Source organism: Lithobates pipiens, unplaced genomic scaffold (genome assembly GCF_037356315.1).
Source record: "Lithobates pipiens isolate NorthernLeopardFrog02 unplaced genomic scaffold, aLitPip1_a1.2 Scaffold_22, whole genome shotgun sequence".
In the NCBI taxonomy this organism is placed as follows: domain Eukaryota; kingdom Metazoa; phylum Chordata; class Amphibia; order Anura; family Ranidae; genus Lithobates; species Lithobates pipiens.
The window spans coordinates 177,126,245-177,414,602 of NW_027507784.1; the positions used below are offsets into that span (position 1 = coordinate 177,126,245).

The 288,358-nt window shown below is 40.6% G+C and overlaps 1 protein-coding gene across 1 annotated transcript; it reads right to left on the reverse strand.

Annotated features, from left to right (window-relative positions):
- Positions 1 to 12,622: 12,622 nt before the first annotated feature.
- Positions 12,623 to 234,525, reverse strand: COL5A2 (collagen type V alpha 2 chain). Its single transcript, XM_077448669.1, has 54 exons — positions 234,301 to 234,525; positions 135,092 to 135,307; positions 130,653 to 130,666; positions 128,743 to 128,775; positions 127,000 to 127,032; positions 126,116 to 126,169; positions 109,287 to 109,385; positions 106,260 to 106,340; positions 104,112 to 104,156; positions 102,682 to 102,735; positions 100,901 to 100,954; positions 98,784 to 98,837; positions 96,451 to 96,504; positions 95,064 to 95,117; positions 88,401 to 88,445; positions 86,237 to 86,290; positions 85,878 to 85,922; positions 81,547 to 81,600; positions 75,721 to 75,819; positions 75,465 to 75,509; positions 75,275 to 75,373; positions 69,716 to 69,769; positions 69,474 to 69,581; positions 68,191 to 68,244; positions 66,741 to 66,839; positions 64,511 to 64,564; positions 63,394 to 63,492; positions 63,246 to 63,299; positions 62,448 to 62,501; positions 62,303 to 62,356; positions 62,099 to 62,152; positions 60,844 to 60,888; positions 60,650 to 60,748; positions 60,099 to 60,206; positions 59,948 to 60,001; positions 58,578 to 58,631; positions 58,441 to 58,494; positions 55,417 to 55,470; positions 54,770 to 54,877; positions 54,388 to 54,441; positions 47,184 to 47,237; positions 46,041 to 46,202; positions 44,775 to 44,882; positions 39,202 to 39,309; positions 38,632 to 38,685; positions 37,456 to 37,563; positions 36,422 to 36,475; positions 36,229 to 36,336; positions 29,502 to 29,555; positions 28,807 to 28,914; positions 28,367 to 28,655; positions 19,533 to 19,723; positions 17,068 to 17,307; positions 12,623 to 14,627 (listed from the first exon to the last, which is right to left on the reverse strand). Exons 1-54 carry the CDS (start codon positions 234,389 to 234,391, stop codon positions 14,481 to 14,483), a joined length of 4,476 nt encoding a protein of 1,491 aa, XP_077304795.1. The 5' UTR covers positions 234,392 to 234,525; the 3' UTR covers positions 12,623 to 14,480.
- Between the last annotated feature and the right edge of the window lie 53,833 nt (positions 234,526 to 288,358).

Consider the following 288,358-nt stretch of genomic DNA (forward strand, 5'->3'; position numbering starts at 1 on the left):
CTATTTTCACTTACACACTCTTATATCAGAAAACCATTGTTTCCATCACATGTAATGCTGGCTACACACAATCGGTTTTCCCATCGGTATAAAAGGTTTTTCTGACGGAGTACCGACAGAATTCCACTGAAACTGTCTTGCGTACACACGATCACACCAAAGTCCAATCATCAAGAATGTAGTGACGTACAGCGCGTACGACGGGACTAGAAAAAGGAAGTTCAATAGCCACTGTGCCACCCTTTGGGCTCCTTCTGCAAATCTCGTGTTTATCTCGTGTTAGTAGAAGTTTCGTGAGAGAAGTTTTGTGCTTTTCATACTCCAGCTTTTTCAGATCATTTAACTGCTGTTAAGTTTGTGTTTTTCAGTGCGTGTAGTCAGTTCTTATCTGTTTTTCAGTGCATTCTTGTCTGCTCGTACCTGATTTTCAGCTTGCTCTTCACAGGCCTTGCTGTTCTTCAGTGTGTTCTGTGAAGTTTGTTCTGACCAGCCGACCATTTTGAAACTATGGTGCGGGTACCTACTCGTCACAGAGTTCGTACTGTGTGGGGGCTTGGTGTTGGGGTTCATACTTTGACCCAAGTCCAGTCCATGAACAGGGCGAGGAAGAGTTCATGGACCAAGAATTGGTTACTCCAGCGTGACAAATTCTCGCACATGCCTTTGCTTTGTGAGATCCAGGAGAATAATCCCGATGATTTCAGGAATCATCTCAGGATGACGGACCCCATTTTTCACCATCTGTTGGCTTTGCTGAACCCTTATATCAGCAGGAAGGATACCTGCATGAGGCAAGCCATCACTCCAGAGCAGAGGCTAGTCACCACCTTGTGGTACTTGGTGACTGGGAAAAGCCTGCAGGACCTCAAGTTTTCAACAGGCATCTCCCCCCAGGCTCTGGGGATCATTATTCCAGACACCTGTTCTGCCATCATTCAGGTCCAGCAGAAGGACTATATTAAGGTACATTTTCTCTTTTAACATCACATTCTATGTATTTATTGTTTGCTCATGTATTGTATTTATTTAATCATTCCCTAATTACCATGATTGGAATATGCCATGCATGTCCCCTATATCCTCATGCATGCTGGAAGCTTTTAATGCTCTTTTTTTGGCTTACATGCATATTTGCCTTCACTAACCTCCCTAGCATGCTATCTTGGTCCCATATACACCTATAGCCTAGTCCCTTAACAATGTATATTGTCAGCTTCATTATACTGCTTTCCCCGAAACACCCCCTAAAATGTGTCCAAATGTTATTTGTGTCCTTAAATTAATTTATAAGACCCCCCCAAAATGTGTCCAAATGTTCTGAACAATACATGATCTTTGAAAGAGCTGATCACGTTGACCTCCAGAGACGTACTGTCTGGTCACCTAGGCTGTTTTAAGTGCTGTGTTAATTAACATGTTAATTATATAATTGTCTTTTAAGTTGTTGCGAGAGGGGAGGGGGGAGTATCCATGAGTAAGCCCTATCTCGTTATCAAACCCCTTGTGTTAAAAGTGTATAAAAAGGCTGTATTCTGTCCAATAAATCATTCAAGATTCTACAAGCTATTTTCGGCTAGACTTGTATTCAATGCAGCTATAATAATCTATAGCTCTGATGGTCAGACTGGAGGAAGAGGTATTACTGACGGAAGCACTCAGCGGAGTGTGGGATAGGATCAATTACAAATACAAGCGCTAGTTTTACCACACCGAGTGCTTCTGTTTTCGTACTTGTTTCAGAGCATGCATCATTTTTGGTCAGTCGGAACAGCATACAGACGAGTGGTTTTCCCAATAGGAATTGGTTCAGTTGAAAATATTTAGAACATGTTCTATTTTTAGGTCCGTCAGAATTTTCGAATAAAAAGTCAGATGAGGCATACACACGATCGAAATATATACGATGAAAAGCTTTCATCTGACTTTTTCTGTTGGACATTCCACTCGTGTCTATGCGGCATAAGGATTGGTGAGCTGCAATATATTACATTTTTTTTTTAAGGTTTAGATACACTTTATTGTAGATAATTCTTAAACCTTTTCTTAAAAGATATAACATTATTTAAGATGTTTAAAGCTATGAGGACGGTGTTCTATATGTTATTATTACATTCCAATTATTAAAATAAAAGGGTAATGCAGATATAACAGTATCCGACAGCCCTTAAAAATGTAGAAGCATTACTAGCAGTGATAAGGACTTTTCCTCCTACAGTACTATAGCTTACTTACTCAGCGTAAAGTGACATTAAACAATATCCTTATTCTTCAAAAATAATCCATGCAAATCCACCAATTAATAGCTCTGTGTGCTCCTGAACCTCTCCGCCCCCCTCGCCCCCACCTTCGCTTATCAGTGCGCATTTTTTGAGGTTATGTACATTGCTCTATGCATACTATACATCCCATAACTCATAGCCCATATAGTCCATAGCCTTTATGAATGAATGAATGAATGAAATACTTGTATAGCGCACAATGCGAACTGAATCGCCTCTAGGCGCTGTCCATCTTAGTGTCCATGAGAAGATGGTTACATTTCTATATACAGTAGGATCATAGAGAAAAAAGTAGTCACACTGTAAAAGAAAGTCAAATAGCAGGGGCAAAAAAAACAGACTGGAGATTTGGAGGAGGCGGAGAGCAATGGAATGCACATTTTGAGTTAAGACTAACATACTTGACTCATAGACTTCTCACTCCTTAAGCAAAATGTGCAGAACCTACATGACCATACTGGGGCTGTAGAGGAGCTGATCAGCACTGTATAAGATTCAGTGGTCCCTCTAACTGACACATCCAGTGAATTGGCAGCACTCCAGGCCAAGGCGGATGACTTAGAAAATAGGCCCCGGCTTAATCATTTGTGCGTCATCTGTTTTCCTGAAAAATCAGAAGGGAATTCCCTTGAACTATTCCTGTGTACCTAGCTAAAAGACACCCTCAGCTCTGGCGCTTTTCCAGCTACATTTGCCACATGGCGGGTGCTTCTACGAGGCCTCTAAAATATTTCCAGATTTTTCTGTAGAAGTACAATGCCAACATGCTTCTTTCACATCTGTCAAGGCTAGACTATGGAATCAAGCGCTCCAGTATTCTATGTTATACCCGGCGAAGCTTAAAGTCATCTCTGTGGGCAAGGCCCATTTTTTCACATCTCCTGCATATGCCTCCTTCTGGCTGGATGAGACCTTTGGATGCTCACAACACTCTTGTAGATGGTGAGATGCCCCTCTTGCCCGTCTCATCTTTACCCTAGATAGTGGCCTTTACTGCAAGAAGCTCTTGCCCTTTTCATCCTTATAATTACTCCATGACTTGTGTTGCCTTCTTTATAGTGCATTGCTAGTGGCTAATCTTTGTTTCAGTGCATATCCTTATACTTACCTTCCTCATGTGTATACCTGGATGTGATGTACACCTGGAAGAATACTCTACTACTCTACTTCATCATATATCCTTTAGGATTCTACTTACAATATTACCTGCAGAGAAGATGCACTCTGGTGCTCAGTTCTCTATCTCTACCACTACCCCCTACCTGTATGTGGTGCTAGCATCACAGGCTTTGACTTACACCTTATTGTTTGGGTTTTAGGCTCTCTATAATTGGCATAGAAGAGCAGGGTGGGCTGAATGGCTTATTTATGATTTGCTTTGTTTTATGTTGGTTCTTAAACTCACCATTTGAGATGAGAAATAGTGGATACTCTATAGAGGGTCTTATACCTTTTGCTAGCCATACACTGTTGTTCTTATGGTTCATGCTTTGAGTTTTGTTGTGGAATGTTAGGCCTCTTTCACACGGGACGGATCAGTAATGATCCGCCCCGTGATGATCCGCTCGCTCAGCGGGGATCGCTCCGTTGTCCCCGCTGAGCTGGCTGCGGACAGGGCGGTCTCCGCACACTGTGCAGGGACCGCCCTGTCAGCTCTCCATTCTCCTCTATGGGGATCGGATGAGCACGGACCGTGTGTCCGTGTTCATCCGATCCGCTCTGCAGACGGATAGAAAAATAGGATTTTCCTTCGTCTGCAGGATTGGACTGTTGCGGAGGCGGACTAAATCGGGTGTCTGCGGATGCTCATCCGCAGACACCCGCTATCCCATAGGGATAAATGTATGTCCGTATTTCATCCGCAAACGGATAGATGAAATACGGACATACCATCCGCATGTGTGAAAGGGGCCTTAGGGGTTTGAATTTGCTTCGGAAATGGTATCTCTGGTATCCTCTTTTCTCAAGAAATACAAACCACATATTGTCTGCTTTCAGGAGATTCACTTAATAGCCCCTAAATATTTAGTACTTAAAAAAGACAGGGTGTCTCATTATTTTCATGCTTCTCATACCTCATACATCAGAGGAGTCTCTGTGCTCCTAGCTAAGTCCCTACACGTCCCCTCAAAGTTAAAACTGACTCAGAGGGTCACTTCATTCTTCTGTCTTTGAGGATTGGGTGAACCACCCTGACCCTGGTCATAGTTTATGTCCTCCCTTTTTCAGCAGACATTTTGCCCAAAATGTCATCGCTCACGCTAGATCTCCCAAGAGGTCTGTTATTGTATCTGGATGAATTCAATGCAGTCACTGATCCCCTTATGCACCGTTTTCGGGGGGGAAGGGAAAATCTTTCAAACCCTCCTAGATTGGGTATTCATATAATGATCTGATGGATGTGTGGAGTTGGAAGCATCCAGACGATTTACCTGTCATGCAGAATTCTTTCATACAATGTCACGCATTGACCTGGCCTTTGCCACTCAATTGACTCTTTCTTTTATTTCTACAGCCTCTATATGCCCTCTACGAGTTTGCGGACCCTGTTCATGCAAGCCTTGTAAGGACCCACTAGATTGTGATGCTTACAGACCTATCTCATTAACTAATGTAGATGTAATGGTGCATGGTATTGTCATAAAAGGTGTTTGGGGATCTGGGTGCCAGGGGACATGTGTCAATGTAAAAAACCTTTTAAAAATCACAGTTTTTTCGGGAGCAGTGATTTTAATAATGTTTAAAGTGACACGATAAAAGTGAAATATTCCTTTAAATTTTGTACCTGGGGGGTGTCTATAGTATGCCTGTAAAGTGGCAAATGTTTCCCATGTTTAGAACAGTCCCTGCACAAAATGACATTTCTAAAGGAAAAAAAGTAATTTAAAACTACTATCCCAGCAATACTGATAAAAGTCATTGAAAAAAACGGCATAGGATCCCCCCAGTCCATTACCAGGCCTTTTGGGCCTGGTATGAATATTAAGGGGAACCCCAAACCAAAATTTTTTTTAAAAATGGCGTGAGGGTCCCCCCAAAAATCCATACTAGACCGTTATCTGAGCACGCAACCTGGCAGGCCACAGGAAAAGAGGTGGTGATGAGAGAGTGCCACTCTCCTGAACTGTATTAGGCCACATGACCTCAACATGGGGAGGGTGCTTTGTGTCCTTTATTAAAAAATAAAAATGTCCCACGAAGTCCATTCATCTTCTTCTATGGCTCTGCCGACGGACCGGAAAAAAACCCGCTACTGATCGGTCTCCATGGGAGGCTCCCACCATCTGCCGTGTCCTCGCAGGTGACAGGTCTTATATAACCCAGGGCGGGGTCACGCAGTGACGTACATGGGTGACGCCACACCTCTGACACACGGGGCCTTCCCTATGGCTTTCCCAGGGCGTCAGAGGGGGGCGTTTATGTAACCGGGTGTCCCCGCCCCCTCTGATGCCATTGGGAAGCCATTGGGAAATCCCCGTGCGTCAGAGGGGCGGGCTCATCTGGGTATGTCACCGTGTGGCCCCGCCCTCAGTTATATAAGAACTGTCACATACGAGGATGCGTCAGACGGCGGACGCTTTCCATGGAGGCAGATCGGTGGTGTGTTTTTTTCCGTCCATCGGTGGAGTCATAGATGAAGATGAATCGACTTTGTGGGACATTTTTAGTTTTTAATAAAGGACTTGTTCCAAGGTGTGTCTTGTGTCTTGGTACGGATACAATGTACCCGTAATCATTTAATAGGGGGTCCCTGTTAAATGGGGCTTCCAGATTTCGATAAGCCCCCTGCCAGCAGACCCCACAACCTCCAGGCAAGGGTTGTGGGGATGAGGCACTTGTCCGCATCAACATGGGGACAGAGTGCTTTGGGGGGCTACCCCAAAGCACCTAAGGGCATGTGGCCTGGTACAGTTCAGGAGCGCTCTCTCGCCCCCCTCTTTTCCCGCAGCCTGCCAGATTCCATGCTCGGATAAGGCTCTGGTATGAATTTTTGGGGGGCCCTATGCCATTTTTTTTCAATTTTGGCAGGGGTTTCCCCTTAAACCCATACCAGATCTGAAGGGTCTGGTATGGATTTTGGGGGGCCCATATGCCATTAAAAAAAAAAAATTGGTGCAGGATTCCCCTTAATATCCATACCAGAAAATGAAAACGCATTTTTTTTACACAAAGTTGTCCACCTATACAATATTTCTAACAAATAGCATGTACATGCCAAAAATGACACCCCAAAATAGATTCTCCTGAGTATGGTGATACCACGTGTGTGAGACTTTTACCCAGCCTGGCCACATAGAGAGGCCCAACATGCAGGGAGCACCATCAGGTGTTCTAGGATCATACATGTCAAATCTAATTTGACTACCTATTACACGTTTTTGAGGCACTGTATGGGCATGGATGTAGCATGGATGAGAACTGATGTGGCATGGATGAGCATGCATGGGGATGGATGAGCCGCGGATGGAGATGGCTGAGCATGAATGAGTATGCCTGACTACAGCTAGGTATGGCTGGGTGCGGCTGGGTACGAATGGGTACGGCTGAGTATGGCTGGGTATGGCTAAGCATGAATGAATATAAATACGGCTGGGCACGGCTGAGCATGAATGAGTATGAATGAGTATGCCTGGCTATGGCTGGGTATGGCTGGATACGGCTGAGTATGGCTGGGTGCAACTTGGTACATCTTAGTACGGCTGGGTACGATTGAGTACAGCGGGGTACGGCTGAGTGCGGTTGGGTACGACTGGGTACCGCTGAGTGCGGTTAAGTGCGTCTGGGTACGGCTGGATACTGCTAAGTATGGCTGGGTACGGCTGGGTATGGATGGCATGGCTGAGCATGGATGGATAGATGAGTATTGCTGAGTATGGATGGAGGGCTGAGCATGGATAAGCACTGATGAGTATGGATGGATGTATGAGTATTGCTGAGGCTGGATTAATGGCTGGATAATATTGCTGAGGATGGATGAGTATTGCTGAGGATGGATGGATGAGTATTGCAGAGGATGGATGGATGGATGAGTATTGCTGAGGATGGATGGATGAGTATTGCTGAGAATGGATGAATATTGCTGAGGATGGATGGATGAGTATTGCTGAGGATGGATGAGTATTGCTGAGGATGAATGGATGAGTATTGCTGAGGATGGATGGATGGATGGATGAGTATTGCTGAGGATGGATGGATGGCTGAGCATGGATGGCTAAGTATTGATGAGGATGATTATCTGAGTATTGATGAGGATGGATGTCTGAGTATTGATGAGGATGGATGGCTGAGCATGAATGGATCGATGGCTGGAGTTGTCACATATCAGCACTGTGGGAACTGCACATCCAGCCCACAGTGCTTCTGCCTCTGATCTCTCTCCTCTCTGTGCCAATTCATACAGAGCGGAGAAAAGAAACCGGATGTGACGCTGGTTTATTTACAAGTGATCGATCCATCCTTTGACGGAGCGTTCACATGGTAAACGGCCGCTATCAGCGACCATTTACTGTTACCAGGTACGAGCCCCGGGGGGGGGGTGCAAGCGGGAGCAAGATTCTGGGAGGAAGTCAATGTATGCCTTCTGAAAGTTATCCGACCGCTCTGCAGCCATCATTCGGCTATAGCGTGGTTGGCATGTAGTTAAAGGCCAGATTTAAAAAAAATTCAGCATTTAAAAGAGCCAAACTTGACATTTCAAATGCTTTTAAGTGTAAAGGAGGGATTTGGGATCTTATAGACCCAGATCTCTCCATAAAGAGTACCTGCCACTGCCTATTGCTGTCACAAGGGATATTTACATTCCTTGTAACAGCAATAAAAGTGATCAGGATTTTTTTTTTTAAAAGCATCACATATGGAGATTTTTAAGTACCGTAGTTTGTCCCAATTCCACGAGTGTGTGCAATTTTAAAGCATATTAGGTATCTTATTAATATCTTCATTTATTAGCAAGTGAATGTGGCCCTCCATGCCTTCACATACATTGAGTCCGGGCCTTAAGTGGAAAAAGCTTGCTGACACCTTCTGTACACCATCTATATACAGAAAGCCTTCAGGCCATATGGTTAAAATGGTCAGCTTTTATTTATTCATGCAAAACCTTTATACCAAAAGGAAAAAAAATGGTTTGCTGTAACTGCTTATAAAGGAGCTGGAGTTTTGCTTCAATTTGTTAGTATATCTACATCTGCTAATAAATGTAACACTACCCTGCCCCCAGACTGAGAACACTGCTGTCAGCTGTGCCTCCTGTACTCTTTGCTCCAGTGTTGTGTCCCACTAATACAGAAGGTGTGTTACTGGTAGGGATGAGCTTCGTGTTCGAGTCGAACGTACGTTCGACTCGAACATTGGCTGTTCGGGCGTTCGGCGAAATCCGAACTCTTGGTCCGTTCGCGTCAAAATTCGTATGGCGCGCGCGGACCACAATGCACTGCGATGGCGCAGTGCATTGCTGGCTCATGATTGGCCAAGCATGCACTGTGACCCCGCATGCTTGGCCAATCGCAGCACCAGCAGCGAGGAGAGCCATGATTGGCCACAGGCATCCTGCCTGTGGCCAATCATAGCTCAGGCTGTGTAGTGCACGCCCCACACTATATAAGGCCGCCTTTGAGGCGGCCTTGTGTAGTGTGTTGGAATCTGAAGCAGTGGGTGTTCTGTGTACCTTCAACACAGTTACACACCAATCGTTTTTGGCTGATTTCCTATCTTGCTCTTGTGAAGTGGTTATTGTCTGTGCCCTGACCGCAGTATACACCACTACACTATATTCACCTCACCTATATAGCTAGCTAGTGATCTATCTTTAACCACTTAACAACCGCCCATTGCCGATTAACGGCTTCAGGGCGGTTGTTTAACTCTGAGAGGCCGTTAATTAAGGGGCTCCCAGAATTCTGCTCTCGCGCGCCCCCTGGGGCGCGCACTCGAGAGCATCCGTGACCGCCGGGTCCACAGGACCCGGCGCATCACGGATCACGGTAAACGGCCGCTCGTCGCGGCCGTTTATCACGTGATCGCTCCGTCAAATGATGGAGTGATCACTTGTAAACAAACCGGCGTCATGTTATGACGCCGGTTCCTCCCTCCCCTCTCTGTACCGATCGGTACAGCGGAGGGGAAAGAGATCGGTGTCAGCAGCGATGTGGGCTGCATCTGCAGTGCCCACATCGCTGCTCACCGAATTTAACCCCTCAATTCCCTGCCAATACTCTGCAATACCAGTGCATACTCTGCAGTACCCTGCCATTACTCTGCAGTACCCCCCATTACTCTGCAGTACCCTGCCTTTACTCTGCAGTACCCCCCATTACTCTGCAGTAACCCCCATTACTCTGCAGTACCCTGCCATTACTCTGCAGTACCCCCCAATACTCTGCAGTACCCGCCATTACTCTGCAGTACCCCGCCATTACTCTGCAGTGCAGTACCCTGCCATTACTCTGCAGTACCCTGCCATTACTCTGCAGTACCCTGTCCCTACTCTGCAGTACCCTGCCATTACTCTGTAGTACTCCCCAATACTCTGCAGTACCCTGCTATTACTCTGTAGTACCCCGCCAATACCCCGCCAATACTCTGCAATACCAGTGCATACTCTGCAGTACCCTGCCATTACTCTGCAGTACCCCCCATTACTCTGCAGTACCCTGCCTTTACTCTGCAGTACCCTGCCATTACTCTGTAGTACTCCCCAATACTCTGCAGTACCCTGCTATTACTCTGTAGTACCCCGCCAATACCCCGCCAATACTCTGCAATACCCTGCCATAAATTGCCATACCCAGCCATACTCGGAGATACCCAGCCATACTCGGAGATACCCAGCCATACTCGGTGATACCCTGAAATACCCAGCCATAGACGCCCCTCACCGCCCTCCGGTGCTTCTACCAACTCGCCAGTACGATCAAAGCCAGAATCTTTTTTTTATTTTTTATTTCAGGCTTCCCATCCTAGAGGTGAGATGTGGGGTCATATTGACCCCCCAGATTTCACTGTAAAGAGGACCTGTCACCCCATATTCCTATTACAAGGGATGTTTACATTCCTTGTAATAGGAATAAAAGTGATCAAAAATATATTTTTGGGGAAAATAAATAAAGTAAAATGAACAATAAAAAAAAAAAAAAAAAATTAAAGCGCCCATGTCCCCATGTGCTCGCATGCAGAAGCGAACGCATGCGTAAGCCCCGCCCACATATGAAAACGGTGTTCAAACCACACATGTGAGGTATTGCCGAGAACGTTAGAGCGAGAGCAATAATTCTAATCCTAGACCTCCTCTGCAACTCAAAACATGTAACCAGTAAAAAAAAAATTTATGAAGAAAAAATTACTAATCTGCAAAATTTTATAACAGAAACAAAGAAAAATTCATTTTTTCGCAGAATTTCCGGTCTTTTTTCTTTTATAGCACAAAAAATAAAAAAACTGAGAGGTGATTAAATACCACCAAAAGAAAGCTCTATTTGTGTGAAAAAAAGAACAAACATTTCATATAGGTCCAGTGTTGCATGACTGAGTAATTGTCATTCAAAATGTGAGAGCACCAAAAGCTGAAAATTGGTCTGGTTATTAAGGGTGTTTATGTGCCCAGTGGTCAAGTGGTTAATAATAGAGCTTGCAGTCAGTAGTGTTAGGAGATAGTGCGTGCTGTCTGCGTGCTCTGTACCCAGTACATACCGCTATAATATAGGGCAGGCCCCTACTTTCAAACATCCAACTTACAAACATCTCCTACTTGCAAACGGAAGGAGACAGCAGCAAGTGAGATGAAAAAAGACAGATGGCAAAACAAATTATACAGGGGTGATAACCCTTCCCTATGTTTTCCAAAAAGCTTAAAAATCGTTTTTTTGACTGGAGCTACACTTTAAAAATGTACCAGTTGAAAATTACAAACAGATTCAACTTAACACAACAAACCTACACAGTCCCTGTCTTGTTTGCACCGCCTGTATACTGCTGTTCTGAGTATATAGGGCCTGGGGGCCACACGCATTTCCTTTTTTTAATATGGGTACAGGGTTCCCCTTAATATGCGTACAAGACCCAAATAGGCTGGTAATGGGCAGGGAGGGCTACCCATGCCATTTTTCTGAATGATTTTCAACCATATTGCAGGAACCAGATATAACATTAAAACCGCAGTTTTAAATGGTGTTATTTCCGTTAAATGTCATTTTGTGCAGGGACTGTTCTAAACACGGGAAACACGTGGCATTTCACAGGCATACTACAGACACCCCCCAGGCACCATATTTAAAGTAATATTTCACTTTTTTTTTTTCACTTTAATCGTCATTAAAATCAGTGCTCCCGCCAAAACGGCCGTTTTTAAAACTTTTTTTTGCATTGACCCATGTCCCCTGAGGCAGGAGTCAGGTCCCCAAACCCTTTTTAGGACAGTATCTTGCATATTAGCCGTTAAAATTAGCACTTTCCATTTCGAACGTTCGAGTCCCATAGACTTCAATGGGGTTCTAACGTTCGTAACGAACGCGGGGGCCGTTCGCAAGTTCTGGTGCGAACCGAACCGGGGGGTGTTCGGCTCATCCCTAGTTACTGGCCAGTTTGGCAGGGAAAAAAGTCAAAGAAAAGAAAACGGATGCAGCCAGCACATCTAATAATTGGTAAGCCGCAATATAATACAATTTTGGTTTCAGGTTTATTACCGCTTCAATGTATTAGGAATGATAATCATAATGGACACATTTACAAAAATAATAACACATATAGCTTTTCTCTTCTTTTTCTTATGCATTATATACTACTACCTGATGCAATCCTTAAGAACAGGTTCATTAGCAGAATCTAAGCGTATATTTACACCTAATTCAATTATAACATCCCCACGTTGCTAATTTGGCCCCAGAAAAAAATCACAGAATCAGAGATGCCCTTTTAGATCACTTTTTCATGTCTAAACCAATAAATGTGACACATCGCTATCACTGTAGTTTAATAACGGTGGAATTTAATTAAAAATATTTTTAACAATTCCACACTCACCAAAGATAGGAGCAAGTTTTTAATGAATAGATTTGAAACGATACATGGTTAGCTTTTAGTTTGTTTTGACTGCAATGTTTTGATTTTTGTTTTTTATTCTTTTAACCTATAATTCATCTAAAAGTATTGCTGTCTCTGTCCTGTGAAAACTATACAGAAGCATAAAGTACATTTAAGTGAAAAATGTATAAAAAAAAACAAAAAAAAAACCAATGCTTAACACAATTAAAGCAAAGCTAATATTTATATATATATGTACACAGCATGTACTTAATAAAGAGTATGAAAAGCACACTAAAATTTATAAAATAATGTCCTTTACGGGCAACTGTCATTTTTTTTTATTTATTCAGGATTTTACAAAAGAAATTTTTAGCACCATCAGACATTTTGTGGACTTTCCCCATTCTCTTTACAACAACAGCACAGCACCTTTTCATATGTAACAAGAAACAATTGTATTTTAAATGCATCCCAGCATCACGAGATGAGGTAGCTTATGCTATGAAACGTTTGATCCTTTTGTACCTGACATCTTGTTGTGGGTAAAAATAGAAAATATGATTCATAAACTGTACATAACAGTTTGTTTGCATTATGAATATAGTCCCTCATTATTTAAATCTATTTTTTTTAGAGATATGGTATGTGTACTTAAAAAAGACATGAGAATAAAATAAAAACTTGCCTTTAAAACTTGTAAATAAATATTTCTATTTTTTTTTTTTTGTCATTCTGCACCACATTGAATATCATATGTTTATACATACTTATATAAAGTGAAAGTCATGGCAATATTTTTTCATCAACGCTTTGGCCCTAATTAATACACCTTACCTTTTATGTTATTACCCTGCAGTCAACACTCATGCTATAACAGCCACTAAATTTGAGTCCCATTCTGAGGAACAGCTCTTCTGTGCTGAAGTGGAGACAAGCAAGTAAATTGCAACAATTTTGGCACTAACAATGCCACCAATGCTCAGGGGCAGATACACTGGGCAAAAGCATCACGTCAGTGACATTAGCACCTTTCCCTCCACTAATGAAGGGTTATTGATAGCATAGTACCCCCCCCCCCCCCCACACACACCCAGTTCCATGTCTATTATCAGGCTGAATCTCTGCAATGATCCCTATAGGGCTGCCTATTTCAAAAAAGGGAGAAGACCAGCAGGAATATGTGACCTGATTTTAGCGGAACATTTATTGGTACTTCTACTATTTAATTTTATAGGTGAAGCTGTATTAATGGACATAGCAATTAGTTTCTCTAATAAATTTTATTCTGGTGCCTTGACTTTCACTTCAATGTCCTTGCATTACAGATAAACTATAATACAAAAAGAGATATCAAAAATCCATCAAGCTTTGTAACTCATTTTTACAGTATTTTGTACAACAATTTGGATTGAATGGTAAACGTATTACTAATCTCTCCATGCTTAAAATGTGTAAAGTGATCAATTGCTGAAAATAGAAATAACCTTGTAGGTTTATGAAATCTTTCACAACCAGAAATGACAATAATAAATATTGACATCTAGTTTAAGTTCACATACTAAAACTATCCAGACACCTGTGCCAAACCAACCAATTCATCAAAATATGAACACTGTGAATGGTACAGATACAATGGAAATCTTGGGGACGAATATTCACAGGCAATGTGAATTTGGCAAATCGGGAAAGGACTCCAACACTGACATATGGCTTTTACCAAATATGCCAGTGTTTTAGCTTATTTACCATTAATTGCACAAAGTAAAATATAAAGCTTGATGAACTGGATCCAAAGTAAGACAATGGTGCCTTAAAACACATTTTTAGACATGGACAAGTAAAATCTGGAAATGTACCTTCACATGTGAAGATATTGGGCATGCATTGATGTAAACATTAGAACATTGGCTATACATTTCCCAATTAGATGCTGGATCACTCTTAAATATGAAAGAATAAACCGCAAATGAAAACTATAAAGAAACATTGGTCCTTTTACAGTATTTCTGCTCTTGAATTAAAAAAATGTAAAATAAATACTTGGTGGTAGGCCAGGCAATTAACAAAATGGCAATTCATGGAAACCTGTATGTACAGTGCTGGTGTGTTGCCAGCTATTATTTTCAAGAGTCTCAGGATAACGTCAGTCACCTAAAGTTTTTAGATTGTTCTGTTGGTGATTTACAAAAAGCAAACTGGCCCAATGTCTACTCCAAATTCTTGATCTGCGCCGCCAACGTCCACAGGGGCAATATCGGTAATGGGTAGGCGTTTCACATTTTGTGTTCTGTATTCGAAGACAGTCTTGCCTACATTTCCACTGCGTTTCTACAATGTTAAAAAAGAACACAATGTGATTTCATTGCTTAACAGTTAATCAAAAACAAGTTTTATCACATATTAGTTATTCCATCTATTTATTTTTCACTGTTTTGTGAAAGCAAATCTCCCACAGTGTAGCAACAAATAAGGAGATCTGAATGTTAACCACTTGCTTACTGAGCACCTAAACCCCCCTCCTGCCCAGGCCAATTTTCAGCTTTTTGCGATGTCACTCTTTGAATGACAATTGCAAGATCATACAACACTGTACCCAAATGAAATTTTATCATTTTTTTTCCCCACAAACCGAACTATCTTTTCGTGGTATTTGATCACCTCTGGGTTTGTTTTTGTTTTTTTATTTAAAAAGACCGAATAAAAAAAAAATACAAAACCGTTTTATATTTTGTTAATAATTTTGCAAACAGGTAATTTTTCTCCTTCTTTGATGTACGCTGATGAGGCTACACTGATAGGCACTGATAGGCTGCACTGATAGGCACTAATAGGCTGCACTGATGGTCACCAATAGGCTGCATGGATGGACACTGATAAGGCTACACTGATGGGCACTGATAAGGTGGCATTGATGGGCACTAATAAGCAGCACTGGTGGCACTAATAGGCGGCACTGGAGGGTAGTGATGAGGTCGGCACTGGTGGGCATTGATAGGTGGCACTGATGGGCAGCATTGATAGGTGGCACTAAAGGGCACTAATAGGTGGCACTGATAGCTGGCACCGATGGGTGGCAGTGATGGGCACTGATAGGCACTGGTAGGCGACACTGATAAGCAGCACTGGTGGGCATTGATAGGTGGCACTCGTGGCTATTGATAGGTGGCACTCATGAGCATTGACAGGTGCACTGATGTACTTATGGGCACTGATTGATGGGCACTGTGGGCACTGATTGGTGGGCACCGTGGGCACATATGAGGTGACTTCACTTCTCCCTGCTCAGGACCAATGTTCCTTCAATAGTACCGATGTCCCTTCAACAGGAGCCAGTGGTCCCAAAGCCCTGGTATGAAAGTGGGGAACCCATGCCATTTTTTTCTTAATTCTGTCATAGGGCTCCCCTTAACCACTTCAATACACTACATTATATATTGTACACTGCACTATATACCACTATATACCATGCACTGTATTATATATACTACACTGAGTGCACTATATACTCTGAACTTCAGTATATATACTATACGGACTGCACTATATACTCTGCTGAAAAACTGAGCCTTAGGTCTTGATGGTGGCAGAACACGGTAACCCCTCACAGTTACTCTTGTTGGGCGCAGGAACGGTCCCTGCTGTTAAATATTATTTCAAACATTTTAATTGCATACCCCTGTTAAACAGGGGCGGAAACATTGGGCCTGTTAAATATTGCTGCTTGCCCTCTTTTAGTGGCCTGTGAGCGTCTGCCTCTCCATGGAGGCCTTCCAGACATGATGGGTATTTTTTTTAACACTGCCCTATACTGTATTAAAGAGGGATTTCACTGTGTAAAACAATATTAAAAGCCAGCAGCTACAAATACTGCAGCTGCTGACTTTTAATAAATGGACACTCACCTGTCCCAGGGTCCAGCGATGCCGGCAGCCGAGGCCGATCGATCGCTCGGCTCTCAGCTGCTGCCGCCACCATTCTAGGTGAGGGAATCAGGAAGTGAAGCGCTGCAGCTTCACTTCCTGGTTCCCTACTGCGCATGCGCGAGTCGCGCAGCGCAATAGGAATTGTCTGCGCTGTCTCTGGGACCCATGTGTGTCCCAGCAGACAGCGCGCAGGGACAGGAAGAGGCATAGACTCCCGTGGGAGTCTATGCCCGGAAGTGGGTGTAAATACCTGTCAAAGACAAAAAGAGTTTAATAAGATACATGGCCACTCATTAAAATGAGAAGAAAAGAGGTTTAACCTTAAACTGCTTAGAGTGTTCTTTACTGTAAGAGCGGCAAGGATGTGGAATTTCCTTCCACAGGCAGTGGTCTCAGCAGGGGGGCATTGATAGTTTCAGGAAACTATTAGCTAAGCACCTGAACAACCACAACATACAGGGATATACAATGTAATACTGACATATAATCACACACATAGGTTGGACTTGATGGACTTGTGTCTTTTTTCAACCTCCCCTACTATGTAACTATGTAACTATATGAGATTAACAGTGAAAGGATGCAACAAATATAAAACTAAGAGCAGGCAAATTAAAAATGTTGTTTAAGGCCTTATGCACACTGGACATAAAAAAAAAACTAAATTTTCAATAGTGTTTGGCTTTTTTTCTGCTTCTAAACACCCCTCTCTTCTAGCTTATGTATCCTTGCACACATAGGCGTTCAAAGGCATTTAGAGGCAGAAATGTTTGCCTATGCATAGGCAGTTACATTTTTTCATTACAATTTTGTATTTACAATATTTTTTTCCGACATGCACTTACCGAACAAGTGTCTTCCAAAACTGTGTATCTGAAACGGCTGTTCCCTTCTGCTCTAATATCAAGATCATTTGCACCTTTAAGAATAACAGCTTTCTTTAGATTCTGATTCTTCTCATCCAAATATCCAATTGCATTTTTACAATAATAAGTAATATTTTGTGAAGCCTCTTTTGACAAAAGACGCAAAAAAGTCATTTGCGTGACAGCGGTATTTGGGGAATCGCTTTCTCCATAGACAAACTGAAACGAAAAAAATAAAGAAATTACCCTTAACTTTAAAGAAATTACACCTAGAATTTTAAAGTATACTTTGTTTTGGAAAGAAAATGGAAAGTAGTAAGACACTGTATTTTTTTAATTGAGGGTATTTTATAAAGCTAATAGTAAGCCCCTCTTCCTATGCCAACTAAACCAAACCTCCTGCTCCAGTCTAAAGCACAATGCCAGACAAAGATCTAATCTCAGAATTGAAATGTTATTTTCCACATAAATTTCCTTAGTACTTTAGTTTTAAAGCTTCCAAAAAACCAACGTAATAGTACTCACTTATCTAATAGGTAACTATTGACTGAACTCCAGCTAAATAGCTAAATGCATAGGTGAAATAAAGATATGTATGTTGTTGTACCTGCTAAAAGGATTTCTAATTCTAACTATTCCGTTCTGAGATTTACACAGCTATGCCATACTGCACAGCCCTGTCTGACAGAGCAGAAGACTACTTAGGTCTTAGCATTACTTTGACTCTGTTGTGGGTGGGGCCAGAAATATAGTACCCAGCTGAGGAAGCAGCACACACAGAGTCCAGGAAAGCTATCAACAGTTGTAATAATAAGATTGCAGGGTTTAAAGGGTAATAAGAAAGCTGGTAGTTTACAGTCACTAGCACTAGTTTTGCAAAACTTGTGAAAAAGTTTTGGTTACAGGTATAGGAACACTTGCGGTGACATGCACAGTCTCACTTCAGCCATTAGCTCAGTAACTCTTGCAGTAACCGGTATGATTGCCGCTCCACACAGGCACAGCGCAGTTCCCAGCCGGGAATGCACAGGCACGAGGAGGCAATGTGAATATGCTGGCTAGTACTGGGAAGTTGCAGGCCTGGAACACAGATATACATCTGTATCTCTTCAGCATAGTAAGCACAACACAGGTGCAGGCCCAGAAAACCGCAATGGCATCTGTTAGAGGGACAGAATGTGGACACAGGTAGCATCACTGACAAGTTGTGACTATGATATTAGAGACAAGATGTATTCTGGAGCAAGCAGCTGTATCCCCAACTCTGACCCTCCTCACAAAGGAACCTCACCCTAGGCTAAAGCAGTGTCTCTGACTAGCAAGGTGCCTCTCCTGACTCTATTGCCTTGCAAATGCTCACCAAAGGCAGAGGGGTACTGCTATTTATTAGCATTTTTCCAATTAATATGGCGGCTTGGTCACTGAGGATGGCAGCATCCAATCTTGCAGCTGTGTCCCCTGTGATACCTATGGAGGCTGCAAGGGTACTCTACTCTATCCACAAGGTGGCAAGGAGCCACCTTCTTGGTTGAGTAGGAACTACACCTGCCAACATTACAAATGGACAGTGAGAAGAGAAGCAGCAAACTGGTGAGCTTATCTCCCTGGCACTCTGCTTTTTTCTTGTACCAGCGTGCTCCTTCCAGTGCAGAGCAGATAATTAAACCTTTGGGCTGCTTATCCTCCCCCCATCAAAGATCTGTTGCACAGGGACTGCCAGAGGCTAAAACAAAGTCAAAATCAGGTACTTACATTGCTTGATTTTAATTAAAAAAATTTAAACTGGTTGTAAACCCTTACAACACACTTTGACCTACAGGTAAGCCTAGATTAAGGCTTACCTGTAGGTCCAAGAAATATCTCCTAAACCTATATGGTTTAGGAGATATTTGCCCGAAGACAGGCACCGATGTCTACAGCGCATGCGCTGCAGATAGCGGCGTGCAGGCACACTGAGCGCGGCATTGTCAACGACGAAGATGCCGCATGTGTCAGCCCCCGTGCGCATGCGCGGGAGTGACGTCATCGCAGCTTCACCGAATGACAGCGGCGGAGCTGCGAGACCCCACCCAGAAGATGGGGGACAGCGGTGACTTCGCTGGCTCCTGTGTCAGGTAAGTGATACATAGTAGTCCATTATGCTTTGCCTTTGCAGGGAATGAAAGAGAAAGTAAACCCATCAGGGTTTACTTCCTCTTTAAGGGCATATTATTGAATGCAGAGCTGCAATACATGGTATCCTTTAAATCTGCCTGGCCACAGTGCAGTCATTTTAACAATTGTATACATAAAACATACCATAGTATTTTCACATATTTTAGAGGTCATCGTTATTAGGTAATACAGATTATGTTAGAATTGCTTCAGGATTCTAATTTTTAAAAGCTATGTATTACTAGGATTGTTATCAATGCAACATAATAAAATATCTCTAAACAACTTACCTGTGCTCCTTTATTCATATCTGCACCATACCATATGGGCTTGAAATTATCTCCCCCTTTACCAGTCCACCAGGTCTTAATAGGTATTTTGGCAGGATTTGCTGATATACAAGTCTCCCCTGTTTCCATATTACAATAAACCTTGATGGCATCTTCAGAGCAGCCTTGGTTTGGATCTATCCAGTACTCTCCTGGGAGCAAACAAATTGAAATATATGAATATAACAAATACAGTTAATACAATTGTGAGATTTCAAGATAGATATGTATAGATACATATTTATATTGATAAATCATATTTAAAGAATAACTCAATATACCCTTCTGCACTATGAACAAAAAAAAAAAATAATAATAATAATAATAATAATAAATGAAAAAAAAAAACCTCACCCTCACCCCCCAAAATGTGTGAACGTGACACACCTGCTGTATGTGCAGTATATAACCAACCTACATAGTGAATAACAAATTCACACAATGCGGTGCTAAAAACAAATAGTTAATAAATAAATCAGTGCTGACATAATCCACTATTCAAATGAATGTGCATATCAAAATGACAAAAGACACAGCAGTGAAAAAAATAATAATTAAACTATTTAACCGTAATAAGTAAGTAATAAAACATCCAATGAAGTGTTGTCTAAACGTTTCATAGATCTGTGGGGTTCATTTACTAAAAAACGGAGAGTGCACAATTTGGTGCAGCTGTGCATGGTAGACAAAAAAGACGAATTCCATAAATTCCAACATGATTACATTTCGTGTATACATTTTACAACCCCTCCACGAACCCCCCCCCCCCCAGTTCCTCAATCCGACCCCATCCTCTTCCCTCATTTCCCCATCAATCCCCTGTCTGATTTTTCGCTCTCTTTCTCCCAGTTCTCCCTATTCCCCCAATCTTATGCTCTGCATTGATCAGATGAGGTATCACAGATTCTTTATCTTGTTTTGTTGATCTTTCTGTCCCGTGAAACAAGCTCATCCAAGGTTCTTCTGGTATTTCTCTAATGGTGATTTATTTTATTACCTGTAAAATCTCTCTCCAATAGCTTTTTATTTTTGGGAAATCCCACCAAATGTGTGCCATTGTTCCCAATACTTTACATCCCTGCCAACAATGTGGTGATTTCCCTATTTGATATTTACTTATTTTGTCTGGGGTTATATACCACCTCGTAAGGTATTTGTCGTTCTCTCAGCTGTGTTGGTGTCTACTGCAAGGCTATGTACCAGTCTCAATATTTTTCTTAGTTTTTGTTTATTCCCTCATGCTTCTAATTCTTTTTCACATTTTTTATGCATGGCAGAACCTCCAGTTCTTCCATCTCCATCAGAATTTTATAAATCTGTGATATTCCATTTTTTGTATTTGTTGCAATACTCAGCCTCTCCAGTGGCCTTAGGTCTTCCACTGATTTAATGGTTGTGGCAAAATGCTTCAACTGGAGGTACAGCCATTCATTAATCACCAACAAATCTGTCTTGTGTTTTAATTCTTGAATTGTGCATATTTTCCCCTTTTCTGTTATATCCTTTAATTGTGCGTTTTCATTTTTTATCCAAGCTCCATTTAATTTCCCTTTTCCCAGTGTGAAATAATTTGTTTCTTTTAGTGGTGTTAATGGAGAGTTGTATTTCCATGTGCCTTGTTTATGTCTTAGATCCCAAATTCTAAGTACATTTTGTGTCATGTGTATTCTCACCCAGTGCTCTATATTGAGGTGGAATCCAAATGATTCTACCCAGCCATATATCACTTATTGTGTTCTCAATTTGTACCCATCTTTTTTCTTTTTTTTTTCTCTTGTCCACTCCATTACTCATGAGGTTAAAGAGGAAGTAAAACCTCTTAAAATTTAAAAAAAAATACACCCTGCAAGACAAAGGCATAATGAGCTAGTATGCATATTATGCCTAAATATTTTAATTCTGTCTTCCATGTAAATTTAAATTCTTGCAGTAAGCGCCCTTTTTCCTGTTTATTTATGTTTACGTTTAAGATCTCTGATTTTGAAAGATTTATTTTTATATTTGATATTTCTCTGTAGTGTTTCATAATCTTCATTAAGTTGGGCATTGTAATCCTAGAGTTAGAGACATAGAGTAATATATCATCAGCGTAAGCTGCTATTTTATGTTCCTCCTCTCCTATCTTAATCCCTCCTATGTCTGCCTGGGTTGTTCCTTATTGTTGCCAGAAGGTGTTCTAGTGATAGTACAAATAGTAAGAGAGATAGGGGGGGCATCCCTGTCTCATTCCATTGAACATTTCAAAATTAAGTTACGTTCCATTAACCTTCACGTTTGCAGTAGGGTGCTTATATAATACTGTACTATCCTTGAGCCCAATCCCATGGCTTCCAGGGTGCTCATCATAAATCCCCAGTCCACCCTGTCGAATGCTTTTTCTGCATCAATCAAAAGAAGTACACCTGGGGTATTTCCCTCTCTGATTTTCTGAAGCAAGAGCAATGTTCACAACCTATTGTCTCTCCCTTCTCTGCCGGGGATGAACCCCACTTGGTCCACATGTACAAAGTCGGTCATCAGGTCCTTCATGCTGGTAACCAATATTTTTGCAAATAGTTTTGTGTTAGCGTTTAACAGGGGTATTGATCTATAACTTGAACATAAGATACTATCTTTTCCCTCCTTTGGAATGATTGTGATTGTGAATGATTGTGATTGAGACCGACAGAGCTTATCTTCCCATCTCATAATTTGTTCCCAATCCATTCATATGTGAACATAGTTTAGCTAATAGATTTTGACGTGAAATCGTCCAGGCCTGGACTTTTTCCTGATGCCGAATCTTTTAAAGCTGTTAATCTCGTCCTTTATTATGGGTTCTTCTAAGGTAACTTGTTCTTGGTTACTTGGGGTAATGTGGCATTTTTTTAAAACTTTTATCTTTTCCAGTCTTCATTTTTCTTGTTGACCCGAGTATAATGACCAGTAATAATTATAGAACACTTTTGCTATTTCCGTTGTTGCAAATACCATCCCCCCAGTTCTAGTCTTTATTTTTTCTATATAGTTTCATGTTTTTTTCTTTTTCAATATTCTTGCCAGGTGTTTCCTCATTTTGTTTCCCCATATATATCTCTCTTTTGTGATTCTGTTGAAGTCCTTTCTCATCTCCTGGTCCAATAGGTTTTTAAGGTTTGTTCCTTTTTATTACTAATTCCTGGAGCCACTCCCCTTCTCCTTTTTTATGCCCCTGCTCTAATTCATGGATTACTTTTATTAATACTTCCATTTTTTTAATTATTTTTTTCCTGAATTCTATCTCTATCAGGATGCCCCTAATATAGGCTTTATGGGCCTCCCAAAGGGTAGCCTCCGTTATCTCCTTTGTATCATTTATTTTAAAATATTATTCTATTTCCTCTTTTATTTTATTTTCCTCTTCTATACCCTGTATTAGTTCTTTGTTTAATCTCCATGAATTTATTTTTCTTTGGACACCTGGATTCCCAGTGCCTACTAGGAGATACAGCAGCCTCTAGTGGTGGAAATTGAGATGCCTGACCTGGTGCACTGGTGGAGGAACAAACAGCTGCAGCATTTGGAACACTGTTTTTTATGATTATTAGAAATCCATTTCAGAAGCAATTAGTGGATGTGATTACCTACCTTAAGGAACTTTCTTTCGGTGGATGGGTGTATAACATTACTTTCTGATATGGATTTATAGTGCATTACTGGACACTGGAGTGGATTGAACTGCTTATCTATTTATGTAGTTTTACAGCATTTGATTCACTTATTCCCTTTGTCTTTTTTTTCCCACACCTTATGTGACATTAACTTGCTTTGTTACTAGAATGTCCATAATTAGCGCTGTCAATGCTTACAATGTTTACATTTTGAGCATCATGGGAGATATGCATCTCCTGAAGGAACACTACCCCAGCTTTGTAATGTTTAACCTCCTTTAAGATTCTATGCCTCTTTGATGGCATGTTAAGCCCACAAACATTATATGATATTAATTTTATTCATGTCATCTTTAATCACAGTGATCTATTTCTAATCTGATTGGGAGAAAAGGAAAAATGTGATTGTGTCTCACTTAGATAGGGATCTCCGGGACCCTTCCCCTCCCTCCTCTCCCCTCTTCCCTCCCTCCTACCTCCCCCACCCTTCTATCCGCCCCCTCTCTCTCTCCCCTTTTGTCCCATTTCTGGCCCTCGAGCCACAGGTGGACACATATTCCATTTCTACTGATGATTCTCTTATCCTGAGGTGAGACTCTGACCATACCTCCCCTCCACCCCCCAATCAACAGAGGAAAAAAAGGGGGGGATGGGCCAGCAGCATGTCAGTGATCCAGGTGTCTCCCCCCTAATCCCACTGTTGCTGGTTACCCCCTTAGCTTTTACTCCCCCTTATACTCCCCTCTCTGTTTATACATTTTCCATGTCTCTCTTCTGTTTCTACTCAATCTACTTAAACTCTGTCTATCTGATCCCAATTTACTGTATATAAACCTATTACTTTTCAGTCTCTAGGATAATTCTTAAACTTTTTTTTTAAGTCTTCCCAGCGGCTCTATGCGATTTTTGCCACAGGTCTTCTTCCTTCTGTGTTGATCTTTCTTCTTCTACCCATCCTGGGATAACCGGAACTTGTAAGTCCAGTTTATTGCAAAATTCTTGTAGATCTTCTGGGAACCTTAATCTTATTGCTCTTCCATCCTTCTAACCTATTAAACATGCTGGAAAACCCCAACTGTACTTAATGTTCTTTAATCACATGTGTTCGAGTAAAGGTCTAAGAAGTCTTTGCCTGACCAGCGTTTTTGGTGCTAGGTCTGTAAAAACTTGTAGAACTACTCCCTCATATTTTATTTGGTGTTTGTCCTCTCATTTTACATAGTTTACATAGTTAGTAAGGTTGAATAAAGACACCAGTCCACCCTGAGTGAGTATCTACAATTGTCCCTATCCCTGTACATTGCACACTCACATTGGTCACTACACTCAAGGAGCCCACAATCCAAGGTCCCCATTCATATACTAGGGCCAATTTTTTTGGCAGAAGCCATTTAACCTACCAGCATGTCTTTGGAGTGTGGGAGGAACCCAGAGCAAACCCACACAGGCACAGGGAGAACATGCAAACTCCAGGCAGGTAGTGTCATGTTTGGGATACGAACCAGCAACCCTTTTTGCTGCTAGGTGAGAGTGCTAACCACTACGCCACTGTGCTGCCAAATTCAAATTTGTGCTTTCTCTTCATACAGTTGGAATCTCACTATAACGTCTCGGGGTATATCTGTTAAATATATTCTGAGGTTTTCTTATCCTATGAACGCTTTCTATCTTGAGGTCCTCTTCAGATATATTGTCCACGAGAGGGTTAAAGATTTTGTTTATTGTTTTTCTTAGGCCGCGTACACACGGGCAGACTGTCTGACGGACTTGGTCCGCTCGTGTGTGGGCTTCAGCAGACTTTTTCAGCGGACAGTCTGGCGGACTAAGTCTTTCGGAATTTCCGAAATATTGTCCGTCCAACTTTGGTTTCAGCGGACAGTCCGCTTGTGTGTAGGCAAGTTGGACGGACTAAGTATGGCGCATGCTCAGAAAGGATTTACACGGCCGAAGGTTGCATTGCAGTGTATTGGACGTCGTATTTCTAGTCCCGTCGTACGTGCTGTACACGTCATCGTGCAAGCTTTCAGCGGACTGTCTGTTCATCGTGTGTGGTCAAGTCCGTTCATTCAAAAGTAGGACGGACTGTCTGTCGGATTGTCTGACGGACTTAGTTGGCCAGACAGTCCACCCGTGTGTACGCGGCCTTAGATCTTCTCCTCTTTCTTCTGGAAGAGCATAAAACTTTACATTTTTCCTTCTATTTTCGCTCTCCTGATCTTCTAATTTATATAGTATTCTCCTCTGCTCTAATTGTATATCTTTAACTTGCTCTTTTAGTTTTATTACTTCTTGAGCTTGATTATCCATTTTTTCTTCTGTCTCCTCTACCCGTGCCAACAACTGACCTAGATCGACCCGTAATGTGGAAATTTCTGTTTTAATAGAGTTCTCTAGTCTTATGAACATGTTGGCATTTGTGCACCCGTTCCTTGTTCCTCCATCTTACTTATTTCCAGTTCACTTTGTGTGCTTATATCTAGATTGATCTGAGATCTTGCATCTTTTTTCCCCAGGTCTTTTTTCTTGTCATTATTCCCTTGTTGCTGTTTATCTAGTCCTGGGCTCTTTGGGCTCCCATCCTTTGTCAAATATATTTTAATCGTACATGTATTTGCATTTTCTTTTGGAGTTTTTATCCTTGTTATTTTTCATTTTCCCATGTTGATTTTTCAACTTGATGTTCCTTCCACACTTTCTTGAAAACTGTATAATTATATGCTCTCAGATTTTTAACAGAGAGTTTTAACACTGTACATATATTGATTCGTGGAACCCTTCTTTACTCCCGGCCCTATTTTAATCCGACTAATAGTCCCTTGTCACACAGTTCCGTAGGAAGTTTATCATTTTGATCAGAGAATACCTTTCTTTAGACCCTTCTTAGGTAATTCATAGTCTATTCATACACATTTGCAACTACCGTCCCTAAGCAGTTTCATAGGTAGTTCATCTGCAGTTTCATCCACAATCTATTCGCAACTTCATATGCGCTTCATAAACTGCTTCTTAACTGTTCAAATAATATTTCAAATGAATGCAAAGCCACTATTACCACAGTTCAATAAGGATTATATAGGACTATTCAGAAAATACCTTATCCCCAACCGATCCTAGACCATTTATAGACAGATCATTGGTTTTATAGGCAGTTTGTAAGCAGTTTCAAACAGAACTTGTATTCATATAGCGTTTCACCTACCGATCATGTGCAGATTCCTACTAAATTCCTATGTTATTTTTGTATGCAATTCCTAAACAATTTCACAGGCAGTTCATATACTAATTTTCTTAAGTACTTCAAAGACAATTTCATAAGCAGGTCAAAGGCATTTTCATGACAGATCTAAGCTGTTTCAAAGGTAGTTCATTCTGAGTAAAGCATTACATTTATCACTTTAGGTGTAAGTTATCACTCACCCTTCTTCTCCGCTTACTTCTTTCTTTCCAGCTTCTCAGGACACTATGCATCTGTACGATGTCACTGCCTCTCCTCCCCCCCTCCAAAATGTTCAGTGAGAGGGGTAGAGGGTTTAGATGAACAGATAAGGAGCAGGGATGAAAAAGGGAAAAAGAAGGAGCACAGCACAGAGCAGAAGCACCAATAAAAACCCTTCAGGTTCTAATAGCATAAGATGAGAGATCACAGTCACCTTTATGTAGACACTGCACGATCGGAAAGATAGTGTAACAGATTGTAATGTATGCAAAAGTTTCTGCCTTCCTGTTTCAGTAACCATGTACTGCATTGCATGTGTAGCTGTCAAAAATGTATAAATAAAACTGTTATTGGAAAAAAAAAGCCCTTCGGGGTGCAAGGCTGTGCATACTTTAAGCTGTTTGACTTATCCTCTGGGCTTCTGGGGTTCCCTCCCCCCCCCTCAGATTCCAAGTCTATCGCAGTATAGCACTCACTGCTCACTCCTTCTCTCCCACTTTCACTAACACGCAGGCCGGTGTTCTGCCTAATAGAGTCCGGCCATCGATATGTGTCCGTTCCGTACTGCGCATGCGCAGTACGGAGCAGATGAAGCTTCGGAAAATCTCCGAAGCTGAACGGCGCCTGCGCCGTGAGTGGAGGAGGTAGCCCCACTATCCAAGCGGACATAGGGTTTAGAATTTTAGAGGGCCCCTCGCGGGCGAGCTTCGCTCGCCACGCTTCGGGCTCGGCCTCGCTGCGCTCGGCTCTTTTTTATTCTAACTCTATGTCCACTTGGATAGTGGGGATAGAACCTGGACTCACGGCGCAGGCGCCGTTCGTCCTCGGCAATTTTCGGAATCTGTGCTCCTGTGTACTGCGCATGCGCAGTACGCAGAGGACAGCATCTGATGGAGGACCCTATTTGACAAGACACCGGCTCTGTTGTTACATTTCAGTGCATTCCCACGGCACTTTGCTTTCTCTCTCCCCCTGGCTGCTCCTCCTCCTCCTCCTCCTCCTCCTCCTCCTTTGCCACAACAGCCAGCGTGAGCCTCAGCATTTTTAGTCACCGATCCGCTCTGCTCTCCTCCACTTACTCAGTTCCTGGAACGCTCATAGAAAGATCTGAGGCATCTGTCTACCAGGTCCTCCCTTCATATGAATCCCAGGCTCAACTCCCTTTTTCCCAGCCTGTCAGTGCCATTCCATACAAATAGGGGAAATAGCAGGGGCTGCCTCTTTACTATGCAGCTGCTGAGCACTCACTTATTCCCCCTGTTAGAGCGCACAGCTGCAGTAATTTTTTGCCACAAGCTGGTATCCAGCATGTGAGGGGGTGGTCAGCAGGGCTCAGGGGGATCAGTGTGGTTCAGGGCTGTCGGTAGTGAGGGGGACTGCAGTCTCTCACACTACGGTTCACTGATCTTTCTCAGATCATCCTCCCATGCTCCCTCTTGGCACCATGTTCAGGCCTTGCCCCCAGCCGAGCAGCATCACATCACGTCCTGGGGTGAACAAACTCGATTGGTTTCTATGCAGAGCTGCACCAGATTTTGCACTCTCCAGTTTTCATAAATCAACCCCACAGATCTGTGAAACTTGTTTAATTCATTTTTTCACAGTGGATTCTTTTGTCATTTTGATATGCACATTCATTTGAATAGTGGATGATATTTTTTTTAGCACTGTATTTTGTGTATTTAATATTCAAGATGTAAAGAATCATGTATAATTCATCTTTTACTCACCACTTTTCTTTGAAGAATGACATTGTTTCAGATCATCACATGTGCGTGCTGGATTCTTTTTAGAGCCATCAGGTCTACGCATTGTCTCTATTTGGCTGCTTAGTGATTTTAGAGTTGCTTGAACACCTGGATCATTCTTTTTACCATCCCCTGCTGCTTCATCTTCAGTGAATTCTGGAAGAGGATCTGGTACAGTATCATCATAGCCACCAAGTAGATCATCTATGGCAGCTGTTAGAAGGCCTGGGGGTCCAGGGGGACCTGGTGGACCAGCATCACCAGGGGGGCCCTAGATAAAAAAAAGTATTTGCTTGTGAAATTTTCATCACAACCAACAGCTATTTTACATAATGTAAAATTATTTACATTTATGTTGTGTACATTATTTACGTTATGTACAGTTAAAGCACACACATAATTAATTATGTAATGACATTTACCTCTGGTCCAGCTTCACCAACAGTCCCTCTTGGTCCTGGTGGTCCAATTGGTCCACTTGATCCTTGATTACCTTCTTTACCTGGAGGCCCAGTTGGACCAGGTGGACCCTATATAAGTTAAAAAGCACATACAATTATAATGACTGTCAAAATGTCCAACATTCTTCTTTTCTTTTCTGGATTATTTCACTGGGTGTGATTTTAATTTGCATAACTTGTGAGTGTGACCAGCTTTCAATGGATCCAGTTCACACATGTCCGGGCAGCTATGGTACAGTTTTTTAAAAAGGGTCCTGTGCATTTTTGGGTCTGGTATAGGTGCGAAGAATTCAGGGAAAAATTTGCACCTGAACCAGTGAACAGAAATGCACAGGACACCCGACTGCAAAATGCAGCCTCAAATATGTGAACCCAGCCTTAGAGGAAAAATATTGTCTCTCGAAGCATGTGACATTGGAGGTGTTGGAAAATAAATGGGCCCTAGAAGCATTTACATTGTGAAGCAACATAAGTCAATCTACTGCTGACTTTAGATGCTTTATATCTTTAAGAGTCAAAAAGATGGTTTGTAATGTTTGTATTATTTTGCTAGGACACACATTATAACCTGGGTATGTTCTTTCCTCCATTGTTTGATTATACAAAGTGGATAATACTTACTAATAAGACAACAGTGTAAACATTTTAAGACTTACTCTGGGGCCGAAAGGTCCAGGAAGACCAGTAGCACCTTGTTCTCCAATGGGACCCTAAAACAATAAATATGTCAGTTATAACAGTATAGTATGTAACACATTGCAAAAACAATTGCATACATTATAATATTTTAGGATTGATTAATGCAGATTGATTAATACAGATCATAAACAGTTAAAAAATATATAGCATGTACATTTGTTTTATACAAATATTATGAAGATACATATACAGTGCAAAATTCAGATTAAACAGATTCATACATTAAATTGAATCTATACTGAAATTATCATTTAAAACTACATTGTAGCTCTGCCAGGATGTATAAATAAAGAGTAAAAGCAGGGGTGAAGTATTTACCTTACCCATAGCAAATGCTTCAATATACCCACTCCAGGTCTATACTCTTGATTACTTGGTCTCTGTAGAAGGAGGGAACTTCCCTTTTCCTGCTCCGATACAAATGTAAAGTACTGCACAATAACTGAAAGTTCCCTAGGTGATTTCCATGGTGACCATTAACCACTTTCTGACCACCTCACACCAATATACGTCGGCAGAAGGGCTTGTACAGGCAAGCTAACTTACCTGTGCGTTGCCCTTTATGAGGCGGCCTGTGGGCACGTGCGTACCCACGACAAGCTCCATGAGTCGGGTTATGGGTCCCACGGACTCGATGTCCACGGGGATACCCGCTATCGTCTCACAGAGAGGAAGAATAGGGAGATGCTAAATTAAACAAGCATCTCCCCGTTCTGCCTAGTGACAGTGTCACTGATCTCTTCTCCCTGTGATCGGGAGCAGAGATCAGTGATGTGCCACACGTAGCCACGCCATGGTAGCAAAAATGTGTCAAAAATGTCAGATGTGTCCGCCATAATGTCGCAGTCACAATAAAAATCGCGGATCGCCGCCATTACTAGTAAAAAGAAAAATTCTTGATAAAAATCGGCCTAAACTGAGGAAGAAAAAAATGTTTATATATTTTTAAGGGATATTTCTTATAGCAAAACGTAAAAAATAATGCGTTTTTTTCAAAATTGTCGCTCTTTTTTTGTTTATAGCGCAAAAAATAGCAACCACAGGGGTGATCAAATACCACCAAAAGAAAGTTTTATTTGTGGGGAAAAAAAGGACTTCAATTTTGTTCGGGAGCCACGTCGCACGACCGCACAATTGTCAGTTAAAGCGACGCAGTTCCGAATCGCAAAAAGTGCTTTGGTCTTTGGCCAGCAAAATGGTCCCGGGCTTAAGTGGTTAACCTTGTCTCTTAACGTGAGAGGCTTATATGCTTCCGGCAAAAGACACAGTCTGTTAAGGAAATTAAAATGTCTCCATTGTGATATTGCTTTATTCAGGAGACCCACCTCACCAATACCACTTCTACTAAACGTTTTTCTCCCGATTCAGCCGACATACATAAGGCAAAAGGGATCACCATCGGTTTTCACAATGGGATTTATTTTCAGTGTGATACTAGATTCGCTGATGATTGTGATAAATACCTGTTCTTAAGGGGCACTCTGGGTAATAGGCCTTGTACACTAGCGAACAATTAGGACCAAGCCGGGTTTATTTCCAGTACCCTGGGCAAACTGAAAGACTTTTCTCTGGGCTGTATTATCCTGGTAGGGGATTTTAATGCACCCTTAGAACCTGCAAAAGACACCTCTCAAGGCACTTCTTCCATGTCCCACAAACGATTAGCTTTCATCTGTAAACGCCTACAAGACATTCAACTTATGGACACTTGGTGAGTGTTACACCAAAAAGGCAGAGATTATTCCTATTTTTCACACACCCATCAATCCTACTCCAGAATAGATTATATCCGTATTGATCACCATCACCTAGCATGGCTGCAACAGGCCAAGATAGAGGTCTCTACTCTACCTGATCACACCCCGATTTGCGTTAACCTGACAATGCCCTTGCTCCCCCACAGGAATAACAAGTGGAAATTCAATGACTCCCTGCTAACTGATGCAGTTGATAGGACACAGATTGGCACTGACTTATCCCTCTATTTCACTGAAAATTCAATCCCCGACAATACACCAGGAATACTTGGAGGCGCAAAAAGTACATGTCTGAGGTAAATTTATTGAACTGGGCTCCCGTAAAAAAAAAGAAAGGTTGTTTAGTCAGTCTACTCTTATTCAAGACATCAAAAACCTAGAGCGTGACCATAAATTGCTTCACTGACAAGACCTCCTACACCAGCTCACACAAAAACGAGAGGAGCTAAAATCTGTATACCACGCAGAGCATGAACGCATATCCCGTTTAATATCACAGCAAACTTATGAATGGGGGACAAACCGAGTAGACATTTAGCCAGATCCTAAAAACAAAAGAAATCCGCCTCCTTCATCGCTAAAATAAAATCCACCAAAGACACTTTAGTTCATGAGACCAAAGCTTTTTACCAAAACCTTTATCGAGTTCATAAGTCTATTGACAATGATAATGCTGGAGGATCCCTGATCCAGGATTACCTTGCCCAGGCTAACCTAACGAAATTACCCAGTAAGTCACTTGTATCTTTAGAAGCAAAGATTACTACAGTAGAGCTAAGCTCTGCATTGAAATCCATGGCTAAAGGCAAGACTTCTGGACCAGACGGTCTATCTGTCACCTATTACCGTACGTTTCAGGACACGCTGCTGGCATTTCTGACATCTTACTCTAACACACTCTGAAGGAGAATCCCTGCGGCATGAAACGCTACGTCCACACATCACCGTCCTACCCAAGCATGAGAAAGAGTTTATGTGGGAGATATAGGCCAATCTCCCTTCTGAATATAGACCCATAAATATATTCTAAGGCACTAGTGACTAGACTAATTTCTTTAATCCCCCAATGGGTCTCCTGAGACCAAATGGGCTTTATCCCGGGTAGAGAGGCTCATGACAATTCACTTCACACCCTGTCCGTTAACAGGAATTTGGGAATATTTGATGGCAGCACTAACCTGCTTGGGCATAGGCCCCAGTATGCTAAGTATGATTACAACTTTATATAATTTTCCTACAGCCCAAATTTGTGTTAACGGTACGCTAAGTAAACCATTTACCTTATTTAATGGAACTAGACAGGGGTGTCCACTTTCCCCCATTTTATTTGCCCTTTCTTTAGAACCTTTCCTTGCAACAATTCCAATACACATGGCATTTCAATAGGTGGATGCAAACATAAATATGCTGCATATGCTGATGAAATCTTATTCTACATACAGCGACCCACAATCTCCTTACCTAATCTGATGTCTGCCCTCAAATCTTTCAGTTCCATATCTAATTTCAATATCAATTTATCTAAATTCCAAATCCTTAACATCTCAGTCCCACTTATAGAAGCTAATAACTTGAAACCTGCTTTCCCCTTTGCCTGGCAACCTCACACTATGAAATACCTTGAGATCTACCTGATTGCCAGCCCTGCTGATCTATTTCAGGCAAACTTTATACCTCTACTATATAGATTAATAAGAATGCGGCGCTACCTAAAAGTGCTAAAACTTATAAATAAATAATAATCCCAAATTCAATATAAATCAAATAATAACGACTAAATGAAACATGGATATAATAAGAAATGAATCAATGTAAATCATCCAAATTAAGATACGCGTGCACGCAATAAATGTGCAACAATTAGTGAAAAAAAGTCCGTGAAAAATTATCGATCCAGTGATTAAATAGAAATAATTTGCATAGATAATCCAAATGTAAACAAGCATATAAAAAATATATATATATATATAAAAAATATATATAAAATTATATAAAGTGAAAATCCGTGAAAGAAACAAATGTAGTGACTATTTAAATAATCAATATACACACGTGATTGTCCATAAATAAAGTGCACTGATGACTGGTAAAATTGCAAAGAAATTATATAAATAAAGTTCATGCAAAAAAATGTGAAGAATCCATTCCCAAGAGTGGCAAATCACTGCAAACTTCAGTGCTTAATGGGTGCACCAACTATTTTCCCCATTTATACCTCTACTAAACTCTATTAGGCAAGACTTACACAAATGGAACCACCTAGCTAACTCCTGGTCGGGAAGGATTAGTGTAATCAAAATTAGCGTATTACCCAGAGTGCTATTTCTTCTCCAAATTATACCATCTAATATCCCCCAGGTTACTTTTCATTGTTATCATCTATAGTACTATAGTAGATGCCGCCGCATCTCACACACAAAACTCATCAGACAAAAGAATAACAGGGGTTAAAAAGGTATTGTTTTGCAGTGATACTGCAAAGAATTTCAGACTTAAGGCATCATGTCGACTCTAAACTGTGGTTCTAATTAGAGCATGATCTAAGTGGTACAGAGCCATTCTCACAAATTTGGATTCTTAAGGACTACAGGAACTTTTCAGAACTTATGACTCCTCTGACATGGTCCACTATCTCTTTATGGGACTCTGTGCACAAATCTCATGGCTGGAAGTTTAACTCATCCCTGATGCCTTTGATGGGCCATTCATATTTCCCCCCAGGTCAACTGGACTCACAGTTTCATCACTGGCTGCCAAGTCCTAACGCTCTCCTCCATCACGTCACAAACTCAAAAGGACTGTTACATGTACACTCCATTATCCAATCCACCTCCCCCTCTTTTATGGACTATTAGAGACACACTCAGTTATCTTAATTCATTAAATCTCTGCCAAAACCTCTATGCTCTATTGCCAATTTTACACCAGTGGAACACATTTTGGTGAACTCCCAACCCCCACAGAAAACTATATCCCAATTTTACAAAGCTATGTTGGAACTAGACACCACTTTGGTTCCTAACTTCATAGGGGCCTGGGAACTGGACCTTCAACAAAATCTCACAGATATCCAACATTCTACTATACTCCACCTCACACATATTGCTTCCATTTGCTGAAGTCAATTATAAAATAATCACTAGATGGCATCTCACCCCAGCTCATTTGCATGATATTCTCCTTAATGTGCCAGCTCTATGCTGGAGAGGCTGTGGTGAGCTTGCTACTCACACTCACATATGGTGGTGATTCCCTCTAATACATCCATACTGATCTTTGATCCTACATTGGATTGAAGAAATTCAAGGCTTCCCTATACCAAATGATCCATGGGTCGTATTGTTCCATTGTACGGACGAACCAGCCAGCCAATACAAGCGCTCTATCACACTCACATATGGTGGCAATGCCCTCGAATATGTCCATACTGGTCTTCGATACTACATTGGAATTAAGTAATTCAAGGCTTCCCTATATCAAATGAACCATGGGTCATATTGTTACATTGTACAGAAGAACTAGCCAGCCAATACAAGCGCTCTATCCCCCCTCATCTTCTAAACTCTGCAAAATCCACTATCCCTCACTTTTGGAAGCAAACTACTCTCCTTACTGTTCAACAATAGCTACAAGTATTTAACCATATCTTCCATATGGAAGATATTACTTATGAACATAGAGATATGGCCTCTGTTGCGTACAAGATATGGGCCTGCTGGTTCGCCTTCACCTTCACCCCACCTATGCTAAACTTATATCTCAACACACCTGAATATATATTATGCATATGAAGCTCTTTTTACTACTTATGAATGCTGCAGGAGTCTCTCATCTTACTTACATCTTACTTATCCCCCCCCCCAACCCTATCTCATCTTTCTCTCTCTCTCTACTTTTTCTTATCTACTTTTCCCTTCTCCGTTTGGAGATATATTTTAATGTTTTTGAATTTTTTATGAGTAATAATTGTCATGCATACTGATTGGTTATTTGTCTGCAGAACTGTCAAACTCGGTCTGGACATTTAGACAGCTGCAATCAATGACTATGTCATTCTAATTGGATGTATGTATAACACTTTGCAATATTTTATGCTTTATCTGTTACCATGTTTTCGTTCTTTTTTCAATACAAATTGTATTGAACAAAAAGAAGGAGGGGACTTCAGCAGAAATTGGCTGAACTTCACCTTCAGAAAAGATCATGAGACCAATGTCTCAGACTTTACACATGTATCAAGCACTAAGAGGAGTCTGAATTTACATTTTTTCAGGCAAGGGTATGCATTCTAGCATTTCTGTCTTATGTTGGTATCGAAGACTAGGTTTATTTTAATACATATATATATATAATATTGTATGTTTAAATGGGAACATATAACAGTGAAACACAGTGGAAGCAATTCTGTAAGGCCTTTGCAACACATTTGTGACTGTGAGTATGTAGTTGGAAGCCTTCCAACAAATTCATTAAAACCTGTGCAACATCTTCATTGTTTACTGACACATGCGACAACAATGTTGTTTTTATTTGATACATTTTTACTGGCTGTTTTAGTTTCTATTGTTGCAACAAATTCATAAGGAAATACTGCCTTATCAGTGAAAAGGAAAATGGAGGTTAATATGACCTCTTCTATATCGCAACTAATTATGTTACATGTAAGTATTGTGTCACAGGCAAAATTCTGAGACAAAATTCTTATGACATCTGTAAAAAGCAACCTCTATGTGGTGTACTCAAATACTTTCCCACCCATTGTGCCTACAGATTAAACAGGTTTGGTTTGTATGGTAATTTGCATTGGGAAATGATTTACCAAAGTATTTGTATAGTTGCAAAAAACACAAGATACAATATGAGTCAAAGTTTTACCAAGGTCCAGTTATGGATTAGAATTATTCTCTCATTAAAAAACAAAACTTACAGGTGGACCCGGAAGACCTTGCAAACCAGTAAAACCTCTGTGTCCCTTTTGCCCTCTTTCTCCACGTTCACCATTGTCTCCTTTGTCTCCACGTGGTCCTTGGGGCCCCTATATGGAAAAAAAGAAACTGGGATTAAAAGGCACATATATCAATATAACTTTCACCTAAAATTTCATTAAAAAATAAACATACCGGAAAGCCTCGTTTTCCAGCTCTACCTGGAGGACCCATGGGACCACGGGATCCCTAGCAAAGAGAAAGAAAATTAATAAATATTTGAAATATACAGTAAACAGAATAATTTTATCCCACCTAAGTTATGTAAAATGTAATTATGTAAATGGCATTTTAGCTAGATATTTCAGATATTCAATGAAAATGCAATATTAAAAAGAATAATGAAGTAAAATGAACAACTGTTAACATCTTCATTTGTTGTTTGTTTCATTTTTCTCCCTTTATTTGATAGTGCATATCATTTTATTAACCTCCCTGCTGGTTTTCCCGAGTGCGGCTCGGGGTTAAATTTCAGTACCATAACGGTAACCCCAAGCCACACTCGGGATTGCATTGCAGGATCCTGGTGCAGTGTACTTACCTTGTCCCCAGGATCCTGCAATGTCCCCCTGCTGTGTCTGTGGGCTCTGTCCTCCGTCCAGCTGTCCTGTGTGCCAGGCTCCATTCCCTGCAAGCGTCACGACGCACAGAGTGGAGCTCGGTTGCAAAAAAATTTAAAATTCATAACACATACAGTACATTATAATCTTACAGATTACATTACTGTATGAAATCATTTCACATCCCTTTGTCCCTAGTGCTTTGCCCAATTCCCTGAATGCAGTTTTATATTATATATACTGTTCTTTCTGCCTGGAAACTTGTGATTGTCCATAGCAACTAAAATGTGTCCCTTTACGTCAAAAGTGGTTTTAGATCAGCTAGAAAACAGCGATAGTAAATTAGAATACTTGCAGAACTGAGCGATAGTGAATCGTGGGGAAATTCATTTTAATAATATTATTTTTTTTATAGTTATTTATAGTTATGTATTATATTATATTTTATGATTTTGTGTTTCAAACTTTATCATACCAGGGATTCCTACTAGACTCTTGTTTGGACAGATTTAAGTGTGTTATCGCTAAGAATTACAGGCCTACAATATAAAATGCCAAATTTCTATGCAAAACATTTGTACCAATTTGAGACACAAAAATCTGACTTACTGTTTCGCCTCTTGGTCCAGCTTCTCCTGGTGCACCTACGGGTCCTGATGTTCCTGGGGCGCCTTGAGATCCAGCTAGGCCTTCAGGTCCAGGATCGCCACGATCACCCTGCAAGATTACAATCATATATTCAATCAGCTCAACATGCGGTGAGATTCTTCTTACATATTTGATTGCAAAGGACAAAAAAATAAATAAATCAACAATAAGCCTTGAAATGCTAATATCAAACTCTAGTGCATTTTTTTAAAGTTATAGATAGAGCAGGGAAAAGGTAACATTTCTTTTAGGTTTTATTTCTGTTTGTAACCTTACTGTGAAGAATTTCCTTCATTCCCTGTCCCTTTGACACCCTTACAAGAAATCGGCAAGAAAGTCATCATTGGGATAGGAAGATGTAGACAGCAATAAACAGCACTGGGGCGTATTTACTAAGGGAATAGTGCATGTTCAATTTGTAAAGTTTATGTTAATGTAGCTTATTAAATAGAACAAAGCTGTATTCACTTTATTCATCAAATCATGCAAAATGTTTTTTTTTATTATCCCCACATATTCAGGTGTTCAAAATGACCCAACTACCCTATATACACTTAGCTAAGTAAAGATTTGTTCTTCAAAGTGAACAAACAGCTCTTACTCTTTTAGTAAATAAATCATATTGTCAGAAGTTCTACACCTTCTCCATTCTACTAATAATGAGTTGTTGTTTTTGTTTGTGTCCCCATTGGAGATATGTCCCATTATTTATTTACAAGTACCTAACCTGCTTTATCCAAAACTAAATAGAATGTTTTGATTGAACTTGACCTTTAATATAATCAATATTTTATACTCTATTGTTAGCAAATCTTACAAAAATGTTGACACCGAACATGCCAAAGATTACACACATCTGCTGGACGTTCGTTCCATCAAGTCAGATAGTGTTCTATTCTGTCCATAGAGCAGACACAACATCTAGGGCATCTTCTTCTGGGGTTATAAACATTATGTTTAGCTGTTTGTTCATACAAACTACAATATATATTCAAATCTCCTTAAAGCGCTGAAACCATATGCATTAAAAATTTAATTTGGGACGTCAATGTTTATGTCACAGATGACATTTGGTGAAATATAATTTCCATTTACAACAACAACTTTCACACGAAAACACATATAATGCCTACATACACGTTTTCCAAGAGCTCCGTCACGTCCAGGGGAACCATCGTTACCAGGAGGACCCTTAAAAATACATATGTTTTTAGCATATTGACAACAAGCTGCCATGTTTACTAAACTACCTTTAGTAATATAGGTTTGTAAAACATAATCTTTTCTATTTAGTAGATGCCTTCAGAAATAGATGTCTATAGAACTCAAGGAGGTGGATGCTTGACAGAAAAGGTCTTTTAAAGATGTTGATAGCACATTGATGATCAAGAAAGGGGAATGTAATGTAACATTTATTTTTTTGCAGCTACTCACATTTAAAAGAAACAATTTTAATTTAAGATAGATAAGTTTGCAGACTAACAAATAAATATTAAACATTGATAAAATCTGTGTTTTAGTAGTTGTTTTAATACTATAAATCTTTAATTTATTAAAATTACGTTTCATAGACATGGTAAATTAATGCATAATAGTAATAGGGGCTCTAAGATAACATTTTTTAAAATAAATGCTTCTAATACAAATAAATAAGTAATCTAAATAATATATTTTGATGTTTACCAGAAAATAAACACAATACAATACCTCTGCACCTGGCTCTCCAACGGGACCATTAGCACCTGGAAGACCAATTGGACCAGATGGGCCTTTCTCTCCAGAAGAACCAGTGGGACCAAGTTTTCCAGGGGATCCCTATGAGGCCAAACATAAAAAATTGTACTATTATGTATTAAACATAAATCTGGATATAGAAGCATGAACACATAATTGTATCTTTTGTTATAGCTTGAGTATTCTGGCCCAAAGTTCTGTCACAAAGTTATTATGAATATAGTAAATTCTCCTTATTTACTATGCTGATATGCAGTGCAAACACTGAAAGACACCAAAGCTGATCCACTAATACATTACACAATACACAATTATAAAACATTAATAAGAAAGCATGTTGACATGGCAGATATTTTATCAACTTATTTTAAGGGCACTACTTTAAATTCTTGGTATCTTTTAACGCTATGAACAATAACTCCAGGAGAGTCACTTGTTTTGTGTGCTGGGGCCGAAGACATCAGATCCAAAATGGCAGCATTCAAGAGCAGTCTCAGGGCTTTTACAAGGGAAGCTCTTTACAGGTTAATAAAATGCATCAAATGTTAAATGCACAAACCTGATCAACCTTAAATATATCCTTATCCATATAATGTTATATGAATATTTTTTTTAAATGAATGGTCTATGGACCATGTGAAACATTTTATTGCATAAGCATGAACAAAGCTATTTAAAAAAATATTGGAGTTTTTTTTTGCAGCCAGTTATATCTATTTTAAATGACAAAAGTCTAAAATATCAATATTTCACTCCAGAGCAATGAGAGACTTCCTGAAGGGCCAGCAAGCATTTTCTATTTTCCTCCAGTGAGGCAAAATGGCCAGAAACTTCCCAGTTTTGTTATGCCTTCAGTTGGAAAGAACTGCAGAAATTGTGAAAAGCTGAACTATCAGCCATTTTTCAAGTTACCTAACTATGTAACTGTATGCTATTAGATATAACCTTCCCCCTCAGTGTCAATTAATTTTCAAACGTTATCATAACTCATATTCAAAATATGAATTATATTGCAGTATTTGTTAATGTATGATGGGGTGTTAACTGCTTGGCGACAGCCTCACGCTGATATATGTCGGCAGAAGGGTTTGTACAGGCAAACTAACGAACCTGTACGTGGCCCTTTAAGAGGCGGCCAACAGCGTGCGCCAGCGGCAAGCTCCGTGAGTTGGGTCGCGGGTCCCGTGGACTCGATCCCCGTGGGGATACCCATGATCGCCTCACGGGGAGGAAGAATGGGGAGATGCTAATGCAAACAAGCATCTCCCTGTTCTGCCTAGTGACAGTGTCACTGATCTCTGCTCCCTGTGATCAGGAGCAGAGATCAGTGACATGTCACATGTAGTCATGCCCCCCACAGTTATAAACACTCCCCAGGGCACACTTAACCCATACACTGCCCTCTAGTGGTTAACCCCTTCACTACCAGTGTCATTTACACAGGAATCAATGCATTTGTATAGCACTGATTGCTGTATAAATGACAATGGTCTCAAAAATGTGTCTAAAATGTCCGATGTGTCTGCCATAATGTCACAGTCTTGATAAAAAATCGCTGATCACCGCCATTACTAGTAAAAAAAAAAAAAAAAATCATAAAATGAATAAAAATGCCATACAACTATCCCCCATTTGGTAAACGCTATAACTTTTACGCAAACCAATCAATAAATGCTTATTGCAATTTTTTTTTACCAAAAATATGTAGAAGAATACGTATCAGCCTAAACTGAGGAAACAAAATGCTTCTTTATATATTTTTGGGGGATATTTATTATAGCAAAATTTAAAAAATAATGCGTTGTTTTTCAAAATTGTCGCTCTTTTTTTGTTTATAGTGCAAAAACTAAAAACCGCAGAGGTGATCAAATACCACCAAAAGAAAGTTCTATTTGTGGGAAAAAAAGGATGTTAATTTTGTTTGGGAGCCACGTCACACTTTGTCAGTTGTCAGTTAAATCGACACAGTGCCGAATAACAAAAAGTGCTCTGGTCAGGAAGGGGGTAAATTCTTCCGAGGGGTGAAGTGGTTAAGTAATCTTTGGTCAGAAGAGACCAATATCTATAAGTTAATGTATAGAATGCTATAAACAAATCTTGCAATTATGAGAGGACGATGGCGAAATGATTCACCCCCTATACAGTTTGTTAATATGTGGTACATGTGTATTCAGGGGTACTTAAGATAGGTTTAGGGGTGCTTCTGACTACAGATTCATGGTTCATGTCAATATATGTGATACACAAAGCATGCTTTATTAGGTGCATACCTTTCAGCCTAAAATAGCTATTAGAAATAGTTATAGAGTGTTCGAGTTTGGTGGGTACCTTTAATAAGTTGTAATGGTACAACATTTTAAAGACACCGAGAAACACTGCCCTATTGTTTCTCAGGACAACAATAGAGCTCCTTGTTCAGAAAAAGTCTCACCCTATTACCAAAAATCTGCACAATAAAATTAAAGAATAATCACACAAGCAAGTAGACCCAGGAACTGAAGTGCAGATATTTCACCTTTAGATATTAGTGTCCTAATAGATAGTAAGTGAATACATTTAATATAACCCCAGCAGAAGTCTATGAGGACGAACGCGTTGGATAGATATGTTATTCGAGCTACTCTTTTAAACTGCGCATTTTTATCTGTTCAATTGAATCGTTTTAATTTTTTGGATGTTGGAAGACACATTCTGTGAATACATTTTTATTTGTTGCTGGATTTACACTATATGAAGGCCCCTTTTTTCTTTTTTCATATTTTGAAAAACCTGCATGATTACTGAGGGAATTCTCGAAGTGTCTAAGGATTCCAGCTGAGGTGGTGAGCATGGAAGCTGAACTTTGAGTCCAGTGCATCCTCTTCGGGAGGGTGTCGTTCCACAATAATCCTTTCCATGGGAACACTCCATTGATCTGGATTCGATCTTCATTTACCCTTTGTTGGGTTAAGCCTGTTAGACTCACGGCCATTGGTCTGCGAGTCCATCACTGCTGGTAAGAGTACCCCACCTCTTTTTATTTTATTTTATGAAGATATTTCCCACAATGTTGGATCAACCTTAGAACACACTCAGAAGCTATGCAGAGATTCAAATAGAATACTAACTCCATTATATACTTATCTATATGAACTTTTTTACATATATTGATAGGGACTCTATATGCTACTAATACCTTTGTTTAATATATTTTACATTTTACCTATTGTCTCTGGCTTTTTTTCTGCTACTGGTTCCATTGATATTAATATTTGAAAGGCTCTGCCTTTCAGAGATTGTATTTTTTGTCTGAAATAATTTATATCTAAGCATTATATGAACGGTCTGTCGCTGTTTTGTCTATATATTTCAGGGTGGATGCGAACTTGCATGCCGTAAAACCATTCATATATTACACATCTCAATGTTGTTTTCGTTTAATCCATTCACTTATTATGTTGATATAGAGCACTTGTGCTTTGTCACTTTGTGATTTTTTTGTGTTGCCATTTTTTGCAACTTGGGAGTCACATTTCCCTGTACACATTTTTATTCCCTCATACAGTCATAGTATTTCTTTTTACCTTTCTTGTATGTGGGCCCTTTGATCTAGGTACACTTATATTATCGATACACGTATGTTTTACACATATGTTGTTTTTATTCACTTGCCATTCTAGATTGTTACACTACAGTTCTATGCACTATTTGCATCCAGATTCATCTTCTGAAATGTTTTTGTGAATTATTACACCACTAGCGCTACACGTTTTTCTTTAATACATTTAATATGCCATGCCAAAAGGTAAAATACCACTTTAATATTTAATAAGGTTAAATTAGAGAATGATGAAAAAATTATTTAACTACTTGCCAACCGCTGATTCGCGCAGTTGTGTCAACCTGCCGCAGTACAACTGCGACAGTTTGACACAACTGTGCGAATCAGCGTCATTGTACATCGGCCACTTTAAGATGCTATAGGGGGCTTGCCCATGGCAGATCCCCATTCTGACAGTGAAGTAGAGAGAGATCTGCTGTTCCTAGTGATCAGTGATCAGCGATCTCTCTCCTCCTCCAGTCAATACACTGCTCCCACAGTTAGAAACACCTCCCTAGGGAACATTTAACCCCTTGATTGCCTCCTAGTGTTAACCCCTTCCCTGCCAGTGACATTTGTACAGTAATCAGTGGCTATTTTTATGTCTATCTATCAAGATATCTAGATCTAGATCTATCTTTCTGGTCCTATCTGGTACCAACAAAGTGTCAAAAGTGCCTGATCTGTCTGCCGCAATGTCGCAGTCCAGCTAAAAATTGCAGATCAATGCCATTACTAGTAAAAAAAACAAAAAAATATTAAAAATGCCATAAATAAATCCCCTATATTGTTGATGATAACTTTTGCGCATACCAATCAATATACGCTTATTGAATTTTTTTATATATTGGCCTAAACTAATGAAGACTTTTTATTTTTTATTTTTTTGGGATATGTATTATAGCAAAAATATTTTTTTATAGTGCAAAAAATAAAAACCACAGAGTTGATCAAATACCACCAAAAGAAATCTCTATTTGTGGGAAAAGAAGGACAATAATTGTGTCCAAATGTGTACAACGTTGCCTGGCCATGCAATTGTCAGTTAAACCGAAGCAGTGCGTATAGCAAAAAATGGCCTAGTCAGGAAGTGGGTAAATCCTTCCGGTCTGTAACTGGTTAAAACATTAACCCCTCCCCCCCAAAAAAAAATCTAATTAATTACTGCTTACCTGCCTGTCAATAGCACACTTCCTGTCATAGGGTAACAGCACTCACTCACTGTACTGTATCTATGGAGAAAGCCATGTTTGTCACCCAGGTTGGACTTACTTCAAACATGTCTTCCTCTCTTCATCTCCATTACATGGGTGATTGATAGTTTACAGAAGAAAGATAACATTGTATCTTCAGTTCTGCTCACAGGAAGTGACAAGGACAAGTGACAAGGGCAGAGAATGCATTTAATCTTAAAAATGTAAATGTATAAAGCCACTACATTTAAAGACTGGTAAGCTACAATATATTACATTTTTGTTTTTGGATTTAGATATCCTTTAATAATAATTGCTCTTTTTTAGTACAATAGTTAACGAACATACACATTTTCAACTGATAAGGTTAAGAATGATAAAGAAGCCATATCACTACTTCTGTATTGTAGACCTTCATTTATTTTAGGTCTGTTGTGTTTAATATATTAAATGAATTTGCATATGCTAATCAGTTAATTTACTAAAACCGGAGAGTGCACAATCTGGTTCAGCTGTGCATGGTAGCCAATCAGCTTTTAACTTTAGCTTGTTCAATTAAGCTTTGACAAAAAAAACCTGCAAGCTGATTGGTTTCTATGTGGAGCTGCACCAGAGTTTGCACTCCCCAGTTTTAGTAAATCAACCCCCTAGTGTTTTCAGAAAAATTACACCATCTCCTATAGTGGAATTAGTTGTGTCCTCATATATATTGCATACCTACCACTTATTATATAATTTTAAAGTGTAATAACATCTACTACTGAGATACTCACAGCTGGCCCTGGAAGACCTGGCATTCCTCGTTCTCCTCTTTGCCCCGGCATGCCAACTATACCCCTTTGACCTGTTGTTCCAGCTGGACCTGGGGGACCATCAGGACCCTAAAATTTAAGAATAAAAGGAAAAGGTAAAATTAATATACCTTATTCTATGTAGTATGCAAACACTGGAAATATAGTCTTGGTGAGAATATTGATAATATACAAACATGGACGATAGCTGCTTTTATCCTATAAACAATTGTAAAAAGGTTTAACTTTTTTTAACCTCCCTGGCTCGGGTTGGAATTTTACTAACAGGAGCGGTAACCCCGAGCCAGACTCGGGATCACATCGCTGGATACAGGGAGGACACAGGGAGAGTTACATAACTTGTCCCCTGGATCCAGCGATGTCCTCCGCACTGTGTGAGCGAGCTGTCCTCCGCTCGATTCACACAGTGCCGAATGCCGCCGAGCTCCGTTCCTTGCGACGTTACGGCGCACGGGAGCGGAGAACGGCTGCAAAATGCAAAAAAGTAAAAAGACACAAAACACACACAGTACTGTAATCTTAGAGGTATTCCTAAGAATTACAGGACTGCAATATAAAACGCCAAATTTCCATGCAAAATAATTGTACCGCTTTCAGCACCTAAAACCAGACTGAATCATACCGCCAGGGAGGTTAAGGGAATCTGTAGAGCTGTTCAAAAGTAGTCTATAGGAAAATCAAGCCTACTGGGGCCAAAATGAAAAAAAAAAAAAAAGATTGAATAGGTCAAGCACAGTTACATTTAAACGACTGAATGAAGCATTAAATATATATATATATATATATATATATATATATATATATATATATATATATATATATATGTATATAATTTTTTTTCTGTTCTTAGCTGTAGTCCTAATACAAAGAAAGGGAACAAATAAAAACACTTTTAAGTGAGATCAATTTAGTGAGAGTAGTGCTTCTCAAATTCATTTGAAGATGATCAGTTTAAAATTTAAGTGTGTCTTATTGGCATTAAATTAAACAAACCTAGACCAGTCAAAAAGATGCGTAATATGACATCACATACACAATCTTACATGAGTAGAAATAAGCATGAACTGATGTGCATTTTTTTCATTCTATCGATAAATAATTGACATTTTTAACATATAGATAACGTCAGTACAAAGTAACTAATGGTTCTCATTAAAATCCCCTGGCACATCAACATGGCATAAAACATAGTTCAAATCATTCTTGAAAAACTTTAAGAAAACATACTGGCTGTCCATCATCTCCAGAGTCTCCTTTATCACCAGGACTTCCAGAGGGGCCAGCAGGACCTCTATCTCCAATTCTACCATGTGTGCCAGGCTCACCACGAATACCTGGTGGACCTTCCTTGCCTGGATCACCAATAGGACCAGGAGGTCCCACAGCTCCCTGTTAAGAAAAAAAACAAAAGCTCATTTACCTAATATAAACACAAATAAATTAAAAACTTATACCTCTATGGAGCCTAAATTACCTAGATTTTATTTACACTATCTTAGAAATATGGTTCTCTACACCATATCCTAGGATGTATGGTATCACATTACCTTTTGGTTACAGTCTTGTTCCAAATAACAGGGGTGCCATGGGTTTGTTTAAGCCCACATGGTGTGTTGTATTGATGGCTATATTAGTGCTGTGCTATGTGCATGTACATACAGCATCATGTCCACTATTTTCACTTCTCTCTGCTTTACCATAACCTAAAGTTACTAAACACAGGACCCTGAATTCACTATATCTGGTCTCCCACAGTACACAGAATATGGAAATGCAATTATTTTAGTAAATATAAACTGCTAGATTACCTTTTCTTATTAGCAGTATATAGCAATCTTGTGACTTCTATCAGTGTCTGGTTAAAGTTTGTAGGAGGAGTTTTCATTCTATTATGACTGTCCTATGAGACTGCACCCTCCCAATAAAAAAAAACTCTCTAGCAATACACACCAAACTGAGCATGTGCAGATTGACTCCAAAGGCTTTGTACTATCAAGAGATGGTTTAGGAACAGGGGAAAAAGGGGAGGATCAAATAGCCTTTTTACACAATGCGCAGGATTACCCTTTAGGCTCCACAGTACGTATAACAAGCATGCTTTACTGCATCTACAGACTGATTTTACTGGGGGGGTGGATTTAGTGAGTTTAGTAACACTTTATTAAAACATAACTATTTTTGACAGTAGACACCTTACTGGTTGTCATAAAACATCCTTATATCAATGTAATGTTATTGTGATATATAAATATATGCTTGGGTGCCACTGAGTTAAAAACAAACCAGAACTATAGAAGAACATTCTGTTTCATGACAGAGAAGTGCAGTACCACAGCTGAGAAGCGCAGTACGTGTCCTTGGTTTACTTACAGCAGACCCAGGAGGTCCAACTCTGCCAGCTGAACCAGGAAATCCTGTTGCTCCCTTAAAACAAAAAGTAAATACTCAGTAAATAGTTGAGTTTAAAATACACAAGTTATGAATATTTTTGCAAAATGAGTATGTAAAAAAGGAAACTGTAAATTCTTTATACAAACAGACTATAGGATGCAGTACTCCAGGCTTTCTCAATTATATTCATTTGCATACATGTTTTATAATACAAAATGTAAATGAATGGCTTCTGCCTTTCCCACATTACTTTTAGTGTATCTGTCTATGCAATTGTTTAACCAATACCACAAGTGTTGTAGTAGAACATGAGATAATGGAGATTATTAAAAGTGTAACACGTATTCACTTTGCAAGGGGATTTTGACTTTGAAAGGAAACTTCACTCAGCTTAGTGAATGTGGTAAGTATGTTCAAGGATAATAATTAGTGATGGCCGAACGGTTCGCCCGGTGGTCGTTTCGCGGCGAATTTCGGCTGTTCGCGGTCCGCCCGTTCGGCGGACTATTGGCGCCGTTCGCCCGGCGGACTTCCGTGTTTACTGTGTAAAAGAACTTTGACCTATGATGACACATCCATCATGGGGTACAGGACAGCCAATTGAGACATTACAGCACATGGACACTTGGACATTCCCCCTAACTTATAAATACACCCGATCTGGCGGCCATTTTACATTCTTTCTTCTGTCACTATAGGGAGAGGTTGCTGTGTGGAGCAGGGAGAGATTGCAGTGACCCAAATCGCTAGCTATTTGGTACACAAAGTTCTATTCAGGACTGGTATAGGTGTTAGGTGTATATAGGTTTGCTGTGCTACTGATTGTTGCAGCAGCCTGAGTGTCTTTTGTCAGTTTAGAGAAAGGGACAGGACGGTGTGTCTGCTGTAGGGACAGTCAATTTAGTCATTAGCTGTTACTATCAGGTCCACAAAAGTGCTATTCCAGTTATTGTTCCAGTAGCCTCTGTTTTGTCAGTTTATATAGGGACAGGCAGGAAGCAGTGTGTGAGGCAGTGAAGGTCAGTTTAATCAGTAGCTGTTACTATATTAGGTCCACAAAGGTTCTTTTCAGGACTGGTATCAGTGGTATGGTAATAGGCTTGTACACATATAATATTCTTTCTTCCAAATATAGAAAGAATATTTTACTTGACTGCTGCCCTTCTGCTGCAGTCTGCTAATCATTCACAACCTACTTGTTCCACAAAGGTCCTTATAAGGACTGGTAATAGCCTGGTGTAGGGTGCTATAGTACATAGGGTTGGATGAGGTACAGTCTGCTATTCTATAAGGACTGGTATAGGTCCACAATACATAGGGTTGAGGTGCACTACTGCTGACCGCTGCCCTATACTGCAGCAGTCCTTCATCGGTATAGGGACTGACATACAGTCTGCTAATCAGTCACACACAACCTACTTGTTCCACAAAGGTCCTTATAAGGACAGGTAACTTGGTCTGTCTAGGGTGCTACAGTACATAGGGATGAGTGAGGTACAGTCTGCCATTCTATAAGAAATGGTATAGGTCCACAATACATAGGGTTGAGGTGCACTACTGCTGACTGCTGCCCTATACTGCAGCAGTCCTTCATCGGTATAGGGACTGACGTACAGTCTGCTAATCAGTCACACACAACCTACTTGTTCCACAAAGGTCCTTATAAGGACTGGTAAGGTATAGGGTACTACAGTACATAGGGTTGAGTGAGGTACAGTCTGTTATTCTATAAGGACTGGTATAGGTCCACAATACATAGGGTTGGGGTGCACTACTGCTGACCGCTGCCCTATACTGCAGCAGTCCTTCATCGGTATAGGGACTGAGAGTTTTGTCACAGGGTCATTTAAAAAATGACAGGCAGAGGAAGAGGCTGGCCCTTCCGTAGGGGTGGTAGGGGTAGGGCAGGAGCAACAGGCTTGAGCCAAAGTGGGAAGTTGCAGAAGGTGTGTTCAATTCATTCAAAGGACGCACCAGACTTGGTTGAGTGGCTCACTCAGCCTTACTCTTCTGCACCCTCCTCATCCTCTCGATCTGCACCCTCTTCTTCACTCTCTGCTATGTGCACCCCCAAAGACACTACCACCAACAACACCACCACCACCACATACCTTCCGCTTGAGTCACAGGAATTATTTTCCGATCCATATCAAGACATTTCTGATGCGCAGTCACTCTTGGTATTGGATCAGGAAGAGGAGGTAGCAACAACCGCTACTCAGCAGTCTGACAACAGTACCCAGATCAGCCCAAGGAGGAGGTTGGTCCCCGGTGTTGCTGCCTACTCTGAGATCTCTACTTATAGCGGTGGGGAAGGTGACGTCGATGATGACGTGTCTAGTTATGACACGTGGGTGCCCACAAGAGAGGAAGAGGAGGGGAGTTCAGAGGGAGATATGGACCAGCAGATAGGGAGGAGAAGCAGGAATAACTTACATTGCACAGGAGGGACAAAGCAGACTGCAAATGTATCAGGAGCGAGTCATCGACCATGTACGGTCACATCTGGTGCTCCCAGGACACTGGCACATGGCTCCGCAGTGTGGGCTTTTTTTAACGTGTCCGCTGCTGACAATAGCATTGCCATCTGCAATCTTTGCAGTCAACGAATTAGTCGCGGTAAGCCCAACACTCACCTAGGGACGACCACCTTAAGAAGGCACATGAGCAGCCATCACCGAGCCCAGTGGGAGCAACGGAACACACAAAGCCACACTCCAGGCTCTCACCGTCCAGCCTCGTCTTCTACTTCTCCTTCTCCTCTCTCCTCACAATTGTCCTCCACTCCACCTTCCATCACGCCAAGCTCACGTTTTTCTGCAAAAAAGCAGGCTTCCGTGGGCCTAATGTTCGAGCGTAAAAAAATGATGACGCCGGATAACCCTCTTGCCCAACGGTTGACGGCTGGCTTGTCAGAACTCATAGCCCGCCAACTACTGCCATATAAACTGGTGGACTCGGAGGCCTTTCGCAAATTTGTGGCCATTGGAACACCACAATGGAAGGTCCCAGGAAGGAAGTATTTCTCACAGAAGGGCATCCCAGAGCTATATGGCCATGTTCAGCGGCAAGTGAATGTATCTCTGCCACACAGTGTCGGTGCCAAGATACATCTGACCACAGACACGTGGTCTAGCAAACACGGGCAGGGAAGGTATATCACTTTTACTGCCCACTGGGTTAACCTTCTGACGGCCGTCAAGCATGTAACCCATGGCACCCGTGTAGATTTGGTTTTACCGCCACGGATTGCATGCAGGCCTGACTCTTCTTCTCCTCCTCCTACTCCATCCTCCTCGGCTGACTCCTCCTTTTCCGCTGCTAGCGTCTCTTCCGCTGCGCCGCCCCAGCTCCCCAGAACTTATTCGACATGCCAGGTGAGACGTTGCCATGCCGTGCTGTGTCTGTTGTGCCTGGAAGCCAAGAGCCACACTGGCCCGGCACTCCTTTCAGCTTTGCGTTCCCAGGCAGATCAGTGGCTAACTCCGCTCAATTTGACAGTTAGTAAAGTGGTGTGTGACAACGGTGCCAATCTGCTTAGCGCATTGAAACAGGGCAAAATCACGCACGTGCCATGCATGGCACACGTCTTAAACTTGGTCGTGCAGTGATTCGTTGTCAAATACCCTGGGGTCCAGGACATCTTGCGGCAGGCAAGGAAAATCTCGGCCCATTTCAGAAGATCTTACATGGGCATGGCTCGCCTTGCTGACATTCAGCGGCGACACAATCTGCCGGTCAGACGTCTTATTTGCGATTGCCCGACGCGATGGAACTCAACCTTCTATATGCTCGATAGGCTGCTCCAGCAGAAACGTGCAGTTAACGTCTACCTGTATGAACTCTGTGGCATAACAGGTTCTGGGGAGCTGGGGTTTTTTTCACCACGCCAGTGGCTGCTCATGCGCGACGCATGCAGACTTCTGCGGCCATTTGAGGAGATCACCAAACTGGTCAGTCGCAGCCATGGCGCCATCAGTGACATGGTACCTTATGCCTTCTTTATGGAGCGTGCATTGTGTCGTGTCATTGATCAAGCTGTGGAGGAGCAGAAGCGGGAAGATGAGGAAGTCGCAATGCTGGATGAATTCCCAGGGGGGGCTACTCTATTTGAGACAAGTTAACAACAGGAGTCTGAAGAGGAGTCAGAGGAGGATGGTGCCGGGGCGGATGAGGAGGAGCAAGAAGAGCATGCTTTAAACCTTTCTGGGATCCCTGTTGTGCGTGGATGGGGAGAGGAGAATGAAAACATTATGACATTATCCTGGATGATGAGCAGGAGCCAGGCCACCACACCGCTTCCAGTTTAGTGCAAATGGGGGCCTTCATGCTCCAGTATTTTAATAGGGACCCCCGTATAAAAAGCATAAGGGTCAAGGACCAGTACTGGGTGGCAACGTAGTTAGACCCTCGGTACAAACACAAAATGGCGGAAATGTTACCGCCGTCACAGAGGGCTGTCAGAATGGAGCACTTCCAGGCCTTGCTTCGAGAAATGCTGCATTCTGCTTTTGCGTGCGCTGGCAGAGGAGCAATTCCCACTCCCAGAGAAGGAGTTGCGGGTACCAATCCAACAGCGCCTGCAAGAAGAGGCCAGTTTGAAGATGTGTTGGTGACTTCGGATATGAGGTCATTCTTTCAGCTGACCCATCGACAGGTGTCATCCGGATCCAGCATCAGGGAATGCCTAGACTGTCAGGTGTCCGACTACATCGGGTTAACGGCCGATGTGGACGCTCTGAGGAGTGATGAACCCCTGGACTACTGGGTGGGCAGGCTTGACCTCTGGCCAGAGCTTGCCCAATTTGCAATCGAACTGTTGGCTTGGCCCTCATCCAGTGTCCTGTCCGAAAGGACGTTCAGCGCAGCAGGGGGGATCGTGACCGATAAGCGTACTCGCCTAGCTCACGACAGTGTTAACTACCTCACATTTCTAAAAATGAATGAGGCATGGATCTCGGAGGAATTCAACACATGTGACCAGTAGACCATGTATATGTCTATAAACAATTTTTTTAATCGAGCACAGAGACCTTCTTTCTTCATTTGGCTCACTTCCTTGTCCAAAAAAAGCACACCGTACTATATGCCCGTACCCTCCTCTTTGAAGAGGTTGAGCGGTGTCATATTTCTACTGGGGCTACTTATTATGAGGGGCTCCCACCATCCCTGTGCTGTGCTGACATCCTCCTGGGGCTGTACCTCTGCTGTGCATATTATGAGGGGCTCCCACCATCCCTGTGCTGTGCTGACTTCCTCCTGGGGCTGCTTATTATGAGGGGCTCCCACCATCCCTGTGCTGTGCTGACTTCCTCCTGGGGCTGCTTATTATGAGGAGCTCCCACCATCCCTGTGCTATGCTGACATCCTCCTGGGGCTGCTTATTATGAGGGGCTCCCACCATCCCTGTGCTATGCTGACATCCTCCTGGGGCTGCTTATTATGAGGGGCTCCCACCATCCCTGTGCTATGCTCATTATGAGGGGCTCCCACCATCCCTGTGCTATGCTCATTATGAGGGGCTCCCACCATCCCTGTGCTGTGCTGACTTCCTCCCGGGGCTGCTTATTATGAGGGGCTCCCACCATCCCTGTGCTATGCTGACATCCTCCTGGGGCTGCTTATTATGAGGGGCTCCCACCATCCCTGTGCTATGCTGACATCCTCCTGGGGCTGCTTATTATGAGGGGCTCCCACCATCCCTGTGATATGCTCATTATTAGGGGCTCCCACCATCCCTGTGCTATGCTCATTATGAGGGGCTCCCACCATCCCTGTGATATGCTCATTATGAAGGGCTCCCACCATCCCTGTGCTATGCTGACTTCCTCCTGGGGCTGCTTACGGTGCAGGTGTCAGTTCTGTATATCACGGTGCTGATGTCAGTACTCTCTATCACGGTGCTGCTGTCAGTGCTGTATATCACGGTGCTGGTGTTAGTGCTTTATGTCACGCTGCTGATGTCAGTGCTCTCTATCACAGTGATGTTGTCAGATGACTCTATCACGGTGCAGGTGTCATTGCTGTATGTCACGCTGCTGATGTCAGTGCTCTCTATCATGGTGCTGCTGTCAGTGCTGTATTTCACAGTGCTGGTGTTAGTGCTTTATGTCACACTGCTGATGTCAGTGCTATCTATCACGGTGCTGTTGTCAGTGCTGTATATCACGGTGCTGGTGTTAGTGCTTTATGTCACGCTGCTGATGTCAGTGCTCTCTATCACGGTGCTGCTGTCAGTGCTGTATATCACGTGCTGGTGTTAGTGCTTTATGTCACGCTGCTGATGTCAGTACTCTCTATCACGGTGCTGTTGTCAGATGACTCTATCACGGTGCAGGTGTCATTGCTGTATGTCACGCTGATGATGTCAGTGCTCTCTATCACGGTGCTGCTGTCAGATGACTCTATCACGGTGCAGGTGTCATTGCTGTATGTCCCGCTGCTGGTGATCATCTCCTGCACCCTCTTCTTTGCCTACCCTGACCTTCCCTCTCCTCCATTGCCTTCATGCGCTCCACAGTCCTGAATTGTCACAACAATTTCCCATATAAAAAAAGAATGCTTGTTGTTGTCGATCCCAGATTCACCTCATACATGTGTTATGTCATTGGCCATGTGGTGGGACTATGTTTGCACAGCTATTAATTATATTGTGGCTGCAAATTTGACCTGTAGGTTTGCGAAGTTCGCCTCCCATTGAAGTCAATGGGGCCCGCCGCGAATGTTCCAGTTCACGAACTATCGGCCGCGTTTGCGGTCCGCGTTCGCAAAACATCCCGTCGGAAGTTCGTCCATCACTAATAATAATAATAAAAAAAAACAAAAAAAAAACAAGATTGTTGCTTGCATGTTATTGTGTTATTGAGGTCAGCAAAGCTTCACCTTATTCATGGGGCAAACGTGAATAATTTTTCCTGGCAAAGCAAAAATTCACTTTGCAAAGTAACATATTCTACTCTTTTAGTAAGTCACCCTCAACTATTAATTTCTTTCAGGTTAAAAAAACAAAAAGTTGGTAATCTACTTTTTAATGTTAATAAAATTGCCAACATGTATTATTCATATTTTAATTTAACCTCTTTGTTTTGCCATCCACAGATCAGAAATCATGCATTGTGTGCATTCTTATCTGCTAAAGAAGTAAATAAAGACTGTTTCAAGCTTAAATATAATCTCTACGTACCGGGGGTCCTTGGGTTCCTCTACCTCCCTTAAGTCCGTTCACACCATGAGGTCCCTGAAAAAAAGATGCTTCATTATAGTACTGTTTATTCTAAATCATAGCTTTAAGGCTGAAGCAATAATATAGGCTGTACTATTTTATCTGTAAATTTGAAAACAATTACCAATAATATAATGTATTCTGAAAGATTTTTATATCATATTCAGGAGTTTTTTTTCATATTTTTTTTTAAGGTTCCATCTTGAGCCTGTCAATAAACCCTATTGAATTCCAACATTATGTGTACAATCCTAAAAAATACAGGTCAGGTTAGAAAATGAAAAAACTATGGTGGCTATCAGGTTGCTCTTTTATTGAACTCATTGACATTTTTGTTACTTACATGTGGCCCAGGAGATCCAGAAAGACCTTGAGGACCAGGAGATCCAGCATCTCCTTTTTGACCAGGCTCTCCAGGTTCTCCTTTCACTCCAGGTTGTCCATCAGGTCCCTAAGACAAAGATGTGCAGATTGTGTTTCACAATATGTGTCAATTGGCAGTAGCACAAAAATATAAATAACTTGCTCTACAAATATCTAATGTGTATTCTCAAAATATACCAGCATACAGTGGCTATGGTAAACTAAACTTCTCTTATATAAGAGAGTGTTTTCAGAGCTTCAGCTAACATTCTTTTTGACTAAACAACTAAGAGAGTAATTGTTCTATAATTGTCTTTCATCACTGTATACAAATGTTTCTACTATGTGAAATTATACTGTAAATGGTTGTTGTTACTTGGCGAAATGAAAAATGTAAAAGGTGTGAAAGGTCAACATTAAATGATGTGTACTGAAAAGCAAGTCTCTCACGCTCAATAGGCATATCGAGCTAAGTTTTCCAAACAAATGTTTGTTACCTATTAATACAAAGAATATATATCATTTTAGGTTGCAGTCTTTTGTTATATAATGGTGTCGATGTAATGCTTTTTTTTGCGCTAAACATGACAACAACTATACAATGCACTTCGGGTCTAAGGCACATACCGGTGGACCAGCAAAACCAACAGGACCGGTGGGACCATTTTCTCCTCGAGAGCCCTGACACATAGAAAAACATGTAAATAAAAGCACAAGATAAAAAAGATAATTTTTTTTTTGGGTAATTTTAAGTTTTTAAAATGATTGCAGTCATATTAGTGTGCATGCAACAAAAACAACTGAGTACTGCCTGTGATATTTTTTTTTATTTGCACTAACATCCAAATTTTCAGGACAAGCTTTCAGGGTGTAGCCCCTTCTTCAATGTCCAAGCAGTACATTTATAAGATACATACAGCATCTATTAACCTTCTATGAGGAGGTGAGTTGCCATCTAGATAAAAGAAGGCCCGTAGACGTGGTGTATCTGGATTTTTCAAAAGCATTTGACACAGTTCCCCATAAACGTTTACTGTACAAAATAAGGTCCATTGGCATGGACTATAGGGTGAGTACATGGATTGAAAACTGGCTACAAGGGGGAGTTCAGAGTTTGGCGATAAATGGGGAGTACTCAGAATGGTCAGGGGTGGGTAGTGGGGTCCCCCCAGGGTTCTGTGCTAGGACCAATACTGTTTAATTTGTTCTTAAATGACCTGGAGGATGTGGTAAACAGTTCAATCTCTGTATTTGCAGACGATACTAAGCAGGGCAATAAATTCTCAGCAGGATGTGGAAACCTTGCAAAAAGATCTGAACAAATTAATGGGGTGGGCAACTACATGGCAAATGAGGTTTAATTCAGAAAAATGTAAAATGCATTTGGGTGGCAAAAATATGAATGCAATCTATTCGCTAGGGGGAGAACCTCTGGGGGAATCTAGGATGGAAAAGGACCTGGGGTTCCTAGTAGATGATAGGCTCAGAAATGGAATGCAATGCCAAGCTGCTGCTAACAAAGCAAACAGAATATTGACATGCATTAAAACGGGGATTCATTCCAGAGATAAAACAATAATTCTCCCGCTCTACAAGACTCTGGTCCAGCCGCACCTAGAGTATGCTGTCCAGTTCTGGGCACCAATCCTCAGAAAGGACGTGCTGGAAATGGAGCAAGTACAAAGAAGGGTCTTTAGGATATTAGTTATGAGGAAAGGTTGCGAGCACTGAACTTATTCTCTCTGGAGAAGAGACGCTTGAGAGGGATTATGATTTAAATATACAAATACCATACTGGTGACCCCACAATAGGGATAAAACTTTTTCACAGAAGGGAGTTTAACAAGACTCATGGTCACTCATTAAAATTAGAAGAACATAGGTTTAACCTTAAACTACGTGGAGGGCTCTTTACTGTAAGAGCGGCAAGGATGTGGAATTCCCTTCTACAGGCGGGGTTCTCAGCGGGGGGGCATTGGTAATTTCAAGAAACTATTAGCTAAGAACCTGAAAGACCGCAACATACAGGGATATACAATGTAATACTGACATATAATCATACACATAGGTTGGACTTGATGGACTTCTGTATTTTTTCAAACTCACCTACTATGTAACTATGTAACTACCGTCTTAGGATGATTAATGAAAAATCTGCTCTGCTTGCAGTTTGTCTTATACTCTCCAGTGACCTAACCTCTGGTTTTACATTCAAAGATACCCAAAATGTATTCTTGTTACATATTTTACTACAATTACAAAAAAATTACCCTTCACTTAGAAGCACTGTTTACTGTTCCTGCACAGCATTGCTATAGCTGAAGGACTGTGGGCATGTAGACAAAGCCTTAATGCCACTTTACAGTGAGGAGGTTCCTCAAGAATGAGAGCCTGAAAAAGTGTCTTCCTATTGCAACAATCAACCAATAAACAATGGCAGTATAGGAACTAGCCAACATTAATATATCTGAATTAAAAAAAACACAGTAACAACTACTTTAAATTAGCATTACATGTATATTCAGTCAGGCTAAGAGCCTCTATTCATCAACTTTTGACTCCATGAGAGAAAAAAAACATTAAAGAATATATAAAGATCCAAGATGCCTGATGATTGCCTTCAACCTTTTTAAAAATAAATTTGTGATTTGGGAGTTTTGTGGATGTATCTCTAATGTATGCATTTTAAACTCAGTGTTTACTTTGATTTTTACACTTAAATATTTAATTTTTTCCCCCACACCACCTCCTTGGGCATGTAGAAGAGCCCTGTGCAAGTCAGTACCAGCCTGGTGTTTTAAGATGGGAGCCACATTTTTGGAAACACATATCTAATACTGGCAGATGGTCAAATATAATGTTAATGGTATAACAAAACTGCAAAATTTGGAGAGAACTAAAATCCGTTACAATAACATAAATAGAATGATGCGTAAAAACAAAACAAAAAATAAAATAACCACAGATCAGACAACAATTATGACTATTTCAAATAAATGTAAAAAAGGGGGGAAACTGCATTCAAAAGCAAAAATCTAAAAGGATAGCTGAACAAAAACTATTAAATATCCATATGGTGTATAACAATCATAAAAAAACATATAAGTTGCACTTATAAATGTGAGCACTCAAAATACAAAATGACATTAAAGATGAGTGATAATCAATAATATAGATCTACTAAAATGGACGATAAATTGAGTCCATACATAAACAATCAAACATTTGATGACAAGAAGAAATAGTTCAAAGAGAGAACTGATGGGGGAGGCAAGTCTAATGCAGGAGAAAAATTTGTCCAGGGTTCAGACACCTTCACTGGAGAGAGAAGAAGGAGGAGAGGTATGAGAGGAATCCCCAGTTGGAAGTGGGTCACAATTGATGTGTTAATGCCCTTACCAGAAACGGTAGACCCCCTGAATAGCAAAGTTTAAATTGCAAGCAGATATAGTCCTCTGCATGGGTGGGATGGGACTCCTGTTGCTCTACTTCATATACAGTATGTCAATATTATTTAGGTAAATAGTCCAAACTTGTGGATCCATTTGCTAATCTCTAGACCTATAATAGTCTTACAACTGCAAAAACTAGATTAAGCTGCATTTTATGAAGGGAAAATATAAAAATATTTTTTATAAAAAATTTACTCACAGGAGTTCCACGTGACCCAACTGGACCCATCACACCTCTTGGACCAGGCTCACCCTAGAAAAAGAGACACTTTTAGTCATACTGTTTCATACATTTAGAGTTTACTTAAATTATACCACTATATACTATAAAGTTACCTTTTCACCTGCTGGGCCTGCAGAACCAGATGGTCCAAGTGGACCAGGAAGACCCTGAGAGAAAAATAAGAATATATTTTTTTACATATTTTATATACCCGCCTATGCAAAAAAAAAACTGATAACGAATAATTGATAAAAATGTTTTTGATACCACCTCTTAAAACTAAAGGGCAACCAGATACATTTTAAGTGAAAATTCAGCAGAATTTAAATTTAAGTATGCCTGGATTATTTATTATATTGCAAAAAAATAATAAAGCATGAACAATATGAAGAATAATTCGATTTTTATCTCCCTACAATATTTGAAGACCATTAACTGCAAGTGGATGTCTCTGAATCACTGAGCTATGATATACCCTTACCAAAATTACCACACTTCCTGGTGTTATCTCATAACTCTGCACTGCTGGGTGAATCAATCTGCTCAAAAAGTGAACTGGTGAATAGGTGCTTAAGACCAGTTGATTTACACTATAGGAGAACTCATTTTGCATTTAAGAGAACCAGACCACTTTTTTCATTGAGAACCAATCCCAATGTTATATTTATTATGACTGACATAGCCCATTACATCATTGGTGCATCAGATCATTATTGCATATCTGCTATTATATGGACTTCTGTTTTCTTAATAGAACTTATGTTAACTTAAAATAAGGGCAATATTGTAATAATGATGTGGCCAACACTTAATGGCATGTGCCATGTCAGTCAAATATATACACAACATTCTGGTTCTCTTACCAAAATTTAGTCAGGGACAAATGGGAGCCTTGCTCCAAGATTTAAAAAAAACAAAAAACGAGGGAATTATTTAGTAAAGGATCATAAGGATTAACAGATAATGCACAGGCAAACTATGAACAAGTTGTAAGCATATGATCTATCATGCTTCCCAACCATGGTTTCAGGGGAGTGTGGAAATAAAGGAGCTGTCAGTTCTCACTTATTTAGATGTGAAAATATTAAAATGTGCAAGCTCTGGGGCTCTCAATCTCAACGATGCTTGACTTCATGAGTCACTGACCCGTAACAAGCATGCAACCATTGAAAGTTGTAACTTCTGTGTCTGTTGCAATTATGTGCAATGGCTCCTAGGCTAATACAGTGTATAGCTTGGCCACCATGTACTCAGAAATAAAAACAAAAAATTATAATTTTGGACTCATTTATCACAGTGGGATAAACTGTAACTATGTTATCTCACAACCACTTTCCAGGGACAATACAGACAGGTATTATTTCAAATGTCTTCACGTGCCTAATATAAGCCCAAAGTCTGACTTCTAAGGTTATATCTACTAGTAGAAATTGTTTTAATGATCAAGATTTGTCCAGTCAGATTCCCAAGAAAGTATACTTACTCTTGCTCCATCATTGCCAGCTGTACCTTCAGAACCTTTTTCTCCCATACCTCCCTAATAAAAAAAATAATAATATATATATATATATAATATAGTTATTTGCTCTATCCTAAGAAAAAAATATAGAAGGATAATACAAGGGAATACTTACCCTGTCACCTTTTGGGCCTGGTGTTCCAGCTATCCCTCTTTCTCCAGGCATACCTTGCAGACCAGGTGGTCCAACATCTCCAGGTGTTCCAGTTGGACCTGGACTTCCCTAGAATTACCCATTTAATATTTGTTGATTGTAAATATACATTAGTACAATACCATTTAAATTACCAAACAAAATGTGATAAATATTGACGTAGAGTAAACAAGCACGGGTAAATAAAATATGTTGTGCATTTAGGAAGTAGGGATAGTTCTATTAAATAAAAATGCATAAAATGCAAAATGCATAAAAATCTAAATGTTAATACATAAAAGTGTTTAATTATATTGACTTGACTTGTTTCTGAAACAACACATATTGTCAGTGAATGAGTGTTCAACACTGTTGTCGAAATGGGCTCAATGAAGGTTATTCAATGACAGTGACTACAAACATGTAAAATGTGGTAATTTGAATACTATTTGGAACAGGTACAAGGTTTCATATATTCAGTTTTATCCTTTCCTTTACATTCTTAAATATGTCCCTAAAAAAAAAAAATTTACCTTTGGTCCATCAGGTCCATGACCTCCAGCCATACCCTTTTCACCTTGAAGTCCTGAAGCGCCTGGTTCTCCTCTTTCACCGGGATTACCACGCTCTCCCTACATTAAATAATTGAATACATTTTTCACTGAATAATAAACCTATTATGCAAATGTTATAGTATGTATAATAGCAATTTATAGGCAGAACTTACTCTTGGACCAAGGGGTCCTGCAGCTCCAGAATCTCCAGGAACTCCCTAAATCAAAAACAAAATTTGATATTAAAATATCATTGCCTCCTCTTTTTTTTACTGTCTAACTATGAATTGTAAGCTATGTTCTATATGGTAATATAGCCATTTTTTTTTAACCTACATGTTTCAGAATTATTCATAGTTTCATAGTTAGTTAGGTTGAATAAAGACACCAGTCCAACCTGAGTGAGTGTCTACAATTGTCCCTATCCCTGTACATTGCACACTCATGTCGGTCCCCACCCTCAAGAAGCCCACAATCCAAGGTCCCCATTCATACACTAGGGCCAATTTTTTGGACAGAAGCCAATTAACCTACCTGCATGTCTTTGGATGGTGGGAGGAAACCGGAGTACCTGGAGGAAACCCACGCAGGCACAGGGAGAACATGCAAACTCCAGGCAGGTAGTGTCGTGGTTGGGATTTGAACCAGCGACCCTTCTTACTGCTAGGTAAGAGTGCTAACCACTACACCACTGTGCTGCCCAAAGTTTATAAATTAAAAATAACTTTTTTTGAGGTTCTATGTGCTGCTTAATCTGCTACTAAGCTAATGTGAGTGCAACTTTTTAGTATAGTGCCCTCACAATCAATTTTACCTCATAAATAATTTTGTGAAACAGATCTAGTTAAATGTTCCAAGAATGCCTATGTAAGCCCCTTATGGTCATTTTGTATAACGCTTATCTCATAATGTTGCCGTTATATTCCTTGTTGATATTTTGTTATGTTTAGCTGATATTATTATTATACAGGTTTTATATAGCACCAACAGTTTGCGCAGCGCTTTATAAAAGTTACTTTTCAGTAGATTGGCCATCCTCAAGATGGCGCCCAACAAGGCTCATAATCCATATATATTTGACAGGACACTACAAACTGATACCAAGCCAGCTAGATATACAGTAATTGTTAGTTTGGTCTCAAAGACTTTCATTTTGGAGTTTTTCTATATGTATCATATGTACCTGAGCTGGTGTACAATACGCTCGTCTTGACATTAGATACCCAGAAAGCTTAAAAGGCACTTTCGCCATACTTCTGCATGAACAGCTATAGGTTGTCACAAGGAGTTTTTCTGTATTAAGTGTAATGCTCTCATGTTTGGATTCACTGGCAGAGCCATCAGGTAGATCCATTGTAATTTTAGGTTGTCTCTACTAATCATTTTCTTTCATATTTATAAACTGCAAACACATGATAAATGTATTACCTCATCACCTGGCTTCCCAGTCTCTCCAGGAGGACCTGGTGGACCTGGTAATCCCTGCAGAAAAAATTGAGTTTTAATGCTTAAACAAGTAGATTAAGCTAATTTATGTACATATAGGCTTATACATTCATGTTTTTTAAGGTTACAGAAATTATAATAGGACATACAAATACCAAATAATAACAATACACACAACAAAAATACCTGGAATCCTGTAGGGCCTGGTGGCCCTTGTTCCCCTCTCTCTCCTGCAGGTCCCTTAATATAGATAATGGCAATAGTTTAAAAATTATAGTCAGAATACATTATGCAGAATAATAAAACAGTATTCATGTGGTTTAATACTTACAGATGGACCACCAGGACCAGATGGGCCAACTTCACCATCTTTTCCAGGAGCTCCCTGTGAAAAATAAAGGCATGCTGGAAATAGAAGCTTCAACTCATAAATTATTTTTGTTGTATACCAATATCTTTATGTCACATTGTTACTATGAGCATAGTGGGGGGGGATTTACTAAAACTGGAGCATGAAAAATTTGGCACAGCACTGCATAGAAACCATCTTCCAGGTTTTGTTGAAGCATTTAAAGTGACTTTTTCACAAAACCCAAAACTAAAACTATGATACTCACTCAAATAACACATCTAGATACTCACCTACCCCCCTGCCTGCACTGAAAACATTTTCTGAAATGTGCATATCCAGCAGTGTTGATGTGTGCTGTTGTTCTTTCCCCACCTATATTACTACAGAACACAATAGTGATATGTGGATCATATGAATTTCTGGAGGTGTGAATGTCTAAAGATTTTTCAGCCAGTGATTTATTTCACTTAAGTAGAGATCAGTGGGTGTGTGAGAAGTGTGTATCTAGTGTGTGTAAAAAAAAAAAAAATTGCAAGGGAAGCCCCTCCTCCCCAAACTGATCCTCTGCAGCAGCTGTCAGAATTACAATGGGTATGGCGGTGCCAGGCTCTGCAGGCACATTTGCCTCATTCCTTCACAGAGGTCTGTGAATGGATAAAATAGCTGGAGAAGAGTGTACAGGACCCCAGCATTGCACCTGTGATCCACTGACCATGGCTGCAGTGCTTTCACAAAAAATAATGAATGAAAAAGAAATTCTGCTAATGTAAAACACACCCTTTGTCCAGGAACTCCTGCACTGCCTTGTTCTCCTGGCTTTCCAGGATCTCCCTGTAAAAAAAAAAAAAACAATTTAAATTTGAATTAGTTTACCAAAATAATTTAATACTGTTTGTGTATTTAGGTAAATAGCTTGAATTCATACACTGTTGCCTTTTGGGCCTGCAGGTCCCATGGTACCAGTTTCACCACGAATTCCAATTGGACCAGGAGGACCTGGACGGCCATCTTCTCCAGAAGCTCCCTACAAAAAGCCAACAAACAAAATATCTCAATTTAAAATACAAAATAAATTCGCAGTTCCAATCTTTACATACTTCATACAACATTCTACCCAACAAGGAAAAATGTAAAAGAAATAAAAGTAAATATGAACCTTGAAACCTGTACTAGAAAGAGTAATACTTATTTTTAAGTGAATAATTGTAAAAGTAAATATAATTTGTATAATTTATATTGCTATTACATGCTGATGTTATAAACAAAAGGGTATGCTGAGACTACAGATATTCTTTAACCTTATTCCTTAATAACACTTAACCCTCTTAATAACACATCATTTATCACTTAATACACTAGAACTGACCCTAATACAGGCATACCCCACTTTTAAGTACACAATGGGGTTTATTTACTGCAAAAATGTATTTTTCTGCATAGAAACCAATGAGTTTCTAACCCCAGCTTGTTCAATTAAGCTTTGGTTATAAAACCTGGAAGCTCATTGGTTTCTATGCAGAAGTGAGCCTGATTTTGCACTCTCCAGCTTTAGTAAATAAACCCCATTTTGTACTTAAAAGTGGGGTATGCCTGTACTTACCCTAACCTTAACCTTCAACCTAAATCTTACAGTACATTTTCAGAAACAGAAGGGACATAATGAATGTGACCTCAGTAAGTAACCTATCAAGCCTGAGTTAATTATTTTCAAAGGGGAAATTAGACTTTCTTGGTTGCTATGTATGATGGAGAAAAGACTAAGACTAAGAAATCTGAAAAAAAATAGGATGTGTTTGTGAACATAACCTTTTCTTATAACCGTCTTCTCTATTGTCATCCATGTGCCCATTATAATGAAATCATAATTAGTTTTTCTCATTATTCTAGCTATTCTCAACATGAAATGTTACAATATTCTTACTGTCATTGTTCATGCAAAGTGTTCATTACCTACATTTGGTTTCATAAATTGCAATAGTTAATACATTGTTAGGTTTCATTTGCAGGATGCCTTTTTTTTAGATAACCAATGGGTGACTTACCAGTGGACCTGGTTTTCCCTCTGGACCTTGGACTCCTGGATTTCCAGTCAAACCCTGTAAATTATAGAAGATATCGTTATATATTAGCTATGCGGTTTTATAACTGTACTTAAATTTCTCTCTCTATTTGGAAATATACTGTACAATAGAGCAGCAGAACACAGAGTATGTTTTTCATTATAAACATATTGCAAACCACTTCACTATGCAAGGAATGATAAAAAAAAAAAAAAGTAATGATCTGGTCAAATGTCCTTAAGGTTAAACTAGTACTGGAGTGACACAATTATTTAAAGATCACCTAAAGGCAATTTGAAAAATAATTTATAGAACCATTTCTTAATGATATGGCCACCTTCAGAAATAAATGATGGTATGTATTGGTGTGCTCAGTACCGGAATATATATATGTTCTAATAATCTAATTTGAGATGTAATCAAGTGAATCTATAATATTGAAAATCAGTACTTCATATTACCCTGCTAGAATTCCAACAAACAAGAAGTTTTGTTTTATTGAAAGTAACATTTAAAATGCTTTTAAAACTAAATGAGTACACACTGTAGTAAATGTTTATTTGTCAAATAAACATTTTATGCAAAGTATTAAAAATTATATCAATGATCACTTAATAAATCTGTAAATCAAAACAGTAAATCATATTGTGAATAGGCATACCCTCACACAACAAAAAATATTGAACTAGAACAATTTAAATCCTACACCAATTGACCTCTTGCTATTAAGTTGTCAAGTTCTAGGGGTCTAAAGATGCTGTCTATGTTTATTTTATATAAATAAATGATAAAGCTAGCTAGAGCTATGACATGACATTTGTTCATCCTTTAATGCATCACCATCCCAGTAGAGCCTGATGTACTCTCCTCTCATGCTCAGCTGACAGGTGCTAGTGGTTCACATGTTGGAAAAAGGGAATGGACACATTCCACACTCACAGTGTTTCCCACCAATTAAATGTTCCTTATAACAGCCAGCCCTGCAGAGCCTAATCTTCACATGGCCATCTGATGTAATGCTTGAACTAAGTGAATCCCTTTAAAAAACCTCACTATGTATAGTTACCGCAAGGAAAGGGATGCAGTACATTGCTATGTCTTTTCTGAATGTCTCCTATAGTGTTTATTGCGTACAGGCAGGGCTGTGACAAGGGGGTATCAGGAGGGGTGGCTGCCCCTGGTGCAGTGAACTCATGTGGGGGGGGGGAGGCACTACATGGTGAGGTCCTGCCGCTACAGCTACTAGAGTAGTGGCAGTGAACTCCCTACAGGAGTAGTGACTGAAGCAGAGAGGAGGAGAGAGCCATGAGGAGGAGTGGACTGTGCTCTCTGCCCCTCCTGATCCTCTCTCCCGTCAGAGCAGTGTCCTTGACATGGGAGGTAATGCAGGAACACTGACAGATTGGGAATGTGCATGATTTGATTACTGCCCCTTATCTCTTACCTGCTTCTCTCCCAGCAGCATGGGGGATTTTTCTCTGGGAGAGGGGATTTGGAAACAGAGAGTTTGTGCTAGGAGTGGGCTTTAAGGTTGGGGGGAATTTAACCTGGGAGGGGGATGATGGGGATATGTGCTAGGACAGGAAATTTGGGGGGGGGGTGAGGATTTGTGCTAGGAGGTGGGATGGGATTTGGGCTAGCAAGTGTGATTTGGTCATGGGGAGGATTTGTGCTATAAAGGGTAAATTGGAGGTTGGGATTTGTGCTAGGAGGGTGGATTTGTGGGAGATGCGTGCTAAAAGGGGGCTTTGGGTGGATATATGCTCAGACGGGGGATTTGGGGGAGGATTTGTGCTTTGAGAGGAGATTTGTGCTAGGAGGGGAAATGGGGGGGGGTTGTGCTAGGAGGAGTTATTTTTGGGGGGAAGGATTTGTATTAGAAGAGGGATATTTGAGCTGCCAGGGGGGATAGGGGGACATTTTTGGTGCTTGGAGTGGGGATTTGTACAGGAATAATGGAAAAGGTGTGCATTTTTGTTAGGGCAGAATTTTGGCTTGCAGAGGGAATTTATGCCTAGAGTGTTGAATGTGCAGATTAGTGCTGGCTTTTTTTCTTTTTTTTGGGGGGGGGGGGGGTGGAGGGATTTTTTGCTAACAGGATTCTCACATATCATGGGGGAAGGAGCACAATTTTTCATCTTCACCCTGGACACCAGTGGCTGTGTCCTGACACTGAGTATAGGTGTAAGGACTTTTATTGTGTGAAACTTACTCTGGCACCAGGAAGTCCTGGCTCTCCAAGACGACCAGGATCCCCAGTAGCCCCTTTAGGTCCTGAGGTTCCTGCAACTCCACGTTCACCTTGAGATCCCTGAATAAGAAATCAATTAAAATTTAAAAAAACGTCATTAAAAATTGCAACTGAGCTAGAGTTTAATATTAAACACAGTATATGTAACATAATTTATTTTCCTATGTTTAAAACAAATATTTAAAATTCATATACACTAATGCAAATTAGCTTTAAAATTATATTTTAAAATAAAAAGTATAAATGTTATAATTCATAGGTTCAGTACATGCATGATATTCTGATTGCCTGCCATTGGTTACAGCATTTAGGAGTTAGCACATAAGATTAATAACTCTTTACTACATAAGTCCATTAGTGGCAGCACTTAATGCATTATATGTTTGGATCCTTCATATATTATAACTTTCTTTGATTATTAAAGAATACAATGCTGGCTTTAAACAGTAATAGAACAATTGACCCTGTTGGACCTATTTACTACATAAGTCCAATAGTGGCAGCACTTAATGCATTATATGTTTGGATCCTTCATATATTATAACTTTCTTTAATTATTAAAGAATACAATGCTGGCTTTAAACAGTAATAGAACAATTGACCCTGTTGGACCTAATGTATAATAAAGTATGGAGAAGGCAATGGGAGAAGCAGGTACATGCAAAGATGACTGGGAGTTCTAATAAATCTCAGGTGGGCAGGAGCAAATTTGATAATTTAGGCCCCTTTCACACTGGGGCGGTGCGGGCGTCGGCGGTAAAGCGCCGCTATTTTTAGCGGCGCTTTACCGTCGTTTTGGCGGCGGTCTGTGGGCGCTAGCGGGGTGGTTTTAACCCCCGCTAGCAGCCGAAAAAGGGTTAATACCGCTATGCCGGCGGTATTGCCGCGCTGTCCCATTGATTTCAATGGGTAGGAGCGGTTTAGGAGCGGTGAATACACCGCTCCTTCACCGCTCCAAAGATGCGGCTAGCAGGACTTTTTTCACTGTCCTGCCAGCGCACCGCTCCAGTGTGAAAGCCCTCCGGCTTTCACACTGGAGTGAAAGGGGCCAGTTTTTTTCAGGCGCTATTTTTAGCGCTGTAACGCCTGAATACCGCCCCAGTGTGAAAGCAGCCTTATTGCTTTTGAAGAAATAAAGTCAAATAAAAGGCTGGGAGCTCACTCAGCCCACCAAGCATCGCCTAAAACTAAATTAACACTTTCGGATAGCCAGAGCTTTAAACTTAAAGCAGCCGTTGATTATAAATATAATGAAAAATTTGAAAAATGTGTGCCTTGGAATTACATGGTAAAACATTTTCTGTTATCAAATGGTAAATTTTAAGAAGAAAGGGCTACGGGGGCCAAATGTTTGTGTTGTGTTTTCAAAGACAGATGAATTGAAAGTATAATAAAACCAAGTTTTGTTTACCTTAGGCCCAGGTAAACCATCTGATCCAGGGAAACCTCGATTACCTGGTGCACCCTGACAGGAATATCAGAAAGGTAAATGATTCATGAAAATACAACAAAGGTAATATAAAATGGTAGCATTTCTTTCCGTAAGGTCATACTAAAATACACCAATACCTCTTTTAGGTTAAGATTTCCCTTTACTTTTTGACCTGGTAAAGCCTATTCACTCACAAGATATCACAGGAATGGAAAACTAGGGGAAATATCCAAAACAGAGACCCTTGAGAATAAAAAATGGGACTCTGACCTTTCACCGCTTTACTAAACAAAGGTGTTTTTTAGCTACTCATATTGGAGAGATTCACACCTACTTCCTGTTTTCATGTTGGAGTACAGATAGTTAGGAGAAATCTCACTAATAGGGACACAGAAATAAAAAACATCACAGGGGTTCTAGCCCTTCCTTACTGTATGAAAAAAACAAAAAAAAAAATTAGTTAAAGTTCAGTTTAAAACTTTTTAGTGGAGGTACTTCAGCAGTTGATTACCATGATTGAGTTTTCACTTCCAAAGAAGCAGGTCAAAAACATAATAGACAAGAAATGCGGGTGTGCATGCCCACGCACCAATGGCCAATAAGAGAGAATCAACCTTTGTTGGTTATAAAGTATATAATGGAAAGAAAAAAAGAGAAACACATGAGTGTATGTGTCACATACCTTATAACCAACAAAGGTTGATTCTCTCTCTTGGCCATTGGTGCATTGGCATGTGCACCCCTGTTTCTTGTCTTTCTAGTAAAATTACTAGCCAGCTTAAGAGAATTTTGTAAATGATAGTAGACAAATTGATTTGTAACAAAAACTTAAAGGGTAGAGATGATTACACTAGTAAAGTAACGTATCTGTTTTGTCCAAAGCAACCTATAGAATGCCAGCTGTTCTGATCATGAACAAACCCTGGGTGAATCCATATGGTTAAGAAATATATAGATCTTCCTGCTCTAGATCTAGAAAAACATTTCAATAGTTTTACAAACATGGCCCTTTTAAACATTACTGGATGAAAGAGTGATTTCAGTTTGAAGCTAAATATTTATTTTACTAGGAAACAGAAAACACTTTCAAAAGCATACAACAAATTTCATACATTTTTGACATGTAAAACCCTAGCTGTGTCAGTAACACATAACTGAATACTTACAAATCAAGCATCTGTTTACTTCTATAATATGTAATACATTTAAAATATTTAACTTCTAAAGAATATTGTATTTAGATGTATTATGGCTTTTCATACCCTTTCTCCAACTGGGCCTGGTGGCCCAATTGATCCTGGGTCTCCACGTGGACCTCTTTTACCTTCTTCTCCTTGTGGACCAATTGGGCCTTGTGGACCATGGGGACCCTGGATAAGAAGCAGAGAGTATTACTAAACAATAATACTGGGATGAAAGAACTTTTTTTTATAACTGTTATACAAATTCCCACTTACACCCTAAAACATAACAACAGTAATATTTAATAAATACATTTACTCACAGGTTCACCTTTGGGACCGCTTTCACCTTTAAAACCAGCAACACCGGGATCGCCCTTTAAAAAAATAAACAAATCATGTGTTTCTTTGTGCCAATTATCTGTTGTATAAGAAAGAGAAACTACAAAGAAAAAATTGAGAACCTGGACAAGGACCATAGAACATCATGACCCAAAGGACAACACATAAAGCAGATGGAAGTTCTAGAGCTTATTAAAGTTTATAAGGAAGTCTGTTTAGTTTCATCATGTAAAATAATCCCAAAACACTAGATGTTACATTTTCTATTCATCATTTACATGCTCAGAGAAATACGAACACATACACTCCATTTGTGAGGGTGCTTTAAAAGTAGTGTGCAAACGTTGTCTGATTTGGGGTTTTGAATTCCACTTCCATTTTCCTCTTTTAAGCATGGCATACACACAGTTTTTTCATTCAACCAACGGGTTGAACGAAAAATAACTGACAGATCCCAGCATCCACATAAGCAATATATTCTGACAGAAAGGAGACCCCCCTCCTGTCAGCATACACAGATCAGCACTGCAGCATTGGCTGCAAGCACTAATCGAATGCTGAGGACCAAAAGGAACTGGCTGATTTTTGGTCCTGCTTACCTGACTTTAGACTAAAAGGCTGGACATACGGGCTAAAGGCATGGGTGTACACGGGTTAAAGACTGGTATACATGGGTTGAATATTTGCCAGTGTGTACAGCATCCTGTCTGACAGAAGTGGGCTTAACATCCATCTTCTGCCACAAGCTGGAGAGCGCATGCTTGTCATGTGCCTCTGTCTCTATAACATCTTACTGTTTACAAGAAATGGAGGCACATAACAGTATGCTGAGCTGTGAGATTCTGAGCTTTAGGAGACTGTACTGTACAAGAAAAGAAGGAATCAATGATCTTCAGCTAACTCTGCTCCACTCTGCTGAAAGTGAACCCCTAAAAAAATAGTTTGGCGGTGTAAAAGTTAATCTGCTTCTCAGTGTCACTGACAGAGAGGTAGAGAGGGAGAAAGCAGCTTCTATATTGATTTGTATTGTGACTGCACTGTCTGCCCCCATGTTGTAAAGTGCTGCGCAAACTGTTGGCGCTATATAAATCCTGTATAATAATATAATAATAATTTTGTATGTCAAGATTCTGGGAGCTATGCCCTACAAATGAACTTTACATTCATAGTATTTGAATGAAAATATTTTTGAAAGATTTGAGACAATAAACATTTGTAGAATTTATAGATACTTTGAACACAAAAAGAATTGTGCATTGCTCTACTATGCCAATAATGAGACAATAATGTTTGGAGAAAGGTTCCCAGGCTGTCAAATTTAAACCTAAAAGTTAAGCTCTTGAATATCAAAAGATTAAGGATGGAACGTGTGTCAAGCCAAAGATCAAATCAACCTACTTATGCAGTTATCTGATTTTGTTGAAGGTAAATTTATGAAAGTTGGAGAAGTCCAAATCTGGAGTATGCTAACCAATCAGCTTTAATCTTTGTTTTTCACAGATTTAACTAAACTAGCTGAAGATAGAAGCTGGTTGGTTGTCACGCACAGCTGCTCCAGATTCTGTCTTTTACCGTTCTGATAAATTCCCCCTGTTCTTTGTATGACATAAGATTTTGACACCTGCAATAGACTGATATGACCAGATATGGGCAGCTTTAAGCTGTATGTTCTCTTGATAGGAAGATTAGCTTTAAAGGAGTTGGAGTGATTTGACCTCTCTTGCATTATGCCAGTTACATTCATCCATAATTAAAAATGGCACAAAATAAAAAGTAGAACAGCTTAGAAGCTTCAAATATCATCCTGTTCAATAAATCAGAAATTCCTTTGGCAGTTAAAACAGTTAGCATACAGTATACTGTTTGCATTTAATTCATGTATTTCAAATAAGTCTGTGCTCTATATTAAAATGTTGAAGTAAAAATTCAACATTCAGGGGACCAGAAGATACCTGTTGCTTTCTTTGTAACCCAGAAAAGCTTCTACTGTGCCCTTTCTGATTTGCTTTTACTTTGTTACCAGGACTGATTTTATGACTTCATATCTTAGCCCTGCTAAGTGAACTCCCAGTGTCCATTTAGACTGCTTTATATTCCAGTAATATTAAAGTGGAACTAAACCCTACTATACTTTTCAGCAAAGAAAGCTTTAATCTAACTACTTAATTACTCAATTTAATTACTCAAATTACTTGTCTACTCTATTTGATTTGCAACTGCCATCGTGTTGTACATGTGATCACTTATGACACCAGCCATTTGATGGTTTTAGAGTTTGGTTGAGAGCACAAGCAAATGACAGTTAGCATTCCAGGCATTCCTCAAAAGTAACTCTTTTGAAGCTGTTAAATTGAAGGGGCTATTGCGTTTTAAAGAAAAAAGATGACAAGCATAACATTCTCTGCTCTGAATGGAAAACACCTATTTTGCGTAAGGAACACAAACTGGTTTCTTAAGCCTAGTACACATGATCAGAAAGTCGGATGAAATACCACATTTGAAGCAATCATATGATAATCTGATCGTTAGTACACAGCTTTCGAGAGCTGATCATGACAGTTCATCCAAAAATGTCTGAAGGGTCAGACACAAAAATATTTCTCATACAATACCAAGTCATATGATTTTCGTTTATTCAGCACAGTTTCCATCCCCAAAAAAATTGGAAGAGCAAGACCACGCATGCTCAGAAACGAAAGAATATATTACAATACAATACAACGCAATACATCACTTCCGAAAGTTGAATTTCATCATGTATTTTGTAAGTTTTGTAACCTTTCAATTTTCAAAATGAGACTAGCAGGCAAAAAAAAAAACAGGCAATCATTCGTCCAATATTCTCTTCATTTGTACGAAGCTTTACTGATAGATGCTTTATTCAGTAACCATCTTATATATTATTTAAGGTGATGCAAGCTACTTTTTTATTTTTTCTTGTTTTAAATCATTTAGAATATATTTCTATATGCTATAATAAGTCATTTAAATGTTGCTTTTGTTTGCTTTTTAATTTATTCATCAATACACAAGAGACTAGTTAAGTATAATAAAAGCATGCAATGCCAAGCTGCGGTTTCCAGAGCGAGCAAAGTCCTTTCTTGTATTAAGAGAGGTATGGACTCCAGAGAGAGAGATATCATTTTGCCCCTGTTCAAATTATTAGTAAGATCTCATCTGGAATATGCAGTTCAGTTTTGGGCACCAATTCTCAAAAGGATAATGGGGAACTGGAGAAAGTGCTGAGAAGGGCAACCAAACTGATAAGAGGCATGGAGGAGCTCAGCTATGAGGAAAGATTAGAGGAACTGAATTTATTCTCCAAATATGGAAAGATTTCTTCACAGTAAGAGCTGTGAAATGTAGAATAGACTCCCTGCAGAGGTGGTTCTGGCCAGATCAGTAGATTGCTTTAAAAAGGCCTGGATTATTTCCTAAATGTACATAATATAACTGGGTACTAACATTTATAGGTAAAGTTGATCTGGGGAAAATCCGATTGCCTCTTGGGGGATCAGGAAGGAATTTTTTCCCCTGCTTTAGCAAATTGGTTCATGCTCTGCTGGGGTTTTTTCGCCTTCCTCTGGATCAACTGTGGGTATAGAATTGGGTATATGGGATTGTAAGAAATTATTATTTATTTATTTTTTGTGGTTGAACTGGATGGACTTGTGTCTTTTTTCAACCTGACTAACTATGTAATTTAACTTTAGCAAAGTATATTCATGTTAAAATCAAAAATAGATTTTGGTTTAAACTACTGTTGTTAAAACATCTTCAACACAATTTCTCATAACCATGATGAAGACGATTTTCCATGTTGTCATTTGGCAAAAGTTACAAAATACTGCATCTATCAGCAAAGAAAAATCTTGTTTTATTTCAACACAGGTGTTGTATCTCCAGACCAAAATAGTGTGCTCTCTAGCAATTCTCTTCCAATCAGTTTAACCGAAACCTATGACTTTGCAATTCTATGCTTGTGTGAGAAACACACCCTTGTGGATTTTGATTTGAGCATGCTTATCTTTTTCTTCCTGTCAGTGGCCTGTAAAGAGACTCTTGCTATACAGGGAGATGGTAGTTGGTGGAACTCAAGTGAGGAAAAGTCAGAGAAAGTCAATCCAAAATCAAACTAAATTCTAGCAGGCTTCATAACTCTTTTCTCCCTGACATTCTGGAGTATGAGCAGTGTCTCAGTTCTATCACATACAATCAATGACTATTAGTCCTGCAATGTATGTGAAGAAGACAAATGTGTGACCATAGATGTGAATGTTTTTAGAGAGGAGGCTGCAGGGGACTTATTATTTAAATGGAGGGAGCCTACCAGAGTGAGGTAAAAGGTATTCATTACTTCTTATTACTCTCCCCTTAGACTTAAAGTGGTTATAAGGGCAGAAGGCTTTCTTTTTACCTTAATGCAATCTCTGCATTAAGATGAACAAAAACCTTCTGAGACCAGTCCCCGCCCCCCCCCCCCCCCCCTAAATACCTGCTTGAGCCTGAGCTTGATCCAGCACTGTGCCTGAGAAAAGCAGTGCTCCTCTATCTCTCCCTTCACTGGACATTGAGGCAGCAGTGGGAGCTATTGATTCCTGCATACACAGCAGGGCTGGGGTGCGAGTGCCCCATTTGCAATTGTATTGCTTGCTATAGGGGGCACTAGGAAGGGGGGGGGCAGCAGAAAAGTAGGTTCAGGGCTGCTCTGTGCAAAACCATTGCACAGGGAATGTAAGCAGGACATGTTTGTTATTTGATAAAAAAAGAACCTTTACAATCACTTTAACAAGAATTTGGTCCATGTAGTCTGGGGGTGGGAGCAAAGGTATTTTTTTCATGTGCCCAGAGTTGGGTTTTAAAACTAGAGGGTAGCACAATGGTTTAGTGGTTAGTACTCCTACCTTGCACACTAGGATCCTTTGAATCTTAATTAGAACACTATCTGCATGGGGTTTGCTAATTTTTTTTTTTCTTTGGTAGGGTTTTACTCCCACACTCCTTTGTTTGGATGGGTTTCCTCTTGCACTCCAAAGACATGCTGATAGGTTAATTATCTCCTGTCTAAAAATTGGCCTTAGTGTATGTATATATGCATGTGAGCTAGACTGTAACCTATTTGGGGGCATGGACTGATGTGAATGTAATAAATTAAATAATAATAATAAATAAATAAATTAATATGTAACATGGAACAATGGTGATATATAAATACCTGAAATAAATAAAAATGCATATTTACCTCCTACACTTTTAGTGGATTTGGTTGTAATAAACAAATTTTCTTGTCTCTTGACCCATTATTAAAAGCTACACTTTTGCTTGGAGTGGAGATACTAAGCATATGGTGTCATTCTTTTCAATTAGTTGTTCTTTTTCTCATTTCATTCAAAAATAATCATGTGGTCTGAATGAATTAAAGTTACTATGAAATAACTGCCCTGCCAATACAATGCATCTACCCCCCACCAAGCTACTTTCTGTATATTGTCAACTTCTATGAAAACTACATGATATCATAATTTGTATATTATATTTACCGCTGAGCCACGAATACCAGGTGCTCCAGTACTTCCTTGAGGTCCTGGAGACCCAGGTGGTCCTATAAGGCCAGGAGGACCTGCAACACCAGGAACACCCTAGAACCAGAGACATAAACATTTTATAAGAGAACATTCTAACCCGCAGTTCACTGACAAATATAATTTAAATATTAGACAAATTACTCACAGAAGGTCCTTTAGCACCACCCGTGCCATCAGTTCCAGCGACACCCTGCAAACATATGCTTTAGTTAAAATTCTACATGCAATAAGAGTTTTAGCCTGTTTAGGTAAAACATGTAGTATGCAGTCTTTATTCAGTTTTTAGTCTTATTTAAAAAGAGTTTTTTTATTGCTACTAAAAGATTTAGTTTGAGCTATGGAAAATTAATATGCAAGGTTCTCTTTTATTACAAATTATTACATACTTAAAACTGACTTACTGGAAGACCTGATGAGCCAGCTGGTCCTTGTGATCCAGTCTCCCCTCTTGGTCCTTGGGGTCCTTCAGGCCCTCGTGCTCCTGTTGGTCCAGCTTCACCCTTGAATCAAAAAAAGATACATATGTGTATATATATATATATATATATATATATATATATATATATATATATATATATATATATATATATATATATATATTCTATTTCTGTGACTTCATTTAGGCTTTAATGTACAATGCAACATGGGATAGATTAATCTATACAGCTATTAGGAGTCTTCAGTTAAGCTTTCAATAGTGTAGAATGTAAAAAGAAAAGCAGATCTGGCGCTATACCTTTAAGAATTAAATGCCAAATGGAAAAAGTTGATACAGAGTAGAGAAAAATGTGCTTCTATTGGTTCACCTATAGTATCAAAAATATACTTCTATTAGTGAAAAAAATGTAATTAAATAAATCTTTCATAAAGACATGTTGGTTAATAAAGTGTTGGTAAAAATTGTGTACGTGAAAAATTATATAACAATGCAAGAAAAATGACCAGGAACAAGAAAAAAAAAAATATATAGAAAATGTGTGTATGTGTCTGTGTGTATATCTTTACAGGCACAATATCCAATCCTTACACAAAAGTGCTTACGAAAGATTAATTCGTGACAATACAATCAAATATCAGAAAGTGCAGATTGTGAGGACATCCCATAGGCAATCCTTAAAGTGGTTGTATAGCCAAATTGGGGACTTTTACCTACAGGAAAGCCTATAATAAGGCTTACCTGTAGGTAAAAAAATATCTCCTAAACCTGTACGGTTTAGGAGATATTCCCCTCGCAATGCGCCGCTGACTGCAGTGGCACATGCACACAGGGGATTCCCAGCTGGAAGCTCGGCAGACGCCGGACCCTGCCAGAGAGAAATCTCCTGCACGCATGCGCGGGAGTAACGATATTGTGGCTCCGGCCATTCACAGCACCGGAGGCGCGATACCCGGAAGAAACGTAGAGGGAACATGTCAGCTCCCTCGGCGTGGATCAGGACAAATGTCGGTGCCTCGTTCTAAGGTAAGTATTTCATAATGAGCTAGTATGCGGTGCATACTAGCTCATTATGCCTTTTGCTTTGCAGGTGAGGAGAAAAAAATAAAAAATTAAGCGGGTATACAACCGCTTTAAGTCCTCAAATATACAGGTGCAAGGAAGCACTAAAAGTTTCCACAGAGTCCCAAAAGATTATACAGATGATTTGTGCAGGAAATGTGAAGTTAGTAGTGAAGATCTTCCCAGTGTACGTGACAAAAATTGGTAATGCCCTTACCATATACCCTGCCCCTGCAGGGGTGGTATAGCCTCCACAGTGTGAGCCCCTGTGCCGCTATGTGGATCTCTGGGGAGTTTGTTTGTCATCCGCTGGGGGTACTTAGTTTTATAGTGTAGAATGGCAAATGTTCACATCTACAAGTTAGTTTCTTGCAAAGTCTGCATCCCACCTTTCCCATCCTGCTTTTTAGAAATTTGGTTTCTATGGCGACTGGTCCTACTGTTTTATTTTTTTTAGTTTGGCTTTGCTCTTTTAGTTCTGTATGCTATTATGAAGTTTGTATGTGCTTCCAAAGCATCATGCCTTCTTGCCTCTTTTCCGAACCAATATGTCCTATGTGTCTAATGCCATGTGCCTGTCCTGTCCTACAACCACTAAAGTATTTATGATATGTTCCCCATCTCAGGACTATCAACCTGTACTCTGGATTTTTTTATGTTTTATGATCTTCACCTTGTGTATAATGCCTTTTTTTTTTTTTTTTTTTTTTTAGCCCGGTGCCTTCATTTGCTCAGTAGAGGTGTGGCTTCATCGTGTTGGGAGTCTTTTGAACATCTGAGTAGAGTTGAGCATACTCTACTTGGAAAGTCCGCAGCTATAGGACCAAGTGTACACTGAGACTGTAGATCTTGAAGTTTTCTGATTAACCTCTTTGGCTCTCAGACATAAGACTGACCCCGATATATCTTGTTAAAATGTTTAATCCTCGTGCAAACATTTAAATAAAACAAAATAAAAAATGTGTGTGCTAGGGAAGACATTGTGTAATAATCATGGACCTCTGTAGGTATCTATGATAAAGATACTTTCAGAACAGCAAATGCATGAGAAAGGACTGGACTTCACAGAGCCCTTTTGCAAAATACTAATCATTTTTAGAAAAGCAGAGGTGGCAGATCCATGTAACAAGAACTATATAAAATATGTGTTAGTTTTCTCTACAACAAACATCCTAAGTGAAATGTCTGATCTATGAGCATTTCCACAAACATCTTCCTTTAAAAACAAAAAAAAACATGTGCTATCCTTAGGGCATTTCACATTATTTCTGTTCAATCTGCCAAATGTTTTCCATTCTAGTTGTTTTAAAGGCTTTTGGGAATCTTTATAGCCAACGATGCATGGGAAACTAACAGATTACATGCTCTTTAAAGTAATGAAAACTTGTATTGTTTAAAACAGTCTGCGGTTCATTATCTTGTGGCAAATAAATAACGAGACGCTGCCAACTGTAACATTTTCAGCTGCAGCTGTCTCCGTACTGGTGAGTAAATAGCACCTGTGGACCTCAAATGATTAACTTTTTGAGATCAGCTTTTGCCACTTGATTGTGTGTCAAACCCATAGAGCATCAAACATTCAAAATTGCAGGCTGTCATTTAATGCATGCTAATACACAATAGAACGTCAAAATAATGTATGTACTATTATAAGTGAAGGATATTCTACGAACAATCAGGAAAAATTATAAACTGTGCAATACTACATTATATTTCCATACTCTGAAAAGGTTTTATAATAGGCTTACTGCTCTTTATGTCTTCTGTATTTTTACGTAAGATGCAAGTAAATATTTTATGCACATTTAAATTATATACAAAACCATTTAAAAGAGAGAGTCACTAAAGTCACAGGCCTCTCACTATATGATAAACGTACTGAATATTGATGAATTCTACAGGTGTTTTCCTTACCTAGTACTGTGGTAAAAAACACCAATCTAAGGCTGGACAAAGATTCTGCACTTTTCTTTGCTCAATTCGCTCAATTCCCCCATCAACACAGACAGTATTAATGCTGGGAGAACACACAGTAATTATTGCATGTGGCTATAGCCACAGGTAGTAATGGCATTAAAAATATAAGATGCTGGTTGTACCCAAGTTGATCTATCAATCAACTTGGGTACAATCAACCTGACCATACATGGTTCAAAGCTGGATCGGCTGAGAATTGAACCATTTATGGACGGCTTAAGCCCATCAGGCTAAAACCATGTTGAAAGAGAGAAAAAAAAAGTCTCTCATATTTGTACTGTGCAGGTAAAATTAAAAACCTAAAAGGAATGTTAGAAGTCAATAGCTAAATTGTTGACGCTATTTAGGAAACCTTAGAGATATTCCAAAGCAGGTTGTGAGTAAGTCTGCATCCTCTTTTCACATAATTCTGTGTTACACAATTTCCGTTTTTTTCTTTTTGTCTGAAGGACAGCAAGGTCAGTCCATGGGAAGAGTTAGAAATATCTGACATGCACATTTGCTTGACTCAGTAATTGTAGTTTCCAGAATCCCAGATTACTGATCATACAACAATTTTAAGAAGCTAGGTGGTATAATCCCACCAAATGTTGTAGCTTCACCCAGCTCATGCTCACATTCTACACCAGCAAGATGAATTTGATATCTCCTGAAAAATTCTGCAGAGGCTGCAGGCTACAGAACTGTGAAGTTGTTGGTGTAGTCATGTTCTGCTGTTACAATATACAGCTACACAGTTATTATTGGAGTAGAGAAGGATTCAAACTCTGTTTTTTCCTGCTATTTGAGACTTTATTAGAGAGATTTTCCCTTACTTACTGTCCCACTGACAGTTTTACCAAACAGAGACAAGACATAAGGAAAAATCTGCAACAGGGACACTGACAATAAATAAATAAAAAATGACAAGGGTTTTAGCTTTCTAATACACTACATAAGAAAAGATTTTACTTTCTATTTGTGCTGCTGTTGGAGATTGCCCCTTACTTCTTGTCTGGTAAAACATTGGGGTTAATTTACTAAAGGCAAATAGGTTGTTCACTTTGCAAAGGAATTGTACTTTGCAAGGTAATTTCCCCCAAGGCTTAGTTAATGTGATGAAGCTCTACTGTCTTCCATCATCCAATCACATGCAAGCATTTTACTTATAGCTGTGCTCCTGTTGAAGATTGCCCCTTAATGCTTGTCTGGTAAAACATTGGGGTTAATTTACTAAAGACAAATAGGTTGTTCACTTTGCAAAGTAATTGTACTTTGCAAGGTAATTTCCCCCAAGGTTTAGTTAAAGTGGATGTAAACCCAAAAAGTTTTTTTTTTCACTGGATGTTAGAGATCATAGAAGAAGTTCAGTGTAAGCCCTTGTACACACGGTCGGACATTCCAACGGAAAATGTCCGATTGGACCGTGTTGTCGGATAATCCAACCGCGTGTAGGCTCAATCGGACTGTTTCCATCTGAATATCTGACCGACAAAGTTTTAAAGCTGGGCTATAACATTTTCCGACAACATGATCCGATCAGACTTTGTCCGATCGTTTGTGGAGAATTCCGATCGGACAAAGTGCCACGCATGCACAGATCAAATTCCTAGACCAAAGCTATTGGCTACTAGCCTGAACGTAGTCCCATCGTAACGAAATAACGTCATCACGTTCTGAACGATCAGATTTTCCGACAACTTTGTAAGACCTTGTGTATGCAACACAAGTTTCAGACAAAATCCGTCGGACAAAATCCAATGGATTTTGTTGTCGGAATGTCCAACCATGTGTACAAGGGCTAAGAAATACATGGGAGAAAATGCATATTGACAAGGGGAGTTTAGAGGTGGGCGGGGAGTCTACTGACATCACGACTCCACCCACCGTGCTCCAGACAACAGACCCACTCACAGAATATGCAGTTTTCCGGATCTCATAACAGACAGAGGGGAGACATTTGACAGGTAAAGATACATGCAGGATGCATGTATATCCTTGTAGATAACACCTATGGCAGCAGTTTAGAAAGGGTGACATTGGTTTTACATCCACTTTAATGTGATGAAGCGCTACTGTCTTCCATCATCCAATCACATGCAAGAAAAAATGCTAATTTTATTTCATTTTTCTATGTACACAATTGGGTATTATTTGCAAAGCAAAATTTTACCACACTCCTCAAGCTCTGGAACAAATTCTCTTGAGTTAACAGCCTATTTGCCTTTAGTCTGCAGGACAAAGTGTAGTGTTAAATCCTTCTAACAGAGCCCTAGATATCAGTAAAAAACCAAGAGGGGTTGTACATACATTTTATTTCAGGTATTTAATTAAATATAGTAATATTCTCAATAATCTTCATATAGGTCGACTCCATACAAAACTGATGTTTGTTTTACAATGACAGTTTATAGTTTATTACAGGTCTGAGGTATTTTCTACAATGTATGTCCAGTAAAAACCTGAGTAATCCAACTGCACTATAGTGATACCTTTCCTTTGGCCTTATGGTAGAGACAAAAAACGATTGGAGCCTCCAAAGGATAAAAGAAGCCAATGGGTGATTTAAATTTGCATCTATGCGGACATAACCATGCACTACATGGTTGTTAGTAGTACAGTAGCTGCTGCTACTGTTTGAAAATGTGCCATAAATGTCTATATAGTGGGATATTCACTAAATATTTATTTTTAGAGTTACTCTAAGCAGGTCTGATAATTTTCTGATTAAGATATATTACCACTATATGAATAATATTTAAAACATTTTTACCTTCATACCGGGGATGCCAGGAAATCCTGCAGCACCACTTAAACCTATGGGCCCCTGATGGACAAAACAGAGAAATGCATTTGTTTTCTGAGATTTGATACCTATTGTTTACAATGGCATTCAGATACCACAGTTATAGTCATATACATTTAAAAAAGACTGGTGGAGTATTAAAAATATATTTTAACACTAAGACACATTTAGCAACTAAAATTCAGATCAGTACAGCAGCTCACAAATGTGACTTGGCAGATTATGACAATATTTTCAAAACGTACCTTGATAACATCTTATCAAATATTATTACTTGTGGTATAGCTACAAACAGGTCTACCTTCCTGGTGCATATGTTTGAAATACAGTGATTGATTCTTCTACAGTGTTTGATGAATGTAAAATGTACTGCTTTATAAATATGCTTTTTGGTGTTATATACCGTTCAGGTTCTAATGCATCATAGCTGCCCTATTTCTTTTAAAAATTACAAAAGTGTCTGGACTGGATTCAAATGCAAACAAAAATAATAATTAAATCATCAAATATGAGCATATCTTTATATATTATTGAAGATGATACACATAACAAACAAATTGAAAAATGAAAATGCTAAATAAAATTGCAAAAATGCAACCAAAAATTCATAAAGATCCAGTGAACCCTCTTGCACCTCTAATAGTTGCCACAATGGAAAGTGTTACCAGCTTTTACAACCTTCGGCCCAAAACCTGCCATCATATATCCATGACAGAATTCATCTATTACAGATGTTCATTTTTTTTCTTGGGAATTCATGTACCTATGGCTCTAGCTGATGGGAGTTCACTTTAAACATCAATACCCTATGAGGTTGGATTGAGAGTAGTAGCAAGTAGCACACTTCTTGGGAGATGACCCCCTACTGATCTCACAACACTCCAATTTTATTTCAGGCCACTGACTACTGCCTGACCCATAGTTACTTTGAATTTGGGAGCTTTAATTTTTCCCCAGTTATGCCAATTTGGCCATGGGTCTTGGGAACAGTTGTTTATATGGCACAACAACCCCTTTGCAGCACACATCATTTTATATGGGTGATATATAGATGATATTGTCAACATCTGGGATGGCCCCACCACCACTGTGAATAGTTTTGTAAAGCTTTGTAACACCAACAGTATGGGATTGTCCTTGGCTTTGGTGTGTGACCCTGAAAAATTGGCCTTTTTGGATTTGGAATTGTGCCATCTATGCCCAGAACTAGGGATGCAATGTTACCGGTATTGGTGTCGATACCGAGTATTGTTACGAGTACTCGTACTTGTGAAAATGCTCCCAATACCTGAAACTGATACTTTGTGGTGTGAATTCCGTCCATACAAAGTGAATGCATGCAAATTGCACTTCAAAAAATCACATGCAATTTGAACAGGAATGCAGTGTGATTCCTGTCTGAATCGCATGTGGTTTCCCACACTGCTCCTGTGTGAACCCAGGCTGAAATCACTATGGCAAGCCTGGGTACACACAGAAATGGTGGAGAATTGCACCACATTCCTGTCCAAATCGCATGCAATTCTTTGCAGTGTGGTTTGCGCACATCCATTTTGTATGGACACAAATCGCACTGCAAAGTATCAGCGAGTATTCTACCCAGAACTACACCAAACCTAAGGCTGACAACTCTTACCTCTACTATGAGAGCTGCCACCATCCCCGTTGGGTACAAAATATACCCAAATACCAATTGCGTCGCTTGAAACACAACTGTACTTGCACACAAGACTATATCTCCCATGGTTATATGTTATATGTTGAAGGATAAATTTCAGGACAAGGGTTACCCGGATATACTTGTTAAAGATGCTTTCCTCCATTATCGTGATCAGGGAGTCCATACACATACCATACAAACCCTATAGTGAGATCACAACCTCCCAGGTTTACAACTCAATTTCACACCCAGTTTAGCCAGATGGAGCACATATTGCAAAAACCCTGGTCCATCCTACTCAAGGTTCCTCACATGGAAGCATCACTGACAAATAAACCAAAGGTCTCTTATAGAAGGCCTAGAAACATTAAGATGAAACTTGCTCCTAGCAGGTTCAAACACAATTCCACCAATGTGATCCATTCTCTTACTTTTTTTGCCCTAAAAGGCATGTATAAGTGCCGGAAACCCAGATGCCTCATGTGTAAACATTTTTTAATAATCTGTAAGGTGACATGGAGGGTCCCACCATAACTTCACTTCAGAACCACGTCCCTTGATAGTTTATTCCTAAAAAGTTTTCAGTCACTCTTTAAGTTCCACTATCCTTGTGACAATTTTTTATTTGGATATATAGACTGAATTATCTTTCTTTAGTTAATTGTTTCCTCCTGGTCTAGAAGAATAATTCTTAGTAGTGCTGTACATATTACGGTATGATTATGTGTAATATCTAGTGTATTAGTAATTAACGAGCCCCAATTAACTATATCTATCCATCTATTTAATTATACAGGACCCTTAAGGTCTGATTGCATTCATCAATGTTATGTTGATTTTTACACAACAACCAGTAAGTACAATAGTTAGCACATGCACATAGATAAATATATTTTTTTTATGTGTATGATCTTTTTCTGTTATTTTAATATGTACTTCCCATATATTTTATGGAGTTTTTAGCTCTAATGTCTGCTTTTTAAATATGTCAGCACTGTAAACAGTTTTTGTATGTTAGGGTGCCCATTTAAATGGTCTGTATTAGCATTTCCTGCCCATGATATCCAGGTCCAGCCCATATATACCACACTGAAGATGGCTCCCCTTATGGCCGGATTAGGGAGCATACATGCTTCAAACATGCATCACATCCAACGCTTGACATCATCTCCTTGCTCATCTCCGTGTCTACCAGGAAGTGCTGGAATCCACCAGCGTGGCTGTCGGTGATCTACCATATGACACCTATGTGAAAAAAATATGGTCTGCGCTGACTACCCAAAATATAAATAATAATATTTACCACTGTGCTCTAATACAATGTGCAAACCCCTAATAATACCACCTGTGCTGTTTAACACAATTAAATGCTGCTCAATGCTCAAAACAATTCTCAATCTAATAAACCCCACAATAGTGACAGTTTATATATAACATTAATTCCAAAATATAAGTGAGGTAAGATGCAATTCCTTCATCACAATTCAAAGTGAAGAGAAAACTTAATTTGTGAATAATCAGGTCCTCCTATTTACAAATGCGTGTCTCCTGCTTCCACGACAAAATTCACCCTTCGTGCCACAACCACCTTATGAAATGGCCACTCACCAGATACAAAAATAGAAGCTCACCTTTGGTTCATTAAACGGATAACCACTCCTTATACATGATCTCTCTCCAGTCAGTGGTCATTGGTCCACTGATTATTCAAGCTCATAAGAAAACATGTAGAACCATCATAGTGTAAAATGTCTCAACTTGTTTATTAAAAAACTACCTACATGGCTGGATAAGCTTAGTGTCGGCTTATTGACACTGCAATATGTGAGTGCAATCTGTTTTTAATTGTAATTTTTTTAATTTTAATTATTTTTAATTATTTTTAATTATTTAATTATTTTTGAATTAACAAGTTGAGGCGTTTTACACTATGATGGTTCTACATGTTTTCTCATGAGCTTGAATAATCAGTGGACAACTGACTGGAGAGAGATCATGTATAAGGAGTGGTTATCCATTTGATGAACCAAAGGTGAGCTTCTATTTTTGTATCTGGTGAGTGGGCATTTTGTAAGGTGGTGGTGGCACGATGGGTGAATTTTGTCTTGGAAGCAGGAGCCCCGCATGTGTATATAGGAGTACCTAATTATTCACAAATGAACTTTTCTCTTCACTTTGAATTGTGATGAAGGAATTGCATCTTACCTCACTTATATTTTGGAATTAATGTTATATATAAACTGTCACTATTGTGGGGTTTATTATATTGAGAATTGTTTTGAGCATTGAATAGCATTTAATTGTGTTAAACAGCACAGGTGGTATTATTAGGGGTTTGCACATTGTATTAGAGCACAGTGGTAAATATTATTATTTATATTTTGGGTAGTCAGCGCAGTCCATATTTTTTCACATTTTTTACCCCATAATAGGGGTTTGTTTGATTGCAGCACACCTATATGTAATATAGTTTGAGCACCGGTATCTTTTTTCCTTTTTTTCTTTTTCTTATGACACATACACAGCAAGACCGCTGCAGAGCTGCCCAGCAGGATTTACTGTTCCTACAAGATGGTAATTTCTTGTTGCACTTGGAGGGCGCTATTCCCTTTCTCCATAAAATAAAATTGAAACTTACTATAGCTCCAGCTGCTCCGGTAAGCCCATTAGCACCTCTTGCACCCTGAAATGAAATACAGAACTTTTAAAAAAAACATAATTATCTACAGTAAACAAATATTTAATTTTTTTCCTGACACATCTATATCTATATGTAATGAATTACTGGAGAGGTTTTTATTTTTGTCTATACTCTAATGTCATCTTATTGCCACTTTACAAGGATTTGATATATTTGCCTTTAGTTTTCAAAACTTTAGATTTCAATTAAATATATTTTGCTATCTTCAGTAATACAGTACCTGTGTGTAATATGATTAAGGCTTATTTACTAATAAGTAGTGATTTAAAGTATAAGGCAGGCAAAATGCAACTTACAGGTGTACCTTGAGGTCCCATACGTCCTCTCTCACCAGGCATTCCCCTTGGTCCCTTTATGCATGAAAAGAAAATTATTTACTTAGAAAAAAATTGTATAATGAGAGAAAAAAAAAACCCATCAAGAACAGTTCATTATTACAACAAGGGTACCTAAGAAAATATTGCTGATCTTGGCTCTACATTAAATCTTTCAATTTTATGATCTTTTAGACTGTAACCAGAAGTTCTTTCTAGTGGCATTTTGATTAAGTTACATTTATTTTTTAAATAAATGTATCTATTTTATACATATAAATGATATATCATACATCATTGTTCTTAACCGGCTCTCTGATAGTGGCAACAGTGGCCCATACCCATGCAAATGTGGCAGGGCCACTTGTAATTTAAATAGTAGGGCATGTTATAAGGTGAAAACACAGGAGCATTACTGTTAGGCACTTGTCACCCCATAACAGATTTGAGATTAACATGCTAAAGATTTTTTGTTTTTTAGATATATTTTAATAGGCTGGCTATATAAAGGTGGTGGGGGAAATTTAAAAATGTTGTTTATGCAAAATCGACACCTTGTAGTGCTTTACATAGAACAACATACAGACCATCTGATAGGAAGCAGTCGCTGTTCAGCTGTCAATTTTTTATCCTGCTCCTTTGCTTCTTCATTCAACTTTTGTGGGGTTGGTTGGTTGGTGCCAACAGTAATGCTAATGGCTCAAATTTCTGAGCATCTTAGTAAACTATCAGATTGTTGGTAACAGAGAGGACAATAACTATACTTAAATCTTTGAAATTTCTTATTATATTTTATTGTAATGCAAAAGTTAAACAAAAAAGCAGACATATGTTGGTAACATACTGTAACTATTTACCTTCTGAGTCAATATTTGGCTGCTATTACATACATTGTGAGTTTTTCTGAAGGTAAGTTTCTACCATCTTTTTACATCCAGATCTGCAAGTTCTGTGGGTTTGGGTAGGACTGTTGCTTAACTAATTTTTTTTTGCTAGAAATAGTTAGTAGTACTGAAGTCGATGCTTTGACCAGGACATTCTAGGATATTCAGGATCTTATTTTTATACCATTCCAGTGTTGTTTTGCCTGTATTATTTAAGCCAATGTCATCCCAAAGGTGAGATTGCCAGGGGAAGCGACATCTCATCACAGATCTCTTGCACACTGAAATCGGTTTTGTTCTGTGACTGGACTTAATTTTGTTTCATCTATATTGTCCTCAATCCTAAAAAGCATCCCAGTTTGTGTCATTAAAAAGCATCCTCACATTAGGATGTAATCGCTACCAAGCTTCACCTTGCAGTGCTAGCTTTCTGACATTTAAAACATCTGGTGCTAAGGCCAAAAAACTGTCATGCTCTCATTAGGCAAGAGAACATTATCTTAAACTTTTTTATGTCTCCTACTTGTCTTTTGACAAATTCCAAATATAACTTAATTTAGGTATTACCAGCAAAGCTTTTCTTCTTCCCGGACGTCACATTGATCGTTACTCCCTTCTCAGCTGGGGATCTGTGTAGCTTCTTCAGAATTACCATTTACCTCTTGTTAGCTGCTCTGATGACCTCTTTACCTAGTAGGTATTGTTCTCTAGGCAGAGTTAGCATTGTGCCATATTGTTTTTAGCTAATGGATTTGATGTTGCACTCGGGATGTTCAAAGTGTGGGATTTCTTTTTTTTAATTATCACTGGGTGGTGCTTCTCTAGAACTTTATCCAATACTTTAGTTATTCACAGGAACATTTAATTAATTTTGTAACTTCTGAAAGCATTTACTGTTGATAAACCAGAATGTATTTGTAGGTTTTACGGCAAACGGGTGAATGTTTATTTAATTTGGACTCCTCAGTTTTATATTTGAAAATCATTAGAAAAGCTATGTAGCAATTTTTTTTTTACGTTTCGTGTAGACTAGTGATATGAAATTCCAACTAAAGCCATTTTTATTACAAGCTGTAATACTGCAAACCTGGAAACGTCCTGGAGATGGGAATATTTCTGCTAAGTGCTGCAGAGCAAAGGTCAGTGCTTGAAAACTAACCATAACTATAATATTAATGCTGATTAGTAATTGAATGAAGCTTTAATAAAAAAATAAAAGAAGTTGTTAAGTTCATTGGCATTCATACTGGGTGCTGACTTACCGAAGGGCCGTTGGCACCCATTGGACCAGTAGGACCAGATTCTCCCTACAAAGAAAGAGTTCAAATAAAATAATTATACTACTGCTACTGCTATTAATAATAATAATAATAATTTAGGTTGTAGCCTAAACAATCATTTACATTTAGTATTATTAAATACTAAATAAACTAAAATAAACATATTACATTCAGGCCTGTAATATTTCACAATGTTTAAACTGATAGTGTACAAGAAGATGATGGTATTGGTAGAATCATGGTAAGCAGTTAAAAACAGTGCACTAGAGGAAGGAAACATTAAAATGTATGTCAAGGCAAAAATAAAATTATGCAGTACATGCATATTTGCCTATTGTTTATCCTTTTAAAGACTCTGCAAGTACAGAAAAATGCCTGTTGTTCTGCCATAAATGCACTCAGCTCCAAAGTCCTTTGTTGACTGACATCACACTTTTTGTGGACTGAGAGGTGGCAGCTCTCCCACTTTCTTTTACTAATTGAGTCACCCTGCCATACTCTGATCTGCACAATGTAAAGACTAATGCCGCGTACACACGATCAGAATTTTGGTCGGAAAAAGCTCTGATGGTTTTCCCAGTGGAATTCCGATGGTATTTCGCTCAAGCTGTCTTGCATACACACAGTCACACCAAATTCCAACTGTTCCTGTGACGTACAACACGACGGGACTAGAAAAAGGAAGTTCAATAGCCACTACCCAATAGCTTCCATCTCGTAGTTGAATCTGAGAATGCGTGAGTTTTTGTGCGTCGGAATTGCATACACACGATCGGAATTTCCGATAGAAACTTTTTCCGTTGGAAAAATTGAGAACCTGCTCTCAATCTTTTGCTGGCAGAAATTTTTGCAGTGCTTTTCAGCCGCTAGCTGGGCGCTTTTAACCCCCTGCTAGCGACCAAAAAAGGTTAAGGTTAAAAAGGTTAAAACCGCCCACAATTGGCGGCGCTGCCCATTGATTTCAATGGGCAGGGACACTTTAGAAGTTGTGTATTTTGACGTCCTGCCAGCGCAAGCTCCCCAGTGTGAAGCACTTGGGCTTTCACACTGGGATTGCAGCTGAGGCTTTTTTCAGGTGCTATTTTTAGCGCTAAAGCACCTGAAAAAGGCCTCTAGTGTGAAAGGGGTCAAAGAGAAGTTTATTTTTAGGATTTAGATACACTTTAAGTATAGTGGGAATCACAACACCAAGCACACCTTTTATTTAACCACTTCAATACAGGGCACTTAAACACCTTCCCGCCCAGACCAATTTTCAGCTTTCAGTACTCTCACACTTTGAATGACAATTACTCTTTCAAGCTACACTGTATCCAAACAAAATTTGTATCATTTTTTTCTTACAATTATAGCTTTCTTTTGATACTATTTAATCACCGCTGAGTTTTTTATTTTTTGCGATATAAGCGGAAAAAGAGCGAAAATTTTGAAAAAAAAACACTTTTTTTTCGTTTCTATTGTAAAATTTTGCAAATAAGTAATTTTTATTCATAAATTTGGGTCAAAATTTATACTGCTACATATCTTTGGTAAAAATAACCCAAATTAGTGGATATTATTTTGTCTGTGTGAAAGTTATAGAGTCTACAATTTAGGGTGCAAATCACTGAAAATTGATCACATCTGATCACACCTGATGTACTGAAGGCCTATCTCATTTCTTGAGACACTAACAATCAAGGAAAGTACAAATACCCCCCAAATGACCCCTTTTTGGAAAGTAGACAGTCCAATGTATTTAGTAAGAGGCATGGTGAGTTTTTTGAAGTTGTCATTTTTCCCACAATTCTTTGCAAAATTAAGACTTTTTTTTTTTTTTTTTTTTTTTTTACACAAACTTATTGTATTGACAGGTTATTTCTTGAACACAGCATGCGCATACTTGCAACAACACCCAAAAATACAATCTGCTACTCCTCCTGAGTATGGTGATACCACATGTATGAGACTTTTACACAGCCTGGCCACATACAGAGGCCTAATATCCAAGTAGCACCTCCAGGCATTCTTGGAGAAAAATTACACATATAATTTCATGATGACCTAGCTCATTTTTGAAGGCCCTGGAGCACCAGGACAATGGAAACGCCCACAAAATGACCCCATTTTGGAAAGCAAACACCCCAACATATAATCTACGAGGCATAATGAGTCTTTTTAACGGTTCATTTTTTTCCAGAAGTTTTCAGAAAACGTGGGAAAAAAATGAAAATGCATTTTTTTTACACAAAGTTGTCCATTTATAAGATATTTCCAACACAAAGCATGTACATAGCAAAAAGATTCAGATGATACTGATGCCGGTGCTAATGGCGGTGGCTGTGCTGATGGCGGTGGCTGTGCTGATGGCGGTAACGGTGGTGGTGCTGATGGCGGTGGCTGTGCTGATAGCGGTACCGATGGGGGTGCTGATGGCGGGCTGCGACAGGTCCTGCTGGCCTGCGACAGGTCCTGCTGGCCTGCGACAGGTCCTGATGGGCTGCGACAGGTTCTGATGGGCTTGCGACAGGTTCTGATGGGCTTGCGACAGGTTCTGATGGGCTGTGACAGGTGGGCTGTGACAGGTGGGCTGTGACAGGTGGGCTGTGACAGGTCCTGATGGGCTTTGACAGGTGGGCTGTGACAGGTGGGCTGTGACAGGTCCTGATGGGCTGTGACAGGTGGGCTGTGACAGGTCCTCTTTTATTGGGGATTTTGATTATTGAGCACAGTATCATAAAATGGAAATGTTCTAACTCACAGATCTCTCCTTCTCTCTCCTCACGATCGGTGTGAGGAGAGAGAAGGAGAGATCCCTGGATACTGCCTGTTGTGTTTACACTTGTGACTGGCTGTGATTGGACACAGCCGATCACGTGGGTAAACAGCCATTTCATTGGCTGTTTACCCAGATCGGGATGGGGATATGTCCGAGGGACATATACCATCTCCGATCGGCGTACTGTTCACTCCCGGCGGCGCGCATTGCGCGCGGCCGGGTTTGTTTTGACATGTGACCGGCTGTTATTGGATACAGCCGATCACATGGTAAACAGCCAATTTCATTGGCTGTTTACCCTGATCGGGGAAGCGCTGTGTCCGAGGGACAAGCGTCATCCCTGATCGCCGTGGTGCGTGCCCCCGGGGGCGCGCGATTCCACTGTATCCTACATATGACGTGATGTTAGGATAACGAAACCACCTTGCCGCCGTCAATTTGTAATAGGGCGGGCGGCAAGTGGTTAAAAAGCAACTGCAGCAAATGAAATGTGCAGAAATATTACTGTATAATATAGAGATGTGAATAAACTTGCCCTTCTATTGTATCCTGCTCTTTGCATCATATCATATATCTCTGGGCTAATCTGTTAAAGTGGTAGTAAACTCTTTCACCTATACCTACAGGTAAGCCTAATAAGGTACTGTAAATATCTCTTAAACTTGCACTGTTTAGGAGATATTCAGAGTGCATGCAGCTGTTGACGTCCCTGGTGCATGTGCTCTGAAGGTCTGGCATACAGTGGTGGACCTTCAGAGCCTGTGCCATAATTAGTGGCTCCCACGCACATGCACAGGAGTGACGTCATCGTGCTCCCGGCCACTCATTGAGAAAGGAAGATTGGGGGAAGATGTCAGTCGTCTCAGCAGTAACAATGCAGTGCTGGAGGGCTTCTTTCTAAGGTACATTTCTCATAAGGTGCTAGTGTACGATGCATACTAGCACATTATGAGATTGCCTTGCAGGGGATTTTTTTTTCTTAAGCAACTGCAGTTTACTACAGCTTTAAAACAATCCTTCCTTATCATGTGACATAAGTAATCTGCCTCCTTCTTCTAAGGATGTCCATACATGGATAATTTTTTTTTCGATCAGCCAGCAGAAAACCTTAATTTATTCCCTATTCCACACATGCGAGGTGGTTGAAGGAATCCTCCCCACTGTGTTATTGCATTCTGACAGTGGGGAATCCTCCAATGATGAAAGGAACAATTTGCAACAAGCTGGTTTGAGAGAAGTTTTGGATTGACTTCTCAGGATCGGCCATAGATAGATTGAAATTCATCCAATCCCTGCTGAACCAGCCACTTTTCGATTAATCTATACACAGGTTAACTCTAATTTATTTGTTTTATATGACTATGTTCCTTAGGTCTCAAGAACGAAAGAGGAACCTTTATGCAGGCACAAAATACACTCAAGCAAAGCAAATACCCGGCATGCATAGAATATTGTAATTTAACTAAAATTTGAAAGTTGTTTTCCATTGTGCAAACTGTATTTATACCCATACATTTTCTAGATTTGGATGCAATGTTGAAAGGTTAGGACCCCTTTCAGGTTCTACTGCTATTTAGAGCTCCATTAGAGAGGTTTCCCTTCAATTCCTCTTGGGATGGAAATATTTTTTAGAAAATATAAACTTCAAAATACCTTTTCACATCAGCAGTATATATCATTCTTGTGACTTGTATCAGTGCCTGGTTAAAGCTTGTAGGATGAGTTTTCATTCCCTCTGATACTCTGTCTGGACAGTGCTGATTGGCTCTGTGCTGATCACATGCATCTTCCCAAGAAATCAAAATCTCTAGCAATACACACCAAACTGAGCATGTGCAGCTTGTCCCCTAATGCTCTGTTCTATCAGGAGATGGTTTGGAGCCAGTTAAAGAAGGGGAGAATCAGTGAGACAGGATCACGCAGCCTTTATACACAATGCAGAGGATTTACCCCTTAGGTTCCACAGTGAATATAACAAGCATGCTTTACTGCATATACAGATTGATTTTACTGTGGGTTTAGTAACACTTTAGCTTTAAAACTGCATTTTTGCTTCTATGTTGCTGTTATACAATATTTGTTGTCGGAGAGTGTATCTGAAATGTGCCACATCCAAAAAAACTAGACACAGAAGAGAATTGACCCCTAACTGGACTTTTAAGGCACTCGAATACGTGTAGATACAAAAATATATATGTTTTATTGGTAACATACATATATCAAAAAATATACAGAATAAATATGGTGGAATGTTTAAACAGACATGCTTATGATTTGAAACAGTCACCACAATGAGTGATACTGTTGTCTTATGGTTCATCCAACGCGTTTCTGAGTTTTTTCATCTCCTTCTTCGGGTACGTAAGAGAATTAATCATGTGTCTAGAATTAAAAGACAGTTTAAATATATATGCAAGAACAAAGAGAAATGGTAATATACAATATTCATATGAGTATGCATACTCATATGAATAATGTATATTACCATTTCTCTTTGTTCTGCATATATATTTAAACTATCTTTTAGTTATAGACACATGATTGATTCTCTTATGTACCCCTGAAGAAGGCGATGAAACCATAAGACAACAGTATCAATCATTGTGGTGACTGTTTTAACTCTTATGCATGTCTGTTTAAACATTCCGCCATTTTTATTCTGTATATTTTTTTTGATATATGTATGTTACCAATAAAACATTTAGATTTTTCTATCTATACATATTCAAGTCCCTTAAAAGTCCAGTTAGGGGTCAATTCTCTTCTCTGTCTATGTTGCTGTTAGAGAGATTTCCCCTTTCTTCCTGCACTTAGGAAAATCTTTTTAGTAGACAGGAACTGAAAGAATTTCTCCAATGGAGCCTTTGACTGCAGTAAAATCTGGCAGGATTTTGAGTCCTTCTCTAATGTAACCACATTTTTTTTAAAAGGGAGGTTTTGGCTATAGATACCCTGTGATTAGAGAGCAGGAAAGAATTGGTATTTGTTTAACTGGCTATATACCCACCCGCATTAAAGTTAGAAACAAAATGAATTTCTAAAATAAACTAGTAAAAAGACAAAAAAGCAACACTTAACTTTACTTTAACCCTTTTTTTTTACTTTACTCATAACAACTTCAACAACAAAAAATAGTTTTATTTAGCAAGAAACATACATTCCACATTAAGGCTCCATGCACACTGGGCTTAAGAAAATGTTTGTTCTCTTGGCAGTAAAACACGCTCATATAGAACATTTTTTGTACAAAGTTTAGATGAGTTTGGGAGAGTTTTATGTTTTTTCTGCCAGTGAGCTCCAATCAGAAATGTGGACCAGAAGGTTTTTTTTTCTGCCTCTAAACGTTGAGTTCAAAATATTCCTCTAATCGTCCTAATGTGCATGGACACATAGGATAACATTGAGCTACTTCTACAGGCAGAACACAAAACTCCTGTAGAAACAAAAATTTTTAAGCCAGTGTGCATGGAGTCTAATAATTATTTTACCAAAATTTTTGTCTGCTGTAAATTGCCGCCAGCGTTGCTGCCATTTTGCTGAAGCTCAGAGCCTCTGTAAATCTTTTGTTTGTCACCAGATGGCTCTGATTTTAGGCACAATGCCAAACAAAAAAAATAGAGCGCAACTGAGCATGTGCAGAGCAGGGTGAACCAGTGTAATACTGGATGTATAGACACTTTTTTTTAAATGTTTTTCATAGCTATACCTTCAAAAGGGGGCAGCCTGAAGTAAACTAGCAGGATTTAATTTTCTGATTTTAAAGTTCCACATTAAAATAAATGTCATTTAAATGTATTACATGTTTGGTGCAATTGTTGTATGTTCCTGTTTAAAGTAACACTTTGGTCTATGACAAACATTGTATGCTCTTAAGATGACCCAATTACCTTTGACCCGGCTGTTCCAATTTCACCTTTTGGACCGTCCAGACCTTTATGACCCTTAAAGTAGAGAATAAATTATAAATGATCAATGATAATTACGAATAAGTCTATAAATACATAACACTATATATAGATATATAGATCTAGATCCATATATATAGATCTAGATATATATATAGATATATAGCTCTATATAGATCTATATAGATCTATATAGATATATATATATATATATATATATATATATATATATATATATATATATATATATATATATATATAGATAGATAGATAGATAGATAGATAGATAGATATCCTGTATATATATATTAATATATATATATACACATCTATATAAATATATATAAATATATATATATATATATATATATATTATACTTAGTATACAGGACCATACAAAATAGTAGTAAAAAGTAAAGATTGGAGACACACCAAATGATCAAACTCAAATGATCATTGTAATTCAATGTAAATCAATGTAATTCAAGCATTGAATTTGAGTAAACCCCTAAATCCTTAGGGGTTAAGGATTCCTTTTAGAATAAGGTTCAGGATTAACAGGGTGATGTAAGGTTAGAGATCAAGTTAGCTGTCAGGGGCAGACCATTCGGGCACTCGGGCACTGCAGGAGGGCCCCATGCCACTAACCAGGGACAGTATGTAAAAATCGTTTTTAAAAAAAATACCAAGATTATAGCTGCCCCGCCTCTCCAGTACCTTTTCAGTGTGTGTATGTGTATTCTGTGTGTGTATACTATGTGTGTATATTGTGTGTCTGTGTGTGTATACTGTATGTGTGTGTGTGTGTGTATACTGTGTGGCCCCATAATCTATTGCCTGGGAGTCCCATAATCTCCTATTGCCTGGGGGCCCCATAATCTTTTCCTATTGCCCGGGGGCCCCATAATCTCCTATTGCCCGGGGGCCCCATGAGTTGTCAGTCCGCCCCTGTTAGCTTTTTTAGAGTAAGTTTAAGGAAAAAGTGTTAAGTGTTATGGAGAGGTTATGTGTTAAGGGTCAATTTTAGGCTTCATTTTAGGTTTAAAGCTTCAAAATGGTGCAGTACATTTTGGAACCAGATTAAGATTATAGATCAGAATGTTTTCAGAGCCAAATACCCCATGCAAAACCATTCTGAGTTCCCTCTAACCTAAACATTATGTATCAATAATATGCTCAATCAAATAAAAATATTAAATCATAGATAATACAACATGGATTCTAATAAAAAAAGTCTAAATGGTAAATAAAAAAATAAATCCTTCAAATGTACCCATGACCCTAAAATCACCTATTTTATTAATGGCCATATATTTTGCCATATATTTTGCACATAGTTAAGCCCTATATATCATCAGCATTTTCTTACTCTGTGTCCTTTTAGTCCAGGAAGCCCAGGAGCACCAGGAAATCCTCTTGCCCCCTAAAAAAAAAAAAAGGCAAATTACTTTGGGATAGTTAACAAACGCAAATTACATGTCCTTTCTTGAAAGACTTTTTTATTAGCATTACTAAATATATAATTATCTAAAAGCATCAAGAAACATGTCAGATATCAAACTGTATTTAAATATGGCATAGTGATAGTGATACAATATGTCCCAACGTATAGTTGATCTCCTCTCCAACAACCCATGCAACAAAACAGTAAATTTTAAGTTCTGTAAATGTAAAAAAAAAAATTTTTTAGAATAGGTATGAATACTTGCAAATTGGTTAATATTTGCAAAAATAATCAGAAATTCAAGTAAAAAAAAAAAGAAAAAAACTGTGAACTACCAATGGCATTCAGCAAACACTTCAGCTAAGCTAAAAACAGATGGGAAAAATTCATACACACTGTGACAGTGCAGTTAGCTGTGAGCTAGTATATCGCCCAGGATTGTCAACCAGGCAGGTTGAGGGGCTCCAGGACGATTATATCATTTTGGAGGAAACTGTTTGTCAGTTTTGTCTGAGGTTTGTAAAGTGTAGTTGGGGACCTGGAGCCTGAAGATTTTGCAGTGATCTGGTTGAGAGGAGATCTCCAATCCTAGGACCAGGATTTAGGGCTAGTCAGGACACTGATTGCGCAGGTGTGTCTGGGTCTGATAGTAGAGTCAGGCGTGCAAGGGAAAAGCATGCATGTCTGGATGGTATAGGTAGACAGAGAGCCCAAGCCTGTGGGCTGGGCAGCATGAAAGCTGGAAAAGAGATACAGTGTTTGTACAGGAACTCTGTTATATGGCCAAGGGGGCTGAAGCCTAAAGCATGAGTAACAGTGCTGCTAAAGAGAGCCAGGTGGCTTGGTATTTTAGTTTGTCTTACATTGTTACTGTGGAAAGCAGAAACCCCTGTGTGGGCAACAGGTCTGTCATTGGACTTGTTTTTCTTTTACTTCAATAAACATGGTCCAAAAAAGCCCTTAAACTGCATATTTGCCGTAGACTCAGCTCACTGGTAAGCTCTACACTGAAGCTAAATAACCCCCCAATATTACAAAACCCTTTGGAATTTCAGTTGGGTCATAGCAGGGTATAATAATCAGTCTGCATTGAGGTTGGAGTGTCCGCGCTAGACACTTCTTCCTCAGTGCACTTTTGCCCACCCTCCCTCCCCAGACATTGTGTCCGACACACTGACAGAAGCATTGCCAAGAAGATTTTTACTAGCTGTTATTTAGTCCAATAGCAGTTTTCAAATCCACCCACTGCCATGCCCTGTCTCTCAGCTCCCCATCAGGCCTCAACCTACCCAGTAACACGTTATTTCCCAAATATGGGCAATGCCATACATAGGTAATAATGTGACCTGCACAATAATGCTTCCCAGCACAAGTAGAGCCCACTTTGAGAACTGACGTACCTCTATACGCCAGCTCAGAGCTGCTCTTATTTACCACCGGTTACCACATTTGAGAATTGGCGATAATTATTTAACATTTGTCACTGGCTTAGCAGCAAGTGGTAGTATTAAGAACTACTTGAATTTGCCTCATGTGTCGATAACTTACTAATTACTAATCACTAACTAATTAATTACTAATGCCCAAATGCTTGCCTGAATTAGTCACAGGGAATTCTTAAAAGAAATACCTCTGGAAATCTGTCATTAGGGCTCTGATTGATGTACTATTGTTTCGACTTAAAGCGGAACTTCAACCAAAAGGGAAAATTCCACTTGTCTGCATCCTCCCCTCCCTTGACTACCACATTTGGCACTTTTTTGGGGGGAGGGGGGTGTGGGTACCTGGTTTTGACAGATACCCATTCCCACTTCTGGTCCGATGTGCTGTGCTGGTCTGAGCGGAAGTTTGGCCCCTCTCCTTCCCTCACAACCTTCTGGGACACATCAAAGGCCCCAGAAGACTACTAATGCACAGTAGGAAACTGGCTGTGAAGCCGCTTCACTGCTGGTTTCCCTTACTTATGATGCTGGCAAATGCACCTGAGGCCAATTGAAGAATCGGCACAAGTGAGGACATCACCGGATCCCTGGACAGGTAAGTGTCCTCATATTAAAAGTCAGCAGCTACAGTATTTGTAGCTGCTGACGTTTTTTTTTTGGGGGGGGAGCCCGGAGCTCTTCTTTAAGATAACCAGGAAGGTTTAAATATGACTAGTGGTTTTAAGATGTATTATTTCAACACAAAAGGTTTTCTTAAAGTAGTTTCTAAGGTTTTCAAAATTAGAAATTATTTATTTGTTGCATTGAGTTACTTACAGTAGATCCTGGGAATCCTGTTTCACCTGTCTGTCCGGCCCTTCCTGCCTCTCCCTAGAAAAAAAAAATAATAATAATCTATTCAACCCAAACTTTTTTTTACAATAATATATTAAAGTGTTAAAAAAATGTAAAGGAAATAAAATGAGTATATGCGTATATGCCAAGAAATATTTACTTATATCTACAATCACGCTAACAATGATACATGAGATAATAGAAATCAAGCTTATGGACAAAGTAGAACATTTTTAAACATTTTAGTGACCCTGGGTACCTAAAAACTTACCTCTAAACTTCAATCACTGGCTGTTGACTTGAGAACATGACACTGACATTGCTAAGCACTACTCTCAAAACTCAAACTTCCCATAGAAAACTTGTTATGCCCTACTCTTTTGTGTTTATTATACTTTATTTTTAAAACAGCATTATGTTATTCTGTAGCATTATAAAAGCTAGAATCAGTAACCCAAAGCATGTCATTGATTTTTTGTTCTGAAAATAAAATTTGACAAAGAAAAATAAACTATAGTCTCAGAGGGGCTATTCTGTATTAAGCAATAGGACAAGCAGCATCTTTGGTCTTTTCAAACCCCCCCCCCCCCCCCCCCCGGAACATTTTAAGCTTTACAATGATGCTAGCAATGATGCTAGCAGTTTGTTTCTCACCAGATTAGCTATTTTCAGATGTTTTATAACGTTCTCAATCTTTTTTCACTTTAAATGACTTCAACGTTTATGAAATGCTTCATCCAAGTTACAGTATTCTGTTACACGTCTATATGCATAATATATTCTACTCTGTCATGTGTTCATAGTATGCTTAAAGAGACCCTGTCGAGTCTAAAGCAATATCTCAGTGCTGTACAGCAGATTTTTAATGTATACTGATATACATCAGTTACTTAGTAAATATCTATGCCTCATTTCCTTCTTATGCCACATGATAAGTAGAGCTTGGTACAATTTGTAGGGTTCAACTACTAGTGCAGATAGGTGCTAAATATCTAAGCACAAAGTTAATGCAGGTAAATAGGACATTTCCAATAGTCTTACATGGCAATGAGAAGCTATGTGTAGACCCAACCTGTCTCTGCTTTCCCTCTGGCACAAACTGATTCACTCAACCCAAGCCTTATTTGAATTTTTAGTTGCAGAACTGAGAATGACTGCATATATAGCCATCCTAGGCCAACTTAAAACTATATGAAAATAAGACAAATAAAATCTCAAAATTAGAGATGATCAATTTGTTCAGCCCACTAATGATCAGCCAAAAATCTATATTTTTCATTGATATGTTGAGCTTGGTGATTACAGTTGCTTCTGCAAATTGTAATCTCCAGTCGGGCCAGTATTATGATAAAAATGTAATTCGCTAAGACAGTTTTGGTTTTAGCAGTAGCCATTGTATATTCACTATCTAGCAGATTGGAGTATCAGCTAAGGTTGAGAAGAGACACAATTGTGTTCCTTTCTAGTCCATTTTGAGAGTTTTCAGAGCTTGGAACAAAGTCAGAATTTTACCTTCACCTCTTGTTTCACTGTAGTGTTTGCTACATACTACTGTATGTGCAAGCTATTTATGTTGTAATTCAAGTGCAGTAGCATTATTTCATCTATTCAGATGCATGTACAGAATGTTAGCTGCAGGAGTATGCAATGCAACAACCTTTACAGCAGTAATCCTTGGAGAATGTGCATAATAGAAATAGAATTCAAATGACGCCTGGCCAAGCACCACCTTTGTGTATGTGCATACTGGCCATGTGGATATGTTCCTGAATGTGCCACTTTGCATTTGTATTTTCTTTGGACTGTGTTGTGTTTGCCCTGCTTCTCTTATTGATTATTTTGTGAATAATTTATCTTTTGACATAGATGCAAATGTGTTTCCTGATGTGCCAGTATGAATTTCATTGTTTTTGCTATACCTTTCAGATTGGCCATTTAAGGGAAAATGTATCTCTTGTCAATGTGAATGTAGTACATGCTATTGTATTTAAACATCTGAACAGAACATCATTATAAGAAGCTGTACTGTATAACCAATATAATTTTAAAAACACTTTATGACGGTAATATTAATATAAGCATCTATTAAGGAAACTTACATCTTCACCTGGTTTTCCTGGGGGACCTTCAGGGCCACGTGGACCTGGGGAGCCCTAAATATAATAAAAAAATGATTATTATTAATTGTTTATTATTTGTTTATTGCTTCTTATGGTACTTTTAAAAAGAAAGGAACATATAACCCATATAATAGATGCTAGGAATACTGTGATTACATTTTAAAACCTTTTATATATCTAAACAGTTTCTTCAACTGGTAATCTACTATAAACTAGGTTCAACAGACAAAAATAAGCTAAATAAATAGTTGAGCTATGGAACCACTTTTTGGGCATAGAACTTATGTGCATGAGATTTACCTTAAAAGACCTGCCAGAGAGCACATGTTTGATGACCTGACTTTTCACTAGTGCAAAACAGTTTGGTCACTTCCCTGCCTCCAGCCTGTTACTGAATAGTGAGGGTAGCAATAGCTCACTGATTACCCCAACCTTGCTAAATTCAGCCCTCTCCAACCTTGTCAGCACACAGCACACCTGATTGCACCCTCGCTCTCTCAGCCCTGTACAGAGATTTACCAGAGGCTGACACCAAATCAAATTATGGTACTAGCTGCATATAAAATACAGTAATTTTTTGTGATGCATATTAATTAAATATGTATTTAAAGTGAAAACTTCAGTCATTTTTTTCATCTTTCCATCTAATAAATATTCTGCTCTTGTTATTTTAAGTTTGGATAGTAAAACATTATTTTTCTGCCAGTAAACACCTTATACAGCCCACTTCCTGTTTCTTGCCTGGTAAAAAGCCTAGGCTTATGACATCATGCACAGCCCTCTCTCCCACTCTCGTGAGAGTTTGTCAGGAAGGGAGGGGGAGGGGTCATAAGAGGGTCAATGTGCCTCTGTGGTTCTGTGTAAATCCAGGAAGTGGAAAGGCAGCAGCTTCAGCTGCCCACAGCTAAAATGGATAGAGCCAGACTCAGTGCAGGGAGATTTCTGCAACATACTTGGCAACTGGCAAGTACAGAATCACAGTATATATAAAATAATATGCAAAGTGGTTGGAGGGAAGCTTCAGAATGGCAAAGATATTTTTATTACAAATTATGTAAGCAGACTGCAGTTCCTCTTTAAAATTAATATATTTGTTTATCTTGCTAGGGTTCCATTTGTGTTGACATGCAGTTTTCATTCTACTTCTGTAATTGTTTCATCCTATGCTCAGTCTAAATTTTATAGGCTAGAGATTTATCTTAAAAATTTTGGTTGAAACTGTAATTATTGTGCTGACAAACACTGCAAAATACAGCATTAGGCACAAATAGAAAGGTTTCAATTAAAGCACATTTACCACCTAGCAGACCACTATGAATGTTTGTTTGCTGATCTTAGTGAGATTTTAATTGTTCATATAATATTCACCCCTTAAAATTTTCTGTTTGAAATATATTTAAGCCATGAAAAATGATTGTATGTTTCAGAAATGAATTGCACAACAAGCGATGTAATCAATAAGAGTTTCCCCAGTTGTCTTGAACCTTAAACTATTTCTAACTTAAGCCTTTCCTATTCAAACCTCTTACATAGCCTAACCCCTAAGATATGCCCTTAACCTTCATAACATTTAAAGTAAATCTGTCATGACAGAAATATGAGGAGTCCATTTTCGATCTCTTGAAACTTCTAGTGGGCTGGTATTCATGCCAATCTACTGGTGTGATTATTTGCTGAGTAACTGATTTCGAACAATTGTGAACATCAGGAAAGTCAGGGAAAAGTCAGAGCATCAGAATATATATAATGCAAATACTTACCATAGGTCCTGGTTCACCTAATTCACCAGGAGGGCCTGGAGGACCCATTCCACCCTAGAAAATAGGTTAATGCAAATAGTGTTATATTATTCGTTAAGAGAGTTCAACACTATTAATTACTTCTTCAGTCAGCTTTGGAACTTTTAAATGCGCAATGTCAATTCTTGCCAGTGGTACTTACTATCTAATACTTGAGAAACAAACCTGTCATGGAAATTTGTATGGCTGCAGAGAGGTGGCAGGAGGAGGTAACTAGATGCAGCATACCCAAAGACATGCTGGTAGGTTAAGTGGCTTTGGTCCAAAAAATTGGCCCTAGTATATGAATGAATGTGAATCGGGGACCTTGGATAATGAGTTTGAAGTATATTTTGTTACCTGCTGGTTTGATTGAACCCCATAATAAGCAGTGTGGAAGCTGTCTCAGACACATACATGTATTGTGACTTTGCGTGCATTTAAGGTTTGAATTATGCTACGAATCTGTATTAACAGAGTTTAGGATAAAGAGTCTGAGTTTACTACCAGACAGTGAATTCACAACAACCTGGACAAAAAAGTATGGGTCTTTCACTTCTTTTATGGTAAAACCATTGACTGCAGGACAAATGGTGAAGTAAAATCACTCTGCTCAAAACTCAGTGGTGTTGTAGCCTTTTTCCACTTTATCTAAAACTCAAAAAGGGGGTTGGCTTGGCAAACACTTTAAACACTGGACAACATTTTATATTTACAGTCCTTGTTTTTTGTCCTTGTGCATCACTGAGTATCTCATAATTAAAGTGGTTGTAAACCCTTACAGACCAGTTTGACCTACAGGTAAGCCTAGATTAAGGCTTACCTGTAGGTGCAAGAAATATCTCCTAAACCTACACGGTTCAGGTGATATTTACAAAAAACAGGCATCACTGTCTACGGCACATGTGCCGTAGACTGCTGCATGCAGGCGCACTGAGCGTGCCGTTGCTAACGGTGATCAAGGAGTGACATCATCGTGGCTCCAGCCAATCACAGCACCAGAGCCGTGATACCCGGAAGGAAGATGGATGCTTCATGGAAGAGGGGACAACGGTGGCATCGCTGGCTCCTGTGTCAGGTAAGTGACACATAATGGGCTACTATGCAATGCATAGTAGCCCATTATGCTTTACCTTTGCAGGGAAACAAAGAGGAAGCAAAACCCATCAGGGTTTACTTATTCTTTAAGAGTTAAAAACTTAGTAATGTCAAAATCAGCTATGCTCATTTACAAATACAATCGCTAATATCTAGGAAGGCAAAAAATGAATGTGCTATTATATTTTGGTATTTTATACTATGGGATAGTTTGAATAGATTCATCTTTTTTGCAGTGCAGTATAATGCTTTTTTAATGCTAAAATGTAAAAATAACAAATTTAACATTAAATTCTTATCCTCGTGTTTCTTACCGGGTTGCCAGGCACACCCTGTGGGCCTCTTGGTCCAGGTTGTCCCTGTAAAACAAGTAAAATGTTCATAAATGTTTTCTGAAAGAAAAATTTCAAGGTCACACCAGAGAAGTGTTGTACCCCAACCTGACCCATCCCAGTTATGACATAATTTACAAGAAAACAGAATATGATAAAGAATGATCTGCCTATGAAATATGCGAATGCATCTCTAGGCCACGGAAAACAATAATTATTTGACCCAATTATTACTGTGGCTTCACTTTGGTAATAGTATTATTTTACGAGAGTTTTACGTGAAATGTCTTAGAAAGTTCCTATGTATTTATCATTGTGTTGAACAAGTGAACAGTTCAAGACACATGCTTGTTAATTTTGTATAGTCAGATTTCCAACCTTAGAAAAATGATACCAAACAAATGGGAATGGTTTTCAGCAGATTTGCATAGTTGTGTAGCCTTTAAAAGAATGGCGGTATATTGTTATATGAAAATCTAGACAGAAACCAATTTATAAATCTAAAGATTAATTTTCATTTTAATCTAAAATACAAAATAATGACAAATCTCTATTAGATCAAGGCTACACTGCACTCTCCAATACAGCACAACAAAACACCCCCCCCCAACACTGTCAGTCAGTCAGTTGGACGGTCACCCAGTCCCGCAATTGCCCCATCTAGGTTGCAGGCGGGCAGCACTCCTACGGGCAACAGGCAGCAGGCGACAGGCAGCGGGCAACAACTTCCATCACATCTCTTCTGCTCTACATCACGGCGGCTTCCTCTGCGCGTCTCCTCCCTCCTCCTCCTAGGCGTCCAATAGGATCACCTCTCCTTTTAGCAAATCATGTTTACCCACTCCCTGATTGGCTGGGAGGAGGATCAGTGTGGCAATAGCGAATATTCATTCACTATTGTCACACAATTGGGTGGGCTCAAAACGCAGTGCTCTGTGCCTCAAGCCCACCCTTTTTTGAAGCCTATTGGAGCCTCTGGCTCTAGTCATGCATTTCAAAAGCTTCCGCACTCATTGGAATCCATGGTCTTGCATCTGCATGTAGTTTAGAGGGCCGGACGCATGGATGGGGGGTGGCACCTGATCGCCCCTAATGGACGAGCCACCACTGCAACAAAGTGGAGAGCCATTACTTGTCTCGGGGTGGGAAAACTCACTTCAGGAGTACAGAATGTGATAAAACATTTGCTTATGCACGCCAGTCATAGCTATTTCTAGGGACTTCTGGAGCCTGAAAAGGATTACCAGTAGTTCTACTATGAGATTTAATTATGTTAAAATGTTATTACTAAATATATGTGTGATTCCTGTGCCATCACTGTATAGCTATAATAGAAGTTAATAAATAAATTAAATTAAATTAAAGCTGCTGCTAAAAACCTGATATGTATTCCCACACCAAAATTGATAAATAATGTAAAACATTTTCTGTTGCTAAACTACGTGACCGTGACAATACGTAGGGCGTGCAGAGGCAGACGCGGACCTGAAGTGACGTAGAAGCGAGTGAGTCAAAATGCCTAGCAATTTTATTGAAGCTTTATGCAAGTTTTTTTTTTTATTTATGGTCACATAAGCAGTCCGGATTCCTAAAGGGACCAGATGCTGAATATATTGGTGGCATGGTGCATGACAGAAGGAAAGTCTCTAGTGGACAGGAGGCTCTGAAGTGTCCATAATTCTAAGATACCCTGTTGAATGATATTATACAGGTGAAATTTCTATTGCTCGGAGGTGAGTGTTCTGAGAGCACTGTGCTGACATGTGGTTTTATGAGCAAGTTTTTATCCAGTTTAGTGTGGAACGTTTATGAGCACGGAAAAAGTAACACTGGTCCATTATTGGATGTTTGTGAAGTGACTGTTTACTTCATATTGTTTTCTATTTAGCAATTTGTGTTCACATATTGTATATTATTGATTTGCACTACATTTGTATAGTACACTGAAAAGATATATTAGTTTAGCATCTTTTATATTATGTATGACAAATGTTACTTCCAATGTTACTGCCAGTACACATTGCTAAGTGCCAGTCATCCACCTATTCTCTTTTTGGCACATAAGGGAAGATCACAAAATAAAGTCACCAGGTTAAATATGTTTGTGAACATTGATTGTGCTAATCTTACCAATGAACCTGGCATTAGTCCTATTTGGGAACCAAGTCCAGATTTTTCATCAAAGCCTCCTTGCATTTGGGACTGAAGTGGCTGTAAAAAAAACACAATATTTATAAAACATTATAAAACACTTTATAAAAAAAACTATAACACTATAAATTATACCCAGAAACAGTATTGTGTAAAAATTGGCTAACATGTTATATCAACCTGTAGTTCTTGAACCTAGTCCAATTATTATAATTAGGGATGGGCCAAACACCCACCGGTTCGATTCGCACTAGAACATGCGAACAGGCAAAAAATTTGTGCGAACATGCGAACCCTATTAAAGTCTATGGGACACGAACATGAAAAATCAAAAGTGCTAATTTTAAAGGCTTATATGAAAGTTATTGTCAGAAAAAGTGTATTGGGGACCCAGGTCCTGCCCCAGGGGACATGTATCAATGCAAAAGAAGTTTTAAAACAGCAGTTTTCTCAGGAGCAGTGATTTTAATAATGCTTAAACTGAAACAATTACAATTAAATATTCTTTTAACCACTTCCCGACCAGCGCACGACGATATACGTCGACAGAATGGCACAGGCAGGCATATAGGCGTACAGGTACGTCCAATATTCGATGCCGCCCTGCCATCGGGAGCGCGCCGCCGGCGGCGCGCTCCCGCGCTGGTCGGCACCCCCATGAGTCCGGTCGCGGGACCCGCGGACTCGATCGCCGCGGGCATCCCCGCGATCGTCTCACGGAGCGGCCGAATGGAGGAAATGCTGTGTAAACAACATTTTTCCATTCTGCCTAGCAACTAGTGACGCTGATCTCTGCTCCATGTGATTGGAGCAGAGATCAGTGTACACTAAATGAAAGCCCAACCCCCCCACAGTTAGTAACACACCCCTAGGAACACTTAACCCCTACACTGCCACCCACTGGTTAACCCCTTCACTGCCAGTGTCATTTACACAGGAATCACTGCATTTATATAGCAGTGATTACTGTATAAATGACAATGGTCCCAAAAATGTGTCAAAAATGTCCGATGGGTCCCCGACAATGTCGCAGTCACAATAAAAATCGCAGATCGCCACCATTACTAGTAAAAAAAAAAAATAATAAAAAATTATTAATAAAAATGCTATAAAACTATCCCTATTTTGTAAACGCTATAACTTTTGCGCAAACCAATCAATAATCGCTTATTGCGATTTTTTTTACCAAAAATATGTAGAAAAATACGTATTGGCCTAAATTGAGGGAAAAAAATGTTTTTTTATATATTTTTGGGGGATATTTATTATAACAAAAAGTAAAAAATAATGCGTTTTTTTCAAAATTGTCGCTCTATTTTTGTTTATAGCACAAAAAATAAAAACCGCAGGGGTGATCAAATACCACCAAAAGAAAGCTCTATTTGTGGGGAAAAAAGGACGTCAATTTTGTTTGGGAGCCACGTCGCACGACCGCGCAATTGTCAGTTAAAGCGACGCAGTGCCGAATCGCAAAAAGTGGTCTGGTCTTTGACCAGCAAATTGGTCCGGTCTGAAAGTGGTTAAATATCGTGCAATGTAATTTAAAATTGCTTGCAGCTTTAATGTATTGCTGGCTTCTGGCACTATAGATAAAAATCAAGAAAAAAATCAGCGTGGGTTCCTCCTAGTTCATACCAGGCTCTTCAGGTCTGGTATGGATTTTAACGGGAGCTCCATGCCAAAATGTAAACAAAAAACAGCGTGGGGCCTCCCTCAAAATCCATACCAGGCGCGTCATGCTTTTTAGCAGGATGGGAACCATACTGATTACCAGCCATAAAGTAATCTATATACATATATTAGGATTAGAGAAGGAAGGAAGCAGTATCACAATAAATACATTATGGTAATTGGCACTATGAACACCTTCTCCTCTTCCGATATTACGTAGTCACCACATATAAGGACTGGTGAGTTACAATATATCATAATTTGTGCCGTAGACAGCGGCGCGAAGGCGCACTGAGCATTCCTCTGCTAGCGGCGATATGGCGTTAGTGGCGGTTGCGTATGAGTGACGTCATCTCTGCTCCGGCCACTCACAGCTATACCCGTAAGAAGATGGACGCTTCGTGCTACAGGGGACATCGGTGACATCGCTGGCTCCTGTGTCAGGTAAGTGACTCATAATGGGCTACTATGCGATGCATAGTAGTCCATTATGCTTTAACTTTGCAGGGAGACAAAGAGGAAGTAAACCCATCAGGGTTTACTTCCTCTTTAAAGTGATTGTAAATTGAAAAAAATAAATAACAAACAAATTTATACTTACCTGCAATGGAATTTGCACCTCTGCCTCCTCCCCCTACGCAAAGTGCCCCCCATCGAAAGCCTTTTTCTATGTGGGAACCCATGCTGGCTCGCTCCGGAGCTCCGGAGCCTCGCTGTCTGTATCTATTGACACAGACAGCAGCCCAGTTCTCTGCTCCTTCGTCACTGGCTTTGATTGGCAGCAGTAGGAGCCAATGGCTCCCACTGCCTCAGCAAAGCCCAAGAGACCAGGAAGTGAAAGGAGAGAAGAACTGCAGATATGCATAGTGCTGGATCAAATGAGGGCTCAGGTAAGTGTAAGGGGGGGGGGGGGGGTTGAGGGGGTACTACTACCTAAAAAATGTTTTACCTTAATGCAAGGAGTGCATTAAGATAAAAAAAAAAAATAGGTTTTATAACAGCTTTAATTTATTTTTAATTACATTATGCTATAAATTATATTAGTCTCCAAATCTGTATGCAGACCAAGCTGTTGAGTAAAAGTGACAATAAAATGACTTGTTAAAAACCTTTGGTGTTGCAGGATCTCCAAACCCCTGTTCACTTTTGCTGGACAGCTTGATTTTCATTTAAGTATGTATGGAGAACTCAACTCCCAGCATCACACATCAATTTCCTGAAAATGTTTCACGTGTTTCATTTCTTTTGTATTAATTTATTGAACTGTAATTATATTCTCTTATTTATGAACAATAAAAATGGCAAAAATGGTGACAATGTTTAATGTTCACCTACATGACTTCCTGGAATGGAGGGGTGTCCAGGTGGTCCAGGGTCACCAGGCTGTCCAGGAATACCAGGTTCTCCATCAATTCCAGCAGGACCCCGAAAACCCTTTGGGAAACAAAATGCAACATTTTAACATAAAGGATTCCAGAAATATTCTAGTAACTGAAATAGCTATCTACCCATTTGCAGCTAGACACATCTTTGCATACTCACATTTCATACTTTGACACATTTTTGTTAAACAACCCCGAACATACAGACAATGTCATTAAGAACTATCTTCAGCATAAAGAAGAACAAGGAGTCCTGTAAGTGATGGTTTGGCCCCCACAGAGCCCTGATCTCAACAGCATAGTGTCTGTCTGGGATTACATGAAAATACAGAAGGATCTGAGGTAGCCTACAGCTACAGAAGATGAATGGTTAGTAGTTCTCCAAGGTGTTTGGAACAACCTAGCCGCCAAGCTACTTTAAAAACTGTGTGTAAGTGTGCCTAGAAGAATTGATGCTGTTTTGAAGACAAAGGGTGTCCACCACATATTGATTTGATTTGGATTTCTCTTCTGTTCATTTACTTTCTATTTTAATAATTGATAAAAAAAAACTAGTAACACTTCCATTTCTGAAAGCATTTTTATTAACAGCATTTCTCAGATTCAGATTACTTTATTAATCCCACAGTTACCTACTTACAACTTTGTACAGTAGTGTATATTTCTCCAGGTCCACACCTTTTACACTTGTTGTTTAAAGATCTGTCATACATTTTTTTGGCTTTTCGTTCCACCTTCTATACTATTATTCCACAAACCCTGACAGATAAACTGACATTACTTGGAACAAGCTCAATTTAGTGTCGTTGGACACTGTACTATTTAATAAATAACCACCCAATCTGTTAGAGTTCACAATATTTAATCCTCTTCCATGCATTCTGTTGACCTACGATTGCTCAGCTATGTAGCTGAGCCATCATATTGTGGAGATAGCGATCCGCCTATGTAGAGGCAGGATGCAGAGAATCTGGAAGCCTCGTCAAGTTCACAATCTCTTCATTAACAAAGAAGACAAAGGAAGTTATTGTGGGCTTTAAGAAGACCAGCATTACTCCCCATTTTCTCTACACCAGGGGTAAAGATGGTTCTTTGCTTCAAATATTTGAGCAGCATAGTGACTATCAATAGATTTGCTTTTTGAGGAGAGTAAATTGTGCTGGGCTTGGTACTTCAGTCATTATCTAATTTTATTGGTGTGTGGTGGAGAGCTTCCTTCTTGCATTGCTGTTTGGTATGGTAATGGCTCTGTGGTGGATAAACAGGCACTGCACTGCACTTCTTCCCAGGGAATATTTGGAGTAATCTGTCCTTCATCAATAATATTTACAACAGCTGGTGTAGAAACATGACCCTTAATATTATGTTGGACCATTCCCATCCTGCTATCCTCATCCCTTCAGGTCGAAGGTTACACAGTATCAGGGCTAGAGCAACTAGGCTGAGAAACACCTTTTTTCCTGATGCTGTGAGATTGACAAATTTTGCATCACCCTGAGTTCCTACTACTATATATTAGTATTTCTTTCTGGGCATTGCAAATTGAGATTGGTAATACTGCAGTTTATGATTCTTAATAAATGCAATATTATTTGTATGGTATTAATATTTATGTTAGCATAACAATTTGTTTTTCTTCATTTGTTTATCTTGATTTTATTATTTTCAGGGGGACCTGAGTACCTTATTTCATTCCTTTTCATGTCATGTTGTGCCTAAAGATTATTTAAATATGTCACTACCTGCCCTGAGGTCAAATGCCATGTCCCCTTAATGGCATGATGTGAACTGAGAGCCCTGGAAAACGTCAGTCAATGACTGCATGTTTCCACAAGATATTTATATGGATACTTCAGTGTCTGCATTGGTGGCCACATCTTTACTTCGCAGGTGAGAAGCATCTATATGGATGGATACATCTTTCTGCTTATCTCACACCTGTCATGAGTGCCTGATGAATCTGGTGAGTAGGATGTTTGCCTAAACCGGTGGGACGGCACTTTCCATTCCTGTCACTGAATTTATTTCATTACTGTGTACTTGATTGACGAATCGTCTGTGGTGTTTTTTTTTTGGACTTTATTGAAAATTGATATCAACATTTGAACATTATTTGATCACGCAATTTTTAGATTCATTTTTATTTATTTTGAATACTACTTATTCATTTGAGTGCTGTATAAAATGAATTATTAATTTTGTTTTTACTGTTTGACCTTTGGTTATACTACGTGCTGCTCTATATTTGGTTATATTGATAATTGTGGTGTCCAGGGTGAGCGGCTTAGCCCTTGTACACACGGTCGGAGAATCCGTCGGAATGTGTCCCATCGGACCGTGTCGTCGGATAATCCAACTGTGTGTGGTATGCATCGGGCTGATTCCGTCGGAATATTCGTCGGACCCAATTTTCCAACATGTTGGAAATATTTCCCGACCAACTGGGCCGATCGGACATACTCCGATCATGTGTCGAGAATTTTGATCGGACCAAGTGCCACGCATGCTCAGATCAAATTCCTACATCAAAGCTATTGGCTACTAGCCTGAATGTAGTGCCATCGTAACGAAATTACGTCATCACGTTCTGAAAGATCGGATTTTTCGCCAACTTTGTCCGACCGTGTGTATTCAACAGTTTCGGACAAGATCCGACGGACAAAATCCGACGGGCAAAATCTGACGGATTTGGTTGTGGAAATCTCCGACCGTGTGTACAGGGGCTTAGAGGTTTTCACCTTTATTTTACACTTAAATAGGCACTGCCTGACCCACGATGGCTACCAGAGTCACATGAGGCAACAGCATCCCACCACTTTCCATAGAAGAGTCAGGTCCCTCCTGATTTCCTCTCTAGCTGCAGAGCCGCTGCGGATGAGCGCTACCTGCAGTAGAGGAAACAAACGGCACCTGCCTACAGGCTCATTGGCCCAGAAATGACAGCTGATTTCTGAGCTTGGACCAAACTCGATTCATAACTAACACCAACATCATTCCTAATAGTGACCATTACAGGCCAGAGGTATGAAAAATACCACAATTTCCATGCAATAAGCACATATCATATTGTATTTATAATTATTATTTACAACTGTTGTGATCCATATAGACAAACGACAGCCTGGGGACATTTAAAATCATGAAATAATGACCTATCAAAAAACTAAGAAGTTTACAAAAAAAAACACACCCAATCATGCAACAAAAGTTAAATAAATTCTGGTGTTTCACTTTTAAAATAAAACATAATTTTCTATTTTGAAAACAACATTATTAAAAAAGAAAAAAAAACCATCAGAAATTAAGTTGCTAATGATGCAATTCTTTTGATTAGTTTGTCTGTAATAAACTGATTGTAAAACATTACTCTGACAATGACTCTTATGATAATCCTCAATAAATACGGAGAAACTGATTTCAGTCCTAGCATTAAAGTATCTTTAAACTATTTCTGTCAAATGTTCTTCCAAGGGCTCATAAACATTCACAAGTTCTGTGAAGCTGCACTGACATCCAGTGTTGATTAGAAGCAAATGCAATCGGCTAAAACCTGCTGTAGTCACTTATTCTATAGACCTGCCTGTAGGGTATTTTCTAAAGCTTTGAGCATTTTTTAACAGATGTATACACATACAGAATCAAGTCTTTAGATCCTGAAGCATAAAATGGTGGTTGCTAAAAAAATTTGACTCACACAATATTTGCACAGAAATTTTTACAACGCAATTTTTTTTTTTTGAAAAACATAGACTTAATGTATTTTAGTGCACACAAACACAATAAAAAAACTTTTTTTGGTAAAATATAATTTTTTTTTATTGTTTTGCAGAATTAATAGATACCTAATATATCACACTTTAAAATGACCTACATTCGTGGAACTACGGATACCTAAAAATCTCCATAGGTGATGATTTAAAAGTTTTTACAGGTTCGTTTTAGAGTTACACAGAAGGTCTGGTGTTAGAATTATTGTTCTGTAATTCATGGCGATACCACACGGGTGTGGTGCGATCACCATTTAGATATGTGTGCAGGACTTATGTATGCATTTCTGTGGATTAGATTAGGGGGCTCTTCTTTTTCTTTTCTTTTTTTTTGTTGATTACTTTTTTTATTTAAAAATTTATTTACTTCATTGCTATCACACGGGATGAACAAAATCTCTTGTGATAACAATAGGCATGACAGGTCCTCTTTATGGATCTATAAGACCCCAGATCTCTCCTTTGCCTTTAAAAGCATCTGATCAAACCAAGATTAGATTGATCAGATGTTTTACAAGCCGGTAATGGTTTGTAAACATCAAACCTAAACCAGAAGTGACAAATTCCTTGTCGCTTCTGGATTCTTACATTAAAAAGGGGAGGCAGATATGGATGTACCTGTCTCCCACCGAGCAGAGATGGAACTGGGCTCCCTAGTTGCTCGGGAGAGCCTGGTGGCAGTGGCAGGAAGGGGGTCATTACTGCACCTTATAGAAGGGTAGACGTGATCGAACAGCTGTATAGCTGCTCGGATTACTTCTACAAGAAAGCACATTGCCGACTGAAAATTTTGATACGGTGATGATACCTACGGGTGCGGGAAACATACCTGTAATTGTCAGGGTCTTGCAATGTCTCATGGCAATTGTAGTTTAAAAACAGCTGGAGGGCCGAGATTGCCTACCCCTGTCCTAAGGGGTTGAGGTGGTTAGAAGTTGACCATGCCACACAACATTGCCCCCTGACTACGCACATGTGTATTGAGACATTGAGCTATGCCATTGCTGCTGAAGGTGCTTTGCAGGGGCCAAAACTATTTGCCAAGTGCCTTCAGCGGTCTCATTCACTAGAATGAAGTCTGAGAAAAGATATTTAGACAAGATTTGTGGGGTTAGGCATAACTTCCAAAATGCAAAAAGATCTTCTCAAAAGTTCTGTTGACTTTTAACTGAAAAGAAGTGCTAAATATAGGGGTGTAGCCATGGAACCTTTGAAACTCATCACACAGGTTACTATTGGATCGTACAATCTTCTTTAGATCTACCAATAAGTATGTAGTGCAAGGGCCTGTTGGAACAGAAATGAGTGAATTGGATAAATTAGGTCTTCATATTACATAGTTCTGGTAAATTTGAAGTTGATTGTACAAAGGTTGTATATCCAGATTGGAACATGTCTTCTTACCCTTGAAGGAGAAGTATAGCCAAATCTTTTTTGGTCATACTTTTCTTCTGGGTCACAGGAGTGCACTTACTTTTGCTCTAAACCAACTCCATACTTGTACTGTAAATGGTATTGTAAATATGGTTTATAGTGTAATTTGTAAATATCATATAACCCATGGTAGACATATTGTACATTGTATTGTAAATATTGTTTAGTGTGTAATTTGAATATATCATGTAATCCTGTCAATAAATGTATTTTGCAGATTGGATTACTTCTTTTGTCCAAGAATCCTCTGATCTAGCTGTGTATATGTAAATATTTATAGTGATTGGAGGGTATTTACTTAAAGTTATTGTAAAGGCCCGTACACATGATCTGACTATCTTACGACAGATCGTATGACTTTTTTCGCTTAATAGTCGCAAGTAGAAATTGAATAGATAACTAAAGTCACGAAAATTCTCATACAACAGAAAAAAAATCGGAAGTGATGTCACGTGTTGCAATGTATGTACTGTATTTTCGGATGACAACTATACTGACAAATGAAAATCGTACGATCTGGTATCATATTAGGAAAATTTTCTTGCTTGTCGGATCGAATAATATCAGATGAACTGTCGTGATCGGTTCTTGAAAGTCGTGAACACATGATCCTAAAATCTTACGATTCTTCCTCGGATGACAGATTCGTATGATATTCAGATTGTGTGTACGGGCCTTAAAACTTTTTTTTTTAAAATAACAAACATATCATACTTACCTCCACTGTGCAGCTCTCTTTGCACAGAGTGGCCCGAATCCTCGATTTATGGGATCCCCCGGCAGCTCTGCAGCTCCTCCCCACATCAGATAACCCCCTAGGAGAAGCACTCTCTTGAGGGGGTTACCTTGCGGGCACGCTCCAGAGACCAGACGTGAATGTCGGACTCGTCCCCACCCCTCCGACAACCGTGTCATTGGATTTGATTGACAGCAGAGGAAGCCAATGGCTGCCCTGCTATCAATCTATCCAATCAAGTGCCTAGAACCCAGGGCAGCAGGACAGCGCATCCTCAGCGTTGGAAATTCCAGGGCTCAGGTAAGTAAAACGGGGGGGGGGGGGGGGGGGCTGGTGACTGACAGAAGTTTTTTCACCTTAATGCATAGGAGACATTAAAGTGAAGAAACACAAGGGTTTACAACATTACACAACAGCATTATTATTACATTTTCTGAGTAAAACAAACTGTACAATATGTGGATTTATGCAACACTATTACATGCTATCCTTCTCTCATTAGGCAAGTGGTATGTATTGAACTCCAATTGATGATATGGTAGGATTAATTATCTTACCTGTAACATTTCTATGGCCATTAACACCATCTTCACTATAGACTATGTACATGTAATAGACCATATTTAGAGAGTAGTGGTTAATGATTCTTACTCTGAATAGTCTAAGGTTATTAGTGGTGTACCCCAAGGTTACCTTTTAATAACTTTATCAATGATATAGGGTCTGCAATTAAAAGTACTATTTCTGTCTTTACAGATGACACTAAGCTATGCAGTGGAATAACATTCTTAAATGATGTCTCCAACTTACAAGCTGACCTCAATGCACCGTTTAATTGGGCAACTATGTGGCAAATGATGTTTAATGTTGGCTAAAAATATGCAGGCATCATACATACTAGGGTGGGTTCAACTGGGGAAATCCATGGTCGAGAAGTGTGTTTTGGTGGATCATAAGCTTAATAATAGCGTGCAATGCCAAGCTGCGGTTTCCAAAGCGAGCAAAGTCCTTTCTTGTATTAAGAGAGATATGGACTCCAGAGAGAGAGAGATCATTTTGCCCCTGTACAAATCATTAGTAAGACCTCATCTGGAATATGCAGTTCAGTTTTTGGCACCAGTTCTCAAAAGGGATAATCAGTGGAACTGGAAAGTGCAGAGAAGGGCAACCAAATTGATAAGAGGCATGGAGGAGCTCAGCTATGAGGAAAGATTAGAGGAACTGAATTTATTCACTTTTGAGAAGAGGAGTTTGAAGTGGATGTAAACCCTCACACATACCCAGTGAAGTGAACAGCCTCAGATGATACACAGCGATGAAAAAAATCTCCCTACATACGTTTTACATGTATATATGCTGTCTTCAGCTTTATATACTGTTTATAAAGTGCACACCAGGTTAGAATTTTCACTTCCTCATTCTGCACTGTGAGAGAAGTCTTGTATTACACTGGGAGACAGCTGATTGGAGGAAAGGCACACACCCTTCCAGAGACTTTCAGAGCTGTCCTGTGTGTAAAGCAACGTTCTGCTAATCTAATTATAGCACCCTTCCTGACACAAATTTCAGTCTTGTTTTATCACGTGTCAGGGAACTTGTCAGAAGTTATCAAGCTGATAAAACACTACAGATATATGTGCCCAGCTCAAATTTCATGAATAGGGTTTACATCCACTTTAATGGGGGATATGATCAACATGTATAAATACATAAGTGGTCCATATAGTGAACTTGGTATTGAGTTATTCACTTTAAGGTCATCACAGAAGACAAGGGGGCACGCTTTACGTCTGGAGGAAAAAATTCGGAAAGGTTTCTTCGCAAAATTATGCCCCATACACACGATCGGAAATTCGGTCAGAAAAAACTTGGATGTTTTTTCTAACGGAGTTCCGCTCAAGCTTGCCTTGCAAATACACAGTCACACAAAAGTTCTCTTAACTTTTGACCGTCAATAACGCAATGACGTACAACACTACGACGAGCCGAGAAAATGAAGTTCAATGCTTCCAAGGATGCGTTGAATTGTTTCTGAGCATGCATGATTTTTTGCATGTCCAAATTGCATACAGACTAACGCATTTCCGGATAGGAACTTTTTCTGACCAAAACGCATACACATGGTCTGAATTTCTGACCAAAAGCTCACATCCGACATTTGCTGGCAAAATTTATGTCCATGTGTACGGGGCCTAAGAGCTGTGAAAATGTAAAATAGACTCCTGCAAGAGCTGGTTCCGGACAGCTCAATAGATTGCTTTAAAATTGGATATATATATATATATATATATATATATATATATATATATATATATATATATATATATATATTATTTTTCTTTTTGGACTTGTGTTTTTTTTCACCCTGACTACTTATACATGTAGCTGTGTATGTAACTATGTACATTTGCAAAATTACTCTAAGCCACAGAGTCTACCTGATGTGAAATATATTGTGACCATTTCTTTTTTTAAATAAAGTGGTATTAAATCTAAAAACAAAAATGTATTATATTCCAGCTTACCAAATATTAGATGTGGTGGATGCATTCGTTTTCTTTTTTTTCAGGCTTTTCCCTCTGTTTTTCACCTAGTGATCTGACCAGTAGCACACCTCCTGTATTAAAGTGCCTCCATTCTGGATGAAGGAGCACAGGGGGGCATAGCTTTTAGATTGTAAGCTCTAACGAGCAGGGCCCTCTGATCCCTCTTGTATTGAATTATATTGTAACTGTACTGTTTTCCCCCATGTTGTAGCAAAACTGTTGGCACTATTCAAAAGTGCGGTCCCCCCACCCCAAAGCACCTTGTCCCCATGTTGAGGAGGACAAGGGCCTCTTCCCGACAACCCTGGCCGTTGGTTGTCGGGGTCTGCGGGCGGGGGGCTTATCGGAATCCGGGAGCCCCCTTTAATAAGGGGGCCCCCGGATACCGGCCCCCCACCCTATGTGAATGAGTATGGGGTACAATGTACCCCTACCCATTCACCTGTAAAATAAAAGTACCAAAAAAAACACAACACACAAGATAAAATACTTTATTGCACAGCTCCGGGGGTCTTCCGTCTTCGGGGGTCTTCTCGCCGGACTCCTCCGCTATCTTCTTGTAGCTCTTTTGCTAGCGGAGGAGTCCGGCTTTCTTCCTCGCCGCCAGCCTCTTCTCCCGACTTCGGGGGTCTTGTCCCCCTCTTCGGTTCTTCTGCCGGGCCACCGCGCCTTCTTATAGCTCTTTTACAGGCGGTGGCACGGTCTTCTGTCGCCGCCGCCGCTGCCTTCCGTTCTTCTTCTTCTTCTTCTTCTTCTTCTTCTTCTTCTTCTCCAGGAGATGTTGCCTCGACGATCTCTCCGGCCGGAATGCCAGGGACGCACTGCGCGGCCACTTATATAGGGACAAGGGGCGGTGTCACATGGCTTTATGTCACATGGGTTGGTGTCACATGGTGACCCTGCCTCCTTACGATGTCATAGTCCCCATGTGACATCAACCCATGTGACCAACCCATGTGACATAAAGCCATGTGACACCGCCCCTTGTCCCTATATAAGTGGCCGCGCAGTGCGTCCCTGGCATTCCGGCCGGAGAGATCGTCGAGGCAACATCTCCTGGAGAAGAAGAAGAAGAAGAAGAAGAAGAACGGAAGGCGGCGGCGGCGACAGAAGACCGGGCCACCGCCTGTAAAAGAGCTATAAGAAGGCGCGGTGGCCCGGCAGAAGAACCGAAGAGGGGGACAAGACCCCCGAAGTCGGGAGAAGAGGCCGGCGGCGAGGAAGAAAGCCGGACTCCTCCGCTAGCAAAAGAGCTACAAGAAGATAGCGGAGGAGTCCGGCGAGAAGACCCCCGAAGACGGAAGACCCCCGGAGCTGTGCAATAAAGTATTTTATCTCGTGTGTTGTGTTTTTTTTGGTACTTTTATTTTACAGGTGAATGGGTAGGGGTACATTGTACCCCATACTCATTCACATAGGGTGGGGGGCCGGTATCCGGGGGCCCCCTTATTAAAGGGGGCTCCCGGATTCCGATAAGCCCCCCGCCCGCAGATCCCGACAACCAACGGCCAGGGTTGTCGGGAAGAGGCCCTTGTCCTCATCAACATGGGGACAAGGTGCTTTGCGGTGGGGGGGCCGCGCGGCCCCCCTTCCCCAAGGCACCCCCCCATGTTGAGGGCACGCGGCCTGGTACGGTTTAGGAGGGGGGGCGCTCGCTCGCCCCCCTTTCCTGGCCAGCCGTGTAGCGTGCTCGGACAAGGGTCTGTTGTGGACTTGGGGGGACCCCCACGCCTATTTTTTTCGGCGTTGGGGTTCCCCTTTAAGTCCATACCAGACGGCGGGGTCAGCGACGTCTCCTTCGCGGGCCCCGCCTACCTGGAGACGCGCTCGAAATGAGCGGACTTTCCTCCGCGTGTGTGAGCGAGTCCGTTCATTTCAAAAGTAGGGCGGATAGTATGGCGGACTTAGTACGCCGTATTAGTCTGCTCAAAAAGTGGTGTGTGTGGTCAAGTCCGTTCATTCGAAAGTATGACGGACTGTCCGTCGGATTGTCTGACGGACTAAGTTGGCCAGACAGTCCGCCCGTGTGTACGCGGCTTTAGACTGCCAAATAATACTGGCACCTACAGGAATAATGTTAAGCAACAGAAGAAACTTTAGCCAACTCAGGATAACCTCACCCACAATCAGAATGTCTTTTTTACTGGTGTCCTCAAGAAAGTAAAAGGTCCTCAGGAAGTTTTTATTAGCTTTGCTGTTTTCTGTACATATAGAAGGTTTCTCTACTATCAACAGCTGCTGGTATATTAACCGATTGCTGACCAGCCGCCGTCATTATACTGCGACAGGTCGGCAAGTTCCCACGAGCCATCATAGCTATATGTCAGCTCTTTTAACCACTTCTCATCCAGGCCAATTCTGACATTTCTCTCCTACAAGTAAAATTCATAATTTTTTTGCTAGAAAATTACATAGAACCCCCAAACATTATATATGTTTTGTCAGCAATGACCCTAGAGAATACAATGGCAGTTGTTGCAACTTTTTATCTCGCACGGTATTTGCACAGCAATTTTTCAAACACGTTTTTTTCAGAAAAAAAACAGTAAAGTTCGCCCAATTTTTTTGCATAATGTGAAAGATGAAGATGCGCTGAGTAAATGGATACCCAACATGTCATGCTTCAAAATTGCACGCGCTCGTGGAATGGCGCCAAACTTTGGTATTTAAAAATCCCCATAGGCGATGCTTTAAATTTTTGTTTACTGGTTACATGTTTTGAGTTACAGAGGAGGTCTAGGGCTAGAATTATTGATCTCGCTCTAACATTCACGGCGATACCTCCCATGTGTGGTTTGAACACCGTTTTCATATGTGGGCGAACTTACGTATGCATTCGCTTCTGCGTATGAGCTCACGGAGATAGGGGCGCTATAAAATTTTTATTTTTTTTTATTATTAATTTTACTTTTATTTTTTTAGTTTGACACTTTAAAAAAATAAAAAAATAAATTGATTACTTTTATTCCTATTACAAGGAATGTAAACATCCCTTGTAATAGGAATATGGCATGATCTGACCTATTTACAGTGAGCTATGGGGTCAATAAGACCCCACATCTCACCTCTAGGCTGGGAAGCCTAAAATAAAAAAAAAAAATTAAAAAAATGATCACGGCTTCCCAGCTGAGGCGGCACCGTTATTTGAATGCAGAGGCCGGGCGTGACGTCATAACATCACGCCCCGGCCTCCAAACGATCATAGAGACTCCAACGACTATCTGGTCCACCGGAAATCTCTATGATCACCATCCGAGGACCAGCGGTTCCTGTGTTCTACTCACCGATGGAAGCAGTGAGTCAGTAGAAGCACCGGAGGGTGGTGGGAGGGGGGGGGACATCCACTTCTGACGCCCGTAAGAACGATCAAGCGGCAGAACAGCTGGTATGATTATTCTTATGGTGCAGGGAATCGCCGGCTGAAAATGTCGATATCTGAATGATGTCTGTAGCCGTCATTCAGATATACCCCGGAGAGTCGAGGCCGTCATATGACGTACCTTGGGCGCCAAGTGGTTAAGCAGGATAGCAGGCGCGTGCATGCACCCGCTGCACTGCAGGGGCTCCGATGCTCGTGGCCGACAGGCGCGATGACTGCCACGAGCGATTGCAGGCACAAGAGGTAGAATAAGGACATGTGTGTGTAAACACACAAATCTCTCTTCTGTTCTGTAAAGAGACAGATCGTGAGTTCCTAAAAGCTAGGAACGATGATCTGTCATCCCCTCTAGTCAGTCCCCTCCCCTTACAGTTAGAACACACAGTCAGGGAACACATTTAGCCCCTTGATCGCCCCTAGTGTTAACCCCTTCCCTGCCAGTGACATTTATACAGTAATCAGTGCATTTTTATAGCACTGATCGCTGTATAGTAGTCAATCATCCCAAAAAAATTCAAAAGTGTCCAATGTGTCTGCCATAATGTCGCAGTCATGATAAAAATCACAGATCATGGCCATTACTAGTAAAAAAAAAAATAATAATAATAAAAATGCCATAAATCTATCCCCTATTTTGTAGACGCTATAACTTTTGCGCAAACCAATAAATATATGCTTATTGCGATTTTTATTACCAAAAATGTGTAGAAGAATACATATCAGCCTAAACTGAGAAAAAAATTTGTTTTAAAAAAAAAAATTAGGGGTGTTTATTATAGCAAACAATACAAAATATTTGTGATTTTCTTTTACTTTTACTTCCAATGATATTTGTAAACAGGACATATAGAGAGCGTGAATCTCGGGGGCAGAGACAGCAATAAACAAATATTTCTACACTCTATGCAAAAAATGTAAAAATAATAGATGATGCTTTAACCACTTTAGCCCCGGGAGATTTGGCTGCTCAATGACCAGAGCATTTTTTGCAATATGGCACTGCTTCGCTGACAATTGCACGGTCGTGCGACGCTGTACCCAAACAAAATTGATGTCCTTTGTTTCCCACCAATAGAGCTTTCTTTTGTATTTGATCATCTCTGCAGTTGTTATTTTTTGCGCTATAAACAAAAAAAGAGCGACAATTTTGAAAAAAAAAACACAATTTTGGGCTGACATCAGAACAGGACTAGTAGGCAAATCCTCCAATGAGGACACGACTTCTGGTGATTCTGGTGACACCCTAGGATTCCCTCACTTTGGAGGGATTTCCTCTTACCTCCTGTTTTTACTATATGACAGGACGTGAAGGGAAATCTCCCCAATGGGACCCAAATGACCAAAAAAAAAAAAACGACAAAGGTTATAAGCCACCCTTACTCTATCCAAAATGAAAAAAATAAAAAAGTTTTCCCTTTAGTGACACTTTCATTCTCTTCAGTTAACTATTAAACTCAACCCTGAAATTCTGATAGTTTCTTCAGTAATCTACAGCTACTTGTAGCTTTAGGCCAGATATGTAAATTCTAGAAAGGTCTCCAGTTACCTATTGAACCATCACAAGAACAGCGCATCAGAGAGACTCATAGTCTGATGTGAAGAGCATAGAAACAATTTATTAAAATGAAAAAGAAAAAAACTCGATAAAAGACGTCTGATCCTCCAGGGATCTTAAAACCTTTACATCAGTCAATCACGACAATAAAACAACAGTTGCTTGATGATAAATTAACCCTGGAATCTTCTACTCGTAACTTTGAGATGTTGGTAAAAACAGGGCTGTGTTGCTAGTGTAGTCTATTGTACACGTAGATTGAATGATTGTGGGTGATTATCTCCCAGAGGCAGGGGGAACCAGTGAAGTTCGTATATAGGTGTAAATAAATGATTGGAACAGAGTTCCCAAAAGACACTCACTTTTGTTAATGGCTGGACTGTAGGGCTGGGGCGCCGTCACACTGAGCTGGAGGAGTGGAAGAAAAAGGGTCAATCCTGCTCCCTGTGCTCCGGGACGGAGGTGCAGTAAGCGCGTCCACCTTGTGTGTTGGAGAGGCTTGGAGCGCAGCGCTTCGCTTGCCCGAACGGTTGCGGGTCACTATTGGTCACGTGGAAGGCTCCGTAGCGAGGGGGGTTGTCATGCCGACCGGCCTGCTAACATGTTTCGCGCGCATGCGCTTTATCAAAGCTGACTTTGCATTGCAGATTCCCAGTTCATAATCTATGCTGCACGTCTCTCTGCAACAGTCCTTGCGACAGCAGTAACAACCGTCTTTTCCAGTTCATACAGGACTCTGCTGTTGAGGTCTGGGGATTCCCTATGGAGTTATTATTCCAGAGCTGAGGCAACTTTTCTGTCTCTGCAGCTCTCTGTTGCAACTTCTTAATCCTTGTTTTACGCACTGAGGCTACCTATATGGTATTTTCTACAGTCATTTCCATAGTTAATAGGCCATTTTGTGTGTGGAGTTTTTCATTTTATTCTGGGCATCCCTTATGTAATTTGCAAGTTGACCATATGGGGAGCCCTCTTTATTTCATGTCCCCTGCTTTTCCCAGACTGCTATTGCCATGGATCTAATTCAGGAAGGAGCGTAGGGTCCGAGAAGCATGTGTGGGGGTGCATATACACTATACAGTGGATCTGCCTCTGTTTCCTCCTGCTACAGGTCAGCCGGCTGGCCATGTAACTGGTTATGTTGTGTGGGCAGAGCAGGCCATATGCAGTACTGAAGCTCACTTGCCTTCTGTATAGAGGGTTCTTTACAGACCCCACTGAAACATAGCACACTAACGTCCTTTTCCCCTCTTCACTACCGATTCTGATACAGATGTGCTGAACTTCACTCATTCAGTTGGTATCCTTCCGGAATCCTGGATTGATTTTAATCTGTGGCTATTACTTCAAAAAAGGAGATGTTGTTTGTCCGTATTAGGGCTATTCACTATATTTTTGAGTTACTGGAATTGAATGCTTCTGCTCTGAGTTCAATCACTGGCCATTCTTCACTGCAGAGGTTTCTCCACTACTGTGATTGACCCCTTGGATATAGTACAGATGAACTTATTGCATTAGCTATGAATTTTAGCTGTGAAACTCTGCTAAAAGTTTCCTAGTTTTGTTACCATATGGATCTCATGTCAGTAAACATGCATGGACACTTTAGTTGTGGTGCTGGGCAAGGCACTTATTATATAGGAATTATCTCTTATGCATGGTCTTTGAAGGTTAATGTGGTTCATTTACTTTAAGGTAAATAGGCTAGTCACTTTGCAAGGGAAATCACCCCAGAACTTTGTAAATGAGATGAAGTTTTGCAGACTTCCATCATCCAATCATCTGTAATGCAAAATTTCTGTTTTTTTTTAATTTTCCACTTCAGCACATTCGCAAAATTTATGCAAAATGTAACTCCCTTTGCAAAGAAAACAGCTTATTTGCCCTTAAAAGAGAAGTATGGACTTTTTTCTTTTGGAATCATACTTACCTAAATTGGATCTGGATTCAGCATGAGTCCAATGCTGCATCTGCCCCCCGCTGGTTCTAACACAGAGAACCGAGAAATCAAACATCACTGATCTCACAGCTGTCTGCTCTGCCCCCTTCGTTCACTGGAGGGCTGAGCTGTGGAGGGGGCGGGAGCGGCCGGCTCAGGCTCTCAGTGGCTCACTGAAAGGCTGAGCTGGGTCCTGGTCCAGGTATGTGGGCAGATCCCAATTTCTTTGTCGCGCTCTTGCCCAAGCCTAGATCGGCTCTATGACATCAGCTCACAGTGAGCTTCAGCCTGCTGTCAGCTGAAAATGGGTCACAGGAGTGCAAAACGAACTGCACTCCTGTGATTCAAACAAGCTTTGGCTGTACTTTTCCTGTTAAATCGATTATAGATTTGTTTTTTTATCTGTAATGCTACTGTTGGCAAACAGGGGAAAAGCCTATGGTACAGACTGCGTATTCATCCCAATCTCAGACCAGCCCTCTTCTACATAAAGGTGCACCCCCATATTCCAGGGTGTAGTTAACATTTTATGGATTATTATACATCTTGCTTCTCCAAAACATGGGTTCAAAACATTTCTTCTGAGGGCTTCAAACTATCTCTTCCTTGATTTTAACTTTCATCCTTTACATGTCAATTTAGCAGATATTATTTGACTTCTTTGGAGTCTCCTGTTCCTGGATGTCATTTCCTCTGTTCCTGTAGCAAGTTTCTAGGATCTTTGTTGCTATCCTATTCACAATGACCATACCCAAAAGAGGGATCTGCCCAATCTCAGATCCCAAAATGTGGACTCTCTTCAGTCTATTGCAGAAATTACAGAGTTAATTACTACAAGATCTATTTTTCAACAACTCATCTGCACCTTGAGGATTCACCAAGGTTCTGACTCCAGTTTTACTTTTACTGCAATCTCATGGCATCTCCTTGGAGGGATACTTAATCAACCTCCGGTTGTGAAAACAGTCAGAGCAGGCTCTGTCAGGCAACACTTGATTACCTAGTAGTACTAGTCAGTAAAGAGGTCAGTGGATACAGATTTTAGGACTTATCATGGTATTTAGTTATGTGCACTTTTTTGATACCGAACCTGTGCAACAGGGATGACTTGTATAGCTTTTACTGCATATTTAACAAATATGTCTGATTCATGGTTAACCCATGTAAGTCATAAAACTAACTGCTCTAACACCTCTTTCTGCTTTCAGTGAGATTGCAGAGAAGAAGGAATGATTAAGCAGTTCTTTAATTAAGTCTCACACTCCTGTGCCTGCCCGAGGACATTTTTGGAAGAAGTATAAACCTGAGGGAATGCTTATCGATCAAGAAAGTCTCTGAAAATTAGGAATTCATAGTCACCCCTAAACGAAACATGCAATATGCCAAAAAGTCAAAAAAATTATAAATATGTATTATGTCAGCTTACAGGTTTTCCCTTTGGGCCTCTCTCTCCTCTAGGTCCTTGAGATCCTGGAGGTCCCTGTGAATTATAAAAAGCATTGCATTCAAATAATTGAAATATACTTTTTTTACAGAAAGAAATAACATGAATAAAAACACAAATTGTAATATTCTAAAGAAATACTGTTTACAATAAATATATCATTTACTGATATTATGATTAATATTTTTATAGATATGTGTGATATAGAAGTGATGTGATATGTGATATAGCCTAATAGTAAATGTTTTATGAAATTTGTTGCACATCTGTTGGAACTGCCATAAGGCTCAAATATTATTCTGGGAAAACACTTACTGCCTTCAGATCTTGTTGGAACACCTTAGCTGCCCAATGAGGCAACATGTGCTAGGTCTAGGTGGAGCTGAGAATGTCTATTTTTAATTAAATATCAATAGCCTCCAGGTTATACATATCATGCAAGTGAAGATCAGATGTGCTTTCCTGGCAGACATTCAGAACAAACTTATTAACATGCTCCACGTGTAGCATTTTACATCTGCAGTTTATGGCAGAGATGAGTAAGTTTAAACAGATTTTGGTCCCTTGACTTGAGCAGGGAACATTTAGTTTCCTTTGATCACTGGTTATCTGTTCCCGATTTCCTATTCTGTCTATTTACAATCACTATACATACAAACGCTCTTGCATTGTTTGTCCTCATTTTCAATATTAATAGTAATATTTTTACCTAGTTAAGCTTGATTTAAATGTTTAGATCTTTCCTTTGTACTCTTTTGGCTTATAAACTCCTATATGAGGACTGCTGATGTGGATATGACTATATCTGTCTGAAACAGAAAAGTAGGCTACAAAATGTTCACTTTCTTTTAAGTTGAAACACTTACAGCAGGCCCTGGCCGTCCACGAATTCCAGATACCTAGGATGAAAGCAACAACATATTAACTTTGTTACATAAGCATTTTGCAGAAAAATAGTTTTAATCAGAAATTATACAGTGATAACCAATCAAAAGAGGCATAGAGAGAGGAGGAGAGTGGAGGTGAGAGGAGAAATGGGTAGTGGAGGAGAGTAAAAAGGAAGGGTGAAGAAGGGAGTAGAGGGTAGCAGAGGAAAGTGGAAGAGAGAAAGGGGTGAAGAAGGAAAGAAGAAATGAAGAAATGATAATGGTCGCATAGTTAATAAAGTAAAACTCTGTTCACTGAAATGATCCAATCACATTTAAAATGAGTTCCTTTTTGCTTTAAATGTTTACATATATATAAACATAATGAGAGCTTACTTAATACCTTTAGAAAATCAACCCCAGTCCTACTGTATATGAGAAATGTAATTTAGACAAGTAAAGTGTTTTTTTACTGTAAGGGAATCTCTAAAAAAAAAAACAGTTGGAAAAGGTAGTTGTTTGACTAATGAGGCAATATCTATGCAATTAGGTTGGCAGTGGTAGAGTTTTCATAGAAAGACTCCAGGAGTGTTTCTATGATGCATGGCTGCTATTGGAAACAGTGTTACAGCACTCCCTAAACAAATGCACAACACTGGGAATCGGTGGTTCTATTTACTTTGAATCTGGCTTAGCAAATGCATTTGCTTGGCTGTGACGCAGAAAACATCAATCTGCAGCCAACCATATGCTGTCCACTCCAGTACAAAACTTTCCCACTTATTCAGGCTAAATGGGTCTAAGACAAACAAAAACTGCTTCAAAAAAAGAATATAATCCGAGGGGTCAATACATTAACCACCAAAATATATATCGGGTTTTCCAGCATTTCTGTAAATAGATGCATCTAAGTTAAAGAATCTAAAAAAAAAAAAAAAATCTAAAGCATCTAAAAAAAAAAAAAAAAAAAAAATCTAAAAACCAAAACATTTTTCTTGTAGGTTTTAGATTAGAGTGGAAAATCATTAAAGCTGCTTTCTGTCGGCATCTCTTTCAGGTTATTTTCCCTTCACTTCCAAAAGGAAGTTTGGAGAAATCTCTTTAAAGTAAGGGCAATCCTCTCTTAGAGACCTGTCTCAATTGCAAAAATGTCCCTCTACTCCCATTCCGGTAACTCAAAGGTTGTCTCTTAAATCCAAGTGATAATGGTCTCCAGGGCCATTAGGGCTTGTTTGCATTACAATCCCTGTGTTCGGTGTGTGTTTACATAAGTTTACAGTGTGTAATTTCACATTTTTATTAGAATTTTTTTATTTTTGCTATTTTTTCTGTGTTTGCATGCATTCATGTGAGTTAACTGTGTGCACATTTATGTGCATTTATGTGCATTTATATGCATTTGCAGTGCCGGCGCCTGTTTTCCAGTGCAAAAGAATGAAGCATGTTGCACTTTTTTTTTAAAAAGCACATGGAAGCACTGCAATGGTGTAAACTAGGCTCATTGACGTATATTAATTTTCCATACATATGCATTTCTATTGCATTCATATTGCGTTTAAAAATGCATCCATCTGCAACTGGTGGAAACAAGTCCTTAGAGAAGGTGAATCTCCCCAGTTGGGACAAAGATGTTTTATATACACTTTATTATGTCTATAAGAGTTTAAATAATTGACAATGTGGAAGTAGGAAAAATACTGCTATGATACTTGCTATGATATCAGTGTAAAAAGAAAAACTTACAGCAGGCACATCTCCAGGATCTCCCTTTTGACCCTATACAAATAAAAGAAAATTGTGAAATATAGTTAATACACAATATACATAAGTCATAAATACATAAAAATCGAACTTGTGATATGAGTATAAAGTCAAACAAGAATTCTGATTAATCTCTAAAATTATACTAAATGGTGAAAAAAACGTTATTAATGTTTTTTATTGCTGACACCCATTTATTTAATCACTGCAGAGTTTACTGGATGCCATCATTATATATAGCATGTATTAGGATTGAATTAATAAAGGAGTAGAGCCTGTTCACTTACTAAAGTGAATGTTAGTAAATACAGTGAAGCTATGTTCACTTTGAATACCAAATCATGCGAATGATATGTAAAAACAGGGTTTTTGGTAGTAGACAATTGGTAGATTGAGATGAATACAAGCTTATATATTGAGCCCAATGAAGATTCTTTTCAAAGTGAAAAGTCCCTACACTTGTGTAGCAGGTTGTTATACCCTTTCATTATCAGGCAATTTTTCAGTTTTCAGTGCTGTAATAGTTTGACTAACATTTACTCTGTCCTTTAACACTGTATCCAGTGAATTTGATATCATTTTTGAGAGACAGATAGCACTTTCTTTTGGTGGTATTTAGTACCCAAACCCCAGATATGACCTTCTTTTTGAAAAGTAAACACCCGAAGGCGATCTCATTTGTTTGAGACAATTTTTGGAAATCAGGAAACATGCTGGTATTGAGGGGGTTAAACGAGGGGCTTGAGAAAAGTGCACTAGATACATAAAAAATGTACAGGTCATAATCACAGGAATAATGTACTGGACACATACAGTAGCAGGATGGAGATGAAGGGGTTAATGTTCAGATGTGCAGGACACGAGTGGTGAAAGGGCTAATTTCAGTGGCAGCTGGTGGGTTCTTTTTTTGGGGTGTGGCAAACAAAGAACACCCCCCCCCCCAAGTGACATGGCATGGCACTGAAACAGCACCCCCCCTCCCACCGGGCGGTCCGGAACTTACTCCTGTGGCGGGCTATGGTGCCCTCTCCTCCTCTCCAGGATTGCAGGCAGTGGCCGCGGTGGCTCCGGTGTCTGCTCCTTCAGCTTCCTCCACCGTGTTTCTCCTCTTCCCCCAAAGCACTAGGCATTCAATAGGATCGCCTGGCGCTTTGGCTAATCGGGAAACAGGTCTCACAGATATATAACATTTTTAAAAAATGTTATTATTATTCCCCTTACACATAATGGGTATGCAAAGTAGAAACGGCTTTACTTCACTAACTTTTACTTCTCAAAGTGCACATTCAGTTTCCAAGGGGAACATTCACTTTGGGGGGTTATTTATGAAAGGTAAATCCACTTTGCACTGCAAGTGCACTTGGAAGTGCAGTCGCTCTAAATCTGAGGGGTAGATCTGAAATGAGGGGAAGCTCTGCTGATTTTATCATCCAATCATGTGCAAGCTAAAATGTTGTTTTTTGTTTTTTTATCATATCCCCCTCAGATCTACAGCGACTTTACTTCCAAATGCACTGGCAGTGCAAAGTGGAGTTGCCTTTAGTAAATAAACCCCTTTGTGAAGTGAACAGCTTCTACTCCTTTCAACTCTTTTAGTAGGTCAACTTCCCCAGTCTCAATGCATGAAGTAAAGTATCATGCATTGGTTAAGAGAGAAGAGGGCAGACCGGGAAGAAGAGGAGAAAGACAAGACAGTGGCAGTGATTAATTGGAGGCAGGGAGCTTGAACCTCATACAGGGCAGGGGAGGTCACCTAGAGGTAAGTGTACCATATTTTGCATGTATGCTTTTCATGCTTGCGTATTATGACAAGTGCTGCCCATTTTCTCACCAATTTATTATACTTAAAGTTTTATACATTCCATGTTCAGAATTTTTTGGCTTTTACTCACCTTTAATCCTCTACCTATAAGTTAAAAGAAAATGAACATTGTTAGATACTTGTGAAAGCAATGAAATCACATTGCAGTCAAATCCAATTCTTAAATAATAACTTCAAATGATATACATGTACTGTATTCCTTGAAATGAAGTCAGTTATTCAATTCAACTCACTCTTACAGGTATGTCACAAATCTCTTTATTCATTCAGTCTGTGTATTTTGTAAATAAGAAAATGGATGGTTACCCTGATTTCAGGATAGGAGCGGCAACCAATAGCTCATACAACTTATTATGTTTTAAAAACCTCTACATACTGTTTTAAAGTGATTGTAAAGACTTATTAAAAAAAAAACGAAACTAAAATGTTTATACTTACCTGCTCTGTGCAATGGAATTGCAGAGAGTGGCCCCGAACCTCCTCTTCTCAGGTCCCCTGCCAGCACTCCTGGCACCTCCTTTTCTCAGTGTGCCAGGACACACACTGCATGGCTTGGCCCCCCGCCCTGTCTTCATAGCATTTGACTAATTTGACTAACAGAAGTGAGAGCCAATAGCTGCCTCAGCAAAGTCTGTGAGATTAGGAAGGGAGAGAAGAGAACCATTGCAGATAGGCACAGCACTGGATCGAGTGAGGACTCTGGAAAGTATTGGGTGGGGGGTGAGAGGGCGACACTTTTATCTAAACATTTTTTACCTTAATGCATGGAATGACTTAAAGTGGTTCTAATGCCTCAAGGTTCTGTGCTGTACCTGACCCCCAAACCACCCTCCCTTTTTGATTACCTGAGCCCCCACCGCTGTCTCTCTCTTCATTGGAAAGATTGATAGCAGGGAGAGCGATTGGCTCCCACTGCTGTCAATCAAAGCTGGTGACACAGGAGCAGGGGTGGGCCCAGTCTTGCTGTCTGTGTCAATGGACGCAACAGGAGGACTCAAGAGTGAGCATGCATGGATTTTCCTGGGGCACCCGATGAAAAGGAGGGGCCTGGAACGCCCGTGGGAGACCCCAGGAGAAGAGGATTGGAGCTGCTCTGTGCATGGAGCAGGTAAGTATAGGCATGTTCGTTATTTTTATTTTTTTTTTAAAACAGACGCTTTATAACCACTTTAAGGTAAAAAATTTTGGTCTCTAGAACCTGCTGCCTTTTTTGTTTCCATGCTACCAACATCTTTCATTACTGTTACATAATCCTTCCTTCAAACCTCCAACTCTCTTTCTCTTCCATATGACTCGCTCCTTGCTTCCTATCACTCTCTTCTATGTTCTATGTTCCATGGATCTTCTTCTCTCCTCCCAATGTTTCATTCCTTACAGCTGTATAGTTATTCCATCATATTACATCACACATGACAAACTGGAAGGGGGTGAGCTTGAAATGATGGAACAGTAAAATTTCAGATCTCATAATGAGGTTTTCAGGTAAAGCAGATGTTCATACTACAATGATGTTCTAATCTTTCCGGGGATGTGATGTTAACACAAAGAAATAACTAAATGATTAAAACAAATAGTGCAAAATCCAGGGACAGTGAAACATGGAATACAGCAGTAAATCTCAGGGGCCACATAGGAGGCACGCATGAAGCAAAAATGATCAAAATGAAAAATATTGCCAAAGAGCAGTAGGTGAGAAGATAGAAGTAGGACACAGAGAGTAAGAACTAGGGAAGATGTTTGGAGGAAAATACAACTAGAGAAGGTTATATGAGACAGGGAAGAAACTATTTTGCTAGAGTGAGGTAGAGGGAATGAAAATGGAGATGGACTGAAAATGTTTTGAAAAAGTTAAGGTCAAGTGGTACCTGAGGAGGGGAGTTTGGAGTAAATAGTTTAAAAGGAAAACTGATGCAGTATAAGATATTTCAAAGTTCTTAAAGTGAATACTGTAACCTCTCAATCTGCCTCTTGCCAAATATCTATTGTGCACTCAAGAACATTCTTCATCTTACAGAAGTTGGTTGAGGAGTGTAAACCTTATTAGCTATTTCTAGCCACTGATGCAGCTTTTGGGGATTTTGGTAATTCACAGCCATTGCATGGATTTCCTGGTATACAGGCATACCCCACTTTTAAGTACGCAATGAGGTTTATTTACTAAAGCTGGAAAGTGCAAAATCAGGCTCACTTCTGCATAGAAACCAATGAGCTTCTAAGCCCAGCTTGTTCAATTAAGCTTTGGTAATAAAATCTGGAAGCTCATTGGTTTCTATGAAGAAGTGAGAAAAATAAAACACAAGATTTACCTCATTTTTTTTTGTATTTTGTGAAAGATGATGTTACACCAAGTAAATACATACCTAACACATCATGTTTTAAAATTGTGCACATTCCTGGAATGGTGCCAAACTTCAGTACAGGTGACACTTTTATAGGTTACCAGTTTAGCGTTTCAGAGGAGGTCTTGTTCTAGAATTATTGCGATTATTCTAACGTTTGCACCAATACCTCACATGTGTGGTGCCAATGCCATTTACATGTTTGTGCAACCTAGGTATGCGTACGCTTCTGCGTGCAAACACAAGGGGACGGGCCACTTAAAAAATCATTTTCATTATTTATATTTTTATTTATTTTTATACTGTCCCTTTTTTTAGTTTTTATCTATATATATATAATTTATAAATTTTTAGCACTTTTATTCCTATTACAAGAAATGTAAACATCACTAATAATAGGAAAAAGGCATGACAGGTCCTCTTTATGGGGACATCTGGAGTCAATGAGACCCCAGATATCTCCTCTACCCTAAAAAATATGAGATAAACAAAAAAAAAAACATTGATCCCTGCTTTCAAGGAAATAAACTGTCAGTGTTTACATTTGCCAGTGCTGGAAGTGACTTCATGACATCTCTTCCAGTTTCATAGAAATGTCCCGGGACTATCCAGTTCACAGCCAGCTCTATGGTAATCCGCCACCAGATCGGTAATCTGATTTCCTAATCACACAGAAGAGCCCAGAGAGGCAGCGAAGGGCAGCAGGAGGGGGGGGGGGGGGGTGTCACCTCCCGCTGTCTGTAAAAGCCATCCAGCAATAGCTGCTAGGCTGGCTTTTATTTTACAGGGAATAGCTGGCTGAAAAGAAATATATATGAATGGTGCCTGTAGCTGCAACTATCATTCAAATATCTCCACTTGAACCTAAAGACATCATAGGACATCCTACAGGTGGGAAGTCTTTAATAAAAGAACTACAGAGCTCCAAACTTGTTTGCTAGCTCCTGGCTAGTCAAGTTATCTGATCTGCTGCTGCCACTCTGTACAACCTTGCAAAAAAAGATGGATCATGCTGCCAAAATAAATTACAGGATATAATACATGCCATATACAGTACTTTACTTTGTTATGACTAGTAGTGCACATATTCCACATTTTCTGGAGAATACTAGGTAGGGTATGGCCATTATATCATGAACACCCAAACGATTTGAGGTGTAGATAAAAAGGTGAGGAAAAAGTTTAACAAGCTACTAGAAATAATATACAGCCTTTTATACAGTTTTGGTCTCAATCCTTTAGCCCAGGGGTACCCAACCAGTGGCCCGTGGAGCCCTCTAATGTGGCCCTCAACCTCCTGCTCTAAGATGGCAGGTTGGCAAGCCCAGATCACAGGTTGCTGTCCCGCCATCCCAGAACAGCAGTTTTGTGAATGAAGCCGCTGGTAGTGCAAGCAAGTGGCTGCGGAGCAGAGCCACATAAGCCAATGCTTTCTGTATAGTGCCCGCTCCTGTCACAGGCGGAGTGATACCAAATGCACTCCACCTAGGACAGCAACAGTCAGCAATACCAGAATGGAAGACGGTTATTAAAGGTAAGTTTACTACTAAATTCACAGTATATATGGATATATCTGTTTTTCAGTGGTTACTGGACTGCTTTCAAACTGATCCACAGGTGCAGTGCAGCTGCGGGTTACCTGCATTAAGCCATAGACTTCTGTTATTGCCTGCGGGTTTGTTGCGCCTTCAGAAAGTGCGCCAAACCTGCAGGCTATAATAGAAATTTACGGGCAAAGTGCAGCTAACCTGCAGAAAATCCACAGGTTCACTGTGCTGCACCCGCGGTTTGGGCAAATCGCAGCACATCTGTGTGAAAGCAGCCTTAGGCCCCTTTCACACGATTGGTCTGACCCAATCAGACTTACTTTTCACCTCTATGGAGCAGCAGATGTAAACGGACTTGTGTCTGCCCTTGTGTCTGCCCCTTCTATCTGGGCGTATCGGATTGGATCAGAGGCCCCATAGAGTAGACCCGGTCATCCTCCGGCTCCACTCATTGTGGCTCGCGACCAGTTACCAATTCGCTTAAGTGGCCTTCGCTCTTCAAAAGGTTGGCCACCCCTGCTTTAGCCCTAAGAAAGAAATGCTAACTGTGATATTACTATGCTGACCAACTCAACAAGGCACCATCCAGTCTTATATAAGTAAAAAATATATATATTACTTACTGGGATTATTGGGACGACCTCCAGATCTGCACACCGGGCAACATTCTCCAGGTGGGGTCTCAGGATTGTCACAGTCTACAATTTCAGGGCACTGGATATCATCACACAAAATGGCACCACTATCACAGACACATATTTGACAGGGAGATGGCTTCCAAACATCTTGATTCATGTAAATATTGTCTCCTTGCTTGCAGGCCAAACCCTCTGTTTCCCCTGTAAAAAAAATAAAAATAAACACAAATTGTTATAGTTCTATTTTGACATGTATTGCACCGCATGCATGAGTCTATGCAAAAGGAAATTATATATATATATATATATATATATATATATATATATATATATATATATATATATATATACTGTATATTATGAACACACACTGTGTATAGAAAGACGCACAGGAGTGAACTCAATAAAAAATAATTAAAAACATTTTTTTTAATTGGAAACCTTTTTTATGGAGACAAAAAGGCATACTGTAACAGAAACATACACTATATTGTCAAAAGTATTGGGACTCCTGCTTTTACACGCACATGAACTTTAATGGCATCCCAGTCCTAGTCTGTAGGGTTCAATATTGAGTTGGTTCACCCTTTGCAGCTATACCAGCTTCAACTCTTCTGGGAAGGTGGTCCACAAGGTTTAGGAGTGTGTCTATGGGAATGTTTGACCATTCTTCCAGAAGAGCATTTGTGAGGTCAGGCACTGATGTTGGGACAAGAAGGCCTGGCACCAAGTCATCAAATTCATCGCAAAGGTGTTCTATCGGGTTGAGATCAGGACTCTGTGCAGGCTAGTCAAGTTCCTCCACCCCAAATGTGCTCATCCATGTCTTTTTTGGACGTTGCTTTGTGCACTGGTCAACATTATTTGGTGGAAGGGAGATTATGGTGTGAGGTTGTTTTTCAGGGATTGGGCTTGGCCCCTTTGGACAACGTCATGCTCCCAACTTTGTGGGAACAGTTTGGGGATGGCCCCGTTCTGTTCCAACATGACTGCACACCAGAGCACAATGCTATGCCAATATAGTGTATATACTGTGAGTGCTATGTATGCTGACCCACACCAGATATGGTGTAACAATTGAATAATGAACTTCCCCCTTACCATGGTGTCATTCAGCCTGATAACACCTACTCTTGTTTGTAACAGAAATAAGCCTATGAAGGCTATAAAAGAAAAGTATTTGTGGACATATGTACATGAAACAGAATACATGAAAAATTTCCATTTATAGCAAGCTGATAACTTGAGTATCAATAAGAACAAGCTAAAGCAGCATTTAAGGTGAATCGGGACATCAATGGAAAGAGTTCTAATCCCACTGACACACGACTGGACTTTCCGACAAAAAAGGTCAGACGGAATCATTCCGTCGGATATTATAATCGTGTGTGGGCTTCATCTGACTTTTTTCTTCAAAAATTTAGACAGACCTAGAAATAGAATATGTTTCAAATCTGTCCAACGGAATCAATTTCTATCCGGAAAACCGTTTGTCTGTATGTTGTTCCGACGGACCAAATTTGATGCTAGGGCAGCTATTGGCTACTGGCTATTGAACGTTCTTTTCTAGTCCCGTCATACGTCATCACAGTGGTGTAGTGGTTAGCACTTTCACCTAGCAGCAATAGGGTTGCTGGTTCAAATCCCGACCACAACACTATCTGCCTGGAGTTTGCATGTTCTCCCTGTGCCTGCGTGGGTTTCCTCCGAGTACTCCGGTTTCCTCCCACACTCCAAAGACATGCTGGTAGGTTAATTAGACCCTGTCCAAAAAAGAATTGGCCATAATATGTGTATGTGTATGTCAATGTTGTAAGTGTGTCGGGACTCTACAGGTTAAAGGACCGCATAAATAGCTGCAGATGGACACCGGTGGCAAGAAAAAAGCACCCAGAGGCGATTCAGTTCGTATAGGTAGCGCTATATAAGTCATTCATTCATTCATCACGTTCAAAACGAACTGACTTTGGTCCGCTCGTGTGTGGGCAAGCCTGTTTGTTCAGAATTCCATCGTATTTCTGTCGAAAGTTGGTGGGAACTCCGTCGGGAAGACCGTCTGACCTTTTCTGCTGGAAAGTACGGTCGTGCGCACGTGACATAAGTGTCTACCAAGAGTTCAAAGCAAAGCTCTGAAAGATCTTTTGCTTGGTCAAAGGTGGTAAATTATCAATAAACGATTTCTATACTTCAAAAGGGGTGCCAGAAAAAAAGGTACTGTATTTACTTTCTTGGAGTTCAGCTTTAACTGGTGATTGGTAACACAAAGACAAAACACATCTGTAAAAGACAGTCATAAATAGAGATGGCCACATCCATTATATTTTAACTGTTTTGTAATAACTCAACCAAATCTGTATGACATTATATTACTTATGTGTGACATCCACCTTCCAATCTTCTCAAAATATAGGAACCATTTAGCTTAAAACTGTTAGTGCATAGAGGTGACATTTATGTATTTAAAGTGGAAGTTCACCCTAGAATTAACCCTAGACATAAAAACCATTGGGGCAGTGAGCAGCATCAAGTTGCATGGTATCACTGGCAAATGGGCAGAAGTTTCCAATCCTAATTGCTGAATGACTAGAACACTGGCAGAAGTCAAAATTAGTGATATGCATCTATCAAGGTACATAAGCTACATGGCTCTTTAACCCTTTCACGTTGAGCATAGGAACATATGCAGCCTCACGGAAGTGGGTGTTTTTCTGTGGGGCCACATATGTGCGCAAGTGTGTTTGTGCTGTCACTGAAGCTCCAGTTCTCATACTACTATATGACCAGGGAGCCAGGAGGACCGACTTTCAATCACATGATCACTGTGATGGGCTATCACAGTGGTCAATCACTGTGCAACTTGCCTCTGTACTCTTTTGAATGGAAAAAAAAGATGCATTGTATCTTGGTCTCCATGCTAGAGGAGAAGTTTGTAAACAAAAAAGTGTGTGAAAAAATAAAAAATAAAATTAGGATAAAATAGCTACATTAGGGTTTCATATAGGTCAGGGTCAATGTTAGGGTCAAAGGTCAGGGTCTGTGTTTTTTAACTAGGATTAAAAAGTGTTTGTGTTTTTACTATTTAGGCAAGTTTTTCTTTAATAAACAAAAATTAGGATATATTCATTACCATTTACCACCAAATGAAAGCCCAGTTAATTCACCCAGATACACTAAGTAGTTGCAATGATTGTACAGCTTTACTAACACATGATAAAGTTGCAAAACTGGTTTCAGACATTAGGATTTGTTCTACATTGGTCATGAAGGCATTAAAGTAGAACGCTAGGTAATTTTTTTATTTATTTTTTGGATACAGTAATAGAGAGGGTTATAATCCCTTTCAGTTTTGTTTCTTTTGCAATCTGTGCCCCATTGGGGGCTTTACTCTCACTCCCTATCTCATAGCCAAAACAGCCCCCTAGGTCACCAGAACTAGTACCCCACTGGAAGATTACCCCTCTATTACTGTTCTGGGGACAACACCAAATGTGGAATTTTCTTTTATTTTCACTTTCAATGATAATAATAAACAGAACAATTAGAGAAGGTGGCTCTCCACAAAGCCTAGTACACACTGCTATTTTTTTTTCCTTCAACCCAGCGGGCTGGACGAAAAAAACCTGACAGCTCAGGTCGGAACCGATGTACTAATAACAATCCAACCAGAACACTCCAGCCATTGCTGAGAGCGCTGATCGGGAGCCAGTTGGCAGACCATTTTTGGTCATGCTTCTTTGACAGAAGCCGGCCAGCTTCTGTTGGACCAGCTGCAGTACACACGGCCCAATACCACCTGACATTCGGCCCGCGTGTACAGAACTAAACAGCGGCAGAGGTGGCAATAAAAACCTGACAGGTATTTGAATCCATCTCTACTTTGTTCAAAATAAAAAAAAAATTGCTTTCAGTTATACTTTTATGTTCAAAGAATAATTCTAGGAGGAGCGTCCACTTTAACTTTTTTCATACTATTCCCTTCCAAAAACGATTGAGTTAATTAAGTTACTATGCTTAGACTTTTGATTTCTGAAATTAGATTATGCAACAGGGGTTGCCAGTGCGGCATCTGAAAACAGCCTGCTTTGTGGTTTTGTATATGTAGGCATTTGATTGCTTTATTTTCACATACAATCAGAACTCAGAAACATCTCAAATGCATCTTCAATTCATGATAGTTATGTCCATGGACTCTAACCCTTACGCCACATCAAAGGTACATAACAATCAGGTTCCTGTGATTTAGTATAATACATTTAATTATTTAGCAAGCTAGACTACTAGGCATGCAGACAGCTGGTGCAATTGGCATTCTGTGATGGATCACTCACATTGACCACTTATTCCTGATATAGCTGAGTTTGTTCTACATTCTGTACCGTCACCACAGAATGATTGCAGAGACTGTCTTTCTAAGGAAACAAACAGGCAGATAAGGCTACGGGGGACAGAGCACCCCACCTACAGGATACACAAGTCAAGCCTTACATGACATACATCACACTTTTCTGATCTGCAGGCTCCGTTTCACCTTTGCTCTCCTGTGTCACTGTGCCTCTGTAGCACTTTACCTTCTGTCCTCTATATACCTGTATCTCTAGCAGGTTAGGACTAATTTATACCCATGTATTGTGATCCCCCAAATACAGTATTCTGCACCACCATTTTAAATATAAATTGTAAATAAAGTGAACCAATCAACTCAACACAAAAAACTACTATACAAGCAAATAGAGTGAAACAAGGGAAATATGAAATCATTGTTTTACCATAGCCCAAAAAGTCAAACGGGCTTACTTAGAGTAAAAGGTGATCCAAAACAGAAGACTCTCTGTGTGAACACTAGCTACCGCCACAAGCACTAAGAACTCATAAGAGGTCATATCTCGCATAAAGGTAAGATGCCCAGCAGGAGAACAGGACACCACCCGCTGAACAACAAATGAAAATGCATCCTCAAACTATCAGCTTATCATCATAACATGCAAAAAAGAGCAAACCACGAAGTGCCGGAAAACAATTATCACATTTATTAATACATTCTAATACTAAAAACTCACCAAGGTAAGTAAACAAGCTGGCAAACAAGTAAATCCATCCTCTCACCATCCCGCTATCTCACATAGAAAAGGATGCAACGACACTTGCAGTCTATTTACCTTTAGTAAATACACCCCATTGCTTACTTGAATAAGGTACTTGCTGTAAGGAAGTGACATAATTGGTGACCTCTTTTGGTACAGAGTTTTCTGGAGCATGGATGAGCTCCAGTGGCCAGCACCCAGTGCACCTGCGGTTAAGGACAACTCTGGAGTTTAGAGCAGTGGGGTGTTTTTGGATTGCACACCTCTCATACATGTTGATTTGATGCGATATCTTTTTGAAAATGCATTTACTTTGACTCCAACTATTTCAAGAGCTAAGCTAGCCATACACCCAAAGAAATCTAATAGATTCCTCCATCAATGATAAATAGTATGAGTGAAGACATTTCCCCACAGTGACTTCATTCAATTGGAAGTGATTGGAAGCAGTCATTGTGCAGCTGACAATTTTCCATCAGAGTCCTTCGACAAATATTTATTGAAAAAGTGACTTTTGACAAGTTGGTTGGTGCCACAGCTTAAATTTCTGATTCTGATTCAGCAGGAATTGGCAGTAATTTGAGCAGTTTATGGCCAGCTTTTCCTAAACACCCTGAAATAAAATTAAAATGATTAAAAGTTTTAATCATTGGCACCTAATTTGGAACTCTGGATTCTAATTTCATTGATTTTAAATTGTGGTAAATATAGAAGTGTGCTCACTTTTTCCATATGACAAATCTGCACTTTCGTTTTGTTCAGGGGGTCTCCAAACTTTCAAAACAAAGGGTCAATTTACTGTCCTTCAGACTTTAGGGGGGCCAGATTGTGGCAAGTGGGGTGAAAAATGTACCGGCAAACAACGTCTCAGTTTTGGTGGTCAGTGAAAAAAATTACATTTCACCTGTGGTCAGTAGGAGGAGGAATAGTGGCACATTGTTGGTATCAGTGGGTGAAAAAGTGCCCCCGTCGTTGGTGTCAATGGAAGGAATAGTACCCCAAGGGCCATATAAAGGCAATCAAAGGGCCGTATCCAGTGCACTGGATGCAGTTTTGGGACCACTGCTTTAGATAATGAAAATAAGTACACCACATCAATTGTATGTGCCATTTGTTCAAGTATGTCACCTTTATCTGAAAGTACTATTTGAATCAAGATCTAAAGTTTCCTTTTCAAAAATGTTGAAAAAGTCAAACTGCATGTGTTTTTACATGACAGAACAAACAGTGCCACATAACTTTGTATGCAATACATGCCACGTTTCATACCCTTTCAACATTCACACTGCATCATACCTGAGTATCACATGGAATGCCTTATACCTCTCTGTTAGACACAAAGGGGGGATTTACTAAAACTAGAGCACTCAGAATCTGGTGCAGCTAAGCAGGGTAGCCAATCAACTTCTAAAATCAGTGCTCAATTAAGTTTTGACAATAAAAGCTAGAAGCTGATTGATTTGTATGCAGAGCCGCAGCAGATTTTGCACTCTCCAGTTTTTGTAATTCCCCCCTCAAAGCTTCATAATTTTCCATCACATATAGTGCTTAATATTGTATATTACATTTAGTGCCTCTTATCTCTGTATTATCTGTAGTGCTCCTTACTTTTGTATAGAACAGAAAAAAAATGTGAGGGCATACTATTGTGATGTGGGATGACTGAGTATAGTCAGGGCCTGCGCTACCACTAGGCTCCCTAGGGCGCCTGGCCACTGGTGTTCCTACTCGCTTCTCTCTGCAGCAAGCAACCAAGTCTTAGCATCAACAGGCAGCCACCGCTCTGTTCGCACATAGTGCTAAAGGCACAGCTCCTTTGGCGGAGGACTGTGTCTGTGTCCTGACTCCCAAATGAATGGAATCAAGCAAACATTCATTGATGGTCACTTCATTGATCGGTGCTGGTGAGGCTGCATTGATTGGTGCTGGTAGGTTGCATTTGATGGGCGCTGGTGAGGCTGCATTTGATGGGCGCTGGTGAGGCTGCATTTAATGGGCGCTGGTGAGGTTGCATTTGATGGGCGGTGGTGGGCTCCGATTTATGGGCACTTCATTAGAAAGGTGGGGTATACATGGGCAGAGCAATGGGGTAGAGTCAGGGGTGGATCCAAGGGGGCGCAAAATTAAGTTTTGCCTAGGGTGTCAAAAATCCTTGCACCAGCCCTGACTATGGTAAGGAAAACCACAAGCAAAAAGAGAGGAAGCCAATGAGCCTAACATCCGAAATATACCATTAATAGCTACAGATTACTTTATAAAGATTAAAGACTACAAATCCCTGTGTAACTCACATTGACTTAATACATCTAAATAATTAATAAATCTCGAATAAAGTAATTAAGCTACAAATATAATGGGTCTTAAGCCTCGTACACAGGATCGAATTTTCCGATGGGAATTGCGTGATGACAGGCTGTTGGCGGACAATCCGACCATTTCTAAGAGGTTTTAGAAGCCTATATTTCTCCTAAAGACAGGTACATTTTACATGATCCAAAGTGTGTAAGTCAAAAAATATATGTTAATTACCCTATGTTACACACAGAAACTATAATTTCAAACATAAATTCAAACTTTATATACACAAAAAAATAACAACACCATTCAGATTTTCTATATATAGCATGGCTATAGCAATTGGAGACATGTATCACATGCAGCATGTTATATGCGGTACAATATAAAACAAAGATCCTGAAACAACAATCTTCCAAATAGATCCAAATGGTGCAAAATAGTGCCCAGCCCAAGGGCGTTGTGATGTGGGGAGCTCTGCTGGTGCAGTATCCTCTCCCAGAGTCTATGCTCCAGAGGATTGGCAGCACAGCCCAACAGACTGCTGCTAAAGCGGCCCTTCTGATGTTATTTGCGGGGATCCACTGTCTGTTTGACAGTGATCCTTACTCCATGGTCAGAGGGGAAATCTATTAAATTTTTCAGCAATGTTCTTTTGCACCCTAAGACATTAACATGTTTAATTCTGAGTTCACACCGCAGCATGGAGTGGCTCACAGCAGGGGTCCGGTGCATCCCCATTCACCGTTTCAAGTCCGCTTTCGGCCCGAATGTTTGGCTGAATTCGGACCTGCAATGGACCAAAAGACACACAGCAATCCTGTGCATTTGGCAGGGGAGCCGCTCTGGGGATGTGTGAACTGGCTCCATAGAGAGCCGATCACAATCTCCTGACATGCAAATTGGATGTGGAGAAAACCCGCATCCAGCTTGCAATAGTGTGAACCCAGCCTAAGAGTAAAATCCAATCCACACTGTGATTTTTTTGCCCAAGAATAGATTAAATGCCAATTCAGTTTATTTTACAGGAGTGAGCAGGAAAACGTTAGCTCACAGCATTTATGATATATTTTTAAAAGCATTATAAATAAAATATAAATACATATAAATTGTAATATTTGCCACTAAGAAGCATTTATATAAAGAAGAATTTCTTTCTTCCTGGGAAAATAAAGCTTGACATAGGAATAGTTTACATATAGGAACATCTGGTCCCAAGAGTAAACTTTTTCAATAAATTCTAACCACACTCTTGTGAAAAAAACATATTTCACGGTTGAAGAATCCACTCTGGAGAGCATTCCATGTCTTTCCCCTTGCATGTGCATGACTTATTGTATTAGATTTTGTTTAACAAAAGCAGGCCCTTTTTTCCAGATGTCTGGCATATGAGTTTTATCGTCTTAAATGTTTTTTCCAACCACGGAGCTATTAGAATAGATATGTATGTCCACCATGAAGTTCCAAAGGGGGCATCTTTGTACTATTTAATACATCATCAGTTATTCATGATGTGATCTACACTTTCTCTGTCTAATTGTATTGAAGCGATATTAAAGGCCAGGCTTTTTTTTTTAAATAACAAACATGTCATACTTACCTGCTCTGTGCAGTGGTTTTGCACAGAGTAACTCCAATCCTCCTTTTTTTAAGTCCCTCGCCAGCACTGCTGGCACCTCCCTCCTCCTGCCAAGTGCCCCAGAGCAAACATCTGAGCAGGCTCGCTCATGGCTTACAAAGCTGATGGCTTGTTGGTGTAAATGGTTCTATTTAACATTACAAAGAATTAAGGCAATGCAACCTCCCAAAGAAAATAGTTAACTTGCAGTGTTTCATTTGGTTACCCTATGATGTCAACTTTTTACTTGACTGTTGACTTAATTCACACCACATGTTTTGGCAGGATGCTTTAAAATGGCCCTCCCATCTCTGTGACGTCAGCTTGGAAAATCAAATACATCACCTTCTTACAATTTAACTGTCTGTGCGCAGATTATTATGCAGGCCTTCATATTGCAGCAGAATACATTAAAGTGTTTTTTAACCCCCCACCAAAAAATACACATCCTGGTCCTTAAAAGCAGAATTAACAGCACAGTGCTTGTGTTGGGTAATCTGCGCCCCTCTAAACTGTAAAAAAAAAAACCCTGAACACTCAACTTCCTGTATGCCACTTTCTATACAGACACGATAACCGGGGGGCTACTCAGCCCTGATCACCATGGCCAAAGGGCCTCCTGTGTCATACGCTGGCCTGCTCTGCTCTCCTCTTGCCCCCCCCAACCCCTGTCTGTCAGCACCCCCTCTCTCTCTCTTTGTCTCCGCTACGCCCCCGCCGCTATTATTTAAAATATAAAACCTAAAATTGTCACTGCCAGCTTCTCTATTAGAGGTTAGAATATCACACTGTGTAAATCCTTTCTAAAAACAAGCTTTCTAAATTGCTACTTAGAGCTGTCTTCAGGCCGGTCACGTGACTCGCCGTCGCTTTACAGCTCCAAGACAGGGCTTCTACAGGAGGAGCCGAGCGGCCACGTGATCTCCCCGGCTGACGTCAGAAGGAGATCATGGTCCCTCCTGCAGTAGCCGTGTATCAGAGCTTCAAAGTGGCCGCGAGTCATGTGACCGGCCTGAAGACAGCTCTAAATAGCTATTTAGAGTGCTCCTTTTGAGAAAGAATTTGCACAGTGTGGTATGCCAGCCTCTAATAGAGGGGCTGGCAGTTTTTAATAACAAGGCTTAACAAACACTTTAAGCAGAAATACAATGTATACATTAAATTCATAGAAAAATAAAATGTAGGGTTGTTTCCCTCAAGTCCCTGCAATATATAAGGGGCTACATTCATACCTGAACACATTTTACAATGAAGTAAATTATCATAATGGAGTGTGATGGATTCCTTTTACATGTTTTGACCACTTAAGCCCTGGACTATTTTGCCGGCCAAAGACTAGAGCACTTATTTTTGATTAGGCACTGTGTCGCTTTAACTAACAATTGCACGATGTGACTCCCAAACAAAATTGACATCCTTTTTTCCCCACAAATACAGCTTTCTTTTGGTGGTATTTGATCACCCCTGCGATTTTTATTTTTTGCGCTATAAACAAAAAAAGCGTCAATTTTGAAAAAAAGCATTACCTTTTACATTTTGCTATAATAAATATCCCCCAAAAATATATAAAAAAAATATATTTTTTTCCCTCAGTTTAGGCCGATGCGTATTCTTCTACATATTTTTGGTAAACAAAAAATCGCAATAAGCATTTATTGATTGGTTTGCGCAAAAGTTATAGCGTTGACAAAATAGGTGATAGTTTTATGGCATTTTTATTAATAATTTTTTTTTTAACTAGTAATGGCAGCAATCAGCGAATTTTATCATGACTGCGACATTATGGCAGACACATCGGACATTATTAACACATTTTTGGGACCATTGTCATTTATACAGCAATCAGTGCTATACAAATGCACTGTTTCCTGTATAAATGACACTGGTAGTGAATGGGTTAACCAGGGGGTGGCAGTGTATGGGTTAAGTGTGTCCTGGGGAATATTTCTAAGTGTGGGGGGGCGTGGCTGTGTGTGACACATCACTGATCTCTGCTCTCGATGACAGGGAACAGAGATCAGTGGCACTGTCTCTAGGCAGAACGGGGAGATGCTTGTTTACATTAGCATCTCCCCGTTCTTCCTGCCCGTGAGACGACCGTGGGTATCCCCACGGTGATCGAGTCTGCGGGACCCACAATCCGACTCACCGAGGTCCCGGCTGGCACGCGCACGTGCCGCCGGCGCGCATGCGATGGCACGGTGGAAAATTTAAAGGGACACACAGGTACGCCCATTTGCCTGTCTGTGCCATTCTGCCAACACACATCGATGTGTGCCGGTCGGGAAGTGGTTAACGTTCAACCCCTTGAAAGGTGCATTTTCCTGGACATACAAAGATGCAGCAAGAAAAATGTTTTTAAAGCACTACTCTAAAAAAACAGAGGTGTAAATATTCATAAGCCTCACAACTGTCAGTGTAGTATTGCTTTTTTTTTTTTGGTTTTGATCTTTTTGGGTATACACGCCAATAGTTATGCCTATTTTATTTTATTTTTTATTTTATTCTTGGCATATTGTGGCAGAATACAATTAGTAAATGCTTCACCCCTCAACCTCATTGGAAATTTTATTTTTTCTGTCTTTCCCAAGGACATGTTATCTGAATTGTTATTTTTGTCTTTACCTGGCATTTTCCCTTGGTAGGCCAGGCAGGTTAATCTATCCTAATCTGAATTTTCTGCTATGTTTTGGGGCACTCAGTCTGGGTTCCGTTGTGGCATGTTGGCCCCTTCTGATGACTTCCTTTCTGTTTTCCTAAGGCAATGCCCCTTTTCAAGATTGTGGCAGTTGCCGCATGACCTTCCAGTGCTGGGAAGGGGAGGACATCTATAGTGATGAAATGCTTTTGCCGAAACGCATCAGTATTTGTTTTACTGTCACTCTGATGTACCAATAAACGACACTTCAAGGATTACAGTGTTGCCGGCTCCTCTTACTACTATTGCATTGAAGTGTGTTGGGACACATTGAGCCTTGGCACCTGTGAGTGGACCTGGTGTATGGATTGAGTTGTCCCTGCAGAGAGCGCTGTTACTTTTCTTCTTTTCCATGATGAAATTTAAAACAAGCTTGCCTGCAGCCTTATGGCTTTTCTTGCTGCTTCTAGGGAACAGTCTATCCAGCAGTTTTCCGTTGCTCTGTTGCTCACTCCTTTTACATTTCTGGATAGTGGATGAATACTACTAATGAGGTTTCTCACTCTGATGATACCAAGCCAAATATTGCTGCCACAAAAGACACTGCCACTCCTGACAGATAAGGGCATGGGCTAAAGTAATGCAGGCATGGTAAGTTAAAGGGAAAATAAATGGTCATCACTTCGGCAGGGCATATACTAAAAAAAGAAAAAAATGATATGATTTTACTGTCCTCCTCACAAAGATCCAACTGAAGATCATGCACAGGATTGTGAACCACATCGCTGATTTCCATCACCAAGATGTCAAAACTCACAGACACAGCCATTTAGGCTCCCACCATCATAGCAGCCACTCTGACTTTAGCTCATAGTCATGACACAAATACTCTGATAAGAATACCTACTGATTCTAAAGCCATAGAGCAATCCAAGGAATTGGTCTATGAGTTGTGTCTAGCAAAGGATACCCACAAGCAAGTGTAGTACCCATCACAGTGAATAGATGTGAAGAGGCACGTGTCAGGATAAATATGATCATTGAAAGAGAACAGGCTGAGTTCCCAGCACAGCCAGAAAACTGACCACGCTGTGCTCTCATGCCTAATAAGATCAGTTTTTGATGGGAATGATCCAGAAGGACTGGCAGGAACAGGTATTTAACACAAAGTAATCAATACAAAGAGAACAGGATACCTGGTGTATGTGAGTACATGATACAGCAGACACATATCAGGAATCTGAAATGTTGGGTTTACATATTTTTTAAGAATAGTTGGTGCTATGTATCCTGTGGTTGGTACAGCACAAATAAGGACAGGTTCCCTTTAAGATTCTGATACCAAAATCTTTTCTACATGATTTTATGCTAGCTGGGTGACATTTAAATAGTATAGATATCTTGTGTTTAATGATATTGGTAAGTACAGGGAATATTGCATGTTTAATAAAATTTTACAATAGGTGTAGAGATGGAGCGAGAGAGAGAGAGAGAGAAAGAGAGAGAGAGAAAAGAGAGGCAGGAGAGATATGGAGAAAAGAGAGGCAGGAGAGAGAGAGGGAGAAAAGGGAGGCAGGGGAGAGAGAGAGAGAGAGAGAGAGAGCGAGGAGAGAGGGAGAGAGGAGAGAGAAAGGAGAGAGAGAGGGAGGGAGAGAGATGAGAGAGAGAGGAGAGAGGGGAGAGAAGTAGAGAGAGAAAGAAAGAGAGAGTGTCTATATGTATTTATTGATTTAATACAGGTATTTACAATATTACGCAGTGCTTTACATATTGTACATACAGTATTTACATATTGTACATTCATAGCAGTCCCTGCCCTCAATGATTGTACAATCCAAGGCCCTAACTGAGGAAGCTGTTTCCTGCACACACATTGGCCTAAATTTATGCGGAAATTCGATTTTTGTAAATATTTTTATTGGATGTGTTTAAACATTTTTGTTTTGTTTATTTTTTTCAAAATTGTCGGCCTTTTTTCTAGCACAAAAAAGGAAAAACGCACCCAAAAAAAAAAGCGCTGCTTGTGGGGAAAAAATGACATAAATTTAATTTATGTACAGCATTGCATGACCATGCAATTGTCAGTTTAAGTAACACAGTGTTGTATCGCAAAAAATGAAGGGGGGGGGGGGGGTGCTAAATCTTCTGGAGATCAAGTGGTTAAACAAATAAGCATAAATTGTTATTATTACTATTGTTAGTATAATTACTACTGGTATAATTGTAGTTTGTGTAAGGCCGCGTACACACGGGCGGACTGTCTGCCCAACTTAGTCCGCTGAACAGTGTTTCAGCGGACAATCCGCTCGTGTGTGGGCTTCAGCGGACTTTTTCAGCGGACAGTCTGCTCATCGTGTGTGGTCAAGTCCGTTCATGCTAATTTTGAACGGACTGTCTGTCGGATTGTCTGCCGAACTTAGTTGGGCAGACAATCCGCCCGTGTGTACGCGGCCTTAGTTATGTAACGCATATGAGGTAAGGGATTGACTGAGTGAGCGAGTTACAGATCACATTGTTTATTAATAACACATTCTTTGATTCATATCACTGCTATAAATATTGTTGCTATTAAACAAGCTTTGATCCATTTTTCTTATGGCATATATGTGTATAAATACTTATTTTTGTGAGCTGTAAAGACGTAAAGGATGTTCAAAAAATATCCACAAGGTGGCAGCATACAGCTACATCTATTATATTCGTCTTCATAATACAGTCATATATGGATAAAATCCAGTCTCCACGATATGATCCAAGTCTTTTGACTTTGGTCCAATACATTCACAGAAAAATTAGGCTTCATAGTAGAATTTTCCTCCACATGTGACCAATCAATGTTCTAGAAGGGAGGAGGAGGTTTAGAAATGCTGACCCTGTAACTTGAATGTCTTAACCATTAACTGTTGCATGAAAAACATAAAGCAGTCTAAACTTGACTTTTTCTCTATCTTTGGTAGCTTTTATACATTTTCTTCAAAGTGATTCCTCTGCACAAATTATGTTCATAATCAACTGACATGAAGTGTCTTACGAACCCCTGCGCATTGACAGAAAGAGGAGCAATTATACTCTAGTGTAAAAGTCGTGGCTCTTTTCTGTGCCCACCTGTGGCTCCCTGTATGTACATCATAGCCGTGATTTTACACTACAGTATATTTGTGCTTGTTACCTTCTTTATGGATGGCCCTTAAGGGTGTTTTTAGGACAAACCTCTAGGCCTGTAAGCCTGCGTCTGCTCAAGTAACACTTTTAACAAAATAATAATAATAATAATAATGATTTTCACACTTTGAAGACAGAACACTTTTAAATAACAACTTGTGTCTATGTTTTAAACTGCCCACCCATGTTACACTCGGATTGTACAATGTTGTTTACATCTACCAACAACAATGTAATGTTAGGGTCTTCCTGACTAAATAATAATAATTGAATGATATGAGCATTTAGTTAGGTCACTCTACTCTACACACTACATAGTTCTTGGCAAAAAAAAGCAAGTTAGCCCATTTCATCTAGTCTAGCCGCCATTGGCGCAGGGGCCCCAATCTACATGCAGGGCGCCGAACGCATGTATTTCAATAGGGTGTTTTTTTTCTTAAGCACATCATTAAGGCCTGAGGCTCTAATTGGCTTCAAAAAAGGGTGGGCTCAGTGTGAGGGGGGTGGGGGGGGGGGATGTTTGGCCTTGCCAGGTGCCACTGCTAGCCGCAATTTATATCTTAAAGCGGAGTTCCAGTCCGCCAATTCTATTTTTTATAATACCACTTCTACTGTAACATTTGGATAATGTCAGTAATGTGGTCCTTCTTGTTTTTTTTTGAATCATGAACTAACCTGATCTCAGAAGCCGGCAGGGTCCATCACTGTTGTGGGCATCTGAAGCCCGCTTGTCTTCATTTCCGGGATTCGATGCAGCTGGCTACCCAGCATGCAACTACCAATCTCGCCCCTGCGCAGTAATGCCACTGTTGCTTCCTGACGGGTTGCCATAGCAATAGCGGCATTGGCAGAAGTTCCTGTCCCGTTGTTGTGGCAATCTGTCAATCAGAGGACATCCCAGAAGGTAATTGAAAATGGCGGCTAGCTCCTCCTGTTCGCACCATTCCCAGTCTGGAAATCACGCAAGATTTCAGTAATAGGTGATTCCCATGGACTCCTGAGATAGATGACGCTGATATCCATTGGATGGGAATTGCCTTGTGACTAAATATCCTAGGCGGCCAGAGCCGGGAGTGCCAAACAGGTATTTAGAAAAAAGAAATTCCCATTTTGAATAGCAGATGGGTGGATGGACATGGGAATGATTGGACATTAAAAAATGGGTGTTGGGTGCTTGAGCGATCCAAATACTACACTGAATGCAAACTTAGTTGCTTGCATGAACTTTTGCTCTAAAGTTCTAGACTGCTAAAATGTATTTGGATAATAAACATGACATGAGCCAGATGTTTAATGCATACCTCAAAAGCATTACATGCATTCGGGGAAAAAATCACAATGAATACTGCCCGAGGCACATTTCCAAAGGTACAATTTTAAAACCTGGAAAAATCCTTGCAAGTGAAAAATGTATAGTAACGCCCCTCTAAATGTAGATCGGGTGATAGTGGAAGGATGTGGCCATGCATGATTTAAGAGTGAATGTAAAATACGGAGAATGCTACAACCACAAACTTCAGCTTCTTTTTTTTCAAATGGGCAAAAGTGATCAACTCCATGAGCAAATAAGACGGATAAATCTGAAATGAGTGCAATCTGCTTGTGTAGGTTATTTCATGTTTGAATGAAAAGAACTCAGTAAGAGTACTTAACTGTAGTAAGCTTTGTGTACATTGAACTGCTGATAAGACTTGGAATTTGGCAAACTTTCAGAGTGAAATATCCAACCCGAGGCCTTTCTGGGATCATCCAGAAGTCACTATCTCAGCACAGCATAAAACAGCAACCAAACATCAATCTCTCTGTGGAATGAACTGCGTTCCTTTTTTTTTTTTTTTCATTTTACACATCACTAAAACACATGTGCCACTAAATCAAAAGCATAAAAACATGGTGGTCATGTATTACAGCCTTTTGTTTTATGGCAGAAATGCAAATTTGTACTCTTCAACGAGTAATTGCTGATAATGGCAAAAAAAGCCATTGACGTAAAGAAACACCTGCATAAGACTGCTTTGCACACGGCAGTGCGATAAACATGCTAGCAACTGAACAGACGTTTACTAAATGTCTATACTTAAAGCGGTAGTAAACTTGAGGGGGGAAAGAAAACTCTCCCTGCAAAGTAAGGGCATAATGTGCTAGTATGCATAGCGTACTAGCACATTATAAAAGGCTTACCTTAAAACCTTAAAACAAAGCCCTCCAGCTGCGAGCTGCAGTAGCTTCCATCTTGACCTGATCTTCCTTCTGGGTTTGCGGGCTGCGGCTTCTTGAATAGCTGAGCCAAAATGACGTCAGAAAGTCTCAGTCATGGTTCACAGCTCAGAGGGCATGGCGCAGGTATGCCATTCCCTCAGATCACAAGCGACGGTGCACATTTAGGAGATATTTATTTTACCTACAGGTAAGCCTTATTATAAACTTACCTGTAGTTAAAAAAAAAAAAGAGAGTTTACTACCACTTTAACGAGACTCTGTCACTTTAAGAATACTAAAGCTGCTGGCTGCTAAGTCATTATATTTTTACCACTTTATAAAACTCTGGTCTCCAGTCCTCAGTAAGGATGTGCTGGAACTAGAGAAAGTCCAGAGAAAAGCAACTAAGCTGATAAGGGGACTGGAGGACCTCAGTTAGGAGGAGCGACTGCAAACATTAAACGTATTCTTCCTGGAGAAGAGACCCTTAAGAGAGGATATGATAATGATATACAAATATCTAAATGGTGATTCTAGAAGGTGAAAAAAACGATTCAGTCTCAGATCGCTTAAAAAGACAAGCAGACACTACATGAAGTTGGATGAAAAGTGGTTTAACCTTAAATTGCGTAGGGCGTTCTTAACTGTCAGAGTGGTAAGGTTGTGGAACTCCCTTTCACAATTGGTGGTGTCAGTGGGGAGTATCAATAATGACATTTTTTTTTTAGATGGGCATCTTAGCAAATATACAGGGATATAGGAAATGGAAGGAACATACTGTAAATAAACACATACACACAGATTGAGCTGGATGGACTGGCGTCTTTATTCAACCTTACCTACTATGTAACTATGTAAGATGTGCAGGAATTTTTAAGTATTCTTAAAATTGACAGAGTCCCTTTAGAGTGGAATCCAAAGCAAACAGTTAAATACACAGTTGAAATGCAGACAAACAATATTATTTGATTGAAGACTGAAAACTATAAGCTGATTGGTTGCTATGCACAGATGTTCTAGATTCAGACTGCTGCAGCCTAAAGCTTATTTATTTTTTTGTTCAGCCCAGAATCACAGATCACTGCACTAACACATCCGATGTTAGTGTATGGATCTTCACCACTGAGCTATTGTGTTCTCACCAGGATACACTGATCAGTGCTTGCAGCCATTAACAGAAGCCAGTCATGAGACCAGCTTCTGTCAGACAGGGAGCTGTACACATGGGCCGCAAGTTGGACTGTTCCTGCGAATCAACCGTTTTGGGACAATTTTTGGTCTATGTGTACCCAGCCAGTAAATTCCCCTCTAGGTGCTCTAATGAGACTGAACTGTAATGTCTGCATCTAATCAGAAGTAATTAACCCTTAAAAGTGTCTTATCAAAAATTAAATTCCTATTGCAGGGGATGCCTAAAAAATCCTCAGCTACACCTACACCTACAGGTTGCCATAATGTACTGAATTCCTGGACAGTTTTAGATAATTACAGTGGTGTTGTATTGAAATAGAAAGGTAACTTTTACTAACATTAAACTACAAGATGAATAGTGTGGCAAATTGATATGATATAGTCATTTACTTTAGCAAAAGTGGAATTTCACTTTGATGGATTTGTGCATTTTTAATGTTGCCCTTTAATCCACCTTAAAAGACTATATTTTTGCTGAATGGTATATATATATATATATATATATATATATATATATATATATATATATATATATATATATATATATATATAATTGCATTTATAAACATACCCCATGGCAGTGCTCATCTACCCAGATTGGCCTTCAACAAGGGCAGAAAATGAAAGATTTGGCTTCCACAGACTTCATTGGGGTTTGGCGCTATGTCCAGGTTTAATGGATGTTTTCTGGATTTGCCATACCTCCTGCAATTGAACTTTGCCTCATTTGCTACTCTCTGGCTAGGCAGTAGTAATAACCATTAGTCATAAACAGGTTAACAAGCACACAGAAAAAAAATAAAGGGAAATACTTGTCAAAGGACATACTGCATAAACAGCCCATAAAATACCATAAAATATAGGAAAATTAGAAAGATGCCTGAACAGGTTATAACTAGAAATGTATATGTGCATAGAGGTGAGATATGTTCAGAAAATTAACAAGAAAAATTACCCATTCTTAGCCCCAGGTAGCCAGCGAAAGAGAACCTAACTATAGACTATCTATATGTTTCTAACATATATATATATATATATATATATATATATATATATATATATATATATATATATATATATATATATATATATATATATATATATAAAAGGAGACTCTGGGGTGCACATTAGCAAATTTATGTAAAATCACGTTAAACATATTTGTTCAGGATCACACTTAACTAATCTGACTTAATATGACTCTAAGGCCGTGTACACACGGGCGGACTGTCCACCCAACTAGGTTCGTCAAACAGTTTGACAAACAGTCCGTTCAAAATTAGCATGAACGGACTTGACCACACACGACGAATGAACAGTCCGCTGAAAACTTGCGCGATGACGTGAACGGCACGTACGACGGGACGAGAGATTATAAAGTCCTATACACTGCAATGCAACCTTCGGCGTGTAAATCCTTTCTGAGCATGCGCGGAACTTAGTTTGACGAACAAGCCTACACATGAGCGGACTGTCCGCTCAAACCAAGTTTCAGCGGACAGTCTTACGGAAATTCCAAAAAACTTTGTTCGTCAGACTGTCCGCTGAAACTGTCCGCTGAAGCCCACACACGAGCGGACTGTCCGCTGAAACACTGTTCAGCAGACAAAGTTGGACGAACAGTCCGCCCGTGTGTACGCGGCCTAAGACCTCTACTCTTCATCTAAACATTAGAAGTAGACTAAGGCTGGGTTCACACTTATGTGAATTGGCTGCAGGTTTCCCCGCATCCAATTCACATGACAGGAGATTGTGACCGTCTCTCAATGCAGCCGGTTTACACATCTCCGGAGAGGCTGCGGAGCGGATTGCACAGGGGTCCTGTGTGTCTTTGACTCCGTTCTACGTCTGAATTCAGGCAAAAATCTGCGCCTGATTCGTCCCTGAAACCAAGAACAGGGACACACTGGACCCCTACTGTGAGACACATCTGAATTATTTGTGAACCCAGCCCGAGTCCACTTCTGCACTGCCAGACCGGTACCTGCAGCGTCTTCTCCCCCACACTCCAGCAGTCTAAGGACCAATGAAGGGTCCATAGCTCTGCACTGGATGTGATGATGAGGATGTCCACTTTCAGTGCATAAGGTAATGCTGTTTTCCAGGAGCGCTAAGGATCAAGTAAGTAGAAATGCTTCTCCTCTCCCCTAGACAAAAGCAAATAAGCCTTGCAGTGTGGGTGCAGTCCCACTGCAAAAGATAATTTGAGCAATTCCTAGTGTTGGACTTTACATTTTCCTAGCTGTCTAGCAGGATTGAGTGCTGGGGAATTTTTATATCGTTAATTTTCTTGTTAATTATCCCACCTGCTCACATCTTTCCTCTGCTGTTTATACATTAATTCCAGCAGCTGTTACTTTCTAACTTTGTTGTATTTGGAGTAAACACACACACTGGGGGGGCTTCACCTGTCTTGAGTAAGTCTGGACTTCGTCTGCGTCAAAGGGATGGGGCTACTGTTCTCAGTGTATTTACTGCTATTTCTTTCTCCCATATATTGCCAAAAGTATTGGGACGCCTGCCTTCACACGCACATGAAATTTAATGGCATCCCAGTCTTCGTCCGTAGGGTATTGCGTTGGCCCACTTTTGCAGCTACAACAACTTCAACTTTCTGACACTGTCCACAAGGTTTAGGAGTATGTCTATGGGAATGTTTGACCATTCTTCCAGAAGCACATTTGAGAGACAGTTCCCTGAGATGGTGCAGAAATTCTTTGGTTATGCAAACCAATTTTTGCAGCAGCTGTCCGGGTGGCTGGTCTCAGATGATCTTGGAGGTGAAGATGCTGGAGGTGGAGGTCCTGGGCTGGTGTGGTTACACATGGTCTGCAGTGGTGAGGCCAGTTGGATGTACTGCCAAATTCTCTGAAACGCTTTTGGACGGCTTATGGTAGAGAAATGAACATTCAACTCAAGGGCAACATCTCTGGTGGACATTCCTGCAGTCAGCATGCCAATTGCACACTCCCTCAAAACTTGCAACATATGTGGCATTGTGCTGTGTGATAAAACGGTATCTTCATATACCACATCTGTGAGGTGGATGGTTTATCTTGGCAAAGGAGGCGTGCTCACTAACACAGATTTAGACAGATTTGTGCAGAATATTTGAGAGAAATCGGCCTTTTGTGTACATAGAAAAAGTCATAGATCTTTGAGTTCAGCTCATGATAAATAGGGGCAAACACAAAAGTTTATAATTTTGCTCAGTGTATATACAGTGTATACATATAGTGTATACATATATGCATATACACATACAGTATATTCTCCCATGGTTTATATATATTTGTAAATGTATGCAACTTAACTAACAAAGTCACAGTCAAACAAAAATATAGTCTCAGAGACACTTTAGAAGCATTAGACTGGCACTATAGTCAAATAAAATAGTACTATTAGGATAATTAGTCCTATAGAATGTGATGGAAGAATACAGACCTATATACTTAAAGGATAATTATACTTCCCCCTTTAATTTCATTAAGTTCAGCCGGCTATCACATGGTGTGAAGCGGAGGATTGCCTTGCGCTGCACTGGCTGCACTGAAAAAAGTATGGCCTGCCATTTTTTTTTAAGCAGAGTACCAAAATGCAGTGGCATAAACCAGGCACACAGGAAACATTTTGCCTTGTCTTGCAGAGAGACTGCACTGGCATAGAAGCCTAACACCGTCCCATCGCACCTGGTATGAATGTACCCTAATGTGTCCCTCTGTCACTACTGGGGCAATGAATCCTTCTAAACTAGCCCATATAAACCCCCTTGGCGGAATCAGCAAGCATAGGAGGTTTAGGGCTAAGACCTGCATTTTTCCGAACTTGAAAAAATTGGACAGAAAACAGTTATCTTCTATGCCCATTCATACCACAATAGAGTGGAGAAGTGTGTGATGAAGAGGTCCAGAAAAATTCAGCATGAACTTCTCAGTCAGGTCAAACGTTTTATGCACTGAAGCTGAATGAAATGTCACTTTTTGACATTTCAGTAAAGTTATAAAAAGAAAAAAAAAGGAACTGGCTTTGCAGTGTAAAAATGCAAGGAACTGGCTTTCACTGCCTGTACAGAACCGACACAAAATGGCTACTATTTCTGTAAACACATCCCCAGCTTCCCAGCATTGTTGCTTCAGCACAGAAGAGCGAGGAATGGGTGAGGGAAGCTGCAAGAAGCTATGATTTGATTGCCAAGGACATGTTACATAAATCATAGCATACCCTTATTTAGGCAGCGAGTGATATTTGTAATACATTATGACAATCAAAACATAAAAGCCTGTCCTGTCTGTTGTTGAAGTGAGACGGGTATGTACGCAGAACTCCTTTGCTTCTACAAAACCAAATGATGTCCCCATCTGGTTGTACCTATTCTCTACCCAGCCTGATGGCTGACTTTTAGGCTGAGAATGGTGAGCATAGAGATTGGTAAACTTGACGCAAAAATTTACTGACTTCCTTTTGGTTGTGAATGAGCCTGGATACACTCAGTCCTGACAATTGTAGGTTCAGGCTCAGCGCTTAGAGAGAAAGAAACATTAAAGTGGGTCTAAAGTCAAACTGTTTTTACCTTAATGCGTTCCCTGCAATAAAATGCCACACTAACCCCCCCTCCACCTCACCCTATACTTAAACAATTACCTTACTCCTCTCACCAATCCAGCACTGTCTTAGCTGCAGCATCGCTCTACTCTTTTGACCATCACAGGAGACACGGAAGTCATAGGCTGCTGCTGTAGTTAGCCAAACTCCTGTAAGGAGGGAGTGGGGGCTTGGCTTATCAGTGATGTGTGTGTCTATGGAAGCACACAGCCTGGCTTGGGATCACACCCACACTCAGTGGCGGCTAGTGCTCTAACTTTTTGGGGGGCGCAAAATTTTTTTAACAAAAAGTCAAACGCTACCAGTGTGCCCATCAAACGCTGCCAGTGTGCCCATAAACGCTGCCACTGGCGGACTTCCAGAAGAGGAGGTAAGGGACTGCCATGTGCTATTTTGTTTGCTAAGCAGGTAAGTATAAATTCTTTTTTTAATTTACTTTAAAAAAGGTTGCCTTTAATATCACATTAAATAGATGAAGTGGAGAATTTTAGTGTACACTGTTTACAGTTTTTTAATTATACATAATTGTTATGTTTTATTTGATATAGATTAATCTTTTAATTATGTTGTAATTTAATTATATCGACAGGTGGTTGGGAGGCAATATGTCGCCTCCTCACTGCCTGTTTTAACCCCGAAAATGTGACTCAGTGGAACGGATCACATATAATGCTGACCTACTTCAATGGGTTATATTTGGTGGCATTACTGCCTGCTAAAAGGGGGTTCATTTGTACAGTTCGGGGAGGCTGCATCCCCCTTGCTGCATGTCTGAATGAGCCCTACATGTATTTTTATCGGAAAGAAATGCACATGTATTATGTGTGTGTGTATATATATATATATATATATATATATATATATATATATATATATATATATATATATAGATAGATATATGTGTATATATGTGTATTAATCATATAGGTCTTGGCTTTCAGACAATATATCTTTTTGCAAACTTTCTGCAAATAATATCCACGTTGGTTTAGCACAATGGTAGGTCATGCCTGACAGTTTAAGGGTTAGTGAACTGCGGTGATTGGTGTTTGTCTGCCTGGAGTTTTAATGCTAGTCACTTTTCTTAAACTCAACTGGAATGTATCTGCTTTACTGTATTGCTATATATGAGCCCCTCCCATATTTCCTGGCCAAGCTCCAGGATTTTCATGTCGCCTAGTTTCCAGCCAAACTGGGTGACTTTGAAAAGCTGTTGGATATTTTCCTTTCCATACGTGTGCCAAAAAAAAGATTTGCCATAAAGTGCATATCCAGCAAAAACTTTTTTTTTTAATAGCATGGTGACCAGTTAGAATCCCATTCAGGTTTTACTGTTATCAGCAAAGAGATGTAGGAGTATTCATACAAATTTGAAGAGCCATTCGTGCTGTGAAACTGGATGTTCATTCATTCTATGCAAATAGGTGCAAAATGGAATGTCAGTTAAAATGTTAAAATGATAGTTAAAATGTTAAAATCGAATCTAAGCTATTTTCTCTCCAGGTTGAATGTTATTCATTCATACAGAATATAGTGAATCAGGAAATGACTGCATTAGATGGAGTTGATGACCATAGAAATAAAACCTATTTACTATGATCTATAGTTCCATCGATTGTCTATTATGCGGTACTTTCCTGAACCTCTCTTCAATATGAATGAAAAATAACCAACCTGGAGATAACCAATTGATTTTACCCCCATACACATAGATCAAAATAACATGCAGTATTACAGGAAGAATAGCTTTGCAATTTTTTTTATAAATACACCCCTTATTTTCATGGTGACGCCCATTGTACCAGACAGGAATTGAATGAAAATCTGCAACAGGTCACATACAGAAATAAAAAGGCTCTAGTCTTCCACTGCTCTACTTAAAAAATATATACATTTTTATTTGTGTCTGTGCATGCCTCTGAAAGATTTTTCTACCCTTCCTCCCTGGTAAATTGTCACCAAGAAAGTAAGAGAGGGGAAATCTTTCAAATGGAGCCCAGATAAATGGTCAAACATACACTTGCAGGGTAAAATACCAAGTGAGAATTGTATTGCCTTTTGTCCTTTTTTCCAACAGCTCCTGCCTAGTCTCATAAAATCTTGAAGAAGGCTTATTGATTATAAGTTCTACAAAAGTAAATAAGTTCATTGATATGCTTTAACCCCTTCTTTCCCAGAAGGCCAGCATTTTCACCTTACAAATTGCACTTATTTCTTACAGGGTGCTTTGCATGTGTTCTGCTGTGGCTGATATTACAGCTTGCATAGTTGTTAGATGAGAAAATATTTTCTATGTGACTTTATGCACATTTATACTGTGCGCATTTTATGACTAGTGTACCAATTATTCCAGTATGGATGGTTCAAATAGGTTATTTTAACTGACCACTGCACTCTGGACACTTGGCTATATGTAGCATACTCCTGACTACTGCACTCTGAGTACATTATTTACTCCTGACCCCTGCACTCTTTAAGGTTTAGTGCACAACAGTTGCTCAGGTGCTATGTTAATAGTTCTGCTTCATGGTATGTTCTTTGCTGAAAAGCATGTAATGGAAGAGTTTCATTTTTACAAATGATTGTGCTGCAGTTTGTGTGTGTGTTAGACTCTTGCTTGTGGCACAGTAATTAAAACGTATTTTTTGGGTACAAGAACTGTGGCATAGGTTAATGTATACAAACTGAGTAGGCTCAAGTTATAAGCCCCTCCCACCATTACCGTAATTTTGCCACACCCACAAACTGCTGGGACATGTGCAACATCCCTCCTAATTGTGCTTCCTTGGGTGCCCAGGGCTGTTTTCCCTCCCTTCCCCATAAAAAAAAATATCTATGGCCCTGATATCAAACTGTATTAACAGGAATAGATGAACTAAGATTACATGGACTGTTTACGAGTCAACCAAATACCACTCTGCTGAAGTCCAAATGATTTATAAAATGTTCCTAATATATTTTTCTAGCTTCTAATCTTCATTTTTGTTATTACCAAGAGGATACATAAAGATACAATATTGAGGAACCTGAATGTATTGTTAGTTCCAAAAAGAGATTATACAATTTTAACTACATTGCCAACAATAGAAGTTTCATAGAAGCATTTACTCTTTCGAATTCTATCAAAACTAAAAAGTATTTCTAATTCTATCAAAACTAAAAAGTTTAGTATAAGTAGCCTATATCAGGGGTACTCAAACTTTAAAAAAAAAAGTCAATTCTCTGTCTGTTGGTCTATCTTAGGCCTGGACTGTTGCCGGTATAAGTAGTATAATGATGTGGTGTTGAAGGTCAGTGCCACAGCATCAGAGTAATAGATGTGGTCGGTGGTCATGGAGAGTAATAAATGTTTTTGTATCAGCAGGCACCAGATAAATGCCCTGCTGTAGTTTGAAGTAAATGCCCCAGCACCAGGGAGTAATAAATACTGTGGCCTCACTGAAAGTAATAAATGCCCTTGTGTCAGTGATGATTAGGAGGAATAGTGCCCCATCACTGGTGTTCATTAGTCAATGGAACAAATATAGCGCCCCAATATTGGTGTTCAGTGGTCAATGGGAAAAATATAATGGTCCTTCATTAGTGTCCAGTGCTCACTTACCTCTGTGCAGGCTCCATATTCTATGTCACTCCTTGTGGTAAAGTCACAATCAGGAATATATTACCGTGATACTTCCCATGATAGACTGCTTCCAATTCATCATATTAGAATGACCCCAGTCTACAGTCCTTGGGACAGTTAGGGCCAGCTGACTTCTGTACTCTGGATCCTGCAATAAGGCACAGCATGCAAGGTTTTCTCATAGCAAGCTGGAGGATGGGGTCTTCTGATAGCAGAGTGGAGACGGGTGCTGGTTTCTGGAATGCAGAGTGTTCCACAGAAGTACAGAAGTCAGCTGGCTGTAACTGGCCCAAGGGCCGAAGACTGGGGTCATTCTAATATGATGAATTAGGATTGTCTAAATCTAAAATATATTCGCATGGTAGACTCTGAAGTTATAAGATGGCGCAATGACATTATTCTATTTTACTTAACTATCTGCAAGCCTATTTAACCCAGCACCGTGCTCCATTTCATAGTCCTATTTTCCACGATGAAGCAGACAGCAGAAAAATGTAATAATGGTTAATATGGAAATAGTCTGCAGTATTTATTCAGCTGTAAAAAAAAATGAGGTAACTGCTGTTCCTGTTATTCTCCTTGTTTATTTATTTTCTGTACCACAAACATAAAACTTTATTCACTAATTCTGGGTGATGTGCATTAATGATTAATCACTCAGAGGAATAAAGTTGATGCAAAGGGTTAAAATACCATGTAGCACAAAAAGCAGGATCATTAGCTGAGACGTACAGTGCTTTGCCAGGACCACCTAGTAAGAAAAAAATACATGCATATATCATAGCTGACTGTTGTGTGCTTCCAACACCGTTGCCTGGAAATGAAAATCTAGCAGAATAAAAAGTATGAATGCATTTGTATTTCCATAGCTTTGAAAAGGGTGAATCCACACGTCAATTTGGAGCCATATTTACCAAAAAGAAGTTGTGGGCCAGTGCCTAGAGCAGCAGAGTGGTATGTGGAGAACACTAAATTACAACAATGGCAATTTTTCTTTATTTTTCCATAGTTTGTCCACCATGTGGGTAAAACCTGGAATTCTGAAAAAGAAGGCCTAACTGGAGCTGCTGGGAGAGAAGACAAAGTGCATTACCTCATATATCTTTTAGCCATTCCTTCTTTTTCTACATGCTTCTCACTGTTGGGCTAAAAGTGTGAGCTGTGACTAATATTGACTAATGACTAAATATATATATATATTTGGCAAGCAAGTATGTACTCTGAGGGGAACCTGTAGATTGACAGAAGAGATATGATCTGGCTTCAGGTAACTCTACATTGACAAATGCTAATACTCCCTTAGCTGCCATCTCTATGGAGAAGTAACAACAACTAGCTGTCATTATAACATATAGTCACCATACTGCTTTGAACAAGTATAGAGCAGAAATTCACTAATATGCAGGTTGCACAACCCAACTAAGGAAACTTTGTTAGATTTTTTCCTGATACCCCAACATATTTTTTATATAGCATGAAAGAAACACTTCTTTTGGGATTTTGCCTGTGTGCCTGTTGGGAAAATTTTCCTTCACTTCCTGTTGGGTCATCAGAACATTAATTCAATATTATGTCTCCAATGGGAACACAGACAGCAACAAAAACACAACTGTTAGTAGCATGGAAATAGTTTAGAGCTTCTGTCCAGTTTTTGTTCCTATGTCCCCAGAGAGGAAAAGTCTTTACTGTCTTACTGTCACTAGTAGAAGAAGTGGTGGGATCAAAGACAGGGATAAAAACCTGACAGAGAAGCTAACTCTTGTCCAGTCTATCCAAACCTAAAAAAGTATGTTTGAGCTAAAAAATCTTAATTCATAGTGGGGTGAACATTTTGCTAGCAATGCTCTCAGGCATACAATAAGGAAAGGAGTATCTTGCCCTGGGGAGGGCACAGTCAGTGGGGTGTCACTGAGGGTCTTTCTAAACACAAAGGTGAGGTGCAGTGGTCTTTCTGCATACCAGGTGGCATATTTCCATGCTTGCCATGGGTTCTTACCATTATGGTGAATTAGAGGGAACAAGCAACATATATATTTTTTTATATAATAATCATCAGTTACAATAATTCTACATTTTGCTCCAGAGTACCCCTCTGAATAAAAAGGCACACACAGGGGTTTATTTACTAAAACTGGAGAGTGCAAAATTGGTGCAGCTGTGCATGATAGCCAATTAGCTTCTAACTTCAATTTTTTAAATTAAACTTTGACAAATAAAACCTGGAAGCTGATTGGTTTCAATGCTGAACTGCACCATATTTTGCACTCCTCCATTTAGTATATAAGCCTCTATGTTTATATTTTTGTTCCGAGGGGAACTCTGGAGCAAAATGTAGAATTATTGTAAATGCTGATTATTTTTAAATCAAAAAAAGTTATGTTGCTTGTTCCCTCTAATTTAACTCCAGTGTATATTAACAGTATATTAACAGTGTATATTAACAGTCACTAATAAAGACTCTGAATGTAGGGCTTACAGCAGGTGGCATCATAGGCTGAGCTTCCTTAAAGTGGATCTTCATCCTTTTAATTTAGTTGGCTCCTCTACATCCTACCTGTCCCTCCGCTGTACATATACAGAATATGCATCATTGTGAGGCTGTGCCAGAGCCCAGAAGAGCTGGCAGCCTTCTAATTATGTCATAGGGGAACATGATGGTGCTGGACCCGGCAGCGGCTGCAGAGAAGAGGATCTCAACAGGGCAACGCTGGATCTGCTGTGTGGGTGAGCATCTAAACTGTGGCCATCCCAGCAACAGGTAAGCAGGGGGAAAAATTATAATGGGGGAGGGTTGTTTAAGTAAGACTTCCCCAGTGATGATGTTCCCTTCAGCCAGCGGCTATGCGGTATACTGTCCCCAAGCTAAGGTTACTGGCGCTTATGATCTGCGACCTCTTTTTGGCCTTGCTCTGGTGATCCTAGTGACACCCCTGGATTCCATCATGTTGGAGGGATTTCCTTTAATTTCCTGTTTTGACTATGGAATAGGAAGTGAAGGGAAATCTCCCCTATGGCACACAGATGGCCAAAAAGGGTTATAACCCACCCTTACTATATCCAAAATGGAAAAAAAATGTTGCCTTTAGTTCTACTTTAATTTGGATAGGAACATTAATGCTCTGCTTGTTGCAGTCACTAAGATATATAGATGCCTGCATCATTTTCTCAACTACTAATTAATCATGACATTTACTCATGCACTGTGATATTTCATGCCCCATAGGCCTTCATTACATCATATACATTCATTATCTTTAAAAGCACAATACATTTTAGGAAGAAGTTAATATTTGTAAAATGTTTTTGGTCAATGTCGAGGATCTGCACAAGAACGCCCTCCCTGCCAAAGTTGCTTGCAAGATGTTTGGCTTTCTTCATTGACACACCACAGAGGCGCTTTCACATGCTGAAACAGGACTTAGCACATGGTTGGAAGCAACATGCCTCCTCTTTGACAATGGGAACTATGTAATTATATCTCCTTGATTTTGGTGGAAATAAAATGTGGAGGTGGGCAACACAGAGTGGGGAAAGGTTTTTAAAGAAGTATATGAGCTGCTGCTGCTTAGTAGTTCTACCATTGATTTAAAAAAAAAATTATATTCTCACTTGTGGAGGCAGGAACATTTGGCACTGTTATCAACACTGGAGACATAATATTGGACCACATTGTTATTGCTGGAGCCAGTAAGATTTTGAAATGGTATTACCAGACTTGGCATTTGGAATACTGGCCACTTTGCCATTGCTGAAGCCAGATATAATGTTTTGCTGCTCTCTCTCTCTCTCTCTCCTCACTGGCCCTTGCTGCTGTCAGTCAAATCCAAGGATAAAGGAGCAGAGGGCAGGATCAAGCCTTACTGTCTGTGTCGACGGACACACAGAGCGCAGCTTGTGATCGCGCAAGTGTACCACCATAGGAAGTGGCTTCCTGTGGTGGTACACAGAAAAGGGAAGGAGCCAAGAGCACCAGCAGGGGTGCCTACGAGAGGAGAATCGGGGCTGCTCTGTACAAAACCATTGCACAGAGCAGGTAAGTATAACATGTTTGTTTTTTAACCACTTCAGCCCTGGAAGGATTTGTCCCCTTAATGACCAGGCCATTTTTTGCACTAAGGCACTGCGTCGCTTTAACTGACAATTGTGCAGTCATGTTGTAAACAAACAAAATGTATGTCTTTTTTTTTGCTACAAATAGAGCTTTCTTTTGGTGGTATTTAATCACCTCTGCGGTTTTTATTTTGTTGCGCTATAAACAAAAAAGAGTGACAATTTTGAAGAAAAAAAATATGTATTCTTCTACATAGTTTTGGTGAAAAAAAATCTCAATAAAATAGGGGATATATTTATGGAATTTTTATTATCCTTTTTTTTTTTACTAGAAACGGTGGTGATCAGCGATTTTTAGTGGGGCTGCCACATTGCGGCGAACAGATTGGACAATTTTGACACTTTTTTGAGACCATTGACATTTATACAGTGATCAGCCACTGATTACTGTATAAATGTCACTGGCAGGGAAGGGGTTAACACTAGGGGGTGATCAAGGGGTTAAGTGTTCCCTATGGAGGTGTTTCTAACTGTAGAGGGAGTGGACTGACTGGGAGTAAAGAGAGATTGCTGTTCTTGATCACTGGGAACAGCAGATCTCTCTCTACTTCTCTGACAGAATGGGGATCTGTCTGTTTACAGATCGCGGGCGGTTGGTCGGCAAGCAGTTAAAGGAGAAGTATGGTAGAATTGGTTATTTTTATGGCTCTATTTCTCGTATGGATCACAGAAGTGCACTTTGTTCTGCATTCCTGTGACCTGTCTTCAGCTGACAGCGGACTAAAGCACACTGTCGGCTGATGTCACTCAGCTGGTCCAGGCGCTAAAAAGATTCTGACTTTACAGTCCGGATCTACTCAGATGCCTGAATCAGCAGCTGGCTCAGCCTCACAGTGAGCCATTGGGAGATTGAGCCAGCCCCCTCCACACCCCATTGGCTTTTACACACTGTGTAAAAGGCAATCAGCTTCCAAATTGTATTGTCAAAGCTTAATTAAATAAGCTGAAGTTAGAAGCTGATTGACTACCATGCACAGCTGCACCAGATTTGTGCACGCTCCAGTTTTAGTAAATCAACCCCAAAGTGTCAAGACTCATAGAGCTAAGGCAAAAGTCAAGGCTCATAGGGATTGATTACAAATAAGCCATTCACTTTGCAAAGGGAATTTTTGCTTTTCACAGTAATTTTTCCTTAGTGAATGAAGTGAGGCTTTGCTTTGCTTACTTCTATCACCCAATTGTGTGCAAGCAAAAATAACGATTTTTTTTCCCCATGTGTTTGAATATTCCTCTCTTTGGTAATTTTAGCCACATTCACAAAAGTAAGGGAAATATTTCCTTTCACATCCTATTTGTCTTTAGTAAATCAACCCCAAGGAGGTTGGAAATATAAATAAATAAATAAATAATAAATAAATAATATCTAGTGCCATTTTAAAGTATTCAAATTATATTGCTATGTTATTGCAGGATGTACAGTATATATTTATATGCTAATAGGACTCATAAATGTTGGCATACACGCACTGTAATGCAAAGACAATAAATAAAGAATGTTTTACATGGCACCCACCAAAATAACATGGCAGTAAAACATTAAGTTGGTAAAATCTGAAATATTTCACGGCTTTCAGGACTTTGTGATCTATTTTCTACTTCTCTCAGTAAAAAAAAAAAGTAATAAAAACAACCTAAATTATGTAGCATTAAGATTAAACTGCTGCATGGAAGCCACTATGAGGTTCTTATTGAAAGTACAGGCTAACAAAATTATTGGGATTTGAATACCTTTAAATCGCAACAGATAAAAGTTAAACACAGACAATTCTCAGTGAAATGCCTTAGGGTCGGTAAATAGGCTGTAATGAGTTGTATGGCATTAAACACCGAAGCAATTATGACCTATTATATTTTACAGTTTGGGATGCATAAAATTGTCATGCAGGTTTTAGCCTTAAGCTATTATGTTAAAAGAAAGCTAAATTCCACTAAATTCTTGTAAAATGGACAAGCTAAGCAAAATTATAGGGTACGGCCACCACACAAGTCTGAATAGTAACCGGAGAAGACTTTCATTAAAAAACAGACATAATATCTAAGCAATAGGGCAATTAAATAAAATTATTGCAATGTGAGGTATAATGTATATGAAAATCAGTACACCTGAAATCTATGGTCTTGTCCATAATGAAAGATTATTACTTTTTTTATAGCATGTTATAAGTAAAAGCAAACATCTTATTTAATGTTGATTTGGAATTGAATTTTAGGAATTTTGAACTTTCATTGGATGTCTTGACTTTGATTTGAGATGAATAAATAAGTTACAACATATAAGCAACCAATACACAGTAAACCTTTGGGTTAAATTGTCCTAATTCCATATACTATGTTGCTATGCAAAGCAACTGCACATTAATTAATAATATTTTTATTAAAAAGGAGTGTCAGATATAAACAGGATTGTCCCCTACCTGATTTTTGGTGCATCCATAGAAAAAAAAAAAAAGAAATATTACAGTGACGACTGAAAAAAATAATTTAATATGTTTTTTATTCAGGTTAATATGAAAATTTTCATGTGAATATTTTATATCTACGTTATTTATAGAACCAGCAGATGAAACTCCTGGCTACAAGAGCTCAAAAGCTCAAGCTAAAAGCTATACATACAAATAAACAGTAAGAGCAATGACTTATCCCATCACTCAGTTTTCATTCCAATACTTCATACTAGATTTAAATCAGAACCAGAATAAATAAATAGGATCATATTCTCTTGATTCAAACAACCCACTAGTGAAATAAGGTAGAAATTTCAGGTTTTTATTAAAAAAAAAAAAACTTTACAGGAAGCTAATTTTATTATATGTGGCCCCCTCTTATTGTATCCAGATACATATTAAACAATGTTTTCCATCTTCTGTAACACTAATGCATTCTCTTTTCCATTTAGCAATTAACCACCATTATTGACTGGTGGGGTATTCTCATTTGATAGTGGATGAACTTCCGAATGGCGCTATGATCTGGTGGCCAGGGTGTACCTCCCAAGTTGCACACATTGAGCTCTTTAGCTACAGAGTCACCCAGAAAAGGTATTTTTAAGTTAAAAAAATGTAATAGCAGAGAATGTGCAATGCCTTCTCTTAGGAAATACTTGATTTTGAAATTCTAAGCCCTTGTACACAAGGTCGGACATTCTGACAACCAAATCCGTTGAATTTTGTCCAACGGATTTTGTCCGAAACTGTTGCATATACACGGTCGGACAAAGTTGTCGGAAAATCCGATTGTACATAACTTGATGACGTTATTTCGTTACGACGGGACTACGTTCAGGCTAGTAGCCAATAGCTTTGGTCTAGGAATTTGATCTGAGCATGCGTGGCACTTTGTCCGTCGGAGTAGGCTACACATGATCGGAGTATGTCCGATCGGAGCATTTTGTCAGAAAATTTTACAGGCAAGTTGGAAAACTTGGTCCGTCAGATACTCCGACTGAAACAGTCTGATGGAGACCACACACAGTCGGATTATCCGACAAAATGTCCGATAGGACACATTCCGTCGGAATCTCCGACTGTGCGTACAAGGGCTAAAACTTATCCTCAACGAGCCATCTAGTCTTCAAACAGAGATAAAATTCCCTGAATTTCCTACACACCAATTAACAAATCACAGTGGAAGTGTAAAGTGCATAGCTCTATACTGATGTGCCCAAACTTCAAATGTTAAGGATACAATGCCACCCTACTTCAGAGCCAATTGTCTATCTGGTTGGTATCTCCTGCTTTTTTCTTGCAGGGATCTCTTGTATTAACACTCTGTAAGTCAATCACTGTTACCCATTGTTTTATCAAAGCTCACTTTCTCGGGACACTTTTACTCTTATTTGTTTTTCCTCATATGTCTTGTTTGCTTCACATCGTCTTTTTATTTTTCCATTGCACAAACACTTTTTCTGTCTGTAATTTATTTTTGCTTATCTTTTTACTTGCTCTCCACTCCCCTATGTCTTTCGTAAGTATGTTTTTGTTTTTGAGTTTTTGAGCTTAAAATTTCCAACATGCAAAGGCTAGAATTGCTGTTTGTGGCTGTCAAACATACTGCTTACCCTGCACAGCTAGTCAGGGACCTGTGGTTACCCTTTGTTCAGGAGCACATCACACACTGAGCCTGACAACAGCCAGTTCCCAGTTGGAATCTGGCATGTGTGTTTCATGCAAGGCTCTGTGCCGAGTTGTTCCTTTAAAAGGCATGCAAAGAGGTTGATGTACCAGGTACTAGAATGCATTTGCTACTATGCTGGTACTTGATGATCACAGGTCTCTAAAGAATGGAGCCATAGAGCTCCAAAGTACTTCAATCTGTTACCTGCTCTGTAGCCAATAAACAACAACCTGCTTTCGGACATTGCAGAATAAACATGAACTGAGCTCCTATATTAACATATAATGTAAATAACATTTAAAAATAGTTTCCATTTTTAACTTCCTTTAACCTTGATGTGATTTGCTTCTTCACCAATCTATGTATTTAAAATAAAATTGAAATTGAATGTTTGTTGATGTGCATCTGTAGGCAAAACCCTTTTTAAGTTTTGAATAGTGCGGGGAATGGTTAGGCTCTCTGTCAAGTTTTTATTGCTGTGTCTACATTAAAGCATCACCCCTCTAATTATACTGGTGACCATTGTCATCTAAAAAGAAAGGAAAGGAGTTCTCCGGAACTAGAGGTTCCATTTGAACGGGCCAAGATTCAATCCAGGTATGGCCAGTAATCACTGTGTTTTTCTGGTTGGGTAGCCTCTACCGGCAGAACACAATATTGCTGTGGGAGGCATTTCACAGTCAGTGTTAATGGGGGAATAGAGCGTTTTTCCTTCCTACCACCCAAATTTTCCCCAGTGGTACACAGAGAGCAACAAATAACCTGGCAGGGGTTTTAATCTTTTTTGATTCTACCCAGAACTAAAAGAGGCCCTACATACACTTTAAAGTAGTAGACAAAGCACAAAAGAAAATTAATTCACTATTTTGTCCACTACAAATATGCCACATATGCAAAGCTGGAGAAATATCAAAAAGTATGTAGTTAAAGTGGAAGTAAACCCATGGATTTAAACAGTTAAAAAAAAAAGGCATCCCGGGAATGCTAACTGCACATTGGCTGTGCTCTCAGCCAAACTATCAAACCATCCAATGGCTGGTGTCATAACGAATCACATGTGCAGCACCATAGCAGTTGAAGATTAAACAGAGGCAAAGATGGCAGCTTCCTTGGCTGAAAACGATAGGGGAGTTTACTTCCACTTTAATGTGATCAATATACAACTGGCACCCTATTTTTAAAGTAGCTATAAATTTATTCACAAAAATCTTGCACAATTTCTGACAGTGGCAAAGGCAAAACATGCCTGCTCATTGAGTGTTGGCATGGCTGCTTGTAGCTGTCACAGGAAGCACATGTGACAGGATGACAGCGGAGGAGCGCAGGTAGGAAACAGGGACAGAGCACTGTCATCCCATAACAGGAAGCTCCTAAATAAGGAACTTCACGGCAGGATTACCAGGTATCATTTTAATAAAAGACACAAATTTAAAAATAGTGAAAATCACTTTTGAAATGACTTTAATATGCTAAAAATCATATGAGATATGAGATGAGTGATTGGGCTTGGATCTACTTTATTTGTCTGTCATATAATCCAAGCATAATTTCTAAAGCCACAATTGTATTGCAATCATTTATTTTATTCTTCAAGCCATTTAATGGTTCAGTAGATTTTGGTGGTTATATGTTCTCTAGACTATTGTAACATGGGGAAGACTAAGACCAAAAAATGTATGCTGTATAAGAATGAGAAGCGAATTAATCAGAGCTAAGAAGGGTTAGAACTTGGGATTACCAAGATTAATGTTGCTGGAAGTATATTAATAATAATCTTCTTGGCATATAACAAACTAACAGATGGATTCTTTAATAGGTAATCTGAGCCACTGTGGAACACTTAATGAAGGTGTAGGACCACCAACCCCAAAGTTGGGTACACACTACAAAAAAAATTGTCAGCCCTGGTGGGAGTACTAACTATGCGAGGTTAGTTCAGCGATCTCACTCCGATCAGCACTCTCTGCCATTGGCTGAGATCGCTGATCGTGATTTGGGAGTCAGTCGGCTGCTGGTTTTCAAGCATGCACGTCCAACTGAATCGCCAACTTCTGAGGGACAGACCGACATACACATGGGTCGAAATGTCGGTCGTCACTGCCCTTGACATTTGTCAGACAGCAATTTAACAGTTTATAAACATTTGGCGTTAATCAATAAACTGTGCAGTATTCAACAGAAATCACTTATACTGGCCTGACTTCAGCATTGACTTCACATCCTTTCTCTGGAACTAATATTGTTCTGTGAGTAAGACAGATGTGCTTTGTAACCGTTTACCTTTAAGGAAACATATCAATACTGTATACTCTAAGAATGCTAAAAGCATTCATATCAAGCAACACTGACACATGTCATCTTGTTCTGTACAAATTTGCAAGGATCTCCAAGTTGATTAAATGTTTTGTGGCTAAACAAACCTTGTCAAACAGTGACTTTTTAATCTCATCAAAATCAGTATAGTTTCATAACATTCCTTTCCAGCATATTTTAATATCTAGAAAACCTTCCAGCAAGGTATCATGTTCAGGCACTGCAAACCTTTATAGTATTTAAGCAGTGTGCAGTAATGATTTTTTTATAGCATTAGGGAAACATACAGACATTTGCTGTTGTTAGCCCATCCATTCTCTCTGAATTGATCATTAATAAATTGAAGTAGTCCCATTTAGATCAATTTGGCTGTGACACCATGTGCAAAGTTCAGCAAACCCTAGCGATCAGCAACCACACTAAATTCTGATCTGGTTTCCATTTCCTTTAATGTCATATGGTTGCTGTCTGTCCCCGTTAGCAGAAGCCTCACCATCTAGGGCAGTGATGGCAAACCTTGGCACCCCAGATGTTTTGGAACTACATTTCCCATGATGCTCAGCTAGACTGCAGAGTGCATAAGCATCATGGGAAATGTAGTTACAAAACATCTGGGGTGCCAAGGTTCGCCATCACTGATCTAGGGTAATTAGTACTCTAAATGGTTTTGTCATGGGGTGGGGGGATTGTATTGGAAGGAAGAAACTATTTTTGCACACTCATTACCCCTGCACTCTGTGGGTTACTTATTCCTGAGCCCTGCACTCTGTGTATTAAGCACCACTGAGCCCCGACCTGTGTGTTATGCACTCTTGACGCAGAGCAGAGTATGCTCAGATTTTATTTAACCATGCCCATTTAAGCTCCTTCTACTGCACATTTTGGGAAACCGACCATTCCTCGTGACATGCACAGCTCTCCTCAGAGTGGCCAAGGGTGTCCGGGTCTTTTCCAATCCTAGCAATGCCACATAACATAGGAGGCTGTAGAAGCAGGGACTCGAGGACCATACACACAGGTCAAATGTGGATCTGTCCGGTCTGTCTGACAAAAGCTGTCTTCTGTTAGATGAGCATGCTGGAAACCAACTCCCGATCAGCACTCTCTACCATTGGCTGATCTGAGTGTTCTGGTGGGCGTCATCCCCCTGTCAGGACACAACAGCTCAGTGGGGAATATCACTGTACTAACTTCGCACAGCGAGTACAGCGGCTCCATCGGAGCTGCCATTCCTTTCGTTCAACCCAGTGGGTTGAACGGAAGAAAAAAAATTGTAGTGTGTACCTGGCTTGGCAGACCTGACATGCGTCATTGAAGTAGATTCACTAAAACCAGTGCACATAAAATCTGGTGCAGCTGTGCATAGTAACCAATCAGCTTCTAACTCCAGCTTGTTTAATTAAGCTTTGTCAATACAACCTAGAAGCTGATTTGGGTACTATGCATAGCTGCACCAGATTCTGTGTGCACCAGTTTTAGTAAATCTCCCCCTGTTGGGAGCAGTCTGCCCAAACCAAGAATAGGCAGCTGGCTCCCCAAGACTGAGGAGGACAAAGGAGGAACCCAGCTTGCAGCTGAGTAGCGGATGACAACAGTTTTAGATGCTTTTGAGATAATTCAGAGTTCTTTCACAGGTTCATCTGTCATGCAGTTGACTTCTTCTGACCTGCATTTGACCTCTTTCTAAGTTGCATGAACCTGCTTCAAGCTGCGTTTGTATTCTCTTTGCTTTGTATGAGGGGGAGAAGCAGCGTTAAAGTGGAAGGCAAGTAAAAACCTTACTAATCTTAAATCTACTCCCAACCCATTCTAGGCCTTTTCTATCTACCCTATAAAAAGAAATATGCCTATACTTACCTATTCTGAAGTCGCTCTGGTCTAGTCACATCATGATCAGGTTCCAGCGCCGGCTTCAGTATAGAGGAGGGACAGCCAACAACAGATACCCCATAGTAAGCCTATGGGTGATGTCATCACACAGGCTTCACGGTCATTGTCAGCAATCTCTTCTCTACACTGAATCCGGCGCTGGAGAGATCATATGACCAGACCAGAGCAAATTCAAAATAGGTAAGTATAGGCATCTTTCCTTTTACAGGGTAGATAGAATAGGCTTAGAATGGGGGTGGGAGTGAATTTAAGCTTAGTTAGGGTTTGACTTGCCTTCTATTTTAACATGCCCATTACATGTTGCTCCATTGTTCTCTTGCTCCTCAGGGTTTACATTCTGGAGCATCTCAGTGGTCTCTGAAATAGCACTTATGTGCCAGCACCAGCCATAAAGAATAATCCACTTTTCCATCCTAAGATCTGAGTATGGGTCTGGATGAATATCGGGGGGAGAAAGGCAGAATCTGGAGTCTCTGTGCATGACAACCAATCAGCACCTATCTTTTATTTTCATAAAGTGAAAGCTAAAGTGACACTAAACTCACAAAACATTATATTCAAGTATATATCCTTAACTCAACAAAGAACCTTTTATTATTTGCAGCCTCCTTCAAAAATCTTTCTGTTAGTGGGTGACAATGTTCATTTCCTGTGGTCCAGGGGGTTGATTCACTAAAACTGGAGAGTGCAAAATCTGCTGTAGCTCTGCATAGAAACCAATCAACTTCCAGTTTGTTTTGTCAAAACTTAATTGAACAAGCTAAAGCTAGAAACTGATTGTGTACCATGCACAGCTACACCATATTTTGCACTCCCCAGTTTTAGTAAATCAACCCCTAGAGACTGTTGACTGTTGACTATAGCATATATAGCATACAGTGTAGTCCACAAGACCGTAACTAAGGAGCATGGTTCATTCCAAACAAATGGAAGTGTGGGAAAATAAGATTCAGGAGCTAAAGGAGGACTTTAAAAGCAGGAAAATAAAAACATAAGATACTATTTAATAAAAAATGATTACAGGGCCAATAAGTAGTGGGCATGTATGAATTATTTTTGGAGAAGGATATGAACAGAAGGGCTGCCCCAGGTTTGATAAATTCCACCCATTATTCTCTATGACCAAGGCTGGGGAATTCACAATATTTTGGTGGCCACTGAAGCACTAATAGATAAAAGCCTTATAGTGAGGGATTTATATTTGTCTTGATCTGAATTGTGCTCTTTTAATTATCATCTTTTTTCAAAAGACACTTACCGTTTAAAGTGTATACTTGCTTAATGGCCCTAAAGTGAGGTAATTGCTTTGCCAATGGGAAAGGTAAGGTGGGTATATCCCACAAAAAAAATCAGCACAATTTTAAATGTTGACTGTTGACATTCACAAATATTAACTTGTTCACAATGTACAGTATAAGAGGACTATTGTTTTGTTTTGTAATAGAAGAATCTGTGTCCTAGGAGAGAATTCCATTTATGAGAAGTGGGAAACAACACAATAGTGGCAATGTATGTACCAGATTGTAAAACTGCAATCAAAGGACCCCTTTGAATGTTTCCTCCTTTTCAAGTTCCCTGGAGATGTTCTGTACTGCTGCAGTGTTTCGGGAATAATAAAGCCAGAGACAACCAGGGAACTAGAATTTTTCAGAAGTCAACAATCGCAGCCCCCATTTTTAGATATTCTTTAAAAGTTTCACTCTTTTACAAGACAAAGAGTAATTTCAAGAATGGAGAAATACTAAGAACAGTTGGATGATTATTCAGACCTTTCAATATAAGTCAGTGTTTCTCAACTCCAGTCCTCAAGGCGCCCCAACAGGTCATGTTTTCAGGATTTCCCTTAGATGAAACAGCTGTGGTAATTACTAAGGCAATGAAACTGATCAAATCACCTGTGCAAATTAACCCCCCTGACGGTATTCCCGAGTCTGGCTCGGGTAGGAAATTTTATACCAAAAGCAGTATCCCCGAGCCAGACTCGGGACTGCATCGCTGGATCCAGGAGGAGGTTTACTTACCTTCTGCCTCGGATCCAGCGTTGTCTCCCCGCTGTACGAGCGAGCCGCGTCTCGTTCGATCTATCACATCGCCGATCTCCGTGCCCTGCGAGCGTTGAGACGCACGGGGACGGAGATCGGCGCCAAATTCAAAAAGTGAAACACACAGTATACATACAGTATAATGTAATCTTACAGATTACATTGCTGTATGTAAATATTTCACATCCCCTTTGTCCCTAGTGGTCTGTCCAGTGTCCTGCGTGCAGTTTTATATTATAAAAACTGTTATTTATGCCTGGAAACTGGAGATTGTCCATAGCAACCAAAACTGTCCCTTTACATCAAAAATTATTTCAGACCAGCTAGAAAACAGCGATAATAAATTGGAATCACTTGCAGAATTGAGGGATAACAGTTTGTGGGGAGATGCGTCATCAAATACTGAAAAGTAATGACAGTGACGATTCTGCAGCTGAGCAAATTTCAGTGTTTTTGATTTGATTATTGAATCATTTTTATTATTGTTATATTATTATTTGGTACAATTATTTATAATTATTTATTATATTATAATTTATGATTTCATTTTTCAAACTTTATTATACCCGGGATGTCTGCTAGACTCTGGTTTGGACAGATTTAAGAGAGTTATTCCTAAGAATTACAGGACTACAATATCAAACCCCAAATTTTCATGCAAAATAATGGTACCGCTTTTAGCACCTAAAATCCGAAATAATCGTACCGCAAGGGAGGTTAATGGAAAACCCGAAAACATGACCTGTTGGGGTGCCTCGAGGACTGGAGTTAAGAAACATGAGTAAAAGTCATAAAGTGCAGTTTCAAAAACAGTTTAAATGTGACGCTGGTCGGGCCCTGCGTGCATTGGGAACAGGTACACATGAGTACCCCTTATTATCACAGTCTCTTATCTGCACATTCATGCATGCTGAATATCATGTGGTGGATACTATCAACATTCATCTACACATTAACATAAGGTAATCTTTGCTGGCTATGCTATGGTGGTTTGTGCACTTATCTAGTATACCTTCCTTATCACATCTCTGCCCTTATGAGTATCCAGCATGGGGACTTTTGTATTACCCTGCACACTGTTGTATCTCTGTTCACTATCTAGCCCACTCTCCCTCCACATTATCTAACTTACTTTTGCATCTTTACACCTTATATATACCTCCACAATCTCCTATAGTGCAAGGTGCTCACCTCCACTTTTATTAGTATTATTTCATATGTGAGATTCTCACTATGTACACATTTTTTACAGACTTTGGGGTTATGCACCATCACTTAGTACCTAACACTTTGTGGGATATTTTGTGCACACATGCGTTGCCTGCGGGTCTCTTACTTCAGCTCCTGGGACAGGCTACCCCATGGGTCCCTGGTTGGACCATACCGTATGTCTTGCTTATTAGCTCTATGTAAGTTTTGTAGGATTGGATACTTCCTTTCCTTGTTATTATACATATTTACATTATCTCTGAGGTTTCTTATTAGATTTATTGGTCGTTTTTTAGACATACTGACAAATTCTCCCCTAAAGAGTTGTTTATACCATGAAAAGCATCGGGCCTTTAAAGTTTTAGGATGCAGTCATGACTTCAATCTACCTTGTTCTTTTTATATTCCTACAGTTTTAATTATTATTATTTCTTACTCATCATATGGAGCCCTGTATACCGCCTATATCTATACATGTGCTTTGACACCATATATATGTATTTGTGTTTTGTACATATATGAATTCTGCATGTATATATTATGTGCTAGATATACTCCTTGACAATAAATATACCTATACATTTTATGGTCTATCATACGCTTCATCTAAAGTCCCAAACTTTTCCTCTTTGTAAAGTGCAGTTTCAGTTCGCTGATATGTGCCCTAGGAGGAAGCACCCTTTGGCAAGTATATACAAGTTTCCCACACAGGACTTTGGGAACATGCTGCTAAGCAGACCTAAGCATCGTGGCCTTCAGTGTGAAAACCTATAGAAACATTTAGGTTTGTGGAGCCCTGACAGCATTGTCCTGTGTGCCCCAAATACACACACACACATTAATACATAGAATGTGCATTGCTAGGTGCTTTAGCGTTATGATGTTGGGTACGTTTGTACGTGGGTTCTTATGCACAACTTGCTACGTACTACAGGAGCTGAATCAAGTGTTTTCAGTCCCACAGACTTCTAAATGAGAGCACCTAAGAAATATACGTAAACCCTTTTTTTCAAGTATTTTCTTTAGGTGCTCCCATTAGATCTATGGGTCCAAAAATGCTCAATTCTGTCCCAAAGAAGCTCATGTCTTTTTCTGAGCTTCATGAAACAGGAAACAAGTGATTAAACACTCAGGGGTAAATGGGCCCCTTCAGAATAATGGGATTCTTGATCTTAAATATAGCTGCAGTTTGGGAATCGCATGACAAAAAATTTCAGGTGTGATTGGAAGCTTATAAAATAGTATATCCACATATCCTTTCAATAAAAACCCAGACAAATAGACAAATGAGGGCAATACTGCTAATGTGCTTATTGTTCTGTTGCAGCTGTGTGCACGATATGCATGCACCTTTAAAAGCATCTTCTTTGAATCCAAAAATTCCAAAACCTTTTAATGGCTCCTTTTTGCAAACTCTGGCATTTTTGGGTTTATTTTAATTATTGTGAACTTATAGGTAAGATATCCAGTGTTCTGCATCTTCTGAAAGGCTCACCATTTACATAAAAGTGGCTGTGCAGACAAGGGGCCCCAATAACTGAGCAGCTTTGAAAAATATTGATTAATGTAAGTGCCATACCTTTAGGTCATTTGCGGCACCCCCGAAGCCTGTCTGAAAAATTCCTATATAATTATCATTAACCACTCCGCCTTGTTGCTAGGATGCTCCATACATTGGACACTCCCATCATCACAAAAGCATGAGCTGTACTCTCCTTCTCCCCCGTTGCAGTAGCATTGAGGTCAACATTACTGCCACAGGGGAGGGACAACACACTTTACATGTGCAGCTTTTGAATCAGAAAGTGCTATCACTCCTGTACTTCAATGTATGAAGCATCCTAGCAACAAGGCAGGACAGCAGAATGAGAGTATGAGAGTTCTTCAGCCAGGCTTCAGGGGTTGCTGCAGGTATGGCACTTAGAATAAAGTGTTTGTAAAAACCATTCATGAAATCTGCATACAGTGTAAGCTCAGACTCTACACCCACCCCTATGTGCTGCCAAAACAGGAAAAAAGATTTTTAACACGATCTGCACACTCCAAAGAGTGTAGAAAAGGAAAGACAGCAGATATGCATGTAAAGGTGTGTATCATCTGAGGCTGTTCACTTCACTGGGTATAGGAGAGAGCTTACATCCACTTTAACCACTTGCCTACGGGGCACTTTCACCCCCTTCCTGCCCAGGCCAATTTTCAGCTTTTAGCCCTGTTGCATTTTGAATGACAATTGTGCGGTCATGCTACACTGTAACAATGTGAAATTTTTTGCATTTTCTTCACACAAATAGAGCTGGGGTTTATATTTTTTTCAAAAAAAAAAATAGACCGGAAAAAGAGTTTCTGTCAGTAAATTTTGTAAATAAGTAATTTTTCTCCTTCACTGATGTGCGCTGATGAAGCAGCACTGATGGACACTGATAGGTGGCACTGATGAGGTGGCACTTATGGGCATTGATTAGGTGGCACTAATATTATGCACTTATAGGCACTGATAGGTGGCACTGATATGTGTAACTGATGGGTGGCACTGATGGGCACTGATATGCAGTAATAGGCGACACAGATAGGCAGCACTGATGGGCAGCACTGATAAGCACTGATGGGCATTGATGGGTGCCACTGATGGGCAGCAATGATGGGCATTGATGGACAGCACTGACAGGCAGCACTAAAAGCCAGAACTGACTGGCATTACTAATGGGCACTGATTGGAGGCATTTGTGGGCACTGATTGCTGGCACTGATTGCTGGCACTGGTGGCACTTTAATTTAATCAGTGCCCTGATTACAAGTGTTGATGTCCCCTGCGAGGAAATGCTGCTGATCGGCTCTCCTTGCCACACACTTTGTGAGGTGATGAGAGCCGATTACAGGCATTTCCGTGTTTACATGTGACTGGCTGTGATTGGACACAGCTGATCACATGGTTAAAGACTCGTGGCCGCGGCTCTTTACAAAGATCAGGGTTGCGCTGTGTTCTATCAACACAGCGCGGCCAAGATCGCTGCTCTGTGTGCCTCTGCGGGCACGTGAGAGTGAACGTTCTGGGGCAACATCAAATGACCCTTCATTATTTGATGGTGGACAGGCAGCAAGCAATTAATCTTTTTTTTTTTTAAGCTGCACTGTTTATTTTTCATCTACTGGTCTGCGTAGTTGCTTTTATACAAAAGGTGAAGTTAGCCTTTAAGTTGTTGGTCCCAGCAAATTCTATCACCTAATACATCCTAAAGACATATAGGTCAGATCTTCATTCTATCCTCAAAATAAGCCATAACTGGAAGGTGTCTCACCATTTCTTATACTCTTTGTCTCAGCAAATAATATCAGCTGATCCATTTGAGGTCACATGGGCAAATCCCTAATCTCTCCTCCAAGATAAGGCCACACAGGGTGAAGTCTGCCTTTTTCATACGTGTATGTACTCAAATGACCCAAGATTGCATATTTCTGTATGGAATTAAAACCTTAGACATCACCTGATAGTCATAACGTATAAGCAAACCTACAAGTTCGAAGGCATATGGCAACATTCAGATTGGATGCTCTTGTGTAATATGTTTGTACATGCGTTCTTTAGAATTAGTTCTATCTGTTATTTTATTATTTGATGCACAGCATGCATGGCATGTTGGCATTTTGTTTAACAATAAAAACAATAGCATGGACTGGGCTTGAGAAGCCTTTTAGAAATTGAATAAGTAGGCACAGTATATCTGCAATTTAAAAAAATTTAGTTTTTTATACTTGTGAGAAGGGTTTCAAACATAGCAAGACAACTGCTTCAGTGGCCATTCAGAGCCTGGAATATATAGACTGGCGTATGGTATAGTATGGAATACATGTTCTATATTTTTTATTTCATGAAAGCTAATGCTAGTAGGGCCTTTATTTATTTTTTTAATTTTGCTGCATACAAAAATTTGAAAATGAGAAATGACAAATTCCAGTTATGTATCTATTTTATACATTCCATTAATATATATACACTAATTAGAAAAAAATACCTAATCCAGTTAAAAGGATAAAGACTAGTTAATTCCTTGATCTGGAATCGCCGTGAATGAGACCCCAGGGTTTTACAACAGTAGACTATTATAAATCAACTGGGAACAAGATTATTTTGTTTTGTCCCCTCTCAAGAAAGCACTAATTGGTATATATATGGTATATATATACTTAACAACCACAAACACAGCTCCTTGGGAAAGGGAATGTCCCACATTAGGCTAATAAGCCATAAAAAGTTGTTTTAAGAAGTTACAAGTAAAAGTAATCCTGAAAACAATACTCTAAAGTGATCATTTTTTGCCATGAGATTTTACACGTCTTTAAAGGGATTTATAGATAACTATCTGCTTAGCACTGCTCCATGTTTCAGAGCGGTCTCCCCATTTCAGCATTTTCTAGGGGAAATTCTTTTCCACTAGCGCTTTTCAGGACCAATTTTTATGCAGGAGCATTGTGAAGGTAACCACATATATGCCACCACATCCATCTGTCACATGTGAATTTGATATATTTTACATCATTCGTGACAATTGGGAAAAGATAAGCTCATGAAGATGACCCCTTGAAAGGAACAGTTTGTTTTTGCATGCATTGCTTAAATTTTTTGGAATTGTATTACTGAAATAGTAAAATATGAAAGTTTTTTGGGCATGATGCTGCTATTCTAGACTAGTGTTTTGTTGGGAAATGTTCCCCTCCCAGTGAAAAGGCTGCCCCCTTTTCCAAATGAAGCAAGAATAAAAAAAATGTGTTTTTGTGCATTGTTAAACTAAAAATGTAGGATTAGATCAGTGGTGATCACTTTAGTAAATATAGGGGGCCTCAAATACTTTTTCTGACTGATGTTTACAAGTAAGGCTGCTTTCACATTGGGACGGATGGGCGTTGACAGTAAAACCCCACTAGTTTTAACTTTTAACCCCCCTAGCGTCCGAAATAAAGGGTTAAATGCGCCTGTGTAGAGCCGCTGCCAAAGCGCTTTCCAGGTGCTTCGGCAGCGGGGCCAATTCATTTCAATGAATGCGCTCCTGCACCGCCTGAAAGATGCTGCTTGCAGGACTTTTTCTAACCTCCTGCAAGCCCACGGACCCAGTGTGAAAGCACACTGGGGCTGCAGGGGAGGCATTTTTCGGGTGCTTTACAGGTGCAATTTTTAGCCCAAAAGCACCTGAAAAAAGCCCCAATGTGAAAGGGGTCTAAAAATCTGTACTTTTTGCTAGAAAATTTAGAAGAGGCTTGATGGCACATAGGTGTCCCAACACTAGAAAGAAGAGACACCAGACACGCACAATGATTTTTTGGTGAAGGGATACACCTTCTATAAAAACATTATACCAGTTTGCATTAGGTTTCAAACGGACTTGTTTATATTTATTTTATACCTAGTTTTTATGTTACACTTTTTTAATCACTGCAGAATTTTGTTGTATGGCACTAGATTATTTAATTATGATTGCACCAATAAGTATATTTGCCAGGATTTGAAAATAATACTTTATAGCAGGGATATGAAATTAGTGGACCTCCAGCTGTTGCAGTCCCATCATGCCTCTGCCTCTGGGTGTCATGCTTGTGGCTGTCAGAGTCTTGCTATGCCTCATGGGACTTGTAGTTCTACAACAGCTGGAGGTCCGCTAATTGCATATCACTGCTTTATAGCTATTCACTTGTTTCAGTATTCTTGTTTATTTATCCTGCACAGTACTAACATGTTTGAAGCAGTATATGTTGTATGTTATAGGTACATCTAATACTATATATATTTACCCCTAAACCATAACGGTGTAGCACCAACACTGTATATCATACCTGTGGGATCCATGTGGAAGCTGGATAATTACTGTAAAAGGCACCACTACTACAGTGATTGCTATTAGCTTCCAGATCTTGTGCCAGGCAGCTGCTCTGCTACTTACTGAACACAAGAGGGCACAGGCTCTGTCCAGAGAATACCTCCCATTTACCTCAAAGAAAGTAAAGTGGTATTTAATTGGAAGGGGTGGAGATCATGACCAAGTCAAAAAATTGTCGGATTTTGTGAGCACACAATGAGAGGGAGAATTAATAAAAAAAGTATACATTTTATTACAACATCATTAAAATGACAAAAAAAAAAGAACCAACATATAAACAGCACCCTATATGGACACAGTTTCCAGTTACCCAAAGATGCAGTTACAGAGGGCTGGATCTAAAGTACAGAGATTGATGTCATAGTGTATCAAAATAGAAGAAAAATTTCTGATCCAGTAATGCCTCCAAAAACTCGCTTGTCGACACATTTCACTAAGATATTATCTTCGTCTGATCTTTAGATCCAGCCCTCTGTAACTGCATCTTTGGGTAACTGGTAACTGTGTCTATACAGGGTGTTGTTTATATGTTGGTTATTTATTTCTTGTAATTTTAACGATGTTGTAATAAAATTTATACTTTTTTTTATTAATTCTCCCTTTCATTGTGTGCCACAAAATCCACCAATTGTTTGACTTGGTCAATCCTTATATATATTTTGGATGCTGGCATGGTGAGGGTCCTCCCTATCTGTGGAGATCATGACATCACCACCCTGCCTCTCCACCTTGTCCAATCAGAGAAGCCTTTGCGTTCATTATGAAAATGAAGTGGATTCAGTGAGTTTTAGATGCAGTTATGCGCAAGTATATCTAGGTGCCTGTTTTCATTACCTGAAGCTTTTTTTTTTCATGACCTGTTAAAACGGCAAGTTGTATGGAAAATGTGAAATGCCTAATGGAATATAAGGATTTAGATTAAAATCAAGTTCTCAATGGAAGAACGTATATTTGATGAATTTGCAATGAATATTATGTTACATAGCTGTGGAAGTAGTTTGCAGAAGATTGCCATTGTAAATCATGTTGATATTCGTGTTGCAACAAGAAGCTCAGCGCACAGCTCTAGAAGGAGACATTTCTCTCTTTGGAAGTGGGGGAAGCTGAATAGCTTTGTTTCCATTGGAAATTGAAAATAATAAAGTTGATGACTGCAGACCATAGCTATTCATTTGGTAAAATGATGTGCCTGTGGGAAATGAGAACAAACAGCCAAGCAAAAATGTGTGTAAGTGATGCCAAGAATAAAGACCTCAGGCAAGGAATGGGAGTTATGAAAATATATTCTAAGGGGAAAACTTTTGTATAGGAAACTGCAGACGTACGCTGCACATTATTAGAAAGGTAGTTTGTCTATCCATCTAATTATCTATCTATCTATCTATCTATCTATCTATCTATCTATCTATCTATCTATCTATCTATCTATCTATCTATCCTATCATCATCTTTTTTCTTCTCCCGTTCTTCCTTTCCCTTTTCTTTTTTTTTTGTCTTCCACTCATTTAAAAGTCAGCAGCTACAAAAAGTGTAGCTGCTGACTTTTAATAATCAGACACTCACAAAGCCCCAATACTCTACCCCTCCTCTCTGTGGCAACGGCATTCTAACTGTGGGTGCCCAGCTGTGGCTTCACAGCCGGATGTGCACTGTGCAAGCCACGCTGCACGCTGTGATTGGCCTGGCAATCTTCTGGGACCTGTGATGTGTCCCAGAAGATTGCATGGATGGAGAGGGAGAGATGATCTTCCTTCCAGGGCACCAGGGAGGCACCAGGGAGCAAGTGGGAGCTGGGTCCCTGTAAAAACAGGGTACCCGCTCCTCCCCCCAAGAAAATGGCATGCCAAATGTGACATGTCAGGGGGTCACCAACACATTTTTGGGTGGAACTCCGCTTTAAAGGCAGATTTTTTTTCAAAACACGCTTTATTGGAAACAAGGATATATAACAGTCGTACATACAAGTGAATAAAGAAACAAATCCAAACAATAGTTTAGTTCTGGATACGACATAATATTCTCAAATGCATTTGGAATATTCAAACAGAAATTCTTATTGAAAGATCATACTAGGTTAATTAAAAAGGTCCTGTTGAATAGGCTTGTGCTATTTATGAACACCCACATATATATGGTAGGGATCTTAAGTATAGAACATAACATGATCACCTTATAACTAAGGAGGTTGTTCTAATCGGGGACTGTAAACCTATAATTTCCTGAATGATGGAGGTCAATGTATTCTAAGGTAACACACTATGGGGTTCATCCAGCCAACCTCTAAATAGTCTGACTGGCCAGTGAAATTACCAAAACAAAGAAAAAAGCCTCCAGAAAAGACTCTAGTACAGGGTCAGTAGAGGTTAGTTTGAACATCATCTGGACTTTGTTGTGGCGTGTATATAGGCTGTTATGTTGAACCTACTATAGAGAAACAAGATGAGCAAAGGTCAATAAAATACAGGTCAGAGCAGCAGGAAGTAAAAAATTTCAGAATTTGGATGTACGGGAGGGGGAAAACATAGGATTGAGGAAAAGAGATAGAGGGAAAGTTAGTATTTTTCCAAAGTGGGGAATAGGGGGTACACTGGGACCCCATTCTCCTACTTCTGTGTATAAAGAGCAAAATGTCTCTTGAAAGGACTCCCTTTTCTTTTTCTATGTCTCTTTGTCCTTTACAATATTTTATTTTATCTGTCTCTGTTTTGTTTGTACCATAATACAGAATCAATTTGTTCTGACTGCTGACTACAACAGCTATGTTTTCTCAGCTACATTCAGCAGAGAATACATACGAGTACTTATAAGGTTGCTCCGAACAGTTCTTAGGCTATTGAGAGGAATGGTCAATCACATGTGTTTCAAAGTAGTAACAGCAGGCAGCATATCTTTCCCCCTGGTATTGGTTCCACATGTAGAAAAATAGAAGCCATATGTAGATGCCATTCAGTATCCATTGGCCCCAACTACCTCTCCTACAAAACATATTCTTTTTTTTACCAGTTAAGTTAAAATATTACTTCTGAAAGTGTTTCTGACAACTCTCTAGCCCCTGTGATTTTAAAGCAGAGAAGTTCTCATGAGTGGTCATAAAGGCACCATTGAAGGATGACATCCAGGACTCCAAATGTATCTTCTTTAGGAGGGATAGCTAATCCTTCAGACTCAATCATGTAATCCAATCACATGCAATCAGCAATAGAGTTGATTTACTAAAACTGGAGAGTGCAAAATCTGGTGAAGCTGTGCACAGAAACCAACCAGCTCCCAGGTTTCAATGTCAAAGCTTAATTGAACAAGTTGAACTTAAAGCTGATTGGTTACCATGCACAACTGCATTAGAATTTGCACTCTTCAGTTTTAGCAAATCAACCCCAAAGTGTTTTTTTTATTTTCCCTGCATATGATTGGATTTTCTTTTCACATTACATTTTCACCACATTCACATAATACAATAGATTTGTGCATTCCATTGTAAAGTGAACAGTCTATTTGCCTTTGGTAAGTCAAACCCAACGAGTCAATATGCTGTAGTGGAGAACTGTCTGAGGGTGCCATAAATAGATTAGCAGAGAACTTGTCTATTCACAGCACAGCTTTGCAAGTTTCTTCCTTCCTCTGCCTATGTGGAGAGGGTGTGTGTGTCTTTCCTCCAATCAGCTCACACACGGTGTATGTCCAGACTCCCCTCCCACTGCTGAAACAGGAAGAACATTTTCTAACACAATGTGGACTTTCTAAAGAATATAGAAAGCTGAAGACCGTAAATATACATGTAAAATTTATGTAGGAGGATTTTTTTCATCTCTGTGTATCATCGGAGGCTGTTCAATTCACTGGGTATATGTGAGGGTTTACCTCACTTTAAGGTAAAAAAAACGTATTGTAAGCCCCGCCCCAGCCCCCAGATACTTACCTGAGCCCAATCTCGATCCAGTGCTGTGCCTGAGAGCAGCAGCACTGCTCTCTCTCAGTCTTCAATGGACAGTGTAAAAGCATTGGGAACCATTGGCTCCAGCTGTTGTCAATCAAATCCGGAGACGAGGGAGCAAGGGACAGGGCTGAGCCGCACTGTGTGTGTAAATAGACACACAGAGCAAGGCTTGGGAACAACCCTGCATGTGTTTCCCCATAGGAAGTGGCTTCCTATAGTGAAACACAGAGAAGAGGAGGAGCAGAGAGTGCCAGCGGGTGGCCCCAGAAGAGGAGGACTAGGGATGCAAGTGGGACAGGTTTGTTATTAAAAGAAAAACAAAAGAAAAACTTTACAAATCTCTTTAATATCACATTATGAGAAGAAGCAATAAAGACAATAATTGTGCAGTGTATTGCATTACACATAGAAACAATAGTTTGTATCACAATAACACTGGTAAAACCATTTACTTCATCTAATATGTCTAAAAACACATTTTAAAGGATATGCATTCACTTTAATAATTGCCATATGCCTATATTTTCCTATTTTGTATAAAAAAAGAAAATAAATTAGCACAATACTTGTTAACAGTTATCTTGCAACAGACATTAAGTATGGTTCCCCTACTGAGTTTTTAGCTATTTTCCAAGTATAGAAAAGAAGATATATGATATATGAAAATCTACAAAATTCCTAACAGGAACAAATGATTGAGAATATGACTACGTTAGAGTGCAAATTCAGCATGTAGGTGGAATATGGCTGTGGTTAAAAGCAAATGTATACCAGATGTATCCTGCTGCTTTCCTGGATTAGGCATTAGAGGAAGGGGAAATTAAAGTGTTTTTTTTTTTTTACAACACTTGAAAGTACCATTAAAGGGGTTTCTCTAGTTTTTTAAAGAAGAGTACACAACATTTAGACTTCATGTGGGTGCATAATGGTGGCCATGTGAATTGTATTACAATTAATTGTGACACAAGCAACTGTCCTTGTAAGTTATAACATGTTCTCAATATATTTGTGCATTGTAGATCATGTTTTAAAGGCTGTAATGTAGGGTAACCAGATGTCCCTGGACTGAGGACACTGTCTCCGGACCAAGTCTGTCCCCGGTTTTGTCCCCGGATAGGGTTGCCACCTATCAGTGCTCATCATTGCCACATATCAGTGCCACCCATCAGTGCCCATCATTGCCGCCTATCAGTGCCCATCATTGCCCAATATCAGTGCCGCCTATCAGTGCCCATCATCGTCGCATATCAGTGCCACCTATCTGTGGCCATCATTGCCACAGATCAGTGGCACCTATCACTGCCCATCAGTGTAGCCCCATCAGCGCACATCAGTGAAGGAAAATAATTACGAAAATTTCATATGGGTACATGTTCTTAACATGCAATCTTTTACTGTTCTGAATTTTTAGTTTATATTGTTTTTTTTGAACCAAAAAACTGAAAATTTGGTAGTCATATCCCAACAAAAATTGTAAATAGTGTCTTTTTTTTTTTATCTCATGGACGAAATGTGAGAAATAACCATACAATCATTCCATAAACACATACCACATACTCTGCATATATAATTTAAAGAAAATTTTCCCCAGATTACATTTTAAAAATGTGATCACCTTACTGTAATGCAAACCACCACAATGCCGATCTGGTGAATTCAACTGTATTAGTTCTGTGAATAAAGAAAATTACACAGTGCGATGCACCACCTTTCACACGATTGGATATTTATTTGAATATTCACACAATTTATTGAGTGAAGATTCTCAAATTGTTCAGCCACTGGCTTTCCTATCACTGACACTTCTGTGTCCTGTGATGACCTAGGGATTGTCGAGAGGAACCAATGAGAGCAGCAGGGAACTGGGAACGGTATTTACTATCTTCTTTGCAGGAAGAGCCTTTGTTCACACTTTTAGATTAGCAACAGATTTGTTTTAATTCCTATAGGCCTGACCTAGCAGTCTAGTGCTTCTGATATTTGTCTGACTGGCTGGTGTTTCCGCTATTATACTGTATAATAGACTGTCTAATACAGTACTTGTAGGCTGCTCTGTGCCAAGCAGTTCAGTTATTTTAGCAAAGGCTTCAGAATAGTAATTCAAAATGGCCAATGAAGTCAAAAATCAATGCAAATATGAATAGATATTCAGGTTTAAAAACTTGTCAAAGTATTATCACTTTATTAGGTATAAAACACCAGATTTGTGTGTGTTTATACAGCAGAGCTGCTCTTTATATCCATTCAGGTCTAATTCTTCCTAATGGCTTTCTCTTACCCTCTGCCACCACACACAACACTGAAGTTCCAACTGACATTTAATTACCTGTAGTGAAGAAGGGTGGCTATAGATGAGCCAATCCTACCCTGATTTGAAGGCCAACTGGGTAAGGTTTGAGCCATTGAAAGTTATCCTCGGGAATGATAAGAAGCATATACTACCCATTATAAATAGTCATTATCACAGAAGTGTATTAGAAAAGCTTTATAAAGCTTGGCCAACCCTTCTATTGTCTGAAGAGTGAAGGAAGTACACCAAGCTAGTTCCATCAATCAATCTGTAGGTACTTTTTATCCTTCGCATTACCATGAGCCCCTCCACTTGTCATCTACTGCAACCTTAGTTGTTCACATAGCAGAACTTGGACAGGTGTGAACTTTTTATAGAAAAGGATACGAATGCTGCAACGTCATTTCACTGTTGCAAAAGGATAAGGTTTGGTTGTCAATGCCAGGACAACACTGTTCAGTACTGTGGAAAAAGTCTGAAACCAGACCAACTTGAGATAAAATAATGGAACCTCTAGGCAAAACATTTTTGTATAAATATAAAAAAATAAAAATAAACAACATTATAAATACCCTTTTACCCTTTTTTTAAAAAGTTATTACATTCCCTCTGCTCTCAGCTGCATAAGAGTTGGGGGAGGAGAAACGGCAGGACACTGAGTTTCTCAGTGAAAGGCTGCACAAGAAGGGTGTGTCAGGACAAGTCTGATCATTGGAGGAGAGCAGGCTGAGCTCCCAGCGCAGCTAAAGACCTGACCACAGTGTGTTCTCCTGCTTACAGTGGGAGTGCATCCATAAGGGGGCACTGGCGCCGCCCCCTCTCTCCAGCCAACCCTCTAATACCAATAGATAGATTCATGCAATGAATGAATCTATCTATGGCCGCAGCTGCCACTCCCTATTCAGGCAGCCGGCCCCTTTTCGGGTGCCGGGCACCTGAAATACAGCAGCAGGGTTTTTATTTAAGCATCTGATTAGATCCACAGGCTCTAATAGGCTTCAAAAAAGGTGACCTGCGAGTGCCATGCTGGGTGCTCGCAGGTCACTCAGCTGTGTTAGAAAAGCAAATGAATATTTGCTTTCCTAACACTAAACCACCTCTCCACCAATCAGGTGCTTGGATTTTTTACCTGTCCCCTGATTGGTTGAAACGACAGGCGCTGTGATTGGATTGCATCCACTCATAGCAGAGGACGGGGAGAGAGGATGGGAGAAGACATAGAGGAGCTGACCCACCGCCACTGAGACAGGGTAAGTACAGAAGGCGGGTGGGGGGCATACTGGCAGCATTTGATATGGCACAGTGGCTGCATATGATGGGCACAGTGGCTGCATTCGATGGGCACAGTGGCTGCATAAAATGAGCACAGTGACGATGAAAGACATGCCGAAACACAGGATAGCTGAGTCCTAACTGTCATGTCTGTGGCCGTTTCCCATCCCTTCTTTACCCTTAGTCTCCCCGCCCTGTTACCCCCCCTCCCCACCATTTCCCCCCCTTGTCTTTTGCTCTTTACCTTTTCTTATGCTTTTACTTTTCTCCTTGTGGTTGGACCCGCAGGCTACCGAATCTCGATAGCAGACAATACTCGGAGAGGAAAGTGATATCCTATGCTGGGCTATATACTATGGTTTTTAGTCAGTATATAAGTAGTACTCATGTGCCATTGCTTCCCAGTCGGCTGACCTGGTAACGCTTGATCCTCTAGGGAAGGTATATGCGTATTTCTGTGTGCTGCTGTGACTAAACGTATGTAAATCCCGCATGTGGGCCCAACTGTTGGGAACTGTCTTTGTATATTTGTTATGAAAAATCAATAAAATTATATTTGGAAAAAAAAAAAAAAAAAATGAGCACAGTGGCTGCATAAGATGGGCACAGTGGCTACGTTTGATGGAACAGTGGCTGAGATTGATGGCACAGTGAGGCTGCAATTGATGGGGATTTTTTTCAGACTTCTTCCGTTTGTTTGCGCCCCCAAAAAATTTTGAGCACCAGCCGCCACTACCTGCTTAGTGTGGTCTGTTTTTAATAGGAAAGCAGAGGGAATGGCAGGAACACCAGGATGTTCAGACAAAGGAGGCAATACAAAGAGAATGGGATACTTTTTCATACGAGTTCATGCTATAGCAGGCACATATCAGGAATATGAAATATTGGGTTTACAAATGCTTTAATTTTCAAAAGTTGTTAGCCCTAGGCAAATTGTGATCCATCTTATTTGTTTTACCTTCATAAGAAGTCTTAAAGCAAAACATTTTGCACAAACTTCTACTAGCGTATAGCCAGGTTTAGATTCTGTGCTGTCATCCTCCAGATGTAACACATTAACCATTAATCCCGAGATGGAATGCTTTCTGATACAAGCAGCCATGAGTCATCTACTCAGCCCAGTCTGCGCCTCTCCTGGTAATAGACTCGGAGGCCATGTTTCATGTACTGTTTGCTACCTAGGTACCCGATTCATCAGCAATTCACAAACTTTGTCTGCACTGCTTGCTTAATGCCAACAATTTCAATTCTAGGAACATATGTTACTACTAACTAAGCATGCATTCATTAAATAGGTGCATGAAATACTAGCAAATTCTTAGAGATACTGGGGTTGATTTACTACTTACTAAGTCAAATGAGTTGTTTCCTTTGAAAGAGGAAATTTTCACTTAGCAATGAAATGTTATCTTAGATTAGTCAATGTGATGAAAATTATAATTGCAAAGATTACCCAACCACGTGCAAAAAAAAAAAAAAAAAAAAACTTTTTGACTGCACATGATTGGTTGATGGAAGTTAAGAGAGCTCCACCTTACTCTCTAATGCCGCGTACACACGCGCGGATTGTATGGCGTACTTAGTCCGTCGAAACACATTTCAGCGGACAATCCGCTCGTGTGTGGGCTTCAGCTGACTTTTTCAGCGTGCAGTCCGGAGTACTAAGAATTTCGTTTTTTTCGAAATTCTGTCCGTCGTACTTTGGTTTCAGCGGACAATACGGTCGTCAGTATGCTAGCTCGATGGACTAAGAATGGCGCATGCCCAGAAAGGATTTACATGGCGGAAGGGTGCTTTGCTGTGTCTTGGACTTCCTATTTCTAGTCCCGTCGTACGTGCTGTACACGTCATCGCGCAAGCTTTCGACGGACTGTTTGTGTATCCGTGTGTGGTCAAGTCTGTTCAGTGGAAAGTACGACGGACTGTCCGTCGGATTGTATGACGGACTAAGTACGCCATACAATCCGCTCGTGTGTACGCGGCATAAGCTAAGGGAAAATGTCCTTGAAAGATGAACAGTCTACTTGCCTTTAGTAAACCAACCTTGATAGTCACATGAGTTTGAAATTTCATAAATTGACACCCGATGTGGTAAGGACACCTAAAGTGGATCTCCAGCCAAAATATATTTTTTTTATTTTGGCTAGAAAGCCCTATTGCATGTATGGTCTTGTTAAATGTCCGGGGAACTGCACTCAAAATGATTGATGTGAACTCGGCTTTTAAACTCAAAGACTCTGTTCACATCTGTGAATACACTGGAATGTTTGAACCAACAAATGTTTTGAACCTCTGCAAGGTTTTTATTGTTGTTTGTATCTCTGCTGAGATTTATCTTCATTTTCTTTTTAAGATATGCCTATTACTATTAGAGGAAGTGAGAAAAAATCTCCCAAATAGGGATAAAGCGGTAAAAACCTGAGACATGTTCTGCCCTTTATCCACCCTATACAAAACAAGTTGGGCTAGAATGCCACTATAAACACATCTTGATCTTAGGACAGATTGCACTTATGAATACCATCTATCGTACTATCTTCATATATATGGGTACAGTTTTGCAGTTGGCCTTGGTACCTTAGTATCTGAACCCAAGAAAAATGTAATGTAGCTCATCGTCTCAGCCCTTATATGTGGTTGCCTTATTGCTGTTCTTTGAGGGGTGGGCTTTTTATGCTTGTTTTTATTCTGCCAATAACACACTTCCTGCACAAGGGTGACAACGCTCATTCAATGTGCTGTATTTATTGAGACACAGTGCTCTCACCCTAGTAAAAAACTACAGAACATCTCCCCTTTTCCTCTTCTGTATAGCATCAGGGGAGGTGTTCTGTAGTTCCCAGAGAAAATTGGGCTCAGTGCTAACCGATAAGGATTGTAGCACAGGTAGAGAACACATGAAGTTTTCAGTTCACTGGCATGATGAACAAGTATTTTTGTGTGCTCATTGAACAGATGGCTTTTTCCAATGGGACAACACTTCCAATGGCATATTTGGGAGACAAAAAGGAGCATATAGGAAATGTTATTTTTAGGGTTTACTAACACTTAAATTAAAGTAATTCAATAAATGAACCCTTACAGATGGCATACCATCTGCAACTCATAGCAATAAGTGTTCCCTCTGAAATCAGATCAGGACAAGATACATTCTGCATGGTGACTATGGTTTAGTGTACATTAATGTCCTGTACACAGGGTCTGACTTTCTGACGGAAAATGTGCAATCGGACTGTGTTGTCGGAAATTCCGACCGTGTGTGGGCTCCATCTGACTCTTTCCGTCGGAATTTCTGACACACAAAATTTGAGATCTGGATCTAAAATTTTCCAACAACAAAATTAGATTGTTTAAATTCTGATTGTGTGTAGACAATTCTGATGCACAAAGTGCCACCCATGCTCAGAATAAATTACGAGACGGAAGCTATTGGCTACTGGCCTCTTTATAGTCCCGGCATACGCCGTTTACGTAACCTTGTTCTGAACAATCAGATTTTCTGTGCAACCGTGTGTATGCAAGATAAGTTTGGGCCACAATCCGTCGGAAAAAATCTTACGGATTTTGACGCTGGAATGTCCGACCGTGTGTACAGGGCATAGCAGTGGTACTCTTTTCAGAATAAGGCTATAAATGTTCACTCAATTTATTTTTATTCTGTGTTGTATATAATTGATTGCATACTTTTCACAGTGCTTGGGTAGGATTGCAGCCTTGTGCAACTGATCGCAGCCTTGTGCAGTCTGTTAAAGAGTATGTAAAGCCAACATTTCATATTCCTGTGCCTGCTGTATCATGCACTTGTATGAGAAAGGCTCCACTTCTCTTTGTATTGATTTATTTGTGTGAAATTCCTAGGGTTTATGCCAGTCCCTCTGCTTTCCTGACCACACTAGGCATGAGAGCACAGCATGGTCAGGTCTTTAACAATATAATATATTTTAAAAAAGCACTTTTTTTTTAAACATGTTTGCGTTGCTAGCTGCTGGGGATTGTATATGATATAGGCTACTAATGTATATGTATATATCTGTGTGTCTTGAAGAGGCTCCTCTCCGTATTCAAACCCAGGTCCAAGGTCAACCCCCCCCCCCCCCCAGACTGGGGAGCTCCCTCAAAGCCCACAGACAGCCTAAAACTCCATCTCTAGCTTCCAGCCAAACACACTCCTCCCCAGCTAGAGTGATCCAGAGTATTTGAGGGGGCCTGCCCCCTGCTAAACCAGGTTGGGGATTGGTCAGGGCCCTCAGGACACTCCATACAGCTCCACTTTACCTTCCCTCCCATTCTTCTGGAAGTTTCCAGTAAGTTCGAGAAGTAGGGGGGAGGTCTCATTGATGCTGCCTGTGAGTCATCCAGCTCTCCCTGGATCTTTGCCGTACCCAGGAAAAACACAGGCAAGCCAAGCCTGCACAAATTTACCTACACTAAACAAAAAAACATCTATCTACACTTCTAGCACACTAGAGGGTGCTTCATTTCTATTTCAAGCTGAATAGGTTATTTGACAAGGTGAGGGTTTACATATACTTCAACTACAGAGGGTGGTACTCAGCACATGGATAATCCTGATCTGTATATTTGTAGGTATAGATATTGGAAGTAGAAAAAGCATCCTCCGACTCACATCTCCTCACCATCCTCCAAAAAAATGTAAAGGCAACTATACCCCTCCCATGTTGGAAAAGAATGGTTTTCCTGCCTTCCCATAGTTGGCACATTGTTCCATCCTGCTGCATTCTAAATACTACTTTGCTGTCAGCCCATGTACTTGTTCTAGCCATGGAATTTAACACATTTAGGGTGGATTCACACAACTCCCATTGCATTTGTACGGGTTGATGCATGCTAAATGCACTAGTTGACATGCTTTGGGATCCTTTTTGTAATGTATTCCATTACATTGATGTGCAATTTGCCCTCACCAAGAGCCAAAGTAAACTCTTTTTTATATTTTATATAGCATACTTTGACATGTTGCAGTGCATTTAACGCCGAAAGCTCCATTATTGATCCAGAATTATGTTGATGTCAACTGAACCTGTTAAACCCAATGGCTTTTGGTTTGGTATTGTAATGCACGTGAAGTAAATGGGAGCCCAGGGCATCTAGAAGCACTGCCATACACTGTATAGTCAGGGTGTATTGACTAAACTTCATTGTTCGGCCACACGCCCTGAGGTGAGGGCATTCACAAAGGGGGGAGCACTGGAGTGTTGGCACTTTCTTTGAAGTTTGAAAACCTTTCTCAAGGATTATCTTTTGGCATACAGTTTATAACTACATAATGGACTTTCACCGTGTAGCATGATTTGTACATAGAACGGTATGCACTTTTGAGCACTGTAGCACTTTATTGGATTGTATGACATGAATTTATATGATACATGATATTTATTATTAATCATATTTAATGATTTATGTTTATGTTTGTTTAGAGCAACACTATATGGTGAGTTATAATTTTTGCACATATGGATTGTGAGCAGTGTTAGTGGCTGACCTTTATATGTATATGTAATATACTTGTATATACACTTCGTATTGGGAGGATCCTAGCAGTAGCTCACAAGACTTTTATATTATCAATAATAATAATAATAATAATACATTTTATTTATAGGTGCATTTCAGAGCACCCAAGGTCACCTTACAAAGATAACAACAAAGCAAAAAAGTAAATAAAATAAAATACATTACATAAAATAACCATTAAATTACAAAAAACAAAACAATGAAGTCAGACAGAGGGGCCTCATCTGTTGCATGTCTGATTGCATGCAAACCTTTGGTGTTCACAGCACCACACGAGTCTCCTGCAGTAATTTGCAGTCTGTCCCTATATTCAAGTATAAGGCCTTAGAAGGAAATAACATTTCACAGACTGTGGGCAGGCTGAATGTTCTAATTTGTCAGAATCAGAGGTATGGGATCCTATGATAAAGGTGAACTTATTCTTTAAACATTTAGCCTATATTACTTTTATGTATAAAATATATTAATATTTCTGACATTTTAAAGCAACGCCTTACTGAACTTTCATAATTTCCCATTACAGTATACGATTTAAAGTGGTTATAAACCCTTACAGACCACTTTTTACTACAGGTAAGCCTATAATAAGGCTTACCTGTAGCTACCCCGGATATCTCCTAAACCTGCACAGTTTAGGAGATATCCCCTGTATCAACATGTGCCGACGTCATCAGCACACGCGCACTGAAGCAATGCATGTTCGTGCCTTTGCTTCAGCTAGTGTGCCGATACCGGTGGCTCCCGTGTGCATGAGCGGGAGTGAAGTCATCGCGGCTCCAGCCAATCACAGCGCTGGAACCCGCGATACCTGCAAGTAACTCCGGGACCGATGTCACCAGCCATAGAGGTGTATGGACACCTCTACGGGGGGCTTCGATCTAAGGTGAGTATTTTATAATGAGCTAATATGCTATGCATACTAGCTCATTATGCCTTTGCCTTGCAGTTTTTTTTTTTCTTTAGCAGACGCTTCAAATAAATCCAATATCCTTTTTGCATTACCTCACCCCAACTCATATTTCAGACAAAAGAGAAAAAACTAAAGATGAAATAGTTACATCATTAACGGGTTATATTCCAAGTCTTAATTTATCGCTTGATTTTTGGGCTATATATAAACATATATGAGAAATGCATCCCATTTACAGTGATTTTACCCTTAAACCTTTAAACTACCTATAGAGTATCTTAAAAAAAAAGATAATTAAAACATACAGAATATAAATGACTTGTACAGGTAAAATTCTAGTTCAGCAGCTTGCCCATATAACCTTGTACCTACAGAAAGTATTATGCATTACAGAGGATAAAATGCCTCTTTAAAAAAAAAAGTGTAAATATATATATATATATATATATATATGTATATATATACTGACAATGTAATATATATATGCTAACTCATGCACCAGAATAGAATAGAAGTAGCATTCTCCAAGTTTTTGGGTTGTTATAAAGATCAAATACAAATGGTTAGCATAGCTGAAACAACATGAGTACAACATTTAATTTAATTAGACCAACTGGGGACAATTTCTCTTTTAAATAAGTGTTGTTTTATCAAAACCACAGTACAACAATTTGTATGTGGATGTGCCCAAGTCAAATGGAATACAACACCAAACAATTTGCTGTAAAGAAAAAAATAAATAAATTGTAAAATGCTGAATGACAAGTTTATGTCTCTGAACTACAATGACCTATTCTTACACCAATGACAGCAATAAATGCTTTCAGCAGTCTCAGTTACAAACCAGTTGCCAGTCAGTGGTCCTTGCCTAATCCTTTCAATTTAGAAGAGTCCATAGTAAAGGCAATAACAAAAATCCAATTAATATGCTGTCATTTTATGCAGTACAGCTGCATAAGTTCATCTAAAGGTTCCCTTTTTCTTTAGTCAGTTAAGCAAAGAACCTCCGTTATTATAACCTCTGCTACCTTCAGGTTAAATTTCAGAAAAAAAAACATAAATATGGCTTATTTCAGCCACTTATTGCTTCCTTTAAAGCTGCCTTGCACATACACATTACTAGAGACTGTGTGCTAGGTGTGGAGCATTGCTCTACACTTCCATATAATGTAGGAAATTCTGTCGAAACTTCAGCTACCATGATTACTGGTAGAAGTTTGCTTTCCTTGGAGGCTTCTGCTCCTGCTAGACTGGACAGGGCAGTGCTGTCAATCTCCAACAAACAGGGTAGAGTTGAGCTGGTCATAAATGGGTAAAATTGAAAGAAAAATTATTGGGAAAAGAAAATTCAAAGAAAGTTTTCTAATCATTAGTGGGTCAAATCGACATATGTTTTCTACCACAGTGACAAAAAAATTCGAATGAGCAGGATGAAAAAAAAAATTGCTCAAATAAACAAATTCCTTACATTGTATGGAGTTTTCATTTGGTTAAAGTGGATGCAAACCCTCACATATACCCAGTGAAGTGAACAGCCTCAGTCTATACACAGGGAGGAAACAAATCTCCCTACATACGTTTTACATGTATGTCTGCTGTCTTCAGCTTTACATATCCTTTAGAAAGTGCACATTGTGTTACAGATTTTCTCTTCCTGTTCATCACTGCATGTGAAGTTTGGGCACACAGCCAGGACAGCTGATTGGAGGAAAGGCACACCCCCCCCCCCTCCACATTGGCCAAGGAAGGAAGGAATGTGCAGAGCTCTGCTGTGAGAAGGCAAGCTGTCTGCTAATCTTTTCATAGCAACCTCCCACGACACAAATTTCAGGCTGCTTTTATCTCCTGTGTCGGAGAACTTGTCAGAAGTTATCAGGCTGATAATAGAGCTACGGAGCAGGAGAAAGCCACAGGACATAGTGCTTTTGAGAGAGATAAGCAAACACTACAGATAAATGTGCCCAGCTCAAATGTAATGAATCGGGTTTACATCCAATTTAAGTCCATTCATTCCAAATTTTACGTTAAATGCAAACAAAATCTTTTGAACAGCCCTAGGCTTGCACAGGAGACGTGCCAGGTGTGCCTGGGCACATCCTAATCACTATGTGTGGTGCCGATTCTCCTTACTACCCAGTCCCCCCCCCTTGTTGTTCCCCCGCCCCACAGTGCTGCTACCTTCCCCCCTCTCTTCCCCCCCTCCTGGCTGCTGTGGGGGATGTTTCAGGATGGAGAGTGGGAAGGGCTAGTAAATATGTCATTTACTAACCCCTTATTTTTTTAAATGAACACAGTGAACACACTCTCTCACTGTGTCCATTCATAACTGAAGCATAGTAAACTGTATTTACTATGCTTCAGTTTGTGAAAGCACAGGGCACTTCTTATTCATTCATTGTCCAGTGCAGTTGAGGCTGCAGAGAAAGCCATGTGTGTTTGAGATTTGGGGTGCACACCCTAATCCAATAGGCTGCACACACCTATGCGAACAGCAAACAAATGTTCTGAGGATTTTTGTACAAGTCTTCCTAAGACTTTTCCTAAGAATTTTCATTATAAATTCTATATATCTATGGTCAGCTTTAGGTATGGTTAGAGTGCTAATTGGGGAGCCTGGACGTGGATAATCATTAGTGACAATTGTGAAGGAAGCGACCACAATGTGCATCCTGGCAATTTGCTGTAGCGGGCAAAGTGGCTGGAAAGGTGACAATGTTGCAGTAATATTCTCAAGTACATCAGAGTCACACATGTTGAAAAATTGCAAAGTGCGGATTAATGTGTGCTATACATCATATTTGTGAGAGTGAGGAGGAAGTAATGTTTATCACTGATATTGTCCTGCTATTCCACAAAATGGAGATGCCGTTACTTCCATATAGATGGTGCCACAGCGACACAAAGGCTTTGTTGAATATGAAATACAATATTGTAGACAGATATAAATAAAAAAAAATGTTATTTGGGTTCTTGCTTTGTTTAACAGATAATGCTTTATATTGGTTTAAGCCAGAGGGTCAAACAAAATTACCATTTCTAATATCTCTTTTGGTAATATCTGGGCTCTTGATTCTTGGGTCTGCACATTTGCCGTTGCTATAATGAGCAGATACAGCTTTTTTGTTGATTTTTTTTAGTTAAGAGAATGCAAGAGGTATTGCAACACAGGAAGATGGGCATAAACACCCAAAACTACCAGGGGGGCACAAACAGAGTTGGGAGCTATGAGAAGGAGATCTTATTCTTGTAGTAACCAAGGGGCTGACCAAGTCCCTCAGGCCCAATTTGCAACTAAAATATTACCGTTGGGTTTATTGTCCCTTTAAGTCTCATTTCTCAGCAATAACATATTCCTGAAAATGCTTACAAAAGTTCACTAGTACTGTATTCAAGAAATAAATTACATGCATGTGCCTATTCAAGGAGTGGCCAAAGTGGACAATCTGGAAAAATGAACTTTCTTAAAAGCTTTAAGAATATACAAACTGTTTTGCAAAGTGAAACATATTTCACTATTACTGTACGCAGGTTTAAAAGGCTTAAAGTCCCCTAGGCCAAGTAAATCTTGGATTTGTTTATTTTATTTATATAATGCTTGCAATTTCTACAGTGTTTTACAAAGAACAGCTAGTCCTTGCCTGCTAAGAAGCTTACAATCTAATGTATTAATAATATTCATACTGACACATGCACCCTCTGGTGCCCCTGGTTGCGGAGGAAAATCTGTGCACAAAGAGGAATCCCAATACAATATGAAAAGTACATAAAAACTCTATTGTGACATTTGAACTCAGGACCTCACTGCTGGTGGGCAAGAATACCAGCTAAATTTACATGGATATGACTGACCAAACACCAAGTGCTGATGTCTAATATGAGAAATCAGTTTATTAGCATGGTTATTAGCATGGTGTGGTGACTGCATGAAGCCTTTCCTTGTTATACCCTAATAATGAGTTTGTAAAATGTACATGACAAATCAAGTGTTCCCTATGCCACGTCTCATGTCTTTGCTCAAGCAACTACAGCATCTTTCAAAGTAAGTACTTATTTTATCTGTGTATAATACAGTTTCTTGTTTTAGCTACACATCTTTTCTTGTGGTAAGGCCAGAAATAAGAATACAACCATCTGGAAAAGGCATGTAACAGCAAGAGAATGGTTCACAGCCTATGTCATGAGTGCATATGGCATAATTATAGTAATGCCGTATTGCTTTGGATACATGCAGCTAAATGATATAACAGGACATCTGATTTCAATAATTGAGATCCTATGACATTTAAAATTAGAATGCATGATCCTGGCCAATAGAAAGGCAAAAGAAGTAGAAGAGTAGGTTAGGTTTTTGTTTTTTCTTGTTCGGACCCTTTTCAAACCACCAGGCAATTCTCGCACAACCCCCCCCCCCCCACCAAGATTTCATAAAATAAGAGTTTTATCCTAATGGGTATCTCTGTGGGCAAGGTGTGAAGGAGTATGAAATATACCGTGTATATACAGTATGCAAGCACTTATAAACACTGAAAAAGTAACATGGTTTAACCAAGGTTACATGGGTAATATGTTCGCAAAAATACCTGTGTGGGCTACCACACTTAATTTCCTCATTTTACAGTAACTCTACTCCTTGTAGAATTGTACTTTCTTGTTGTCTCTTGCTTAAAATACCACACCACAAAATGTAGACACAATACTCCACCCCAAAAGATCAACCACATTTGGGAACAGAATCCTTTCACCGCTAACAGACATTTCTTGCAACCCCCACTTACAGAGTCTCTGTCACTATTTATAAATGTTTTTTTTTAAAGATTTCCTCAAAAAGAAAACTCTTGATAGTTACCCTTATGTAGAGTGTTGTCAATGATCCTCACCCTCTTAAAAAGCTATAGCTGCCCAAACAATCTTCATCATGCAACACACTTCTGTATTTACATCCACCGCTGGGCTCAGTGGTTCCATCTACGGTACATCTGTTTTGTGTCCTGTGACATAGGGGTTAGTGGATGAAACCACAGAATATAGCAGTGGAGGAGACATTTAACACCTGAAAGTGGGTTGGATGCTAAAAATCTTGCAAAAGAGAGAAGCATTAAGTGAGTGCCAGCAAGAGAGTTTAGTAATAAACAGCTCAATTTCTATGTAACTCTTTTTTTTTTTAAATGGATATAGTAACAAGCTCACTTCAAGAAAATAAGCTGTACCCTCACAAATTGTAGATAAAGATAAACCTTTTTCTTTTTAGTTTTGGATGCAACAAGCAAGGGTTAGACCCTCTGTTAACTTTTTATTGCTGTCTCTGGCCCTAGCGGGTAGATTTAGACAGAAAGTGAGGGGAAAAATCAAACTTTTGAATGTCTCTGGAGCAAGAAGTGAAGGTTAATCACACAATGGAGCAAATGTGACAACTGTCTAAGATGAAAATCCCTCTGATTTTGGGGGGGATTTATTCTTGTTTCCTGGTGCGACTTCAGGATAGAAAGTGAAAGGAAATCTCTTTAGTGGGGCATAGACAATAGAAAATAGAGTAAAAGGTGTTTTAACCCTTTCCCACTATGGCCAAATCTGAACAAAACATGTTTGGCTGCACAAACACTTTAAAGGACTGTACTTTTTACTAAACTTTCAGTTAGTGCAGATTAGCTTAAGCAAGGGGGATTACCAAATGATTTGTTTAAGGGATAGTTGTCCTTTGTGCTATACCTCAATACAGGCTTTGTAGGAACTTAGAGAATATGGATGACCAGAGCAAGAGGAGACATTGGAACAGATATAATAATGCCCCACCGAAGCTATAAATGGGAAATCTATTCTAAGGTCTTCTCTAAAAAAATGGTAAGTATTTACTTTTCAATAATAGATAGATGTTGTTCAATGACATCCCAATACATTGTCCAAGTCTGCTAATCTCCAAGAAATGTCCAATTTCTTAGGCTGTTATATGATATTTTTTTCTTTATTCTCTCTCTCTCATATAAATATATATATATAGATATATATTATATATATATATATATATATATATATATATATATATATATATATATATATATATATATATATATATATATATACACATGTACATATAGATACATGTACATAAAGATAGATAAGTAGATAGATAGATAGATAGATAGATAGATAGATAGATAGATAGATAGATAGATAGATAGATAGATAGATAGAATATGTTTGCATTCATCATGACAGATTTAACATTTAATTTAAATAAATAAATAGTAATAGTAAGTGAATGTAACTTATCAAGAGTATTTGCACACCACAGACAAAGACATTTAAAGACATTTAATAGATTTCATAATATTAACTGGATTTGTCTCAACCTGAAAGGCAATTTCTGTTATGGAGTCCTAAAGGAATCTGTGTTTGATAGCTGCCAAGTCTGTATGCTGTGAAAAAAGAATTGAACTATATCCTGTCTAGACATCTTTAAAAATCAGTACTTTTTCCCTGTATTCTAGGGACCTAGAAATGCATTATACAATTATTTGATGGAAAACACCTCTAATACTATGTTGTATTTTTTCTGTTCACAAGGTACATATTTGAATGTGTTCAGCATAGCAGCTTATCCACATAATTATTACAATCCTTGTAATAGGAGTGAATATGGAAGGTAGAAAAGACAACTTCTAAAATAAGAGCTCACAAATGGTAATGAGTAGCTATTTAGGGTACCAATTTGTGAGACACACAAGTGGCAGCCTTAACACTTTACAACAGCAATTTATAGCTGAATGGAACCAGTAAACCATTTTTAGACATGTTTCATTGACTTTTATTTAACCAGAACTCTCTGGTTACATAAAGACGAGCAATTTGTTGGAGCAGGTGCTTGAATGAGAACATGCTAACTATATTTTTATGGTTACATTTCAGGAGCATCTAGGTACAGTACCACTGGTACCCTACTTGTTTGGTAATGAGATATTTTCCAGTGGTGCAAGTTATGAAATTAAGAACTTTAGTCAATGAACGGTTAGTGCTATACATGGGACATTGCAATTCTCTTAAAGACAAGAAGTTAACATTTTATTTTAGTGTACCATATATTCCAATACAGACAGATTCAACAATGGTTTACGCTGATTGTAGGCGGGATATCCCGATGCTGCCTTGTGCATAGGCCACAGCAGTCTGCAGCCATAGGGATTTAACAAGAAATATTAAATGCCAGAATGGAAGTTAAAGTAAGACAGAAGGTAGACTTGGCTCCAGAAGTAAATTTTAATTCAACTTTGTAATGTTTAATTAGAGAAGACAGAGAATGTAAATGATATGATTGGCCCTGAAAACAGCAACTCTTCTCACTGTCCCACTAGACGAAACTAGAAATCGGGTTGCTTAAAAATATAAAACAAAGTTTATTAACATGTAGTTCCAGGTTGTAACTGTAAATGCAAGGTCTAAGCCTTTTGAATTAATCACTGCCTTGACATAGTTGGTGGGCAAACATCTTTCTTTGATTCACAAAGCTATGCTAAGGGCTCTTTCAATCCTGGTAAGGCCACCCTTGCAAGACAGGTCAAAGGTTATGGGCCAGGCTAAGACAGGTCCACTGGCCCTTCAATTATTGAGGAATTAAGCCCAGGGCTAACTGTTTTTACTTGTAAAAGTAAAACATTGCTATGCAGATAATTGTGAAGAACACTTACGTTAGTCTCTGCAGTACCAGCAAGTGGATTAAACAGACAATGGTAATGATCTTATTGTAAAGTCATCAACATTATACATCTCATTATTTGTCATTACAAATATATAATAATGTTCTTTTTTATGTATTGTTTGTGTAAGTTGTAGAATAATACTTTAATGGCCAGTACAACATTAAATTACTAAACTTACGCACATTTATTTTTCAGCCTCAAGATGTTCAGGTCCATGCAAAATAAATATCACGTTGGGTGGCCTCCTGTGTAAAGTGATCCCCATCATGTTACTCAAGGGTTCTAAGATTATGTTTCCTGCACTCCTTCAATGACAGTGACACAATGCACTTACCTTTTTGCCAGATATGAGTATTTCTTGGCTCTTCTCAATTAATCTCAATCTGGTATTATGAATAATTATTTTGGGAAAGGGGGTTTACATGCTGATAATTGTTTGCAAATTACATAATGCACTTAAATATGTCTACTTCCTTACACCATTCTCTGTGACATTCTTTTACCACAACTAAATAAATGTGTGCAAACTTAGAATAGCTCCAGTTTTAGATAACTTATAGCATGACATTTCAGTCTAGTACAAAGATACGGCCTGAGGCAGTTGCTGAGGGATTCGTTAAATAATGAGCAGATGGTTAACATACTGTTGTGTTCCTAGTAGTAAATGAATGAGTCTTGTACAGTTCAAAGACATTATTTAACATGAAAGTCAGAAAGATTACATTAATGACTTTGTCTCTTCTATCTCATCATCTTTTATGCAGATAAAGAAAGCGCGCTGGCTGTGTCTCCTTATGTTACAATTGGGTTTTGTTGCAGTTTTATACTTTTAAAATACATGTTACATATTGTTTTAATGTACACTGCCTCAATAAAGAGTTTATATCTTTAAATTACAGTTTTTAAATGAGGTAAGTCATAGCAACCAATCCAAAGTCAGACTAGTATGACATTTTGGATGCTTCACGTTTCTGCACTCAAAGTATATCTAATTAGAACAAAAACATATGTATAAGATCATCCTAAAATTCTCTCATGATTCAATTATATTTTTTACTTTACAGTGGAGAGAATAGCTGCATTCTATTCCTTATACCAGTTATTTATTGTTTTACAACAATTTAACTAATGCAAGCCTATAGCTGCAAAAATGCCTCATGCAGTGTGTATGATCCACTATGTATTTACCCCACATCACCCTGAATAGCTATTGGAGTGACCTGTCATCAGTGGGTGACGTTGATCCAGCCATAAATTGAATTAATTTTCCTCTGATCATTGATGACATTAATTAAATCCCTTTCTTGATCTTGCCATAAATCCAATCAATCTTCTTTTTTTTGATCCTGCGATAAATCCAATCCCTCTTTTTTTTTGATCCTGCCATAAATTGAATCCCTCTTTTTTGATCCTGCCATGAATTGAATGCCCCCTTCCTCCTTTTTGTTCTGCCATCTATCTTGACTTTACTTTGTGTTGGTACCACTAAAAAAATTTACTTGAACATAAGTCTGCATTTTCATCTTCTTCTAAGGAATACATTTCTCCCTTGAAGCCATAAGGTCCTAATATTTCATGTAGCATTTTTTCTACACACTTTTTCTTGGCTCAACAAAATAACTTTTTATATTGCCTTTTTTTATCTCTCCCCCTTCTCATGTTGGCTAAAAACAGGTGTAGTCACTAACCACTTGAATAATTGGTGGTATCAATTAAATATGCTAACTTTCTGTGACACTAACTCCAATGGAGTTTGCATTTGTGTATGTGAGTATATATATATATATATATATATATATATATATATATATATATATATATATATATATAATTTTTTTTGCCATATCTGTTTCAAACCAGCTACGACTAAGGCTATTGCTGAAACGCGTCAGTTTATTGTTTTATTGTCACTCTGATGTACCAATAAACGACACTTCAAGGATTACAGTGTTGCCGACTCTTCTTACTACTGACTTACACCCTGTTGCAATTGAATTTGGATGGGTTTGCCCAATGGCAATAAGCTTCAGCTCATCCGAAGGAAAAGCAAATGGTACATATCAATGCACACATATAGTAGTTTCTAAGAATCTTACTAACAAAGCATTTCATATGCTTGCATTAGGAAAATGGTCATTTGACCAGTAAAGTAACCTACTGTTACTATGCCGACCACCTGAAGCTGGTGAATCATTATAGGTACTCCTGATTATTTTTCATGTGCTGGCTTGCAAACTGAAATCATATGGTAAAACTTTTTGTCTGATGTTAAAGCTGAACTGGCCACAAACTTGCTGGGGCCATATAGTATGGTAAACCAATACCTGCTGAGTTTCCCTAATGTCTGCCACACATGTTCTGTTTCAAGAGAAAAATAAATCTCAGGAATCAATTATAACCTCACTGGAGTGGAATTTTATGGTGGGATAATGGCTTCCTGCTGCTGTTAGGTGAATATAAATTACCCAAAATGTTGAAATAAGTATGCAGGGAACAAAAGGTAAGACACAGCAGGCCATCTTACAGGCCAGTGGTTTACATTTCATGGGCTACGATGTACTTGGAATTATGGCTGATTTAGGCATTTGACATCTTCTTTTAAACTTAAAGCTTAATAATAATGTGTATTTAAAGTCCAAACATTTTTTAGTTTTGAATGGCTAGAACTCCTGTTTTATAGCTCATCTGTATTATGACATTGGGCACACTTTACATATAAACATACATTTTTAAAAATAAAAATGCATGTTTCTTTAGGCTGATAATAACAAGATGAAAGTGAATATATTGTTCCAATTTTTTCAGAGAACATTTAGGACAAAGCACACACACACATATACAAAATTAGCAAGATAAAATGGCACTAAACAAATTGCAAGCAAGAGTATTCAAAAACATGGGCAGAGGGATGTTTAAAAGACTTGGAACTAAATATATAAAAATAAAAGTGCTATAGTGGTGAGTGATAAAAGTTCAAACACACAACTATTTTGTATAAGGCAGCTCATAAAACTGCAGCAGTGATTGGATGTTCATGCACCATCTGACCAGCATGAGTGGTCAAGATGAAAGTGTTCTATCTGCTCAAACATTCCTGTTCATCGGCATAGAGAAAGGAGGGGGTGAGCTGAGCTGGCAGAAGCTACATATGGATTCTATTTATCTATAAGGGTGAAAATAATGACCAGGACAAGTTTTCTAACATAACATACCAATTGGTCCCCAGTGAGCAGTCAGTTGATGGGGTAGGGGAACTTCATAGGCATTTAAATATTGTCCTATCCAGCTTGCCTCACATCTATGTTTACCTTGATTTTAAGATTTACATTGTGATTATAATGAAATAATAGGTTGCACAGCAAGCTACAATAATTTTACATTGCTATTTTTTGTGCTTGCATAAATATTATTTTACATAAAGTTTACACTAGAGCTTTCTAGTAGGTCACTAGTCTTTTAAGGAATATTGAACATAATTGTCAGATCTTATCGACACTGAAAATGGATATACATTAAATACCGTACCTCCTGTGCTGATCTCCAGGCAAACAGCTAAGTACATAGATGATATATACAGTATATAATATTATATATATATATATATATATATATATATATATATATATATATATATATACACACACACTAAATTACCAAAAGTAATGGTGGGACGCCTGCCTTTACAAGCAAATTAACTTTAATGGCATCCCGGTCTTAATCCGTAGGGTTCATTGTTGAGTTGGCCCACCTTTACAGCTATAACAGCTTCAACTCTTCTGGGAAAGCTGTCCACAAGGATTAGGATTGTGTCTATGGGAATGTTTGACCATAATTTCAGAAGCACATTTGTGAGGTCAGGCACTTACAGGTCTAATCTCCATCCCCACATTGTGATTGCACAGTGAGAGGAAAAACAGCATTCTGACTAGCTCATCTCTCTGTAACTCCATTTTCTTCTCCTATCAGCATGCTTCTAGCACTGCAGCACACCTGTTTGACTCTTTGTGCTGCTTTTCCCTCCGCCTCTCTGGGCTTTGCTGTACAAGGAGGTAAAGGGACTGATACCAAGTCACAGTGCACTGCTTTTGCATGTAAAAATACATTTAGGATGTATTATTGAATAAAGAACTGAATTCATTTGTGTTTTTTATATTTGCCTGGAGGTCAGCTTCAAAGAAAACCTTAGCATGAACTATTCAGAAATGTGTATTTGTATGAATCTGAATCTACACGCTCAAATTCATAGTGTAGGCTTACATCACAGGGTTAGGTATTTGTTTCTCCATCAGATGTCAGCTAAGCATCTGTCTGTAAAGCCTCATGGGCTGACCAGTCTCCTGCCCTAGAGTAAGATTGATAACAGTGAATCCTGGGGCCTGCTACAGAAGGATTCAACAGACAATTAAAGCATTTCAATGTTTTTCATGTAATCATGACAACCTCGTTTTCTGAGTGTGTCATTTTTCAGCATTGAGATCAACCAGAATACATGGCAAATTTAGAGAGCCAAACCATTCTGCTCTGACCTGGAGTGAAGGCAAGTAAATAATCAAAAATCATGTAATCACTGAGAGGTAATCTTGCCACTTTATAACAACTCAAAAGTGAAGATGCTTATTATTAAAGATGGTTAAATTAGAACTATAGGCAAAACTTTTTTGAAAAGCATAAGGGAGGGTTATCTCCTATGAGTTTTTTTTCTGTCATCTGTGAACCATTGAGGAGATTTACTGTTCCTTCCTGTCCTATATCCAAAACAGGGATTGAGAGGAAATGCCTGCAAATTAAGGGAATCCCTTGGGGCCCCCCAGGACTAGTGTCCCAGTTGGAAGATTTATTTATTTATTTATTTTATAGGTACTTATATAGCGGCGTCAATTTACTGAGTGCTTTACATATATATTGTACATTCACATCAGTTCCTGCCTTTATGGAGCTTACAATCTAAGGTCCCTAACACACATTCATACATACATATACTAGAGCCAATTTACCTACCAGCAGATCCAAGCTATCAAAAAATAAATAAAACGTTTTGTCTTTCTGTTTGCCGTTCTGTTTAACAAACCCAGCAAAACAGTTTTACATAATCAAGTACAGTCAAAAACATGTATTGTGCACATACAGGGAAGGTTGGGAACTGCATTAGAGAATGAAGGCAATCTGGTAACCCTTGTTGGCTGACATGATGCTCTCTGTCAATTGCCCATCCAAGCCAGGGATATATATTAGGCTGTACATGTACAGTTACGGTGAAAGTCTTTGGGCAAGCTGGCAACATCTTAGGTATTAATTCCTATTCAGTGTTGCATAAGCTGGTGTGAAGGGCATTTGTGAGGTATTGTCTAAGTACTCTTATTCTTTAAGGTTTATGAGAGTTGGCACAACTACTAACAGTGGGCAATGTGTGCAAGATATGTATAAGCTATATTCAGTTTATTAAAAAAAAAAAAACTGCTGGAGATTGAGGAGACCAATATGAATTCATATCAGCCTACAAATACTTAAGGCCACCTTCTGAGCCTGTTAATCTTCCAATATACATAATTACTTTGGAACTATTCAATGTCATGGAATCATCTGGTGCCTGACTGCAGGTAAAATCTGCTATGTTTAATCTTCTAAATGGTCAAATAATAAGAAAAACAATACAATCTGTTTTTTTTTTCAGAGAGTTTTTATCCAAAAACAAGACACACAGGAGAATAGTTATAAGGCAAATCATGGATTCATACTATGTGGCCCCATTTTTCTCCTTTTGCCATATGTCATATTGAGAGGAACCCCTTATGAATTGCGGTCATTATACCTATGGTGGATACCTTTTGATGTTACTACTTTAATGGATCCCTACCAGATTGGTCTATATTGGGAGTTGTGGTTGCTGTACCTTTACTTGGGTGTGTTACACCAAAAGCTTGGTTGACCCATCAGGCATACGCCTAGCTGGGTTCAACCTGTATAGTAAGCCTCTTTCCTTACGGTGGTGGATTATCTACAGACAACCAGTTCACCCAGATTCAGTCACATTATTCCTTGCCATATTATATGGACTATATACACTTTATATGCACTAACACTGTTGGTTTGCTTAAAGTTTTCATTATTGTTGGGCAATTTTAATTTGTTGTGTATTTATCTGCATATTTATATATTGTATCAATTTTTATTGGAAATAATCTCATTGTTTATTTCATTTTTCATCAGCACTGCACTGTATTACTTTATTCGTTCGCTTATCTACAGATTATCTGATGTGCTGGCAGCTATCACTATTTGTATAAGACACATTTGTTATTTCCACATATTTTTTATAGGCTATTTTCAGTTTATTTAAAAAAAACAAAAATGCTGGAGATTGAGGAGACCCATATGAATTCATACCAGCCTGCAAATACTTAAGGCCACCTTCTAAGCCTGTTAATCTTCCAATACACATAATTACTTTGGAACTATTCAATGTCATGAAACCATCTGATGCCTGACTGCAGGTAAAATCTGCTATTTTTAATCTTCTAAACGGTAAAATAATAAGAAAAACAATACAATCTGTTTTTTTTTCAGAGAGTTTTCATCCAACAGCTGCAAAAACAAGACACACAGGAGAATAGTTATAAGGCAAATCATGGATCACCACTTTACCATTGCTGACAGGTTATTCTCATTGCATCTGCAATGTCTATCACTGGTACACATGCAAAAGACATTTCCTCCTTGGAAATATTTTCAGAATTACACAAGATAATTATGAAACCACCCTGAGACATGTGGTTTTCAATGGAAGAGAAAACAAAATCCTGAGAATTGTACCACACTTAAGATTGTCACTAAAATACAGGAAGTGAGCTGCAGGTATTAAACCAAGCCTCACTTCCAGAAAGTTTGCTTTAAGCATACAAAATTTAGAAGTCCATTTAAACTTTTAAAGCATTCGATGATAATAAACTGCTGTACATCTGCTGCTGAGTTTAATTTAAAAAGCTCCTGTCTCAAGCTAAAATTTTTGTTCCATTGCATGTTGGCCAACAATGCTCTGTTATATTTATTGTTTGGTAATCATTTTCCAATGGCTCTTTCAATTCATAAAAAAACAAGCTTCAGCTGCAATAATGGAGAGATGAATGTACCTATTCCTAATCGAACTAATTGTCTTCCAGTCTGGTGTCCTGCACCCAATGCAGCATTAGCTTGGTGGGCAGGCCTTCCCATGAACTGTTTTTCTTTCTAGCTAGGGTTTACATTTATTTACAAAGATCAATTACACCTCGTTCTTACCCCTATTTATTTCTACTTTGTGACAGTTACCAGAGAAATAGAAACCTAATATTATACCTTCTAACTGTTTGAGATGAGAAAAGACTCACTTTAACAAACAGTATGTAAACAAAGGACACATGTCTACAGCACCCCAGAAACATGAACCATGAATATACAAAAATGTTCTGCTAAACCCACTGATGCTCTTTTTTCACTAAAGGTTTGCACAGGTGTTCACAATTAGCTGCGACAAGCAGCCTGTACAAATCTATGACAGGCACTGTTCACACCTAAATGGATATTTGAGGTGTCACATTAGAGACCGATGAGTGGCCCTGAGCACAAACTATTCTTAAGTGTATGTAACTGCTTGGATATATGGCTACAAGTGTACAGTATTAACGCAAGTCAGCTTGTCGTTGATTAGTACAGGCTTCCTGGATGTAGACACTTGTTATCCCCACTGTAGAGAAACGATTCTTGGCAGTGTGCAACCTTTATCAGTTGCGTAAATGAGGCCTAATGCTTCAAACACACGATCAGAAATTCTGCCAGCAAAAGTCGGATGTGAGCTTTTGGTCAGAAATTCCGACTGTGTGTATGCTCCATCGGACTTTTGCTGGCAGAATTCCAGCCAGCAAAAGATTGAGAGCAGGTTCCCTATTTTTCAGTCGGAAAAAATTCCTATCCGAAAATGCGTTTGTCTGCATGCAATTCGGACGGCAAAAAAAATCACGCATGCTCGGAAACAATTCAACGCATGCTCAGAGGCATTGAACTTAATTTTCTTGGCTCATCGTAGTGTTGTATGTCACTGTGTTCTTGATGATCGGAAGTTCAGAGAACTTTTGTGTGACTGTGTGTATGCAAGGCAAGCTTGAGCGGAATTCTGTCGGAAAAACCACCAGCTTTTTTCTGACGGAATTTCTGATTGTGTGTATGGGGCATAAGAGTATATTCTACTCATTCTGAAAATGTCAAATATATGGAAAATATAGATTTACCTATAGAGAGGTAAAGGGAACAAATTATGACCCAATATTTTTGAGATGTTTTAAAATAAAAAAATTTAATTTGACCTATTTTGATTGCTGTAGTTTAACAAAAGAAAATGTTTCAGATGTCGGAAGTAATCAGAGGTTCCCTGGACAGGAGAATGTTTGTGTATTGACATCTCTGTGGCCTAAAACTTCCTGTCACAGCAAACTATAATTTAATATTATTCTTATTTCACAATGATCATGGATCATTACACAAACTATGCTACAAAATCTAGAGGTATGTACAAAATACTGCTCTGTGAAACCTGTAAGCAAGTACCGCTAAAGCTTCACTAATATTTAAATACCTGTCCAATCAGACGTCTACTTAATGCGTTAGGTATTTGTATCTCCACATATTCATTTAAAATTTAAAATACAATACAAAATGTTAGTGTTGGGTTGTAAAACATAATTAAAATTAAATTATGTAGATTACAAGTAAATTGATAACCAAAGATTAGCATTTATTCATATGTTTGGGAAAATATCCAGAAACTGATTTAAAAAGAAAGCGGCCACCACACAAAGAAGCTCTGTCCTGCTAAGGATATGAAACAATCCATCCAAGCAGCATTTTCATTTTAAAAGCCATTGGAAAACTTCTTTGTTGGCCGTCTGTACAATTCCATTAAGCTGTTACTTTCCATGTTCTTTACTCTTAGCTAGTTCAATCCCTGTTGACTTCTACTGTTTTAGTTCCAACCGTTGTTTGCCCAGCATACTCTGCATGTAACATGAGAATATTCCAAAACAAGCAGCTTTCAATACATCTGGAAATTGTCTGCCAAGTGTATTATACAACTGGAAAAGCGTTTACATTAAAAAAAGTGATACATGGAAGTATTATATATATATATATATATATATATATATATATATATATATATATATATATATATATATGTATATACTATTACAACTCACTTACTAATATTCTTTTTATTATAGCACACATTCTAGAACAAAATATTTTAATGTGCAGAGTCAGAAGATTCACCTTAATAACTGGTTTGAAATATTTTTGCATTATTTCTTTAGTTTAAGCTATACCCCAGAAGAGTGAATTCTTCTGTCAAATTGTGTTTTCTGGTCTTTACTATATTGAGGAAATGTTACCATACTTCCTGTCCCTTTAACAGGAGAATAAAAAATGAGGGAGCACTTAGACAAAAAACACAGGTAGTAATAAGGATCTGAGAGAGGTTCTAACCTTTCATCATAATTGAAGAAAAAAAAGTCCTTTAGTGTAGTCTACTGTCCCCACTGGTGAGAATTCCCATCACTTCCTGTCCAAACAGGGAAAACATGGTAACCTCACCCTGCTCAAAACTCAAAAAAAAAGTTTGGGCTAGAATTGGGTTTAAATAGAAAATGATAGCAAAGGCTATAACAGTCAATTACCTACAATTAAGCAGAGTACATATTATATGAGGGGTTTCAGGTAAACCACACAAAGGTGGACATTTGACATAAAGTAGATGAAGACAGGAGATCCCTATGGACTACCATTTGATTGTTTTTGTCTTCTATGAATTGGAAAATGAAAAAGGGTTGCCTATTTTTCTGTTAAACTGTCATGTGTCTTTATTCATTTTTCTGAAAGTCATTGAACAGGTTAAGGTTCCAAAAGTTCCTTGACCCAGTTCACCAAATGTCTTGTAGACTCTCTTTCCCGCTCCACATGCTAGAAGAAAGCAATGGTCGGGGAGGCAGTAGGAATTGGTTTACTAAAGGCAAACAGCTGTTCACTGTGCAAGGGGATTATCCCTTGTTTTAGTGAATGAGGTAACGTTCTAGTGTCTCCCATCATCCAATCATGTGCAAGCAAAACTGCTGTTTTTATTTTTTGCTGACATACCATTGGGTATTTTTTGCAAATTTAATTTTCCTCACATTCACTAAGCTAAGTGTGAATTCACCTGCAAAGTGAACAGCCTTTTTGCCTTTAGGAAACCAACTCCAATGGCTCTAATACCTGATGTAACTAGGTGAGGGAGAGATAAAACCATTTTTCTATTTTTGAAACAAAGAAAACTGTAAGATACAGATACATTTTCATTTTGCAAATTCAGCATTATTGTCATAACAATGGCGATAAATCCATCATTAAAGCGGTAGTAAACCCGCACATTTTTTTTTTTTTTAAACCTGCAAAGCAAAAGGCATAATGAGCTAGTATGCACCGCATACTAGCTCATTATGAAATACTTAACTTAGAACGAGGCCCCGACATCTGGCCCGATCCACGCCGAGGGAGCTGACATGCTCCCTCGGCGTTTCTTCCCGGGTATCACGGCTCCGGCGCTGTGAGTGGCCGGAGCCGCGATATCGTCAGTCCGGCCGCTCGGCTGCTGCCGGATTTTGACGGCGAGAAACCCCTTGTGCAGTCAGCGGCGCATACCGAGGGGAATATCTCCTAAACCGTACAGGTTTAGGAGATATTTTTTTTACCTACAGGTAAGCCTTATTATAGGCTTTCCTGTAGGTAAAAGTTAAAAATGTGGGTATACAACCACTTTAAATCACACCACACTATCATAACTTTGCATCACACTACCAGTTTAAAAATGCTAATATTCATTATTTCAGGAAAAAAACAAACTGTTTTTTTTTTAAAAGTACACATCCAGACTGTTCTCTGTTGTTTAGCACAGTTTAGTAGCACCATTCAGCAATGTTTTGCATGAAGATACGATAAGGCTTTTAGATTTCTAAAGAGCAATTCCTAAGGGTGGTGTCGCACAGGAGCATTTCCTGCTAGTGGTTATAGTTCTGAGATTCTATCACACCAGAGGAGTGCTTCCTCACTGAGATAGTGCAGGGTTTTTCAATTCATTTGAAAATAAATTCTGGTGGGAAAAGCTTTCATCTTTATATGACATCATCCCTAAATGGAAAATGTCCTGAATTTATATAGAATTTGGCCTTGTACACACTAGTATTTTTTTTTTTGTTCAACCCAGCAGGGCTGAATGAAAAAAAAAAACCTGACAGCTGAGGAGGAGCCGCTGTACTAACTATACAATGTTAGTACAGTGATGTCCCTTGCTGAGCTATTGTGTTCTGACTGCCCCCCCCCCCACCCCACCAGAACACTCCGCCAGAAGGCACGGATCGGATCCGATCGTCAGACCTTTTCTGGCTTCTGTCGGACCGACTGCAGTACACATGGGCCGAATGTCGGCCAGTTTCTATTGAACCGGCCAATGCCACCCGACTTTCGGCTTGTGTGTACTAGGCTTTGAAGCCATGTAAATACAATGGGGTAAATATATTACACAAGTAATGTTTGAATGGAGTTAGAGCCATGTAAATACAATAGGGTAAATAAATTAACCAAGTTTTGTGCACTTAGCAAAGTAATGGCTCAGTTAGGTTAGTAAATAATGTGAATCTGTAGTTAATTCTGTGCAGGGGAATTTAAAAAGGTGCATTTTTCTTGCACACAAATTGATGTATAAAACATAGCCTCACTTTAATATCTGAAATAAAAAAGCTGAACTCCAGGTATGGTTTGTACTGTAGCTACATTGGATCAGCTTGAACCAATGCAAGTACACATATTCCATATAAGGCTGATCCCTGTGGAACTATAGAATCACTGTAGTAGTCGTAGTGATCCTTGCTGTCTTTCAGATCCTAGAAGTTCTGTATTAATGTAAAGATACAAAAATTACCTTAAATAAATGCAATAGGGTTAAGTTAATTGTATTATTGTATAAAAACAATATTTCATGTCTGGGTGATCCCTGTGAAAGTGGAGAATCACAGTAGCAGCTGTGGCTACTACAGTGATTCTCAGCTGCTCTTCTGCATAGTACTTACTGAGGGTCATTCACTTGGCATGGGTGCCATACACAGAAAACCTTGCATTTTCTAATTGAATGTAAAGTGTCTCTGATTGAGGTCATAATCTCCATCTCATCCAATCAGAGAATACTTTGCATTTTTGTATCTTGCCCTTGATGCAGAAATTGCCCTTGAGTGCTGCACTTTGGCCTAGAAAATATCGCAAACAAACATGACAACAAAACAAATAATCCCAGCTTTCCTGTTCAATGAAATATACATGTCTGCTCTGAGCATTGTTAAAACAATTTCCTTTTTTATGATGGTTTAACTGCCATCTAAATCCTAATTGTGCCTTTTATTGGAATGAGCAAAACAACATAGCGCTAATGTTTATGTGACTTCTGAACTGCAGCAGTACCAAGTTTATTTTCATTGCCTTTCAACCCGAAATGCAAACACTTCAACAGACAGAACACCAATTATGGTCTTTAAGTGTAAAGTGCTTATACAGTCATTTACATTTGTCTTGTGCTGTGTTAGTCGTCAATGAAAGAGCAGAAAGTTTGGAGTGTAAGTGATAACTTTTTTTTATTTAATACAAAATTTGAAGATGCAAATTTTAAAGACATTCTAGAAAAATAAACCAGATATGTTTTGAGAGCTTGCATCTTGAACATTTTGCGTTAACTTTACTGCTACGGTAAATTATACTTCTTAATGATCCAGCATGGACATCTACTTCATTAAGGCTGGGTTCATACTAACAATGGATGCAGCTGACAGCAGAGGTCCGGTGCGTCCCTGTTCTCTGTTTCAGGGCCCAAATTTTTGCCTGAATTCAGACCAGAAATGGAGCCAAAGATGCACAGGACCCCTGTGAAATTCGCCCCGCAGCCGCTCCAATAATGTGTACATCGGCTCCATAGAGAACCGGTCACAATCTCCTGTCATGCAAATTATATGTGGGTCAATCCGCATCCAATTTGCAATAGTGTGAACCCAGCCTAATGTATGCATAAAACTATCGTGCTGTTTCCTGCAACGAGGCATGAGCAAATTAATTTCAGTAACTTGTGACCTTTTTCTGCTGCCAAAATTTTGTCAAAAAAGTCTACATTTTTTTTATTGATCTGCTATGGCCAAATTTGCTTGCATAAAGGTAACAAGGTACACATTTTTTTGGCATCAGAACAGGTCCAGAACATTTAAAAGGGCCTTACATAAAAACCCAGTAGCTTTCGAAAGCCTTTAAAAAAACACCTTACTTTAGCCTTCATTAACCTCCCTAGCGGTAATCCTGAGTCTGGCTCGAGCTGGGATTTCAGTACCCTGAGTGGTAATCCCGAGCCAGACTCGGGATCGCATCACTGGATACAGGGAGAAGTGACTTACTTGTCCCCTGGATCCAGCGATGTCCTCCGCGCTGTGTGAGCGAGCTGTCCTCCACTTGATTCACACAGTGCCCAAGTGCCGCCGAGCTCCGTTCCCTGTGACGTTTCGGCGCACAGGAGCGGAGATCGGCGCCATTTCAAAAAAGTAAAAACACACAAAGTACTGTAATCTTACAGATTACAATACTGTATAAAAAAAATTACACACCCCCTTTGTCCCTAGTGGTCTGTGCAGTGCCCTGCATGCACTTTTATATTATAAATACATTTTTTTCTGCCTGGAATTTGGAGATTGCCCATAGCAGCCAAAAAGTGTCCCTTTATGTCAAAAGTGATTTTAGCTAGAAAACAGCGATAATAAATTATAATCACTTGCACAATTGAGCGATAGCGATTTGTGGGGAAATTCAAACACTAAATCTAATGACAGTGACAATTCTGCAAATGAGCAAATTTCAGTGTTTTTGGATTTGATTACATTATTGAATAATTTTTATTATTACTTATTATATTATAAACTTTATCATACCCGGGGTGTCTGCTAGACTCTGGTTTAAACAGATTTAAGAGAGTTATTCCTAAGAATTACAGGGCTACAATATAAATCGCCAAATTTCCATGCAAAATAACTGTACCGCTTTCAGCACCTAAAATCAGAACTAATCACACTGCCAGGGAGGTTAAAATTCCACCAACATCAGATTTTTGAGGAAATATAAACTTCACACAGCCCTTCTTGAAATATTTTATGCACATAAACACCCGTAAGTTATAGCATACAATAGTATACAGTTTAATTGCTGATAGATAATTCAATATATAAATCCTGTATAACAATAATAATAATAATATGCTTGTTTGTTTAAGACATGTTAAAGGATTAGTCCACCCAAAACAGATATATTTTAATTTTTGACAGATGCTATAGAGCAGGGATAGGCAACCTCGGCACTCCAGCTGTGGTAAAACTACAAATCCCATCATGCCTCTGCCTCTAGGAGTCATGCCTGTGATTGTCAGGGTCTTGCAATGTCTTATGGGACTTGTAGTTTCAAAACAGCTGGAGGGCCGAGGTTGCCTAATGCTGCTGTAGAGGTACATCAGTTAACAGCTTCCTATATCTGCCCAGGACTCTATTGGTAAGATCTCTGCATCTGAATTCTGGGGTCAGTATACCTGCTGTGGATAGATTAGGGAGTTCCCACTCTCCCCCTCCAAGGAAGAGAATTAAGAATCATGGCCGAAAGATCTAGCTTTTTGAGTATGATATATGTATATAGACTCAAAGCTAATTAAAATCTTCAGGCTTCACATACATTTTAGATTCTTTTTGGTGGCCTGCTCTTTTAAATAGGTATATGGGGCACTATGGGGCACTTAGACCAAACAACAAACAATGTTGGCTTAGAACATAGCAAATGTGCATGAATTATCAAACTGTAAAATACATGTCTTGTGTAAAGGAAGCCATAAACAGAAATATAAAATCAGTTTTCCCGAGCAGGTCCTCCATGCCTGAAAAAAACACTTTAAAAGTAAAGTGTTCCTTGACGCATGTTTAAATGAGAGAAAGCAGCAGGAAAGAAGTGTGTTCAAGATCAGAATGAGACAAGATGAGGTCTGCGAAATATTGTCAGACTGGAGGCAGGAGGCCCAGCATGTGTCAATGATTACAAAAAAATGAAACTTTTTAGAATTGATACCCTTTCTTTCAACTAACAAGAGGTTTTATTATAAACAGAATGTATGTAAAAAATGTCTTACAATATATTTTAAAATCAGATTTTTTTTACGATTTTGAATAGAGTAGGAAATAGTAAAATCTCTGTTGGGAGGTCATGAGGAGTTTTTGTCATCCAGGTCCCTTTGAGATATTTCCATTTCCTTTCCTGTCCTGTAGACAGATCAATACATTAGGGGTTATTTACAAAAGGCAAATCCACTTTGCACTGCAAGTGCACTTGGAAGTGCAGTCACTCTAAATCTAAGGGGTAGATCTGAAATGAGAGGAAGCTCTGCTGATTTTATCATCCAATCATGTGCAAGCTAAAATGCTGTTTTTTATTTTCCTTTTATTTTCCTTGGTTTCTTCCAGCTTTACAGTAAAACAAGTACACAAGGATATAAATCTCAGTCCTCAAAATGGAAGCTACAGGGTGTCTCCAAATCATACAGTTGTGAGGTATTAGCCTGTGAGGTAAAGGGGTATCATGAACATCCAAAGACCAGGTGCTGATACCTGGGTGCCCATCCAGTTGTATGAACAGCCCCCTCAAAGTTCATACTGAAGGCATGGCTCTCCTCCAGATGCAAGGTCATACATTAATATTACATTTAGAGACAACCTTTTGTATATTTCACCCCATACAGCCTCTTACAACTACTGGGATTCTGAAACAGAATCAGAAATGACAACAGGCGCAGCAGACCTAGTACACATTACCAGTTTCAGGAAGGTCAGAGCCAGACTCACTGGTTGCTGGATGTTACATGCTTACTGCTCACTGATTGGTTGCTGCACATTATTACATTATTACCGCTCAGTGATTGGTTGCTAGAGGTTACTGTGCATCATCTCCTCACTGCCTGCACACCATGGACTGGGGAGGCGAGGGGACCCGCCAATAGACAGAAAACTCCTAGAACTTGCTATTAGAAATTAGCAGAGCAGAGCTCACACAGCTATGAAGGTTAATTGAGTGCAACTAGGAACAGAGCCCAATAGGAGCAGTATCCCTAAAGACAGGCTGCCAGAAATAAATGACTAGTCATGCCGTCTGCGGTAGAGAATTTTGGAGGGGTGAGCTATGTACAGAGTGCAGGTTAGCGGGTGCACTATGTACAGAGTGCATCATTGAGGGTGAGTTATGTACGAAGTGCAGGATTTAGGGGTGATCTGTGTACGAATGCAGGGTTTAGGGGTGATCTGTGTACAGAGTGCAGGGTTTAGGGGTGATCTGTGTATGGAGTGCAGGATTTAGGGGTAATCTGTGTACGAAGTGCAGGGTTTGGGGTGATTTGTGTATGGAGTACAGGATTTAGGGGTGAGATGTGTACATCCAAGTCCTCACCTTTCCCAAGTACAGAACTTTCCTCTCCCCAGATTAGTTTGGAGCCAACCCTCCATCAATACACATTCCTCTGGCATCAATCCCTATTCTTCCCCCTTCAATACTGAGCATTTTGATCACCTAACTAACATCAGAGTGGGGCTGCAGAAGAAAAGCTGTAACTCACTGCATGTCTGTGGAGCAGCTTCTGCCTGTGTAGAACCCCCACCCCTCTCTACTCTCACATAGAGATAGATGATGTGTTTTGTAGAGCAGAGAGAGGGTTCTAAATGGCCGTTGGGAGGAGAGCGCTGTCACTTGTCAATTCTGTATTGACAAGTGACAGTAGCGAGTAGCGAGCAGCCATCACCAGATCCCAGAGGCGGTGGTACTTGGCAGAAAAAAAGCCAGTGGGCAGCGCAGCTCCAGGGGCAGCTGCTTTGGGCTCCCAACAATGGCAGGGCCCTGGGCAGATTCCCCGTTTTCCCTGCGGTAGAGACGGCCCTGCTAAACTTGCTAGGCTTCACATGTTTGTTGCACAATTGCAGTAAGTCCTCATTACATGACTCTTGATCAACTCTCTTTGCAAACAATCTGCAAGTCTGCTGAAAGTTCTGGTTTAGTTATGTTGTGCAATAGCCATCCCACCACAGGGGTCACTGTGGCTGACTTTTCATGCTGTAGACTTGCAGAACTCTTGCTGTAGATCCATCACTGCAATTTTGCTCTTGCTAGAGACTTACCATGCAAATTTGCTACAAATTGTAAAAGTGTCAACTAGAACTTGTGCTTTAAGGGCTTTGCAAGTCTATTGCCGCGTACACACGAGCGGACTGTATGGCATACTTAGTTCGTCATACAATCCGACGGACAGTCCGTCGTACTTTCCACTGAATGGACTTGACCACACACGGATGCACAAACAGACCGTCGAAAGCTTGCGCGATGACGTGTACAGCACGTACGACGGGACTAGAAATAGGAAGTCCAAGACACAGCAAAGCACCCTTCCGCCGTGTAAATCCTTTCTGGGCATGCGCCATTCTTAGTCCGTCGAACTAGCATACTGACGACCGTACTGTCCGCTGAAACCAAAGTACGACGGACAGAATTTCGAAAAAAACGAAATACTTAGTACGCCAGACTGCACGCTGAAAAAGTCCGCTGAAGCCCACACACGAGCGGATTGTCCGCTGAAATGTGTTTCGACGAACTAAGTACGCCATACAGTCCGCTCGTGTGTACGCGGCATATAACTTACCAGTGAAAATGCGCAGCAAGTTAACAGAACTACATTTAACACTGCCACAATCTTGTGGCAAGTTATCCTCACTTTCTAGGTTACAACTCTAATGGACAGAATGGTCCAGAAACTGACATGTCAAGAATAAAGAAAAGAAAAAAAGTAAACAGTGGGATGTTTATAATGATGTAACACACTGCTCTACACAATGCATACGATGCATTATATCTGAGCGATAGTGTGAATGGGCCATGTAAAGGGAATTCACTAAGTTTGCAAAGATCTTTTTCACTATCCAATGTGTCCATTCAGAACAGGAAGCGAAGAGAGATCTTCTCAAAGTAATTTAGACACAATTTAAAACCTGCTAGATGTTTTAAGCATTTCCTATGCCATCCAAAGCTAAACAAAAGCATTTTTTGGCTTAAGATGTACATTAAGTTTGCAGTTGAATATAGGTTCAATCTAAGTCAAGCCATAATTTGTAGGTTTTAACCAAACATGGTGCTTACAGGTAATATCTCTTGCAAAGACAAGAGTCCAAGCAAATTTTGAAATTATATATTTTAGCTCCTGGAAATACACCATATAGGAGTTTAGTAGAATCAATCAGCACTCAGAAACTTAATGTGAACTTTTTGTCTGACGTATAAACATGGTAGGGATTCAACAGTAAATGAGGGGGAAACCTCACACATTTCTTTGCCAGATGGATTAATGGCTTAAAAATCATCAATTTTCCTTTAAGTAATTTTAATAAATTACAAATAATATATTACTGAATCAGGTTTTCCCTACTACATTGCTAGCAGTGCCCATAAGTGTCTTCACAGTTGGCAATCATCCCCTCTGAAGAGGGTAACAAACTTTGATACACAGATCAAAGTCAATAAAGTATTTGATCTAAGGCATGAGATCCATGTTAAACAAGGATAATCAGTCACATATGGATAGGGCACTTTTTGTTTTAAAGAAAGGAGTGGAAGCTAAAGTCATGAATTTAGCTGAACTTCTTTAATACATTCCAGGCCTGGCATTTACATGAAGTATCTCTTGTGCTTTGAATACAAGCATGTTGAAGGGAATCATCAGACAACCAGATGTTTAGCAAATGCACACATACAAGCACACTTACATATTACTTATTTTTCTGGGTTATTGTACTTGCTGGAAAGCAAGTCAATTATTATGATACACTGCAGAACAGAAGCAAAAAGAAATGCTGGGATGTAATTCTTTTGCAGAATGTGTGTGTATAAACTGCATCCAGTGCAGTATACATTTAGTTCACTTTCAGTATCTGAAAAATTGTGAGAATGGAGCAAGTTGTAAGGATAACATACAGTAACTGCAGTGCGCCAGCATCATCAGTAGCTGCCCAATGGCTGAAAAAAGTAGACATTGGGCCAGACAAGTCTATCAACATGGTAGCAGTGGGGATGGGGCAATGAGGAGGAGCACAAACCTGTCATCACTGCAGGAGATCACACTAAAGTAATTTTGTGATAATGTACAAGTATGCCATGTATAATGTCAAAATGGTGTTGATTCACTAAAGGCAAATAGGTTTTCATTTTGCAAGCGAATACCCTCCTAGCTTAGTAAAAGTTGTGAAAATTAATTTAGCAAATAATAACCAATCACATGCAAGGGAAAAATAAAACAATTTGTACTTGCATATTATTGCATGGTGCAAGTCAACAGGGCTTCACCTCATTCACTAAGCTAAGGGAAAATTCCCTTGCAGAATGCTGCTGGCATGATTGTCAGAAAAAATTGGGTTAAAACAGGTGGTGAGAAGGCTTCACAGCACTACCTCACTGCTTATTTTAACCCCATTTTTGCTGACAATCATACCGCAACTGTGTGCATTGCATGTGGTTGCAGGATGTTTGTAGCACTTCCCCATTGGCTTGCATGTGTAGCATTCAGTGGGCTTGCTACATGTCAGGTCAATTACTCCTCAGTCACGAAGTATTGGGAAAATGGCCTGTAAACATTCCCCCTCTGCTGCCTATTGTAGCTTAAGAGGGGGCGGTTGGCAGGCAGAAAAAAATGCGGGTCAACCAAGCATTTTTGGCACTCCCCAATCACAAGTCTAAGGCCTAACACAAGTACTGATTATCAAAAACTGGAATAAAAATGAAGCAGTTGCCAATACAAATAATCAATCAGGTCAGGTCATTTTTTAGCCAAAGTATTGGATATTAGCCCTATTGTTTAATGCAAGTCCATTGCTACAGAACAAACAAAGAGCACAGATATCTTTTCTTTGAAAGCTGATAGTCTTATACAATGAGACAATACTGAGGAATAGTTCAATATTTACCAGCTTCTTTCAATGCTTTCCCAGCACAGAGAAAGACATTCTTTTGAAAAGGCCTTTTACTGGCCATAAAGAAAAAAGTACCAAACTGCAGCATTTAGTATCCTTGATGTGAACAGTATCATATAGATTTCAAAGTACATTATATTAGAAGATAGTTCTAGTGATTTGCAGTTTTATGAGAACTACATTTCATAAACAGGCACAAGCTACAGCCTAATAGCCACACAAAATTACACTTGATTATTATTGCCCATTTTACCAGGATCACAGCCAATATATAATAAATCATAAATTCACCGGAAACTGATTTCTCAATTTGTATATGCTGGAGTCTTCCTGCAATTCTTTCTATCGCTAAGTGACTATTGGTAAGAGACCGGCACTTGAGTTCCTCATACCTGTATTGGCCATTTTGAGGGGTTCTCAAGCTCCCTGTTGAATTTTAATTATATTATATTATTATATAGAGAATGCAACAGAAGGTGCTGGATCATGCAAAGGTAGTCAGGAAAAATCTGAAAATACTAATTAACAGAGAGATCATGCTAATGAAACACCCAAGATATATACAAAACTAGAAGCTGACTCAACTCAGCTATAACTAAAATATCAATATTAGGTGGGCTGACCCTTCAAAGAATCTTTATACCATTTAGTGATGTTTTATTTTTTACAGGTGCTAAATGTTATTCATGATTATTAATAAATAGATATGTATCGACTATTAGTCAGTCACTGTTGTGTTAGTAAGCAACAGAAAATTTTAATATTGTACATAGATATTTTCCAGCATTCAAAAATGTAATCCATAAATCTATTACGTGGGTGAAGTTAGGAGTAAAACCCCACAGTTGCGTGATTATCATTTCAAGAATGGGCAGTTCTTATGTTTAATATGACAAGAAATCTGCCCACTTCTGGACAGACCTGTAAGCATCAGTGCTGTCTAGAAGTATTTTAAGTTAAAATTAGAAAGGTTTCAACTTACTTTCTGTGTGGTCTTTCTTAGAGTAGGGGAGGGTTAGGATCACTGTTAGTGCTTTACTGGTGTTTGTTTTGGGGAGATTTTCCATCATTTCCTATCACAGTGACCACACAGGAAGCGAGTCAACAAAAAATTGACAGTTATTCCAGTTGTTCCCCACTCTATCCCAATCTTATAAAAGTCATAGTTGGAGTAGTGATTTAAAGCCCCAGGAAAAACTCCAGGAAAAGTAAAAAGTGGGGCCTTGTCTGCATTGCAAATTTTAAATGCTTGATTCTGTCTTTGCAGACAATACTTTCCTATGCTCCATTGGTGGACTCTTCCTCTGTGTCCTCATGTTTAATGAAAGGAGTCTTGGTGATGTCAGATGGTCATCTGACATCACTAAGACTCCTTTCATTGAACATGAGGACACTGAGGAAGAGTCCACCAATGGAGCATAGGAAAGTATTGTCTGGAGTGCAGGGGAGAAGAGCCTACCAGGACTGGTCTGGTAGCATTGAGTGCCCACTGAGGCAGAGGATCTGGTATGTAAAATGTCTTTCCCATATTGAATAGACATAAACAAGCAACCCCAATGCAAGGGACCATTTTAACGTTTCCCAGAGTTAGGCTTTAAAGCTCTACTCCTGCTATGACTTTTTACTTTTACTGGAGTTCAGCTTTACATTTCAAGATCTAACCAAAGTTTTAGGATCTTTATATTTAACAAATGAAATAAAATCAGCCTTTAGTGGCATTACACTGGAACAAATGTTTAAACAACTACTGTCCTGACAGAGGCTAAGATACCCCTAAGTATGTTTTTCCATAGTTATAATATGATAGTATCATGCAAACATTTTAGATACAAATATGAAAAAAAATCTAACAAATCGTTGCTGACTGTATGATTTTGGGGTGGATGTCTCACTGCTTTATGGGTGCTCTATGTCATCATTACTCCCTAATTTATTCTGGCTTGAAAAGTTGAAAGTAGGCTTAGTTTGGCTGAATAGCAAGAGGTGTAAATCTTGATGAAGTCACACAACACTGTTGCTTAGCACAAACTCTTCAAATCTTCATTTAGAAATATTATATCCATAGCTAAACTCTGATCTCTCTCTTTTATCCTCAAAAGCACAAAATCTCTTTCCCACAAAAAATACTTTCTTATTTTTACTCAGTACATATATTTCATCTCAGCTACTAACCCTGCTATAAAGAACCCTCTGCTACTCTGCTATTTATTGCAAGTAGGGTCGAGCTGGAAATTTCTAGCACATAGGTCTCCACACTTTATTGCGCTAACAGCTGCCAGGTTGCTAGTAAATTGAACTCATATGGGTGGACTGAGTCCAATGTATTGTACGTAGCCTGGGCGGTGCTAACAGCTAATCAACATGTCTAGCTTTCTAGCTGAAAATTGCAGAACAAAAATCCAAAAAGTATCAAACTGCAATTTTAGCTCTTTTTTGGAACATAGTGGGGAAGGGTTACTTTCCTCATATATGTTTTATTGCTTTCTGTATACCCATTGGGGGGATTTCTGTCACTTCCTGTTCTGCCTGCCCATAGACAGAAGTCAGAAAAACAGAGAGTATGTATTCTTTCTTTCCAGTATTCTTCACACTCTTTGCAACAAAAGGTATTGTATTGACTGTTTATGTCTCCATTAGAAAAGATTCCATCCACATTTTATGTCCCAGTGACAGGGGGCAGAGAGAGTGAGGCGAATCCCCCCCCACCCCCCCAAGCGGGAAACAGGCAGCAATAAAAACTAGACAGAAATTCTGACTCCTACCCTATGATAGCCTAAAGCAAGATATTTGGCTATAGTTAGATTTTAAATTGTGCCTGGATCTAATAGTTGCTCCATTAGATAGCATATCCAAAATATCCCAGATGGATGCTGTTACAGATCTTTATATTTCTATTTCATACTATTTGTTTAAATTTATTGCATCTATAGGCTAGGAACACACAACGAGAAATCAAGTAAAAAACTAAAAAAAATTAAAAATAAAAAACAAACTAATATCTACCTACCTGTGTCTGCTTTTATTTAGATTGCACTATTTGGTAATTGCAATGTTCAAACCAGTTTTGGCTAGTAATAGCTCCATAACCCATTGACTGAGAATAGTTTCCACTAATAGTTATGGATTCAGTTAGCCACTACTTAGCTATACAATTTCTAGTAAGTTGTTATTTTGTTATCTTCAATATAAGTTCACATACAATAATCATGAAATGTATAAAAAAATATTCTGATCATGGATTCCATTTGCAGTCATTTTGTACTTGAAGTAGAACTTCACACTTTTTTGGGAGCAGGTACCTTTTTCTGACAGATACCCACCCCACTTCCACAATTCTTACCTAGACAAGAATTGCAACAGCTTGACCCACTCCGCAACCTCCTAGGACATGGCACATGTTCCAGAAGGCTGCAGAACCAGTCTGAAAGCACTGTGCAATCTTGCACATGCACAGTGGAGAGCCTGCTGTGAAACAGGATGAAGCCACAGCCAGCTCCCACATCCAAGATGGCAGTGCCAGGGATCCAAAATCAGGCAAAGGAGTGCCTGTTCATTTAAAAGTTAGCAGCTACAGTAGCTGCTGACTTTTTTTTTTTTTTTTAAATAGGACCAAAGTTCCTCTTTAACATTGAAGACCTGCCAACATTCAATCAATTCAATCCAGCGTAGTGATATTAGTAAATTGTTTACTGGTCCTTTTTTTAGGAGATTACTGGTTATTACTATTATAACAATTCCCTGAATGTGGATACAAGCATCACTTTGTCTGTACATTCACCTACAAGTGGTCCTGGGGCTAATTTTATCACAGTAGGTCTTTACACAGTGATCTCATTGCATAGGGCTAAATGACAGCAAAGCTACCTCTGTTAGGGTTGGAATCTACACAAGTGTAAAACTCATATGAGGAGGCCCCCAATCCCTACTATAGGCACTGGGAGTTTAGATACATGGACCCACCCAGCCTTGTAAGAATGCTGAATATTGTGTGCTGCCAACTGGGGCACACTTCAACTATCTCTATCCCATGAGTGGCCAGTCTACATAGGACTGATAATAACATCTATCGGCTCATACACTAAAGCATGCTGACTGAAGTAAATACAATGCAGCCAGTTGGCCAGTTGATTGAATGATCATTCCACCCATTAATACCGTCAATTTAAAAATATTTAAAAGTACATACTGACAGTATCATTTTTATGACTTCTTAAATTCATGTTTGTTTCTATGCAACAGTAATGAAAAAGGATAACCATGTTACTGTGAAGAAGCTAAAAGGAACCAAAAAAACCTTAAAATGCTATTATTCAAGGCAAAAAAAATCTGTGTCTCTTTTGTGTAATGAATAGTCTTTTCCAAAAGAGCTGTAATCCAGCTTGGCTGCTAGAACATTCATAAATCCATTACGTCATGAGACAGGAAGCCAGCGTTTTTATTGATTGCATGTAAAGTTTGTAACCCCTGGCCAGCTCTGCATGTTACAACAATCTCCATTTGCAGTAACACTTTAACCCTATAAATGATAATGAATACCACAATCAGGCTGCTGAATAATTACTGTACATAGTCTTGTTTAGCATGTTGTTGCCATACATTTTTTATTTTTGTTCAGTAATCCAGAGAAATATCAGGATGTGTATTATGAATATCAACAATAATCCTTAATAAAAAGTTGTATAAGCTAAATGTCTAAACAACCTTAAATACACTTTTAGATATTTATACTATGGAGTCAAATAGAAAGTTAAAGCATGTTTACATCTAAAACTTTTTTTTTTGAGTGGAGAAGGTTTGAAGGTTTTTATTAGTAATCATTGTGAAGATCTATCCTCTTTGTTACTCACTGGGATAGAAAATGATTGGGAACTCCAGCCAAATGGTATAGCTGTGACCAAAACAGGAATGGTGGGGAAAGCTTTTATTGGGGACACCTGTGACAGTGACAACTGTCTAAGGGGATTTCTCACTTCTTGTTGTGTCTTTGGGACAAGGGGTGAAGGGAAATCCCCCCAATAAGATTAACAGGCTTTAAACTAGTCTACACTGTATCCAAAACTAGAAAAAAAAAACATTTTAATTTACTTCTGTTGATATTTGGGCCTAGACCAAGAGAGTGCTTGCACCCCTGTGGAATTGTTAAAAAAATTAAATGTACCAAATAAAGCACCATACAAAATGCTGTTATTTTAATAATAAAATAGTAATAAAAAGTATCCAATATATTACTCCAATGTACAAAATACAGTGTGTTCCAGTATTTATTATACACAACTGCCTATTTTCCAGATTTCTTTCCTTTTAAGAATTTCTTCCTTGCCAGCTATGGTTGTTGTTCCTAGGAGTTACCTCTGAGTTACTATGTACATAGGGGAAGGAGACTGGACACATACCACCGTTCAATTCTGTAGTACAATGGCGAAAAAGATCTGCCCATTGTTGCTTTCTTTAGAGTTATTACCTGATGTGTTTTAGGTGAAAATACATCTTTCTCAAGACATTGTATAAGGAGACATTGTAGTATTAGGTTGAAGATATACTAGTCAACAGAAAGCAACAGAATCTGGTCCAAACCTATTGTTTCCGGTAAAAGCATGTACAAAAAGTTCATAAAATATTTTCTGAACAAATTTTCAGGGGATATCTAAAGTTGACCACACAATAGATTATTGAGCATTGCCCAAATCAGCCACTCTCATTCAGATAAAACCTTTCATGTCTTTGGTACCAGCAGACAGGCATGTACTGGCCATTGGGACTACTGGGAGTTTCCCGGTGGGCCGATGGCTCAGTGGGCCACTCTGTTGTAAGGGGGCTGGTGATGGGCCACTCTGATGTAAGGGGCTGGTGATGGGCCACTCTGATGCAAGGGGCTGCTCATGGGACACTCTGATGTAAGGGGCTGCTCATGGGACACTCTGATGTAAGGGGCTGCTCATGGGACACTCTGACGTAAGGGGCTGCTCATGGGACACTCTGATGTAAGGGGGTGCTGATGGGACACTCTGATGTAAGGGGCTGCTCATGGGACACTCTGACGTAAGGGGGCTGCTCATGGGACACTCTGATGTAAGGGGGCTGGTAATAGGACACTCTGATATAAGGGGTGCTGATGGGACACAGTGTTTGAAGGGGGGGGTGATGGGACACTTTGATGTAAGGGAGTGCTGCTGGGACACTCAAAATGTAAGTGGGCCGGCCTGGATGAAGTCCAGGGCCAAATTTCTGTCCCAGTCCAGCCCTGCCAGCAGAAACCACTGGTTAACCAAGCTAGGGGAAGAGCATTTATTAGCTAGGTCTTGAAGCCTTCTCTGATCACTGTTTGAGATAAGCACGCCCCAGTAGTGTCTCCTCCCTGCTCCCTCATTAGTTTGTAGCATAAATATTTGACCCGCAGGTGACCCTGTATAATTCAATTGGAAAATACCATGGGAGACCCAATGATGTTTGTGCATCAGACTGAACATAAAAGTCTTTTTTTACAGTCCAACCATCATCCAAGATATATGGCCACCAGATTTTCATAAAAGCAAGCAAATTTGCTGATTAAGCTCATAGCACAGATCATGTAATGGTGGCTAGTATGGCAGACATCATGATAACTAGATTATTGAGCAATAGAAGGAGATACCATATTACTTGACCTTTTAGTATCCACATTGAACCAGAAAAAAAAAAAAAAAAAAAAAAAAAAACAAAGAAAGACAAATGAAAGTAGGTAGTAATAAATCATACATCTTATTAATACAATTGTCTAGTAAGGTTAACTTTGTAGTTCGCCCCAGGGCCTGTTATGCTTGGGTCACTACTACTGAAAAAAAGTATTATTAAACATACAGTGAATTATTTTATAGGTTCTTTCATTGTTAGGTCACCAATATGTCTTATCTCAATATTTCCTGTGCATTGCTATTAAGCTTTCAGCGGTAATTAGCATTAAGATACAATGAGGTTATTTCAGTTCCCTACATTTTAAAGTGCTAAGTGACCTAGATTTTTTGTAAATTTGATCCCTTCTGTTTTCCAGAAAAAAGTCCTGTTAACCACTCTTCAAGGGCCTGGAAGCCAACATATGACTCATTAACCATACAGTAATGTATTCTGCTGTCTGGGTCAACAGGGACCTCATGGTGAGTTAACTTATTGTCTGTGCCATAAGAATTGATATAAAAAAAGTATTTTTGGACAATAACTCAAAGGAGCACCATAAATCTATACTGAATTTTAGGGGATATCTACTATTGTCCTGCAAACAGCCAAACATAATTTGTAGTGTAATATAACTTTTAGATATTTGCATCAATAATAGAAAAAGCATTATAAATACACATCCACCGCTAGAGGTCTATGGAATGCAGTAGCAATAAAATACACGATCTTCATTGTCTCCACAAATGTGTGTAATATACTTGAGGTTTATGCAAAATAATACATCAATATCAGTTTTACACCGTTATGGATAACGGTCTTCATTTATGAAGCCTTTAGCCAGGTGTCATAAGACCTACAATAACCCAAAGTGCAACTTCAAAGAATATTATCCTGCTCAATAGTCTGATCCCTCGCCTCTGGTTTTGGCCTTATCCGCCTCTGTAGTTTGTCTTAGGTAGTGATTTGGAAAGTGGGCACTCTTTCCCACTGTACTATCTATATGGAAGTCCCAACAGGTATCGGAAATTGCATTCTGACACATGTCAATGACGTTATAAAAAATTGCTCCACTGAGAGTATATGGAAGACATCTGGTGGTGTGTTCAGACAGAGGCTCTTAATACAAACACAAATCCACGGGAATAAAATAAAATATAATCACATATCAAGTCGTAATGTACTGAGCATTATAACCAGTAAACAATGTGAATGAGGCATTAACTTGCTTTAGATCCTATATGTGAAAGAATGAGTTAACACTGGTACATGCCTCTCTGACAGTACATGCTATAATTAATGACCCCTGGCATGGCTCTGCAGCCAACTGTTGTAATCATTAGTGCTCTGTTGTATTTTCTGTAGGTGTGACCATAAAGAGTGCACATCCCCCCAGCTGGTATTTGAGCTCTGTGCAAGAGATATGCATGGGAAAGTTACAGACTGAGTAAATCTCCAGACATCCTTATGCTGGATCATCACCATCATGTGTCTTACTGTGAAAAGAAAACTGTTAAAGCTATCTGATACCAAAGACAGAGGGGGGCATAATATATTCCATGTGGTCATGTTAAAGAAAGTCGTCACCCTGTCCAAAAAAAATAAAAATCATCATTCCTTGCGCCTGCAATGTAAAGTCTCAATGTCTCTGATTTCTATATATTTTTTAAAAAGGTAACAGTTCAGTAGTGCTTCTGTGTGATATGACCCTATATTACTGTTCCTGTGATTGTAATGCCACAAATGTAACTAATTCTTCCCATTGTCATTAGTAATGATCAGCATGTAGAAGACAGTCCCAAAAAGTGTATTGGCCGTTGAAATTAAATTTGATCATTGTTGTTAAAAAAAAAAAATATATATATATATATATATATATATATATATATATATATATATATATATATATATATATATATATATATTTAACAACAGTGTTCAAATTTAATTTCAACTGCCAATACATTTTTTGGGACTGTCTTCTATATGCTGATCATTTATAATGGCAATGGGAAGAATTACAGTATACAAACTATAGCTTTGAAACTGTACGTCAATTAGCAACTCAGAATGTGCAAAATACATGACTTGGTGTGAAGCTCAGTAAAAGGTTCACTACTATTTCTTTATCATCCTAAGCAGATCCCAAGGGGAGGCAATACATGGAAATCTCTAAGGGAGAACAGAGTTTATGGGAACTGTCAAACTTTGCTCTCTGACTGCCTTAAAAAAAGGACTAGTGGCACAAATCTATCCAACGGTTTAAGAATAAAAACAAAGGCATCAAATGAATATCCACAACAAATCCTGCTAGGAAAGTGGGGATGAGAAACATTACAAAAAAATAAATAAATGAATGCATCAAAATAAAAAAGAGCGAAGTTGAAAATGGCTTTTGCTTAATTACAGCACAGAAAAATACAGGCTAAGTGTAAAATCAGGGATAATTAAGAAGGAGACAAGGGAATTCTTGCTCAACAAAGAAAAGCCTGAAGACATAGCAAGGACTCCACCCTTGCTGGATGTAGAAGTCAGAAATCTGCAGCAAGTAACTCTGCGCCCCACACATCTCTATCCATCAGTTTCTTCTTCCTCCTGCCAGGTAACAACCGGCATGCCCTTGTCAAGACCTTTACAGTGACAAGTACCTTTAGGTCACACGGGTGTTCTTTTACACCTCACATGTGCAGAAATGAAGCAACAAACTCCCAAGTGATCAGCTCAAATGAAGCAGGGATCTATTGTTGCAAAAACGTTAAAACAAACTTCAGATGCTTTATCCATGCTTTATCCATGTGTCTTATAAACTGGCATTACACAAAAGACTAAAAAGCAGAGCTGCTTCACTTACCACTTTCTTCATCTTGAGCTTGTACAGCTAGAAACTGCCCTATGAAAAGTGAAAAAATAAAAAAAATCCTTTTCTGTATTAAAATCATCATGCCTAGCTTCTAGACATGTGATTCTACTTTTTTGGGGTTAAAAAAAAAAAAAAGTTAAGGTCTTCTGAGCACCATTAAGCCACCAGTATGTTTCCTCTGAGCTCCAAGACAAAGTCTGCAAACAAGACCTTTTTTGAAGTGTTGCAGCTTTAAATAGGAAGAATGCAGCCTTCGCTAGTTTTCCTGCCCCTTTTAGCTTGTGCAGGCTTATAGTCATCCATTCCCTGCCAAGCTGAGTCTGATTGATGGTAAACAACCGAATCAAATCTACTCTCTTCCTTTAACTTCCCTGCTGTAGGAAAGGCTTCTTGTGACAGCGAAGTGGCTACCACTGCAAGGGTTAATTAACAGGTTCTGTTTAATAGACTAAAAACGCCTGATTTCTTCTATTTCATTGTGTCAACTCTGATTTCCTGTGCTAAGTTAAAAGTAATGTTTTTCTTTACAAGTGTAGTATGATCAGTAATAGTAACATAATAGTTATGTAATAGTAAAAGTAATAGTAATTAATAATAATAATATTTTTTTTTCCTCTTTATTATAAGAAAATAATAATTATATATTATCATTTAAAGGGGGTAAAAAAATAATGTATGCTAAGGACGGATGAAGATTAAAGCTGCACTCCAAATACAAGAATACTGTTACTTAAATATATTTTTTAATAGCCATAAATGATTTAAAACCACTTTGTGTGCACCAAATGCCTTTGCAAAACCAGATATTGCCTTGTAAAAGTTGCAGTGACATTATCACTGTGTTGTAAACAGCCTGTGCAGAGAGCAGAGCTGTGGGAAGGGCACAATAGACTCCACCCACTACAGACTGCCTGCAGAAAACTGCAGGAGGGGGCGGATACAAGACCAGTCATCCTGCACATGGAGAGAGAGCAGTGCTGACCGGTCTTTATTGCAGGAAGCTCCTGTACAGAGGCAAAGTTTCACACTGGATTACTGCACAGATCTGAAAGAAACACACAACGCATAGCGAGATTCAAAGAAGAATGCACATGACTATTATATGTAGACAGTATTTGCTTATTCCAGTTCAGCTTTAAATCATTTGTAGGTGTTAAAACATAGGATTTTATATTTGGCCTTCATTTTAGAGCAAAATCATGCTTTGGCCAGGTAGGACACTGTAGAATAGTATGCTTTAAAGTGGTTGTAAACCTTTACAAACCACTTTGACCTACAGGTAAGCCTAGATTAAGGCTTACCTGTAGGTCTAAGAAATATCTCCTAAACCTACACGGTTTAGGAGATATTTACTAAAAGACAGGTACTGCTGTCTACGACGCATGCGCCGTAGACAGAAGTGCGCAGGTGCACTATCGCCGTTAGCAGCATGCCGCTGCTAATGGCGATATGCCGTTAGTGGCGGCTCCCGTGCGCATGCGTGACGTCATCGCTGCTCCGGTGCTCTGAGTGGCCGGAGCAGCGACACCCAGAAGAAGATGCATGCTCCAGACTACAGGGGACAGTGGTGACATCGCTGGCTCCTGTGTCAGGTAAGTGACACATAATGGGCTACTATGCAATGCATAGTAGCCCATTATGGTTTACCTTTGCAGGGAGACAAAGAAGAAGTAAACCCATCAGGGTTTACTTCCTCTTTAAAGTGACACTAAACTCTGGTTTAAAAAAAAAAAGAAAATTCCATTTAAAATGATTGTAAAGGTTTGCATTTAAAAAAAAAAAAAAAAAAGGTTATACTTAGCTGCTCTGTGCAAGGGTTTTGCACAGATAGCCCTGATCCTCTTCTTCTGGGGTGCCACAGCAGCCCTCCTGTCTCCTCTTCTTCATCGGGTGCCCCCACGGAGAGCCACTGTCCCTGGGGGCAATTGTGCGGGTGCGCTCACAAGTCCCGCTGCTGCATCCATTGAAACAGACAGCTGGACTCTGCCCCATCCCCCACTCCTGTGTCACTGAATTTAATTTAGAGCAGCAGGAACCAATGGCTCCTGCTGCTATCAATCTATCCAATAAGGATGAAGACAGTGGCTGGAGTTGCTGGGCTTGTGCTGATCGCTGAAATGGGTGGGGTCAGCTAAGAAAAATGGGGGGCTCTGGGGGTCAGCATTAATGTATTAAGAATGTATTAAGGTGAAAAACCTGGAGACTTTACAACCACTATGTATGTAAGTACAGTAAATATGTATTCTTAACTCAGAAAAGCACCTTCTTTTGTTCTCAGCCTCCTCCAAATCTCCAAACTCCTTTTTTTTTTACTGTGATCCATCTTCTTGTTAGAGGGTGCCTAGGTTTATTCTTTGTGCTCAGGGCCTGTGCTACCACTAGGCAAACTAGGCAGCCGCCTAGGGTGCACTGCTGCCTAGGGCACCTGGCCACTGGTGCTGTATATAGGAAGATAGCCGCTTCCTCATTCTATGTCTCCAGATGAAATAGGGACTGTGGAATCCGGATTATGGGATATGAAGTGTGCATAGAGCAGTGCACATGACCACAAATTAACGTGCACTGCTAATTCCAAACAAAAGGAAGTGAGAGGGAAAAGGAGAGATTCAGCAGCTTGTTGATGCAGAAAAACACAGTAGGGAACAATTAAATGAAAAATATATTACAGGGACATTAAAAATATGGATTATTTTGAGTGTAATGCTGTCCTCCTTAGAAGTACATACTCATTGTATTTGCCCCTAACGCAGCTACATTATAGTAGTATTAAAACTCAGCAATTTTTGACTTACAGTGAAACTAAAGTCTTATTTTTTGTTCTTTAAAAATAACAAACATGTTATACTTACCTGCTCTGTGCAGTGGTTTTGCACAGAGCAGCCCAGATCTTGCTCTTCTCTGGTCCCTCTCCAGCGCTTTTGGTCCCTCCTTCCTGTCGAGTGCTCCCATCGCAATTAGCTTGCTATGGGGGCACCTGAGCTGAGCAAAGGCTCTCTGTGTCCATTCAGACACAGAGCCGTGGTTTGGCCCGCCCCCTCTCAGGAGCCAGTGGCGGTGTTGCTGTGTTTTAGCCAATCAGGAGGGAGAGTCTGGAACGGTCAAAGGCACTCTTGCAACATCGCTGGATAAAGATAGGGCTCAGATAAGTATTTGTTGGAGCTTATACACACAGAAGAATGTACCTTCTGCCTTTACAACCACTTTTTTTTTTTTCAATAAATTTTTATTAATTTTTAAAGGATATACAAAGGTGAGTGGTACAGGACATGTTGACTTTTACAATTGTAATTAACAGTCAATGTAATAGAGGGAGGGAAGAGGGGAGAGGGAGAGAAAGGGTGAGAAAAAAAAAAAACGGGTAAGTAGGTGGTTACATAAACAATAATGTAAATACTGGTTACTACACAGGATATATATTATCAGGGTTAAGATCTAGTTCACAGAATTCTTATATTTGTTGGTCCAAATTTTCCATCGCTTATCAAATAGATCACACTTCAATGCATTTATGGCAAGAGCACGCTCTATAGTGTGGTGTTGGTTCACTCTTCTAATCAGGTCAGAGATGTTTACCGTCATGGCAGTTTTCCAATGTTGTAATATCATGGATCTAGCAGAAAGAAGGATGTTGGAAATAACAATCCGCATATCATGCGGAAATTGTTCAATACCCATATGTAAAATTCCTAGGGATGGATTGGGGCGAGTGACAATACCCGTGAGTGATGTTATAAGTTGAAAAACTTGATTCCAGTAACTAACCAAGTTGGGACACTCCCAAAACATGTGCAATAGATGTCCTAGTTGTCCACAATTCCTCCAACATGTATTTTGGGCAGATGGAAAAAATGTTGCCAGTCTACACGGTGTGTATTGCCACCTGTTAATTATTCTAATAGTCATAGCCCAATGATTAATAGAACGGGAGGCTTTTTGGATTTCTCGAAATGTGGTTGTCCACTGATCATCTGTAAATGATTTCCCTAAATCTGTCTCCCATTTAGTAATCGGTTTTGTTTTCACAAAAGATTGTTTAGCATGTAGAAGGGAGTAAAAAAGCGAAATGCCTTTCCTGGTGGGGCGTTCTCGAGTTAAGAAGTTCCACGCACTGGATGGCATTGTTATAGTAGGGGGAGGGTTACGTTTTAGAAAATGTGCCACTTGGATACATGTAAACTGGTACTTATTGGGGAGATTGTATTGGGCCATAATCTGTGTGCTGGAAAGAGCTGTACCATTAGACAATAGGTTTTGGATGGTATGTATACCGTGGTTGGGGAACTGTTTTAGGGACAGCATAGGGATTTTATGCTCGAGTAGGCTAAGCGGAAATTTGTATTCCACAGCATTTTGAGAGTTATGGGTATGATGTATGAAGAACCTCCATGCTTGTAGGGAGGCTATAAGGGTAGGAGCCATGGAATGGAGAGTCCAGGGTTTCCAGACATCACTCGCGAGTAATGCCACTAAATCTGGTATTGGGGCTATATGCCTTTCCAGCTCAACCCAAGGTGGTGAATCTATAGTTTTAAACCAGTGTTGGAGTTGGTCCAGTCTAGAGGCCCATAAATAATCAGAAACATCAATCAGTGATACTCCACCTACCCGGTTATGCGGGATCAGGTTGCTGAGAGAGCAGCGAGCTTTTTTACCATTCCATATAAATTTCCACAGAGTAGTAGACAAGGTTTTAAGGAAATGGGTTGGGATCGGTATAGGTATGGATCTGAACATATACAATATGAGAGGGAGAACTAACATCTTACATGCTGCCACTCTGCCCATCCAGGATAGTTCGGTCTTGGCTATACATTTGAGTGTTTCATCTATCTTTAGAAGCAATGACTTAATATTGACGGAGACTAGAGTTTTCGTGGAATTAGTAATTATTATACCTAAGTAGGGTATGCCATCTTCTTTCCATACATATGGAAGAGTGGTTTGAAGTTGGAGTTTGGTACGTTTGTCAATTCCTAAATCTAGAATCAATGATTTGGCGAAGTTAACTTTATAGTACGAAATCTCACCAAAGTTTTTTAAAGTTTCATGGACTAAGGGGAGAGATCTGGTCGGGTTTGTCAGCATCAGTACAACGTCATCGGCAAACAGGTTAATAACGTGGTTACGAGATCCTAACATGTGTCCAGCAATATGGGCATGGGATCTAATGGCCTCCGCCAGGGGCTCTATCATAAGGTTAAAAATGGTTGGAGATAATGGACACCCCTGACGAGTACCATTAGAAATAGGGAATGGTGTAGAAAGCATTCCAGCTGTTAAGACTTGGGCGGATGTATTGGAATATAAAGCCAGCATTGCGTTAGAGATAAAACCTTGAAAGCCAAATTTTTGTAGAACTTCCTTCATATAACACCACTCCACCCTATCAAACGTCTCTGCGTCTATGGAGAGCAGCAGAGAAGGAGTTTTAGTTAAATTAGCATAATGAACAATGTCAATAATTCGTCTTGTAGCATCAGAAGTTTGTCTCCCCCTGATGAAGCCCATCTGGTCGCTTTTAATTAAAGAAGGCATAAACTCTGATAGTCTAAGGGCGATAAGTTTGGCGTAGATCTTTATATCTGTGTTCAGGAGAGAAATAGGTCTAAAATTACTAGGGGTAGTTGGATCTTTACCAGGTTTGGGTATAGTGGTCACGTATGCTTTTAACATTTCATTTGGAAAGGATGCTAAGTGTGCTGCCTGTGTGAACATCTTTTGGAGATATGTGGAAAGAATAGTGGAAAAGGTTTTAAAATATTCATTATTTAGTCCATCAGGACCTGGGGATTTCCCATGAGGGAGCGAAGTAATGACTGATGTTATTTCATGGTTTGTGAATGGTGAATTTAGCAATTCAAACTGTGATTCTGAGAGTTTAGGGAGATCTAAATCTTTGAGAAAATGTTGTATTTTGGGAACAGTGGGGCCGCGTACACACGCGCGGACTGTTCGCCCAACTTTGTCCGTCCAACAGTTTCGGCAAACAGTCCGCTCAAACTTAGCATGGACGGAAATGGCCACACACGACGGACGAACAGTTTGCTGAAACCGTGCGCGATGACGTGAACGGCACGTACGACGGGACGAAAAATACGACGTCCTATACACTGCAATGCAACCTTCCGACGTGGAAATCCTTTCTGAGCATGCGCGAGACTTAGTTGGCCGAACAAGCCTACACACGAGCGAACAGTCCGCTGAAACCTTGTTTCAGCGGACAGTTTTTCGGAATTTCCGTAAGACCTTGTTCATCCAACTGTCCGCTGAAACTGTCCGCTGAAGCCCCACACACGAGCGGACTGTCCGCCCAAACACTGTTCAGCGGACAAGGTTGGGCGAACAGTCCGCGCGTGTGTACGCGGCCTTGGTTGAGGAGTGTGGGGATCAGTGTTAAGGTTGTAAAGCTCACTATAATATTGTGCAAATTGGTTTGCGATTTCTTGAGGATTGATTACTTTATGAAGGGATGTAGGGTGTATCAGATGGGAAATCCTAGTTTTGGTGCGTATTGCTCTAATTCTATTGGCAAGGTATTTACCTGCTCTATTCGCACAGGCATAGGTACGTAACTTCAAGCGTCTAAGGTAGAAATCATAGTTTTGGGCCAAGTGATCTCTCAATTTTTCTCTAAGAGAGGTTATTTGGGTAGTTCGCTGGTGAGAGGGAGATGCTTTGTTGAGGGTTTCTAAATTGTGGATATCAGAAGTAATGGAGTCTATGGTTGCAGTATACTTTTTTTTAGCTCTAGCTCCTAGCTGGATAAGGACGCCTCTAATAAACGCTTTGTGGGCGTTCCAGAGTGTGAAGGGACTCTCTACTGAATGTTCATTTTGTTGGAAATATGTTTTAAGGTTTTGAGAAATCAGTTCTTTGGTATCGGGGTCTTGTAGTAATCTAACACTGCAGCGCCAGATGGGTGAAGAGGGAGAGACACCCTTCTCATGAATAGAAAGTGATATGGCAGAATGGTCAGACCACGTAATATCATGTATCTCAGAGGATGAAACATTTTGTAAGGTCCATTGATCCAACAAAAAAAAGTCTATTCTGGAATAAGACCCATGTACATGGGAGAAGAAGGTAAAGTCTTTCTCGTTGCCATGTGTGCATCGCCAGACGTCGTACAGTTTTTCAGAGTGTAGGATCGTATTTAGGCAGGTGTTGTTGTTGCGTTTAGCATTAGAAGTGTCAAGTTGTGGGTCGACAATGAGGTTAAAATCACCACAAAGAATGAGACTACCGTATTGGATAGGTTGTATTTTACGGAGTAGTCTATTTAAAAACCTAATCTGTCGGGTGTTTGGAGCATATAAAGATACAATGGTGTACGGTTTAGAATTAATATCACACTGAAGAATAATATAGCGACCATTGTCGGCTGTGATGGATTTCTTGAGATGGAAAGAGACAGTGTCACGGATGGCAAGAAGGACACCTCCGCTTTTTTTATTCGGGTTATTTGCCAGGAATATATGTGGGTAGTTTTTATGTGTACATTTAGGATGGTTGTCCTGTTGAAAATGAGTTTCCTGTACACATAAAATATCCGCTTTTAGTTTCTGAGCTTCTGTCCACAACGAGTAGCGTTTCACAGGGTGGTTGAGGCCTTTGGCATTAATGGAAACAAAGGTAATGGTAATTTTTCAGGTAAGAAAAAAAGATGTGTAAGCGTACTCACAGAATCCTTCGAGAATTATTAGAGTCATCTCCAGGAAATTGACAGAAGAGATGTCGCTATGGTATTTAGAGATGTAGTAGAACAGGGGATGAAGAGTCCATCACGTGCAGGTCCAGTACTAATGGAACAAAGGGTGTAACCACAAAAATAAACAATAACACATAGAACAATAAAAATAGAATCATATAAGCGATCCATATGCAAACAAAGCTGCAAAAATGACAAATGTCAGGGGTAAGAACAAGGAAAGATGAAGAAATCCTTGTGCCCAGGGAGAGAACATATTTGTCAACGTTGTATGATTATTTACTGCCATCAGTGACATTTTTGGGGGCTCTTCTGTGTGAAACTACTTGCCACTCATCCGGAATAGGGCGTAGCTGTGTTGCAGGTGGTTCCAGAGGGTTTTGTTGTGGAAGTATGCCCCATTGACGCAGGAGTGCGATACCTTCAGCTAAAGTAGTAACTGTGTGCGTGGTACCATCATGTGAGATGGACAATTTCGCTGGGTAACGCCATTTATGTGGTATATTGTGGTTGCGTAAGGCCTTAGTGATGGTTGCTAAGTTTCGGCGCAATTGCAGAGTATGTCTTGATAGGTCAGGGAGGAGGATCAATTCAGCATATTGAGAAATGTTGTTGCCTCGAGAACGAAACGCAGTCATAATTTGCTCCTTGATATGATAGTAATGCATCTTGAGCAAAACATCCCGAGGGGTACCTTCAGGTAGAAATTCTGGCTTGGGGATTCTGTGAATCCTGTCAATGGTCAGTTCCTGAGGAGATAATGTGGGGATAATGGTGGAAAATAGCGTGTGTACATACTGCAGTAACTGGTTTGGAGGTATGGCTTCAGGAATACCTCTAATTTTAATATTGCATCTCCTAGAGCGGTCCTCAAGGTCAGCTACTTTACTCTTTAGCCATGTTATTTCTTCATCATGGGATTTGTGGGCCTCTACTAAAGTATTGAAAGAAGTTGTGCATTCCCCCATGTTACGTTCCATTTGGTCCACTCTATTGCCTAGTGTTAATACTTCTCTATGGCAGTTAGTAATTTCTACAGTGAGGTCAGCTTGTATGGAGGCTTTGAGTGACATAAGCATCTCCTTAAGGACCGTATCTGAGACCGGTCGATCGGATGTGGGGTAGGCCGCAATCAGGTCGGATGCCGGTGGATGTATAGCGTGGCCTATGGGAGCGGATCCGCTTACCTCCATGTCCGTTCGGTTTACCTCAGGAGAAGATATCCGTTGCCTTTGTTTGGCTGGGCTTCTGGTCGTGGGGCTATTCGTTCCCGAGGAGGAATCGCTGAGGGAAGTCGTTCGGAGGTGAGATTGTTGCGAGGCCTGCTCTTGAGTTTCAGTCACGCACGAACCGGCGCCATTTTGTGAGATTCCGTGCGCCTTGAAAAGGTTCGGAAGTTTCCGCGGCGGTTGCTGACTTTTTCTATTTTTTGGCATCTTCTGTAGAAGCGAAGGTGTCTACCCTGCGTTATAGATAGGTTTATGTGGAAATATGTCACCAATGGAGTCGTTATAAGTCGTTCTCTCCGGTGGCCAAACGGAGCTCTCAGCTCAAGCGTCCATCTTAGCGCCGCCTTTACAACCACTTTAAGAGTAGGGATGAGCTTCGTGTTCGAGTCGAACATACGTTCGACTCGAACATCGGCTGTTCGCCCGTTCGGCGAATTCCGAACGTTATGGGCCGTTCGCACCAAATTCGTGTGGCGCTCACGGCCCACAATGCACTGCGATGGCGCAGTGCATTGCTGGCTCATGATTGGCCAAGCATGCACTGTGACCCCGCATGCTTGGCCAATCACAGCGCCGGCAGCGGGGAGAGCCATGATTGGCCACAGGCAGGATGCCTGTGGCCAATCATAGCTCAGGCTGTGTAGTACACGCCCCACACTATATAAGGCCGCCAGCGCGGCGGCCTTGTGTAGTGTGTTGGCATCTGTAGCAGTTAATGGGTGTTCTGTGTACCTTCAACACAGTATACACCGATCGTTATCGGCCGATTTTTCGTTCTTGCTCTACTGTAGTGGTTGTTGTCTGCGTGCCCTGACCACAGTATACACCGCTATAATCACCTATATATCTAGCGATATATCTATCTTTTATAATAGAGCTGTCAGTCAGTGTTAGGAGGTGCGTGCTGTCTGCGTGCTCTGAACGCAGTATACACCGCTATATCTACCTATATAGCTAAATATCTTGCTCGTTTTAAATAGAGCTTTCATTCAGTGTTAGGAGATTGTGTGTGCTGTCTGCGTGCTCTGAACGCAGTATACACCGCTATATCCACCTATCTAGCTAAATATCTTGCTCGTTTTAAATAGAGCTCTCAGTCAGTGTTAGGAGATTGTGCATGCTGTCTGCGTGCTCTGAACGCAGTATACACCGTTATATCCACCTATCTAGCTAAATATCTTGCTCGTTTTAAATAGAGCTTTCATTCAGTGTTAGGAGATTGTGCGTGCTGTCTGCGTGCTCTGAACGCAGTATACACCGCTATATCCACCTATCTATCTAAATATCTTGCTAGTTTTAAATAGAGCTCTCAGTCAGTGTTAGGAGATTGTGCGTGCTGTCTGCGTGCTCTGAAAAAGACGGACGGCAAAACAAATTATACAGGGGTGATAACCCTTCCCTATGTTTTCCAAAAAGCTTAAAAATTGTTTTTTTGACTGGAGCTACACTTTAAAAATGTACCAGTTGAAAATTACAAACCGATTCAACTTAACACAACAATCCTACACAGTCCCTGTCTTGTTTGCACCGCCTGTATACTGCTGTTCTGAGTATATAGGGCCTGGGGGCCACACGTATTTCCTTTTTTTAATATGGGTACGGGGTTCCCCTTAATATGCGTACAAGACCCAAAGGGGCTGGTAATGGGCAGGGAGGGCTACCCATGCCATTTTTCTCAATGATTTTCAACCATATTGCAGGAACCAGATATAACATTAAAACCGCAAGCAGCTTTAAATTACGTTATTTCCGTTAAATGTAATTTTGTGCAGGGACTGTTCTAAACACCGGAAACACATGGCACTTCACAGGCATACTACAGACACCCCCCAGGCACCATATTTAAAGGAATATTTCACTTTTTTTTTTTCATTTTAATCATCATTAAAATCAGTGCTCCCGCCAAAACGGCCTTTTTTAAAAGTTTTTTTGCAGTGACCCATGTCCCCTGGGGCAGGAGCCAGGTCCCCAAACCCTTTTTAGGACAGTATCTTGCATATTAGCTGTTAAAATTAACACTTTTAATTTCGAACGTTCGAGTCCCATAGAGTTCAATGGGGTTCTAACGTTCGTACGAATTTGGGGTCCGTTCGAAAGTTCTGGTGCGAACCGAACCGGGGGGTGTTCGGCTCATCCCTATTTAAGAGCACATAAAAAAAAAAAAAAAACAGTAAACTGTGTGTTACATTTCTTACCCCAGCACTTGCGGTTTACATGTTTCCCTGCTTTTTCAGTGCTGCTTCTCTGAACTTTTGTGGGTGGAGCTATTAAATACACACCTATTGAGGCACCATCCACAATTAAATGATTCAACGAAAGGGATTTAGTCCTTAAACCTCATGGTGAGGGAGGAACAATATGTTATGAGACGTTGATTGTGTCAAAATAGGGGTCAAACACACAACACCAATAAAATACAAGCTCTTTAATACAAAAGTTTAAAAAACAATTATAAAATATGTATCATTCGCTACTTTAAAGGCCATATTAACAACAATCAACAATCAGACTAATTATACGTAAAAATATATATAAACGTGTAGGGCTAATAATGTATATAATTCACAAAAGCATATCAGAATATGAGTCTGAATGCAACTTGTGCCTTAAACATTAATGTGATACTCTGAAATTCAGAGTGGATAAAACAATATATGTAATGAAACATATATCGAATAATGACAGGGCAATAATCCCTGAAATGAAAATCATATAAATCCCTAAAAAATAACTATTAAGTGATAATGATATGTGACATACGTGAAATGAAAAAAAATTATATATAAAAAATGCGGCTGAAAAGTCACAAAAAAATCGTACACATCCAAAGAAAATGTGTACAAATATTACATGTGCTTAGATCGACCTTCTAATACATGGATGTATTATACTCAGGAGTCAGGACAATATGTGAAACTGATGTGTGTATGGTCATCTAGCACACAAAATTGACATTGACTCAAAAGTTGATAACAAACATGCAAATGCAAAGAAATATTCACTACTACTGTATATGAGTTAGCTTATAACCACAAAAATTATCTGTTAACCTAAGGGGCACAACAATCAGTAAAGCTGACATTGATTCCACTGATAGTAGTTAGAGAAAGTGAAGCAGAATAAAAATTTATCAAAATAAACTTGTTTAGCACATATAGAGTTGAAAGAGTCCAAACAGGTAAGCTTATGAAACAACTACTGGTATATCCGAATCTCTATATTAAGCAACATGTTCTAAAGTTGGACCAACATTCTAGCTGATGCCTTCACACTCCTCATATATAACAGAGAAAAGCAGATGGGAGACCCTTACCAGCAGTGGTGGACCCACACACCCTCAGCGGTGAGTCAAGCAGGCTTATACCGACATGCGGTTGATATGGCTCTAATCTGGACCAGTGCAGTATTCCAACTTGAAGGACCGTACTCACTGAAGGAGACACATAAATTCCGGGCACACAACCTTCTTGTTTTCGTTTTATATGTGTGGAGATAGTAGATCATCATCCAGGGTCCTCTCAATATGTGAAGGCATCAAAAATGAAAAAAAAGAGAACGGAGAGCCTCCACATAGTGTAAATCCAATGGATGGATAGTATTTATTTAAGAAATATATCTTCCAACATCCATGGGAGCTAAATGTAAAAAGTTCAATTGAACAAAATAAAAAGCGCAGTTTTAAATGAGTGGCTGGGTTAGCATAACAACCCTATGCGTTTTGTCTTCATAGATTTCTGCTGGGGTATACCAGCAGAAGTTTCTTAGCTTCTGTCAGTAAATTTTGTAAATAAGTAATTTTTCTTCTTCACTAATGGACACTGATGAGGCAGCACTGATGGGCACTGATAGGCTGAACTGATGAGCAATGATGAGGTGGCACTTATGGGCATTGATGAGGCGGCACTGATGAGGAGGCACAAATATGCCGCACTTGTGGGCACTGATAGGCGACACTAGTGGGCATGGATAGGTGGCACTTATGGGCATTGATGGGTTGCATTGATGGGAAGCAGTGATGAGCATTGATGGGCAGCACTGATAGCCAGCACTGATAGCCAGCACTGACTGACACTTGTGGGCACAGATTGGTGCCAATTGTGGGCGTGGGAGAGCGGTTGTTCTGGGAGGCCATCATATGGTCGTCGTACTGGAAGGCTGTTCAGAGATCAACACAAGGCAGTAATCCTTAGAAATGGCCAGCGTGATGTGCTGGATCCTCTCAAGTAGGGATGAGCTTCGTGTTCGTGTCAAACCCATATTCAACTCAAACATCGTCTGTTCGTCCGTTCGGCGAATTCCGAACATTATGGCCCGTTTGCGCCAAATTCAAGTGGCACGTCACAGCCCATAATTCACTGCGGCATCGCAGTGAATTGCTTGCTGATGATTAGCCAAGCATGCACTATGACCTGCATGCTTTGGCCAATCACAGCGCAGAAAAAACAGACAGGCGTAATTGGCCAAAGCCAGAGTGGCTTTGGCTAAAAATGGCTCAGGGGGTTTAGTACACGCCCGACACTATATAAGGCCTCCTGTGCGGCAGTCTTGTGTAGTGTGTTACGGCCGTGGAGAGAGATAGACAGAGACAGAGTATGATTTAATTTCATTTGAAGCTGTTGCAAATACAGTCAGTGTATTGTGCCATCTGCACAGTGTACACCTAAAGCTACCACAATTGCTGATGTTCTGCTGATCCTACCCGCAGGCAGCTGTAGCAATTACAGTCGGTGTATTGTGCCATCTGCACAGTGTACGCCTAAAGCTACCCCAATTGCTGGTGTTCTTCTGATCCTATAGCACAGGCAGGCAGCTGCAGTAATTACAGTCGGTGTATTGTGTCATCTGCACAGTGTGCACATAAAGCTACCCCAATTGCTGGTGTTCTTCTGATCCTATAGCACAGGCATGCAGCTGCAGTAATAACAGCCGGTGTATTGTGTCATCTGCACAGTGTGCACCTAAAGCTACCCCAATTGCTGGTGTTCTTCTGATCCTATAGCACAGGCAGGCAGCTGCAGTAATTACAGTCAGTGTATTTTGTCATCTGCACAGTGTGCACATAAAGCTACTCCAATTGCTGGTGTTCTTCTGATCCTATAGCACAGGCAGGCAGCTGCAGTAATAACAGTTGGTGTATTGTGTCATCTGCACAGTGTGCACCTAAAGCTACCCCAATTGCTGGTGTTCTGCTGATCCTATACCGCAGGCAGCTGCAGTAATTACAGTTGGCGTACTGTGTACTCTGCACAGTGTGCACATAAAGGTACCCCAATTGCTAGTGTTCTCATACTAATAATACTACAGGCAGGCAGTTGATTCTGATTTGATTCCAGCTTTCTGCAGCTACATCTCTCTGCAGTCCATTAGTATGTCTGGAAGGCCAACGGGGAGAGGCAGGCAGTCACGAGCCAACAAAAGAGGGCAAGCAGGCTCTGTGTCTAGAGGCAACAGTGCTGGTTATGAACATGGTGCATCCTCATCAGCACGTGGCCATGGGACACGCTTGTCCTTATTTTCGGCAGCTGGACGTGTTGAGCCGCAACATGCTGAAGACTTGGTAGATGGGATGACCAAGCCGGCCTCATCCTCCTCATCCTCTCTCACCCAGGCTCAGGGTACTGGCAAAGCAGCTGCCAACACGGCCTCTTTCCCCGGCTCAATGGCATCAGTCACTCCTTCCCTAGCCCCACCATATCCTCCTGAGGAGTCCCCCGATGTCAGGACACCTGAGACCAGGTGACAGATGCACTCCGTTGGAGTCGGAAGTGCACCGCTAGATAGTGGACCTTAGGACTGACTGCTGTGGATTGTACCCAGGGAGATTCAGGACACAGGTCTACAGGATCACTAACACAGATCCCAATGGGAGCTGGAGCATAGATTCCCCAGGGGGTGGAGTCTAAGAGCCAGCGGATGTTCGCCAGAGCCTCCAGTGGTGAGGATGGACTTCGCTGCAGTCTGGCTCCAGGTTGCGACCCCTAGGGACTCACAGCTCACACTCACAGTAGACTACAGGAGAAGGAAGCAGCAGGCTGGAACAACAAGGATAGTAAGGGGATACAGCAGAGGTCAGGGTAACTAGCAGACAGGAACAACAGAGTACACACCAAAGGTTCAGGGTCACTGGCAGACAGGGGTGGTCAGAGACATGCAAAAGGTCAAGGCAGACAGGAATCGTAGAGAACACGCCAAGGTCAGTAACAGAGACAAACATAGAGCACACGGCAAGCAGGAAACAGGAAGCCAAACACACAATGGTACACAATGGTTGATCAGCACCACTGGCTTGCAGTGCACAAGTTAATATAGGGTTCCCTGATAGGGCCTGGGGTGGAGCCATGCTTAGAGGAGAGGTTATAAAAACCACCAGGTGGAAGTGGCTGTTTTCTTAGTCAGAGCACATGAGGGGAGATAAGCAAACAGAGGAAGATCACTGCATAACCATGACAGTACCCTCCCTCTTACGAGGCCTCCCCCTCCCCTGCCTAGGGAAACTCCAGATGGAACCTCCTCAACAGACGAGGAGCAAAGTCCTCAGATGCAGTGATCCAAGACCTCTCCTCAGGGCCAAACCCTTTCCAATGTGCTAGGTACTGAAGAATGCCTTTATGGAGCCGGGGATCCAAAACTTGACTAACCTCGTATTTTAGATTATCCTTAGAGACCGGAACTGAGGTAGGGAGAGGATGAGAGGACTTGAGGACTAAAGGCTTTTTAAGAATGGGTAAGGGCATGAGAAGTCTGAGCAGGGTCCCCCAGACCCTTAAAGATGAGCTGGACATCCAGCACAGGACCACCAGACTGCGCAGAGGTCAGTGGATCCCTGAGGTCAGGTTGGTTAGAAGGTGACATGTCACAAGAGTCAAGCTGGATAGCTGAAACACAAACAGAATGCAGAGAGCCCTGAGAAAAAGATTGAAAACCCCACCTGGCTGAATGAGGCAGTCTATCCAAAGGATGGATTGAGCCTCTTAAACGGGTTTGAACGGACATAGTAGCAGTAGGGTGAGGCCAGGTTACAGAAGGTCCTGAACAAGAAGCAGGAAGCTCATTGGGCATGGGCTGGACTGGCATAACTGGTGCAGAGGCCGACTGAATAGTATTGTCAGGCGTAGGCTGTGCGTCCAAGGGAGATTGGGGACAGGTAAAGGTAAATGGCCATGCAAACTGGAGTAAATGATCGACTCAGGTTCACAGGTGGGCCCCTCATCCAGAGTACCACATAACCCAGAGAGTGCACCAGTCCGACTATTTCAGGACACATCCCAGAGATTGCTATATACAGTGGGAAGAGCAGAAGATACTGGGATGGTGGCAACAGGAAGTTTCTCTTTTGGGGTACCCTTGAGTAGGCAGGAAGAGGAACAGGAGGAACCCCAAGCCAGGATCTGTCCAGAAGACTAGTCAACGTGTGGAGAATAGAGCCGTAACCAAGGAAGACCTAATATGATAGGAGATGAAGCCTTAGGTAAGACAAGGTAGGATATCCACTCCTGGGGGAGTGTCCCTACTGACATCTTAACAGGAAGGGTCTGGAAGCGGATAGGGCCCCCTGGGAGAACAGTGCCATCAATCGCCAAGACCACCAATGGCGTTGTAAGGGGCAAAAGGGTAAGTCTCATGGAGGATGCAGTTTCCCAATCCATGAAATTGGCAGCGGCTCCGGAATCCAGATGTGCTGAGACTGAACGAGAGGAAGCACCGACATGAAGCAACACAGAAAGGAGAAGACGAGAAGGTGAAGGTGATATTTCAGGGTCTAATACTCCCCCTTCCAGATGTATTAGCCCTGAGCGTTTTTCCAGACGAAGTGAACAAGTGTCACGGAAATGACCTTTGGCCCCACAATAGAGGCATAGGCCCAGAGTTCTGCGCCTAGCACGTTTTTCGGGAGAACTGCATAGGTTCCTCAGCAGGCAGGGGGTGCTCCTCGGATCGAAGAGAAGGGACTGGGAGCTCAGGCTGCCTAAAGAATGGGGAGTGCTGGTGTCTTTTTTCCAGGACCCTCTCCTGAAAGCGAATATCGATCTGGTTACACAACGTGATGACACTGTCCAGATCAGCAGGAAGGGATCTTCCTGCTAATTCATCCTTCACTCTATCAGAGAGGCCATGTAAAAAGGTTGCAACTAGGGCCTTATTATTCCAGCTCAATTCAGCTGTGAGGATACGGAACTGAAGAGCATACTGTCCCACAGAAGCGAACTCTTGACAGAGACATAAAAGAGCGCTAGCAGCTGAGGAGACACGACCCGGTTCCTCAAAGATATTCTGAAAAAGTTTCAAGAAAGCAGACAGGCTAGAAACCACTGGATCATTTAGTTCCCACAAAGGGGCAGCCCAAGCTAGCGCCTCGCCGGACAGGAGGGATATAATATATGCTACTTTTGCCCAATCGGACAGGAAGTTTTGGGGCTGAAGTTCAAAATGAATTGTGCACTGGCTAAGGAACGCCTTGGAGTCTCCAGAGAAATGGGCCGGAGCTGGTAGTTGTAATGAATGTGTGGCTACAACTGATGCAATAGTTGCTGCAGCAGATAGTGGATGAGGTTGTTGAACTGGGGGTCCTAATGAGGCCTGAACCTGTTCAAAACGGTAATTCCAAATTCTGAAGGAATCGCATCACCTGGGTCTGATGCGATTCTTGGGTCTCAAGTCTGCGAACTAAGCCCTGCAATAGATCTTCTACGGATAGCGGCACATCAGCTGGGTCCATGGCTGATCAAAACTGTCAGGTCACCTGAGACCAGGTGACAGATGCACGCCATAGGAGTCGGTAAGTGCACCGCTAGGTAGTGGACCTTAGGACTGACTGCTGCGCATTGTACCCAGGGAGATTCAGGACACAGGTCTACAGGATCACTAACACAGATCCCAATGGGAGCTGGAGCATAGATACCCCAGGGCGCGGAGTCTAAGAGCCAGCGGGTGTTCGCCAGAGCCTCCAGTGGTGAGGATGGACTTCGCTGCAGTCTGGCTCCAGGTCGCGACCCCTAGGGACTCACAGCTCACGCTCACAGTAGACTACAGGAGAAGGTAGCAGCAGGCTGGAACCCCAAGGGGCTGCTTCCTTCAAAAGGAGTGTAATCTAATAGTGTATAGTCACCCCAAACACATAAACATAAAATATAGAAAGCCTCTATACATGGTATAAGGGTATACGGTTAATATATCACCTAACAAAAGTGTTTATATACATTAGAAAGTGTATACAAATAATTGACTATTAAAGTGCCAAGTGCAACTTATAATTCCGTGATATGACAAAAAGTGCTACGTGCAATAAAACGCATAAAAATATTTTAAAGCACACAAAATAAACAAACAAAGTGCTGAGTGCATCCAGTAGACAAAAGAACTAAAATATGCGTATCATTTAGCTAAGTGAACACAGTTCAGTGAAAATATCACATATGCATGTAAAGTGATTCCGTGTTTCTAACGTGCATCAAAACAAATGGATCTTCCTCCACATAGGGGATTCCACACGTAAGTGTACACACTGGGTAATTACCTCCCCGCTATATAAGGTATAGCGTATATGCAGCCTCCTTGCAAGTGTACCAGGTAGAAGAGAGGGAGGAGGGGGGCCTCAGGGAATCACTCTCAGATCTCTATCCATAAAACTCCATCCAGGAACTCCAATATAGCTCAAAAGGCAAATATGAAGGCAACCATAGTGTAGCAAGTTTTATAAAAGGTCACTCTTTTATTTAAGATTAAAAATGCTCACAGACGAATGAGGTAAATAAGACAGTATTCTCAGCAAACTGATTCAAGCAGACCGCTCTACTGCGAGCGTCACTTCTGGTCTCCGTATTGGGGTGACTATACACTATTAGATAACACTCCTTTTGAAGGAAGCAGCCCGCTGGGGTTCCTTTTTTTCAAAGGCTCCTGGAAGCGCAACACCAATCTACCTTTAACTTCTGTCTTAATCTGTCTGATTACATGAGTTCGTGTCTCGTGAAAGTGTTTGCGGCATCCAGTGAATAAGTATAGTCCACTTTAATCTCATATTAAAGCGGGATTCCACCCTAAAGTGGAACCTCCGCTGATCGGAACCCCCCCCCCTCCGGTGTCACAATTGACACCTTTCAGGGGGGAGGGGGGTGGAGATACCTGTCAAAGACAGGTATTTTCACCCACTTCCGGGCATAGACTCCCATGGGAGTCTGCGCCATTTCCTGCCCTGCCGCGCTGTCTGCTGGGACACACACGGGTCCCAGTGACAGCGCGGAGATTTCCTATTGCGCGGCGTGGCTCGCGCATGCGCAGTAGGGAACCGGGAAGTGAAGCCGATTCGCTTCACTTCCTGATTCCCTCACCTAGAATGGCGGCGGCAGCAGCCGAGGCCCGAGCGGTCGATCGGCCTCAGCTGCCGGCATCGCTGGAACCCGGGACAGGTGAGTGTCCATTTATTAAAAGTCAGCAGCTGTAGTATTTATAGCTGCTGGCTTTTAATATTTTTTTTTTGGCGGAATCCCTCTTTAAGCGCGGGAGCCCATTCAATATTTAGCAGGCTGGAACGACAAGGATAGTAAGGGGATACAGCAGAGGTCAGGGTAACTAGCAGACAGGAACAACAGAGTACATGCCAAATGTTCAGGGTCACAGGCAGACAGGGATGGTCAGAGACATGCAAAAGGTCAAGGTCGCAAGCAGACAGGAATTGTAGAAAACACGCCAAGGTCAGTAACAGAGACAAACATAAAGCACACGGCAAGCAGGAAGCAGGAAACAGGAAGCCAAACACACAATGGTACACTATGGTTGATCAGCACTGCTGGCTTACAGTGCACAGGTTAATATAGGGTTCCCTGATAGGGCCTGGGGTGGAGCCATGCTTAGAGGAGAGGTTATAAAAACCACCAGGTGGAAGTGGCTGGCCTCTTAGTCTTAGTCAGAACACATGAGGGGAGGTAAGCAAACAGAGGAAGATCACTGCATAACCATGACACCCGAACTGTTTGAGCACAGTGTTCGGTACATGCTCCATGAGAATGCCCAGCGTTTTGAAGGCTCTGATGATGATACCCAGCAAGAGGAAGGCAGTAACGTGAGCCCAGAGAGAGGGTATGCCCAAGAAGGACAGCAATCTGGCAGTCATGTTCCCCCAGCTGCAGCATACTGCCAGGTTTTCTCCAGTGATGAGGAGGGAGGGGATGATGAGGTCACTGACTCCACATGTGTGCCTGATAGGAGAGAGGAGGAGGAGGAGGAGGCACATCTTCAATGAGGCAGGATACCCTCCAGGGGCCAGCTTAAGGGCAGCACACCGCTTGCATCGCACCGCTGAGCTCCGCCTGTGCAGGGCGCTGCCTCTGCACGTTATTCCAAAAGTTCTTTGGTGTAGGCCTTTTTTGAGACTAGTTCAGATCGCACCATTGCTATTTGCAACATATGTCTCAAGCGTATCTCGCATGGCCAAAACATCAGCCACTTGGGCACCACATGCTTGACCAGACATATGTCGACCTGTCATGCAGTTCGTTGTCAAGCGTACCTAAAAGACCCACACCAAAGAACAAAGCAGACCTCTCCTTGCTCCTCATCAGCTGGGATCTCCAACTCCACTATACATTCAGTCCTCACTGAAACCTGCACTGAGAGGAATGAAGGTGTAGAATTAGGTGTGTCACAGCCAAGTACTTGCGGGCAATCTTCTATCGGTACACCGGCGTCCGATTGTACCAGGCAAATTTCCCTGCCATCGAAAGAAGTTCACTCCCAGCCATCCACATGCCCAGTGGTTGAATGCTAGTTTGGCTAAATTGCTAGCACTTCAACTGCTGCCTTTTCAGTTGGTAGACTCGGCCCCCTTCCGTGAGTTTTTGGAATGTGCAGTTCCTAAGTGGCAGGTTCCCAAATGCCACTTTTTCGCATGGAAGGCGATTCCAGCTCTCTGCTGGCATGTAGAAGGCAATGTCTTGGCCTCGCTGGACAGGGCGGTCAGCGGTAAGGTGCAGATTACCGCTGACTCATGGTCCAGCAGGCATGGACAGGGACATTACATATCTTTCACGGCGCATTGGGTGACTCTTCTGCCAGCTGGGAAGGATGCAGGACAAGGTGCAGTAGTGTTGGAGGTTGTTCCCGCGACCACGCCTCCAAAATGCTACTACTGGGGATTCTGACACACCTCTCTCCTCCACCCCCTCCTCTTCTTCTTCCTCCATGGCCTCTTCCCGTGCTTTGTCCTCGGAACCAGCGGTGCTCCATAGGCGTTAAAGGGGCTACGCAAGTATGCAGGCAAAAAGATGCCTTGTCGTGCTTGTGTTGGTGTGCTTGGGGGACAGGAGTCACACTGGGGCAGAGATTCTGTCAGCTCTGCAAGGGCAGATGGTTGACACCACGCCAGCTTAAGCCAGGAATGGTGGTTTGCAACAATAGCACCAACCTCCTCTCTGCCCTCCGACAGGGACAACTGACCCATGTGCCCTGTGTGGCTCCCGTCCTTAACTTGGTGGTGCAGCGGTTTTTGAGCAGGTACCCGGGCTTACAGGATGTCCTAAGGCAGGCCAGGAAAGTCTGTGTGCATTTACGCCGGTCATATAATGGCAGTGCTTGGCTGGCTGACCTCCAAAAGGAATTTAATCTTCCCAAGAACCGCCTAATCTGTGACATGCCCACCAGGTGGAACTCAACCGTGGCCATGCTACAGCGGCTGCACACGCAGCAGAGGGCCATCAATGAGTACCTGTGCGACTACGGTACCAGGACAGGGTCAGGGGAGCTCGTTTTTTTTCCCCACGCCAGTGGGCCATGATCAGGGATGCACTGTCCTGTCACCATTTGAGGTGTTAACACAGGTGTTAACTGCAACACAGTTAACCCCTTGATTGCCCCCTAGTGTTAACCCCTCCCCTGCTGGTGAAATTTACACAGAAATCAGTGCATTTTTATAGCACTGATCGCTGTATAAATGCCAATGGTCCCAAAAATGTGTCAAAAGTATCCAATATGTCTGCCATAATGTCGCAGTCCTGATAAAAATCACAGATCGTCACCATTACTAGTAAAAAAAAATACCATAAATCTATCCCCTATTTTGTAGACCCTATAACTTTTGCAAACACCAATCAATATAAGCTTTTTGTGATTTTTATTACCAAAAATATGTAGAAGAATACATATCGGCCTAAACTGAGGAAAAAATTAGCTTTTTTTAAAAAAAAATATGGGGCTATTTATTACAGCAAAAAGTACAAAATATTATTTTTTTTTTCAAAATAGTTGCTCTTTTTTTGTTTATAGCACAAAAAAATAAAAAACACAGAGATGATCAAATAGTACCAAAAGAAAGCTATATTTTTGGGAAAAAAAGTATGTCAATTTTGTTTGGGTACAGCGTCGCACGACCGCGCAATTGTCAGTTAAAACAACGCAGTGCCGTATCGCAAAAAATGGCCTGACCATTGAGCAGCCAATTCTTCCGGGGCCGAAGTGGTTAAACAGGTAACAGAAATTGAAATAAAGGAAGAGAGGGGTGTAAAAATGTATGATTGTTCCCACCTCGGCTCTGTGATAGCTAGGAGGTATATATGGCTATCTATAGGAAAATATAATAGGCTGCACATTCATGGTATATTGATAGGCTTATAAATCCAATTGAAAATCTGTGGCAAGACTTGAAAATTGCTGTTCACAGACGCTCTCCACCTAATCTGACAGAACTTGAGCTATTTTACAAAGAAGAATGGGCAAAAATTACACTTTCTGGATGTGCAAAGCTGGTAGAGACATCCTCAAAAAGACTTGCAGCTGTAATTGCGGGCGAAAAGTGGTTCTACAAAATATTGATCTCAAAGTTAAATCATATCAAAGTTTGGCTGCGCTGACCCCAAAGATAACCCAGACGGCGGGAGCGAGGAAGACAACAAACCATTGGAGATCAAGAGGGGGAGCCAAATGAAAGTGGAGAGACCCGACCCACAATCTGACCATCCGTAACAGGGGTGTAAGTAGCCAAAATCTGGATGATCCTATAAAGAGCATGAATAAAGTAAAAGACTACACTCAATCTATATAGAAAGAGGCATGCACATGAAGGTCAGGGCATGTGAGTTTTATCAGAAAAAAAACATAATATATTTAATATATTTTATTTAAGGGATGCTAATAACTCAACCTACCTCAACCTACCTCACTTTGGAGTGGTTAGTATGCTGGACTGAGGGAGGGGTCACCCAAAGGGGTGACCCCTTCTCAGGGCTGGGCTCAGCCCTTACTTCTCTGAGCTGGCCGCTCAGCTGTCGGCTAATTGCCAGCTCCTATCTCTCCACATTTACTCAGCTGTTGATGATATCCTGCCCGTCAGTCCTGTCTACTTAAGTTGCCCAGTCCAGAGGAGCTCTGCCTTCACCTTGGTCACATCACAGAAACTATCTCCTGCAATCCTGTTCAAGACTAGTTTTGCTGACATCCCTTCTGTCTCCAGATCCTGCTTGCTGTGCCACTACATTGATCCCTGACTTCTGGCTTGGCTGACTATCCGTTCCGGTTACTGTACTGTACTTTGGCTATGTTTTGGCTATGTTTGTTTTTTTTACTTTTATTATGAAACAAGTGTGATTTAACTGTACTTCTGTCTCGGCCTGATTTCATGGTTTCTGACAGTAGGCGAAGGATGAATTGATGAATTCAGAAGATGCAGTCAATCCACTTGTTGGTAATATTTTTTCCAGATTGGCTAAACTGGATCACTGCATGAATCAGTTTGACATGGCATTACAAATGCTCCTGAGTCGCACGGCTTACCTGGAATCTCCCACTGTGGCCGCCCCAGTGCAACCTCTGTTGCAGGCTGACCCTGCTGCTGCTCCAGTCTCTGTGGAGGCATCCGCCTCGAGTATTACCTCTATAAGAGGCATGTCTGGTTCCGCTCTGCTTCCCGAGCAATTTGGGGGTGATCCAGTCCAATGCAGATGGTTTCTCAACCCTCTTGAGATATACTTTAAGATGCTGCCCCAGGCTTTTCCCACGGACAGAAGCAAAGTAGGTTTCATGATATCTTTGCTTTCTAAGAGAGCCTTGGCCTGGGCAAACCCTCTATGGGAGATGCAAAAACCTGTTTTCTTGAGCTACCCTGAGTTTGTGGCTTTGTTTAAAAGGATATTTGACATTCCCGCACGCTCTGCTTCTGCTGCCAAGTGCGTCATGTCCATCGAAAAGAGTACGAGAACTGTTTCCGACAACACAATTGAATTCCGTACTCTGGCAGCAGAGGTTGCATGGAACAATGAGGCCCTCGTGGCTGCTTTTTCTCATGGTCTCTCGGATACCATCAAGGATGAGATAGCAGCCCGAGATATACCAACTGAGCTGGAGAAGTTGATCTCGTTTGCCATCCTCATTGACTCCAGACTGAGAGAAAGACTCTCTTCAAGGAGCGCTTGCGGAAGCCTCCTGTACTTTTGTCTCCGAGCTGTGCAGGAATGCCTCCCTCATCCTTCCATGCCTCCTTGTACTGAGTCGGTCAGTGAAGGTGAACCCTTACACTTGGGTTTCACGCGTCTCTCTACGGATGAGAGAGACTTTAGGAGGAGGAAGAGATTGTGCCTTTATTGTGGCCAGGTAGGTCACATTTTGAAGTCTTGTCCTACCCGTCCGTGGAATGCCCGAACCTTGAGGTCCTGTCATGGACAGACCTTAGGTGGCGTTGTTTCATCCCCAGTTATCCAGAAGGATAAGCCCCTGGTTTCGGTCACCCTTTCTTGGGCTGAGTCATCTGTCAAGATACAGGCTCTAATCGACTCTGGGGCTGCAGGCCTGTTCATTGATGCTAGTTAAAGTTAAAGGAATACTGTGCTGTGAACCTGCAACCTAGCAGCCAGCTAAGGTTGCAAAAAGCTAATTTGCATAAATAAATGATATAAATGTGACTTAAACATAAATACATCAAATAAATAGAGATTCATACATGGTGAAATGTGAATCAAACAAAGAAAAAGTGAAATTTCTGGAAAAAATGCAGGTATGGTGAAAAATGTGCTAGTATAGTGACTATACCATAAATAAGGTGAGAGATAGAAATTAGGGTGTCAATATTGAACAGAAACACATCAAATAAACAAGGATTAACACATAATGAATGTGAGTCCAAACTCAGAAAAAATTTGCGTAATTTCTGAAAATGTGCTAGTATAATAATGTGCTAGTATAATAACTGCACAATAAACAAAGTCCAAAAAACAAAAATAGTGAATTATAAAGTCCAAAGAAATCCAATTAGATGTGCAGTCTGGTTAGAAAAAAACATAAGAAAAAAATGCTGGTATGGTGAAAAATGTGCTAGTATGGTGACTATACCATAAATGAAGTGAGAGCTAGAAATTAGGGTTTTAACCACTTTCAGACCGGACCATTTTGCTGGTCAATGACCAGAGGTCTTTTTACAATTTGGCACTGCGCTGCTTTAACTGGTAATTGCGCGGTCATGCAATATTGTACCCAAACAAAATTTGCGTCCCTTTTTTCCCACAAATAGAGCTTTCTTTTAAAGGTATTTGACTGACTCTTCGATTTTTATTTTTTGCGATATAAACGTAAAAAGACTGCAAATTTTGAAAAAAATGATATTTTCTACTTTTTGTTATTAGAAAAATCCAATAAACTCAATTTTAGTCATACATTTAGGCCAAAATGTATTCAGCCACATGTCTTTGGTAAAAAAAAAGTAAATAACTGTATATTTATTGGTTTGCGTAAAAGTTGTCACATCTACAAACTAAGGTACGTTTTCTGGAATTTACGCAGCTTTTAGTTTATGACTGCCTATCTCATTTCTTGAGGTGCTAAAATGGCAGGGCAGTACAAAACCCCCCCAAATGACCCCATTTTGGAAAGTAGACCCCCTAAGGAAATTGATAAGAGGCATGTTGAGCCCATTGAATATTTTATTTTTTTGCCTCAAGCGATTGAATAATGACAAAAAAAAAATTTTTTTTTTTTTTACACAAAGTTGTCACTAAATGATATATTGCTCACACATGCTATGGGCATATGTGAAATGACACCCCAAAATAAATTCTGCTGCTTCTCCTGAGTACGGGGATACCACATATGTGGGACTTTTTGTGAGCCTAGCTGCGCACGGGGCCCCGAAAACCAAGCACCGCCTTCAGGCTTTCTAAGGGCGTAAATTTTTGATTTCACTTCTCACTACCTATTACAGTTTTGAAGGCCATAAAATGCCAAGATGGCACAAAACCCCCACAAATGACCCCATTTTAGAAAGTAGACACCCCAAGCTATTTGCTGAGAGGCATGTTGAGTCCATGGAATATTTTATATTTTGCCACAAGTTGCGGGAAAATTACAAACTTTTATTTTATTTTATTTTTTTCACAAAGTTGTCACTAAATTATATATTGCTCACACATGCTATGGGCATATGTGAAATGACATGCCAAAATAAATTCTGCTGCTTCTTCTGAGTACGGGGATACCACATATGTGGGACTTTTTGGGAGCCTAGCTGCGTACGGGGCCCCGAAAACCAAGCACCGCCTTCAGGCTTTCTAAGGGCGTAAATTTTTGATTTCACTTCTCACTACCTATTACAGTTTTGAAGGCCATAAAATGCCAAGATGGCACAAAACCCCCACAAATGACCCCATTTTAGAAAGTAGACACCCCAAGCTATTTGCTGAGAGGCATGTTGAGTCCATGGAATATTTTATATTTTGCCACAAGTTGCGGGAAAATTACAAACTTTTTTTTTTTTTTCACAAAGTTGTCACTAAATGATATATTGCTCACGCATGCCATGGGCATATGTGAAATGACACCCCAAAATAAATTCTGCTGCTTCTCCTGAGTACGGGGATACCACATATGTGGGACTTTTTGGGAGCCTAGCCGCGTACGGGGCCCGAAAACCAAGCACCGCCTTCAGGCTTTCTAAGGGCGTTAGGCCGCGTACACACGGGCGGACTGTTCGCCCAACCTTGTCCGCTGAACAGTGTTTGGGCGGACAGTCCGCTCGTGTGTGGGCTTTCAGCGGACAGTTTCAGCGGACAGTTGGACGGACAAAGTCTTTCGGAAATTCCGAAAAACTGTCCGCTGAAACTGTGTTTGAGCGAACAGTCCGCCCGTGTGTGGGCCTGTCCGCTGTACTTTCGAAATGAGCGGACTGTTCCCGCTCGGAAAGTCCGCCCATTCCGAGCGCGTGTACAGGTAGGCGGGGCCCGCGAGGGAGACGTCGCGGGCTCCGCCGCCTGGAATGGGCTTAAAGGGGAACCCCAACGCCGAAAAAAATCGGCGTGGGGGTTCCCCCCAAGTCCACACCAGACCCTTGTCCGAGCACGCTACCCGGCCGGCCAGGAAAGGGGGGCGAGCGAGCGCGCCCCCCCTCCTGAGCCGTACCAGGCCGCGTGCCCTCAACATGGGGGGTGCCTTGGGGAAGGGGGGGCCGCGCGGCCCCCCCACCCCAAAGCACCTTGTCCCCATGTTGATGAGGACAAGGGCCTCTTCCCGACAACCCTGGCCGTTGGTTGTCGGGGTCTGCGGGCGGGGGGCTTATCGGAATCCGGGAGCCCCCTTTAAGAAGGGGGCCCCCGGATACCGGCCCCCCACCCTATGTGAATGAGTATGGGGTACAATGTACCCCTACCCATTCACCTGTGAAATAAAGTACAAAAAAAAAACACAACACATGGAAAAAGTATTTTATTGCACAGCTCCGGGGGTCTTCCGTCTTCGGGGGTCTTCTCGCCGGACTCCTCCGCTATGTGTGTGTAGCTCTTTTGCTAGCGGAGGAGTCCGGCTTTCTTCCTCCCCGCCGCCGGCCTCTTCTCCCGACTTCGGGGGTCTTGTCCCCCTCTTCGGTTCTTCTGCCGGGCCACCGCGCCTGGTCCGGTGGCCCGGTCTTCTGTCGCCGTCTTCCGTTCTTCTGTCGCCGCCTTCGGTTCTTCTGCCGGGCCACCGCGCCTTCTTGTAGCTCTTTTACAGGCGGTGGCCCGGTCTTCTGTCGCCGCTGTCGTCGCCGCCGCCGCCGCCGCCGCCGCCTTCCGTTCTTGTTCTTCTTCTTGTTCTTCTTCTTGTTCTTCTCCTGGAGATGTTGACTCGACGATCTCTCCGGCCGGAATGCCAGAGCCGCGCTGTGCGGTCACTTATATAGTGACAATGGGGCGGTGTCACATGGTATATGTCACATGGGTTGGTCACATGGTGACCCCGCCCCCTTACGATGTCATAGTCCCCATGTGACATCAACCCATGTGACCAACCCATGTGACATATACCATGTGACACCGCCCCATTGTCACTATATAAGTGGCAGCGGAGCGTGTCCCTGGCATTCCGGCCGGAGAGCTCGTCGAGTCAACATCTCCAGGAGAAGAACAAGAAGAAGAACAAGAACGGAAGGCGGCGGCGGCGGCGACGACAGCGGCGACAGAAGACCGGGCCACCGCCTGTAAAAGAGCTACAAGAAGGCGCGGTGGCCCGGCAGAAGAACCGAGGGCGGCGACAGAAGAACGGAAGACGGCGACAGAAGACCGGGCCACCGGACCAGGCGCGGTGGCCCGGCAGAAGAACCGAAGAGGGGGACAAGACCCCCGAAGTCGGGAGAAGAGGCCGGCGGCGGGGAGGAAGAAAGCCGGACTCCTCCGCTAGCAAAAGAGCTACACACACATAGCGGAGGAGTCCGGCGAGAAGACCCCCGAAGACGGAAGACCCCCGGAGCTGTGCAATAAAATACTTTTTCCATGTGTTGTGTTTTTTTTTTGTACTTTATTTCACAGGTGAATGGGTAGGGGTACATTGTACCCCATACTCATTCACATAGGGTGGGGGGCCGGTATCCGGGGGCCCCCTTCTTAAAGGGGGCTCCCGGATTCCGATAAGCCCCCCGCCCGCAGACCCCGACAACCAACGGCCAGGGTTGTCGGGAAGAGGCCCTTGTCCTCATCAACATGGGGACAAGGTGCTTTGGGGTGGGGGGGCCGCGCGGCCCCCCTTCCCCAAGGCACCCCCCATGTTGAGGGCACGCGGCCTGGTACGGCTCAGGAGGGGGGGCGCGCTCGCTCGCCCCCCTTTCCTGGCCGGCCGGGTAGCGTGCTCGGACAAGGGTCCGGTGTGGACTTGGGGGGAACCCCCACGCCGATTTTTTTCGGCGTTGGGGTTCCCCTTTAAGCCCATTCCAGGCGGCGGAGCCCGCGACATCTCCTTCGCGGGCCCCGCCTACCTGTACACGCGCTCGGAATGGGCGGATTTGCCTCCTCCTTACGTGGGCGAGTCCGTTCATTTCAAAAGTTGAGCGAACTGTTTGCCCAACCTTGTTCGTCAAACAGTCCGCTCGTGTGTGGGCAAGTCCGCTCATGCAAATTTTGAGCGGACTGTTTGCCGAAACTGTTTGACGAACAAGGTTGGGCAAACTGTCCGCGCGTGTGTACGCGGCCTTACAGTTTTAAAGGCCATAAAATGCCAAGATGGCACAAACCCCCCCAAATGACCCCATTTTGGAAAGTAGACACCCCTAAATTTAGGGGTACACTAGTGAGACTAGGTAATAAATGGCGGGTGCCCTGAAACTATAAAAAAATAACTAACCAACCAGCGTCACCTGTAACAGTTACATGGTGATCACTGGTGAAAGGGTTAACTAGGGGGCAATCAGGGGGCTTTATGCGGTAGTATATGGGGGTCCCTGGCGCTATAAAAAGCTGCGGCGAACCTAAATACCTACCTGCCTAACTGGCGTCACCTGTGACACTAATACAGCGATCAGAAAAACGATCGCTTATTAGGCTGGGTTCACACTGGAGCGATGCGGGAACGCCACAAATCCGCGGCGGGTTCCCGCATCGCATGCCTCCCGGCGGCAGTTCACACTGCCCTATGCGAACTGCTGGGAGTGTCAGTGAAATGTTAATGACACCCCCAGATCAGTTCGCATATCGCAGTGCGATCTGCAAACTCGGATCGCATGGTGTGAACCCCCATGCGATCCGATTCTGCTGCGGACCAAAAAAAGGATCCCGTGCGAGTTTGCGGCGGGTGCGGCGGGTGCGACGCAAATTCAGCCATACTATCTGTATGGCTGAACTCGAATCGCACAGAGATCGGATGTGATTTGCACTGCAGTGCGGTGCGAATTACATCCGTTCTCATAAACCGCTGCAATGTGAACCCAGCCTTAGTGACACTGGCGACGGGGGGTGATCACGGGGGTTAAACCTTTATTGGGGGGGTTAGGGGGGTACCTTAGAACTAAAGGGGGCTAACCCTAACTGCCCTAACAGTTATTACAGTCACAAATGACACCCGCCGGGTGATCAGGGGGTTAAACCTTTATTAGGTAATAAATGGCGGGTGCCCTGAAACTATAAAAAAATAACTAACCAACCAGCGTCACCTGTAACAGTTATATGGTGATCACTGGTGAAAGGGTTAACTAGGGGGCAATCAGGGGGCTTTATGCGGTAGTATATGGGGGTCCCTGGCGCTATAAAAAGCTGCGGCGAACCTAAATACCTACCTGCCTAACTAGCGTCACCTGTGACACTAATACAGCGATCAGAAAAACGATCGCTTATTAGGCTGGGTTCACACTGGAGCGATGCGGGAACGCCACGAATCCGCGGTGGGTTCCCGCATCGCATGCCTCCCGGCGGCAGTTCACACTGCCCTATGCGAACTGCTGGGAGTGTCAGTGAAATGTTAATGACACCCCCAGATCAGTTCGCATATCGCAGTGCGATCTGCAAACTCGGATCGCATGGTGTGAACACCCATGCGATCCAATTCTGCTGCGGACCAAAAAAAGGGTCCCGTGCGAATTTGCGGCGGGTGCGGCGGGTGCGGCGCGAATTCAGCCATACTATCTGTATGGCTGAACTCGAATCGCACAGAGATCGGATGTGATTTGCACTGCAGTGCGGTGCGAATCACATCCGTTCTCATAAACCGCTGCAATGTGAACCCAGCCTTAGTGACACTGACGACGGGGGGTGATCACGGGGTTAAACCTTTATTGGGGGGTTAGGGGGGTACATTAGAACTAAAGGGGGCTAACCCTAACTGCCCTAACAGTTATTACAGTCACAAATGACACCAATGCAAAAAAAAAATGCAATTGGTGTCACTGTGACTGGGGGGGCAGGGGTAATTGGGGGTGAAGGGGGGGTGTGAGTGTGCCTGGCATGTTCTACTGTGTAGTGTCGTGTTGGTGCAACTCACCAATCCTCTCTCCTCGGTGCCGGAACGAAAAATACCGACACGGAGGAGAGATTACATCACTTCCTCTGCCTGTGTTTACATTACAGGAGAGGAAGTGATGTCACGGAGCATTTCCATTCGTCGGGAGCGATTGCGAGGGGGTGGCCATGAATGAATGGCCGCCCCCTCATCCCGGATCGCTCCCGAACGAATACCGACCGCCGCAGGCACCGGGGGGGGCCCGATCGGGCCCCCCACCCGCGGGAAGGCAGGGACGTATATATACGCCCATATGCCTGCCCGTGCCATTCTGTCTACGTATATCGTCGTGCGGCAGTCGGCAAGTGGTTCATATTGAACAGAAACATGCCAAATAAACAAGGATTAACACGTAATGAATGTGAGTCCAAACTCAGAAAAAATTAGAGTTATTTCTGAAAAATGTGCTAGTATAATAATGTGCTAGTATAATAACTGCAACATTTATGAGTTATGTCATTTCCACTGCTGGTTTTTCGATGTACCCACAGGAAATTTTGTCAGTTCTACAGTGGCCCTGATCTGTGGGTTTACGTCCTCTGCAGCGTTTCCTAGGTTTTGCCAACTATTATTGGAAGTTTATTTGTACCTTCTTGTCTTTGCCAGCTCATATCTCTCCACAGTTACTCAGCTGTTGATGATATCCTGCTCATCAGTCCTGCCTACTTAAGCAGCCCAGGCCAGAGGATCTCTGCCTTCGCCTTGGTCACATCACAGAAACTATCTCCTGCGATCCTTTTCAAGACTTGCTTTGCTGACATCCCTTCTGGCTCCAGATCCTGCTTGCTGTTCCACTACATTGATCCCTGACTTCTGGCTTTGCTGACTATCTGTTCTGTACTTTGGCTATGTTTTGACTACGTTTGTTCTTTTTACTTTTATTATTAAACAAGTATGATTTAACGGTACTTTTGTCTCGGCCTGATGTCATGGTTTCTGACACCCCTGAGCCGATGGATCGTATGATGACAGGTTTAATCATCTATAATTAAAAAATATATATAAAAATTTGAAATTTTATAACTGCCAACTAAATAAGGGTGTGTTTGCACCAATATCGGTAAACTATGGGGTTGATTTATTAAAGATAACTAGACTGTGCACTTTGAAAAGTGCAGTTGCACTCTGCAAGTGCAATTGCTCCAGAGCTTAATAAATGAGGTAAAGCTTCATTTTGCAAAGAATACCCAATCACGTGCAAGGAAAATAGAAAAAAATGCATTTTTGATTGCACATGATTTAGTGATGGGAGTCAGTAGAGCTTCTGCTCATTTACTAAGCTCTGGAGCAACCACTCTTGCAAAGTACACAGTCAATTTGCCTTTAGTAAATCATCCCTATGAGTATATAAAGGATAAGCTTACTTGCAGCTTACTGTCACAAAGGTGCAACATCCAATGCGATGAACACAAGTAAAAATAATCCCCCAAAAAGATAAATTTATGAGCCTTAAAATGGAAGCATAAATCTAAGATCAAGAAAAAAATAGTAGGTATCATTGTATAAACTATAATAGCTAGAAACAACGGGTGAATGCAGTGCTCTTCCAGCGATTGATGTTACTGCATAGGGGACATTACTTTACTGATATCTTGGCTTAATAGGTGGCTAGTCAACAGGCGGCAAAGATCCCCACTGAATATACCATAGTATGAACAGATATACCAGAGACTGAGGAGGGAGGGGTCAGAGAGGTGGGAGGGAGGATGAGATTGGAAGAGGGGAAACAAAACACCCACATCGCTGAGCCAGAGAGGGGCGTTGCACTCAAGTGTCACCCACAGTAGGAGAAGGGGGGCGGGCACCCCCAAGTTTCTCCCCCACAAATCGCCGCAAAATGACAGGTGTCGTGAGACCCGGAGACCATGAGGTGGCAGATTCATGCCCACAGGGGGCGTGGATATTGTCAGGCGGGCAGGGGAGACAACATATCAATTTTTGCTCATGCTGGAGCAGAATTGTGTTCCAGTCCCCACCATGAGTCCCGGGGTGGACTCGAACCAGGAATAAAAAGTGATATCTCGGGAAACCGGCCCCCATGCACTGTCGTAACATGCTGCCCCAGAGAGAGAACAGGATCACAGGTTTTCATGGCACGAATATGCCTATAAGCCCGTTGCCAAAATTCCATCTTGGTCTTTCCCATGTAAAAACAGGAACAGTCACAGTGAAGAAGATATACCACGCCTTCTGTTTTACAGTTGATGTAGTGTTTTGGATGATAATTTTCACCATTGGACAAGATGGTATGGGATTTAGTATGCATATACCTACAGTAATTGCAGCCTCCCCCTGTGAAGGTTCCCAATTTTTACAGGGATCTTTGCCTGAAGAGCCTTTAAACTCGCTTGACACTAGGTTGTCCTTAATCGAACAGGCTTCCCTAAAGGTAAATGCTTGAGTAGAGGTGACAAAAGCACCAGTAATAAGGTCCATGGTGAGCATGTGCCAATATTTATTCACAATCTTTTTGAACTCTTTATATTGATTAGAAAACCGGGTAATAATCCTAATTGAAATGGTGGTGTTAGGTATGGAGGTTTTGTTAAATAAAAGATTGTGGCATGTATTGACACATGCTTGTTTGAAGGCCCTTTTTTAAAAATGTATGGGGATATCCGCATGCCAGGAGTCTAGTTTTTAGGGCGTCAGCCTTTTTCTTGAAAATGGTATTATTATTATTATTATTATTATACAGGATATATATATATATATATATTTATGGTCCAGAGCCCTCAGACCGATACGGATAAGGATGACAAACAAGGTTAACATAAACTCGCTTACTTGAAATGGACCTGAAAGTGTGCCCTGGTCTAACGTACGGTATGCCAAAATAAGGGGGCATACCTTAAAATGAAATGAATATGAAATGGGTGAAATGAGTACTCACTTGAGGAGTATGCTTAGAGAAATGCCCTGATAAAGGGGATGGGTGGGCGGGTATCGCGCACCGGAACCGACGAGGAAGACGGGCGGACGGCTGGTTATATATTCCACCGGGCTCCTCCCATAATTTCAGGCCACCATACTGGCCTTTCTATTTATGGTCCAGAGCCCTCAGACCGATACGGATAAGGATGACAAACAAGGTTAACATAAACTCGCTTACTTGAAATGGACCTGAAAGTGTGCCCTGGTCTAACGTACGGTATGCCAAAATAAGGGGGCAAAACATCCAGGTAGGGGTTGCACTTTATTGAATCAAGACTGTCACTGGGTGAGTTTGACAAAGGCCTGGGCCATCTCTATTTGCAGATTGGGTATGTAACGGGCAAAACAGGAGGACTTCCATCTACCCAATTTCTTGATAACATGGACCGGGACCCCTTGGCGGGAGGCAGTAGAAGCTGCTTCGATACGGAATGAATGTCCGGAGTAGTGAGCAGGATTGAGGTGAAGGATGCCCAGGAGTATCCTGACATGCTCCATGAACTGGGCTGCGTTGAGAGGTTTCGTGTGAAAAGGCAGAAGCGGGCCAGTTCCTGGTTGGTTGGCCAAAAAGGGGCCAACAAGCGGATGAGAACAGTGACCGGGCACCAGCGGTTGTTGGTTTTACAGAAGTGTATGTCCATACCCGAGCCAAGCTGCTGCGTCTTGGAGACTGCTAAGTGTAAGATGAAATGGTCTTCGTATCGGACCAGGTGGTGCTTGTACAGCATGCGTGCTGTGAGGCTACTACAAGTAAACTGGCTTGGCCGTAAGAAGCCGTAGAAGGCCAGGTGTATGGCTGTTTGTAAATGCCACTCATGTGGAGACCGAAAGGTGAAGTGGCCAGGATATCTGACATAGTTCTAGAACGTCTCCTGTGAAAGGCGGTGGTCTGGTGCCGGCCATCGGCTGGCGCTTCTGGACACTGCGCATAACAGCCCGAACGGTGTGGTAAGAAAATAAGGAGGGTACGGTAGGGTCCTGGAGGGACGTGAAATGTTGTACACCGGTCAGGTATAGCCGGATCGTATTAACGGATAACACCAACTGTGAGTGGCAGTAGGAAATGAAGGCTACGACTTGCTTGACACGGGACGTCACTGTGCTGTGATACGTGATGCAGCGGTTAAAGGCCCTCCAGGCTGACTGATAGGCCTTGAGGGAATTGCGGGAAAGGGAGTGATCGATAAGTTGGGTAGCCGCTAGGAGGTGAGGGGCTAATCCAGGGTTAGTTGAGACCAGTCCGGGATAGCTGCTGATGTTGGTCCGGCTCCGGGTACCTGATCGGAAAAGAGACAAGGTTAAAGCGGGAGAGGGCGTCCGCTGCCTGATTGAACTTACCGTGGATAAAGGAACAATGGATGTTGAACTGAAACAACAACAAGAGCTGGACCAGTTGACGTAGGAAGGACATAAACAACAGAGAGGACGCCTTGGCGCAGCCAGGAATTGCCAGTAGCTGGGGAGGCCAGGGAGCTGCGAGCCGGAGGTGGCCAAAAAACAGCCGCAAGCCCGTGGAGGCCGCTGCGTCGGCCATCACCTGGGGCGAAAGGGAAGACACGGAGGGAATGAACAGGGAGACGCCATTCCCAGACGATAGGAATTCCTCCCGCATAGCAAGGACTGCTATTGCTGCGGGATCCAGGCTGAGGACTTGCTCTGGATCCTGTGAGAGGGACAGTAAGACCAATAGGCGTGACACAAGGCGCGACCCTGAGGGATGATGCGCATAGCGAACTCAACATGCCGTGTAGGGACTGTAGGTGTCTTTTGGACGACTAGACTGGAGAATATGCGAGGATATAATATGCCCCTAAAGATGGCAGTTGTGATGGCGAGCGTTTGCCGTTGGCTATGGGCTGATGACTCTGGATGCCCCGTGGTGGGGATCTTGCTGTATGGGCCGTAACGACAGATGGCTCTCCGTGCACTGTAAGGATAAGAAATGCTGAACGCTGGCTAGAAATAGCCTGGGCGTGCTACAGGAAGAAGCCAGTTGCGTGTGACAACATGACCCTGGTGCGGGACGGAAGCTGAACTCAACTGTCCTAAGGAAGAGACGGATAGACCGACAACAGTGAGTGGTTTGTAAGAAAAGCCACAGGAGACGAGTGGCCAATTAAGTGCTGCTGAAAATGACGTGTAGCCAGTTTGTGTGCCACTGAGAACGTGCTTGCCAACGAATGATTGCAAGAAGTTATGCTAAGTCACGAGCCTTGGCATGACTAAAAGTTGTGTTTAAACATGTGCTTGCGACAATTGCCCGGGAGTTCGTCACTGGAGATGTATACGTAGTGACTGTGAGCAATTCGTGTTACCGCATGTGCACTGCGAAGACTACAGGAGTTGAGCTTGAATGCATGTTTGGATGCGTGCTTGCGATGATTGCAAGATGTTACCCAGGATGCGTGCTTGCCACGACTGCAAGATGTTATGCTAGGATGCGTGCCTGCAACTAATGCAAGGAGTTGTGCCAGGACTCGTGCCTGCAATGACTGCAAGGAATTATGGTAGGCTTCATGGGTAGCCAGGCCGGAAAAGACAGAAGTCCATCCGGTCCAACCAAATCAAAATAAATAAGGTATCACACAACCCGACACACCCAATTCTACGCCCGCAGCTGATCCAGAGGAAGGCAAAAAACCCCCAACAGAGCATAGGCCAATTTGCTACAGCCGGGGAAAAAATTCCTTCCTGACCCCTCGAGAGGCAATCGGATTTTTCCCTGGATCAACTATACCTATAAATATAAGTACCCCGTAATACAACGTACATTTAGGAAGGTATCCAGGTTTTCCCTAAAGCAATCTATTGAGCAAGCCAGAAGTGCCTGCCAGCAATGATTGCAACAAGTTGTGCCTGGACACCTGCTTGCAACGATTGCAAGAGGTCTATGCTCAAATGCGTGCTTGCCATGATTGCAAGAGAACTATGCTCGAATGCGTGCTTGTAATGAGTGCAAGAGGTCTATGCTCGAATGCGAGCTTGCAATGATCGCCAGAGGTCTATGCTCGAATGCGTGCATGCAATGATTGCAAGAGGTCTATGCTTGAATGCATGCTTGTAATGAGTGTAAGAGGTCTATGCTCGAATGCGTGCTTGTAATGATCGCGAGAGGTCTATGCTCGAATGCGTGCTTGCAGCGATTGCAAGAGGTCTATGCCCGAATGCGTGCTTGTAATGAGTGCAAGAGGTCTATGCTCGAATGCGTGCTTGCAATGATTTGCAAGAGGTCTATGCTCGAATGCGTGCTTGCAACGATTGCAAGAGGTCTATGCTCGAATGCGTGCTAGTAATAAGTGCAAGAGGTCTATGCTCGAATGCGTGCTTGTAATGATTGCGAGAAGTCTATGTCTGGATGCGTGCTTGCAACGATTGCAAGAAGTCTACGCTTGGATGTGTGTTTGCAACGATTGCAAGAAGTCTACGCTTGTATGTGGAGAAAACAGCGAGACACGCCTAAACGAAGCTGTGTTTTCCCTTTTGAAGGCAATCTATAATGAAATGAGGCCGAGGAGCAAGGCCCCCGGCAGGCATCCAAACATTGAAGAATCAACTGGACCCAAGCCGGGAAGCGGTATGTGACAGTGAAATGAGAGAACCTGCCATGACAGAGATCCGGATCGCCATGCCACAACTTGCGACCGAGCACGAAACGGATTCTGGAGCATGTACTGAAATGAGGCCATTCCTGGGGCACGCCGAGACGAATTAGGTACACAGATGTGACTATTCGTACCGGAACGTGATAGGTGAAATGAAATGAAAAACCCATGACAAAGACAAGAATCAGAGGACGAGCCCTTGAACCAAACAGATGAATCCTGTCTTTGGAGCATGTACTGAAATGAGGCGTAGCAGCTGGGCACACCAGAACGAATCGGTGCATAAGGAATGCGACAGGATTCGAATTGGAGCGTAATAAGTGACAGAAATGATATGTCATGACAGAGACAAGATTCAACGACTGGACTGATGGTTACAACAAAGAATCCGCCTCTGGAGCATGTACTGAAATGAGGCGTAGCAGCTGGGCACACCAGAACGAATCGGTGCATAAAAGAATGCGACAGGATTCGAATTGGAGTGTAATAAGTGACAGAAATGATATCCCATGACAGAGACCGGATTCAACGACTGGACTGCAGGTTACGAAAAGAATCCGTCTCTGGAGCATGTACCGAAATGAGGCGTAGCAGCTGGGCACACCAGGACGAATCGGTGCATAGAAGAATGCGACAGGATTCGAATTGGAGCATAATAAGTGACAGAAATGGTATGCCATGACAAAGACAAGAATCAGGGACCGTGCGTGAACCTGCGAGTGACTCAGTCTCTGGAGCATGTACAGAAATGAGGCCGAACCCTGGGGCACTTCAAAGCGAATCGGTGCACCAGAGGTGCGACAGGATTCGCGCCGGAGCGCGGCTAGTGACAGAAATGATTTGAAACGGTAGAAATGAGTGGGACTGAAATGACTTGAAATGAGATGAAATGAGATACATAACACAACTGCATGAATGATGAGATATATTCGAACTGGAGCAGACCAACCGATACGTGCGGACTGCTTGCTTTGTCGTAACAAGCAGTCGGCTGTGAGTCGAACGATTCGACCGATACTAAATAAAAATGCTCGGGGAGTCGAACGGTTTCGAATGTCGTACCTGCGAATGAATCGCCTGACGTGGCGTGATCGACCGAAGGTGATAACGACTACATCGAAAGTAGAAACAGTGACATGAGTACGAGAGCCACAGTAAAACATCCAAGCGGTTCGTGAGTTCAGGGAATGTTGAAGGGACATCGTAATACATGAACCGAAAAGGGGGTGCCGAAGCCCTACCTGCGACAGGCGGCCTGACGTGTAACAACAAATTCGATGGGTAAGACGACACTCCGACGGCGAAACCCACGGACGCTGATGAACGGGAAGACGGTCAAGACGGAGACGAACAACGCGGGAACTCACGAACGGGCTCACTGCGTCTGGTCTAGGATAGTCGGCCCTTGATATCTGACGTATCAGGTATCGCGCACCGGAACCGACGAGGAAGACGGGCGGGCGGCTGGTTATATATTCCACCGGGCTCCTCCCATAATTTCAGGCCACCATACTGGCCTTTCTATATATATATATATATATATATATATATATATATAGTGCCAACAGTTTGCACAGTACTTTACAACATGAGGGCAGACAGTACACTTACAATACAAATAAATACAGGAGGGATCAGAGGGCCCTGCTCATCTAGAAGGGAGGGTCAAGTGGAAACGAAAGGTAATAACTGTGGGGGGTGAGCTGATGGAGAAAATGATAATACAGTTGTTAGGTATGGGTAGGATAGGCTTCTCTGAAGAGAAGGGTTTTCAGGGATCGTCTAAAAGCTATTAGAGTAGTAGATAAGCGGACAGATTGGGGTAAGGCATTCCATAGGATTGGAGAGGCTTTGGAAAAGTCCTGGAGGCGACCATGGGAGGAGGTGACGAGGGAGCTAGAGAGCAGGAGGTCTTGAGAGGAACGAAGAGAACAAGTAGGTTGATATTTAGAGACTAGGCTAGTGATGTAGCTGGGGGCTAAATTGTGGATGGCTTTGTAAGTAGTTGTAAGTATTTTGAATTTAATTATTTGGCCGAGCGGAAGCCAGTGGAGGGATTGACAGAGAGGGGTAGCAGACACAGAGCGATTGGTAAGGTGGATGAGTCTGGCAGCAGCATTCATGATGGATTGAGGAGGTGATAGACTATGTAGAGGTAAGCCAATGAGAAGGGAGTTGCAGTAGTCGAGGTGAGAGATGACCAGCGAGTGAATTAAGAGCTTTGTTGTGTCATTGGTTAGAAAGGAGTGTATTTTGGAGATGTTGAGTAGGTTGAGGCGGCAGAATTTGGACAGTGATTGGACGTTGTGCTTAAAGAAGAGTTCAGAGTCTAGAACTACACCTAGAACCTTGGCATGTGGGGATGGGTTTATAGCTGTGCTATCGATTTTGACAGAGATCAGGGGAAGGGGCATATGGGGGAGGAAAAATTATAAATTCGGTTTTGGATAGATTGAGTTTGAGGAAGTGGTGTGACATCCAGACTGATATATATGATTGAAAATAGGAGAGGTCCAAGAACAGAACCTTGGGGGACCCCAACGGAGAAAGGAAGAGGAGAGGAGAAAGTAGAGTTGTAAGAAACGCTAAAGGTGCAGTTAGATAACTAGAAAGAGAATCAGTGAAGAGTACAGTCACGGAGACCAAAGGCGTGGAGTTTTTTAAGGAGGAGGGGTCAGTCAACTGTATCAAAAGAAGCAAGGAGGTCCAGGAGTAGGAGTACAGAATAGTGTTGATTGGTTTTGGCCATTAGTAGATCGTTTGTTAGTTTTAGGGGAGCCTTTTCTGTGGAGTTTTGAGGACGAAATCCAGACTGAAAGGGATCAAGAAGGATATTATCAGCAAGGTGGACGCTCAGTCGGTTGTAGATCAGATGTTCAAGGAGTTTGGATAAGAAAGGGAGCAAGGAGATGGGGTGTAGGTTGTTAAGTTGGGTGGGTCCAGTAATGGCTTTTTAAGTATGGGTCTGACAAGTGCACGTTTGAGAGAGTTGGGGAAGATGCCAAAAGAGAGGGAGAGATTGTAGATGTGGGTTAGAGAGTGTAGCATGGAGCCAGAGGGTGAACGTAGCATTTGTGAGGGAACAGGATCCAGAGGGCAGGTGGTAAGGTGGACATTAGCAAATAGTTTAGCAACCTTGTCTATAGTGGTGGAGTTGAAAGAGTGAAGTAATAATTGTACCTGTGGGCATGAAGTGTAAAGCATAGAGGGTATCGGAACAGTAGAGATCTCCTTGAGATCTGTATCAATCTTCTGTTTGTGGCGATCTCCTGGGCAGTGAGTGAGTTGGCGGGTGGAGGTGGTGGAGGACAAAATAGAGAGTCGAAGGTAGAGAAGAGTTGACGGGGACGGGATGATAAGTTGCTAATGAGAGTGGTAAAATAGGTCTGCTTGGCAGTGAGGAGGCTGGAATTGTATTTCTGGAGGGCAGATTTATAATGGTTGAAATCTCTCTGAGACTAAGGCCGCGTACACACGCGGGGACTGTTCGCTCAACTTTGTCCGTCAAACAGTTTCAGCGAACAGTCCGCTCAAAATTAGCATGGACGGACTTGCCCACACACGACGAACGAACAGTTTGCTGAAACCGTGCGCGATGACGTGAACGGCACGTACGACGGGACTGAAAATACGACGTCCTATACACTGCATTACAACTTTCGCCGTGTAAATCCTTTCTGAGCATGCGCGGAACTTAGTTTGACGAACAAGCCTACACACGAGGGGACTGTTCGCTGAAACCAAGTTTAGCGGACAGTTTTTCGGAATTTCCGAAAAACTTTGTTCAACAGACTGTTCGCTGAAACTGTCCGCTGAAAGCCCACACACGGGCGGACTGTCCGCCGAAACACTGTTCAGCGGACAAAGTTGGGCGAACAGTCCCCGCGTGTGTACGCGGCCTTAGTCTTACACCGCAGGCACTCATGAGCATGACTATGTTTTTTCAGACTTCTAATATCATCTGTTTGTCAAGGTTGAAGAGGTCGGGGCCTGATTCTGTGTGTAGTGAGGGGAACCAGTGAAACTAGAAGTGAAGCGTTGTAGACAGAAATGGCTAGGCTGGTGCATGATAGGGGTGAGATTTTGGCGTAGAGGTTGTTGCTAGCAGAGTAGAAAAGAAAAGGGTTGAGATGACGTAGGTTTCTGCGGGTAACTTTTAGGTGGGTGAAGGGAGAGGAGGTGGAGGAGAGGGAGAAAGTGGAACTAATAAGGTGGTGATCAGAGAGGGAGGGAATGGATAGTTAGAGAAGCTGCATGGAGTACAAAGGTGAGAGAAAAGGAGGTCAAGGGTATTGCCTTCAGAGTGAGTAGGAGTGTTTATCCACTACTTCAGGCCAAAGGAGGAGGGTAGGCTAAGAAGTTTGTAAGTGGCAGGAGTGTTAGTATTAATCGGGATGTTGAAGTCCCCAATAATGATTGTGGGGATTTCAGAAGAAAGAAATTAGGGTAGCCAGGCAGAGAAGTCATCAAGAAAGACTGATACTGGTCCAGGGGGCCAGTAGATCACATCTATCCTTAGAGAAACTGGAGTGAAAAGATAAATGCAGTGTGCTTCGAAAGAGGAGAGTGACAGAGAGGGAGGTGGTTGAAGTACCTGAAAGTTGCTATGTGGGGCTATAATGATGACGCCTCCTCCCTTACATCCACTGGATCTGGGGGAGTGAGTCCAGAGAAGACCGCCATGGGATAGGGCAGCAGAAGATGCCGTGTCAGATTCGTGAAACCAGGTCTCTGTAATGGCGAGTAGGTAAAATGAGTTGGCGATAAAAAGGTAATGGAGAGCAGGAGTTACAAAGGCCACAAGAGAAAGGGAGTCTGATTTTGGGAAGAATAGAAATGGGAACTAAATTGTGTTGATTGCGGCTACTGCCAGAAGGTGCAGGGTGATAGGTGCATGGGGTACAGTTAAATGATGGAGGTCCCGGGTTTGAGGATATATCTCCAGAGGTTAGGAGAAGCAGGAGGGTGAGGGAGGTAATATGGGAGTGGGATTTATATGAAGGGACATGCCCCAGGGTCCTGGAGATTATTAGTGTGTGTGGATTTAGAATTAGCAGGAGTTGGTGGGTGCAGCAATAAGGAGAAGACAGAAGTGAGGGAGAGATATATATGCTGTGGGGGGGAGAAGAGGGGTGAAGGATTGATAGTTTAAGGATAGAGGACAGAGCTGTCAAAAGAAGTGGTAGAGAGTGCATGTTGCAAAGAGAAAGAGCTGAAAGGGTGAACTAGGTCACCTGATGTCTGTGCAGTGTTTTTCATCATCCATACAGTTGCGCCTGATCTTCAGGTATTGTTGCCTCAATACCCTACAGTTAATACCTGAGGTACAGGTGCAACTGTATGGATGATACCATTTTCAAGAAAGAGTCTGACAAAAAGATTGTGAATAAATATTGGCACATGCTCACCATGGCCGCTATTGCTGGTGCTTTTGTCACCTCTACTCAAGCATTTACCTTTAGGAAAGCCAGTTCGATTGAGGACAACCTAGTTTCAAGCGAGTTTAAAGGCTCTTCAGGCAAAGATTCCTGTAAAAGGTAGGGAACCTTCACATTTGGAGGTTGCAATTACTGTAGGTATATGCATACTAAATCCCATACCATTGCCCAATGGTGAAAAGTATCATCCAAAACACTACGCCAACTGTAAAACAGAAGGTGTAGTATATCTGCTTCTCTGTGACTGTTCCTGTTTTTAGTATCAATAGTTTTTTTATTAAATATCACAAACATATACAAGAGTCAAACAGTTAGAAAAACAGCTCTGGAAGTTGTCAATACACAATGCATGGTATCAGTACAAGTGATAGCTGTTATTACAAGTACAGCGAAAATAAAAATAAAATAACTGGATGCAAAAACTATAAATTGACATGTAAAGTTCTAATGTGTATGTTCTAACATCCGATCCTGATTGTTCAGACAATAATACTCATATAAATGCAAGCCAGGGAAAAGATAAAAAAGAAAAAAAGAAAAACATAAATTTAAGGATTGCAGTATAATACCTTCACGCAGATTATTTGGGTTCATTTATTCTGAGCAGAGCTATACCAGTCCAGCCATGGCTGCCACAAAGCTTGTTTGGATGCTAAAGTACCTTGTGAAGCAGCAAACATTAGTTCATAGTTTATATGTAAGTCCACCATTCTTATTTTCTCTGTTAACTTATGTATTTCTGCCGGTCTCCACCTTTTTATAATCGGTAATCTAGTACTCACTAAAATATGAAAAATTACCAGTCTATATCGTTTGGGGAATCTGTCTATCCCCAGCGACAGGATTGCCAGGCCCGGGTCGTTACTCGTGTTTGAGCTAGCAATTCGGTCAATCAAGTTGAAGACCTGACGCCAAAGATTGTCCAACTTTGGGCAAGCCCAAAGTATATGTCCAAGTGACCCCCTATTCCCACAAAGTCTCCAGCAGAGCGGAGACGTCTGGGGATGAAAGCCAGCTAGTCTCACCGGAGTTAAATACCACCTGAGGAGAATCTTAGTAGAAAGTTCCCACAAGTTTACAGATTTAGTTGCTATATAAAAGACCTTTACGGAATCCTGCAACTGGTCCACAGAATAGGAAATCCCCAGCTCGAGTTCCCAAGATCTCATAGACGGAAACCCCAGAAACTCGGACTTGTGATTCAAGAAGTTATAAAATAGTGATATACCTTTAATTGTTGTGTTGTTATTCTGATAATACAAATATACTCTGACCGGAAGGGGTATCTGGGTTATAGGAATTGTATTTATAAGGTGTGAGATCTGATTATATGTATATTGGTCCCTTAACTCCAGCCCAAATTCCAACTGCAATGCCCTAAATGTTTTAATGGATGGGCCTATCATAATATCCTGCACTGAGGAAATTCCATTCGCCATCCAGTTTTTAATGTTTAGATGAGGAATTAGGAGCCGTAGACTCGACAAGGTCAATGGGATTGGCTTGGTAGGCTGGTTCGTGCGAACAAAGCTTAGAAGTGTCCTCCAAACTGCTATCGTAACCTTCATGGGGGGAGATAGAGTACCAACCTCCAGCGGGTGCAGTGTGCAGATCAGCAATAAATCTCCAGTATTATGCTGAGTACATTGGGCTCTTTCTAGTTCTAACCACCTAGGCCCCTGGCCCAGCGCAAATCAATGTTTTGCCTGGGCCAGGATAGCGGCCAAGTAGTAGTCCCTCAAGAGAACATGCCCCACCCCTCCCGCTCTTTTAGTCTGTATCAGCTTTTTGAATGCGCATCTGGCCTTCCTCCCCTGCCATAAGTACTTATTAATTATGGATTGCGCTTTGGAGAAAAAGCTATTCGGGATTTTAATAGGGAGGGTCCTAAATAAACTGTTCCTGTTTTTATGTGGGTAAGACCAAGAAGGAATTTTGGCAAAGGCCTTATAGGCATATTCATGCCATGAAAACCTGTGATCCTGATCTCTCTCAGGGGCGGTATGTCACAACAGTGCACGGTGGCTGGTTTCCCAAGATCTAATTTTTAATACTGGACGAGTCCATCCTGGGACTCATGGTGGGGACTGGAACAAGATTCTGCTCCAGCATGAGCAGAAATGGATATTCCATCTCAATGCCTCCTCCTCCCCCCCAGGATTAAATGAATACATTTCGTTCACACCATTTTTGGAGGGTTTTAAATCAGGAGCCCCAGAAATGAATATCTGACATATCTGCAATTATACAGTTTCTTTATTTCATCTGTATATTATGTTTAATTATTTCTTTCTTTTTTTTCATTTTCATTTTATGATGTTGTGTTTCATTTATCTAATTGCAAATATACCAGACTGACTATCTTTAATGCATTGTATATATTTTCCTCTGAAATTATTACTTTTAGGTTTATGGTGGCATTAATCTGTGTGTTTTGATGTTCTATTTTTGTTATGTTTTTGTTATGTTTGCTTTCTCTGCTGGTAATCCCAGCACTAAATGTCCGATTGGTTGTTTGCCATTAGGAGTTTATTCTCCTTGCTCGTCTTCTCTATATATACATGACTTGATGGTATTTACCAGCACATACCATCCTGACATACCTGCCTTTATACTCTTTGTGCATTTTTGGCTGTGTCTGTACTCTGCGCTCTGCCCACTAGATGGGGCAGCTCGGCCGGTTCACTGATGGACCTTATCCAGTCCACAAAGGCCATCAGATGACAACATCATCACACCAGTCTTGTTTTTTTGGTTGCCAGGCAACAGGATCCCCTTCCCTTCTCTTTTGCATCCATGTGCGCTGGTGAGTGGATGACATGGGCTCTTGATGCCCCGCCCACCTGGCAATATCCACACCCCCTGAGTCTGCCACCTTGTGGTCTCAGAATCTCACAACTGGTCCGCTGTGAGTGAACACCTGTCATCTTGCGACAATTCTGCCCGCAGCCCGCCCAGGGAGGAGCAACTTGGGGATGCCGATTACCGCTTCTCCTACTGTGGGCGACACTTGAGTGCAATGCCACTTGGGGGACACTTGGAGTCATTGCCTTTCAAAGTCGTGCCAGAGGGTTTCTCTTTTGTTGTTACCTATCATTTTTTTTCAACTTCACAAACAAATAAACGCCACACTTTTCAGATATTTATTTGTAAAAAAAAAAAATTGAAGACCATTTATCATTTTTCTTCAACTTCACAATTATGTGCCACTTTGTGTTGGTCTATCACGTAAAATCTCAAAACAATACATTTATGTTTTTGAATGTAACAAAAGTTGGAAAATTAGTATTAATACTTTTTGAGGGCACTGTGTATTGTGTTTGGGTGCATTAAAAAAAATTCCATGAAACATACAAAAATTGCAAAACTCACCATTTTATTCTCTAGGGTCTCTACTTAAAAATATATAATGTTTGGGGGTTCTAAGCAATTTTTTAGACCCAACTCAAGATGGCCACCAGAGTAATTTCCTAGATCCTGACCCAGAGTCACATGGGGCACCACCTTCCAATCGGACAGCTGGCTCCCTGTGACCATAGGAAGTCATAGAGGAGCCATGTTCCCCACAACTTCCTTCCCCTTCTGCATTGCCACTTTGGTCAAGCGCAACCTGCAGTGGGGAGTACGGACTGCATGTTGATAGGGCTTTTTTTAGTCACTTGAAGACCGCCTAACTTACATAGATCTCATCCAATCTAAATGATTATACCAGGATGATGTCTGCAGCTAGATTTTTATATATTCTAGAGCGTGTGTATTGGATATTAAATTCTGTGTGCATTAAAATTCATCAAAGTGTATTTAAAAAAATAATAATCTGTGAGACATACAAAAATTGCAAAACACACCATTTTATTCTCTAGGGTCTCTGCTTAAAATATATATATAATGTTTGGGGATTATAAGTAATTTTCTAGCAAGGAAATACTGTTTTTACATGTATACAAAAAGTGTCAGAATAGGCCTAGTGGTTACATTTTGGGGTGCTCAAAGCATTCACTTCAGAGGTGTAAATAGAATCTTCAGGGCCCCAGTGCAAGAAACCATGAAGAACTCCTACCTGGGGTGTTGCTGGGTCTACAAAAGATCTTGGTCTAGGTAGGGCCCATAGCAGCGAAGTAAAGAACATTATACACTTGGGCAGGCATAGACTTGTATATAATATACATATGTGTATGTATATATATCCCCAGAGAGCATCCCCCTACATCAGGGTCCCCAGCCAGAGAGCCTTCCTGCTTACATCAGGGTCCCCAGAGAGCCTCTCCTTACATCAGGATCCCCAGAGAGCTTCCCTACATTAGTGTCACCAGAGAGCCCCCCCTTATATCAGGGTCCCTAGAGAGCCCCACCGTACATCAGGGTCCCCAGAGGTTCCCCCTTACATCAGTGTAACCAGAGAGCCCTCCTTACATCAGGGTCTCCAGAAAGCCCCTCTTACATTAGGGTCCCCAGAAGGCCCCCCTCACATTAGGGTGACCAGGCGTCCCCGGTTTCTGGGGACAGTCCCCGTATTGAGCAGACTGTCTCTGGAGGAAATTTGTCCCTGGTCATATCCTCCGCACGCCTCTCTTGTACATACTGCCCACTGTCATTCCCTCCACACTTCTCCTGTACATGCTGCCCACTTTCATACCTTCCACACTCCTCTCCTGTACGTATTCTGGAGACCAGAGTCTTGGAGGCAGGGCATGTCAGGGAGTCGTGGCCCACATTACTGGCTCGGGCTATGTGGTTGGGCACTGACTGCAACTTGAACCCAGGACCAGGAGCATCCCCCCCAGGAGGCCATGGTGTGCAAGGACCTGTTGAGCTACCATCGCTGACCACCCCCCCATACACCCCATGTATCATATCCCAGTGATCAGGCTGCATTGATGGGCACTGGTGAGGCTACATTGATGGGCACTGGTGATGCTGCATTGATGGGCACTGGTGAGGCTGCATTGATGGGCACTGGTGAGGCTGCATTGATGGGCACGCATTGATGGACACTGGTGAGGCTGCATTTATGGGCACTAGTGAGGCTGCATTGATGGGCACTGGTGAGGCTACACTGATGGGCACTAGTGAGACTGCATTGGATGGGCACTGATCAGGTTGCATTGATGGACACTGGTGAGGCTGCATTGATGAGCACTGATCAGGCTGCATTGATGGGCACTGATAAGGCTGCATTGATTGACACTGATCAGGCTGCATTGATGGACACTGATCGGGCTGCATTGATGAGCACTAGTGAGGTTGCATTGATGGGGACTGGTGAGGCTTCATTGGGTGGACATTGATCAGGCTGCATTGATGGATAGTGATCAGGCTGCATTGATGGACACTGATCAGGCTGCATTGATGGACCTTGGTGAGGCTGCATTGATGGGCACTGATCAGGCTGCATCGATGGGCACTGGTGAGGCTGCATTGAAGGGCACTGGTGAGGCAGCATTGATGGGCACTGCTGATGCTTCCCTTATGGGCACTGGTGAGGCTGCATTGGATGGGCATTGATCAGGTTGCATTGATGGACACTGGTGAGGCTGCATTGATGGACACTGGTGAGGCTGCAATGATGGGCACTGGTGAGGCTGCATTGATGGGCAATGGTGTGGCGGTATTGATGAGCACTGATCGGCTGCATGCCAGGGTCAGATGCCCCTCCCCTCTCCATTGTATACACTCGGGAGAAGAACTAGTAGCCCCAGGGAGATCCTGCCACCCACTGGCAACATAGAGTTGCAAATCATTGCCTCCCACCTCCCCCCACTGCATTCTAAACAGACAGCCAGGAGTGCAGGGGGGGTGACGAGTCTTGCCCCCCCCTACAGCAGCAGAACGGCAGGGCCCAGTCACAAGTGTGACTGCTGCGACCCTGATAGTTCCGTCACTGATTTACTTGTTGCTGACTCTCTACTCTAGGATTTGCCTTTTATTCACAGCAGGCCACTGATTCATTTGAAAGGTAAAAAAAAATAGATGTTAGAACAGTATATACCTGATGGGCACTGATTAGGCTGCATTGATGGACACTGGTGAGGCTGTATTGATGGACACTGGTGAGGCTGCATTGATGGACACTGGTAAGGCTGCATTGATGGGCACTGATAAGACTGCATGCCAGGGTCAGAGGTACCTTCCCACTGTATACACTCGGGAGAAGAACTAGTAGCCACAGGGAGATCCTGCTGCCCACGGGCAACATAGAGCTGCCAATCATTGCCTCCCACCTCCCCCCACTGCATTCTAAACAGACAGCCAGAAGTGCAGGGGGGATGCCAGGTCTTGCCCCCCCCTCCCCCCACAGCGGCGGAATGGCAGGGTTAGAACAGTATATACCTAAACTACCTCACAATATATTACACACATTCACTTTCCATCCATGATTAAAAATTTTCTTGCTGCTGGCCAATTTTACACTTCTGCATCATCTGCGGCCTCTTAATTTTTATAATTAAACTTCTATCTGTGCTCTTTGTCATTAGTACTGTACATTTGTTCCTAGTTTTGCTCATTACATTGTCCTGCGCTGGTCAATTTTAAGCTGTATAAAGTTGTCTCTTATTTGGTTTAGCAAAACTCCTGCCTGTACTCTGTGTCTCTAGCATATTTGGTTCTAGTCTTAGGCACGGATCACACCTATGCGAACTGGATGCGACTTACACTACATCCAATTTGCATCACATTTTAAAATACGTTCATTTTAATGAGGCTGGTTCACTTATGTGCGTTGCATTCATACTCTGCATTGCCCCAAAAAAGTGTGTGTTTTCTGGGCATTGCGGTGCGAATTGCAAGCACATTATCTTACTATCATATTTTCTGATGATTTATGTCTTCAGATTTACCAAATGGGCTTGTCATATATGGGGCTTAAGAGCTATGGGCAGAAGTGATGTTTTGACTTTGCTTCCACCCTGCAATGGTATGGAGCTAGGTGGGGGCCATCTTCCCCTCACTCAGCTCCATATCACAAACGGAGAAGGATCTGATCGCCTCCGCCTCTGCCGACTGCTCCGGTAAGAGTCGGAGGGCACCGGAGTGTGGTGGGAGGGGGTCTCTCCTGCCACCAATATGCGATCTCGCAGAGACCATTGATATCTGAAAGCAGACTGCCAGCTCTTGAAGAGGATACTGGGGTAATGGTAGCTACTGCTGCCAAAACAACGATAATCCTCTTCAAACAACGGATGTATAATGATGGTAGGTGGTTAAAATTGCTGCTGGCCAATTTTACAATGCTGTATCAACTTCAGTCCCTTAATTATAAATGAGAGTTCAATAGAAATTGTCAAGTGGTAAGACAAGGACAGGGACAACCTAGACATGTGCACACTGAAATATTTTGTTTCGGAATTTTGTTTTCGTCCAAAAAATACATTTATTTAGTTACTCCCGAAATTTGTTTTTATTTATTTTGTTTTGTTAAAAAATGCATTCGTCTGAAAATCTGAAATAATTAAGGTCAAATCTGTCATTGAAGGCTATGGTGTCTGTTGAATGTTCTAAGAAGATTTCCAAGGAGCAGCGAAACTGTACAACGCCGCAATCGTACATTTCCGGTCGAATGTTCCGCCTACAAGCTATAGTAGAATTCAAATGTTGTATGACACTAGTAATAATTATATTTATTAATTATTATTACTAGTCAACCAACATTAGAATTCTTCTATAGCCTATGGGTGGAGCATATGACCATAAATGTCCACTCGCGACTGCTTTGTCGAATCTTCATGTCGAATCTTTTCTCTCTATGTAGAATAATCTTGGAATAATAGAGCTAAGGCTAGGCACATTCGGCCACAGCTTTGATGGACACAGATTGCTATTGTCAGCGCCATGTCGAATCTCTTATCTATATCGAACTGTTGTCACAACGAAAACGAAAATAAAGCATTTGTTTATGTCGGATCTTTCGGTTTTTGGACTCTGCACATTGTTATGGTTTGTTATAACGATAACGAAAATATCCGAAATTCGGACGAAAATACATTTGGACCAAAACCAATGCACATGTCTAGGACAGTCTTTGTTCTGCCAGAGTATGCTGTCACTCTGTGAAAAAGCTGCGGTTTCATAACATCATATACAGCTTTAAGGCAAACCTATAATTTAAAGGATTTTTGATTTTTACATGCTGTATAATGACCACAGCACAGACTCAAAATTTCAGCCCACATATCTCACCAATAGAGTCCCTGAAAGATATTAGAATTTGTAAAGTATATGTTCCCAAGTCACTTACATCTCATAGCAGATTTAACATGCAATGTCATTTCAAAAGTAATTTTTCAAATGTATAAATTAGCAGCTTTCATTATAATTATTCCTGGCAATCCTGCCACGAAGATTGAGCAAAAACTTTCTGTTATAGGGTGACAATGTGACAATGCTCTGTCTCGGCCTTTAAATTGTGTCCTTGCTTTAGCACCTATCAGGGCAATTTACATCCCCCCATTGAGATGGTGTGCACTGAAAAAAATAACAGCATTCAGTACTTTTTTCCAGCGCTACAGCATGTGGGGCAATGCAATCCACTGTTTCCCACTGTGCTACTAGAATTTAATAAAATGTTACTTTCCATAAAAATAAAAAAACACTAAGACAGTGCAATGCCCTGTGAATGGTGCTTCGTCAAGAAGTGAATGTGGTATTTCAATCAGTAAATTACATTCCTTAAAAAATCAAATGTTAAAATCAAACAAAAATTTTTGAAATACATTTGAATGACATTTGTCAAGCTATCGAAATTTACTTTTTTTGTAGGTATGTTTGTACAAAAGTTTTTAAGAGCCTGGAGAAAAAAATCAGTAGTAGAAAGAAGACATAATTTCCTAGTTAGTGTAAAAAGTTGCCGGACAATGTAGGAGTAATTAAAACTAATCATCAAGTAGGTCTTTAAGGCCATTTGTCAGAGATCAAGTTGCAGGATCAGAAAAATTTTCCTACCCTTGCAGTCTGTTTGATATTTGTCAAAGCTTTGGGTAAATAGTGGCTCTCGAAATGTGGTGTTGTGAGCCATTCTTTAAAGGTATAAAGTTACTCTTTTTATTAATTGTTGGTTTGTTAGTTGTAAGTTATAACGTGGTGGTGGGAGGGGGGTTTGTTGATCTGGTATTAGTAAAAGGAATTATTCCTGCGCCACGTCAAGGTAATAGAAGGGAAATAAAGTACTGCTGCACACACTGGAAGGGAAATATCTGAACCCGGAGGAATAGTAAATAGGAAAGGTAGTGGTGCGCTGTACGTTGGAGAGGTATATCTATCGGTAAAGGCAATATATTGAATCCACAGTTAGGGGGTATGAATAAAAGTTTAGAAATTAATACAAATATAATAAAAAAGTGTGCCTGTGTGGCCAATTAAACAATAATACTCATTGCTGCTAATATATAATCTGAAACATAAATACATAAAATAGTGTAAAAAAAACAATATAAATTCCAAAGTGCAGCGTGTTGCAATCATAAGTCACGTGACCCGTGACGAACACGCGTCGGGACACAGCGAACAGAAGTGACGTAGACCGAGCCCGCAGCTCGTTTATACACTGTTTGTACAGATTCTTTGTTTGTGAGTATCTTTAAAACTTTTTAAATAAATAAACCTGTTGAAGCATTTTACACTATGGAGTATCCTTCCTCCATCTCTGCTTAAACCCATATACACGCCACACTATTGAGGAACCCTGACTGCAATACCTCAGAGGAAATCAGAGGAAATCAGAGGAAATCCCCATAAAGGGACCACAACATTGGTCAGGACCTGGGAACTCCACACTAAAGGGAAATTCCGCTAAAGGACCCTAAAGACCTCTATATACGCTGTTACCTTACAGCGGTAAGGTAAGGGGACATCCATCATTGGCATACACGGAACCACGAAGGATATATCCCCTCTCACCAGCACCACTGCCCTCTCCATTGCAACATTTCCACATTGTTCACAAATTATCATGTTGAAGGAGTCACACCCTGTGCGATTATGGGAATAATCGCAGCACCTTGCACCTGAAACTCACTTTTGTCTGATACACTAATATTGTTTGTCACCTTATTACTGTTTATACTTGAAGGTTTGCCTATGTGCATCACAGCAGAGCACTTGCACTTTATGCGATTTCTATGATCGCAACACGCTGCACTTTGTTGATCTGGTGTGATTCAGCTAACAGTTGACATATTTACAGTACGTGTCAAAATTCACGAATATCTTTATATTTGGTTGGTAGGGATCTGTTAATCTATTACTGCCTGTATTTGTAAATAACTGGCTGCTTAATATCCCATAGTTAATTATGTATAGCACTTCCTGTCTCTGGTTTGCTGGGTTTGAAACACCAGAGGAAGGACTTAGGAAGAGAGGGCCTGGGACCTCATGCTCTTCAACTGAGTAGCTTCTACTGATTAGACATGTGCAATTTGTTTAGTTACAAATTCGTTTTTGGCCAAAATTCTGCATATTCGTTCATTCGGAAGCATCCAAATGAAGGAAAGACTCTTTTGTCGAATGCATACGAAAACAAATCTTCACAAAGAACAAAAATCTGAAAGAACAAAAATCCAAATGAACGAGAACCTAAAAGAGCGAAAAGCCAAATGAACAAAAACCCAAAAGACGAAAACTAGAAAGAACAAAAATCTGAAAATACAAAAATTGAAAAGAACAAAGAACGATTCAACCTAGGAGTTTAACAAATCGATTACATTCGGATAATTTAGTTTTTTGTAGTTTCCATTATAATTATATTATTAACTAGTATAGTTTTTATTATTATTATTATTATTATTTATTGTTTATTATTATAAACAATTAAATTATAGGTAAAATAGCCGAAGTCAGTAATTCTTTTATTCAGGTGTCTGCACAATAGCAGCTAATTTGGGATAGATTAGATTTAATGCCGCATCTAAACGAATGGAATGGAACAGATACAAATGCATC

What these genes read in the sequence shown, in the direction of transcription:
- COL5A2 (XM_077448669.1), bottom strand. Translation starts at nt 234,391, where the DNA reads ATGATGATTTTAATACAGAAAAGGATTTTTTTTATTTTTTCACTTTTC. An exon ending in TGGGTGCCAACGGCCCTTCG is followed by an intron (nt 86,291 to 88,400) that starts GTAAGTCAGCAC and finishes TCATGCATAAAG; the next exon opens with GGACCAAGGGGAATGCCTGG. An exon ending in ATGGACCTGATGGACCAAAG is followed by an intron (nt 60,207 to 60,649) that starts GTAAATTTTTTT and finishes GGGTAATTCTAG; the next exon opens with GGAAGTCCAGGTCCAACTGG.